Source organism: Acipenser ruthenus, chromosome 7 (genome assembly GCF_902713425.1).
Source record: "Acipenser ruthenus chromosome 7, fAciRut3.2 maternal haplotype, whole genome shotgun sequence".
In the NCBI taxonomy this organism is placed as follows: Eukaryota; Metazoa; Chordata; class Actinopteri; order Acipenseriformes; family Acipenseridae; genus Acipenser; species Acipenser ruthenus.
In genome coordinates, this window is record NC_081195.1 from 33,889,099 (window position 1) to 34,177,456 (window position 288,358).

Genomic DNA, 288,358 nt, shown 5'->3' on the forward strand with positions numbered 1-288,358 from the left:
TTCAGCAAAATTACCCTGCTGTGAATTAGATGCTCACAAGTGCAAAAAAACCCAAAAACTATTAAACAAAAGTACTGTGCAATGTAACAAAGAAATATGTGCAGTTATATTGGGTACTTCTCATACTACCATAGCACAGCAGGTAAAAATTAAATAAAGCATCAAAAGACTAATCAAAATGATTTTATGTTGACGTGAAGTCTTTTTAAATTGCAAGATTGATGTAACTGTTGATGTAACTGTTGACTCGTGGGGGACATTATAAACATGTTTACTAACCATGACAAGCAATGTTAATGGTTAATTGTCCCAAATCTATTTCCCTACATTACTAGTATGGGACTAGGAGTTTCACTTAAGTCAATTAGCTGGTTTGACTTCAGGAAGGGGTTCTAGAAAATAGAGCAACACAGACACAAGCTTTGGGGTTAAGTTTTGGTACATCATTTATTATACACTTTGCACTCAGAACCTCACATTGTGATAATAACGGACCAATTGTAACAGTTGGTATGGAAATCAAACATTATTGCCCTGCATAAGAGCGTCTGCTAAATAAACAATAATAATACTTGTGTACACTAATTCAATTTATAATGATGCAGCAATGCCATTTCCAGAAGGATTATTTTGCATTACATCTGGTTGATCATTGACACCTTCTGGTACATTGTCATCCACAGCCTCCTCAAACTCCAAGTCTTCTAATGTCTCCAAGCAGATATTGTGAAGGACACAACAAGCTGTGACAGCTGTGCTTATATTCTGGATGTCATGCATGTGTAATCCTTTTTTAAGAGTCCAAATGCTCTTTCAATCACCATCCTAGCTGAGGACAGTTTCTTGTTGAATCTCTTCTGTTGCCGAGTTAAATGTCCATGGTCACGGAATTTAGATAACAGGTGGGGTGAGAGTGGATATGCAGCATCACATGTGCATACCGTCGGGTAGAAGAGATTGTGAGTCTTCCTGAAGGACTCTTGCTACCTCTGTCATGCGGTAGACTCAAGCATCATGCCAGCTTCCAGGATGGCCCACATTGACATGAACACAATGTGCTGTATTGTCACAAAAAAGTAGTAAGATTAACTGAGTAAAAGTGCTTTCTGTTGTAATAGGACTCCTGGTTATCAATAGCTTGTGGCTTTGCAATGGGTATGTGGCAGCCATCAACTGCACACAGTGTTTTAGGGAAACCAGCTGCCAGGAAACCCTGACTGATGGCATGGCCTGTGGGCCAGACAATCCTGTATGAAAGATGTTTGGATATGAGAGAACACACCTCATGAAGATGTGTGCAGATGTTAGATTTGCTGGTGTTGAACCTGTCTGCTACTCCTCTGTAGGACTCTTGATTTACTAATGTCCCAAAGGCAGGCAAGCACTGTATTCTGAAATGGCCATTTTGTACCTTGATTATTCATGTAGAAGGGATGTAAATCCCTTATCAGATCCTGTAATACAGTTAAACAATATTAATATAAACAGGTGTGCTTGTTGTTACGTCTTGCTGATTACATTCTTAAAGTTAGCAACATAATAATGATGTATTCACTGTAAGTGTATTATACGTTCACAGAGATTATACTGCTTACCTGAACTTGTCCTTGGGTAAGTCGGAAGTGACTCTTAAAATCAGTGAAGGTGTATTCAGGCACCACGCTTGCCACATAATTTTCAATTTTTGCAATATTCCTGGAATTATCATAAAGATGTGTCATGTATTGTACTGACGTCAGGCTGAGAATATATTAAGGGTGGATTGTGCACATTGAGATCAAGATTCGACCCAATCTAGGACTGACTAATCCGGGATTGAATCCTGGATTCATTTCTGTTGCGCAGATCAAGATTGGTCACAGATCTGCGAATCCAAGATTGAGTCTAAAACTCACCCGTTAATCCTGGATTCACGGTGTCTGTGACGCTGGTTCATTATGATACATCGTCTCGTGAAGTGGTAAATTAGAGCATAACCATGGCTACAAGAAGTAAAACCGTTGCGCTTTCTTTGAGAAAAACCTGTTATCAAATTTAATTCTTGATAACAAAAATGACAAAGAAATTATAGAAAATAAAAAGACGGATAACGTAACTTTAGCACGAAGGAGTCAACCTGGGCAAAGATCAGTGCAGAATTCAATTCTCACAGTGGAGTAAACTCTCGGGAACTGAAGCAGTTAAAACTATTATATAAACATTTATAGGCTAAAGCAAAAAAAGACGTTTCCAGGGAGAAACAAGAGCAACACATGACTGGCGGTGGACTTCTCCCGACAGCAATAGATAGCATCTCAAAGAAATTTGCTCAGTTTTTGCCCCAACAATTTGATAGTCTACCAAATCCATACGACGATGATGCCTGTTTCAACAAGGACGCTTCCACCGGGGTAGGCTTCGGACAGTTGTAGAAAACAAACAAAATAACATTTATTATATTCCGTATCAATAGCCTAGATTATACATTTACAACTAGATATTGTTATTTACCTTGATAGCAAGTCCATGTGCTGATTAACTCATTTATGTTTGTGTTATTAATTAGAATAACCAATCAAGAACTAAAAAACATTTATTTACAACACATTTTCTTAGGTAGTCCACAATCTGCCAGATAGCCTGGCTCCTGACGTCGCTGTCTGTACTGCTGCTAGCTCACCCACTAGCTTGCCTCTCGTAGAACAAGGCCCGCCGCCTGTAACAAAGCGAAGAAGGGAATCAGCTGACCCTGGCCCCGCCCTCCTGGAGATGGCTCATAAAGAGCACACATTGAAAAGCTATAATCCATCTGCTAATGGATTTTTTCAGCAGGATAATGCCCCATGCCACAAGGCTAGGATTGTCCAGGAATGGTTCCACGAACATGACAGTGAATTCAGCTTACTGCAGTGGCCTGCCCAGTCACCAGATCTCAATCCAATTGAGCATTTGAGGGATGAGATGGAACGAGCTATTCGGAGTAGAGATCCACTACCAGCCAACTTGACACAACTGTGGGAAGCATTGGAGTCAGCATGGGCCAGCATCCCTGTGGAATGCTTTCGACACCTTGTAGAGTCCATGCCCCGACGAATTGAGGCTGTTCTGAGGGCAAAAGGGGGTGCAACTCAATATTAGGAAGGTGCTTCTAATGTTTTGTACACTCAATGTTTATACTGTTTTATATGTTACCTATATACCTCACTGTCACAAAGACGGCCGGAGTGGGTGGCGTCAGACCAGAATCAGGAATTCAAACAAAGACAGTGGTTGTGATGAGCTGAGTGCAATGGCTGCACTCAGCGTTTAATAACAAAATAAAAGGTTTAAACAACGGAATACAAAACAGGACACGGCACTTGACGCCAAAATAAACACACAGACAAAACGACTGACACTTAACAAACGGTGCACGGAGACAAACAAACACGGTGAGAACAAACACTATTATATTTACTATCTTCACTTTACGTTTACTCCTCTCTCTCTCACCCGTTCTCCTCTTCCGAACACCCAACCACCACTGAGTGAAAATGTGCATCTATATATACTGTTGTGCTGGGATTCAATTACTAATTAATTATTCACTTGAATCCCAGCACGTGAATTAATTACGTGAAACCCCGTGTTCACATATTATATTTTAAATGCACGTGCGTGATGTGCAATCCCGTGCCTAAATACAAATATACACTTTTTAAATACACGTGAAACACAGACCCGTTTATATCCCGTGTACCAATGACTATACACCAACATTTACACACGCAACATACAACACAGAACACGAATGCACACAGGGGCGGGGCGCTTTGCCACATATACCCCCCCTTGTGCGCAGCACACATGGCCTCAACGGCCACCTCCCCCCTTAAATACCCAGCAGTCCAGGCCAAAGTCTCGGGCTGGGAAGGGAGGCTTCAGTGGGCCCATGGCTGGAAATGCTGTCAGCTCCCCTGCCGGTAGTGGCACGGCTGACAGCATGCTGGTCCCGTCCTGCAGCGAAAAAGCTGCGGGGGCAGGTGGTCCCCCGACCTCCCCCTTCTTCGTAGCCGGCAGCTCCCTCCTGTGGGGCTCCGGCCACAAGAACTCCTGCAGCGAAACTGCTGCTGGGGAAAGTGGTCTCCAGACCTCGTCCCCCTTCTTCGTGGCCGGCAGCTCCCCTTTCTGGGGCTCCGGCCACCGTACTCCCTGTGGAGGTACGGGCAGCAGAGGCAGCTCCTGCTCCTCTGCTCCGGGCGGTGGCGGAAGCAGAGGCAGCTCCAGCTCCTCTGCTCCTGGTGGTGGTGGAGGCAGAGGCAGCTCCAGCTCCTCTGCTCCTGGCGGTGGTGGAGGCAGAGGCAGCTCCAGCTCCTCTGCTCCTGGCGGTGGTGGAGGCAGAGGCAGCTCCAGCTCCTCTGCTCCTGGCGGTGGTGGAGGCAGAGGCAGCTCCAGCTCCTCTGCTCCTGGCGGTGGTGGAGGCAGAGGCAGCTCCAGCTCCTCTGCTCCTGGCGGTGGTGGAGGCAGAGGCAGCTCCAGCTCCTCTGCTCCTGGCGGTGGTGGAACCAGCAGGTATTCACCCTCTGCTGGTGGAGGTGGGAGGGGCCAGCAGTCCTCCCACTGCGGTGGAGGTGGAACCAGCAGGTATTCACCCTCTGCTGGTGGAGGTGGCGGAGGTAGAGGCGATGGGGCTGATGCTGGCCACTCAGAGGGAGGCTGTGGCGGTGCTGGCTCCCTCTGCTGTGGCGGCTGGGCATGTGCGCGCCGTGCTGCCTTCAGCAGCATAGCGAGAGGCTGCTGGGGGACACCAGCATCCTGCCCTTCTCCCCCCCAAAAATTTTCAGGGGGTTGAGCCTGTAACCCCTCCCCTTCCGGCTCTTGGGGCTGAACCAGCAGGCATTTCCCCTCTGCTGGTGGCTTGGGTCCCAGAGCTGTGGAAGCCCCGACTTGCCTCCCTTTGGGCTGTGGACGCACCGACTCCTCCCTTTTGGGCTGTGGACGCACCGACTCCTCCCTTTTGGGCTGTGGATGTTCGGGCTCCCCCCACTCAGGCGTAGGACGTTCGGGCTCCTCCCACTCAGGCGTAGGACGTTCGGGCTCCTCCCACTCAGGCGTAGGACGTTCGGGCTCCTCCCACTCAGGCGTAGGACGTTCAGGCTCCTTCCGCTTGGGCTGTGGACGCTCAGGCTCCTCCCGTTTGGGCTGTGGACGCTCAGGCTCCTCCCATTTGGGCTGTGGACGCTCAGGCTCCTCCCATTTGGGCTGTGGACGCTCAGGCTCCTCCCGCTCGGGCTGTGGACGCTCAGGCTCCTCCCGCTCGGGCTGTGGAGGCAAAACCAGCAGGCATTCACCCTCTGCTGGTGGAGATGGGGACAGCAGGTACTCACCCTCTGCTGGTGGAGATGGGGACAGCAGGTACTCCTCTGCTGGTGGTCCTGCTACCTGGGCTGCTGTTCCATTTATGGTTGCCTCCAGGTAGCTGAGGACAAACTCCACACCTTCCTCCAAGGTGTTTGGGGTGTGTTCCTCCTGATATGCCTCCCATCTCTCACAGTCCATCATCCACAGAGCCCGGACGACCATGGGCAGAGACTGGGCCTCCAGCCCAGCATTCTCCAGGAACCAGCCCCGCAGTTTGATGGCGTATTCTGCCATTGCCTCTTTTTTTTTTTTTTTTTTTTTCTAAACAAAACCCCTCCTGGTCTGACGCTTGGAGGCGCGGTTATCCCACGATGACACCACGTGTCACAAAGACGGCCGGAGTGGGTGGCGTCAGACCAGAATCAGGAATTCAAACAAAGACAGTGGTTGTGATGAGCTGAGTGCAATGGCTGCACTCAGCGTTTAATAACAAAATAAAAGGTTTAAACAACGGAATACAAAACAGGACACGGCACTTGACGCCAAAATAAACACACAGACAAAACGACTGACACTTAACAAACGGTGCACGGAGACAAACAAACACGGTGAGAACAAACACTATTATATTTACTATCTTCACTTTACGTTTACTCCTCTCTCTCTCACCCGTTCTCCTCTTCCGAACACCCAACCACCACTGAGTGAAAATGTGCATCTATATATACTGTTGTGCTGGGATTCAATTACTAATTAATTATTCACTTGAATCCCAGCACGTGAATTAATTACGTGAAACCCCGTGTTCACATATTATATTTTAAATGCACGTGCGTGATGTGCAATCCCGTGCCTAAATACAAATATACACTTTTTAAATACACGTGAAACACAGACCCGTTTATATCCCGTGTACCAATGACTATACACCAACATTTACACACGCAACATACAACACAGAACACGAATGCACACAGGGGCGGGGCGCTTTGCCACACTCACGTATCCATATATTGGTGTACATATATTCCTAATATAAAACAATATATGTAGCAGTATATGTTACACAACATATTTGTATTCTAAATATAAAACAAATGCCAGGCATATATGTCTTACATATATTGCTGTTAATATATGTAAAATATGTTATTTCTGTGCGGGGTATATTCATTTTTATTTATTGATTTGTATTTATTTAGCACCTAAATATGCTTTATGTATCGCAATATGTTATTGTAATATACCTTAATTGACGCTGCTCCAATCGATGACCTGCGTGGAGTAAGTAGGGAACTTCAATTGCATCCATTTCTTCAGCAATAATAATTGCACGCAATGCGACCTCCACCATGTCGTTGGAGTCTGCACTGGAGATACCTTTCCAAAGTTGTCCTAGCGCCGACTACACAGATCGTGACGTCATGCGCAGACCCCAGTCTACAAAGTTTGTCTGCGCTGCTCCCCGTGAACTCACCCACTGTTGGTATGAGCTGCCAGGGGGCTGCGCGGTCTGTAGCCTCATTGACAGGCAAGTCACCAGATGAGATAGACTGGAGTTAGAAAGAGGTCAGACGCTCATCATTTCCACAATGTAGTAGCCTATATTTATTTTTGTGCACAATAACTGTAAACTTAAAAATCAAGTGTTCCTAATAATTGCACCATACTTTTTTTACTGTGAGCTTTATAGATATCAGCTCATACATCCCCGTTTTCAGAAATTGTGGGGGCTACACTTGCGCAAACAGAACTGCACGAAACTACTTCACAGTCTTGCACAAAGGCTTTTATCCGTTACGTTATTTCTGCAGATATGGTTTGATTTTCGTTACATTTTGTTGCCAATAATGTGGCTGGTGTTTTTTTTTTTTTTTTTTTTTTTAATCTTCTTTCTGCAAGTGAGTGAGAGGCAAGAACATGTTTGATTAATATAACAAATTATTATTTTGTGTATAAAGCACTGGAGAATGTAAATATATGTAATGTAAATTATTGTGTGAAAAGTACATGTTTACATTAACAGATCTGATGTATTAAGATTGCTGAAGAGTTGGGAAACAATGATTATTAGGATTTTAAATGTGGCTCTTACTGGGCACCCAGCCGGCACATACTATTGCAAACGTTTTTCCAGGACTAGCTTAACCAAGTGTTTGTAACCAGCAAGACCAGCAAGCCCTGACCAGCACACAGTGGACAACCCATTGAATTAAACAAACTGCATTAACTTTAACAAATAATACGGCGTATAATAATGGCATTATTACATTAGTTTAATTCAATCACTGCACGGGTCTCCACTCAAACAAACGCGCAACATTACGGACACGATTGGGTGAGGCATACTAAAAAGCTGCACAGTTAACATGTAATTCTCGTAATAAATTAAATAAATCTGCAGTTTCCCCGAAAATGTGTTTTATTTTTTAATTGTATTGTAACTAATTGTCGTCAGGTGTGGCGATGCCAAGTCATGCAATTTTTGTTTTTCTATTTCATAACAAATAACTATAGCTAAAAATGTCTAACGCGTATCCTCGGCAATCTCATTTAAACAAAAGAACTGCGGGGTCTGGCATCTGGAGAGAGAGAGAGAGAGAGAGAGAGAGAGAGAGAGAGAGAGAGAGAGAGAGAGAGAGAGAGAGAGAGAGAGAGAGAGAGAGAGAGAGAGAGAGAGAGAGAGAGAGAGAGAGAGAGAGAGAGAGAGAGAGAGAGAGAGAGAGAGAGAGAGAGAGAGAGAGAGAGAGAGAGAGAGAGACACACAGGGAGGCAACGCTGACGTCACCGGCAGGAGGGTGGCAAAGCGTCTGCTCACTTTGTTACAGATGAAGGGAGAGATGGCGGACCGTTATGAATAAGCAAAAATAAGGATGCTGAGCTGCTAAGACTACAACACGGTTAACCGGAGCAAAAGCAGAACATATGTTCTGGATTTTTTCTCTTAATATTGCGACGCCGGGGTTGCTTTTTTAAAAAAAATAATAATAAAAAGTGGTGGGCATTTACATCAGATTTTTTTCCTTCTCCCACGCGACTATCACTCCATCCATCGCTTGTTGGAAGAAGGCTATGGCTGCAGAGGGGCTGCTGGAAAGTGCTGGTCACAAAGCAGAGATTGAACGGCTGTCCCGGGAGCTGTCTGAAACCACCCAGGAGAAAATCAGGGCTGCTGAATGCGGCTTGGTGGTCCTGGAGGAAAATCAGACCCTAAAGCAGCAGTATACGGATCTGGAAGCGGATTATGACACCCTCAAACATGAGCTGGAGCAGCTCAAAGAGGTAATTACACAGGTAACTTGTACAGCTGCGGGGTGGTAGGGTACGACAGCACGACAGCCTGCGGTGTCCTTGAGCAAAGAATGCGGGCTGTCTTTCAAATCGGTGTGCATGTACACTACCATAAATACATTTACAAAGTGAAAAACATGCAACATACAAACAAGGTGTCGGGTAGATCTGCAGTTTGTTTTATGGGGTACAGTTGCAGCTGGCTTTTGGGGTAACTGTTTTTACCTGGCGGCGACACACTTTTATTTTATTTTACTGAAGCGACCCTCAGAATACTGTGTAACGCAATTTCCTTATTCGTCCGGGGTGGTCTGTGTTTTCGTGAAATACCATGGCAACGAGACAGGCAGAGTGATGAAAACATTGAAGACTATGCATAATGTTGGTAGTGATGTATATGAATGCTTATTTGAAAGAAGTCTTGTTCAAGATTCAACGCACTAACCAACTCTTATCAGGTGTTGGTTATTGTAAGATATGTGGTTATTTATTTATTATCACGGATTCATGAAGTACTGTATTTACATCTAGGGGAGAACAACATATTGGTAATAGTTTTCAGGAGATGTCTAATTATAATGGAGTGTTTGGTTTATGCAGTGGCGCCCAGATGTCAACGTGCAGAAATGCAAGTTCCAAACAAGCCTAATTGACAAGCTATTCAGAAGAACAAATCACCCAGCAACCAATATAAATAACTATTAGATCAAATGACAGTGGGATTGATTGCTTGATATTCTATATAACAGGATTTTGTTAAACTTTGAAATGGGTTTTAAAATACTACTTCAAAGTTGTTACCTTAGGTAATCATTGCTGTATAATACTGTTGTGATGGTAAAAGAAAATGATCTGATTTGCCAGGTTTGTGTGAGGGTCGATTAGCAGTGCATGTAAAAAGTGAGCCACATGGTCTTACTGCAAAATACATTTTCAAAGTGGTTTTTAAATAAAAACATGTGATTTTGTGAATTGCAATGTAAGCATATTTTTATGTATGTGGTCTTGAATATGATTTATAGATAACCAAAAGGGTCTAAATGTAGCATCAAGGCGTATTGCTGTCTGTTGGGCTCAACAATCATGATCCATAAACGACTGGCATTTGAACAGAAGGGTTATTCTTAGTCATAAAACATCGAAATTATTTATCATTCCACAAAGACTGCTTGTCTGCTTTTTATTCTGCATATCATGTAGTGCTGTATATTTTAATGCTATAGGTCAGGGGTTCCCAACCTTTTTACTGTTCAGCTGCATTAGGCACTGCAGGCCTACTATAGGGCACATCCAGCAGCATGTAAACATCCTTTGCAACACTGATTGCTCTAGAGTCTTTTTATTACCAATCTGCAACAAAAATCACACTATACCTGAAAGGTTTAAATATCTGTATATAAAAAAAAAAAAAAAAAAAACCCACACAACACACACACGAAAGGAAGATTACAGCCAAATGCAATACGAAACGTCTATAGGAGGCTACAAATGTATATGACACAGGTTTGGTGAAGATCGGTTGAAAAATCAAGGCAGAACTGAATGACCGACAGCTGGGCAGACATGATCAATGTATAAGGGCTCCCATTTTTAATTAGGACCCCAAAACCTGGACGGGGTTGAACCAACCACCACTGCTTTAGTACAAGATGCAGAAGTGGAACAAGTCATTTTAGGAGGCATGCTTCTATAATGCAGTGTGGAGTAGTGGTTAGGGCTCTAGACTCTTGACTAGAGTGTCGTGGGTTCAGTCCCAGGTGGGGGACACTGCTGCTGTACCCTTGAGCAAGGTATCTTTACCTAGATTGCTCCAATACAAACCCAACTTTATAAATGGGTAATTGTATGTAAAAATAAATGTGATATCTTGTAACAGCTAAGAAATAAATAATAATAATATATTTTATTTTATATGAGAAAAGGAGCAGATAAATACTAAAAGCATAGCAAAGAGTAGTAAAGTATATATAGCTAAGCATATATATATATATATATATATATACACACACACACACACACAGATATATATATATATATATATATATATATACACACACACACACAGATATATTATATATATATGTGTCATTGGAATAAACTCCTACTCAATATAAAACAGTCCCCTACACTACGCAACTTTCGCTCCTCCCTTAAAACACATCTTTTCACCCTAGCTCATCCCACTGTGTGCCCTAGCTCCTAACCCCTGGTCAGGACCTTGCCTGTTTGCCCAACCCTGCCCTAGCCTCTGTTCTCATTGTAGCAACACTCTCTACTTCCTCACCCTTGCCCAAAAAACATACCTTCTTCCTTCAGCCATTTTCTCTTGATTGTACCGTTTAGTTTAAAAATTGTTAAGCGCCTTGGCTAAAGGCGCTATATAAATATAAATAAATAAAAAAATAAAAAAATATATACAGACGTGCTCAAATTTGTTGGTACCCTTACAGCTCATTGAAATAATGCTTCATTCCTCCTGAAAAGTGATGAAATTAAAAGCTATTTTATCATGTATACTTGCATGCCTTTGGTATGTCATAGAATAAAGCAAAGCTGTGAAATGAATTATTGTTTATTCTACAAAGATATTCTAAAATGGCCTGGACACATTTGTTGGTACCCCTTAGAAAAGATAATAAATAATTGGATTATAGTGATATTTCAAACTAATTAGTTTCTTTAATTAGTATCACACATGTCTCCAATCTTGTAATCAGTCATGCAGCCTATTTAAATGGAGAAAAGTAGTCACTGTGCTGTTTGGTATCATTGTGTGCACCACACTGAACATGGACCAGAGAAAGCAAAGGAGAGAGTTGTCTGAGGAGATCAGAAAGAAAATAATAGACAAGCATGGTAAAGGTAAAGGCTACAAGACCATCTCCAAGCAGCTTGATGTTCCTGTGACAACAGTTGCAAATATTATTAAGAAGTTTAAGGTCCATGGAACTGTAGCCAACCTCCCTGGGCGCGTCCGCAAGAGGAAAATCAACGTTAGTTTCTGATCGCACCATCCGTCGCTTTTTGAGCGAAAGTGGGCTCCATGGAAGAAGATCCAGGAGGACTCCACTTTTGACAGAAAAACATAAAAAAGCCAGACTGGAATTTGCTAAAATGCATATTGACAAGCCACAATCCTTCTGGGAGAATGTCCTTTGGACAGATGAGTCAAAACTGGAGCTTTTTGGCAAGTCACATCAGCTCTATGTTCACAGACGAAGAAATGAAGCTTTCAAAGAAAAGAACACCATACCTACAGTGAAATATGGAGGAGGCTCGGTTATGTTTTGGGGCTGCTTTGCTGCGCCTGGCACAGGGTGCCTTGAATCTGTGCAGGGCACAATGAAATCTCAAGACTATCAAGGCATTCTGGAGCGAAACGTGTTGCCCAGCGTCAGAAAGCTCTGTCTCAGTCGCAGGTCATGGGTCCTCCAACAGGATAATGACCCAAAACACACAGCTAAAAGCACCCAAGAATGGATAGGAACAAAACATTGGACTATTCTGAAGTGGCCTTCTTTGAGTTCTGATCTGAATCCTATCGAACATCTATGGAAAGAGCTGAAACTTGCAGTCTGGAGAAGGCACCCATCAAACCTGAGACAGCTGGAGCAGTTTGCTCAGGAAGAGTGGGCCAAACTACCTGTTAACAGGTGCAGAAGTCTCATTGAGAGCTACAGAAAACGTTTGATTGCAGTGATTGCCTCTAAAGGTTGTGCAACAAAATATTAGGTTAGCGGTCCCATCATTTTTGTCCATGCCATTTTCATTTGTTTTATTATTTACAATATTATGTTGAATAAAAAATCAAAAGCAAAGTCTGATTTCTATTAAATATGGAATACACAATGGTGGATGCCAATTACTTTTGTCAGTTTCAAGTTATTTCAGAGAAAATTGTGCATTCTTCGTTTTTTGTGGAGGGGTACCAACAAATTTGAGCACGTCTGTATATATATAAAAAGAAACAAAAACAAAAAAACACACACAAACACGATAAAATCATAGCACAACCATGGAAAAAGCATGGGAAAACTGCAACATTACTGTAGTAAACTTCCAACTATCTAATTCAGAAGCTTCCTTGACCATTAGCTTATCCTCACCTCCCTGGAGAGAGAGGTATTCCATCAAATCAGTTTTCATAGGGAAAAACCCCAGCAACAGTTTCAAATCATGAGGATGTGAATGTTTGGTCAGTTGTCTGATCCACATTTCGATACACATTCTTGAAGCTAGTTTAAACATGTTCATTTTGCAGGGACATGCAAACAAACAGTACCCCCCTTTCCCTTTACACAGCACCCTCTCAGGTCGAGAGGGAGATCTAACACAAAGAATCATTCAATCTCTGGTCACAGGTGATAATGTGTTCGAAGTGACAGAAAACCACATTTGAACATTATTTGATCCTCTTTCGTCTAAATGTTTGCTGTATCCTAGGATACAGTGTAGGGGTGCTTATTACAATGGGGCAGCAGTGTGGAGTAGTGGTTAGGGCTCTGGACTCTTGACCAGAGGGTTGTGGGTTCAATCCCCGATGGGGACACTGCTGTTGTACTTAAATTGCTCCAGTAAAAACCCAACTGTATAAATGGGTAATTGTATGTAAAATAATGTGATATCTTGTAACAATTGTAAGTCGCCCTGGATAAGGGCGTCTGCTAAGAAATAAATAATAATAATAAATAATAATAATGTCAGTCATACGTGGAACACTATGTATGCATAAACCACTGGTGTATCACATGAAGGCAGCATGCTAAATTGATTGTAACTAACAAAATGCAATTCCATTTTATAAAGGAACCTCTGTTTGATATCAGTACTTTCAGCTAGTGTTGTGCTTGCTTGGTCATTTCACCCCTTCTCTCCTGTCAATAACTAGTCAGCTGCTTTCCCTATTGACTGACTGATTTCAGTCAGTAACATGCCATGACCCAGAAGACTGGTCGAGGTGAAATGATCCAGACTCAAGTGGAAGTCTAACATTTCCTGTGAAAAAGGCAGAGAACTGAAATTTCCTTTAACCTAAACTAGTAACAGATATCAGGTTTTAAAATGAAAATGCATGTTTGCTTCAACATATGTAGCCAATGGAAGTCCAAAGCAGGAAGATTTATTTAGTTATTTTGTTAGCTACAATTGCTTGAAAAAAAGTGGTCTGAAGGATCAAGCTACCACACCCAGTCAGTTTGGAAGTCCCTTCTCCTCCTTAAGTGTTCTGCTTCCCCGGATAGTTAAATGGCTCCCTATCTTGTCCAGCTGCGTTCCCCCGGTTATAAGTGCTTGAGGGAGATTACTTGATACATTCATCTCAGTGTGAAGTCTGGCAGAGACTGGCATAATGGCTTTATTTCACCATGCAGTGACCTTGCTTTGTTCTTCGATAAAATAACAGCCCTTCGCTACTTAATGTGGGCGTTTGGACAAAAGATTTTCAGAGAAGCAGTGTTGCCATTTTCTGATGTTAATTAAACTGGAGCATAAGAGAGGCCCCTCCCCTGTCTTTGCAATGGATCAATTTGAAAACATTTCTTTTAAATAGTTTCCTTTCTTAAAGGTCTCTTATGGTACAAAGAATTTATTGCTAATTTGCTCATTTAAAATTCTGTACAAGCTTTTGTACAAGAGAGCTGGTTGTAATAGAGGGAGATTACCAGATTGCATGCAAATGGAAGGGCTGAGAGACTGGGTCTTTACCAGGACTGATAACATGATTATCATCCCCTTCTTTGTGTCTGTCATTGGCCCACCCAGAATTGTTCTGCGATTGGTTGTAAAGTCGGCCCTGCCTAATCGGGATCCTGATAAAAATCAGGATTGCTGCTTAAAATGGTATATAACCCAGGGAGACGGTTTTCCCCAATGCTATTTATGTAGTTTAATTGGGAAGTCACTTTATTTGGTATACAGTATTTTCAAATGATGAATGGAGATCGCTTTTCAGAGCAGTACGGGGACTACGTGATTACCCTGTGACTTGCGTAATTGCGTAAACTAGTGGTTTTTGCCTCGCCTGTCATCATGGCTGAGAAGGGAAAACAAGTTGATTTGCCTCTGGCTCAGAAGACTGAACTGTGGAATGAGCTGGAGTCTCCTGTGGCTTCTCAGGCTGATGTGGCAAAGAAATTTCTCACCTCGTGAAAGGTAAAGAAAGAGTGCACAATTGACTGCTATTTCAAGTGACGCATTTAACATTTACAGGTACTACAGTCATGCTGTAATGTGTTCTGATTCAATTCTTTTTCTTTTCATTTAAAAATAAACAGTACAAAATACTTCTCTCGTGCATGTTGTAAATTATTAATGTAAGTGAGACTAAGGTCCTTTTAAATGCCTCATGGTTCAATGGGACAGCCGCTTATTCAGGATGCTTGTTCTGTTAATTAAAATAGAAACGTTTCTTAATGTCTTCTGAGAAATGATGTGATTTAGGCACGACAATTGGTCTTTACAGTATGTTTGGTCTTAACCTGTGTGTGCCAGGTAAAATGACAGGGACTTGAGACGACTTGAATTTGAAAGCATAACATTTCTGTTGAGTCTCCAAAAAAAGTCCACATGCAAGACTTTTTTGCTCCAACACAGTCCACTACTGCACTGCACATTTAATTTCTATTGTAACTTCAAATTTTACTTTCTTTTTATATTGTTTGAGCAAATGGACACATGCATTTTGCTACTGTGTAAATTTACCTGACACAAATGCAAATGTATACAGCAGTAATACCCTTTATCTTTCTAAACAAGGGGTAACAAAAGCTGAGCCTCAACACAATAATTGTGTGCGTATAGTAATTGTTACAGCTGTGTATAATGGTATTTAAAACAGGATTAATTTATCTGAATTTTTACATATCCACCCTTACTGTGGTCCCACCACAGTCAGATACACGATGGACTGTATCTGGAATAAACCTTGTCCAATTGTAAAAGTAATTATCAACATTTAGTACAAGTTATTAGGAGTATCAGATGGTGGAAATGTATGGGCAGTGTCTCTGTAACTTAATTTACATGCATCTTGAGAACCACTTATCCAGTGATGAAGCTTTGTGCACACTTTCTTTTTAGCATGGATTGTGAGTAACACAATCCAGGGACATAAGAGTCATAGGTGTGATTTACACGGGGGACTGTCCCGATCTCTTTTTCAATGAGAGGGAAATGTCCCCCTCACATTGCAGCAGTCCTGAAACTTCCATTTCTAAAGCATTTATTTATAAAGTCACTAGTCAGTATAGCAGTCTCCACTACAGCCTAGCAGAAACTCCAATCAGCTGAAACAGCATTGGCAGGCAATGCAGTATGAGTGATCTCAAACAGAGAGCCCGATTATTAAAATAACCATTTCATTTTGAAGAGGGAGTTCATGATTGCAAAAAAGGAGTCAAACAATGAAATTAATAACATTTTAAAATAAATGTTAGTTTTATGCCCTAGCTAGAGACCCCCAGGATCATGTATCAGTTTTTAAAGTAACTGTTGGTGAAATCACAATTATTACTGCCTAATTATGGTCAATATCCCAAGTGTCTTAAGAAATTGAAGTTTTATGTGAAATGTTAGACTTTTTCTGAATTTCTTGGTGTAGTACAAAACAGCCCAGAGAAATAGTTCAAACAGTTAAACTTTTTAAACTTGAGTGATGTAGTATTTGGCAGTGTTTACAAAAATGTTCCATTGAATTAAAATGTCAAAATCTAAACAAAAAGTAATTCTGTTGTACAGTCTATAGCACAGAAACAAGTCCTGCATGATGCAGGAATTAACGTTTCAGAAGAAAACCTTCTTGAGCATTCTTGAATTTTTTTAAATCAGTTTTGTACCACATAAATATATATAAAATTAACTCTAATTACAATAAAATACATTTTTGCTGTTGTCTTCTCTTACAAACAGTTTAAAAAAACCCCACAAAAATCATTGTCTGCTCAACTCTTCTGCACTCTTCCAGTTCTAAACACACACTGAAACAAGACAAGTGCTTCAGCCACTCCCTTTATATACGCTCCCTGCAAAGCATCATGGGAGACCTTGCCTTAAAAACACTGCATTCCAATCTATTCAATCCCTTAATGTTATTAAAAAATAATGTTTGATCTATGTTCCTGAACATATAATCTGACTAACAGTATAACAATGTTGCACTTCTGTGTAAATAAAGCTATTTAAAAAAAAAAAAATCAAACATCCTAATCAACAAAATACAAACAACTGTAACAAATATAACCCACGTTTCAGTACAAACTGATACTGTGATCCGAATTGTCGATAGTACCCAAGTGTTTTTTGTTGAAGTTAATGATTTCAGTCTGTTTATAATTTGTATTGTAAAGAATAAGAAGAAGAAGAAGAAAAAATGTCGATGTTGTTTACCAGCTGTAGCAATCAGAATGTTTTTTTTTTTTTTTATTAAAATAGAAAAGATCCTAACACTAATTTTTATGTAGAAATTTCACAGAAATATGGTTGTTTTTCGTTCAGTTTTGTAACAGGCGCTTTAACAACAGTGCATTTAATTCATCAAAACAACAAGTCTTTAAAAAGATCAACCATATATCATTTTCAGTCCTTGGCCTAGATTAAATCAAATTTATAGCACTGTCATGACTATACTTTATAATGGCTATGGTGCCTCCATAAATCAGGACCATAAATTCCCACAATGCTCATGAAACATTTCTAACCTCTTATACGTGGGTATTATATCTAAGAATGAAAAAGTCATACAACCAAAGCACACAAGCGTATGTGGATTTTTGTAAACGTTTTTAATTTAGGATTAAACATGTACAATTGTTAAATATACTGGGAATATTTGTATCCTATAAGTAATTTTGAAGAGTGTGGTTGCTTTTTGTTAGTACATTAATGTGTATGAGACTGTGAAAAAAATGTGTGTATATGGAAAATACTTCAAATAAATTACCTTATACTGTACACTTCCATCTGTATACACTATACAAAACATACGCATGTTAATGAAAACGAAAGAGCTACTGGATTAAATATCGAAATAAAAAAATTATGACACGCATTCGCAAAGTCTAATTGATGAATAAAAACTGCATGTGTTCCTGACACTACCACAGACAAACTCTAATTTATAATAAAAAAAATAGTTAGTTACTTTCTTGCATCAATACATCAGAAAAACACTGGATGCAATGCAAAGTTTCAGCAGGAAAACAGATGTCTTTGTATTAGTGCTGGGACGAGCACAGGATTTTCATGTTTGGATGTTCGCTCATAATTTAAATATTTTTTCGGATAGTCATTCGTTTTTCAAAAAGTAATGAAAGCCATTCTATTGCTCTGAGCGCAGGCAGAGACAGCAGAGCAGCAGATGCGGGGGGCGTGGCCGTGGCTCCTCTGTGTATGTGCCTTTATTTTACAGCAAGACCTTACAATATGTAACACGTTAAAATAGAAAAATATCCCAGGAGTAAAGAATATGTTGTGTAGTACTTACTTTACCCCAGTGAATTAAATAGCAGTTCAAGTTAAACATTGTTTTGTTTATTACTGAAATAAATAGTACATAGTACAAAGTTGACACAGCATTTTATTATTATATTTTTCATTCCTTGCCATTGCCGTTTCTTCACAGTAAACAGTGGCCATAGACACGTTTTCATAAAGTAATAACACAAGGTTTACTTGTGCCTTTTTGTAGCTGAACAAGCAAACAAAAACTGAAATTTAAACTTTAAACACTACTTGAAATAAAACGTGGACATGGTGTTGTAAAATGAAGGTGAAAAAAACTCACCGTTTTGCTTCTCGTTTATTACATTCCACATAACAGAAAGTGGCAACAAAAAAGAAATAATATCAGGGCTAGAAGTTCACTTTTTAAGGCAGTAGTGAGGATTTGCTACCTGCCTGGAAAGTAGGTAGCAAAATGGTTTTATTCGGTAGCGGTTTATTCGACTAATAATTATATATAAAAATAATTTTAAAAATAAACACCTACCTACTGTTTTAAATAGACTGAGTAACCCAAACTGTCACACAGTAGGCCTATATTTAAATCATAAATTATTTTTTGAAACCACCTTATGCTCAACTAAGTAATGGAACTAATGCAGTTCCTTGTCGAAATATATTTTGCTTTATCTTTAAGTTCTACAAGAATGCAACCAACTGTCATCTAAGCATTTGATATGCCATCAGTATGGTTAACGCGGTTATGTTTCATCGGTGCAAATTAAGTGGTACAAGATTTCGGTAACTAACATATCATACATACCTATAAAGACAGCGATTAAAAAATAAATAAATAATAATAAAAAAAGGCTGTTTTTGAAAATGAAAGCTAATTCCACCACAGTACACCTACATTTAGAAGATTCATGCAATGTGTTATACTAACTGGTTTGTTCATAAATATGTGTGCTCACACCCTGCCTTTTCACTGTACAATTTACTAAAGAAATTTACCAAAAAGTAATAACAGAATAATGGATATCAACCAAGGTTTAAAAAAAAATACATTGAGCTTGTCTCTCCCCCCTCTCCCTGCTCCTCCTACCCCCACTATCACCTCTCGCCGTAACCTCCGCTCTCTCTCCCACTCTGTCCTTGCCTCCACTGCTCTCTCTCACCTCCCTCCTATCGACTCCTTTTCACAACTCTCTGTAGACTCTGCTACCTGCACCCTCTTCTCCTCACTCACCTCCTACCTCGACTCCCTCTGTCCCCTCACCTCCCAACCTGCTCGCCCCTCCCCTCCCCATCCCTGGCTCTCCTCTGCTCTCCGCTCGGCAAGAATCACACTGCGATCTGCTGAAAAGAAATGGAAGAGAACCAAACTCCCTGCTGCCCTAAACCTTTACCGCACTCTCCTCTCCTCCTTCTCCTCTATTCTCTCCTCTGCTAAATGTGCTTATTTCCAATCTGTAATCCAAGCCTCCACTAACAACCCACGTAAACTATTCTCTACCTTCTCCTCCCTCCTAAACCCTCCCCCCTCCTCCTCCCTCCTGTATCTCCCCTGATGACTTTGCCTCCTTCTTCTCTTCTAAAATCTCAGATATCCGCAAACTCTTTAACACCTCTCCCTCCCACGCACCCCCTCCTGCTCCAACCCCTACACCGCCAGCTCTCTGCTTTCCTGTCCAACCACTCTCTGCTTGACCCTCTCCAATCTGGCTTCCGCTCTGCTCACTCCACTGAAACCGCCCTCCTGTCTGTCACCAACTCACTTAAGTGTGCCCGAGCTGCCTCTCTCTCTCCTCTGTCCTAATTCTCCTCGACCTCTCTGCTGCCTTTGACACTGTTGATCACTCTATTCTACTATCATCTGTTACTGACCTGGGGATCTCTGGCACTGCTCTGGCCTGGTTCTCCTCCTACCTCTCCAACCACACTTACCAGGTAACCTGGCGTGGAGCAACCTCCACACCTCACCCTCTCTTAACAGGAGTCCCCCAAGGGTCAGTCTTGGGTCCTCTCCTATTCTCTCTCTACACCCGCTCCCTGGGCCCCCTCATCGCATCCTATGGTTTCTCATACCATTTCTATGCTGATGATGCTCAGATTTTCCTCTCCTTCCCCACCTCTGACTCCACCATCTCCTCCCGTATCTCTACCTGTCTGTCTGCTATTTCCTCCTGGATGCACTCTCATTACCTCAAACTCAACCTCTCTAAATCTGACCTCCTTTTCTTTCCCTCCTCCTATCTCTCTATCTCTGTTCCTCTGGAATCTACCACACTCTCTGCCTCTTCCTCAGCTAAGGACCTTGGAGTCACCCTGGACCCCTGCCTCTCTTATTCCCAGCACATCTCCACTCGGCACGCACTTGCCGATTCTTCCTGAGCAACATCCGAAGAATCCGACCCTTCCTCACCAACTATGCCACCCAGCTCCTGGTCCAGGCCCTGGTACTCTCCCTGGTCTGCTAAGAAATAAATAATAATAATAATAATAATAATAATAATAATAGTTAGCTGTGTGTGTGTATACATTGTTGTTCTGTAGTACTGTAGGTATTTGTACTCCACTGTCCAATACGATTTGCATTGTGGGGCAGTACAAACCTCAGTCATCTATCGGGAAGCTCTGTTATCAATGATTTCCCACTTTATGAAAGATGCTAATAAATGTACATGTTAAAAAAAAAATAATACCAGTAATTATGTACGTGTTCACTCAGGGTCGGTCATAGTTTGGGGTAGCAAAATGCTACCAAATATACTTATAACAAAATATAACTTTGATCCTTGATATACAGTCTATATAAAAATTGCTAAACAACATTTTCAGGAAGTTGGTTATTGTTTAAGCGAGGCATTTCAGAGAGATGTGCTTGTCTTTTTCCTGTCCCATGAGATTCTGACTCGCTCTAAAGCAGCACAACGCGTTTTTGTGTGTGCGCATAATCTGGTTTGTTTTCTTTTTGCTGTCTAAGAGCTGCTGTGCTGATCATGTGTTTATGTATTAGCAGTTTGGGCGAGAGCGCTGTGAAGTGAAGCCAAGCGGTTCTCGTGCAGTTTGGGCGAGAGCGTTGTGAAGTGAAGCCAAGCGGTTCTCGTGCAGTTTGGGCGAGAGCGTTGTGAAGTGAAGCCGAGCGGTTCTCGTGCAGTTTGGGCGAGAGCGTTGTGAAGTGAAGCCGAGCGGTTCTTGTGCAGTTTGGGCGAGAGCGTTGTGAAGTGAAGCCGAGCGGTTCTCGTGCAGTTTGGGCGAGAGCGCTGTGAAGTGAAGCCGAGCGGTTCTCATGCAGTTTGGGCGAGAGCGTTGTGAAGTGAAGCCGAGCGGTTCTCGTGCAGTTTGGGCGAGAGCGCTGTGAAGTGAAGCCGAGCGGTTCTTGTGCAGTTTGGGCGAGAGCGTTGTGAAGTGAAGCCGAGCGGTTCTCGTGCAGTTTGGGCGAGAGCGCTGTGAAGTGAAGCCGAGTGGTTCTCATGCAGTTTGGGCGAGAGCGTTGTGAAGTGAAGCCGAGCGGTTCTCATGCAGTTTGGACGAGAGCACTGTGAAGTGAAGCTGAGTGGTTCTGGCTGCTCAAACTGTGTGAAAATGTCTCTTCTATAATAAGAGACACCCTTCACACGACGTATTAACTTCTATAAATCACACAAATGAAGATTGTACTCAGAAATAGCTTTAAAATGAAAAACATTTAGATTTTTGTAAAAAAAATAACTTAACAGTCCTACTTCTCCGGTTCTGAAATAGTTCAGAATCTACTATCGATAGTACTCGGTCAACTAATACCCAATCTGTGGCAGTAAATTCTGGTTTAGACGAAGCTATCACTTGGTATCTCGGCATGTTATAAATGCACCCTACTTTTAAAATTCATTTCTGCTCAGACATGACATGTGCATTACAGCTCCAACGTGACCGCTGCCGATCAAACTAGCGTGCCTCAGGGTGAATTGTTTGATTATCTCATGAGCATTGAGACATATGCGGCGACCGATATGGTGAGAGAGGGGAGGGAGATTAAGGTAGAATATGTCACTGTAGACAAGATACCAGACAGTACCACCAACCAGACCACACAGTACTGTGGATCTGCGTGACGTACAGTAGCCATCCTCTGGGATGATAACCCCAACAAGAGACAGAGCGTGTGGGTAGCCCACAATACCTTGGTGTGTAACTGGGCACCTCTTGTTAAGCATAAATACTCCACATTCCAAAATACTCTCTGCTACACTATTAATGTCCTGTTACATAATTAACTATATACAATTGAGACAGATTTTACACATTAAAACAATTAAAAAAAAAAAAATACCACAAATGACTGCTGGAACCTCGCTCCAATACCAAGAATAACCATATGGTTATTCTTGTATTTATAGTAAAAGTGAATGCATTCAAAAGAGATGCACTCTCTTTTTGATTGCAGAATCTCTTTGGAATCCCTAAATATTGAACGTATTCTGAACGTCTGTACCCAAGGGCTCCCTGGCTGACGGTAGCTCGGGCAATTTCAAATGAAAAATGTTCGGTATACTGAACAAAAGCACCGAGGAGGCTAAACCAGGGTACACATTGATATATATTGGAATCTACCCTAGGTACATTGCGATAGTACCTCGGTCGACAAATACCCAGTCTGCCCTACTGCCACAGACCCTGAATAATGCATGCAGGCATTAGTTATTAAACACAAAAGTGCTTTTTTATTTGGAATTTCGGTAATATTTTCTTCTGAGAAGCTAGTGTCAAGTTCATTAAAATTTCAATAGTACGATGATATATACTATACGTCAGTGTACAATTGGACATGATTACGGGTAAGTGCAGTTTTATGTTCAGGAATGTGCACGACTAATAAGGGTGTAAAAAAGGTGCCAATTTAGAAACTTTGATCTTCATTTCTACTGGATTAGGGGAGCTGCCGGGCATTGTTTGTCAGGTTGTCAAGTCGTAAATGCCATTTTCATTGCTGTTTTTTACAGAAAGTTGATAAAGGGCTGTTTTTCACACTGAAGAGCAGGGTTAGACTCTTTAGTTGTGTCAGTATCCAAACATTTTAAAATTTAAATGACGACAGTATTTAGTCACGCCTTTGTTTGGCAAAATTGAATCAACACCATTGAGTGTGTCAGAATCTGAGGGTGAGTGGAGTCTGTGTGTCTTTAGATATGTCTAGATTAAAGCTAATTATCCGTTGACTTCTTTCCATGTATACATTGAAAGCAAGGTTAATCAAGCTGTGGTGACTGCAGGGCAATTAAGTTGAAGCTGTCTGAAGTCATGCACAGTTATTACAGCAAAGTGATGCACTGCCCTGAAATGGAAGAAGATTTGTGTGTGATGATGTGGAATCTTAAACATGTTAACTAGGTAAGCATGCCTCCTCGGGTTTACAGTGTAGGTCAAGACATTGTAGACTGGCTTGTGGACTGTGAAAAATGCTTGTGTACTGTAAAATAAATTAGATGTAAGATACTTACACTATATCTGGTATATTTTTGAAGCATTTACTCCAGTTTACTCCAAGCAAGCCTACACACACTCTTAACAGCCTGTTCAGCTAATCAGAGGTTTACCTACACTATGGTGGCGACCACTCAGAATACAATACAGTACATAGTTAGGCAGCATTTGCCATGTGAGCTCAGTCGCACATAAACAACACTGGTAGACAGTCTGCAAAGAGTAGATGAAACTCGAGGGGCCTCCTTTTAAAATCAATAAACTGCCCCTTGGCATTTTAAAGGGAATGGTGGTGGAAACCTGTCATAGTTTAATGAGATCATGCTCATAACATGCATTAGACTAGTTCACTATGCTTTTACAATGGTAAACTGGATAAGGACGTCTGCTAAGAAATAAATAATAATAATAATAATAATAATAGTAATAATAATAATAATAATAGTAATAATAATAATAATAATAATAATAATAATAATAATAATAATAATAATAATAATAATAATAACAAGATCCAACATTTTAAAACCAATGCATGCACATACAGAGGGTTTTCATAATCGCACGGTAAATGAAAGTCTATGACACTGAGAGTTTATCAGATATAGCCAAATGCAATCACACACGTCTACAGGAGACAAGAAGTGTATGATAGGAGCCTGCCGAAGATTGATGTAAAAACAAGGCAGTTATCGTGTCCATGTAAAATGTGACTGACATACAGTACAGACAGACACAATAAGCGTATTACTTGAAGAGAACCTTAAAAAAAGAATTTACAGTGTATGTAAGATTAACAGAAATCACATATTCTGCTACAGTAAACTCTTTTACTGAGGCTGGCCAAGTCTTGTGACAGTTCTCATTGAAAATCAGGGAAGGTTGTTGGTGTTTTGGTCAGTGTCCAACCTGAAGATTAACTTTCCTACCCTGGCACAGAGGCAGGACATCTTAATAGAAACAAATGCAAATGTGTCAAATAATTTACCACCTACATGTGTACAATAAAACTGGACTGATCTGCATACTTTGGGGTTCGAAATTGTATTGAGATGCAGTTGCACAGATTTATATTTCTTCTATGATTTATGTCAAATCATCTCAATAATCTAATCCCAGAACTGAATGATCTGAACGATTAAATTACATTTCTTCAGGCTACAAAGAAATATAGGAATATAGTGAAGGTTTGCAGTTCATAAGATCCTAAATACAAAAAGAGGAAGTTTATTGTGGGAGTAATGTCAAAATTCAAGTAGGAATCTCTGTCTATCAGCGCGTTACTGGTTATTGGAATAATTGGTTACACAAACAATTATTGATAATGATAAACTAGAAATCTATTTCCTACTGTGCTATATTTAAAGTTGAAATAAATCACCTACAATATGATTTATAAAGATGGTTATCACAGAAGGGACATGATTGTTATTAACATAGTTTAGCTTGAATTTTACATTCGTGCCTGTTCAGGAAACTGCCTGTGCATAACCAATGATCCATACAGAACACATATAGGCTGTAACATTCACACTAAAAGAACATGTACTCAGAGATATATGAATGGTTATCAGTGCTGATTTCAACCACCAATTCTACTGCTTTTTCATGTCGATGAATAGTTTAAAGATCTCCAACAGAGGGATCATTGAAGAAACAATTAGACCCTGCTCTGGGACTAACCTTGATGGCCAAACCAGTATCTTCTTATTTCCAATCTTCTTTTCTTATTGGTTATATAGATGTTTGCTATCTTTCCATAATAAGCACAATGTGTTGTGCTATCTTCTATTTCTACACAGCTAAAAAACCCTCTATTCAATCAATATCCATTTAGAACCCTGTTCTCATGTCCAGTGCTTAGATTCCGGTATAGTATCAGATATTAAGGGTGCTGTAGCTGATTTCACACTGAGTTGTGGCTTCGGTAATGTCAGTCTTGAGCGAAAGCAATAATGAACAAAGCGGAGATGCGTGCATGAGACATTTCCAGCCTTGTACAAGTAGTTGCTTGGCTGAGCTCCAAGGATGGGCAACTGACACATGCTCTATGATGTAATACTGAGATCACATTTTTATTAGTTTTTGTTCTTGAAGAAAAACAAAAATGGACAGGTTAAGTAGTGGTGTATTGTATTACTAGTCGTAGTTTTAGAACGCACATTCATTATATATGATGTGTTCCTAGCAGAGCAATACTGTATTTGATATGCCCCAATAAACAGCCAGTTTTGACAGCAGAGATTACAGCTGTTTAACAAGTGAGAGCATGTTTGAGTCAGATCTGGTGGAGTCTGCACACGTGGCTGGAGGGTTTTAATAACCCAATACTGTAAGCTTTTCTTTTTGTTGATTTTAGGTACAAACCCAGTGTGTGTACCATCTTGTAAACAGGAAAAAAACATGTAATCCGTCTGTGATGCACCCCTGAACAACAAATCATGGTTAACGCTTTATATGCTTGATGCTCATGATGTTGAGATCTTTTCCTATTCTAATCTCTTCCTCTGTTACCAACACATACACTGTAAATGTTCTCCATAGGAATTTACTTGGGGAATAGCTGTCATAATTTGAGCTTTCTTAAATGTGCACAGGTACCAAAGACATGTGGATAAGAGTTTCTGAGTGAGGTGCTGTGTTCAAAATTCATGTCCACTACTGACTGTATATCCCAGCCTGTGTTTTTGATTTCACTGCAGCATAGTCTATGGATATGCACATAACTCGCCCATTTGTTCCATAGCAGTGAGCATGCTGCCAGATATCAAGCACTGTGAACATTTGCTGCCTCATATTACTGTAGCTGGTGAAGTGAAGTCCACAATCAAAGCCTAGATCGCAGCAGTCTTTTAAAAAATCTCTCAAGAAACATTAAGCTCCATTAGCCAGTGTTTAGTGACTCAGCACACACAGGTAGCTGTGCTCCAAACTGTTTTCAAACTCTTTTATGCCACAGAAACACAATGGGACAGTCTTATTAAGGTTTTAGGCCAGAATGCAATGAGTACTGTGGTTTTTTTTTTGGTTTTTTTTGTGAAATATTAACATTACTGAGGGACATGCCCCAGCACTTTTATATAGAGAAGCTGTCTGAATATCTCTTACCTGTATGTCTACAGAGTTGTTGGGTGAGATTGAAATTGGAAAATGATTTATTGCCAGTCATTCAGTAACAAACAAGACACAACCGATGTAGGACCGTCAATCAGGCAAAGACGTCATATACATTGTGACGTGAAGAGCCCTCTTTTCACATGTGAATATAAAACTGTCCAGTTTAATATAGAAGATGTCAAGCTAAATAAAGCAGATTAAGGAATTGACGCAGTTCAGGCTCTGTAATCCAAGGCAGGATAAAACATTCTTGTGTGCCTTAACAGACTGGCTATATTTCTGTCTTCATAAGAAACCAAATGAAGTTAGAGAGGAACCCTCAAAATACTATAAAAATGAAGTGAAGCTCACCCTGATTATTTCACGATCAGACTTTCATTAAAATACTGAATTAGTGAAGGGCCCTTATGCAGTTATGTACACTAGATGAGAACATCGTAATGGATACTCCATTGTGATCTGAGTACTCAGAACAACCCTAATCTCTAAATGACTCTCTCAAGCCTTCCAGCAGACTGGAACAAAGTGAAGGTGGTGGTTAAAATGTACAAGAATCCGACAGTTTTATTGAGCGTGTTTTGTGAATAAATGAGCATTTTTTTGTGTATCGGGGAGTGTATATTTTTTTTATTTTATACAACAACTGTTTAGAGTAGTACATTGAACAAGTGTTTGACACTGCTGAGCATTTTGGAATGCTTTTATTCAGAAAACATAATTATGAATCGGGCGGTTCCACATAACTGTGTTGCTAAGCAGATCTGAAGCTTTAGCTAAGGAAAGGAATTCTCCAAATTGAGCTGTTTAATTTAGGTTTGAACATACTTCTTAATTCATGGGATACCTACAGTACTCAATGGCGTATCCTCTGTTTGTCTGGTTTATTTTAGGAGAAATACTGTGTAGGCATTAAAAATGGTCCAAGTGGGCATGAAAAATATTTCATGTATTAAAATATGAACTATAGAGTTAATAATTCATCACTGACTGCTGTTCTTTTTTCAAACAATGAAGAAACCCTGTTGTTATTATCGTGGAATAGCCTTTCCAAGGCTGGGTGACAGCTAAGAGTATAAATTGGCACAGTCACTACAGATGCATTACATGTTTTTTCATATCAGAGAGTAGTTATGGGAAAATAATCAATATCTCTGTAGATACCCATTTCCCTGCTCCGTGTAGCGCCTCCGCAATTCTGTTTTTCCGGAATTACATTTGCTGGTACAGAAAAAAAAGTATAGATATAGCTATTTTTCTTTAATCCGTATAATTTTGAAATTCCAAGCCAAGCTAATTGCTCATTTACTGTATGTAGTATTATACTCATGTAGACATAAACATGCACCAAAGTTAAAAATGTTTATATCTGGTAATGGTTAAGTTTTAGTGTCCAGTTCAATGACTGATATGCGTATTGTCAGTTTAGATCAAGTGCTGATTTGCTTTAATCTTTAAATTTTTCTATCAGGATTAATTTGTGTACCCCCCAATCATTCTATTAACTAACAGTATGGCGTAGAGAAGGTGAAAGCAGTTAATGTTATGTACTTGGGCCAATTCCATTGAAATTCAACATGCCCTGGGCTCCAGTGACTCAGAGTAATGTTTCATTCCATGGTTGAAATCGCAAAAGGAAAATTATTCTGATCATATTGACCTTATAGGAGGCCATTCTGATATGTTTCAATGGCCATTTTATGGCGTGACTGTGCAGTGTTGGGTGGTTTTGATGGTATCAGACAGGAAATTAACAAAAGGATTCAGCCACAAATAATGGATAAAGCATTTAAAAACCCTTGTAATTGGATATTTCATCACAGCTTTTGTTCTGTTGACTTATTTTTTTTTCCTGTGGAACGTTTTTAAGCAGGGACTATAAATTCCAAAGACTTATTTTTTCATAACTCACTTAGGTTCTGTCCTAAGGATGATGCATACAAATGAAGTAATATCTGCCCTTGCAGATGGAGATACTGACACTCTTATTAAACAATTGAAAAGGTAACGAAGAAGTCAAATACTGGGATCTATATTAATGATCTAAGTTACAGAGGAAATAACTCTTTAACTGTGTGTTAATTTTGCTGGTGTTCTCCCATACAGGGGTGACACCCCCTTAATAACATCATTAAGAAACAGGGAGGTCTGTAAAATAGCAGGTTTCTATTATTATGATTATTGTTATTAATATTTATTTATTTGGCTGACGCCTTAATCCAAGGCAATTTAAGGCAATTTATTATTTATAACTAAGTGCAAATAATACTACTGAAATACAATATGAAATAGGGTGCAACAAGTTAAGATTACAACAAGTTAGTGCAATAGTGCAAGGATAGTGCATCAGCTGAATGCGTTGACGGTGTTAAGACCAGCTCCTGCAACAATTGCACCTGCACCATGAAACTTTTGTATAAAACTCATTCTCATTCCAATGTCCAATATGCAACTGGACATTCCCTTCTAAAAGTTTAAAAAGTAAATTTTCCCAATAATGCTTTCAGTCTGGTTTATTACACCTTGCTACACCTTGCTATACTTTTATTATGGAAAACTTTATTATGAGTTACACAAAGATCAAAGATCTCTATGCATCATTGTGACAGAGAAAGAATGAATCTCAGTTAAAAATCTCCCTCCCAACCTGTGAGAGCACTGTGTAAAGGGAACAGAGTGCCCCGAACTGGATGGTCGGACAATTCATTCCAAGGTGGAAGTCGGCAAACTAGAAAGGGGGCGGAGCTAGGGTACACTAAGTCATCGCCCCAGAAGGGAAGTGATGTGGCACCCGCGGATTGGAAGAGAAACGGTTGCACTCGCTAACCAAGGGGGCCTGACTGACGGTACACAAGGGGACGTGGCGAGGTGATCTGTTCCTTTGTTTATGGTTAAGGGCGAACCGCGAAAGGAAAAACTGTAAACTAACCGTGAGTGTTTTATTTGTTTGTCGTGTCTAATAATACTTGTTTGTTCTTGTTAGACGGCTAACACGATCCAGAGCTGTCACTTAAGCCCAGCATCAAACCCGGACAACACTGCACAACTATTCACGAATAAATTGTTTTTCACCACTTGCATTTTAGCACTCACTCTGGACTTGTGATCGCGTGTGTGTGTCTTGTGTGTGTTTAATACTGTGTTTATTGTTTTGGGACTGAACCCCGTGGATTTAACTGAGCAATACAAATCATTGTGTATTGCCAGTTCTCATTATTATTTACTGTTGTCAAGTGACTTTGGATTACAATTAAAACCATCATTTCACCAGTAACTTTGTTGTTTGTCAGTCTCTTGAGCACTGCATCACCTCCACATCTGCACACTGCAAACCACTTTGCCACAATCACTTTTCATATAATTTCCATTTTTAAGTTAATTCGATTACCTCCAATAATTTTCTGATAGCATTTTTAATTCACAGTCCTTTGTTCTGCCTACAGTTGAAGGATTAAAACCTGCCTCTCGCATACTTCAATGGGACTTCAGCTAAGTATCTCCATTAGTATGAAAGATTTGAGAGATAGATCTAGTTCTGCCAGCAAGCAATCCTAACTGGGGCTGAGTCCCGGTTTGAATCAGATTGATCTTGATCTGCTGCTGAGGGAAACTAACAGGACTGTCAAATTCTGTTCAGGGGAAAATTATATTATTCCCACTAATATATGGTGTTCTGGCCTTTGTTATAAATGTGAATGGTACTAAATTAGTTAAATCCAGGGGAGAGGATCCTATCAGGTTGAAGGGTAACTATTTCTAAACTTCTCAGCAATCTGACATCATCATCATCATCATCATGCACAAATACAGCTCAAATCTCCCTTTAAAACACTTCCAATTCTCAACAAGGATGTAAACCAGAAGGTGTTTGGAATTTATCCATTCCTTGTATTTTTTTTTTAGTTCTTTATTTTTTTTAGTTGCTTTATTCATGGTTTTCTTGCTCAGTTTTGTTTTTTTCAGGTCAGCTTTTATTAGCTTTCAATCTAAAAATCACTTCTGACACCATGTTGCATTCTTCAGTCACACAAACACATTACTATTAATAAAAAATAGCTCTTTGTATGTGTCTACTAGGTGAGAACTGTGTAAGGAAATTTGATAGTCCATATTAATATTTGGAATTTATGGTACTTTCAATGGAGAGATATTGAGCACAGAGTTTAGGTGGGGTATTTTGGAATGCAGGGTCTGTCTCAATAAATTCCAGATTGACTAGAGAGAGAGCAAATATGACCATTTATGGGCATTTGTGGAAAGGGTCCTCTGTTCTGCTGTGTTTTGGTTGCATGGGGGGATGGGAGAATCTCAGAGATAAGAGATGCAGAGGAATGTTTGTGATGTTTGGGGATTGGCCACGTACACAGGTTTAGGTGGGGAGGGTCTCAAATGATGTCATTATAGGGGAGTGTTTTATGTTATTTAAAAGTGATTGCAGCCATTGTCTGTTGCACAGATTCCATCCGCTGTGACCCAGAGCATTTGTCTCTGCTTTCTTCAAATAGTTCTATTCTTGTATCAATAAACATATTTTTGGCTTCACTAATATTGTTTTTCAGGTTTCATAATTTTTTCCTTACAACTACCAACAACCTTTCTGAGGGTAAGGGAACATGTATAAATTCTTACAAGTCTGCTAAGAAATCATAACACATAACACATACAAGGGATTGTCAATAAACCTCACTAACATTACACCTCATACCTACCAAATCGGCATGGTTTAAACTTTCTTTGATTACACTGCATCAGTCATCCGAAAAGCTGTGCCTGTTGGAAATATTGTGCCTGCAATACTGATGCAGTTCTAGAGGAACTAAAGTCATTCAAATCTGTTACTCTGTGCTGTCAGCCTGTGCTGTCTGACAAATCTGTAGTGTTTTGTCATTTTATTGTACATTTTGGAATAAACAGTTGGTTATATGTCAAGAGAGCAAAGGGATCAAGCCCTTGACCTCATGAAAAATACCCACTGCATTGTATGATTTAATAGTATTTAAACAAAATAGCTATAAAAAATAATTTATTGGGTTATGCATACTGTATCGTACCTAATTGTAGTACTACACGCCCTTAATTTTGATAACTTTTAAATGAACGGCACTTAGATCCCAGTGCAATGTGTTTTATAGACTGGTTTTTCCAACCTGCAACATCCTTTGTACAGGGGCTGCCAAGTGTGCTGAGGCATCTGGAAGGCAGGCCTGTGCCCGCGTGCTGACAACACAATAGGAGACTGACTGAGGCTGCCCAAATCCTCTCCCTCTGGAGACCTGCACAGTCAGATGGAATAATATTCATACAATTCCTCAAGGGCTGGATCAAGCCAAGGAATGAAGTGTGACAGGCTGCTGCTTTAGTTGAGCCGAAAACCTGGGCACAATGATGTGCTGTGTGACAACTGGTGCACCATGGTGATTTTACAGCTAGCTGCTTACGCTGTGCTGAGATACGGAACAGTAAACGCCTGTATTGAAATTAGGGATTCTCCTGTTGGCATGGCGATGTAGCTGACCACCCATATGATTCAACATTATCGCCTGTCTACAGCTTCACAAACACAGACAGTAAAATGAAGGATTTCCAGTGTCAGCTACTGACGATGCAATGATAATGTTGGCATTGTGATATATGTTTAAGCAATAATACTACAGGACGCATTGAGTATGCTAGGATAGATGAGGCTTTTGAGTGGGTAAAATCTGAGACCCTGGATGTGCCCTCTATTATAACATATATTCTAACTTGTTCTTGAATTTAAAGAACAAGTAGTTTAAAAACTATTTAACCTTTCCTTTTCCTTTTAATTTTGCAAACATGTACAGTGGTTCCACGTTCTGTTGATCCAATACTTCTCTTTCTGTGTTTGCCTTATCTGGAAAATTCTTCCTAGGAATGAAAAGACTTCCCCATTCGATTCAAAGCATTTGACAAAATGTCCTTTCAATTTGACTGGTCCCTCCTACTCACCCTCTGTAAAACTAAAGAGTGGGTTGTGCCAGCAGAGTTGAAAGGACATTTTGTCAAATGGTCAGAATGGAACGAGGAAGTCTGCTCAGTGCAGGCAGCTAGGATTCTCCAGACAAGCTCAAAGCAAGTTCACACCCAGGTAAAGAAAGATATCGAGAAACATAACCCAGAACCACTCTCAGTGACAACAATAATCATGACACGACAAAGGTGGAAGAAATAAATAACATGACAATTAAAGTTATGAAAAAAAATACAAATGAGCTCAAATCAGATGCGTGAAAATAAAGAGGGCGTACAGTATTCTTTTTTCAGAAGGGTAACAGAATAGTCAACATCAATTTTTAATTAACATATATCTCCATCAGCCATATGGGAAGGCATGCTGATACATTCTAAAAGGGTTGGGTGCTGCACAGGGTGGCGATAGACCATAAGTAAATTAGTTATTTACAGCCATTTTAGTTGATGAGGCCCATTCACTGGACAAATGCTATAAACCTGTCGTGCTTGTCTTTGATCTTTGTCTATATAACCTTGCTGTTTGTCTGTAAGAGCACTGTGTGTTTTATGTGTTGAGTAATATTGCTTGTTCTGTAGTCTTAAACCATGGCTGTAAACGTTTTGCTGCTTAGCGTAAGGAAAAGTGCGCCGAGGTTGTACCGCTGTGGTTGAACCTGGAGGTTGATGTAGTTCTATATACATGAAAACAGTACGATCCATTAATAATATGCTCTTGTGCTCCTGTGCCTGTCCACTGGGCCGTGTGTAATGCGTTTTATTACCTTTACCAAAATACAGTTTACACATATAGGGGCTGATGTAAGGATACGTGCCAAGTAATTTGCAGCTGCAAAACACCCATATTTTGGCCAAAATCTGTGTTTTGCACACCCAAACCGCATTTGTAAATGTGGCGTATGTAAAGAATGTTTTTCACCTGGCGTTAGGCACCCGCTATCACATTAGCTGTTTGCCATCATTAATCCATTTAAATGTTATTGAAATGTATTCAAATGAAGAAAACAGCATAGAATTGGGCAGGGATCTGGAATACTAAGCACATGCAAACTTCATAATGAGATGTAAGGATCTTGCCTTGCACTTGGGCAATTGCTGACCCTCCAAAAACATTGCACCCCCTCTTACAAGGTGCAAACCATTGTAGAAGCGAGTAATTAAGAGCTGTATAAAACCTATTGCTCTCTGTACTCCTAAGTAACCTCACCTCTGGGCTGTAAGTGTGGGCGCTAAATATCCCGATGCACAGGAGGCGCTCATTGCGACCCTCATTATCATGATTGCAGCTCATTATTTGCACATGTTGAGTCATTTGCATTGCTCTTAAGCTTACATAGGCCACAGTGCAAAATAACAGCCTGGTCGCTAGACAATTTGGATTTTGCAGCTGCAATTGTTTGCACTACGTCTATCCTTACATCAGCCCCATAAGTGTTTAAATTGGAGAGTAAATTACTCAATGGCCCAAAACCTTATCTGGGGCGTTGTCCTCACCACTGTCTGTGAGAATAAGTGTATCCTTACCTCTGTCCCAAATCTATCTACACTTAATTTCCAACTGCGTCCTCTGGTCCAGGTTTCTGTACTGTGCTTAAAGTACTGGTTAGGGTTAACTATGTTAGCTCCTTCAAAGATTTTAAAGACTTCAATCAAATGGTGAACTTTAGAATAAGTGGTGGTGCTTCCTATTCCATTGTTTACACGCTTTCTTAAATATTTTATTTACTGTTTAGGCTAAAAATATAAATAGGAGGTTAGTTGACATGCTAGTGCATCTATGGTACTGTTAGCACAGTTCCCATAATTGTATTTCATTTACAAAGCAACAAAACAAATAAATAAATAGAGCAATGTATCTGGTTAGCAGTGCAATAAATCAGTACTTTATATGAAGTATAATTACTTTGACAAATGTATTTCAGTGTAGTGGTTTGCCCATGGAATTACTGTTTAATTTTTGCTAATGTAAGGAAAGTAAATCACAGAAATGAATATGGAAGAAAATGAAGTCTTCAAATGAGGTCTTTTAGCACATGAAAAATGCCAGGCCAATTAAGATCAAGTTCTTTCATACATAATTTATAAAGAGCCCTGAGCATTCATTTCTGTTAATGGAAATCATGTCTCCTCATGTCTCTGGCCAAGGAATGCAGACACAGTACAAATATCCTTTTTTTATTTAAAGTGATTTGTAACAGGGCAAGCAGCCCTGTAAATAGTTTTGTTTATTTTATTTTAGAGCGGGGTCCCCCTCCGCCCCTGTGTTATTTTGTATTGTTCATTTGTTTTATTGTAATTTATATGACGGCGAGTGCCGCAGGGCTTATTATGTATTTTGACGGCGTAACCGTTTGTTTATTTTGTTATTGTTTAGTAACGTGGATGGGAAGCCCCATCCACATGGTATTTTAAAACACTCGTGCAGAAGGTGGCCATCTCCAGAATTAATTAGGTGATTTAATTTGTTGCTAATCGGGAGATGGTCACCTGTTATAAAAGCCTGCAGCTCTCGGCACTCGAGGAGGGGATGGAAGGAGAGAGTGAACGAGAACGGAGAGAAAGAAACGTAAACGATAAAACAATACAGGAACAGTGACAGCGACAGCGAATGCCCAGCCTGACCTGTATGGTTTATTTATTATTTGGTGTGGGAGATTTGTTTTTGTTAACCCTTTTATTTTGCTCTGTGAGCGCAAGTGTTTTTGTTTAAATATTTTATTTATTTTTGTTATTAATAAAAACGGCAGCCAGCCGATTCTTTCTTTTACCTGCAGTACATTTTGTGCGCCATGCACATCCATTCACTATATATTTCTCAAGTGTGTAGTTTTGAAAAAATGCAAACATTCTTTTTTACATTTTGAAACATGTTATCTGGTACTACACTAAGGATTAGAATTCTCTGGTTTTCTCGGCTTTTTCCGGAGAAAAAACGACTAGAAACCTGTTTTTTGCGTCTTTTTGATGATGTTGGACAGGGTCCGACATTGGACCGGATAGGAATAATTGCAATGTCGGACCAGGTCCGACATAGGACCGCAAAGGGTTAAACAGTATAGCAACACCTGGGGACGTGTAACACTATATTTCTCAGAACCCCACTATTTGCTCTTTTAAATGTAGCCTTTTTTCCATGTATACTACTTTTTCAAATACTTTAGAACCATAACAATATGAGTATTGCATTACTGTGCTGTGTCCTTGTATTATTCACCAGATTGAGGGTGTAGTTAGCAAGTGTACGCATTTATTAAAACCATTGAAAACTAATTTCAGATTTACGAACAGTCTCCATTTCCAAGGTGTCTGTAACTCCGAAGTTCTACTGTAGTTCATTAGTGGGCTTTCCTTATAAAAAACAGGAAGTGTCTTTTCTTTCTCGACAGAATGCAGCATTGCAATAGCGTGTTAATCACTCACTGGCCCGCCACCAGCACAGCTTAGGCCTTTGCTATTATCACATTAAGTTCATGTAGGGTCTTTCTCTTTGCCAAACCAAGCGCCTTGATGGATAGCAATCATAGGGAGTGAAGGAGTACCATGGGGCTCTTGTCTTGCTAATAACTCTGATGGTAATTTGGGCTTCTCTGGAATGTTTCTGCGTAGGATCGAGCTCCTGACAAAACACTGCTGGCAGAGGAAGTTGATTAGTCCGGTAATGCTTGGATCTCTAGCTTTGAGACGTGGATTAATGCAGGAAAACATTCTTTTTATGTAACATTCAGTTCCTGTGACAAATCAGTGTTGAATGGGGAAGAACAGTAAATGCTGTGTTATTATTATTATTATTATTATTTATTTCTTAGCAGACGCCCTTATCCAGGGCGACTTACAATTGTTACGTTATTTTGACATACAATTACCCATTTATACAGTTAGGTTTTTACTGGAGCAATCTAGGTAAAGTACCTTGCTCAAGGGTACAACAGCAGTGTCCCCCACTGGGGATTGAACCCACAACCCTCCGGTCAAGAGTCCAGAGCCCTAACCACTACTCCGCACTGCTGCTGACTGTGTTGTTTTGTTATTTCAAGTACAGATGTATTTTGGTATCCCAGCGCCTTTATTACAGATCACAGGCAGGGGTGAAATTACCAATTTATTAGGTAGATAGATTACGTTTACAATTAGGCATGCAAATTCAAAGTTAGAGCCCAGCACACAGTCACGATATAGAATCAAGAAGTGCAGTTCATATTTAATGACTGGTGAAATACAATTCAAAGCTGCTGCAGTACGTCCACTGCTTTGTCATTTCAAATCTTTTCACAAAACAAAACATAAAACTTTAAAGCTACAGTGTGCAGTGCAAAAGTACACCATCAAAAAACACATTTGTAGGTGAAAAATGCTAGAATAAAAGTCGCTACATTTAAAAAATATATAAACACGTGAAATTTTTGTTTCACTAAAATAAATGGCTTTACGTAACAATAATAAATTAACGTAGCATGCAAAGTAGTAGTACAGCATTACAATGTTCAATACAAACTCTTACAAGCTGTTGTAGTGTCTAAAAAAAAAATCTAAAATATGGATTGTAGTGTAACAGGAAAGTGTAATCAATCAGACTGCGGAGTCTGTATCATCTGATCCGAAACCGCTGAACTCTTTGTCATGTGAACCTTCATCATTGATGGTGCAAGCTATTGCCTGAATCATTAATGCACAGAGCAACTACTTCTAGGCAGTTTTTCTATTTTATGTGAGCTGTGATATTTCCCTTCAGGCATTATTTGCTCACGGTTATTAAAAAACGGAAATTAATGGTGAAAATTCTACTTCCAGCAAAACAATCAGCTCTTTATTAATGGAACAAAAGCACTTTGAACTACTTGTATATATATATATATTTTTAAATAAATATATCAATACTTTTTATATCTTCTTTATTAGGCATGAAACATATGGAAGCTGTTAATTGTGTAACAACATTACCAGAAATGAACACGCATAACAGTTTTCAGCTTTCTAATGAAATGAACAAGGAGCGCAGGTCTACCAGAAAGTAAGTTGGGAAAACAGAAATGTCTTTAACCTAGGACAGTTGCAGATATATTGTTCGTTGAAACGTGTTTCTTTCGAAACTGCATATTTGAGAACTACAAAGTAAATGGAAGTGAATTACAGGTAAGAGGAATAAAGTTATTTTGTTATCTACCACCATTAAGCTTCCAAAGAGGGTTGTTATTTTTTTATTTAAAAAAAAAAAAAATACCCTATAAAAGTTTCCAATAGTAAAGGCATAGAAAAAGTTTAATAAAGCAAAGTGAAAGCATATTGAAATGTAGGTACGTTGTAGCTTATTAAAAAAACATGGTAAAATTAACAGCATATGAAAAAAAACTTGAGACAACTGCAAAACCAACATCTTCAGCTTGTTTTGACAGACTGTTGCGTCAGTAAGAGTTGATATCCCTGATTTAGTCTTCTTTCCCTGACTCCCATCCTCTCTGGCTCTTTCCATTCTGCCTGGTCTCCCCGGGATCATTAGCTGACTTGCCATGTGTGACATGCAGACCGGCTGTGGAATAGCGAAGGATAACAGTCTTTAAAAGTGGAATATTTCAATCAAAGAGCACCTTGTTAGCAACTGAAGCGCATCTGCAAGTCTTCCAATGGTATTTATGTGTCTATCTCTAGATAATGATTGTTGCAAAGCAAAAACCAGAAAGGAAGAAACACTGTTATAGAACTTGCATGCTTTTCTCATTAACGGCAAATGGTATTCATAGATTAGTTCTGTGATCAGCTGTTTTATGTGTTTCTGAACAAGACACAGAGAATTTAATTCCCTAATATTTGGACTATAACAATAAAGCACAATTTTAGAATAATTTCTGTGTGTTGTATGGTTTATGTAGGCTATTCTATATAGTACAGTATGGTATTTTTGATAGGGTATCCCGTATAAAAGTTTCCCACAGTAAAATCTAGCAAAGTGTAATAAAGCACAGACAGTTCTATATTCTACGTTAGGCCAGGCCACACAAGCAAACTGGATGTACAGTCTTGCATACTGGGGAAGCGCTCCTCTAATTGTGATGCAGCTTTCTAAGGGCATTCATTCATTAGCACAGTATATTGATAGTGCTGCAATCTTGGGGTATCGTCTGTCTGTCTGCATGTCATATTTAATTTTCATACGTCTCAAGAACAGCTTGTCTGATAAAAATTACTTTAGTTATTGAGTTGGTCTAAGTTAGCATAACACAGATGCAGTATGACAATTTATACTGTATGACTATTCAGTTTTCAAAATATTAGGCAGTGTTAATCTCGGGGACAGTAAATTGTAAAACAGTGCACAGCAGTCTAATAATAAAATATTAGTACATTTTTTTTGGGGGGGGGGGGACTTTTTTTAAGTGTTCAGATTTCTTGTTTTGACAATGGCGATCACATTGCTTTTTTTAAATGAGGCTGTCATTAGTTTAGACTTGACCGCACACAACGTTAAATAACACCTAGTCGTCGGCAGTATTTTGCTGTGGTTCAGGTTTATGATTAGCAAAGCTGACGTTTGGAAACCGATGAAAACGCTAGTGAGGTATTCGTTAACTTTTATCTCAATTAATTTAAAACATTCCTTCATGTACGAATGTCCTTGGGGCTTAACGACACATGCCAGTTGACACTTATGAATAGCAATGGTCGAAATCCGTCCACATACTCCTGTTTTCCCCTTACGACAGCCGTTAATCCTTTATGAATAGACCCCTCTATGTCTGTACAGTACATAATACTTATATCTATACTTATATCTATAATCCAGTAGTGATGGAACTTTTTATTGGGAGTGTCAGTATCTGGGGTAATGTCAAATGTACATTTTTTACATGTGCATACGGTGGATGTACATTGCGTTCAAAAGTTTGGAGACAACAAACAATTTGCAGCAGTACTAGGGGTGGAGATTGTATTGCCCATTTTTCCTCACTCCTTACTAAATACCCTGATATCTGTGAATAAATAATCATCTCCTCTTTAAAAATATGCTAAATACTTTAATGAGCAAGACATCTCACAAGTAGAATGGTACCCCAAAATGTTCTCCTTTTTCTAAGAAAGCAGTACAACAGACTGGGAGCGACCTCAGGCAAAACAGGACCCTTGGGAGGCGACAGCAGCAGCTGCGGACCAACGACAGGCGACGGCAGCAGCAGCAGCGGACCCTCGGGAGGTGACGGCAGCAGCAGCAGCAGCGGACCCTCGGGAGGCGAACTCGGGAGGGGAGCCCCTGGCCATGGAGGTGGCAGCGGGAGCTCCATTTCTCCCTCGTACCCTGTAACTGGTGGCTCTACAGGCGATGCGGAGCAACAGGCAGCCCCAGGCGATGCAGAGAAACAGGCAGCCCCAGGCGCTGCGGAGCAACAGGCAGCCCCAGGCGATGCGGAGCAACAGGCAGCCCCAGGCGATGCGGAGCAATAGGCAGCCCCAGGCGATGCAAGGCAGGCATCCTTGGGCGAAGCGAGGCAAGCATCCTTGGGCGGTGTGAGGCAGGCATCCTTGGGCGGTGCGAGGCAGGCATCCTTGGGCGGTGCGAGGCAGGCATCCTTGGGCGGTGCGAGGCAGGCATCCTTGGGCGGTGCGAAGCAGGGCAGGAGCAGTCATTTCCATGACGGTGGAGGTGGAACCAGCAGGTATTCACCCTCTGCTGGTGGAGGTGGAGATGGAACCAGCAGGTATTCACCCTCTGCTGGTGGAGGTGGGAGTGGTAAGCTGTCCTCCCACGGCGCTTGAGACGGAACCAGCAGGCATTCACCCTCTGCTGGTGGAGGTGGGAGGGGCAAGCAGTCCTCCCACGGGTGGTTGAGGCGGAACCAGCAGGTATTCACCCTCTGCTGGTGGAGGTGGGAGGGGCAAGCAATCCTCCCACGGCGGTTGAGGCGGAACCAGCAGGAATTCACCCTCTGCTGGTGGAGCTGGGAGCGGTAAGCAGTCCTCCCACGGTGCTTGAGACGGAACCAGCAGGCATTCACCCTCTGCTGGTGGAGGTGGGAGGGGCAAGCAGTCCTCCCATGGGGCTTGAGACGGAACCAGCAGGCATTCACCCTCTGCTGGTGGAGGTGGCAGAGGCAGAGGGAAGCCCTGCTGCTCTGCCCCTAGCGGTGGTGGAGACAGACAGCTCCTGCTGCTCTGCCCCTGGTGGTGGTGGAGACAGAGGCAGCTCCTGCTGCTCTGCTCCTAGTGCTGGAGACAGTGGCGAGGGCTCCTCATCCTCTGGCGTTGGAGATGGAAGCGATGGCTCCTCTCCCTCTGGCGCTGGAGACGGCAGCGATGGCTCCTCTCCCTCTGACACTGGAGACGGCAGCGATGGCTCCTCTCCCTCTGGTGCTGGAGATGGCAGTGGCAGGGCTTTTCCGGATGGAGCTGGAGATAGCGAGAGCCCTGCCATATCTGCAGCCAGGTAGCGGATTACCATGTCAGCAACCTTCGGGAGGGACACTGGGTAGTGTTGCTTTTCCCAGGCTTCCTATTGCTCTCCATCTCTGGTCCACAGGAGGTTGATCACATCGGGGAGGGCCTCTTCAGCATTCCTCCCAGGCTCCACCAGCCAGCCCCAGATTCCCTCAGAGGAGAGTGAACTCGTCGGCCTCTTAGCAAGCAGGACCTCTCCCCCTGATGCCGGACGCTCAGGCTCCTCCATCTCCTGCCATGCGTAGCTCTGGCTGAGTGGAAGATACCTGACCTCGCCACACAGGAAGCACCACCCTTCCTCATCCAGACAGGCAAGGCAAACATCCAGCGTAGTAGAGACGCGACGGGACCTGTGACCGGCCCCGCGCTGCTCTTGATGCGCCTCCTGCTGCTGTTGCTGCTTTCTTCGGCCGCTTCTTCCCATTTTTTTTTTTTTTTTTTTTTTTCAAAACACAAAAACCACTATTCGAAAAAAACAAAAAAACGTCCTTTCCTTTCCTGGTCCGGCTGTTGGAGGCGTTGTTTGTCCCACGCAGGACACCATATGTGGCAGGATGGCTTGCAGTGGTGAGGTGTGGTGACGTCACGGACTAGAAAGTAACAGAACCAAAACAGTGGATGGGTGGGTGAAAGCTGAAACGCTACGGCATTCAGCTGCTTTTATTAAATCATAATACAAAACAAAGGATTTAAACAAATAACAAAACACAAAACAAAAAGGCGCGTTGGCCAAACAAATAGAAACAAATAAGCGTGCTGGTTTTAACCCAGCACGATACTTAGAAGTTGTTTTATTTTGTTTTCCTCGCTCTCTCCGCTCCCCGAACTCTCCTCTGTACACTCCTCCCCGCAGCACGGACAGCTGCAGGTTCTTATACTCTGGCAGAGGGGTTAACTAGCTGTTAATTATCTTATTACCCCTCGTCCCACAGTCTGCACGAGTTTAGTAAGGATGCGTGACTGTCAGCTCGTTAAATAATCAGTAGCCACGCATCCTCACAGGGTTTTTAAAATATAAATAACAAATAACAAAATTGGCTTTCGCCGTAATAAACAAATCATAATAAATAAATAAACAAAGGGGCGGTACACTCCGCCACAAGGACACACACCGTCAGACCCCTGTGTTATTAATGTTGTATTCATAGCAATCCAGTACGTCTTAGTGGAGTCAAGGCCAAGTGTCTTGCTCTTGTTTGAAGAGGGATATATTTTGTTTTGCACCTTGGCTAACCTTGGCTCCTGGTCAACTTCCTGTCATGTCATTCCAAGTGTGGATTTTTTTCAAATCAATACAAACATTAAACACGACAATAATATTCTGAATTGGGCAGCAGTGTGGAGTAGTGGTTAGGGCTCTGGACTCTTGACCGGAGGGTTGTTGGTTCAGTCCCAGGTGGGGGACACTGCTGCTGTACCCTTGAGCAAGGTACTTTACCTAGATTGCTCCAGTAAAAACCCAACTGTATAAATGGGTAATTGTATGTAAAAATAATGTGATATCTTCTAACAATTGTAAGTCGCCCTGGATAAGAACGTCTGCTAAGAAATAAATAATAATAATAATAATTCAAATAAAGCTTCTGTTGCTACTGTATATATGTGTGACAGAATACATTTGTTATCGCAGAATTATCTTGTTATACAAGTTACTGTTTATTTTCTACAGTTTTGCTTGCAGTACTTCCAAAATATTGAGTAGTTCAGTAGACACTCATATTTATTTGCATAGAGATCCTAAGTGGCACTAATCTTGGACTACCTTTCCTAAGATTGGTGGCAATCAGAGTCTGTCAACGCTACTTAAATATTGTGAGATCAACACCCAGTGAAATCATATGATTGCCATTCACTTAATTCACAATCATGTTTCCAACACATGATGATCATGCATTGTTTAGTTAGTGTGTATTGGGTAAAAATGGAGAACTGGTAAATGGGAAAAGTCAGGTAGAATTTATGGCATTGTGCTCCTTTTTTAATTATCCAAAAGGACTAACTGCCATTGGCTGTGTTCTCTTTTGGTGCTTGTTTGTTTTTCTTCTTAAATTATTTCCATCTAGTGAAATAATTGAACTGTAAATTTGCCAATTTGAATACAGCTTTTAAAGTAAAATAAATAATTCCATGAATCCTATCTGTTTTATGTTTCCGTTAGCTGCTGTACAATGATCTTAAATGTGCAGTTTTCAAAGAAACATGTCATAGTAAACATGCTGTTTCATTTTAAAACATTTGGCACTACTTCAGGTAAAAGACCATTTCTAAGCCTTATTCACAGGATATCTGTTACACTTGCATTTCCTGGGTCATTTCACCACAGCAATGTCTTCTGGGTCAAAGCACGTTACTGGCTTAAAGCATGTGAGTCAATAGAGGAAGCAGCTGATTGGTCATTGTCAGAAAGGAAGACATTGAAGGGGTGAGGACAATTTCAGACAAAGACTAAAGCATGGCTTGCAAACATATATTTCTTTAACCACGTTTAGTGCCAGGTATCTGTTTTTCTTTTTTAATATAGTGTTTTTTATTTTATTTTGTTTTTTAAACTGCACATTTTAGACCTATATAACCAATGGGAGTGCACAACAGATAAGATTTATGGCAAGTTCTTTGTTTTCAGTGTTTCATTTTGAGAACTGTGGACTATGGCCTTAACATTTGAATAAGAAAGCCTTTTCTATCACTATGCATTTTATTGACACCATCACTTCTTGAACAATGCTCAGAGAGGTTTGAACACGGCAGAGTGTTGTAGGGTAGCTGTGAAGATCACAAGATATGGTTGCTGTTAGGCCCCTTGCCAGACAGTTTGACATCTCAATCAGGGCCTGTTAAACCTTTCACACTGCTCACAGATCTTACCTCCTTGGGGCTTGTTGCTGACAAACCTGCATCATATCAGTACTGGAGGCAGTGGACAGGCACAGTGTGAGGTTTGAACAAATAGCTCAGTTCACTCCAGGTGCCTAAAACTACCCTCCCTCTGTCCGCTTTGAACCAAGGAGACTCAAGTCCTGTTCTTGTTCTTGGCATCATCATACTGCATTGCATGACGATTGTCTTTGAAATCACCTCACAGCTTTGTTTAGTTCCACCCTGTCATTTTGAAGACCCATTTTGAAATATTCTCCAAACTGAAAGTGTATCTTTTCTTAAACTGTAAGTATGAAGCGATTGACAACAATCTGCACTGAGTCTAAAACACAATTTTGTAGCTGTGGCATAGGTGTACCTCCTTGAAGTATTACATCATGTTTAAATGATTGTTAATTGGAATTTTTAGGGAATGGTGTTTTTCTTTAAGCTGCTGTATCCCAGAATGTTCAGTATCATATAAGTCTACTGATTTTTGGTTTTAACCGATAAAAAACGATAAAACACCCCCAATACAAACAAAATGAAATCGGTGTATAGCCAATAAACACTGGAAAACACCGGAAAAACACTGGAAATGATTACTCAATTCACATTGACTTCACCCCTTTCCCATAAAAAAACCTACTATAAAAAACAAAAACAAACTACCTTTCTGTGCAGCTGGGCAATGTCCCTCCTTCCTAACTCGTATCGATCATTGATTAGTTCTGAATACTTTAAACCCACCCCAACTACTGAGTGGCAGCAAAGACACACAAAAACACTGGAACAATGTGCCCTTGATCATAAGGATTTAGTTGTGGAAGACAGCAAAGTAAAGAAGGTACAACTAAGTGTGCAAATACTGTCGAGTTACTACTATTGTGACAAAAAAGAAACAGCCAAACATTTTGGAAAGCTACCCAAAACAACAATTTCATACAATATATAAAGTGAAAGCCCCGAAAAAAAACGATTTACAGAAAACTCGAAAATAGCTAATATAAGCACAAAATTAAATTAATAAAAACCGAAAAACAGAAGCCTGAATTATATACTAGTCTTCTCACCACTGCCAAATAGCATGCGCCTTATACCACGTACAGCAGTAGGGGGGTTATCCAATGTCATTATCTGTTATAGATCAGGAAGCAAAACAGATATTAAAAGCTTTTGTTGCTTATAAAGGTACTGGAGCATAAAGTCCCATCTGTTAACGTTTGTTTCAAGCAAAAGTATTTTTTTAACTTTCATTTTCAAGTGACATATTTGGCTATATACCCAAGAATGCTTAGGTACACAGCCAAAAGTATAGAGTACAAATCCAGGCAGGTTATGATGAGGCTGTATAATACACTGGTGAGACCGCACTGTGTTCTGGTCACTTCAGCACCAAAGGGACATTCTGGTCCTGGAGAGTCCAAAGAAGAGGATCCTTACTAATCCTTGAGCTTAAACACTGAGCTTCAAAGATAGGCTGAAAGAACTGAATCTATTCAGGTTGGAACAAAGAAGAATTAGGGGGGACATGATTGAAGTCTTTAAAATCTTAAAAGGAGTTGACAAAGTTAACCCCTAACCAGTACTTTAAGTGCAGCACAGAAACCAGCACCAGAAGACATGGTTGGAAAATAAGTGGAGATAGACAAAGGGAAGGAGAGTGGTGAGGGTATGGAATGGGCTACTTAGTCATGTTGTTGAGGCAGAATCACTTGGCTCCATTAAGACCCTACATGACTTGAAGTCCTGAAATCAGTCAGCTACTAGGAACCGGTCAAGCTTAGATGAACCTGAGAATAAGTGTCTTGAGGCCTGAGATGGCTCCCCACAGCAACATCATTCATGTATATTTTTTAAGCATAAATTCTATTTATGATGATAACACTATGTAACACAATTTTTGTTCCTGGGTAGTAAGTGTTATTTCCTAATTGCTTATGCCTCAAAAGTATAGAAAATGGCTATTATTCCCCACAAACTTTGCTTTTGTGACCAGGACAGTGATATTTTGAAATTTACCTATTTCCAATGAGAAAACGGGCGAATTTGTGTCTTTTCGTTCACATAAAGTCAGAAAAAAACAACATATGAATCCAAATTAACATGTATTTATACTAAAGTAATACAAAAATGACGACAAAAGATTTAGAAGCGAGTAGTTTTTCGAGATTTACGATTATACTGTAAATCACTTTCACGAATCAGCCCCCAAATGTAGTCTCCCATCATGTTCTTGTTATACTGTCCTTGGTAGCGGCGTTCCAAGTCCAGTATATCCTGGTGGAAGCGCTCGCCTTGCTACCTCCGAGTACGCTCCCATGTTCTCCTTGAATTTATCAAGATGAGCATCAAGGATATGGACTTTGAGGGACATCCTACAGCCCATTGTGCTGTAGTTCTTCACCAGAGTCTCAACCAGCTCCACATAGTTTTCGGCCTTGTGATTGCCCAGGAAGCTCCGAACCACTGCGACAAAGCTGTTCCAAGCCGCTTTCTCCTTACTAGTGAGCTTCTTGGGGAATTCATTGCACTCCAGGATCTTCTTTATCTGTGGTCCGACGAAGACACCGGCTTTGACCTTTGCCTCAGACAGCTTAGGGAAGAAGTCTTGAAGGTACTTGAAGGCTGCCGACTCCTTATCTAGAGCTCTGACAAATTGTTTCATAAGGCCCAATTTGATGTGCAGTGGTGGCATCAGCACCTTCCGGGGGTCCACCAGTGGCTCCCACTTGACGTTGTTCCTCCCCACAGAGAACTCGGTCCACTGTGGCCAGTCCCGCCTGTGGTAGTGTGCCTTGGTGTCCCTGCTGTCCCAAAGGCAAAGATAGCAGGGAAACTTGGTAAAACCGCCTTGGAGACCCATCAGGAATGCCACCATTTTGAAGTCTCCTATGACCTCCCAGCCATACTCATCATACTTCAAGGCGTCCAGCAAGGTCTTGATGCTGTTGTAATCCTCTTTGAGGTGCACCGAGTGAGCCAGGGGAAGAGACGGGTACTTGCCTTGTAGGCCTCACACATCTTAGCAGATGCTTCCACGGAGTACTTTTTCGCTCTTGTCTTGATAAATTGGCCGCAGACATAGCAAAATGCGTCTGCCGGATGCTTGCAGCCTCTTGATGCCATCTCAGAAAAATGCAGATATGTATCCACTTAGGCAGCTGGAACTAAACTGAACTGGTGGGCTTAAGGCCCCTGTATTTATACTACTATTTATATTACTGGGAAGTTCTAGAAAGTTCTAGAAGTTACTCCAAGTTTACTCAGCACTGAATCTATCTGGAATGTTCTGGAAAATAGGTAAATTTCAAAATATCACTGTCCTGGTCACAAAAGCAAAGTTTGTAGGGAATAATAGCCATTTTCTATACTTTTGAGGCATAAGCAATTAGGAAATAACACTTACTACCCAGGAACAAAAATAAAATAAAAAATTTGTTACACGATGTATAATTGTGTTTGTATGCATAGGCTGTGTTTCTGTGTGTCAAAATAGGTAACGTGTTTTTTTAAAAATTGAATTCAGGGTTCAAATCTCAGTGTTTACAGTAAATAGGTTTAACATGAAATGAAACTTTTTATAGCAACATACTTTGTCCTATATCAATAGCAGTATGACATATAGCTCAGTTGTTGTACACGCTTAACCTTGTAAGAATAAGAGTAATTAGACTGTATCTAACATGCAAAGCTCCTATACAGTAAGCAGATATGCGTTGTCTCTTAATGCTTTGTCACCAACACTTCCATGAACTAGTCTATAATGATGCTTTTAGAAAACAGTCCATCATCCCTCTTAAAACATACCCTCGCTGAGTCCAAGGTCACACATCAGTTGTATTGACTGCTTTTAAAAGTCATTGAAGTCAAGGATAGCGTAGGACATGACAAGGGGAAGCTGTTTGTCAGCAGATGCGAGGTCTACTAGACCTGGACTGCCTAGTTCATTAAGGTTCTCCCAGCAATCTGTGAATCCCAGCTCCAGTTAGCAGGGGATTCATGAACCTGCTGAGCAGTGAGTCTTCAGCACATCTTCGACTGACGGATTGAAGGAGTACTGGAGTGGTATGACTTGATTTAAAAAAGCCAAGAAGTGAAAAGCAGACTGAGAAAAAAAATAAAGTTAAAACATGTTTTAAGGTAATCATGATTATCGTGATCATATATAACTGTTAAATGATTATTAAAACTCTATTATCATCCAAACCTAGAATTCAGCAGAATCTACTGTATAAAAAGAATCGGTAGGTGATTCACAAATAATATTGTGTGCATGTGTTTCTGTCTGTGGCCAAGAATACTGTTTTATCCTCATTACTATAGCTGGATTTCTGCCGCATTGCTAAAATAATGAAATCTCATTCATTGTTTTATTTTGATCCCTTCAGCCAGTTTTTTTTTCTCCTTTATTTTTTAGGATGCATTTTAAAGGTATGCGTACCAGATCAGTGAGCGAGTGTTTGCAAGGAAACTCATATGGGGAGACTGCAGAGAATTTTGATATCTGAAAGATGTGAATCAATAACTACTGATAGAGTCTTCAACACGGAGGAGCAGATTGAATCAATAAGTACAGCGGGCACATTATTTCTCTGTTCTTATGTCAAATTATCTAGAGTACTTATAGGTTTTACATTTAGTTTTTAATTATTTTTCTAATGGAGGTGTCCTGATTTGACTTGACTTGAAAACAGACATATAAAGCTCTGCTGTACTTTTTGATTGAATCCACCTCTTGGTGTAGAAACAACCTGCATCGACCACTTTTCCTCTTGGGCCAATAAAAATAAAAAATAAACTCTCAATGCTGTAAACATATGATACATTAGGACTTCAAAACAATAACAAGTATTGTGGTAAACTTACTTTCTAATCACGCTGTATATATACTGAGGGTGTGGTTGCAATAGGAATGTCCCCTTCCTATATGGTTTGTGTTTGCTAAGAAAGTGCTGGTAGCCACATGGATGGATGGTGGCTGCCACTGTGCATTGCACAACACTGTTGTAAGTATTCCAGACATAGCTTTGATGAGATTACGTGCCTGGAGCAGGTTCACACAGCAGCAGGGCTCAGCAGCTTGGCTCTCCTCTCCACTTGTAAGAACTAAGAGACACAGACTTCATGCAGCTTTCACTGAGGAAAGGCCTACCGGCTGGGTCTGGATTGACAGACTGGGAAGGGATCCAGCGGCACACTGTTCATAAAGGAATGAATGTGATGAGATTGATTATACAAGGTCTTCCTCCAAACGGATAGGAACACTTCACTATCAGACCTTTCATGTTTCCTATTCCAGTTCCACAGCACATTGAATCTGAATATTCATAGGCACACACACAATACACTATGGACATACAGCACAGGCATTTTTAGGTAGTGGTCCAGACCAGCCCAGAATCCACACTTTGTGTGCATGTTACAAACGGGTTCTTGAAGACTGTAATCTGATTAATTTAGATCCAGTTTCTGGTATTTGGACTGTGCTACACATCCTATGTTGTTTGTGTTGTAGTTTAGGCTTACATTACTCAAATGGTAAAGAGGATATTGAAGAAAGACCTGGGCTCTATTTTAATTATCTAAATCGAGGCAGATCTTAATACCACTGACTTAAAACTTGATTATTGTCAGGGAACTAATTTCACTATAATTTTATTGTATGTTGTAATGTTAATAAGTGGGTCAATAAACCAACCCATGTATGAGAATATGTAGTTAAAAAGTGGTGGCATTCAATGCAAACTACATTTGAACAATGTACAAATTTGCAGACCTATTACATACTAATGTTCTGTCACAGCAAGGACTGCTCACACACCCACAAATCATACTGCTATATAAGTACTGGTCACAATGTATTTTCTCCTTTTCCTACCCATGTTTTAATGCTTTTGAATCTACTGCACCTCATTTCAGTCACTATTAACAGCATGTAGGCCAATCAGTCATTGTCTTCTGTACCTTTCTTTGTGACACAATTATCCTTATCTGGCCAGTTGCTATTGCTGTCTGTAAAACAGAAGCTCCCACTGGTTATGAACCCACTATCAGTCTCTATAGTAGGTACAATTGACGTGGTCACACCTTGTGGAAATGTAATGACACACTATAGACACAAAACAATATAAGGAATAATCAAATAGCTGCTCTACCAAGGGGATAGTTACACGCGGCCAGCTGCATTATTTCATTTATGCAATGCATTTTGATATTACAGTTTACCGTTCTTCTATCTGTGTTGGACACGTTATTATAAGCCCATCTGTGGCTTGTCCAGCACAGGTACAGTGTCAACTCAGTTTGAAGAAGGTGGTTGTAGTTATGAAACTGAGATTTGCTGTTTGCACTGAACCATTGCACAAAAATAGCATCACATTGAATGGTTTCATCTGGGGCTGTTCTACAACTGCATAGCTATGGCTACACTTCTGCACTTCTCGCAGCATGACTGCATGGTTGAGGTATATACTCGGCTGTTGCTGCTCAATAAATGAATGGCTAGCTGTACCCTTCTCGACCGAAACAGCCTTGAGTGTTGTATAAATGTAGCATGATACTGTACATCATGAATCATATGCAATACGACCAAACAATAATTTATGAGTATGTGCTGGAACATTTATTTATGACCCAACAATACAGTCATATTTATTCATCATTCAGACTATCACCATGCACAGCCTCCCTAACAGCATTTATATCATGGTTTGTTGGAGATGTACTGCACTTGTTAAATCCCTGTCTAATTCATAGTGCCTTAGGATTTAAATTACTTAGATGGGGTTTTAAGTGCCTGTAATGCTTTAAAATCCAATTTACAGTTTTACATCTATAAGTCATCTGACCCTTTTGAGTGAACGTTAGCAGATCCCTGTGTTTACTTGGCATAACATTAGTATTGTGAATAAATTTATCCGCTTCTTTAACCACTCATATATCATAGACAGTTTCAGATTCTGATTTCTAATTTTCAGTGATATCTAAACTACTAAACTACTCAGACAAAACCTAAAAGTACCCTTCATGTTGACCTGCGACCTAATATGGCTGCCATATTGTGGTCATGTGACCTTTTGGTTCATGGATGATAAAGACCAAGCGCTTTGAGATATTGGCTTCACATTTTGGTACAAAGCGTTTTTCTATGATTCCCCCAGTCATCTTTGGCCACATTTGTTTTACCCTCCTGCCATATCTCAGAATCGCTGATTTCTTAAATATAGTTTTTCCACCACTCATGTTTCCTTTGCAGTACAGTTTGTGCTGTTCAGTTGGGAATACCCATCCCAGTTCACATTACAACAGTCTGTGCCGCGGTATGATAATTTCATCTACTGCACCAGCGTTTGCTTTAGTGCTGCTAATACTGCCTACAAACAAATTCAAATTTCCAGAGATGGTCAGAGAAGAGTGTTTTATTATCTTACTGAAACCATTCCCAGATTGATGATACTGAGGCTGTCTGAGTTTGCGGCCTACCATAACAGTTAATTTAATAGCACAAGTTAAAAATAACCTGTCGTTGTCTGTCTCAGATAAGTGACAGTGCTGTTTTTCTAGCTCTAGCGTGGAATCCAAGGTCACCTGTTACATCCTTGTGTTATGCTTGTAATAAACAAACGCTTTCTCCCAGTTGGTGTTTCAAAAATTTGTGAAAGTTAATGGCCCATATTTAACAGTATAAAAGTAGTAAGACACTATAATTTAACTGCTTCTTCATTCAACTTTGACCTGATTTTGAAAGGATTTTACTAAATATCATTATTAACACAAATTACAACTCAAAACTACCTGCAAGCCCCTAAATGAAATGTCTGAGTTATTTATCTCTGGTTTGGTAGCTATTAAGTTTTTCCTTCGTGAAAAATTGTTCTGGTAACGATATGTGAGTAAGAGCTGTTTCTTGCTATCTTGATAGTGTTACAATTGCTTTATTGGTGCCTGTTAACAAAACTGTTTTAAGGAAAGTTTTGTTATGGACTGGTTCAATAAGGGGCCCTTATGTGCTGAATGTGTCTGTTATACTCCACAACCTGAACCCGATAACTGCCTTGATTTTCTAGCAAAGTTCACCAAACTTATCATAGTCACCTAGGCTATGGGTGTTTCAATTTGCATTTGACTCATATCTGATAAACACTTGATTTTATACAAAATATACTGTGTGATTTATTATGTAATTATGAGGACCCTCTATATGTGAATGTATTGGTTTAATTGAATCAAGTCTACAGTTTATGAAACCATTTTTAAGAGGGTTTATTTGTTTTTTATACTAATTTTGCAAAGCTGTTAAACAGTTAATTAACAGTCCTCCAAAAACAGTCCTTAAAGTCCTTACATTTCTTTGAATTTAGGGCCAATTACCTTGATACAAACAGTGAATTAGGGATCAGTTTTCCTGACAGCACCTTAATTTATCGTTTTACAGAATCTTGATGTGTTGCTCTGTGCAGTGCCATTCTGACAAATGCGCTCTTGTAATTTCATTTATGCGATTGGTCTGCTGTTTTCAGATTTCAAATTACCCTTGACGCAGTGTGCTAATGAAATAAACTAGACCACAAATGTGTTTTAAAGCTGCTGTTGTGTCAGTTGGTGTGTGTGTGTGTGTGCGTGTGTGTGTGTGTGTGTGTGTGTGTGTGTGTGTGTTTTCAGCACATTGCAATCATTAAAAATCATGTGCCAGACAAGGCAAAGAAAAATCTCTAGCTTGTCTGGCCAGGGCCCTGAAAGGTCAGGCTCTTATTTACTGTAACCATACTCTTGGATTGATCTAAAAAATGTATCTAATCCTGCAGTGTCAGCCCATTGTTCACTTCTATGTAAGCCTGGACAGTAACTGCCTATTGAAAAGCATGGGGCAGGCAATCAAAAAGTAGGCAAATAAGTCCTCCAGTTTTGTGTCATACATGTCGCCACTTAAATCTCAGATAGCAAAACAAAACACCACAATATTTCAGTCTTGATATTGTTTTGTGTTCTTGTTTTTTTTTTTATTGAGTTAAATTATGGGAGATAGGAGGGCCATCGGTATAACAAAGGACAGGTAGTACACTGTGCTGAATTCAAGCCCAAATCCCCTTGTACAGTAGACAACCCCTTCTTATGAATACACTCCATAATTAAAGAAAATAAAGAGGTTATATAGTGCACTTGTAGAGGACTTAGAAAAGTACTTACAACTACAATCATGTCTGGTTTTATACCTCAACAGTAACTACAGGGCACTTTGAGTTCACAAGGTGACAGAGTAAAAGTTTTAGTGCTGCTTTCCTTACCATATTGACTAATAAGTGATGGTTTGGGCATTTTATGCAATGTTAACATAATCGCACACAGTTATCATAGTTTTTGTTATTTGGTGTTTTTTTTCAAACTTGCTGTAAGGATAGCGGCTCCATAATTAAAATGTAAATCTGGGGATAGTCTTCACAGAACTCATTTTGCTCAGGAGACAATTCTAATCTTACCTAAGCCAGTATATCAGTATGCTGATATCCAAGCTATCCTTAGAAGAAAGGGTGATGTTATTTCTGTAAGTAAAATCTCCCAACCAAGGAAGGGAATGGCTATCACTTTAATTCAGGAAATAATTATCTTGATAGCAGTCAATTATGTAAGGCTGGTATTGGTACTTGCAACATTTCACATAAAATGTAGATGCACAGTGTGATGTTTTGGCTCCTTTACCGCTAAAACAAGCTGATGCTGTCTTTGGCAGGTGTTGAGTTTAGTAGTTTGAGTCAATACTGTTTGATGAATACTAAGTGGTTGGCATCTCCAATGAAAACAGTAGGCAGCAGCTAAAATTAAAAAAGGGGTTACATAATGTATAGGCAATTGAAAATAAACTCAAGCATGGTAGATCCTTTTTTTTAACCTGTACTCCCCAAAGCAATTCAACACTGGTTCCAATATTGCTTCCAATGATATAATAAAACCACAATATTTATACTGTAGTTATAATCTTATCTGAGAGTGCCGGTCACTGTGCTAAAGTCAACAGACTATTAGAAATGTAAGTTACCGAACCAGTAATAAATTGTACAGTGTAAATCAAGTGTTTAAGAATTCAACAGATTTCAAACACATTTTAGTATTTATAGTGTAGTTTAATTTTTGGTAACACTTTTATTTACCAAAATAAACATTACGGTCAACTAAACTGTAAAATGTGTTAATAATCTGTAAGATTTGTGTTTAATTCTTGAACATTGTGTTTTACTGTGTATAGAGGTTGTCCCAAGTTGTTAAAAAATAATAACAATAAATAGCCTTGAAGTTGACTTGGGTTTAAATCATGAGTTGTTTAAAGAATGTTTTTTATGAATAAAATAAAGCTTGGTATTCACTAAACTGTTATTTACTGTTGTTAATGAAACCATCAATAGTCCAGAACTGTTTAGGAAAAATCAGAATTTGAAAAAAAAAAAGTATAACGCAAGTTAAAGCTTGAATGTCTAATGTCTGAGCTGAACAAAAGCCTCTGTCCATGGTCCTGGAATACTTGCTACAGAGCAGACAGTCTGTCACATGTTACAACAAAACACATTCTAACACACAGGTGGCACAACAGCCTCCACAGAGCTCCACCATATCTCTTTTAAAGTGTACTATTTAAGAGTGGGTTTGAAAAGACAGCAAGGACACAATATAGTGTTAGGTGGGAAGCAAGTACAGTGAGAATGCAGCATACTGATGTTGAGCCTCATCATGTTGATTGAACAGAAAACTGCTGAAGCAACGTCTGAGTGTACAGCTATGGCAAAAAGTTTAGCACCACCTAGAATTTTAGGATTGAGATATATAAAAAAAAAAACTATACGAACATAATTTAGATATTTTATTTAACATCATGTAATCAAAGAAACTACAAAATGATATTGCAAAGTCTACCCAAAGCCATAATAGTAGTACAGTATTTCATATTAAATTTCGAAATGTCACTTTTTTAAATGTTTTACAGTTTTTGCGGGTGTCATGTTACTGTAAATGTGTTGTATGTATTCATGTTAATGAGTGAGTTAGCCCTGGGGTATTAATACAGAGCTGAAGAGCGGCTATTTATGCCAGTCACTGTTTTTTAGCATTAAAATTGACCCCAAAGTGATTAAAAACATTTATCATTATTATTGTATTTATTTGGCAGATGCCTTCATCCAATTTAGAACACGAACGTAACATTTCTAATACATTATATTAAAAATTCCCAACACTGGTAGAGAATTCCAATATACTGTCCAAACATGTCCCTGCTACAGCTGCTCTTACAGCAGAGTTACTGGAATGAGTTGTTACTATTGGATCCTGCACCATCTTTGCAGACATAGACCTGAGGGAATATTCTGACTCAGTCACAGACATTGCAGAACATCCCCTGGCAGACAATTATAACTTACTGTAAAGATGACAGGGCGATATATGAACTAAACTGCAGACAGAATGAGGTAAAACCTTCAATTCAAGTTGCAACTGCGAGTTGAAGTATAAACAACATCACTGTCATTTGTTTATGGACAAAATTAATTTGTATTATGTACTGCAAAGGTCTGTAAAGTTCTCCCAATTTTCAGTGTACTTTTGGTAAAATGTATCAATGTAAATTGGGATCCTGTCATATACTCAATTACTGGAGACGCATAGCAAAGTTGGCCATAGTACTATTTTAGGCTGTTTCTGTAGGATCTCAAAGGTGAGGTTGAGGTACTTACTGTATCCAGTGCAGTGGTCCTCCCTTGCAGGTTTGTCAGTTCATTCGATTGTGACCTTGTTCTTGCTAGGTTTAAATAAAAAAAGTAAAGACCTGTTTGGAAGAGGTCCCAGACTGTAATGGACCGAAATTCAGTACCATTGATATATTTCCATCGTGTATCCAGTTTGCTTTAGACACAGCTGGAAATTAAGTGGAGTAGGACATAAGACACACGGTGAGAGACACTTCTTCACCCAGAGAATGGTGAGGGTATGGAATGGGTTACCTATTCCGGTCTTTGATGCTGAATCACTGGAATTCTTTCAGACCCAACTTGACAACGTTTTGAAAGCAATCAGCTACTAGATGAGCCGAATGACCTCCTCAAGTTCATAACTTTTATATGTTCTTATATTGTTGGGCTGCTTCTTGTCACCAGTGTATTCCTGATTTCGTCTCTCAGTGTTACCATATTTTTAGGCTATTGTATATATTGAGGAGTGTATTGTGTAAAACACCAGAAATCAACGAGAAAGAAGCAGGCATTGAGTCTGGGTAACCTTGTGTTTTATGCCCTAAGTGGAAATTAACAGGAAAATGGAGACTGCATCATCGAACCGCTTGAGAGTAATTGCCTTCTGGTTTTATTTAAAGGATATCAATATAGCAAGGCCATGTGAGTAAACAGAGTAACATAATGGCAACAGCAGACAACAAAATACAAAACACCTCCACATGCTGCAAAATATCCATCATTATAGACTATTAGGCATTTGGAGTCAGAGTTCATTTTCCATTGGAATTCTCATGTTCATAAACAACCTGAAACTAAATCTTGGGTTCTAGGCCAGGTGGTGCTGTGAGATATTTCATTTGCTTCATGCCCTTCAGCCCTGGAGTCCTGGGTTCGAATCTGACTCAAGTCACAAGGGAAATTAGTTTGTTGGTCTCAACCTAGTTGAACATCAAAAAAACACCACAAAATGTTCCATAATTGGCAGTGTGCTGCTTATTAAGAGAAGTTGTCACGGATGTCTTGTGTGGTGACGTCAGAGACCAGAAATGCAGAGACACAGTCCGGTGAGTGAAGGCGCTGCTGCACGGATTTATTATAAATAAAAGATTTAAACAAAACAGAACAGACAAAACGGCACGATGGCCAAAACAAACAGACGCTAACCCACAACAAGCATCGTGCTGAGAGGTTTCAGTACGAGTAGCAATTGTTATATTCGTTTTATCTTTCTTTCTCCCGTCTTTCTCCCGTTCTCCACTACGAACTCACCAACCCCGTTCAGCCAAAGCTGCTTGTTTTTATATTGTGGCCGAGGGATTAGCTGGCTATCCCTCGACCACATTCGGCACAGGTTTTCTCATACGTGTGGTCAACAGCCAGTTTGTCAGTAATCACTCGTTGTTGAAAACACATTCTCACGATTTTATCTGTAAAACAATAACAATAAACAGTGTTTTTAACACACCAAACCATACATTTAAATAATAATAACACAACACAAATACAAAATAATACATATACACACAGGGGCGGGGTGTACCCATCACAGAAGCCTACAAGCTCACTCTAGTATATCATGATGTTGTCCAAGTCACTAATACTGTAGTGGTTTGATAGCAACATTTCCAAAGCCATCTAGATAATTACTTCAGTTCATGGAAAGCAATGCGTTTTTAGCCAGGTTTAGTGTGTGCCTGTGAAGACAGATGTCTAAGACCTCTCTCCAGGTTATATTTGGAAGACATTATACAGTCTGTGTGACTTTTCATTTATACAGGTAATTTGGTATATCCTAACATAACAGCAGAACGACCAGCACTGATCATATAAATAGAGTATCCCCAATCAGTACAGCATGTGTTATATAAGATGTGAGGTACACCAGATACTGACATGTGTAACCCAGGATATGGGAATGACCATGTGACAGAGAGCGAATTAATCCTAGTCAGCTATCTCCCTCCTGACCTGTGAGGGCGCTGTATAACAGGAACAGCGTGCCCCGGACTGGATGGTTTGGCAGTTCATTCCAGGGTCAGTCGGAAGTCGGCCATCCAAGAAAGGGACGGAGTCACAATACCAGAAGTCACCTCCTTAATGCGGTAGGCGATGTGTCAGTCATAGATTGGAGGATACGTGACTGCACTCGATACCGAAGGGGGCGGGACTAAGGGTATTTCAGGGGATGTGACGAAGCGATCTGTTCCTTGTTATGGTTTTACGAAAGGACCAGGAAGGAGTAAAAGCGAACCGTGAGTTTACGTGCTGTAGTTTGTCTGTCTAATAATTGTTACTTGTTTGTTATTGTTAGACGGCTAATCATCGGGATCTGCAAGGCCAGCTATACACCCGGACAACACGTCTCCACTGTTCACCATTCACTGTACTTCACCACGTACGCTAATAAGCACTCTGGACTTGTGACCATGTTTGTGTTTCCTGTATTATTCGTGTTGTTTGTTTTTTATTTTGGGACTGTACCCCTTCGTACTACCTGTGCGATACACATCGTTGTGTAGAGCCAGGTACTATTTAAGAGTTGTGAGCCTGCAATTCAGCCAACTAAAGGAGCTGTTTCATTGAACTTTCATTGTCTTGTGTGTGTTATTCCTGCGCACTGCACCATTTACACCTGCGCACTGCAATCTACCTGTTCACTGACCACCATGCATACATCAAAGTGGTTAGATATCTACATGTGCTTAAATACGGTTATTTGAAGCATTTGAAAAAAACGTTTTTATATATTATTTTTAACTGAAAAAAGTGAAGAAGGACAAGTGAAAAACAGTCTTGAAAAGGATCTGAACTGTGGAACTGTGCTTTTAAAAACAGAAGGACTATATTTACGGTACACTGGGTTATTTTGGGAGGAGAAGGTTTTCGACAGAATAGTAATAGTAATGCAGACCTATCATTTAAAAGGAACTCCCATCTAAAAGAATTATTCCTATTGAAATGTCTAATTGTTTCCAAAGATTTTGTTTAAATGTGTAACCAGTTATATACATGTGTCTTGGACAGGTCTGTAAAAGTTATGGTTTACTGTTGGGGAATCACTGGATTTTTGGAGCATTTTACAGCACTAGGGAATTACCCCACCTATCTGTGTTTATCCTAACAGTGCTGTAGACCCCTCTAATAAAATCCCCTGTGACGAATCCCTCCAATAGAATGCTGTTTTAATATGAATTACAATATGTATGTGCACATCCACATATGCATGAAAAAAATTAAAATAATTTGAATATGAAAACACCTTACACTGTGCACATGCTACTGTATTATTGATACAGTGGAATATATTCAGTTATACTAAACTGGGGCAGATATAAAGGAGTTTGTTTTTGCATTTTTGCAGACAGAAATAAAGAGACTTGCATGCACTGTTGGATATATGATTCTCATAACATTGGGATGCTCATTAATTCTTTGGACCATTGCAAATTTAGCTCCGCCACCAAATAGGTCAATTGAACACCATATTGTTTTTTTAATTCAAGACGTACTTTTTTGACAAAAATGACAGTGGGGGGTTGGGGGTCATGCATTTGGGGCCGACTTGAATATGGGTGTTTTATTTACATTGTTGTGTCTTACAGCATAATAGCGTAATAGTGTTTGTGTGGTTCCTATGCCAGTGTTGCTTGCAGCCATGTTGTGAAGGTCTTTCAACTTGTATGTTTGGAATGCTATTTGTGGCAGCCATCTTGAGAAGGTCTTGTGGCTCACAAACTGTGTTGTGTCTGGCGCACGCTAAATAACACAGAGTTGAAGGCATGTGTACAATGACTGTATAAAATGAAGAACCAGCCTCCCAGATTACTGTACTAGCTGCAAGTCTTAGTAAGCGACTAAATGAGGATAAAGCTGGGTTTGATTGGGAAGGGATTAGAGAGTCTGATACACATAAGTATAGTAATGCTTGGAGATCCACTTATTAGCATGACGGTTTACCCTCCTTCTTTAATCAGGCAGTGCTTGAACACTGCATTATGAATCACATATCAGATATCAACCGTGAAGCAAGGCTCCAATTTCATTAGTGTGTTTAATTAGTGTGTTTATGAAACATTAATGAAGATTTACATTTTCTTTCTGTATTGTATTGTTAGGTATTCTTTATTATTTTATTATTATTATTTATTTCTTAGCAGACGCCCTTATCCAGGGCGACTTACAGTCATTAACAAATACATTTCAAGAATCACAGTACAAGTAATAATACAATTAAGAGCAAGATAAATACAATGACTTTGGTTCTAGCAAGTACAAGTATGACAAAATACGATTCAATAGTACAGCAGATAACAGTGTTAGTGATAGTTACATCAGGATATAATTAAATACAAAATACCACAGATTAAATAACACTTGACAGAGTACATTACTCTAAAGTACAGGATTAAATGCAGTAAAATAGGGGGCAGATAAGAGCATTTAAAGCGCATTTAAGGAAGGGTGATAAGTGTCCCGGGGGAAAAACAGAGGAGTTCTACAGGTGCTGTCTGAAGAGGTGAGTCTTGAGGAGGCACCGGAATGTGGTCAGGGACAGGGCAGTCCTGACATCTGTAGGAAGGCCATTCCACCACTGCGGGGCGATGGTGGAGAAGGAGCGGGCTCTGGAGGCAGGGGAGCGTAAAGGAGGTAGAGCCAGTCTTCTAGTGCAGGCGGAGCGGAGAGTTCGAGTCGGGGTATAAGGAGAGATGAGGGTCTGGAGGTAGCTGGGTGCAGTCTGGTCAAGGCATCTGTAGGCTAGTACAAGAGTCTTGAACTGGCTGCGATGATCGGGAGCCAGTGGAGTGAGCGGAGTAGTGGAGTTGCATGGGAGAAGCGAAGTAGCGAGAACACCAGGCAAGCAGCGGAGTTCTGGATGAGCTGGAGCGGACGGGTGGCGGACGCAGGGAGGCCAGCCAGGAGGGAGTTGCAGTAGTCTAGGCGGGAGAGTACCAAGGCCTGGACCAGGAGCTGGGTGGCGAAGCTGGTGAGGAAGGGTCGGATTCTTCGGATGTTGCTCAGGAAGAATTGGCAAGTGCGTGCCAGAGTGGAGATTTGCTGGGAATAAGAGAGGCAGGGGTCCTGGGTGACTCTGAGGTTCTTAGCTGAGGAGGAGGGAGAGAGTGTGGTAGATTCCAGAGGAACAGAGATAGAGAGATCAGGGGAGGGGGAGGAGGAGGAGGGAAAGAAAAGGAGATTAGATTTAGAGAGGTTGAGTTTGAGGTGATGCGAGTGCATCCAGGAGGAGATAGCAGACAGACAGGTAGAGATACGGGAGGGGATGGTGGAGTCAGAGGTGGGGAAGGAGAGGAAAATCTGAGCATCATCAGCATAGAAATGGTATTAGAAACCATAGGATGCGATGAGGGGGCCCAGGGAGCGGGTGTAGAGAGAGAACAGGAGAGGACCCAAGACTGACCCTTGGAGGACTCCTGTTGAGAGAGGGCGAGGTGTGGAGGTTGCTCCATGCCAGGTTACCTGGTAAGTGCGGTTGGAGAGGTAGGAGGAGAACCAGGCTAGAGCAGTGCCAGAGATTCCCAGGTCAGCGAGAGAGGATACTAGAATAGAGTGATCGACAGCGTCAAAGGCAGCAGAGAGGTCGAGGAAAATTAGGACAGAGGAGAGAGAGAGGCAGTTCGGGCAGAGTTTAGTGAGTTGGTGACAGACAGGAGGGCGGTTTCAGTGGAGTGAGCAGAGCGGAAGCCAGATTGGAGAGCGTCGAGCAGAGAGTGGTTGGACAGGAAAGCAGAGAGCTGGCGATGTACAGCCCGCTCGAGGGTTTTGGAGAGGAAGGGTAGGAGGGAGACAGGACAGTAGCTCTGGAGGGAGGTGGGGTCGAGGGTAGGAGATGAAGGGAAGTAGAGTAGGAGCAGCAGTTTAAAAGAGGTGAGTGGGGAGGGGGTCCAGGGCACACGTGGTGGGTTTGTGACCCTGGAGCAGGGAGGAGAGGTCAGAGTCTGAGAGGGGAGAGAAGGTGGAGTTAGTAGGGGATGCAGTGGGTGTAGGGGTTGGAGCAGGAGGGGGTGCGGGGAAGGGAGAGGTGTTAAAGAGTTTGCGGATATCTGAGATTTTAGAAGAGAAGAAGGAGGCAAAGTCATCAGAGGAGATACAGGAGGGAGAGGGTTTAGGAGGGAGGAGAAGGTAGAGAATAGTTTACGTGGGTTGTTTGTACATATTGCTGCTAGTGGTCAATCATCTTCCCTCTAACATTCTGTCTGCACCTACCTCTTCTTCCTCTAACTCATTTCCCTGGCTCTACTGCCTTTTGTTTTAAATCAGTTAAGTGCTAAGAGCAGAGTGCAGACACAGATGGAATTAGCAGCAAAGGCAAAGGCTTATTATGCCAGACAGATCTGTAATTATCTTATTTCCCGACGTGGATGATCTGTGCTAATGAAGGCACAGAATAAGCCATCCATCTATCCATCCATTATCATTAATCGCGGTGAGCCGGAACCTAACCCGGCATACACAGGGCGCAAGGCGAGACTGCACCCTGGACGGGACGCAGTGGCACCACACACACACACTCACTCACACACTCACACAGAGGGCAATTTAGAGTGACCAATCAACCTGGACAGCATGTCTTTGGACAGTGGGAGGAAACCGGAGTACCCGGAGAAAACCCACGCGAACACAGGGAGAACATGGAAACTCCACACAGACAGTACCCTAGGCCGGATTCGAACCCAGGACCCTGGCGCTGTGAGGCAGCAGCACTAACCACTGCGCCACCGTGCCGCCCTGGCACAGAATAATATTTCTTCTTTTTGTCGTATTTTAGACTTTTTATTAATCGGTGGGGAACGGTTCCTAATTTTACTTTTGTTTTCCTGGTGAGGATGTCTTACAGTCAAGTTTTAATAAGGAATAAACTAATCTCTCTGTGAAATAATGGTGCAGCCTGTGTCCACTGTCTAGAGAAACAGACAGGCATAGTAAGAGAAACTCATACAGACATTCAAAGGTTGCAGAGAAAAATTCAAGTCACTTGCACTTTTCTGACTTAATTGAACATTGATTTCACATGGAATGACCAATAAAAGTGAATTAATTCTGAACAGTCAATCAGTCTACAGCATGTGCACTTCATTTCTTCACATTTCATTGTACTGTGTATTTTAATGCAGAAATCCAAAATTGTATTACCGTAATTAAAATCTGTTTGCGTGTTATTTAGACAGACAGTTGGTCAAATGTTTGGGGCCCTTATAGAAAAGAATGACCAATATTACAATTAAGTTGCAATATTCCTCCAGTGAAATTGTCTTTGAATTATCTTGTTAATTTAGCTGAAATGGTCAGCTGAAGGTATTATGTCATATCAGTAAATTTGTTTGTACAATACAATACAGTAAGAATTTACAGTAAGCTTCTTACAAACAGGATTCCTAAGGCACAAACCTGGTAATTAACCACAATTATACATTAGTAGCCCAGGGAAAACAAAGTAAATGGGTTTTAAGTCTAGACAAGGATTGATTTAAGGAGATTCCCCTGTGAAACATCATTTACTGAAGAAGTGACTTCCAAACCCAAAGTGAGTAAATCCAGATGTTCCTCACATTTATTTTAACTGTTAAAATCACTGCATACATGAAATACCTGCGTGGGTATTCCAGAACCTAATGGGTGGATTTTCAAGAGTTTATTGTCCTGTGACTAAAATAAGCATATATCTTACATCTTTGGGTATTTTTATTCTTTTACAACTTACTGTGAATATACTACTTTGTATAGGTATAAAATATCCAAGTTATCTTAACTTATGTATTCATCTTTAATATATATATATATATATATATATATATATATATATATATATATATATATATATACAGTACTGTGCAAAAGTTTTAGGCAGGTGTGAAAAAATGCTGTAAAGTAAGAATGCTTTCAAAAATAGACATGTTAATAGATTACACTATGTAACACAATTTTTGTTCCTGGGTAGTAAGTGTTATTTCCTAATTGCTTATGCCTCAAAAGTATAGAAAATGGCTATTATTCCCCACAAACTTTGCTTTTGTGACCAGGACAGTGATATTTTGAAATTTACCTATTTCCAATGAGAAAACGGGCGAATTTGTGTCTTTTTGTTCACATAAAGTCAGAAAAAAACAACATATGAATCCAAATTAACATGTATTTATACTAAAGTAATACAAAAATGACTACAAAAGATTTAGAAGTGAGTAGTTTTTCGAGAGTAACGATTATACTGTAAATCACTTTCACGAATCAGCCCCCAAATGTAGTCTCCCATCATGTTCTCGTTATACTGTCCTTGGTAGCAGCGTTCAAAGTCCAGTATATCCTGGTGGAAGCGCTCGCCTTGCTCCTCCGAGTACGCTCCCATGTTCTCCTTGAATTTATCAAGATGAGCATCAAGGATATGGACTTTGAGGGACATCCTACAGCCCATTGTGCCGTAGTTCTTCACCAGAGTCTCAACCAGCTCCACATAGTGTTCGGCCTTGTGATTGCCCAGGAAGCCCCGAACCACTGCGACAAAGCTGTTCCAAGCCGCTTTCTCCTTACTAGTGAGCTTCTTGGGGAATTCATTGCACTCCAGGATCTTCTTTATCTGTGGTCCGACGAAGACACCGGCTTTGACCTTTGCCTCAGACAGCTTAGGGAAGAAGTCTTGAAGGTCCTTGAAGGCTGCCGACTCCTTATCTAGAGCTCTGACAAATTGTTTCATAAGGCCCAATTTGATGTGCAATGGTGGCATCAGCACCTTCCGGGGGTCCACCAGTGGCTCCCACTTGACGTTGTTCCTCCCCACAGAGAACTCGGTCCGCTGTGGCCAGTCCCGCCTGTGGTAGTGCGCCTTGGTGTCTCTGCTGTCCCAAAGGCTGTCCCAAAGGTAAAACCGCCTTGGAGACCCATCAGGAATGCCACCATTTTGAAGTCTCCTATGACCTCCCAGCCATACTCATCATACTTCAAGGCGTCCAGCAAGGTCTTGATGCTGTTGTAATCCTCTTTGAGGTGCACCGAGTGAGCCAGGGGAAGAAACGGGTACTTGCCTTGTAGGCCTCACACTTCTTAGCAGATGCTTCCACGGAGTACTTTTTCGCTCTTGTCTTGATAAATTGTCCGCAGACATAGCAAAATGCGTCTGCCGGATGCTTGCAGCCTCTTGATGCCATCTCAGAAAAATGCAGATATGTATCCACTTAGGCAGCTGGAACTAAACTGAACTGGTGGGCTTAAGGCCCCTGTATTTATACTACTATTTATATTACTGGAAAGTTCTAGAAAGTTCTAGAAGTTACTCCAAGTTTACTCAGCACTGAATCTATCTGGAATGTTCTGGAAAATAGGTAAATTTCTAAATATCACTGTCCTGGTCACAAAAGCAAAGTTTGTAGGGAATAATAGCCATTTTCTATACTTTTGAGGCATAAGCAATTAGGAAATAACACTTACTACCCAGGAACCAAAAAAAAAAAAAAATGGTTACACGGTGTTATATTTATCAATTAACTAAATGCAAAGTGAGTGAACAGAAGAAAAATCTACATCAAATCCATATTTGGTGTGACCACTCTTTGCCTTCAAAACAGCATCAATTCTTCTAGGTACACTTGCACAAAGTCAGGGATTTTGTAGGCATATAGTCAGGTGTATGATTAAACAATTATACTAAACAGGTGCTAATGATCATCAATTCAATATGTAGGTTGAACACAATCATTAACTGAAACAGAAACGGCTGTGTAGGAGGAATAAAACTGGGTGAGGAACAGCCAAACTCAGCTAACAAGGTGAGGTTGCTGAAGACAGTTTACTGTCAAAAGTCATACACCATGGCAAGACTGAGCACAGCAACAAGACACAAGGTAGTTATACTGCATCAACAAGGTCTCTCCCAGGCAGAAATTTCAAGGCAGACAGGGGTTTCCAGATGTGCTGTCCAAGCTCTTTTGAAGAAGCACAAAGAAACGGGCAACGTTGAGGACCGTGGACGCAGTGGTCGGCCAAGGAAACTTACTGCAGCAGATGAAAGACACATCATGCTTACTTCCCTTCGCAATCGGAAGATGTCCAGCAGTGCCATCAGCTCAGAATTGGCAGAAAACAGTGGGACCCTGGTACCCATCTACTGTCCGGAGAAGTCTGGTCAGAAGTGGCCTTCATGGAAGACTTGCAGCCAAAAAGCCATACCTCCGACGTGGAAACAAGGCCAAGCGACTCAACTATGCACGAAAACACAGGAACTGGGGTGCAGAAAAATGGCAGCAGGTGCTCTGGACTGATGAGTCAAAATTTGAAATATTTGGCTGTAGCAGAAGGCAGTTTGTTCGCCGAAGGGCTGGAGAGCGGTACACGAATGAGTGTCTGCAGGCAACAGTGAAGCATGGTGGAGGTTCCTTGCAAGTTTGGGGCTGCATTTCTGCAAATGGAGTTGGGGATTTGGTCAGAATTAATGGTCTCCTCAATGCTGAGAAGTACAGGCAGATACTTATCCATCATGCAATACCATCAGGGAGGCATCTGACTGGCCCCAAATTTATTCTGCAGCATGACAACGACCCCAAGCATACAGCGAAAGTCATTAAGAACTATCTTCAGCGTAAAGAAGAACAAGGAGTCCTGGAAGTGATGGTATGGCCCCCACAGAGCCCTGATCTCAACATCATCGAGTCTGTCTGGGATTACATGAAGAGAGAGAAGCAACTGAGGCTGCCTAAATCCACAGAAGAACTGTGGTTAGTTCTCCAAGATGTTTGGACCAACCTACCTGCCGAGTTCCTTCAAAAACTGTGTGCAAATGTACCTAGAAGAATTGATGCTGTTTTGAAGGCAAAGGGTGGTCACACCAAATATTGATTTGATGTAGATTTTTCTTCTGTTCACTCACTTTGCATTTTGTTAATTGATAAATATAAACTATTAACATGTCTATTTTTGAAAGCATTCTTACTTTACAGCATGTTTTCACACCTGCCTAAAACTTTTGCACAGTACTGTACATATATATATATATACACACACACAATTGGCAATTTGCTGTGGTATCAGATTAAGAGGAAGAAATGCCCAAATTGAATTGAACATCTTTATACAGTGTACAGTAGTTCTTTCAAGACCACTTCACATTGATCAACATTTAAATGGTATATTTAAAAGAAAACAGTAAAGAAATGAAAAAATAATAAGTACACTCACATGCTGAACACAGTAATTACGTGCCCTTTCTCTTGAAAAACATATCCAGCGTAGATTGCTTCATATTTTTTGTGCTTTTCTCAATGCACGCTGTTTCAATCTTGTTATCTCCTCACGCCTGTTGCCATGGTTGCAGTTTGTGTAAAGATGGCAACGGTTGCATACGTCACATATGATTCGCACTACAATAGGATACCTATGAATCAGCCTTATCTTCGAATTAGCCTACCAAGGTATTTGTTTTCACTGAGAGAATAACACATTCACACTGGAGAAAGTTCAGTGTCAGTCATTACCGAGATCGTTTTATCCGGGGAGATTTTGTAAAAGTAAATAGGACAATGATTTAACATCTCATCCGTAGGATGGAGCACAAGGAGCTTAAGTGACTTGCTCAGGGTCACACAGTGAGTCAGTCAGTGGCAGAGGTGGAATTGAACCAGTTACCTTTTGGTTACAAGCCCTGGACTTTAACCACTGGACCACACTGCCTCCTAGGTGTGTATATACAGTGTGATATATATATTCACGCTGTATCATTTTCAGTCATCACATCCTGGTGACTAAAAAACCATCACCCATGTGACTTCAGTAGAGATCTCCGAATCAGGTCTGAACTCTAAGTACACCACGACCATTAACCCGCAACACTCTGCCCCTTGTGGATACAAGAAATATCAGACAGTTTACCATTTAAAGTGGTAAAACACAATTTAAATAACAGAAAAAAGCCTTCCTTCCAGAAGTACATAAGTGTCCCATGCAGTAGTACAGTGATCCCTGTTAATATAAAAGACCTCTTCTAACTAATTAGGTTTTTATTTTCCCTTTGGTCTGCAATATCTGGGATGCCTCCTGAAGCATCTATAATAGATGCCACTGCAGCGTTAATGTCTTTCTGATCAAACAGCAGGTACTAATAGCTCCTGCGTTTTGAATCATTAAAGAATCAGTAGGAAGAAGGGTTTATTAACCTTTTCCTGCCATTTGACAGGGGGCCTCGCCATTCAGTACCTATTACTGGTACCCTTGTAAGTGTAGGAAACACACTTTAAAAAATCCTCTTTCTTACAGTTTCATTGTTACATTGTTATTTTACTGATACCCACCCAAGAGAGAACAGAGCAGTGGGCTTACTGGCCACTCTGACCTTGAGTGGGTGAACATCTGCTTATATCTTACTTAGCTCCTATCCTACATTCTATATAATATATAGTTACATAGGAATCATTCAAAATTCTGATACAAGCCATCCGATACAAACTATCTGATACAAAGACATTTCAGATGGTTGTATCACATCAATATCGTGGTCTACTGTTTATCTGATATGTCTTTTTATTTATTTGTTTTGCTGAACAATCCTGGTTACTGGCCTCGTCTCAAGTCAGTTTCCTGGAAAGGCTGTACTTTATGGGATACAGATGACAAACATTGGAGCAGATCCGATAAAATCTCAAACTCACTCCATTAACATGACTTTCCACTATCCACTAATTAAAACAGGCTGCTTTTCCATCAATGCAAGACCCAATGGCAACCTTAAAGTGCTTGATTCAATAAAGGGCACTTGAGCCCGTAGGGATAGAATAGGAACTCTGGGGAGCTTTGTACATAAAAGCCATCCTTACATTTTTTTGTTTTCCATCCTAGAGCGAGCTGAACGTAAGCCAAAGTATATTTAGCGATGTTGTGCACCCTTGTCATTTTTCAAGTAACCGTTTTGCAGTCCAATCAATAGCCAATATGTGCGTGCAGTTTAGTACTATATACAGTACATTCAACAGTGGTGCTGCATCATTAATGTTGAATAATCAGTTTCATTAATTATTTAGATAATTAACACATTGCAATAAACATTGCTGGTTCGGGGAAAATGTTCTTGCAATACAAAAAGAAAATACATCTAATTTCTTTAAAATAGCTGTCCTCTTCACAGAAGCAATGTTGGAAAGACATTTCTTTTCAGAGTAAAACTCCTAAACTTGATGAAAACAGACAGTTATTTTTATCACAGCTTGGTATTTTTAGTATTGTTTCCAGAAAATAAATTTGGCACGCCTTTAGTCACAGTAAGGATAGCGGCACCATAATTAATATTAAACCCCAGCCTCTATCTCAGAAAGCACAGCAATTTTGACTCTTTTTACACGTTATAAAATAGCATCCTGCAAGTACATATGGGTCATTCCATATGAAATACATTTTTCACTTGATTTTGATAAACTTTTGTACATGTTATTGTCTTTGGAAGAACACTGTGAATTGTAGGCCTGAGGGACCTCCTATTTATGATATACAGGTCATCACAGCTTGACCTGATTTGGACACCCACCCTGCGTTTACATGGTCATAACTTCCTCCATGATTAACATAGAAAGCTGGTGTTGGTGTCGTCTTGAAGCTCTCAAATAGGATAGATATAATCTATTCATTATATCACAATTGATGTGAAATACAAGATAAAAAGAGTTGAATGTAGAGTGTCAGGTGAATCTTCTAAGTGAAGCAATTACACACCTATACAATTAAAAACAAAAATATTTATTTGCAATCGAGTATACTCTCCTCTCCTGTTAAATTGAAGCTGTAGTGAACTGGTGCAGCTGTAATAGCTATTAATACATAAATGAATTATCAAGGTGCCCTATTTACACAATTGGCTAAAGCAAACAAATACAGGTGAATTAAACAAATCAATACTGAATTGTGCACGTTTAATTTTGTCCCCACCAGTGGTACTTCTGTCAGCGTATTTTAAATGGTATTTTAATTGGTATTTTAAATGATGCATCTCCAGGAGCTGTAATTACCGCTCTTCAAATCCACTGAGCCTGGAAAAGAAAACGTATTGTTAGAAGTGGTGGAAATGTAGATATTTCATTTTCAGGTCTCTGTCCTTATATTTCTGCATGAAACACAATTTACCACTCACCTATGCTTAAGTTGCCCTTTTCCTTCGTAGCCACTCTGTCAAGGCTTTTGATGCTTTGGCATCTCCTTGTCTCTCAGGGTATATGCCCTTCCTGTTGCAGTTGTTGGCTCCACTGATGTCAGCACACCCCCCACATCTACAATAAATTGATCTGGACGGCGTGGGAAACAGAATGATTTTTCTCAGGGGCCTTCAAAATTTGTTCTCCAAGAACCTCAAGAGATGCTTTTGAAAGAGTTAAACAGCGACTGTGTCATGAGTCATACATTCTGATATTGCAACATATGAGATGTGCTGAGAATTCCCATCTTTGTCTCGCCAATAGCAAACAAAAGAATGTATGGTTGCCTGAGAGTTGTTCCAATGGTGTGATTGTGCTTCATCTTGCAAGACAAAAGTGAAGTTTTCTGCAAAATCACCAACTACTAGGAACTCTGCTGTTGATAATACGCAGTCTGCGTCTTTGCGATAAAATCATGTCGACGAAGACGTTGGAGATGGCTTGTGAAAGTCTCTATGAACTGATTAGCAGGTTCATTGATTGTCTGAAGGGTGGATCTGTCAGTTGTAGTCCACTTCCGATATTCCACCAGGCTATCTTGAAAGAGCATTTGTAGATGACTTCAAGTGATGGACAGTTTTCACACTTTCCAAAGTGGCAATCGACTTTAGGTGGGGAACACATGAGATAAGATAAAAAATGTTTTTTACAAAGCCGATAGTGATTCAAAGCCACTTCTGTACTGGCACTCAGTTGTGGAAGCTTAGAACAAATGAACAACATTCTGGTGTGTTGTGCAGACAGACACACACCACATGTGCACCGCTACTGCCTGCCAATACACTCTCCTTTGGATTCAGCTCTGCACATTTGGAGAAGCCAATCTTAATGTCAGGATGCTGTAATTCGAAGAAACGATAGGCCTCTGAAAGACTGCAGAGAACAAGTTGTTTTTGTTGGTGCTCCCTCCTTCCAGACTGTTAATTGTAAACAAAAACAAAATCTTTCTTTCTGCACATGTCGACTAACAAATTGGTTAATTAATTAACTTGAATCTGTTACAGCTGCACCAGTTCGCTGCAGCTTCAATTTAACATGCGAGTGTACTCGATTACAACTAAATATTTTTGTTTAATTGTATTAGGTGTGTAATTGCTTCACTTAGTAGGTTCACCTGACACTCAGTATTCAACTCTGTGCTGTGCCTCAACCAATGGCAGGCGCACAATGAAACTTGCAGGAAATGTAGATAAGGGTCTAGGCTACAATCTGTCAAACACTGACAAAAAACCAACGTACGCGGTTTGATCTGGGTGAGGTCAAAGGTCACAGAATCACACAACTTTTTTTTATCTTACACTTCACAGAACCTTCCATAGAATGAGAATATATTCGAGAGTGGTATTTAAGTGCTTTAAAACAACACCAAAACTACCTTTCTGTGTCAATTATGGAGGAAGTTATGACCTTGGAAAGAGTGGATGGGGGGGGGGCCAAAATGGGTCAACTTTGATGAGCTGTATCTCATGAACAGGATGTCACTCAGGCCTAAAATTTACACTGTAACCATTTTTATCCAAATCAAAGGAGGTTGAGGTTTTTGGTGATTAATTTTATATGGAATTACCCTGTATTTATTCAACAAGCTTGTTTCTAAAGTATGGTGTTTCAAAGCTGCTATTGATTAAACACAGAGCAAAGTAACTTATGGTTTGATTAAAGAGGTCCATTGTACTGCGTATGGTTGGCATTTGTCATAATTCGCTGTTGCATTGTCATACAGAGGAAGAATGTACTGGCTTGTAGTGCATACAAGGCTTCACTTAGCATGTGCACTTTGCAGAATCCTTTTCTTGTTCTTTAATTATTTAAGTGCTTTCTTTATTCAAATACCACAACGGCATATAGAATAATACAGTAATTGTTGGACTATAATGCATCCACTGTGTATAATGAGGTTATGATCACAGCCTTTTTTTATGTACTGGGATAGAGAGACCAAATATATAATATACTAACTGGTACTATATATATATATATATATATATATATATATATATACACAGTACTGTGCAAAAGTTTTAGGCAGGTGTGGAAAAATGCTGTAAAGTAAGAATGCTTTCAAAAATAGACATGTTAATAGATTATATTTATCAATTAACTAAATGCAAAGTGAGTGAACAGAAGAAAAATCTACATCAAATCAATATTTGGTGTGACCACCCTTTGCCTTCAAAACAGCATCAATTCTTCTAGGTACACTTGCACACAGTTTTTGAAGGAACTCGGCAGATAGGTTGGTCCAAACATCTTGGAGAACTAACCACAGTTCTTCTGTGGATTTAGGCAGCCTCAGTTGCTTCTCTCTCTTCATGTAATCCCAGACAGACTCGATGATGTTGAGATCAGGGCTCTGACTTTCGCTGTATGCTTGGGGTCGTTGTCATGCTGCAGAATAAATTTGGGGCCAGTCAGATGCCTCCCTGATGGTATTGCATGATGGATAAGTATCTGCCTGTACTTCTCAGCATTGAGGAGACCATTAATTCTGACCAAATCCCCAACTCCATTTGCAGAAATGCAGCCCCAAACTTGCAAGGAACCTCCACCATGCTTCACTGTTGCCTGCAGACACTCATTCGTGTACCGCTCTCCAGCCCTTCGGCGAACAAACTGCCTTCTGCTACAGCCAAATATTTCAAATTTTGACTCATCAGTCCAGAGCACCTGCTGCCATTTTTCTGCACCCCAGTTCCTGTGTTTTCGTGCATAGTTGAGTCGCTTGGCCTTGTTTCCACGTCAGAGGTATGGCTTTTTGGCTGCAAGTCTTCCATGAAGGCCACTTCTGACCAGACTTCTCCGGACAGTAGATGGGTGTACCAGGGTCCCACTGTTTTCTGCCAATTCTGAGCTGATGGCACTGCTGGACATCTTCCGATTGCAAAGGGAAGTAAGCATGATGTGTCTTTCATCTGCTGCAGTAAGTTTCCTTGGCCGACCACTGCGTCTACGGTCCTCAACGTTGCCCGTTTCTTTGTGCTTCTTCAAAAGAGCTTGGACAGCACATCTGGAAACCCCTGTCTGCCTTGAAATTTCTGCCTGGGAGAGACCTTGCTGATGCAGTATAACTACCTTGTGTCTTGTTGCTGTGCTCAGTCTTGCCATGGTGTATGACTTTTGACAGTAAACTGTCTTCAGCAACCTCACCTTGTTAGCTGAGTTTGGCTGTTCCTCACCCAGTTTTATTCCTCCTACACAGCTGTTTCTGTTTCAGTTAATGATTGTGTTTCAACCTACATATTGAATTGATGATCATTAACACCTGTTTAGTATAATTGTTTAATCATACACCTGACTATATGCCTACAAAATCCCTGACTTTGTGCAAGTGTACCAAGAAGAATTGATGCTGTTTTGAGGGCAAAGAGTGGTCACACCAAATATGGATTTGATTTAGATTTTTCTTCTGTTCACTCACTTTGCATTTGATAAATATAATCTATTAACATGTCTATTTTTGAAACCATTCTTACTTTACAGCATTTTTTCACACCTGCCTAAAACTTTTGCACAGTACTGTATATATATATATATATATATATATATATATATATATATATATATATATATATATATATATATATATATATATATTATATATATTGTAGCGACCTGGCCGAAGTGAAGGGACTTTTGTGTGCTGTGTGTCTTGTTCGTGGTTTGTGTATTGTGAGGCGAGACCACGCCGATGGGGGGGTGGGATTTGTGTGTAGTTGACCAGTCAGCTCTTCTCGTAGCTGAGGTTAGGTTGTGTTATGTCAGGTCCGGTTGGCATGCAGGCGGGTGAAGCGCAGGGATTGGTGGGCGTGCTGAAAAAGAGGAGGAAAAAGGGCTGGGGGAGTTGAGCAGCGGGTTAGAGGTGAAGAGAGTGAGATACAGAGAAGATTGGGAGATTATTTGTGTTAGAGGCGTGGGTCCCAGCCGATAGGGATTTGTAAAATAAAAGACAATAAAACCGGAACGCTGTTCAAAAGCAACGTGTCTGTCCGTCTGTCTGCACTAAACGGTATCGACCGAAAGAGTGAGACCACCGCTCGCTACAATATATATATATATATATATATATATATATATATATATATATATATATATATATATATATCAAGCATCAAAAGAAACTTATCACTATTATAACACATTTATTTAAACAAAAAAAAGGTATATAAATGATGGACAATGACAAAATGTTTTTGGTTTCTTTTTAATCACTCGATCATTCATCCTTGAGCATGACACGCTTGAGTGACTATGACTGAAGCATATGCACTTAATCACCTAATTAGTGAGACAGTTGATTGGACACTGGATATGGAGTGATTTCATCTGTTGAATTGCAAGCTTGAATAAAAGCAATAAAGAAAATCACAGAAAAAAAACGATATGCCACGTCTGTCAAGAGAGCAGCGCCTTCGTGCAATCGGCATATTGGAGGCTGGACTAGGGCAGCGTACTGTGGCGTGCCGTCTTGGGTCAAAGTTAGTCAGATTTATATTGGGCAGGGTTGGCCCAAATCAGGCATTCATGTTCTTCTTAGTGAGCAATGGTTTCTGCCTTGCTACTCTGCCATGAATCCCATTTTTGCCCAGTGTCTTTCTGATGGTGGAGTCATGAACACTGACCTCAGCCGAGGCAAGAGAGGCCTGCAGATCCCTGGATGTTGTTCTAGGGTTCTTTGTGACTTCCTGGACGTTTTGACGCCTTGCTCTTGGAGAGATTTTGGCAGGACGGCCACTCCTGGGAAGATTCACTACTGTCCCAAAATTTCTCCATTTGGACAATATGGCTCTGACTGTGGTTCGGTGAAGCCCCAGAGCCTCAGAAATGGCTTGGGGATGCTTTGCTGCATCAGGACCTGGACGCCTTGCCATCATTGAAGGAACCATTGAAGGAATTCTGCTCTCTATCAGAGAATTCTACAGGAGAATGTCATGCCATCCGTCCGTGAGCTGAAGCTGAAGCGCAGCTGGGTCATGCAGCAAGACAATGATCCGAAACACACAAGCAAGTCTACATCAGAACGGTTGAAGAACAACAAATTTAAAGTTTTGGAATGGCCTAGTCAAAGTCCAGACCTAAACCCCATTGAGATGTTGTGGCAGGACCTGAAACGAGCAGTTCAAGCTCGAAAACCCACAAATACATGCAGTTCTGCGTGGAGGAGTGTGCCAAAATTCTCTCACAGCGCCGACTTTATCTCGGCGCTGTGAGAGACTAATCAATAACTACAAGGAGCGTTTGGTTGCAGTTAGTGCTGCTAAATGTGGCGTAACTAGTTATTGAGTCTAAGGGGGTGATTACTTTTTCACACGGGGGCATTGGGTGTTGCATAACTATCTTTAATAAATAAATGAAATATGTATCAAGGGGCAAATACTTTTTCAGGGCACTGTATATATATATATATATATATATATATATATATATATATATATATATATATTGTAACACAGCAGGGAGGGGGGTTAAAATCCTCTCTGCAGAAGACATGTGCGTATGCACATTTAGTTTAATTGTTTTATTGTTAATTATCCCCTGCAACTGGTAGTTATTATTATTATTATTATTATTATTATTATTATTATTATTATTTATTTATTTATTTATTTAGCAGACGCCTTTATCCAAGGCGACTTACAGAGACTAGGGTGTGTGAACTATGCATCAGCTGCAGAGTCACTTACAATTACGTCTCACCTGAAAGACGGAGCACAAGGAGGTTAAGAGACTTGCTCAGGGTCACACGAGTCAGTGGCTGAGGTGGGATTTGAACCGGGGACCTCCTGGTTACAAGCCCTTTTCTTTAACCACTGGACCACACAGCCTCCTGTTATTGTAAATTAGAACCAGGTGCAGGGTATTTAAGGAGTGTAGTCAGTCTGCACAGGGCTACTGTTTGAAGAGCCTGCTTGCGAGTGCGTGCAGGCGAAAAAAAAAAAGGTAGTGTGAAACCTTCTGGTGCGTGAGTGTAAACCTGTGTGTGTTTTGTTTGTTTGTTTTGTTTGGCAGGTAAACGACTTAGCCGTCCTGTGAGTGAGTCAGGGACCTGCTTGTTTAGTCAGTGCTCCAAAAAGGAGCTAGGTGTTTATTTTGTGTTTTATTTTGTTTGTTTATTAAAATAGCGCATCAGCCTGTTAAAAAAATCAATTTCTTGTGTCTGGGTCAGTAATTTGAAGGGGCAACGAACGACCGTGAGTGCCGGCTGGTTTTTATATATATATATATCTCTATATATATATATATATATATATATATATATATATATATATATATATATATATATATATATACACACTTTTACCATTGAAAATGCATGTTTTCTAGAACATGAGCTTCTTTTTTAAAAAATCTGCTGTAACCACTATAAGGCGAATGCTCATTATAGAAGGTGTAGCCAGAGAAAACCTTAATGCATAGCAAAGTGCAATTAAGCATTAAGCATAGTAAAAGCATGGTGAAGCCCAGAGAGGTATGAGAAAGCAAACTGAGAAACATGAAAAACAAACCGTGGTTAACTGTGCTATATGAAATTACCACACAAATTTAATTTGGAAAACTTTTAGAAGAGAAAGAGGTAAATAAGTGACAGCATCTGTAAAAAGGCTGCTTTTGTATTAATAGTCCCTGTATTTTGAGGTTCGCTTGCGCTGGTTAACATAAACACATAAAAAGAAAAGTGTGATGTCGCCAAGTTGCTTCCCTGGTAAAGGCATGGTGAGTCATGTAGTCAGGGACTGCAAGTTTGCATCCTGGCTGTGCCAGGTTATTGATCTTTGCTGGGGATTCCAGAGGGAGGGTTGCATTGGCAGAGGACTGAGTCACCTCAACACCAGACCCCTACTGGCTAGTTGCCCTGTGAGCTCAAGCAGACACCTGCAAGGCTGGCCTTTGTCCTCCAGGAGCGGGTGGCTCGCCGGCATCCCCTGTCGAGCTCCTGGGTGTGTCTGTGGTGAGGGAATAGAATTAGAGATTCTAGAATCTGGAGAAAAACTGGGGGGAATAATAGAGCACTCAAAATGAAAAAGAAAAGAACAAAGCTGTGTATATTTTTGTAATTGATATGCTATTACCCGTTTCTTGTTTAACTGATGACCTGCACAGTACTATACAGTACATATAGGCGACTGTTTGCAGTACAATTGCAATTCACCTGTGTGGAAATAGTTTATACAGCTGCTATCAGCATGCATTTCATTCTGGTAGAGTGATCCAGATTATAGGTCAGTTCAGGCTACCAGGTTTTGGATTAGAGAGAGTTTACTGCACTGTGGTCTGGTCCAGTAAGTGAACTCAGTAGTTATTGCCCATGTTTCATTGCAGGATTATGTAGTAGTTTTTTGCCCACATTGCATGTTTCTTTTTTACCCTGTTCTTTAGACAGCAGGAATAGAAACTGTCAACACTAACCCTGGGCTGAACCTGAGAACAGCTTTCTTTGGGTAGTGAGGTCAGCTCTCTCAGGCAGCTTCAGTACATTGACAGCGGACCAGCGGGAAGCAATCATATCCGCCTGACCTTGCTTTGTTCTGACAGTGGCTGATATTACCCAGCCTTCCCTTAAAACTAGCATCTTTATTCTACTTCTAAGACTGGTTTGTAATAAAGCTGTATTTCCATGCACTGTAGCTCCAACTGCACTCAATCTCGTTCCAATATCAAACTGGGACTGTCGCCATCCACCTGCAATTTATTCTCTAACCTCCAACATTTCCCTTACAGTATAATATATTCACAGCCTTTGTCTTCAGCCTACATCATTTTTTCTGCAGTCAGAGATTTTAAAACTGCCTGTTGTGGAATTTCCATCATCAGTGTAAGTTGGAGAGATCTAGTTTTGCTGCCCAGCCCGCAATCCTAACAGGCTGATCTTGATAGAAATGAACAAGCCCGACTTTATCTTTTTCACAGTCTTCGTAAACAAACAGGGTAGTAACTGTAAGTTTATTCATAAAACAAAACAAAACAAACAAAAGCTTAACTCCGAGTTGGAGTGCTAGCTAAAATTTGAATGATGCCTGACTCACAACTGGACGGCTAAACCGTTTGCCAGCTCAACAAAACATCTTGTTTTAAACACAAGTAATAGCACACACAGTGCATATTACCCTATTGCAGTATTTACTGAGTCTTTCCGCAGGCCTTAGCCTTCACACAGACCTACGTACCCTAATAGCCAGTTTCAGCCCTGTTTCTCTGGCAGGTATCCCTCATTACATTAATCATCCTGGCTCCAATTCCTGGCTCCAATTTTTTTGTATATATATATATATATATATATATATATATATATATATATATATATATATATATATACAGTGCCTTGCCACATTTTGCCACCTTTTGCCACATTTCAGGCTTCAAACATAAAGATATGAAACTGTAATTTTTTGTGAAGAATCAACAACAAGTGGGACACAATCATGAAGTGGAACGAAATTTATTGGATATTTCAAACTTTTTTAACAAATAAAAAACTGAAAAATTGGGCGTGCAAAATTATTCAGCCCCCTTAAGTTAATACTTTGTAGCGCCACCTTTTGCTGCGATTACAGCTGTAAGTCGCTTGGGGTATGTCTCTATCAGTTTTGCACATCGAGAGACTGAAATCTTTGCCCATTCCTCCTTGCAAAACAGCTCGAGCTCAGTGAGGTTGGATAGAGAGCATTTGTGAACAGCAGTTTTCAGTTCTTTCCACAGATTCTCGATTGGATTCAGGTCTGGACTTTGACTTGGCCATTCTAACACCTGGATATGTTTATTTGTGAACCATTCCATTGTAGATTTTGCTTTATGTTTTGGATCATTGTCTTGTTGGAAGACAAATCTCCGTCCCAGTCTCAGGTCTTTTGCAGACTCCATCAGGTTTTCTTCCAGAATGGTCCTGTATTTGGCTCCATCCATCTTCCCATCAATTTTAACCATCTTCCCTGTCCCTGCTGAAGAAAAGCAGGCCCAAACCATGATGCTGCCACCACCATGTTTGACAGTGGGGATGGTGTGTTCAGGGTGATGAGCTGTGTTGCTTTTACGCCAAACATAACGTTTTGCATTGTTGCCAAAAAGTTTGATTTTGGTTTCATCTGACCAGAGCACCTTCTTCCACATGTTTGGTGTGTCTCCCAGGTGGCTTGTGGCAAACTGTAAACGACACTTTTTATGGATATCTTTAAGAAATGGCTTTCTGAGTCTCCCACCTCAGCTGTAGATCTCTGCAGTTCATCCAGAGTGATCATGGGCCTCTTGGCTGCATCTCTGATCAGTCTTCTCCTTGTATGAGCTGAAAGTTTAGAGGGACGGCCAGGTCTTGGTAGATTTGCAGTGGTCTGATACTCCTTCCATTTCAATATTATCGCTTGCACAGTGCTCCTTGGGATGTTTAAAGCTTTGGAAATCTTTTTGTATCCAAATCCGGCTTTAAACTTCTCCACAACAGTATCTCGGACCTGCCTGGTGTGTTCCTTGTTCTTCATGATGCTCTCTGCGCTTTAAACGGACCTCTGAGACTATCACAGTGCAGGTGCATTTATACGGAGACTTGATTACACACAGGTGGATTCTATTTATCATCATTAGTCATTTAGGTCAACATTGGATCATTCAGAGATCCTCACTGAACTTCTGGAGAGAGTTTGCTGCACTGAAAGTAAAGGGGCTGAATAATTTGCACGCCCAATTTTTCAGTTTTTTATTTGTTAAAAAAGTTTGAAATATCCAATAAATTTCGTTCCACTTCATGATTGTGTCCCACTTGTTGTTGATTCTTCACAAAAAATTAGTTTCATATCTTTATGTTTGAAGCCTGAAATGTGGCAAAAGGTCGCAAAGTTCAAGGGGGCCGAATACTTTCGCAAGGCACTGTATATATATATATATATATATATATATATATATATATATATATATATATATATATATATGCAATAAGGCCCAACAGGGTGTCCGTATACGTCGAATAGTCCAAGAAGTCCATATATTCTACATATACAGATACTCTGAAGGGCCTTATTGCATTTATAATCTAGGTAAAACAGTGGATTTGAAGGGAAAAAAAGCGTAAATCATGTTTAGGGCAAAAAAATATTTGTTTTTTTATTAAATATCCTTGCGGCAATAAAGTAGTCCCATTTATAACTATGAACTGCACACTAAGTTATGCTGGGAAATTAATAAAAACATTAATAAATCATGTAAAAGACAGTATCTTACTTCTGATATTTTGCAAATTGCCATTGAAAAAATACACAGAGGGCGGAGTTGAGACGGCACTGAGTTTTTTTTTGCAGACACACTGAGCAGAACAGACGTGAGGAACAAAAAGTCTCGGATTGCAGTAATTTGTTCAAGTTCTGTGTCAGAGAGGGGTGGATAATGTGCAGAAGTGTCTTTTTGTATTTTTCATTTGTGTTTACAAACCGCTAAAAATTTTGAAGTGACAAAGTCGGGGTGAGTGAGTATAAAGATTTATTTTTTTTTGTATTTTTTTCTGTTTTGCTATCTTCCTGTTCATTTAATTGTTCTTCATCCAAATCAGCATGTTACTACTACTCTAGTTACTACTTTGGGATTTTTTGCAGGTAATTGGTCACTCAGTTTCATAGTTACAGCTATACATCTGTAACTGTAAGCAAAATGGCTATCGATACTTTAAATTCTGTGAGGCAGCGCAGTGATTTAGAATATGTGACAAGGCTTCAACTGTCCGTATCCATCCAATATACGGACAGCTGGAACCTTCCTCGACCAATCACATTGCTTGTTTGATGTTCCATTGCCAGCCCTGGATTGTATACACACACATATATACAATACCAGCACAAATTATGGCAACAAGTGATTTTTACAGCAAGACTGGGGTGGGGATTGCATTGCCCATTATTCCTAACTCAGTTTAAGATATGCTAAATATTTCAGTGAGCAAGACATCTCACAAATTAGGGCTGCACGATTTGGATAAAATATCTAATTGCAATTTTTTTGGCCAGATATTGCAATTGCGATTATGAATTGCGATTTTCAAACACTTGGGTGAAAACTTCAAAAATGCAATCAGACATGGTTAAAACAAGTGTCAGAGTAGAGAACATCGCTTCTAAAATGAGATCCTAGGAATAAATACATACTGTGCTAACTGAATACAAAACCAAATCTTTTCCAACATTGTTTTATTGAATTTCTTAACATCAAAATAATGTCCACCAGCTCCTGGTTAGTCAACTTCAGAGAATATCACAGACATTTGCAGAGCTTTTGAGATGTTATAATAATAAAATAATGACTTGGATCGCATTATTGAGGAGTTTGGTGATAAAACGAGTGATCAGGAGATGATTTATCGGTATATAAATGAGTTGAGTTCTTAAATAACCTAAGATAATATTATTCAGGCAGCCATAGGCTGCAGATGGAATAGGAAGCTTATGATTGTGTAATTATATATGAGTAGGCTCAATTATTATTATAATTGAAATTATAAAAGTGCCTTAAAAACATGTAGCCTAACACTTACCGATTGCAAGCTGCTGTCTGTGGCCAAAACATTGGAGCCTGGTCCAGTCATTCAACACGATAGCCTTGACCACGTGTGCCCCGTTATCAGTAGTGATGCAAACTTGCTTCTCCTATTTCAGGCCCCAGGTGGCTAAAGCCTCTCTCATTGAATAAATTAGTTGTGTTGCCTCTAGTTGTCGCAACAACTCGGAGGCACTTTTTGCACAAGACTTGCGTTTGGGTAACATCAGTTGGTTTGAAGCCGAAATACTGCCATATGACAGAGGATGCGCCCTTCTTGGCCACCAAATCAACGCTCTCCTCAGAAGCACTCATTTTTCCGACAAGCCCTTTCTCTTTGCTCCTCATTAGCGTCTAAAAGCGCGCTCTGTGGGGACGCTTGTGATTGGTTAGCATGTGCATGCCACGTAGAGAGTGAGAGAGCCCGCTTGTGATTGGTCAGCACCCTCTGTGCATGTAGACACTGAATGAACGGAGTCTAGTGCATTTCATTGGATGAGGTACCATAGCCTAGTTTTTGTTGTTTTAATGGAGTGTCAAAGAAAGGAGAATATATGGATATTGCACGTGTCAATATCGTAATTTCGATCAGAATTTGATTAATCGTGCAGCCCTATCACAAATAGAACGGTACTCTGAAATATTCTCCTTTTTCTAGGAAAGCAGCACAGCTGGGGATGGGGAGTTTGTTGCCGGATAACTTCACTCAGACTACTTGCTCACTAAATATCTTGGTATCCCAGAATAGATAATTGTCTCCTTTTTAAAAATATGCTGAAGATTTTAATGAGCAATCTGCCTCATAAATTCAGTGGTACCCTAAATGAGCTGTTTACTAACAGTGCTGAATGAATGAGCGGAGCATTTGTTGTCGATTTTACCCCCTGAGAGCTGACTGCCAACACTGGTATAATATTCAATATAGTGTTGTTCTTGGCAGTCCTTAGCCAAACATCTATTTTTAAGCATAAAATGCAGAGAAAATGTCATACCCAGTTATTCCACACTTGTGAAATGTCTTGCATATTTTTAAAGAGGAGACCATTTTCTATTCAGGAATACCCTGATATTTAGTGAGAAAGTAGTCTGAGTAAAGTTGTCTGTCAACGAACTCCTTTTCTACTTGTGAGATGTCTTGCTTATTGAAATATTTAGCATATTTTTAAAGAAGAGACTATTATCTATTCAGAGATACCAGGGTATTAAGTAAGGGGTCTGAGTGATGGAAAATGGGCAATACAATCTCCCTTAGTCTTGCTGTAAATCATTTGTTTTTTCCATAATTTGTGCCGGTAGTGTTCTGTTGCTGCAGCCCCCTGCCTTTTTTTCTGCTTCCCCATTTGTTTTGCCCACCAGCCGCCACTGATTATATCAGGAGGAGATAAAATACACAAACTACAAAACATTAGGAAAACCTCTAGTAAAGATACATCACGTTGCTATACCGACATCTGCCACCATGCAAATGTTATTGTCGTTTAACACATTTTATTATTATTATTATTATTATTATTATTATTATTATTATTATTATTATTATTGTTAACTCAATGCAATAACAACGTACGCTTATAATGCCACAAACAACATTTGCCAAACTAAAAATGGAGTGACGGTGTACTGTGCATACATACACAGAATTGTCATACTATATGCAGAATGTTCGAATATTGTTGTGTAGTCAGAGAAACTCACACAATGTTTCTTCAATGCAATATCTCTTTGTTGTACTACAGTATAATTCATATTTCTAAATCCTTTCAGCACACAGAGGTCTTCCTTGTAGGCTCACAACAAGAAGATTTATAACCTCGGAGCCGCACGTCTAGTACATGTGCACGCAAACACACATCTAGTACACATGCACACAAACACACTCATTACACATAGTAACACTTCTAAACACGTGCTGAACACAAAATGTCCGCCTGCACAGCCAACCCAGCTATCTATTGTTTTACCTTTAACTATTATTATTATTATTATTATTATTATTTATTTCTTAGCAGACGCCCTTATCCAGGGCGACTTACAGTTGTTACAAGATATCACATTATTTTTACATACAATTACATTATTTTTACATTCAATTACCCATTTATACAGTTGGGTTTTTACTGGAGCAATCTAGGTAAAGTACCTTGCTCAAGGGTACAGCAGCAGTGTCCCCCACCAGGGACTGAACCCACAACCCTCCGGTCAAGAGTCCCGAGCCCTAACCACTACTCCACACTGCTGCCCGACTAGACTTATATACAACAAATATCATCTGTATAAATGACATTTTCCAGCAGAAAGACTTTGTTAGTACAAAATCTGTTTTCCCTGCTGTGGAAGAAAACTGAAAGAGCAAGAAAGAGCCTGGGATACAAAAAGCAGAGCCAGGGACACGACCCCTTCAAATCACACCCTGCTAAAACTCTTTGCAGAAAGTATTTTCTAAATAAAGTTGTTAAGGCAGGAGAAAGGCAGACAAAAATCAAGCACATCATATTGACTTAATTTATTAAAAGTAAATAAATGACCAACAAAGTAACTCTGTATCGAGTGGTGGCTGGTGACTTCTAAGTCAGAAGAGGCACAATTACAAACCTGTTGTTTCATTTAATCAATTTGCCATGCAAAAAAAACAGCTTCATTAATTAATTTTTTTTATTTTTTTATTTCTGTAAATGCACAGTAAAGGAAATGGATGAAAGCAAGTAGTTCTGTAGGGTTTTTGACATCCTAGTAGGGTGGTCAAATTATCAAATTAAAAGTCACCTTTCATCTGCCATTCCTGCTCAATTCGTATATGGACTTGGCATTGGGTAAAGTCTAGTGAAAGATAACCCCACTGTAACTAATATGCCATTTTAAACAAGTGTTGAAAGATCTGACATTGCATCTAATATTAGCTATAGTAACTCAATATTTGAGTGTAAAACTGAAATAAATATAATATAAAATATAAAATGTTTTTTATATAAAATAAAAAAAACATGTAGTTTGTTAATACAAACTGAACCATGTCATGGTCAACAAGTCAGCAGCAGTATAATGTGATTGGCTACTCTTGTAATTACGCTGCTTGACTGTAAAATGACCAGCCCCTATGTAGGTACTACTGTAAAATGGCCAGCTCCTACGTTGAAAATGTGTAGTTCATTTACAATTATTTAGAACCCGTAGTTTATGTATTTTGATTGGTCCAAATCAGTACGTGTACTAAATATTTGAACGTGTACTGAATAATGCATTTTTGGACCGGATGGTCTTCCATAGCAATGTTACAGATTGACACTGCGTGCCCATGTGTGCTGTCAACGGTCTTTGCTTCAACTCTACTGGTTTTGAACGTTAAAAAAAAAATACATTTGAGTATTTCAGAAATAGCAGTGACGTAGAGCACATAGCACCGGCATGACTGGGGAAAGCCATCAAGAACGAGCCTTCATGGAGGCAAATGGTTGTCAGTCTCATGACAGTTTTTACAGTTTCCAATCACTTATTTATCAGCTCAATCGGCCGAATACTGTGCAGACTTCCATCAAATACGTTTTTGCTACGTTGTAGTCACAAGATCTATAGTAAGGTACTGTACATACATGTTCTTTCACTTTTATGCTTAACTGTACTGTATCATACCTGTCAACATTGAGTTTTCAAAATACAGGAGCTTTAGTAAACTGAAATGTCATACCTGTCAACTTTTGAAAATACAAAATCGAGGGGGAGGTGGGGGGGGGGGGGGGTGCAGGTGTGTGGCTATGTATGTGAACTTGCCTTGCGCACTGAATGCATGCCTGCCACAGGAATCCCCTGGGTCCTAAACCCTGCTAAGGACAGACGAGAATTACAGTAATCACACACCGGCCATGAATTTTGTAGACATTAAAGGTTTGCTGACATAAGGGGGTTTAACAGTAGAATACGGGAGAAAATCTGTCCTGGGAGATGACACGAGAGAAGGGTCCAAAATACGGGAGAGTTGAGAGGTCTGCTGTATTACAATAACTTACTTTATGCTGGCTGTTATACATTATTTTACTTTTCATATCGTGCGTTGCCAGAGAATAGTGTTGTTTGCATTGAGTGTATAATATAATTAGAGCTTCTGATTTTCGGTTTTAACTGATAACAGCATTGTAAAGCCCAGAGAGGTATGGTAAAGCATATTTAAAAACATTGCAAACCATGGTAAATGATGGTAAATGCACAGTGTAACCCTGGGAAAAGCATGGGCAAACTGCAAGATGACCCTGCAAATGCACAGCAGTAAATGTGTAGAAGGGCTGTAAGTAGCCTGAAATTGTTTTGTACTGTTTTAGAATTTGAATTGTTTTTCCTTGCAGAAAAAAATGCACTAATTGAGAATCTAGCCCTTAATTGTCTTCCATTGTCAGGTGAACTTTTTAAAACCTGGTGCGGGGTTTTAAGCAGGTTTTATTATGAAAAAGCATAATCCAGTTGTCTTTTCTTTTCTCTGATCTCCACAGGCATTTGGCCAGGCCTATTCGATCCAGAGGAAGGTGGCGGAGGATGGGGAGACCCTCGAGGAGAATCTGCTGCAGGAGTCCGCCTCTAAAGAGGCCTACTACATGAGCAAGATCCTGGAGCTGCAAACTGAAATGAAACAGAACAAGAGCGTCATGTCCAACGTGCAGGCTGAGAACGAGCGGCTCAACGCAGTGCTGCAGGACCTCCGGGAGGTAACTAAACAACTTGCCAGAATGAAAAAATAAAAGCCCTGGCATTATTGTCTCATTCCATTTACAATCAATCACATGTATCTTCCTTACATCTGATTTTCACCCCACTAACTGTGCAGGACCTCAGAAAGGTAACAAAGTAACTTTCCAGAATTCATATGGGATATAAAAAACACTTGGGAGTGCAACATTTAGAAAGAATCTTAATTAAGTAACTGAGAAACATTTCAACAAGAAGTCATTTTCAGCTGATATCTCTGGTGCTAAAGTGTTAAAGGATCACCTATTGGTCCCATCAAAACGCTTGTCATTTTATTTACCAAGTTTCTTTGGCATTTCTGAACTTGCCGGAATAAAAACTGATTATTATCACATACTGGGAGTCAATAGGGACATGTACTGATAATATGATTTTTCTCTTTTTCTCTCTTAATATAATTCACATTTATCAGCCATACAACTGTTGAGCTGCTTTTTCATCAACACAGGTAACTTAATTATTTGCACCGTTTGTTTTATTATTAAATATTGATAAAAAAAAAAAAAAAAAAAAAAGATAACATCTCTCCAAATTGCAAAATACACTTTTTTGTCCTCCTTTTCATAGCCTACAAAGTGAAAAGATTTCTCAAACAGCTTATAATTGTCCCTTACTCTGTATTCCATAAGGGTGTTTGTAAGGTAATTCATATCCAAATTCAGTTTTCAGTTACCTACAGTAATAATGATTTTAAATATGGAAATACGCATTGAATGACTTCATAAATCCTTGGGCAAAAGAGTCAATGAGCCAGTTTCCATGCAGGGCTATTTACACGTGGCGTTTGGGTGTATTACTCGTGTGAATCAGGTTTGTGGCCGAAAAAAAGGCCAAAGAGAGGGATAGGGTAAATCTCATTTACTCGTGTAAATGACGAAAACCAATGGAAAACCATGCCCCCATTTTCACATGGAAACTCGCATTTCATGTGAAAATGTAAATGAGCCTGTTCAACATGTGTCCAACCTCCACGTTAATAAATATAGTTGGATGTCATGAGCCAGCTCGATCACCCAAAACAGCACAACAAACATATATATACCAACAAGTTGTTGATGCCCTCTCAGAACTGACCAAATAAAATTGCAAATGAACGTATTGATTGTGTTTTATTTGTTTGCATCATTAATATTTAACACAACGGTAAATCCAACACAACTTAAAAGAAAGGAGAGAGTCTCTGACAGCACGACTTCCTCAGATCACTGCTGTCCAATTGAAACTGGCGGCTGAAGTAACTGATTCCTGAACACCTCATTGCGTTGTTGACAAGAGTTTGTGCAGGATACAGCAGGCAGTGGCAATTTTGGGATCAAACTAATGCTGCACTTCAGTTTGTTCACTACTAATGACATGACACCTGACTAATGATATTTGAAAAACATATTATTAAAAAACCAGACACTAGGTATTTAGAAATCACAGCTTAGATTCTCTCATGTACCAGTTCTCTGTGTGCACATGGAAACAACATTATCACGAGCTATCTGCGAAAAAAGCAGAAGTTTACGCATAGCTAATTTACATATCAAGCCCCTTCATTTGCATGACGTTGGGTGAAAAGCTGTGTTTTCTCGAGTAAAATAAATGGAGCGAATGGAAACCTGAAAAAGCATTTTGCACAAGACATGTTTCTAGAGCAAATTTCTCGAGCTAAAACAAAAAACACACATGGAAACTCCACCAATGTCATTGTCATCCGAATGACTGATATTTTCCGAAAATATCTCTGGAACAGCTTCTGTAGGAGCAACTTCAGCAGCTGAACCATGGTTTCTGTACATTGTATTGAAGTTAGGAATGCAGTTTCTCTGTATGGTTCAGTTCATTTGATAGCTACTGAACAGAACACTGCTTGTCAATGATTTTTTTAGCCTTGGCTAATTTGACCTTTGTTTTTATCAGTAAACGTAGATAAAGTCAAACCTAGGGCTGGTTTCACAAACACAGATTTGCATTAATCTTGGACTACATAATGTTAATTTAGGAAAGTTAGTCCAAGACTACTACTAATCAGGGCCTGTGAAACCAGGTCGCCAGACTTTTGGAATAAGACTTAGCAGTCTAACTCCTAAAAGAAAGGAAAGGACAAAACTCACTCCTCACTCCTAATTTAAAATATACATGAATTAGTCTTTGAATTTGTATAGGGTTCTCATTCAAAAAATGGGGATCCTTAATTAATATATTTTGTTATTTAAGTGATTTTAACTATAAACAGGTATGGAAAGGCATACTTTATATTGTTTCTTACATGTGGTCGCATTGACAGGCTCTCTCAGTCTAGTTTGTATACAGTTAAGTGTCATTGAGGGTGCCGTCATTTACCTGATCCTATATCGCTGTTGGGGAGAATACAGTTCACAAAGACACTCATTTCAAAAGTACTGTACGAGTCAGTTGACCCAATCTGTCATTACAGCAGAGAAGTGTTTATGATCTGGACAGTTAACCAGCCACTGCTTGCAGTTAGCCCATAGCTTATATTAACAGGACGGGGTCACATGATGAAGTTTGGAGAGGTGACATTTGGAGTTGGTAAGCAGGAGAGTTCATTCACAATGCTGAGCGCGAGTCAGCAGTCAGGAAAGGGCAATGTGTCAGGCAGGGGTCAGATGATGCAAACAGAGTCCCGTTGTGGTGACCAAATCCAGTGTAAAGCTTCTGAATGATAGAAATGCCCTGATGTCTGCACGTGCAGAGGGGGGCTACGTGTCTGCTTTTGCTTACAGCCTTACAGTGTTTTGGGCTGTATTTTTTTTTAATCCAAACAATTTCACCATCAAACTATTTTAAAAATAGAACAATACTGATAAAAGCCAATTGCTTGTTTTTCAAGGTGTTTATTTAGGCAGTAACCCCTTTTTATTGCTGGTATGGCCTACAATCTCTATAGCAACGCAGCGTTATGGCAATGAACCCTGCTCCGTCAGCTTCCTTGACCCCTGACCTTGAAAAACTTTATGGCATTGTAATGGCAGCTGGGAATCGAACCCCCACTCCAGCTCCTTGCTGAGCTTTTATGACAGCTTTCACCTCTGAAGGTGCTGATGAAGTGAGTTTTTACTTTATTGTCCCCAGTCAAATAGATATACCCGGTGACTGGGATATAGCTGAGGCACCGTGTGTACAAACGCATGTCAGAGTTTCACATACACCTAGAGTGCTGCATATCCATTTATGATGACAACTGGAATCAGGACATACAAGGAAGTGCCTGCCCATACGTCCGTGCATTTGTGAAATGGGTGCCTGGCCGGTAGGGTCTGCTGTAGCATGATGAGTAGAAACAGACACTGTTGGGTTTGTCTCCCTAACCCGCCAGAGTGCGATGCTGTCTCCGGAATCCCCAGTGAACACCGGCGACTTTGCACGGCCAGGACACAGACCTGCGCTCCCCCGGCTGTATGCTATTTTTTAAATCTGAGATCATAAGGACCCTCTGTATTTTCGTACGTAACATTTGTTACTGGAGTCTCATGAGCACTTGACAAAATACTGAGCAGGTCAACCGATTTTTCTGCCATTTCTGTATCTTATGAGAGACAACGTCGCCTTATCAGTTGCCTTAATGTAAAATATTATTATTATTATTATTATTATTATTATTATTATTATTAATTTCTTCGAGAATTTTCCTAAATTTTATACAAACCTGAAATTTTTTCTGACTGAGCCGCTTGCAGTCTTAACACTGAAGCTGAACATGCTCAACGCAATCTCATGGGATCCCTCAGTGAGATGATGACGCAGAATTACATTTACTAGGATAAGAATGTTATACACAGGAAAACCATACCCAGTATCTTCCTCAGCCTCTATTTTCAATTGAATAGCAGCTTCATGTGGATGAAAGCATAGCAGAATATAGTAGGCAGAAACATAACTCATTTTATACTGTAATTTTCCCACTGCAAATTGAATTGGATGAGGCTGGCTGAACAGAGACATTTGCAGTGGATTGGTATGCTGTGGACCTAATTACCCAAACACGTACGGCTCCTAATTTGCAGAGATACTTACATTTTCTGATCACTATAAAACCCCTAAACGAGGATGGAGATTGTTGGAAAATTAGGCCTTTTGGTCCAAGCCATTGAGCTGAAATTATAAAACGCTTTGCTGGTCCTCTAATGTGTAAGAAAGAATTTGTCATTATTTTGAGCTCAGCTAAGTGTACCTGTATATCTTGTTGCTCGTTTAAGTTAATATAAATATACAAAGAGTGTACCATGTATACCATAAGAGACTGTGTAACCCTCACTGATCACATCAGCCAATCAGGTTCTGAGTAGAGGGCTCATTATCTCACTGTAGAGCACTCATTATCTCACTGTAGAGCGCTCATTATCTCACTGTAGAGCACTCATTATCTCACTGTAGAGTGCTCATTGTAGAGCGCCGATTATCTCGCTGTAGAGCGCTGATTTTCTCACTGTAGAGCCCTCATTATCTCACTGTAGAGCCCTCATTATCTCACTGTAGAGCACTCACTGTAGAGCGCTCATTATCTCACTGTAGAGCGCTCACTGTAGAGCGCTCATTATCTCACTGTAGAGCGCTCATTGTCTCACTGTAGAGCGCTCATTATCTCACTGTAGAGCCCTCATTATCTCACTGTAGAGCCCTCATTATCTCACTGTAGAGCCCTCATTATCTCACTGTAGAGCGCTCATTATCTCACTGTAGAGCACTCACTGTCTCACTGTAGAGCGCTGATTATCTCACTGTAGAGCGCTCATTATCTCACTGTAGAGCGCTCATTATCTCACTGTAGAGCCCTCATTATCTCACTGTAGAGCGCTCATTATCTCACTGTAGAGCACTCACTGTCTCACTGTAGAGCGCTGATTATCTCACTGTAGAGCGCTCATTGTCTCACTGTAGAGCGCCGATTATCTCGCTGTAGAGCGCTGATTATCTCACTGTAGAGCGCTCATTGTCTCACTGTAGAGCGCTGATTATCTCACTGTAGAGCGCTCATTATCTCACTGTAGAGCGCTCATTGTCTCACTGTAGAGCGCTGATTATCTCACTGTAGAGCGCTCATTGTCTCACTGTAGAGCGCCGATTATATCGCTGTAGAGCGCTGATTATCTCACTGTAGAGCGCTCATTGTCTCACTGTAGAGCGCTGATTATCTCACTGTAGAGCGCTCATTATCTCACTGTAGAGCGCTCATTATCTCACTGTAGAGCGCTCATTGTCTTTAGTCTTTAGAGTCCTCCGCTCTGTGCACATCGCTGCCACCGCTGCAAACGGACTTGCAGGTAATCACCACTTCGTCAGACATTAGGGTTTACTTTCATTTTAAATCACTATTAGTTAAACTATTTAATTATCGTAACAAAATGACAAAACGTAAACAAATGGCTGTGTAAAGCCCAGTGAACTGTGATAATGTATGATAAACCACTATTAAATCATGTGTACACCTTATAAAAGTATGCCACAATATTTTTACAGTTTTCACATGCTTTTCCCCCCATGGTTATACAGTACAGTACTGTGCATTTACCATAGTTTACCCATGTTTATATATGCATTACCATACCTTGCTATTCTTTACATGCTTTATCATTCTTTCACTATGCTTTATTACATTATACTATGCTTTTACTATGGGAAAGTTTTAGAAGGGTACCCTTGCAACCATGTTTAATAACACCAAGCTATGATGTTTTAACTTTATATATGGCAATTCTATTTACAACACTGTAGGGGAGTGGAGAAGCCTGCTCTTGCCAGGTGCAGTCCACACACATGGAGATTTCTGTGGGGCTCAGTCCCCACCCTAACAACTCCAGCATCTTCTTTCCTTCAAAATAGAAATTTGGAACTCACAGGATCAATGCCTGCCTTAGCATTAATAGTTAAGTGATGGGGTTTTTTTTTCACTTGACTGCCACACTAAGTTCATCAGCGTTTATTTTTGTGTGTAATAAGCATAACTATTTCTGAAACATGCTTACCTTTTTTCTTTTTTTTCAAAATCAATACATTTTAGCTAAATGTGTGTATTATGAAATGGAAACGTTTGCGTTTTTCTGCATTACGCCTGCTTGCAACTGCTCCGGTCACTGTAGTACTCGTACAGTCAGAAGTAGATGGCTGAGATACAGATGGGCGATCTTCGTAAAAAAAAAAAAAAGATAGTTTATTGAAATTAACAGCGTAATTATTGGATTATTTTTTCTTTTAAACGGAGTTAATATGCAGCATCGCATGCAACATTCAAAACACTCAGCTTGTTATTGTTTGTTCGGTTGGCTACACTAAAGAATATTTTCTTAATTGCATTTAAAAAGAAAAATAATGGATGAATAGCGCTGTGTTAAAGTGAACTATATGTAACGCTGTTTTTATAGTTTTGCTATTTCTTCGAGATTAGGCTTCACAGTGTAGCTCGACTGAAAAAGCACAACCCTTTTTTCGTTATAATAAGAGAACTTTACTAAAATAGGTACTTCTTTTGCAGTGTTACATTTCTATCTAACCAAGAGCACATTATATACAAATGATATATGTACTATAAGACTTAAATCATATTGGAGAGAAAATACACACAAACAGCAGTACTTCAATTGTAAGACTTTGCAGAGAAAGCAGATACAGGAGCTCATGGAAATGCAGAAGGTTGCAAAACAAAGAAACTAACTGCTGAAGTCATCCACAGGTGTATTCAAAGAAGACATTTCTTTGGAAAGTTTTTGTTCGATTTTATTTACTCTATAAAAATGTTACTGAGTTGAATAATTATTGAAAAAATAAATTGTTCTATTTTTTGAAAGGTTTTATTTTATTTTATGTTGCTGTACAACAATACTTACATGCAATAGAAACATCTTAATTGCAAGCGTAAACTGCACTGTAGCCACCTTTAAATAAAACATGCAATATGCAGCAATCACAGTACTGAGGAACAATGCTCTCAACGTAGTTTTCAATCCGTGCCGGACTCTCGCATGTGTTTGAATTCAAGTTTGAATTCCATGGTGTTGGCTCTCGATGCAAGTGCAATAGAGGCATCAAACGGCAGATTTTCTGCACAAATTCATCCAGAAACAATGCTAGTGCTGTGTTTTCACCAAGTTCTCTCTTCGTACCACAGTGTTCAATAAGACCTAGCTTCTGTTCCGTAGCGCCACGGCAGAGCGCTCTGCCTACTGAACGCAGCCCTGGAGTTTATTGCGACAGGAGTGAATTACATTGCAGTGTGTGTGCTGAATACTCCCTCGGGAAGGTGTATATTATTGAAAAATATGCACAGGAAGTCCAAGACTAAAAGCATGATTTCCAAACAGTTTTCTTTAACCTATTATCATGTTTTAAAATGAAAATACATTTTTGTAAAATGTGTTTCTTTCAAAACTGCACATTTGAGACCTATATAATTAATATACTGAATGGCAGAGAAAATGTATCTCACTATTTTGTGAGCTACAGTCACATTAATTGTTGGCCGATGGTGTTAATGAACTTGTTTGGTATGAGAAATCGAATGAATCTTCGCGAGTGCATTCCGGTAGCTATTTAAATTCACTTTGTCTCTCATGTTCTGTTTAAGTAATCACATCCAGGGGGCAGGTTAGGTTACATTCTGATGTACCAGCTGCAGATTTGACAGTTCTATTGAGGCCACAGCAGTGCTTTAAACTTCTGAGTTTAAAAATAGAAACCATGATGACTTAACAGAAAGAAAACTGTGAATCTAAACAACAGGAAGAGTACATTAGTTAAGATAACTAATATGCAGTCTTGCTTAAACAGGGGATGCGAGTGGAACAGAGGTAATCCAGGACCAAGACAGCCCATGTTACTGTACTTCTGCACACAGACAGACAGTGGTGAAGATTGCATGTTATTGAACTAATGCTGAATGACTAGGCGTGATGCTTGTTCTTTGTTTTACCAAGGGTATATAATGGCAGACTCTATTCTTATATAGGGCGCTTGTCTTTAAATAACAGTGCATGTCGGCTTATTTCTGTAAAAAAATATATTTAAAACCTCAGGGCTGTCTTTAACATGCCTGCCAGCCTGGCTGTCTGTATGTATGTGCATATCCCACACAAGGGGCACGGACATGAACAGATCCAGTATATGGCATTGAAGATGTGAAACTTGCCTCTCAGTATTTAGGGGTTTTGATTATTATAAGGATTAATGTATACTCATATTCTTAAAAAATAAAAAGACGAGAAACTTTACATTTCAATATCCAATACCTTTCCTTAATTTACAAAAAATGATTATTTAAGAAAGTATATTCATTTACAATAGCTATACGACATTAATGAAGGGATCTTAACCAATTTTTGGGTGAAAAGCCATCTGTGGGGTTAGATCAGGCTGTATTGTGTAAAGCCCTTGTCTAGACACAATTCACATTGGCTTTTTTTATGTTACGGAATCTGGTTATGTTCAGTCACGACTTTAAAGAACAAGCTGACCTGTTTTGTAAAAAATGACTGAACTAGAAATGAATATTTATTAAAAAAGGGCTGATGAATAAGAGCAGCCAGAAGCAATGAGCCAGTGTCACAGAGGTGTTTAATATCTTTCCTGCGTTGTTTAAGATATTCCTGAAGATGAAGTATACTGCAGCAGGGGTGCGTAAGGTTTTAGATCAATTGAAGCTGTAAGGAGTGAAAGTAACTTTCTTACAAGAAACAAAAGTACTTTAAATTGTACCATCAGAATCTTATTAATTAAAATGTCAGTATAGGATAACCAATTAGATAATTATATAAATCTTTAACCTAATGGCCTGGAATGAGTTTTCCTGTTTATAACACAAGTATTGTATATATGTACATTTATTTAGTTTGGTTTATATTTTTGAAAGGCATTATGATTAAACTGTAACCTGGCAATCGCCAAGGGTTCTCATTGATGGGCAGAGTTGGGGAGAAAGAAAGTTTCACGGAAGGAGTCCCAAAAGAATAAGGAGCTAAGGCACCCCAGTCATCCAAATCAGTGATGTTTTTCTTTTTAGTGTAAACAGATACAGGTGACATTAAAATAATTATCCCGGTGTGTGACGTGGTTCTCGTTCTTTTATTAGATACGATTTTTAGCTAAGTTATCAAGCACTACGAGATGTATGAGCTCCAATCCCGGTTTACAGTACTGCCGATGTAGGAGCATTAGTCAAGGGTATGCTGCTGGAGTCGCTTCTTTGGCTCTCCTATTGCAGTCGTTTTCACCCCAGTAGATCATCAGAATTTCCATCCTGGAACTGAACAGTTTCCAAACAGTTCCTCCCACTATTTTTTTTTTTTTTTTTAAACCAAGGCTGTTATCGTGTTCAGCATGTAGAGTATGACAGAGAGATGGACGGACTGGATGGACAGACATGATCAGCACATACAGCTCCCCCTCATTTTGATATTCCCGTGCATGCTGAATACATACATGTATAGTGAAACAAGGAGACCTGGACTTTCCTTAGAGAAATATGTTTCCAGAATCATAATGCATTTGGACAGTCAGGTGAATCTTTTAGCATGTGACTCAATGATCACAGTGTTGTTTGGGCAGTCGCTAAAAGCATTTTATTAATATGTATGAAAACAGACAATAACACATTATGACAGCAACACTACTCTGTGTTGGCTCACTCTGTGTAATATTAATGCTTTATTTATTTCAGAATTGGACTTTTTATTGATTGCTATTACTGTTGTACTAACCTGCTTATACTGCCCTATTAAAGAAAAAAAAAGTTAATTTGGCAAATGTTAGTTTCTTTTTGGAAAATGTTAATATTCCACACAATCTCTTGTTAGCCTTCTAATGTTTAAACACTCGGATATACGACACTCGTCACGTCATGATTTACCGTCCTTGTATTAAGAATAAAATCAATCCTCGTTATATATGTGCAATATATAAATGCACTGACCCGTCACACGCGATTTCCAACTTCTGATACAAAGCCCATCTCTTCAATGTTACAATTTATTTGATTATCTGTCACAGCCTGTGTTTTTTTATTTTTATCTTTTGCTTAATTGCATTGCCTTTTACGTTTTACGTAGTTCTGTGCAAGAATCTATTTAAAGCTGGAATGGGTGAAACTGCTCTGCAATGGGACTTATTTCCATCCCTGGCCAACACGATAACAAAATAACAGAAAACAACAACTCTGATTGGTTTGGGGCATTTATGCAGTTTACAGTAAATAATGACACACTTATCATGGTGTTTAAAAATTGGGACTTTTATACTGTACATTGATTATGTCTGTATGTCCGTCCGTCTCTCTGTTTGTCTGTCACACTATAACAGGTGAACACAGTATTATTAATTTTGCACTCATCATCACTAAACTTTTGTCCTACACTCCTAGCCTATAGATGTTTTGGATTGCATTTAGCTATAATCTGATAAACTTTCAATTTGATATGAATATTATTATTCGGTTACATTATTAAATTGTGTAACAATTGCATTAAACTATAAGATTTGCGCTCAAAGACTAGAGTGTTTGTATTAGTGGTGAAAGCAATAGGCCCTTCCAAATTAAATTATCTAATAAAACCTGTTATTTCCACCATTAAATGTGGGAGAACATCTAACAAGACTAAATTGCCACAGAAGTGCACTATTCTTTTTCTAAATCAAATCTATATGGCAATATCACAAGATCTGATGAAGGTATGACTATCATAGAGTTAACACATTTGAAATCTGTAGGGCTGAAGTCTGTATCTGGCCCATTCCATGTTCCGTGTGTTACAGCAACATTCAAGACTGAAAATCACTCCTTATGAGATTTTTAAAATGTAAATCAAGAAGATGTTGCTATAGGAAACTTTTGGCCATATACAAGTTTTCAGCCTACATTACAATGCATGAGGGTGTGCTCCAAACTGTAACTTGGAATGGGCCTTCTCAGTGGTCTCTCAGTTTTGACAGTGCAGTATTTAATATTACAGTCATTAAAAACAGCTGTGACCCACATGTGAAGCCAAAATCTTGAAGAATTTGGTCTTTGTCATCCAGAGACCATAAAAGGTCACGAGTTTGTCTACTTGACGTATTGGGTCCTTGGTCAAGGCAAAGTGTGTTGCTACATTTTGTCAAGGAGTTTCCATAACGCTGAAAATAAGAAGTCTGTATCTCAATTGGTGACACAGCAGTGTTAGCAGTATGCTTAGTAAAATAGTGATTGTGAAGAGATTGCAGACTACAAGACTACAAGTACCAGAATGCATTGTGGTGTGACTATAAAATCTTAACTGTCCCGGAACCACATTTCCAACTGTACCATGAAGCCAGTGTGTAAAATGCTAGTTATATATAGATATGCTAGATATGCTCATATTTTAAATACCAGTATTATTAGATCATATGTGTCAGGAGTACAGTATTCTGTAGTCTTTTTTTCTTTTTTTTATCTACTCAGTCTGTAGATTTGGTGGGGTATTTTTTTTTTTTTTAGATTTAGTCGTTGCCAATTATTTTTTTATTATTTTTCTCCCAATTTGATATGTCCAATTATTTTTAGGCTCAGCTCACCGCTACCACCCCTGTGCTGACTCAGGAGGGCGAAGACGAACACACGCTGTCCTCCGAAGCGTGTGCCGTCAGCCGACCGTTTTTTTCCACACTGCGGACACACCATGGAGCCACCCAAGAGCTACAGCGTCGGAGGACAACACAGCTCTCGGGCAGCTTACAGGCAAGCCCGCAGGCGCCCTGCCAGACTACAGGGGTCGCTGGTGCAGGGTGAGCCGAGGACACCCTGGCTGCCCTTTCAATGCAGTGGGTTTGTGCATTTAAGAAAGGAGAGGAAGATTCATGAAATTAGTTGGAGACAAGCGGATGAGAAGCAATTACCCTCCGCAGTACAAATTAAAATGGTGTGCTGCTTTTTATGTGAAAAATTTGAAAAAGCAAGTCAACAAAGTTAAAAAAAATATTTACGCTATATTCATAAGTGAAATGGAATTAATACACTGGGCCGCAGTCAGACGATAAACGGGCTGCATGCGACCCACGGGTTGCGTGACCCTGTTATTATTTATTGTTTGGCCAACGCACCTTTTCGTTTGATGTTTTGTTGTTGTTGGTTTAAACCTTTTGTTTTGTTTTATTATTTTATAAAACGCTGAGCGCCGTAGCGCTCAGTTCCACCATTCCATCCATTGCCTTTTGTTTACTGTTACTTCCTGGTCCGTGACATCACGACTCACACGCCACTCAACAGCTGCTTGGTCACATATGGTGTCCTGCGTGGGACAAACAACGCCTCCAGGAGCCGGACCAGGAACAGCAAAGGGCGTTTTTTTTTGTTTTGGTGGGAAACTGGCTCAGGAGAGGAAGGACAGGGAGGAGGAGTGTCGCCTAATGGCTAGACATCCAGGGCGATATAGCCAGCCATCACTGGTGTGCCCCCTCTCCGACCAAAAACATCGGTTTGCCAACTGTCCGTTCTGCTATTATGAAGAGGAGGAAACAACGCCCAGAAGGGGGGAGCATGAGCATCCAGCGCCCAGAAGGGGGGAGCCCATGTATCCAGCGCCCAGAAGGGGGGAGCCCGTGCATCCAGCGCCCAGAAGGGGGGGAGCCTGTGCATCCAGCGCCCAGAAGGGGGGGAGCCTGTGCATCCAGCGCCCAGAAGGGGGGGAGCCCGTGCATCCAGCGCCCAGAAGGGGGGGAGCCCGTGCATCCAGCGCCCAGAAGGGGGGGAGCCCGTGCATCCAGCGCCCAGAAGGGGGGGAGCCCGTGCATCCAGCGCCCAGAAGGGGGGAGCCCATAGGTCCAGAACCTAGGCCTCCAGCAGCAGAGGAAGAATACTTGCTGCCTCTGTCTCAGCCACCGCCACTGCTTCCACCAGCAGGAGCAGAGCAGCGGGAGCTGCCTCTGTCTCCGCCACCTCCACTGCTTGCAGGAGCAGAGCAGCAGGAGCTGCCTCTGTCTCCGCCACCTCCACCCGCAGAGGATGAATGCTTGCTGGTTCCGTCTCAGGCGCCGTGGGAGGACAGCTTACCGCTCCCACCTCCACCAGCAGAGGGCCAGTACCTGCTGGTTCCGTCTCTACCGCTGTGGGAGGACTGCTTGCCCCTCCCACTTCCACCAGTAGAGGGTGAATACCTGCTGGTTCCATCTCCACCTCCACCAGAAGAGGGTGAATAGCTGCTGGTTCTACCTCCACCATCATGGGAAGGACTGCTCCTGCCCTGCCTCGCACTGCCCAAGGATGCCTGCCTCGCACCGCCCAAGGATGCCTGCTGCCTCGCACCGCCCGGGGCTGCCTGCTGCCTCGCATCGCCCGGAGAGCCACCAGTTACAGGGTATGAGGGAGAAGTGGAGCTCCCGTTGCCGCCTCCATGACCGTGGCTCCCCTCCCGAATTCGCCTCCGGAGGGTCCGCTGCGGCTGCCGTCGCCTCCGGAGGGTCCGCTGCTGCTGCCGTCGCCTCCCGAGGGTCCGCTGCTGCTGCCGTCGCCTCCCGAGGGTCCTGTTTCGCCTGGGGTCGCTACCAGTCCTGCCATGCGGCAGGAAATACTGTGGCTGGAGCCCCATGAAGGGGAGCTGCCGGCCATGAAGAAAGGGGGGGGGGAGGTCAGGAGACCAGCTCCCCCGCAGCAATTTTGCTGCAGGAGAACGGGTGGCCGGAGCCCCACGGAGGGGAGCTGCCGGCCATGAAGAAGGGGGGGTAGGTCTGTAGACCACCCCCACAATTTCCTTGGCCGGAGGAGCCGGCCTGTGCGTGGTCCACCGGGACACTACAGCTGTTTGGGTGGGAGGAGGACATCCCGCCGTGGCCGCCCCCGGAGACACCTTGCTTCCCCTGTTCCTGGGCCGGGACTGCTAGCCGGGACTTTGGGGACTAAGGGGGGAGGTGGCCGAAAAGGCCATGTGTGCTGCACACAGGGGGGGGCATGTGTGGCGGAGTGTCCTGCCCCTTGCATATGAGCCACATGATTTACGGTGCCATGTATAAAGCCTCGAGCAGTTAGTTAGTTGGCTGTTAAATATGTATCGGATATTTATTTGTAAGGTTTTATACTTTTACAATTGTTTTATTCTGCTCAGAAAATGCTGCCTTCAAAATGCAGTCCAGTGTATTTTTATCCCAGATGCGAAATCAAAACAACTGTGTGCCACATCTTTAAGGAATGGCAGCTCATTGCACTAATGCACAAGGCGAGACAGCAGGTACAATACTGTGTTAGTAACCAATATGAGACAGGAGTACAAGGCTGTTTTATCTTTGACTCCAGTAGTCAGAGGCTTGGAGGAACAAATGATCCATTTCCCAGAGGAGGCTAATGTTGCCTCTCCGTAACCACGCAGAAATCTGCCCTGCAGCCCAACTAAAGCAATACTAACCTGTTTTTTTTTTTTAAGTTTTTTTTTTTTTTAATTGCAATAGCTAGCACTTACTCAAGCGGAAACAGAAGCCAAGAAAGTCCCCGAGCTGTCTACGAAATTAATGACTCTTTATTTCCACGTTGTACAGTAGTTTGTGATCAATTCGTGTTTCTTACTTATTTTAACAAATGTTTTCCATTTGTTTTAGACACCTGTAGACATGCTTATGGATCAGGTAGCATCATCTCTCTCTCTCTCTATATATATATATATATATAGTCTTTTATAATGTTTTCAATCACTGATCTCATAAATGATAATGATGTAATATTGAATCATCATTTAGAGCTACTTGCTTGCATAATACTTGAAGTATTATCTACTATTATGAGGCAGTGAAGTAGTTTTTTAAAAGTAGTGAGTAGTTGTTTCTTGATGAAAGAAATGCACAGTCCTTTTCTTCAAATATTAGTTTGGTTTATTCAATATATACGGGTTTAATTCCGGAAACAAAAAGAACGCTCAAAGCAAAACAGTATAGATCACACTTTCATATGCAAACTGCACAGTGCAAAACTTAAGTTCAAAACAAAACATAACAGAACAAAATAATATAATGCAATGCTGTAGGCTTGATCCTCCAGGACTTCTCGATCAACAAGTCTCCAATACTAGTCTTAATGAAAGAGAGGTGTGCACCTTGATTCCTTCTCTTTGTGGGTTCAATCACGCCAGGCAACCTCCTGTGGAGAGTCTCATGTCTGTGTCGTAAAGAAAACTGGTTCTGCCTCCCACTGCCTAAGATGATATTATCTTAGTGTGGCCCTTTGATATTTGTGCTTAACTTACGTTATCTCTTGAGCACATTGGTTCCTCCAACAATGTGTGATTGTGTTTATTCCAGCAGTCAGACGGTCGTCGGTGCAATTAAATGAAATCTTGCAATCTCGCATTTACCAGTCACTATACCTCCTCTCATAATCTCCTTTTAAAACTAACAGAGTGTACAAACCTGCAAACATGTGTATCTTATACAGCATTCAAGCTTCTTTCCATGTTATCCAACAGGCAGCATTCTGCAAACAGGTGATCTTGTTGTAATGGGGTACCATTGTGTGACGTTACCATTGCAAAACAAAGATTCCACAAAGATAGTAATGTAGATTTTAGTTTAATGCTTTCCATTACACTTATTGAAAAATACTACTGATGTAGCATTATAATACTAATGCACTGCCCTGAATAAACCCCAGTAGAAACATGAGAAGACCACAGCATTACCAGACCACCATTCAGATCACCCAAGTGACCAGCATTTCGCAGGTCAGAAACGCAAATTCACATTAAAACCCACAGACCACTCCCTTATTCATGTTCATATGAGTTACAACAATATGTATCCACCCCTAAGAGTTCAAAATATATTTTTGTATGGCTAAATCATTAATCTAATGGGTAATCTTTGGTATTTATATACTTCATTATTTTTGACCAACATTTTGTAAAAAGATTAGGTTTGTCATTGCGGTTTTTCTAATTGTATTACTTCTATCAGATGATTCCACCAATCTGCAACATAGAGAGGTTTTGATTCTTTCCAGTGACACAGCATGATTTTCTTTGCCAGTATGTGTGCTGAAAGTATTACCCTTTCTTTATATATAGGTAAATCCAGGTTATGTGTAAGTCCCAATATTGAAAGAGATGTTCTTTCTGGAATCTTTTATTCTATCATATTAGATATATGAATAATAATTTGATTCCAGTAGGCCCCTTTCTCCTGACTTTCCCATAAAATCTGAAACCTGGTTACACCTCCAACATGTGTCTGATGTAGATCATTCTTTTCATTTTGTAGGGCATGTAATAAAAGTTTTAGGTCCAAATCTAACAATGTCAGGACCCACTATTTTAGAAACTTTCCTTTTCAAATTTCCCCACAACAAAGCTTTTGTTTCAAAAATTATTAGAGATAATACCACTCTGCCTTCTTATCTCTAGAGTAAAATAAATTGGTCAAAAGATATAAATGAGAATCTTACTGAAGATGAAGGGAGAACATATGCAAAAATGTCAAGCTTTCAGCACTTTGCTCAAGACATAGACTTATTAAATAAAAAATGATCCACTTAAAATCATTTGATAAGAGCATCGACTTCTTCCTGGTAATCTGAATCAAATGGAAATATCAAATAAGACATTACAAAAACGTGGGACATTTCTTTTTACAAAAGGAGGATTATATTTTAATATATGAAACGCGTTTCCTATTTTAATTATCTAAACGTTGGCAGTTCTTAACATCTGCCTAAAAAACTTGTGTAAAGCCGTACCTCATTTCACTGTATTTTTATTGTCTTAGTATGCTAAATCATAGCACAGGAGCATCCACAGTTTGTTTACTCGGTTTGATCAATAACATAAACCCCTTTATGTTTTTCTTGATTGAAAATATCCCTAAGAAAGAATGAATGTTAAAGCTGGGCATTATTGTTAAATATCCACTGTTATCAGTCCAGGAGTGACTAGAGCAACATTTCTCAAATGCAGCCACCAGCTGGATTTTGTGCAGCCACAGCAGTCCCCCAGTAGCCCCCCAGTAGCCCCCAGCAACTCCTCAATTATGTCAGTGCTCATTGGTTGATCAACGAGAGAAGACTTTAGTAGTGCGACGTGAAAACAGTGGTATGGAGTACAGTAATGTTATTTTCTTTAGTGCGGAGTAACTGCACATGAATTCAAAGGCAAAAATCCTGTTCTGCCATAAATGACATAGTTGATAGATATTAGAAATACGTATCACATGTTTTTACCACCTTGTCAGAATTTGTGCGACAGTTTCTAAAATGACAAGTGATGGGTGGGACAGTAGGGATTAACATAAAAAACAGGATCAACAAAGTAAAGTGCTGCTTCAGATGCAGGTGTGCTTTACGCTTCCCAAACACTGGCCCAACTTGCAAGGTACATGTTACGTATATGGTACAGTGATCAAAGTTTTGTTTTGTTGTAATCCTATTTTCTGTTATTAGAGTAATACGAAAACAACAACTGGGAGGATTTTTCCTTCCACATTTATTTTTTGAAGTGTCTATTTAAATGTAATCTAACAGTTTCCACTTGGGTGTACAGCTAAAAAAAAAAAAAAAAAAAAGACATAAGTAAACCTCAGTGATGCGATTACTTTATGAAAATGTGTCTTTTGTCCCTTTATTGTGAAGAAACTATAAGGCAAAAATTTAAAAAATGATGTCTGCCTAAAATACACTGAGTGACAGGCAAAGCAATGCCTTCACAACCCATTATTCTGGAATATTACAGTTTTACATACGGTATAGTTTTATGATATAACAGCATTGCAAATTGTTATAATTTTGCTAGATTTAGCTGGGAATTGTGCAGCATGTGATTGTAACAGGAAAGATAAAGTAGTTTTTGTATTTATTTAACTTAGTAATGTACTTTAGCTTATTTTTATTTATTTAATTTCTCCCCAATGTGGAATGCCCAGTTATGTTTTTTCTCCTCAGCGCAGCGAGTCCCCACACAGCACAGATGTTCTGAGGGCGTATGAGCATCCTCCTATTATTATTTATTTATTATTATTTATTTCTTAGCAGACGCCCTTATCCAGGGCGACTTACAATCGTAAGCAAATACATTTCAAGTGTTACAATACAAGTAATACAATAAGAGCAAGAAATACAATAACTTTTGTTCAAGCAAAGTACAAGTGTGACAAACCACAATTCAATAATACAGCAGATAATAGTGATAGTTACATCAGGATGTGATTAAATACAAAGTACTACAGGTTAAACACTTGGCAGATTACAGTATTCTGAAGTACAGGATTAAATGCAGTAAAATAAGGGGCAGATAAGAGCAAAATAAAGCACATTTAAATGAAGGGTGATAGTGTCTCAGGATACAAACAGAGGAGTTCTACAGGTGCTGTTTGAAGAGGTGAGTCTTAAGGAGGCGCCGGAATGTGGTCAGGGACTGGGCAGTCCTGACATCTGTAGGAAGGTCATTCCACCACTGCGGAGCAAGGGTGGAGAAGGAGTGGGCTCTGGAGGCAGGGGAGCGTAGCGGAGGTAGAGCTAGTCTTTTAGTGCAGGCAGAGCGGAGAGGTCGAGTGGGGGTGTAGGGAGAGATGAGGGTCTGGAGGTAGCTGGGTGCAGTCTGGTCAAGGCATCTGTAGGCTAGTACAAGAGCCTTGAACTGGATGCGAGCGGTGATCGGGAGCCAGTGGAGCGAGCGGAGTAGTGGAGTAGCGTGGGCGAAGCGAGGCAGAGAGAACACCAGGTGGGCAGCAGAGTTCTGGATGAGCTGGAGCGGACGGGTGGCGGATGCAGGGAGGCCAGCCAGGAGGGAGTTGCAGTAGTCTAGGCGGGAGAGTACCAGGGCCTGGACCAGGAGCTGGGTAGCATAGTTGGTGAGGAAGGGTCGGATTCTTCGGATGTTGCTCAGGAAGAATCGGCAAGTGCGTGCCAGAGTGGAGATGTGCTGGGAATAAGAGAGGCAGGGGTCCAGGGTGACTCCAAGGTTCTTAGCTGAGGAAGAGGGAGAGAGTGTGGTAGATTCCAGAGGAACAGAGATAGAGAGATAGGAGGAGGGAAAGAAAAGGAGGTCAGATTTAGAGAGGTTGAGTTTGAGGTGATGCGAGTGCATCCAGGAGGAAATAGCAGGCAGACGGGTAGAGATACGGGAGGAGATGGTGGAGTCAGAGGTGGGGAAGGAGAGGAAAATCTGAGCATCATCAGCATAGAAATGGTATGAGAAACCATAGGATGCGATGAGGGGGCCCAGGGAGCGGGTGTAGAGAGAGAATAGGAGAGGACCCAAGACTGACCCTTGGGGGACTCCTGTTAAGAGAGGGTGAGGTGTGGAGGTTGCTCCACGCCAGGTTACCTGGTAAGTGCGGTTGGAGAGGTAGGAGGAGAACCAGGCCAGAGCAGTGCCAGAGATCCCCAGGTCAGCAAGAGATGATAGTAGAATAGAGTGATCAACAGTGTCAAAGGCAGCAGAGAGGTCGAGGAGAATTAGGACAGAGGAGAGAGAGGCAGCTCGGGCACACTTAAGTGAGTTGGTGACAGACAGGAGGGCGGTTTCAGTAGAGTGAGCAGAGCGGAAGCCAGATTGGAGAGGGTCAAGCAGAGAGTGGTTGGACAGGAAAGCAGAGAGCTGGCGGTGTACAGTCCGTTCGAGGGTTTTGGAGAGGAAGGGTAGGAGGGAGACAGGACGGTAGCTCTGGAGGGAGGTGGGGTCAAGGGTAGGTTTTTTGAGGAGGGGAGTGATAGAGGCTTTTTTGAAGGCAGAGGAAAAGATACCAGAAAGTAGAGAGGTGTTGAGGAGGGAGGAGATGAAGGGGAGTAGAGCAGGAGCAGCAGCTTGAAAGAGGTGAGTGGGGAGGGGGTCCAAGGCACACATGGTGGGTTTGTGACCCTGGAGCAGGGAGGAGAGGTCAGAGTCTGAGAGGGGCAAGAAGGTGGAGAAGGAGGGCGAGTTAGTAGGGGATGTAGTGGGTGTAGGGTTTGGAGCAGGAGGGGGTGCGGGGGAGGGAGAGGTGTTAAAGAGTTTGCGGATATCTGAGATTTTAGAAGAGAAGGAGGCAAAGTCTTCAGGGGAGATAGAGGAGGGAGGAGGAGGGGGGGAGGGTTTAGGAGGGAGGAGAAGGTAGAGAATAGTTTACGTGGGTTGTTAGTGGAGGCTTGGATTACAGATTGGAAATAAGCACATTTAGCAGAGGAGAGAGTAGAGGAGAAGGAGGAGAGGAGAGTGCGGTAAAGGTCTAGGGCAGCAGGGAGTTTGGTTCTCTTCCATTTCTTTTCAGCAGATCGCAGTGTGATTCTTGCCGAGCGGAGCACTGAGGAGAGCCAGGGATGGGGAGGGGAGGGGCGAGCAGGTCGGGAGGTGAGGGGACAGAGGGAGTCGGTGAGTGAGGAGAAGAGGGTGGAGGTAGCAGAGTCTACAGAGAGTTGTAAAAAGGAGTCGATAGGAGGGAGGTGAGAGAGCAGTGGAGGCAAGGACAGAGGGGGAGAGAGAGCGGAGGTTACGGCGAGAGGTGACACAAGCCTAAAGCCAGAATTGCTTTTGCAGCAATCCAGCAGAGGTGGGCAGGCTACCGATCCAGGAGAACAGAGATCAGCCCTGCATTTTATCCACTCTGAATGTGCTCTGTGTCTGGCCAGTAGGGTTCGCTGTTGTGCGATGAGGATAAAGAGTCCCTGCCGGTTTCCCATCCCCCACCCCAGGAGCGTCAGAGCCAATGTGATGCCCCCTTCGGAGTCCCCAGCAAAGTTCGGCCTCTTTGCACAGCCTCAGAATAATGAGGTGCTCGAGCTGCAGAGAGACTGAGCCGCTGTGTTCTCTGTGTTTCAGAATAACGAGGTGCTTGAGCTGCAGAGGACTCGTATGAAGGATGAGATTCGAGAGTACAAGTTCCGGGAGACGAGACTCCTGCAGGACTACACAGAGCTGGAGGAGGAGAACATCATGCTGCAGAAACTTGTCTCCACCCTCAAGCAGAACCAGGTCAGACCCACACTACACACTGCATTCACGTTGCACTTCTCATAACTTCACTGGAGTTGCATTACAAGCGTTTTAAATAGGCAGAGCCAACAATCACATCACCTAAAAAGGTACTAAAGGTTTTTGTTACAGTTTTTGTTTGTTTGTTTGTTTTGTTTTGTTTTTTGGGGGATCAAATGAGGCAGGCTGTGTTTTAAGACAACCTAAAAACTTCACAGAAACCCGGTTTAAGAAGCTGTACGATATCAGTAAGTCACGCAAGGCCAAATTAGAAATCAGACACAAACACAGCCTCCGGTATTTTAATATGCATTAGTTTATTTGCATTTGGAACGAAAATTTCTCAAGCTAAAAGAAAACTACATGGAAACACACACAACTCGAAACTACTACCAAAATAGTGAGAAAAAGGTGAAACTTATTTTTATTTTTCCATGGAGATTGCCCCACTGTAATCCATATAAACCTAGGTCGTTTCCTCCTGTTGATTTCTCGCCAATGTATTTTCCGAAGTACTGGTACCTTCACATACACTTGTTGGTAATGGATTAAAACAGCGGGTCAGCGCTGGTGTTTTGTTTAATGCATCTTCCTCACGATTCTTGTGTTTCTGCGTCGCTCTCATACTTCCTAGGTGCTGCTTTGTCAGACATTTACAGGTTCTGCTCTGCGTCACGTTCGCGTCGCAGCACACCTGATAAAAGTGGCACGTGACTTGATCGCAGGTCAAGTCATATGATCAGGCAGTCCCTGCTCCTCCAATGCAATACGGCTTGGTAAAACAGACCTGTTGTTCCGATCCAGAGTCACACGCTACTTATTCATTTTTTAGATATTGTATTATAAATGATATTTAGGGGCCCCTCAAAATCTGAGGCCCTGGGCTGCAGCCCCTAAAACCCCTGTGTTAATCTGGCCCTGGCTTTGAGTATCTGCACACCCCTGGTAATCAATCAAAGAAGGGTGTCATGATATTCCAGAGCATTGCATTAATATCGTCACAAGATTACCCCGTTTACTTTACACACAAATGACCATCATTGAATAATGTTCAAACCAAAAAATGATGTTTCTGATGTCAGAAATAAACTTTAAAAAAATCACTCTAATTGAAAGACAATATTTTCTATGTATTGTTTTATAAAGTAATTATGTGAGCTACTACATGGTGGTATGTTATACATTTTATTCCCAGTTTACAAAAAAGAAATATCCTGATATTCTGCAAAATTTTGAAAGAATATACCTGATGAAGACATGCTCCTCACAGTGGTATGTTATACATTTTATTCCCAGTTTACAAAAAAGAAATATCCTGATATTCTGCAAAATTTTGAAAGAATATACCTGATGAAAACATGCTCCTCACAGTAATAAACAGTTTATAATATGCCATTTTTTTCGATAAACATAATTGGTAGAAAAGTAGAAATACTTGTAGGTGTAGTGCATGTTCATGGTAATACATTGCAAAAGCTTTTACACAAACTCTTCCTTTGCTCTTGTGCGCCCTCTGCAGGTGGAGTACGAAGGGCTGAAGCACGAGATCAAATGCCTGGAGGAGGAGACGGTCCTTCTCAACAGCCAGCTGGAAGACGCGCTGCGCCTGAAGGAGATCTCGGAGAGCCAGCTGGAGGAGGCCCTGGACACCCTGAAGAATGAGCGTGAGCAGAAGAACAACCTGCGGAAGGAGCTCTCGCAGTACATCAGCATGAGCGACAGCATGTACAGCACCCACCTCAGCATCTCCGTCGACGGGCTCAAGTTCAACGAGGAGGCCAACAACGGCACGCCCAACAACGAGGACAAGTGCAACGGGCACGTCCATGGCCCACTGGTCAAGCTCAACGGAGACTACCGGGGCTCCACCTCCCGGAAAGGAGAGGCGCTGCACCCCGTCTCCGACCTCTTCAGCGAACTCAACCTCTCCGAGATGCAGAAGCTCAAACAACAGCTGCTACAGGTAGGTCTGCACAGGCATGGGTGTTTAGTCGCTGTAGCAATGGGACTTGGCCACGCATACACAAAGTGGGTATAATCAGTGTGTACGAGGCAGCAGGGTGGAGGCTATGCGTGAACCGGCAACTCTGCGCACCGCAAGCAAGCATCTACAAAGCAATTCATAGTTATAGAGCTTTTAACCTCATCTCATCTCAACAATATGGGACAGAATCCATAACGGCAGTGCATCACACCACACTGCCCATTACAGAGGGAAGGTGCAAACACAGAGGGAGAAGTTGTTTATGTCATTACTCACAAATTGATTATTTTTTAGTTATCCACCAGGGACCATTGTGTTTTTTGTTTATACCACACATCATTAATCATTTACTTATGATGATAGATTTGATCAAGTAGTTTTATCTTTTTGCAGATTAAGCATTGCCATTGCTGTGCTGAGCTCTGAATTCAAAGCCGTTATTGTAAAGTCACACTGCTACAAGCTGGCTGTTGAAATTTGAATACGCTTTGGAACTCCCACACACGTAGTATAAACTGGTTTCATTGTAAAAGCACAAAGTATAAGACAATCATAAACAAATAATAGCAAATAAAATGAAAAGAGACAGACATTTATTACTTTATTTAGCACTACTGAGTGTTTAATAGTAATAAAAAGAGAACATGATTTGATCATGATTTGAACTGCATGATGCAGGTGCATACATCAGCATCCCAAATGAACCAAGGAGTAGAGTTTTGTAGTTTTGGTGCATAGCAGTTCAAAGCCTGATCCCTCTTCATTGTTCTGCCAGACACACACACACTTACACATGCACTGTGTTACACTGTAACAAAAACAGCTTGATCATGTTATTTGAAGGGTGTGGCAAACATGTTAAGGTGCTTTGTTCATGAGTTCCAGAGCTGGTTATCAGTTCTTATTGTCTAGATCAGCGAGAGTGTCTTTATATTAGTAAGTGCCAGCACCATCTGGAGTCCTGCAGCGTATTGCCAGAAAAACTAAAAGGAAATTGTTTGCAAAGTGGCACGTCTAATCTGTGTTACTGTGAAAGGGGAGTTGTGGGTATCCACTTACAGAATGGGAGAAACCCAGAAACTGACTTAGCAAAACCATAGATGTCCAGGATTTTTATTATTTGTGCTGTAGTTGCAGGTACCAGCAATGGTAAATCCGAGTATGGGATTGAGCAGGACAGATTGCACTGTAGGGAAGTGTAAAGAAATACGCCTATAGGTGGCGTTGCGCTGCAGGGGTGTATCCTCACACACCATCCTTATAAAATCCTGTGAACTGCCTATTCCTTTTCAAGAGCGACTGTTAGTCTGTTAGTGTTAGACTGTTAGTGACGGTACGCTGGCCCTGTTACACTTGCAGATATTTATTGCAGGCCATTAGGACTCTAGGGCAGAATCTACACTTGGGAGAAAGCACCGGAACACAGACTTCAATAAATAATACAAACACAGCGATTGAGTAATTACAACTAGAACCACACAGAATAACTATACGTGACTATAGGAGAAACATGGCGGTTGTTCTTCTGAAGAATTATACAGTCATCTGTTTTAAATAAAAATAATTAAACAGTGCAGAATAACTACTAGTACCTTTCTTTAAAAAAAAAAAAAAAAAATCCTTCACTGATTACCCTTTGACTGTATATGTTACATGATTTTCCCCTAGAGAACGAACCTCTTTCTGTGATGGAGATAATTAACAGTTCAGCATTACTTGACACTCCCTATACTTTTACCTTCTCCAATCGACCCACACAGCATGCAGTACTGTGCACAGCAGTGCAAGAATCAGGCATTCTTTACTGCTCAGGAATTAAGACAAGTGGTTCTCATACACTGGTAATTTCCTGCTGCTGCCTGGGGTGAAAGCTTATTCCATTTCATGTTTAATGCTGTGGTGCTGAAGTTTTAAATAGAATGCCAGCGATTGGCAATAAAACCAGAGATTTATTCCAAATGATATCTGCTGTTAAGGTATACCCCCTCCCCCCTTTCTCATTTGAAATTATATTGAGAAGAGGAATGGCAGGCTAGTGACATGGAAACACTGTTCATAAAACTGTTCATATTGTCATATTCATTCCATCTTGTAAAAGTTTACTACAGTATTTATGCAGTTTACCCATGCTTTTCCCATGGTTATACTATGCATTTACCATAGTCTATCTGGTTTGCCATGTTTATTAAGATGGTATACCATACCTCGCTATTCTTTACAATGCTTGCCTATACATTAGCATGCTACCACTATGCCCTGTTATACTTTGCTATGCTTTTACTATGAGAGTTTTATAAGGGATTGCATGTTATCAATTTACAACTAATGCTGAAGTACTGGGCGTGATGCCTGTTGTTCCACACTGCCAGCGCATGTTTAAACATGCACTGTATACAACAATGATATGGCATTTAGATTTCAAGACCACGTCACTTTAACATACTTTGCATAAAATATTTGTTAAGGCAGGAAAAAGGCAGCAAAAAGGTAATTACATCCTCACTAGGTACTCCTTGAACTCGTGAGCCTCAAAACACCTGTGGAGGGAATCTATATATCTAACATTTAATGCTTAATCTGCAGGGAGCATTTGCGTTGATAGTATAAGTTTGCATTTAAAGGTTTATAGCTTGAGCAAATGTCAGATGGAACATTTTGTGGTTTCTTTATAGAAATGAAACTAGACATCTCTATCCAGACACAGACTCAGGAGGCGCAATAAGAACATGCGTCTAGTTTGTAACGGTTGGCTATCTGGGGTGCCAGGCAAATGCATAATCTACCATATTTAATTGTCACCAAACCGCTACTAGGACATAGTAATTCACTTTTCCATATGTGACACCACTACACCCTATATATGCCCAGGGAATAATAACTATGTAATTGAAAATAAATAATTAACAAACAGGACAGAAGAGGTAAACAGCTAGGGGAAGAAGCATTGAGGAACCATACCATCCTCAAGCATTTATTACGCTCTACAAGTAACAAGCAGGCCTCTTGGTTACTGACAGTGAACTAACAAAGGAAAATATACTAGTTAATTACATCAATTGACCAATCACACTATTAATTGGTTATACGGACACCAACCATAAATATATTGCACAGCATTGTTAGATATTGCACAGCATTGTTATATATTGCACTCAAATAAGTTACACACACACACATTATATATTATATATATATATATATATATATATATATATATATATATTTGCACACTTAAACTTGTTACACATATTGTACATAAGTAGCTAATAAATATATTGCACATAACATAGTTAGCACATAATCACACTATTAATTGGTTATACTGAGCCAACAGGTTATTATATTGCACGTCACTATATATTGCGCAACCAGTTATAGTGTACTCAAATAAGTTATTGAACCCAATAAGAACCCAATAAGTTATACATATATATATTTGCACACTTAATAAACTCGTTACACATATTAATCAAATGTTGCACAAGAGTTCCAGCACGTTTATCCAAAAAAGCAGGAGAAATGAAAGAAACAGAAATAAAGTGCATCTGTGTTTAAGAACAAATTGCAATAAATTTCCATTAGTTTAAGAGCAATAAAACTAGTAGTACGCTCTCCTTTTCCACCGTAATAAAGAATCAGCATGAAATAGTTAAGACAGTTCGATGAAAATGCAATTGTCCATATCAGGAAAAACTATAAACAAAAGTTTATTTTCTCAAACCCGATGTAGATTCGGCAGCACACGTCTCCCCAGGTTCCACGCGCACTCCAGCCACAGCTCACTCGAATAGTTCGTTGTTTTTCTTTACTCTGTTCTGTAAAACATCCAACAGCTATACTTGCAAAACAAACAAAACACAGCTAAACTTGTCGTCTTCAGTAGCGTGCCGCACAACGTCCTTTCCCGTCCTGCAACAGTGCTAGCTTTATACCCCTGCCCCTGCAATCCCAATGTTACGTAATCATTTTTTTTTAAAGGAAGCAAGTAATATATAGACAAGCACCGACACATTTACCTATCGTCACAAGTTTAGATACAAAGAGAGGTGGAAGTAAGTTTGTATGTGCGGGTAAGGTGTGAGCTAACAGGGTGATCACCTCAACGACTGGATATTGAACAAGAAGATGGGAGGCCCATGATGTTTGTGTATAAATATATGTGTTTTTATTAATTAAGTATTTACTTATAAGTTTTCATTTTATTCCATATATAGAATATTGCTTTGGCTTAGGACTCAGGGCGCAGTTCTGCTATAATGTGTCTGTAAGATGTGTTTTTACTTCTGCAAAATCATGGCATGCTCCGGCAGCAAAAGGTTAGACAACAGAAAATAGAATATAGAACGAGGCCTAAACCACAAAATACGTGCAGGAATGAACATACACTGACAGTACTGGGTAACAACGACAAAAACTATGGAAAACAACTCCTTTTAAGGAAAGTCTCTGTTCATCCTATATGACGTCAATGTACGTATAAATCTCTCTGTATTCGGTTGATAGTCAAGTCCGAATTGTATTTTGAATGCATTTGCTGGCTTCCTTTGCGCATCGTATTAAAGCTTATAAGATCACTGCTCCATGCTGTCTTGTGTCGAGTCTTTTCAAAAAAACCCACTACACATCCTGAAGTATTAATTAATTTCATGTTCACCAGTTTCCTTTGATAAAAAATAAAAGCAGTTTTGTATGGTTTAACAGAGTCACCACAGCATGTGTTATGTATAATATAAAAATAAATACTTAAAAAAATATTGCATGATTCTGATTCCTTATTCAGTACTGTGATTCAATGTATATTAAATATTTATGATAGTCTATTCTTCATTGAGACGACAAGCTTGTTCAATTACAGTAGGTGTAGGATGGAATTTAGATTCATTATTACAATCCCAGTGTGTTACTCTGAAGTCCCCTGTGTCTCACCTTGTAAAAAGCACTACCTAGGGGAATAAGTCATGTGAGCGGTTATGCCAAGTTGCATTCACACCATTTAGGGAGAACAATTGTCTTGCAGGCTGTGGCTCGCCTCCAGGGTTTAGTAGCCTGGTAATATCCATTGAGTAGGTTTGGCAGGTTATAACAGGTTGGAACAGTAGGTCAGAGGTCAAACACTTCTTTTCAGCCCTCTTGATTTAGAAATACTAAAAGAAACTCAATGTCTAATGATAAATGTTTCAATTAGACTGTGTCTTCAAGAGGCTATAGCCTAAAAATCTAACATGAAATGCTGTACTACTATTATGGCTTCCGGTACATTTCTGCAATATCATTTTGTAGTTTCTTTGATTACATGATGTTAAATAAAAAGTCTAAATCATGTTTATATATATATATATATATATATATATATATATATATATATATATATATATATGATGTCTCAATCCTAAAATTCTAGGTGATGCAAAACTTTTGGTCATAGCTGTACAGCTCTTTGTATGCTGTTGTACAGCAAGGCCACCGACACAAGCACGTCTGCTTGCCTTGTCAGGAAGAGTTATTAGGCAATTACTAGATTCATCTATAGTATGCAATAAAGGCACAGTCCTGCTGGCTATTGTACACCAATAGGAGACGTTGGATTGTACTAGTAGCCAAGAGCAGAAATAATTTCTTAGTTATAAATATTTGTTCATGGAAATTAACAAACCTATTAATTATTTACAGTGTTGGGATTTTTTAAACTGTGAAGCCAGACCTAAAATGTAAAACCATCTCATGTTGTTTTTATTTATTTATTTATTTTTTTTAAAGCAATCCTGCCACGAGCATTTCAACACTTAAATATTGCAGCTCCCCTGTGTTTTTTTGTTTTGAATTATTAACAGCATGATGGCGCTGGTCATGTTGCTTCACATCATGTCTGCCTGCCTGCCTTCATTTTATTATGCTTTATCCCACATATATTCTATTAAATATTTCAATCACCAGACTTGAATTTGAATTGCAGTGTATATTCCATGGTTCAGTTCAAACACAGCACAACTTGATTTTGTTACTAAAGTTCCCTACCCACTAGCAGCCACTGAGATCACTGCATCTGACAGAAGGAACCGCAGACAGGGAAATCCACGAATCAAGCAGCATCACCCAGTAACCTCAGGCATGACTACATTTATCCAGCGTAAAACATTTTGGCTTCAACTTGTTTTCAGTATTTTTGTGCATGTGTAAATACTCCCTCGCTATCCAGCACTGCTACTTGATTATTCTATATTTACTTTACCTGATCATTCTATAGATGAACATTCAGACTGAAGCTAAGTACCACTAGTCATTTGTATTGGAAAAAGTTACAGTCAATCCTGTATAATAGAATGGCAAGGATCATCCTCCTATTCATTTCAATAACCTATGTGATGTCATAGCCATGTCGGTGTCCTGAGGCTATGGCTATGACTCACCATGGCTATGACGTCACATGTTCTCTTTTAAACCTATTGTTGTTAGTTGTTTGAAATTACAAATGAACTCATAACCATTAAATAATCACAGTATGGCACTCCAGAGTGTGTGTCGTTGTGGGATATTGCCACAGATAGCCAGTCTTGCTATATTATTAATGAAAGACCATTGGAGTATATTAGCGATTATAGGCTAAAGATTATTATGATGACTGCTTAGCAGTTTCAGTGAGCTAATTGGCCTGTACTGTCACATGATTTAATTGTAGCAATACGTCTGTTAAATGGCAGTGGTAAGTGTACTTGCATTATTGTAATGCATTCTCCATTCTGTAGAGGCACTCACACATTCTTCAGTATTTATGAATTCATAAATGCATGACGTAACTCATTTTTATTACTTCTTCTGTATCAGAAATCTGCCAGGCTTTTTTTGAAGGGCTCGGGCTTTATTTTTCACACTAATCCCAAAAGCTGTGCAGAGCTGTTTTGATATTAATATTAATCAAATCTTCAAACCAATAAACCCAGTTCCTTTTACAACGTCCATTATAAACTGTTTTGTGGTTCATGATGGATGATAAGAGAAACCTAAATAATGTACGATCAACGTACCTAATAAAAAACCTAAAAAAAAAAAATGAATCGATTAAAACAGGCTTTATTTGAACCACTTGATGAGAACTGCTGGAAAATATCTCCTTCTGATTGCTATTTCAAAAGCTGCCTGAAAAGGCCTTGTATTTCATAGACAGTTACCTCAGACCAGGAAAGCGTATATCCAAAAAGATGCAAAGAAAAAATAATTTGTCAGAAGCTGTTAGATTGGAAATATATCTTTAATGCTTGTAAGACAAAAGTACTTTACATTTAGCGCCAAATGTTAAAAATGCGAAAATAATTAGCCCATCTGTTACAAAGCTCGTTATATTTTTACAGACCATTGATTAATGTTCTAAACAGTCTTTTAAATGCCACTAAGGTTGCAAAAGGGATCATGCCCTCTCCCGTCACCCTTGGCTGTTTATCACCTCATTGAAATACTCCAGCCAGTATAGAATGAGAGTAGAGGTTAGGGCTCTGGACTCTTGACCGGAGGGTCGTGGGTTCAATCCCTGGTGGGGACACTGCTGCTGTACCCTTGAGCAAGGTGCTTTACCTAGATTGCTCCAGTAAAAAAACAACTGTATAAATGGGTAATTGTATGTAAAAAATATTATGATATCTTGTAACAATTGTAAGTCGCCCTGGATAAGGGCGTCAGCTAAGTAATAATAATAATAATAATAATAATAATAATAATAATAATAATAATAATAATAAATAGATTGGGACAGGCTCCTGCTAGAAAATAAAAGCATAAGCTAGGACAGCTTATATCTAAGTACTTTGCTGTTTAAAGTTTTACAGCATTTAAATGTTCTGACATAAAGTATCATGAAACAGAAAGCAGAATCCTACAATGTGTGCATGTACTGTACAGTACAGGAGAATTAATTTAATTATATTAATTAACAATATTGTAATTGGTGCAATACTGGCATAGTACTGTATAGTACAAAGTAAAAGACAGAAAACTCAAATCAGCATCAGAAATAATGGCCGTGGTTCATTTCCTTCTATTAGGTGGAGCGAGAGAAAGCCAACCTCCTGTCCAACCTCCAGGAGTCTCAAACGCAGCTGGAGCACACCAAAGGAGCATTGATGGAGCAGCATGAACGCATACACCGCTTGACCGAGCATGTCAACTCCATGAAGAGGCTGCATAGCAACAAGGAGCTCCCGATGGACCTGGAGACGGAGAAATCGGTCCGCGAAGCCTCTCAGCAGGGCCATGACTACGAAGTGGACATCAACGGGCTGGAGATCCTGGAGTGCAAGTACAAGGTGGCCGTCTCTGAGGTCATCGACCTCAAGGCTGAGATCAAAGCCCTGAAGGAGAAGTACAACAAGTGCTTGGAGAGCTACACGGACGAGAAGACCAAGGGGGAGAGCAAGATCCAGGTGCTGGATGAGCAGGTGGCCAGGCTGGAAAAGACCCACAAGGAGTGCGGGGAGCGGATCTCCTGCTTGGAGAGAGAACTGCAGACGGTGACGGGAATGGCTAACGAGAACCACAACACCCTCAACACAGCACAAGATGAGCTGGTGACCTTCAGCGAGGAGCTGGCCCAGCTCTACCACCACGTCTGCCTCTGCAACAATGAGACGCCCAACCGGGTGATGCTGGACTATTACAGGCAGAGTCGAGTGACCCGCAGCGGGAGCCTAAAGGGGACTGATGACCCCAGGGGACTCTTATCTCCGCGGCTAGCACGTCGGGCCATGGTGACACCCTCAGAACACAAGAGCCCAGCAGAACAAGCTCCAAAGGACGCTGGCGAAGCCAACAAGGAGCAAAGCCAGAGTCCCACCCGGACCCCCATAGTTTCCCCCGTGATAACTGCCCCACCCTCATCTCCCGTCACAGAGTCCAGCGACCTCCGCAAGGAGCCCATGAACATTTACAACCTCAACGCCATTATCCGAGACCAGATCAAGCACCTGCAGAAAGCCGTGGACCGGTCCCTCCTGCTCTCCAGACAGCGTGCAGCGGCGAGGGAGCTGGCCCCCATGATTGATAAAGACAAGGAAGCAGTGATGGAGGAGATCCTCAAGTTAAAATCGCTGCTGAGCACCAAGCGGGAGCAGATAGCCACGCTGCGCTTAGTCCTGAAAGCCAACAAACAGGTAAGGGTTGTGATAATTAAGAGTATGATCAAGACTTAACGTGTTGGCTAGCATACAAATATGGTTTTGGAAGATGAATACAATAGAAATTATTAAACAATAACACAGTGTTAGTGGGGAACCACAACCAAGAGACTATGGTGCAGTATTTACATGTGCTTGTAGAACGGTATTATGGGACAACAGGGAGCCAAGACCGTATAGCCTTATAACTGGTTCTGCAGTATAACAAGTAAGCACTGTACTTAACTGAACCAATTTAGCAAGTGTTACTTGATGGTACTGTACAGGCTCACCAGATTGTACTAAATAAAATATAATCCTAAATAAGATATAATCCTGTGTGTTAATTCCGTACGTCAATTCTGTGTGTTAATTCTTTCAGACAGCTGAAGTTGCTCTCGCCAACCTGAAAAGCAAATATGAAAACGAGAAGTCAATGGTGACGGAAACCATGATGAAACTCCGAAATGAGCTGAAGGCCTTGAAGGAAGACGCAGCCACCTTCTCCTCCCTGAGAGCCATGTTTGCCACCAGGTGAAAAGCACAGCTTTTTTTTTTTTTTAATTATTATTTTGAGAGCGCTAAAGAGTTTCCAAGAGCCATTTCATTAGGGACTAGCTTTTATTAAAGTCCAGTCCATTTAATAAACACAGCAGGGAGTAAAAAGTGAAACCCTGGCAGATCAGACTGACGAGTTAAAGAGCGAGATGCTTGCGATTGTCTTAAACCATGTTTTAATTGAGACCTTCTCCCTAGTTAGTAGTTCTTCCTCTCTCTTACACTCTTTTCTCAGACTGCTTTTCACTTGTTGGCTTTTTAAAATAAAGCCACACCAATGTTTCTTCCACAATAGAGGGGGACTGAATTAAAGTATATTTTTTTCAATGGCCAATTGAATTAAATGACACTTAACACCCCACCCGCAGCATCTCTTTATGGACTTGTTTACAGGAAGAGAAAGGAGCGTCTCGGTAGCAGTGGCACTAATCATATTTAGCTCTAATGACTGTCAGATTATTACTGATAATACGATCATCTGTAATATTTTTTCAGCACAATAAATAATCCAGACTATTACCAATAATGTCACTGTATTTGATTACAACCCTAAATAATACAGACTAGTGCACAGGAATTAGAAAAGAGTTTAAAGCAGCACACAGACATACAGTATAAGAATATGCATCTTGAGAATCCAGACTTTCTGTCTCCATTAACATGGCTGGAATGACTCACTGCCGGGGGGGGGGGGGGGGTTGGGGGGGGGTCACATTCTATTGGGGCTTCCATGGATCACTTGTGTAATCCTGATTAAGTAACCAGGGGATTAATTTAGTTTACGTTTCATATTAGAGGGGGAGAGGGCTGCTATTACGAGACAGCAATCGGGTAAGTGATATCATATAACACCTTTACACTATATCTGTGACCTTCAGTGTTATACATAATTAATCACCCCAGATCGATAAGGGTCAGCAGGTTCGGATTTCACCAGAAAATGGATGAATTGCATGTCACTACAGCTTTGCATGTTTTTTTCACTGCTCTTCATCTGTGTTTGTGTGTTGAATGTCACCTACCTATTCTCAATTCTCAGCTCACCAGTAAAAAACACAGCCTGCCCAGTGCTATGGTGTTTAAGACCCCAATGTGAAATGCAGATCTTGTCCAAGAAGAATCCAGTGTATGTCGGCCTTGGTTTATTATTAAATCAAAAGGCCTTATTACATGGGGAGAGATTGATCAAATAAGTAACTTCATATGACAGCCATTCTGAGTGGTTCTATTGCATTAATCATTTATTTTTTGATAAGTCTTGAAATAGATCAGAACAGCTCCTGAACACAGACTTTGAGTAATTGCAGTAAGAATAGCGCTAAGAATGATTGCAAACATTATACAAAGCTACAGTAAAAAAAAGAAAGAAATTTGAAGCCACTTGCTTTTTAAGATTTTGCCATTTGAACATGTGTTTCTCAGAGGAATAAACTGTTTTAATGGTTTTAATTGTATTACGGATGTTGTAACAAACTGGCACCAGCAACATAGAAATACTAAACAGGTGCAAAATGTAAAATTCTATGACAAACGTTTCGTATTTCTAAATGTGTTACTATCGACTGTTTTATAGTTATGGATGTAGTCCCAGTAACAGCACTGGCGCACTTTTGCGCCCTGCGGTCAACCCTTTTGTAATATTACCAGTTTCATTGTCATTTTCACACTTTTGTGTAAACCTTGATAAATCTGGCCCATGTGAGCATGTTTAAGTGTTATAAATAAAATAATGAGTAGAAACTTAATATGAAAAAAATGGGGAAACACTACTTTAGAAAATAAAACCTTTGGGTTCGAGGTTTGAAATGTTTTTTTTTTTTTTTTAACCGTTTAGCACTATCACTATTCCATTCTCATTTTTTGCTACTTCCTGGTATTGGTACCTAATCACTTCCTGTGCTGTAGGTCACATTGCAGCCACAGCATTGGATTCAGATTACCCTACGGGACGTGATTAGGTACCAGGAATGATGTATTATTTTAATCTATCATGCTGTATTTACACAAGAGAAATGGGAACAGCGATAATGCTGCCAGGGATAATAAGAGGGCAATTCAAATGTTAACTTCCTACCTCTTTAAAAACAACTGCAATCGAGGGGGTACATTAATGTAACAGTGACTAGTTAACTGTGCTGTACTTTTTAAATAATGTGTTGGGAAATGAGGGGAAACAAGCCACTGCTACACATTCGGTAAAAAGTGCTCTGATTTGTCAATGTATAGTGATTCGAACATGCCCAGTGACCATTCTTTTTGTTTGTTTGGTTTGTGTTTTTTCAAAACAGCGAATTTTCCGGGTTGGAGGGGCGATCGAAAATTGGCATCGGTTTTGAAATTTTGCTGATCATGACGAACCAAAAAGCATGGTACATATCAGTAGGGTCTCTTTAGATCATGTGTTTAAAACTCGGTAACGGTGCAGTGGTGGTGATGTGCAGTGACAGCATTTATATTATTGGAAGGAAGACTGGGGCAATGGCAGCAAAGCATGTGCTGCACATTCATTTAAACTCCAGTATGTGGTTATTGTTTATATGGGTTCAGAGTGATCAAATGGAATGGAGTTTGACTACCAGCTAGGAGAAGAGAGTACATAAATATGCAATATATAATGTATAATGTGATATCTTGTAACAATTGTAAGTCGCCCTGGATAAGGGCGTCTGCTAAGAAATAAATAATAATAATAATAATAATATCAGGGATAGACCTTGAAAGGCACTAAAAAAAAACTAAAGACTACACATGAGGCCATCTGGCCAACTTGGTGCCACTATTTCTCCACATATGGGTTAACTGACTATGTGCTGTTGTATTCAAATCTTTATTTAAATTGAAAATACCATTTGTTATTTGTAAATAAATAAAAACAGGGGTCACACATTTCTGCACGTGACAAGACTTTGTCACAATGAACTAATCCTGCTTTCAAATGAATGTAGAGATGCAGAGCACACATAACAGTTCTGTGTGAGTCACACACAACCCAGCATTGATTATTGTTGTGTTGCACATGAAAAACCATCATCTTTTCTTTTAATCCTACTCAAACTGTTGAAACTTACATATCGGTTATATATACGCTATTAGCCAACTCGATGTACATGTTTTATTCAGTTATCATTTGAAACAGGTGAAATACAAGCTATTTTAATCAGATTTTTATTCTGTTTGCACCAGTGCATAGTTTGCCTCAATGTTTCTACAAGGAAAAAAAACAAATGATACAAAACTATTTAGAAACAACTTGGGTTTAGAGATACAGTAAGCAGTAAAATCCTAGTCCTTCCAGCTTTACAACATTGTTCTGCTTTACACAAAATGGAGGCAGACTTCACACAGGTGAAACCAAATGTGGGCCCACTTAATCTCAAACATGATTGCAATAGAGGTCAGTCTCTCACTGCATATGTAATCACGAATCAGTCGCAGAAACCACACAAACCAATTTATTACAACTTGTTGATGCTCTTTCTTGTTTTGAGGGGGGTTCACATTAGCTTATGTTTGCTGACCTGCACATCTTAGTTTGATTGACTTGTATAAGCTTAGTTTTTATTGACCTGTGTGATATGGGATCTCTAATGTCCACACAGTAGACAGGACCTTGCTGATCTGCAGGGCTGCACCTTCTTTAGCACAGTGTCGGGGCAATGGGTAGCCTTCAGCATCACTGTATGCATTGCAGCCACCCATTCAAGTACTGACCAGGCCCCACTTTGCTTAGTTTTAAGAGCTGACGAACGTCACAGTCAAATCCCATTTTGTTTGATAGCCATGGATCAGGTGTTCCTATTTTGGTCCATCTCAAAATGGTCCACATGTGCCTTGGCATTTCATTGAACACATTGCTTCCACCCTCTGTGTCTTCACACGCATGATGCATGGCTAAAGGATGATTAAAAAACCGCGCATCGGTAGATGGTGTAACAGATTCTTCTGTTTGTCTCTCTTTCTCTCACAGGTGTGACGAGTACGTCATCCAGCTGGATGAGATGCAGAGGCAGCTGGCCGCAGCGGAGGATGAGAAGAAGACCCTGAACTCTCTGCTCCGCATGGCCATCCAGCAGAAACTGGCCCTAACCCAGCGGCTGGAGGACCTGGAGTTCGACCACGAACAGTCGCACTGCACCAAGGTCAAGGCCACCAAGATCAAGAGCAGCACTCCCAAAGTAAGTCGCAAGGCAGCCGGCAGCGTACCTGCGCCTGACACAGTAGGCAGCCCGCCAGCTATCACAGGCACCCAACCTTCCCTCCTAGGCATCCCACAGTGGACTACAGGTACTGAACCGATCAATGCAGGCAGTCCGCTGTGGAGCTTAGGCACTCAGCCGTTTACTGTAGATACTCGAGCATTGACCATAGAGACCACAGCGTTCACTCCAAACACAAGACTATCTCCTGCAGACACCCGCCCATCCACTCACCCATCTTCTCCACACCCTAGGTCGCCCATCCTAGGCCTCAGACCATCTACCCTAGGCCGGTCTTTTGTAGACCCACCACCATCTTCCTTAGTTACTCCTCCATCCACCCCAGCTGCCTCCACCATACAGACTCAGGGCTCACAGCAGTGACACAATCTGGGGGAGAGACAGTGGTGCTGAGAGGACAGTGGAATGCATTTGTATTCCCAGCTGGACCAAACCTGGATTCGCTTTTATGACTTTAGATTGTTAACCAATCCGACTTCCTCAGGGTTAGAAAAATAAATCGAAACAAGCAGGAATCTGGACAGTTTCAACTTTGATTAGATTTTTTTTTCAAGCTTTAATGTGGAGAAGCCCTGTGTTGCGGCAATTGTAAAATACCTAGTTTTTTTTTTTTACACAAACATAATGCACTTCAGTGCCTCATATAGTACTGTTTTTTTTTTCTTTTAAAGAACTGTTGTCCAAAACCATAAAATGGCTGAATTGGTTGTCTTAATTTATGTTAGCACTTGTATGCCAGTGTGAAAGTAAGATAGCTTTAATAAGCAAGTAGATAGGCACAAAGATAGATATGTAATATCTAATATAAATAAATGGGTAGAAACAATTGGCGAAAATACTAGATTCTGATTGGCTGAGACCTTCTCCCTAGCCATTAGATATCTAGTGATAACACAACAGTGCGGAACTTCTTTCTCTGAAGCGGCCTCATCACAGTAAACAAAATCAATACGCCAACTGCAACTGTACGCCCGGGTAAAGAAAACCACTCGAGTCAGTCGGTATGACAGCAATCCCTGAGATTAACTACAAAAGTTCAGCAGCTGAAAACATTGAAAAAGAAAAGAAAATGTCAACATCTTGCCATACTGAGGCAAATGAAGCAGATTTAGACAACCTAGAAATTAATACAACTGAGGAAAACACCACCAACAACACACTCACAGACCCATTTAATAATAGCAATAATACACTCCAGGGTCTGTGTGTTTTCATGAGGTATCACCACTTCTTGGGTGGTTGAATCTCGTGCCTCACAACGCATCCAAGGCGTGGTGCTATCTCATGATAACACACACCCTGTCGTGTATTATTGCTTTGATAACTACTAGGGCGCAGATTGGGCTGATGGTTTTAGAGAAAGGAATAAGAGAATGCAGGTTCTGCAGGTGCCTTATTTACAGTGAATAGCAAAAGCTAATGTAGTAAATCTTCACTTGAATCCTGTGCTATCCTATGTTCATCACAGTTTGTGGGTTATGAAAGTATTAGCATGTGCAAATACTCCTAATATTCCAAGCTGTTATCGAGGATTTTAATCCCCTCCCTGCCAACCCAATATTCCCCACACCAACACACACACACACGTACACCAGCAGGGCTTTCATCCTGCCACACTGCCACAAATTGTGAATGAAAATAAAATTGGCTAATGTTTGTCAGAACCTGATCTATTAAAATCACATATATTTTATCTGCAATTATTTGTCTTACTTTTTTATGTCTGTTTTGATATTAAATCCATTTTCGTCCTGTTTTGAGTGAGGAGTCACTAAACTTCTGAATTATTGGACAGTCCTTAGAGGAGTCGAGTCTTAGTGAAGTGGTATTAGAAAATCTAAATTGATTTTCTATCAAGACAAAAAAATGCAGATAAAATATGTGGTTTTAACAGATTTGTTTCTGAAAAGCTATTAGATAATTTTATATCAATCCACACTGCCAGAATGTGTTCTTATTCTATTTGATTGGTACTTAATAACATGTAGATTGCAAGTGGTAGGAAAGCAGAATTTCAAATGTCACAGTTCAAATGTGTGACACAGGTTTCTTTGTGTTATAATCTGGGCTGTATTTTTTCACTGTAAAAATTGCTTATTTCATGGCACATCACAGTATAAAAAGATGTTTCATCTTGTCTCATTATTATTATTATTATTATTATTATTATTATTATTATTATTATTATTATTATTATTAGTTTATTTAGCAGATGCCTTTATCCAAGGTGACTTACAGAAACTAGGGTGTGTGAACAGTGCATCAGCTGCAGATTCACTTACAACTACGTCTCACCCGAAAGACAAAGCACAAGGAGGTTAAGTGACTTGCTCAAGGTCACACAGTGAGTCAGTGAGAGAGCCAGGATTTGAACATAATAGTTAATAAAGCAGAAGAAAATAACGTTTCACATTTGCAATTGATAATTTTTCACTGCTGTTATTATACAACAAATGTTCCAGGATATTTAAATACTTAGCTGAACAACATTTATTTAGTTTTTTATGTCCACCTTTGAAAGACATTTTATTTTCACCTTCAGTGAATTATCAAATAAAAATAAAAATAACAACAGACACGTGAAATGTCCCCTTCTTGTACTGGATAGCGCAATCTTTAGCAGAAATATTTGCTGCCTTTGATGAAGTGTAGTGGTGTCTTGGTGTCTTTTTTGTTGAAGACATTTTAGTGAAATCGTGCAGCTCTATGCAGTGTGTTCAAACATTTACTGGAAGCAAAGTAAAGTGGCTGCCAGGTTCCTAAATGTGACAGTGCGTCAGGAAAGCAAATGTTTGCTGTGTTTATTTTTAAGTGCTACAAAAACGGATATTTACACTATTCTTTCAGAAATGGGAATTTCAAGGGGAACTAGAAAGTGTGAAAAAAATAAAGCCTTAGTTATAATTATTACCTGATGACTGAAAACATGTTAAAGGAAGTTACTTGGAAAACCTGAGTGTGTCATGTGTGATTCCCCCATGAGTCCAACAAGAAAGCATACAGGCAGAGCAAGGGGCAATATAAAAACAGTTCCCGGTATGAAGAATAAATGTAGCTTTCATGAAAAGTGGTTCTTCATAACCAATTTTTTGAAACAAACAGCAAATAGCATTGCCAGTAAGTGTACTAAATTACTGTATTAGTTTTTTGCAACTCAAATGAAAATTGATGAAAGCAACCTCAGAGAGGGAGAACAGAATCAAAAACATTTAAAAAAGGTTCTGAGACCTTAAATTATGAGCTGTAACATCTCTAAGTGCAATGCAATGCTTATTGTTTGATAGACTGTTGAACAGTTCTGTTCTACTGTATGAAGTGCTAAATGAAATGTTGGTGTCTTTCAAAAGGAAACTTTAACAATCATGTTGTCATCAAACAAACTAGATTAATTTGATTTTTATTACATAGGAGTAACTGTTATTGTATTTTATTTTCAAACTAAATCTTTATATCCCAGTCCTTATTAGCACTTTTTTATTTCAGAAAGGAAAAGCACACAAAATAAAGTTACTAAACCAGAAATAAATATAGGTGTGATTTACAATTATAAATCACATATGAAAAATGTGTCAAACTTCCAGTGCATCTCATCCTGTGTGCAGATGACACCCCTTACACGGAACACACAGCACAGTTCTAAAGGTGTGCAGATGTCACCCCTTACACGGAACACACAGCACAGTTCTAAAGGTGTGCAGATGTCACCCCTTACACGGAACACACAGCACAGTTCTAAAGGTGTGCAGATGTCACCCCTTACACGGAACACACAGCACAGTTCTAAAGGTGTGCAGATGTCACCCCTTACACGGAACACACAGCACAGTTCTAAAGGTGTGCAGATGTCACCCCTTACACGGAACACACAGCACAGTTCTAAAGGTGTGCAGATGTCACCCCTTATACGGAACACACAGCACAGTTCTAAAGGTGTGCAGATGTCACCCCTTACACGGAACACACAGCACAGTTCTAAAGTTCTAAAAAAGAACACTTTTTAATGTTTAACAGTCGTTCCTGAGTACAATCCTCATTTTTGAGATTCCTAATAAATACGTTGTTTGTGGGGGTCTTTTTTGTTCTAACAGAAAGTATTTCACACAGTTTGAGCAGCCAGAGCATTGCGGTCCTTTCGCCCAAACTGCTGGGCAATAAGAGTATTCACTTTAAATGACTCTCCCTCTCCCTCCATATATACTGATGAAGTATTAGTTATGCGCTAAATCTGTGGCGCTCAATATAAACAACAATGACAACTCCAGAGCAGCATATCTTACATCTTCAGCACACCGAGTCAAGAGTGACTTTATTGAGAGAACAGCTTCTACCGATTGAATAAGTAATCAATCAATCAAATAACCCTCAAATGCATCAGGCATTCCTATAAGCAGTACCAGATTCCTGTTCACAAAGCTTTAACAGATTTTTTAAAAATATATACCAATATTAATATATACCAGTTTGCATGCCTTAATTTCAGGTACTATGCCATACTTGTCTTTCCTGGACAGTGTAATTCTCTCCAAAGATTCCAATACCTTCTTTCCTGTCATTAACCAACCAGCTGCTTTGCCTAATGACTGACATGCTTTGCAGCCAGCAACGTGCTTTGGACCTGGGTGAAAATGTAGCAAGACTACCTGAAAGTAAGCTATGCAAATTTAGAGCTTCAACATTCTTTAAATAAGTTGACCCTTAGTGAATAGGACCCAGCAGAGTTCAGAGCATTCCAGCACTCACTTCAACATTCCAAAACAATGCACCAGAAACAATGCCAAAATCATTCAGTGGCTTTCTGAAAAAAGCAACATGTGTTGGTGAAGTAAACGGTAAAACCTGGCTAATCCGCCATTGATGGGGACCAGAAAATTGTGCCAGATTATATATACAGTGTGCTGGATTACAGAAGTCCTATAAAATCTAATACTGTACCCCAAATAATAGGTATCGATGACAAACCTATTTGAACTCGATTACAGTACACTTCGTACAGTAGAAGTATTGTCCAGCTAAACCCAGTCAGATTGTATACATTTTTCTTTTACTTTTTCCATGCAGCATACTTTAATGATACATTTTGATAGATAATCCACATGATTCTGCCAGACTATCTGAATTACATTGATTTTTAGTCAGATAAGATCATGCCGGATTCCAGAATAGACAGGTTCCGGGTTGTAGAGGTCGGCGCTCCACATAAGGTTTTGGGTCACTGAGTAATTTACTTTCCAATTTAGACACTACACTATGTGAGTAAAATGTATTTTGGGTGAGTAAAATGCAACATTACCTTGAAGTTATGAGTACTTTCAATAAATGCTAACTTGTGGGTTATGCATTAACTACAGCCTTACATTTGTAACAAATGTTAAATTTTGCTAAGAGATTTAAGATTTAGTTAAATGTTTAGCTAAATGTTAAATCTAGTTAAGAGATTTAAGATCTTGTAATGCTAATCGGGAAATATGCAAATATTTAGCTAAATGTTAAATCTTGTAATTAGATTTATAAATTATATCTGAATGTACACATTTAAAAAAAAAAAAATATTTTTACAACATTTATAAATCTGGGGAAAAAATAAAAGATTTAAGTTAAATCTGGGGAAAAAAGACAAGATTTAAGTTAAATCTGGAAAAAAAGACTAAAATATGAATGCTTTTTTTTTTACACACGGCACCCCATAATTCTATATATTTCTAATATTTAAAAAAAAAAAAACTAGAAATACTGTACTAAAGCAAATCAAGAAATTATAATATTGTATTCCTTATTGAACACCTTGCTATAGCAATATAAAGCGCCCCGACTGTCCAAACACAGAACATTATATTTATTATATAGATTTGCCTTTCATAAATTCAGTTGACAGATATGCAAATTGTTAGATTAGGCTGAGTGGGATGAAGACGTTGTCAAGAAATCCTAAAGATCAAGAATCCAGTCACATATTAACCAGTCACAAACACGCATCACGTGTTTCTGGCAATTCCCAGGCAGGCTACAGTTAAGTGTCCCGGCATTACTATGATCCATTCTCTAGCTACCACATGCAGTATATTCATAATTGACAATTGAGACGCAGGGAACCAACGAAGCACAAGAAGCTTGATAAGATGCGAACTCAAGCTGTGCAGCAAAATTGCTATGCGTATTCTTTAAGCATTACATTTAAATATCATACGCAATTCATATTTTTTCAGTGTGTAAAACATCCAGTACACAGCTTATCTGGAGCGCTGGCAGAGAGGATCACACCATTCATTTCAATAGGGACTCTGTCAGGACCTGAAACTGATGCTGAATTAGAATGCTGGTTTATAGAGGGACTGGATTAGACAGGTTTTACTGTATTTACTGCAAAGCGAGAGAGAATAAATGAGTTAACATCACTGTCCAACGAAGCCGCCATTACCTGCTAGGCAGTTGACCGCAACAATATACAGTTAGGTTCCTGACACTTAAAGAAAGTCAATTATCTGCGGCTTATCTAAGCTTAACACAAGAGCCTTTTTTTTCACTTCTTAAATAATCTGTAAGAAATCTCTTGTGACGGGTATAGACTTTATAAACATCTTTAGTTTCAGAGACAACACAGCCAAACCCAGCAAGTATTTAGCAGATTATATTGAGATAAAGGATTAAACAAATGATATTGGCTTCAAACTTTAATGATTACCATTACCCAACAAATTCAAAACTGAACCCCGCAGGGTCCACGCCTCAATATCATTACAGCATCATAGGCACTACAGTACAACAGTTATGTTCTGTATTTTACAGGTGAATTACCCTCAATGACTGCCCTCACTAAAATGTACTGGGATAGGTAAAACATATTGTAAATTGTGATTGTGCGGGTACAGTGTTACAATATGTAACACTATGCAGGGCATTCCAGAACTACAGTCATTTAAACTGCGTTAAATTAGCTGAGTTAACAAATTGCTAACAAACCACAAGATATACAAATCATCAATACGTTAAGGCAGAAAAGCAAGTGTAGTGAAGAATAGTTTTACTAATACCCCAGGAAGATGTTATTGTTTTTACATTTATACTGCAATTTTACCAGTGGTTAGAGAAAGGGGCTTGTTAGCAGGAGGTTAGCAGGAGGCTTGTTCCCAGTTCAGTCCCAGCTCAGCCACTGACTCATTGTGTGACCCTGAGCAAGTCACTTAACCTCCTTGTGCACCGTCCTTCGGATGAGAGGTAAGTGACTCTGCAGCAGCAGTTGTGATGCATAGTTCACCCCCTAGTCTATATAAGTCGCTTTGGATAAAAGCGTCTGCTAAATGATTAATAATAATAATAATAATAATAATAATAATAATAATAATAATAATAATAATAATAATAATAATAAATATAAAATTCCCCCCCACTTTCCTTTTAAAATAATTGTAAGCACATCTGTACAGTGCACTAAATGGCAGAGACGACACAAATAAAATAAAAAAACTTTTATACTATCAATTAGACTACAACTTCCCCAACAGTCAGTACTTAGAAGACACTTTTAGGTAAGTGGATGCACCAATAAAAAGATGTAGTATTTAGTGTTTTACTAGGATTGTGTTGGTTTTCTGACAAGTCTTACAGCATGTTGCCTTTCATTTTATGCAGGAGAATTTCCTGGATTATGCAGTGCATATATATGAAGTTTTTTCTACAAATGTTTTTTATGCCACTGAACGCTTCTTCTTTAATATACTGAACGTTATTATTTTTGTAGCTCTGTTAATCACAAGATCGGCAGTACTCGCTGTAGATTAGTAACAAAGTTTCAAATTAGAGAGACAAGTATAATGTGTTCATTGTCAGAAAAGATTACGCTATCAGAACAGCTTTTTAGAACTCAGAATACCTCAGCCTGCTGACAAGCTCATGTTAAAAGCAGAGTGTGGAAAACACGTAAAACAGACACAACCAAGACCCTAACCTTAAAGAGCAACTTGGTAGGGGGTTGAAATGTGACACTTAACTAATTAATTCTTCTTGTTTAGATTCACTTTGTGTCCTTTTATGTTTGTCGTCACATCCTGGGGACTTTTAAAACCTGAAAGTTTAAAGCACTTGTGTGACCTGCTGTCCAGAAGCATGTCTGAACTCTTAAGTTCATCAGAAACACCACAGTGTAACCGTTACCCTGTCCTGCCGCAACACTGCCCCTAGTGAATGTAAGAAATACAATGCTTGCTTTAAATTAAGTATTACTTTCATCCTCTAGCAGAGTTCTCATGGGTACACTCTAGTGTGCTTTGGAGTTTAGACATGATTCTGAGAGCTCTATTCAGACCACAGGGGTGCTTTAAATTGGGTCTTAAGAAGCTGCCAGGATGTGATAAGTGAAACAGAAAATGATACACAAAATGAATCATACCCATACCAACTAGCTCAAAGTCTTTTCATGCCATTTAAAGTAATGAAGCAAAATTAAGCACAAAACATGACACTTCACAAAACCTATTATATTACAGATTCAATACAAGAACAACCATTGGGGTATAACATTGTAAAACCCTGATTTGTCGGAGTGTGCTTCAAGTCAGACTCCTTTCTATATAATTGAAAGCCTCCACGTCTCTTTAGGAAAGAGGTTTACCATTACCAGGGTTGTGTGAATGAACGTGTTTAGAGAAAAGTCATTAACAGTGTTTCTGGAATTCCCACAGGCGAGAGCGCTGAGATTAGAAGACTTCGAAAGATACTCTGCGGAGAATCTTAACAAACTGCTGTGTGAGTTTTACTGCTGTGTGACTTCCAAACTTGTTTTCTCTATTTGGAAGGGCATAATATATATTAAAAAAACAGACATGGACTGCTGTGCTTTGGGTTATAGTGGAAAAACTGTAAAGCGCAGGTTAATCCATATTTAAAAAATAATACAACGCAGCTTTATGATGGCCTGTGAAATTCCCAAATCCAATTCAATCAGTCTTCCAATCATAGATAGACATGCGCCAAACAAAAAGGTCAAAATCTTGAACGTGTGTACGTATACTACAGGGCATACAAAACCATGTAAGAACAAGGTAATAACTGTAACTACCGATCTTCTCTTACACGGCCACTAGTGGTGGAATAAGAGTTTCATTACATGGGAATATCGTAATAGAACAAGGAAGATGGGTGCTGTATTGTTTGATTGAAAGGCATTACTTAGAACATAAAAGATTTTAGCAGGGATTATTGCTATTATACTAAAGATCACATTTTAATATCGTAATGGAGTTCTAGACTTTGTTTAATGTGTTTTTTTATACAAATGTAAAATTTGAATAATACATACAGTTACAGACCCATTAGTAAAATTGTAACAATGTAAACAGTGTCCGATCTTTAATAATGTCACTTTTTAGCTTTATATTAATCCTGCTGGTGTTTGCTCCAGAGGTGAGTTAATGATCGCTACTACATTCAATAAAAAAAAAACAGTGAAATGAAGACTGCAGGAAAGCAGGTTTATACATTTTCGGGCACTCTTTAGATACCTTTGTGGTAGCATGGTACGTTTCTTAAAAACAGGTTTGTGTTACGTTAAGATCGTAGTAATATAAGAAGACAAGGCGCTGTGAACACATATTAAGTATCCATGCAATGTGTTGTAGATTATATTTTCCGGCCCAAAGATGTCCCACTATAAATCAAATACAGTCCATATTTGTACAATTAAACAATAAGATATAACCCACTATACACATATATATTTACAAACAAGAAGAAAAGCATTGTGCTGCAGGAGCAATATGTACTAATCCCTGATTCCTTCAACAGAGCCCTCCTTTTCTGTTCAAGATCTTGTAATTCTTTGCTTTTATTTGATACTTTATAATGTGTGCAATTCAGATTTTTTAAATGCAGCACTATAGATGAACATTGCTGCTGCTTCCTGATACCTGTGCTGCAGTTAAAACTCACTCCAAAAGTGGAGCTGCAATGAGACTGTGTGCTGTACAGCAAAGCTGTAGGGCGCAGCAGTTGATCTATAGCGTTGCAGTTTGAAATGCTTGCATACCCCAAAACGAACGCTGAAGAAACAAATGATTCTTAGCACAATAAAAAGAAGGGTCAGTAATAATGTTAATAAACCAAATAAGAGTAAAAGGGATAGTAAAGTATTGGTTTGATTAATTCATAAAATACTGTCTTTAACAAAAGTTAGATTTCATTCCTCAAAACCTAACACTTATTTTTCATTGCATTGCTTTGTTGGCGCTCTTTCACTTTATCAAGTTAAATCATGTGACCAGAAGGCAGGATAAGATTTTAGTTACATTTGGTAAGTTCCTTCACAAGCAAGAATAAAAGGGTCAGTGTTTGTGATTTAAAAAACCCAAGGAGAGAAATGTAGCTGGAATGTTTTGTGAGTCATTATACCGGACTGTTATCCTGTGTGTTAGGAAGGCAGTGTAAATTTAAGAAACAATGGAAAACAGGGCCAATTTCGTTAAACACTTTTCTTACATGCTTTTTCATTTGTATTATTATTTTATTATTTTTTAAAAATATATGTACTTTTTTTTTTTAAATAAACGTACATTTTTATCACAGCAGTAAAATACAATCATTTTACTCAAAAGGAAATGTGAGTTTCTTCATGTCCGATTCCAGTCTTCCCGTATGTTGAGCAGAACGCTAAAGGTAATGCCCTCCAAAAAAAAGAAAATCTGAAATGTTACTCCAGGCCTGAAATCATCGTTTATAAACCGAGTTTCCTATTCAGGTCTATGGACGGATTTGGACCGACTACTCAAGAAACTTAAATTCCTGAGACATTAAAAAGGATTTCTAGTCAAAACGTTTGTCATTGAGTTTAAGTGTATTTTAGTATTTCTAAATTCAGCACTATTGAGTGTTAAATAGTTATGGATTAATTTGACTGGCTACAACTTGTAAAACCCTGAGGCTAGCAATGATTTCTGGTTCAATGACAGTAAATTGAGACTCACAAAACAAGTTTAGCCTGCAGTTTAGGTGCCAGACTGCCATATACATACAGCATTGCACCAGCCAGATATGCAGCTGGGGTTGATACGATCTCAAATTGCATTTGATTTAATATCACTGTAATTAATTGTAGCTGCAGTTTAGAATCCATATGGGTGCATTGCAACTGCTGATCATTGTATCTGCAGTAACGATGGCTCTAATAAACCAGGCATGTTTCCTCGTTTTACTGGCTGTGGCTCAACTGCCTTCCCAACCTGTAACCACAGCCTCTGCTTTATGAATGTGTCAAACTGTTCCTCCACCACCACATAAACATCCACCCCCGGTACACACTCACAATCGCTTAATTCCATCAACCAGATCTGAATTGGTGCCTTGGTTTGAACTTAATGGGTGTTTAGACCATTTTCAACCTTTGACTATGAAATCCAGCATTTGAGTAGCAGTGCAGCTGTAGACCAGCAGAGGGCAGTGTTTGTGAATGAAATTCTGCTATAATGACACTGCTGGCTCAGATTTAACAGTGCTTGTTACTTTCCATATAAAACAGCTGTATTGGATGCAATGCAAGTGCATTACGTTAGAAGAAAACTGTAGTGTGTACTATTAGACTGCAGTTTAATTCAGTGACAGCCCAGCTAACTTCAAAGATTAAAAACTAAGTCAAGCAGACAAACATTTCGGCCAATGCCTTCATCAGGGTGTTTTACGTGATGAAACGTCAAATCGTTTCTCTGCTTTGATTTGATCACCTGGGATAAATGCAGCTGGATATTATTAGAGCACTTTACAGCACAGATGAACCTCCCTGGACTTCTTCAGCCCCGTGTTTATAGCACTGTCCCGGGATAAGCATGGATAGGTGGTTGATGCAATCCAGGGTCATTTCCCCAGTGCTGGAAAAACGCTCTAATAAAATCCAGCTGTGATGTATCGGGGAGAGGCTGATCAAATCGACCCCCTAAATCTTTCACGTTTTACATTACTGTCCATATAAGATGCTGGTTAACTATATTTTAACCTAGATTGTTACTGCACTTTCCTTGCAGCTAAACAGCTGCCACATTTCTTAAAACATGAATCCTGTGGTATAATGATGATTGTGGTACAGCATATGTATTTTTTTTCTATGAAGGACTAGACAGGGAAGCAAATGTACAGTTGGAAAATGGAAAACAATGATTTTGTAAAAACAGAATCAACTAGGAAATCCGATACTGTAGTTGCAATCTACTGTTATGTAGCTGTATTAAATGTACATTGTGTTTGTATATATGTGTGCATAGTGGCTGTATCTGTGTTGTCTCTGTGTAATATGCAAAGGAAATAATACATTTTGAGACTTACAGTACACAAGTGTGTTTGTTCATTACCTCCTTTGTTAAATGTACTAACATCATGTTGTCAGCATTACCATGGGATTGAATGAGGAATAGCTTGCCAGTGTGCTCTTATTTCTTTATTTCCTAACCACCTTCATTTGATTTGATGTATTTATTTCAAATCGCTGTGAATGATCGTTTTTTTAACCACTGTGCATCAAGGGTTTGGAGAAGCAGTTGAATACTGTCAGATAAATATCCCACCTATCTCTTTGCTCCCATCATATAATCTATATAGTTTCTTGGTTAAACTTTTAAGAAAAGTGCCTTTCCATTTGCATGATCTTATGTTATATAAGCATGCGTTATAAGTTGTGTTACCTGGTTATGATTTTTGCTGATGTTTTAAAGACTTTTCTTGAAATATTACCTAATCCGGCTGCTCATTAATATTATGAGATGTGAGAAAATGTTTTTTTTTACATCCTTGATTGTTGCCCCTTTAATTTCGGGACACAGTTTCTAGATTTTACATTTTGTTTCACTTTTGTTCTGTAACATGAATGCGTTTGTATCCACCTCACCACTGACTTGTAAATAAATAAAAATAATATTTTTCTGGAGAACTGAACTTGGAATTTGAGTGCAGGCTTTACTTGTTCTTGCCTATACTGGATCTTGCTATAAGGCAATACGTTCTTATAAGAAGAGGATTTAAACTGATAGCAAAATAACGCGTCAGAATAGTAGAGAATGAAATCTCAGCTTCATTTAACTGCACTATAGACAGTAGTACCCAGGTAAAATCACAAGTGTAGTGAAACACAGAGAAAACATGATAAAGCATAGATAAGGGGGCTTAGCAATTAAACGTAATTAAATCAAGCTTTCAATTCATGACACTTTTATTTACTGTTGGAACAGAAAGAGTTACAACTTAATTCCCATTGGCATGTCCTTTGATAAAGTCCATAAAGTTTTGTGAAAAAGCCCATTGCCCTTTATTAAAAACAATTTAAATAATCTGTAGCTGTTTAACATTCACTAAGTCGGAGGCCCATTTAACCCCATTTATCAACAATCAGAATCATTTTGACCTGATAGCCAGTTGCTTACACACCTCTAATGATTTCTAATGTATAGCTTTTCCTTTGACTATAGATAGTTAGGCTCATAATATATTAATGATATTAATGATAGTACTATCTGTTTTCTAATAAAAATCACTGGCTCAATTACTGTTATAACTATACAATAATTCTGATATTCTGCTAATTCACAGTTAGACCATGTTGACAGTAAATTGTACACATACTATAACAATACTTTTATTGCATCTGATTTGCTTGGAGTTCAGACATTCTGAGAGCCGGCCACGTGAGCGGTTTATACTTCAAGGGTTTAAAAGTCCCCAGGATGTGACGACTGAAATGCAAAATGATACAGAATTTATTAGTTAAGATAACTGTCATATTTCAAACCTGTACCAAGATGAATAGGTTTGTCTGGGTTACAAGGGGATCGGAGTCCTGCACACTCCAATCATTAGCTATACATATTCTAGGTAATGATTTCAAACACTGATATGCTGACACCACAGCACCAGAGCACCCAGACACAATTCAGGGGGCACCCTTTACAGTATGGACATTTATAGGACAAATATTTTTTTAGAAAGGGTAGAAAGGGAAGGCAGTGTTGGTAACTAGGAGGACTTTCGTTTGAATCCCGGACAACGAGGGGAAGACTTGTCACAGAATGTTATCCTTGGACTGAGACATGACATGGGAAGGATGAGAACAGTGGATAATATATAGCAGCCGAGGATGGTGATTTTCCATCAAAACAAGTGAAAACATGCAGAAGATCCCTGAATCCTGGCACATGGCTGTACAAGGAGCTTTAGCAGACATTAGAGATTTAGATTTGCAATAGATGCCATAAACCGGACGTGCAGCTGTTCCACGAGACTGTGAAACGATGTCAAAATAAAAATGCTAGAAAGGCATTACTAGTTACATCTTAAAAATATGAAAAACCTGGAATTACTTTAACCAAATAGGAATTACGTTTTGAATTTAAAATGCTTTTTTTTTTTTTTTTTACCCTTGAGTGCTATAAAACACATGTGAAGTGATACATGTTCATTTTACAAAACCAGTAACAATCCAGAAAGTTTGTTTAAGGACTCAGACACTTGTTTTATTTCATTTCCAAATTTCACTTTGTTGTAAAGACCCTGGCAAATCAGGAACACTTCAGTTTTGTTTTAAGTGGGTTTATATTTTTATATATACCTTATTTCAATAGTGTATTGTATTGACATTTTGTGATATTAGTTCTAATTATAATATGCAAATGTATTAACAAAATTAATACCATGTTTATTGAGCATAAAAAACTACTTATAATGGATCCCTAAACTAAAGAGTTTCTGATAATTCTTGCCTTTTGTGATTTTTTTGCCTTTTGTGGATTCAAGATTCATTATCGAATGGATTTCATTGCAAAATTACAAAAAACATGAATACGGATACCTATAACAGTAAAGTCAAATACAAGCTACAGGAAGTAGTTATAATTAAGAGCAGTAATAGAATATGGCAAGGTATGGACCAGTTCACTGCAAGTACAAGCTGATGTAAGTACTAGTACAGTTGTGTGCAATGTAGTCCAGTATAGTTGAGAGTTGTGAGGTTTACAGATGTTGCCTGTACAGGTGTGTCTTGAGGAGGCGGCGGAAGGTGGTCAGGGACTGAGCAGTCCTGATATTCGTGGGTAGGTCGTTCCACCACTGAGGGGCAAGGGTGGAGAAGGAGCGGGCTCTGGAGGCGGGGGAGCAGAGAGGGGTACAGCTAATGTGCCGGTGGTGGAGGAGCGGAGGGGGCGAGAGTGGGTGGAGGGAGAAATGATAGTCTGGAGATAGGAGTGAGCATGAACTAGGAGCTGTGTGGAGTAGTCAGTGAGGAAGGGGCGAATTCTGCGTATGTTGCTGAGGAAGAAGCGACAGGAGTGTAGAGATGTGCTGAGAGTAAGAGAGGTAGGGGTCAAGGGTGACACCGAGGTTCTTGGTGGTTGAGGAGGGAGAGGGTTGTGGATTCAAGACGAATAGATAGAGAGATCCGCGGTTGGAGAAGAAGAGGGGGGGAAGAAAAGGAGGTCTGATTTGGAGAGGTTGAGTTTGAGATGATGTGAGTGCATCCAGGAGAAGATGACTGAGAGACAGGTAGAGATACAGGAGGAAATGTTGGAGTCAGAGGGGGAAAAGGAGAGGAAGATCTGGGAATCACCAGCATAGAGATGATATGAGAAGCCATGGGAGATGAGGGGACCCAGGGAGTGGGTGTAGAGAGGAAGCAGGGGGGGTCCCAGGACTGAGGCTTGGTGGACATGTGTCGAAAGAGAGCAAGAGGCAGAAGGTGAGCCACGCCAGGACACCTGGTTCGTATGATCAGCAAGGTACGAGGAGAACTAGGCAAGAGCAGTGCTGGAGAGTCCGAGGTCAGCAAGGGAGGACAGGGGAATGGAGTGGTTGACTGTGTCAAAGGCTGCAAAGAGGTCGAGGAGAATTAGGACAGAGGAGAGGGAGGCGGCACAGGTAGAGAGTAAAGAGTTAGTGACAGAGAGAAGAGCAGTTTCAGTGGAGTGTGCTGGGTGAAAACCAGATTGGAGGAGGTCGAGCAGAGACTCTGTTGACAGGAAAGCAGAGAGCTGGTGGTGTACCACTCGCTCAAGGGTTTTAGAGAGAAACGGGAAAAGGGAGACAGGACAGTAGTTCTGGAGGGATGAGGGCGCAGTTCGGTACGAGCAGAGCAGAGCACGGAGGAGAGCCAAGGCTGGGACGGGGAGAAGCAGGCAGGTCGAGGGGTGAGAGGGCAAAGGGAGTCGAGACAGGAGGTGAGGGACGAGAAAAGGGTGGAGGCAGCCGAGTCTACAGAGTTGGAAGAATGAATCGATAGATGGGTGGTGCAAGAGAGCAGCGAGGAGAAGACAGAGGAGGAGAGGGAACGGAGGTTTTGACAGAAGGTGACAGAGGGGGTCGGCAGAACAGGAAGGGATGGGAGTGACAGACAGAAGGAGATATAGTAGTGATCAGAGATATTGAGAGGAATGACCAAGAGGGCAGGGGGGGTGAAGACGAGGTCCAGTTGACGGCCCGCTGTGTGAGTGGGGGGAGGAGAGTGTTGGCCTGTCCTAGTGTAGACTTACAGCCCTTTGGTGATAAGGCCCTTCGGTGAGCTGGCACCGAGTGCTGGTGCACCATCTTAGCGTCAGTGCTTACAGTGCCTTGCGAAAGTATTCGGCCCCCTTGAACTTTGCGACCTTTTGCCACATTTCAGGCTTCAAACATAAAGATATGAAACTGTAATTTTTTGTGAAGAATCAACAACAAGTGGGACACAATCACGAAGTGGAACGAAATTTATTGGATATTTCAAACTTTTTTAACAAATAAAAAACTGAAAAATTGGGCGTGCAAAATTATTCAGCCCCTTTACTTTCAGTGCAGCAAACTCTCTCCAGAAGTTCAGTGAGGATCTCTGAATGATCCAATGTTGACCTAAATGACTAATGATGATAAATAGAATCCACCTGTGTGTAATCAAGTCTCTGTATAAATGCACCTGCACTGTGATAGTCTCAGAGGTCCGTTTAAAGCGCAGAGAGCATCATGAAGAACAAGGAACACACCAGGCAGGTCCGAGATACTGTTGTGGAGAAGTTTAAAGCCGGATTTGGATACAAAAAGATTTCCCAAGCTTTAAACATCCCAAGGAGCACTGTGCAAGCGATAATATTGAAATGGAAGGAGTATCAGACCACTGCAAATCTACCAAGACCTGGCCGTCCCTCTAAACTTTCAGCTCATACAAGGAGAAGACTGATCAGAGATGCAGCCAAGAGGCCCATGATCACTCTGGATGAACTGCAGAGATCTACAGCTGAGGTGGGAGACTCTGTCCATAGGACAACAATCAGTCGTATACTGCACAAATCTGGCCTTTATGGAAGAGTGGCAAGAAGAAAGCCATTTCTTAAAGATATCCATAAAAAGTGTCGTTTACAGTTTGCCACAAGCCACCTGGGAGACACACCAAACATGTGGAAGAAGGTGCTCTGGTCAGATGAAACCAAAATCGAACTTTTTGGCAACAATGCAAAACGTTATGTTTGGCGTAAAAGCAACACAGCTCATCACCCTGAACACACCATCCCCACTGTCAAACATGGTGGTGGCAGCATCATGGTTTGGGCCTGCTTTTCTTCAGCAGGGACAGGGAAGATGGTTAAAATTGATGGGAAGATGGATGGAGCCAAATACAGGACCATTCTGGAAGAAAACCTGATGGAGTCTGCAAAAGACCTGAGACTGGGACGGAGATTTGTCTTCCAACAAGACAATGATCCAAAACATAAAGCAAAATCTACAATGGAATGGTTCACAAATAAACATATCCAGGTGTTAGAATGGCCAAGTCAAAGTCCAGACCTGAATCCAATCGAGAATCTGTGGAAAGAACTGAAAACTGCTGTTCACAAATGCTCTCCATCCAACCTCACTGAGCTCGAGCTGTTTTGCAAGGAGGAATGGGCAAAAATTTCAGTCTCTCGATGTGCAAAACTGATAGAGACATACCCCAAGCGACTTACAGCTGTAATCGCAGCAAAAGGTGGCGCTACAAATTATTAACTTAAGGGGGCTGAATAATTTTGCACGCCCAATTTTTCAGTTTTTTATTTGTTAAAAAAGTTTGAAATATCCAATAAATTTCGTTCCACTTCATGATTGTGTCCCACTTGTTGTTGATTCTTCACAAAACATTACAGTTTCATATCTTTATGTTTGAAGCCTGAAATGTGGCAAAAGGTCGCAAAGTTCAAGGGGGCCGAATACTTTCGCAAGGCACTGTATATAATGCTCTACAGGGTGAAAGGTGGGTGCTGTAGACAATTGTTTGTAAATTATTCTTTATCCAGTCAGCTGTGCCCTGTGCGAGTTGGTCGATTGTTACACCAACACAACTCGCTCACAATATTTCTAATTGCCAGGCCAGAAACGTAAAAAGTACATTCCAAAGGAAGCCGTTCTGAACTTAACCTTATACAGTAGCATATACCATTTCATTTCTTACATGTTAAATATCCTAAAGTGACAGCAGTACCACTCTCTTCCCCACATTGCTACCTGTCCAGTTGTATTGCTTTATGACACACCTTTTTTTTTTCCTGTAGGTCTGTGGTCTTAAGGAAGGACATTAAGGAGTGTATTATGCGAAACAAAGTGGCACGCACCCATACCTTTGCAATTATGTCGCTTTTAACTTGATTTATGCCTCTTCTAACATCAGAAGTAAACTTTTTTTTGAGACACAAATGTACTTTGTTTTTGAGTATTCACTTGCTAAGGCAAACTCCTGAGTCCTAAACTTAATGCACTGTTTTTGTATAACAGTACACTTAAGCAATTAGACACGACAATGTTTGCTTTGCTGTGAAGTTACCGCAATACTAGGTGCGTTGCTAAGCACCAGGCTGAAGAGAAACAGCCAGTGCTCTGCTGTCTAACCTCTTCACTGTTTGGAATCTTGCTCTACCAATCAAAGTGCTCTGTTCACCCAAGCCATTTTACAATGTGACACACAGATCTGGTTATAAGGCAGCACGATTGTGGCTCTCATTTTTACAATAAAGGTTTTTTTTGTTTTTTTTTTCCAAGTGGAAACCTCTTGTGAAGAAATCCAGGAGAGACACACTCAGAGGCCATTCCTCATTTAATCTCATGATGTTCAGAACATTTCTATACTAACCCTATACTGTCACCTTTCTGTATATCTGTCTAATGTATCAGTTTCTTGTAGATTGTCAGCAGCCTGTTCCCTCAATATCGCCACTCTCCCCACAACTAAGGCGAGGGCTGAAATCTCAAACCGCCAGGTAATCTTTTAGCCGACTAGTCATAACTACCCACTCAGATGCATGTGGTGTTCATAGAACAAGTATCAACCAACTTGCATTCACTCCTAGCACGCCGATTCAGTGTTGCATGGAACAACCACGCACAGAACTCCAAAGATCCATAGCACACAGCCAATGTATTCCACTCTTATTCACTTATTATATATATATATATATATATATATATATATATATACAGTACACTGAAATAAATACAATGTTTACAACAACCTCATTTTTTGCCCTTTTTTGTTTTTCAGCATTATCACAGTTGATGTTGTTATTTGCATAGGTTACGCAGTTGGAAAATGCTGATGAACACTTATATTTATTATTTGCTGAAGTTCTGAATGACCACAAATATTTGCATGTACTTTATAATACCTATTTAAAGATACAGTCGCATCCTATTAAAAGTGTTACCAGTCAGCATCTCAAAACAATTTGCATAAAAAGCACAATAATATCATAAGGAGACAGATGTCCCTGATCATATAGAAAAAACTGAGCAAGCTGGTAACGACGTGCTGGTCTCCCGATTCGACCTCACACACTCAGGAATGCCTTTAGCTTGCAGTGTCTGTTGTAGATGTTTGTTGCAGTGAGCCCGGGGCTGTACGGTTTTATTTAATTGAGTCATTTAGCCCTTGGAATAGGGTTGTCCAGACAACCCAATTAAAAGAAAGTACAGTATAGTCATTGTGAGTTGAGTGCCAGCACGTATTTCCTCTCCCTTACATAATTCATAATCATTGTATGACTGGTCATTGAACCATTCCCATGTCACATCATTAATTTAGGAAAAGATCTGAGAACTCCCTATACCTCCTATATTTGTCTATATTGTATACTCGCCTTAAAAATACACTCCTGCTTATTATCAAAATAATAATAATAATAATAATAAGTATAGTAAGCGAATAGGCTAGTATAAACCACGAAACAAGCTTTTTAAATAAGAGACGTTACCTTCACAGACGAATTATTAATAATGTTACGGAAACGCCTGTCCTGTGCTTGTCAGACTCAATTAAAAAGCTATTGCTGACAGATCCTTGACATCTCTTAGTTTAACAGACAGTCCTGTACCATACATGTCTCTCACTAAGCGGTAATTACACTGTAGTTGCATATTTTGTAAATACACAACCACGTGTGTATTTACAAGTAGTTAATATGTAATTAAGTATGTTACGGCATTGTAACTACACCACAATATATGCAATAACTTAAAGTTTTACTGTTTATCACATTCTAATTTCCTTTACCATCACTAACAAACTCATGCACTGTCCTTATTAAGTCCAGTTCTGTTTTATGTACAGCACAGTCTTCTGTCATGTGTTTCACACTATTACTGTTACAGTGCTAACTTACTTCATTACAGCGTGGCGTGCACAGAGCCTATATTTCTTATTTGTTTTGTTTTTCTTCTTGAAACTTGCAGTCCTAGTGTACCGGTAGCTCTTCAGGAAGAACAGGCGCATCCCAGCTCCCCGTGTGTACCCCTCAACTGCCTGTCTAAGCCTCCTCCCTACCCCTAGCCCTGTGCAACAGCTCAGCCAGAGAACAGCGCCCAGGAGCCCGGTGAGGAGGGCTGTGCCACTGACCAGCCAGAAGGGCTTCCATGCTCTATTGCATAGTGACGCCAGGCTCAGACTACTACCAACCTAAAGACTGAAACCGTACGAGAAGTCGAAAGGACACATGCACAGGGGTGGCACAGGGCTTATCCAGGGAGACTATATTTGAAAGAACGTTTATTTATTTATTTATTATTTATCTATTTATTTCTGACCTTCAATAGAAACGCGTGGAGAAACTCATACCAGATCTTCCCTCCTTGATCTGAGCTGCAGTAAGGGACTTCGGTCAGAACTTGAATCAGACATGCCAGGTGAAAGAAGTGTTTATGAAGCTTATGCATCCAGCTACGCATCAGGAGTGTTTCCATCTGTCACCAGAAATAGCTCGGATTAAATCAAAATTAAGGCAGCGCCATTGCCATTATAAAGTATTGCTATGGAGGCGCCATAAACTTTGATTTGATGTAGGCCCATGTTGTTATTGCCTATAAAACCTTGCACACAGCAGGGATCCATGTAAATAAACTGTCACAGGAACCAAAAATGAAAACCTACAGTGAAATAACGATTCGTACTTAAAACCAGTTCAATGTTATTCCATGAATTAAGTATCAATTCAACAACAAACCTGGGTAGGATCTTGTATTCGCAGATATGGTTTAAAACCTGCAATCCACACGCTTGTCTCTATCTCGATATGGTTTAAAACCTGCAATCCACACGCTTGTCTCTATCTCGATATGGTTTAAAACCTGCAATCCACACGCTTGTCTCTATCTCGATTGTTCATTTAGTTGTTCAAAGGGAACAAAACAATCTCCACCTGAATTAGATTTTGGATCTCTCAAATAAACGGGGCGACGTTTGTAATTACTCGACAGCCACTTCAAACTTGACCCTGCTGCGCATTAGACCAGCGCATTGGGAGTTAGACAGTGTTACTTTATTTGCAATGTTAAGAGTTCTGTAATTCTGCCTCTACATGGTTTATGTACCACAGGTTATTCTGTGGATGGAGTCTCTTCCACAAACATGTATTTTTTTTATCAGTCAGTTGCTTCTCAATAACAAAAAAAAAAGATCTCTGCCTTATTTCTGGGAGGGGGATTTTAGTATAATTTAATACTAACCAAAATGCCACATAATGTATGTTCGTGTTAGGATAAGACACACAAAGGAATTGAAATAGTGTTTTTTAATATATATTTTTTGTTATGTGTTTTTTTTTTTTTTTAATTATTATTAATATGATCATATATTCCGTTGAAGTATATTTTGTGTTCCATTTTTCTTTTTTATTTAGTAAAGAGAGAATACAACGCTGAGGACTGGTTCCTGTAGTGGAAACAGTGGTAGGCCGGAGCTGTTTTTATTGCACAAAAAAATAAATGGTTGAAAATGGAGTGTATTTTCTAGTCACTCAAACGACCTGCGTTTCTTTGTTACTGACTTCTAGCAAATGTGTTACTTTGATGCCTTTTTTAAATGCAAATCAGTTTAATTTATTCTAGCTCCTTTTTTTGTTGTAATAACAAGGTGTAAGGAATATTTATTTATAAAATCGTTAATTTATATAAAAAAGAATAGGTGCTATGAATAGCTATTTAAAGGGTACATCATTTCATGCAAACATTTATGCAATTGTAGGGTTTTACTGTCATTCTAACATACCAGGAAGCAGTTAACATTCCCAATGTTATCCAGTTAATGTATATATATATATATATATATATATATATATATATATATATATATATATATATTTAACGAGAAATAAATGTGTGGTTACCATGGCACCAAAAGCCTATAAATACCGGTACCTCCAATATTTGTTTTCAAACACACTTTCCCTTGATAAAGGTATGTTGACTCTTTGAGCAAAAACGTATGCTATATTAAATATACACCACCTGGCCACTTTATTAGGACCTTTACCTAATACTGTGTTGGGACAGTCCTGCTTGTCCTGATCACAGCCTTGACATGATGTGGCAGAGACTCCACATGGTGCCCGAAGGTGTCTTGAGGGATGTTAATGGTGCAGTGAGGCGAATGCATGTTTCAAGTTCATCCCAAATCTAATCAATTGGATTGAGATCTGGGAATTGTGGTCCATGTCCCTCGACTGAAACCATTCACACACAGTTCTGGCCAGGTGGATGAGTGTGCTATCATCTGGGAAGCAGCCACCATCATCAAGGTACAAGTTGGGTGGACTTCATCTGCAATGATGCCGAGGTAAACTGTTAGCCTTCTAGAGCAATCAAAGATAAACCTGGAGAACAAACCCCACACCCGAGCCAAAACAGAATGGGGCAGACATGTCCTAATAAAGTGGCCAGCCTGTGTATGTTGTTCACTGTTTTAATTTCTTTACTGTAAATGAAGTTTGTTTGGGCAACCCCCACCCCCCAAATAAAAGGTTGTGTTTACTCCAAACAAACATTATTCACGGTATCAAAATTACCAAAGAGCATTGGAAAGGTCAACAGTGATGGATCGGGCTGCACTTTTTTTTTTACTTTCGTTGTCTTTAAATGAAAACTTTGAAAACTACGCAAAAATGTCAACAGGGATAAAAAGGTGCTTATTTTTGAGACGTAGCAATGTGCACACTGTTCTGTAACTAACAAAGAGAGACTGTTACTGTTAACACATCTACAAGTTTATTTGTACCCTGCCAAACTGACTGAGAAGAGTTACTACTGTTGGACAAAACAGGTGCCTTCATCTTTCCCATTGCAAAAACATAGAAGCTGGAGATTGACAATTAAAGGTTGTTTAAAAAACAGCATGGTTATATAAAAAATACATTTGCAGCAAGCAAGTAAAAAACATGTTGATGGATTTGTTTCAACAGTGCAATAAAGGCTTTAAGCAAACATCATGGTGACGTTCAATAAAGCACCATTCTTACCAAGCACAAAGAGGGACATAACATGGACACAAACCTACAGCTCTACATTATTATACCCGGGTAAACACTCTCAGATGGACTCCTTGTCCAAAGTGTGCCTATTGAACCTGGAAAAGCAGTTTGTATGCTCCAAGCCGAGGCAGAATGGGAGTACAAACAACAGGAATTCTAGTCAGAAGCCGAAGTGATACAGATGACAGATAGTCAAATACTGTATTTATTCAGCAAGATTTTTTTTTTTTGAGTTGCACATTTCTTCAATCGCCCTTTAAATCAGCAGACAATACTGACACACAGTAATCAAATGAGATTTCCCTCTAGTTTTGGCAAATTGAAATCATATCAAAAGTATTCAACTGCTCCTTCATACAAAAAAAAGAATATACCCGATAAATTAAAAGTAAATGTACTACCTTGTTTCCAATTAAGGTCTTAAAGAATAGGTATGTTGGTAATGCAGTTAAATGTATACAGCCTACCATCTAGACAAAAGCCATTGTACTCCAGTATTGTGGAAGTCGAAATACACCACACTGTCAAAGAAAGACAGTAATGAATTCATCTGTTGTGTTCCTCGGTTTCTTTTTTCATTGTTTTGCACATTTGCTTTTGTTTTTAATTGCAGTCACCAAATAAATATTTTACCAACCTGTTGTGTAAATGATGTTAAGCCCCATGTGACAAAATCATAAATGTGTTTGCTTGCATGAAGTTTTGAATCACTCAGCAGTATTTTTAACATGACCAGTTGGCTGGACAGTTCTCATTTCCAGCCCTATGTAAACTGAAAATGGGACTGTCTGCAATTGACATTCCCAGGTTTTGGCGTACAGAGCAGCAGGTTGATAAAAATGTGCTTCCCTGTCCCAAGCCTGCCAGCTCAGTCCTCATAAAGCAGGAAATAAATAAAATCTGCCATTGTTCTCAAGTGATGGTTTTGAGTAGGGGGCTGAATTAGGATACATCTTAGATGGTAGATTGTACTGTAATCACCATCTTAAAATGTTAAGTAACATAAGATGAATGACTTTTAAGTTGCATGAATATTTTTTTTTACTTGATTAGCCATCCAATTGCTACTGATGTATTTTTTCTTAAATTCTAAGTGTAATACTGTATGTGGGAGTGTTAAGACAGGAAGGAATTGTATGCCTTTGAGATTCATTTTATTTAGAGCTGCATTCTCCATGGTGAAGCATTTGGGAAATGTCAGGTGGTCGAGAAAGCTTGACGCAGAATAACCCTATGTTGTCAAAGGAAGTCTTTCCGTTAAGGAGAACGTGTAAGAAAGATAGAGATGTTGGTTGCTTTCACTACACACTAGGAAAACAGACTGAGTGTCAGCAAAACGGCTGCCATTTGTGTGATACTTATTCTCAAGTGAATGGAACATTTCTTCCTGTTGTTTGTTAAGCTTTAACTCTGGCTGTTTGTACAAGAAAAGTTCCTGTTGGATGGAAACTGAGTCACCACCACTGCAGAAAAACAAAAAAAAGATAGATGGCAATATGCTGTACTGGGTTTTACATTTGTATTTCTTCTTAAATTTACAACAGTGTTATGCATACCTGTTTCCTGATTAAATAAATGGAAAATCATTTGACTGTTATTGGAATTCTTTCTTTGTCTGTGTGTCTTTGTTTCTTTCATAGAAGACTGAAAAAATGTATTGCTGCAGGGCAAAATATCAGAAACCCCTGCCAGGATCCCTGATGAGGAAACCCCTTTAAATGTATGCAATAAAGCAAAGATAAGTACACAAGAGGTCATTCCGCACTGCTTCAGATGTCATTTCATTGTGTTTTTAAATTGGTTCTGGGTTCGGTTGCTACAATTTTGTTTTGGCTTCAGTTTGAGATCCTCATTCCATTCAAATCATGTGACAAGGTGGCCTATCAGCTCTGTTGGTCCAACCTACTCTGTCTGCAGAAATGTAAAGTAGGTGGGGCTGGCATGGTTTGAATAGGCATATTGTCACATGGCTTGTATGGAATGAGAACGGTTGTTCAGTCCGGGCACTTAGGATGCCCCAGACAGGCTCAATGCCAGGTAAAGGCAGATTTAAAGAAAGTTTTAAATAACTCGATACTGCAGCAACAGAACCCAGAAATCTCTGCAATTTCACCCATTCCAAGTTTTACTACAAACTTGCTTAGCTCAGGTGTGTCTTATTAAACTCATAGTGAAACCAGGAATGGATCAAACTGACTCAATGCAATGATTGTCTTACTTATATCCCAAAATATCGACTCAAATGCAAAACATCCTGTTTATAGAGACGGCCTGCCCACAATACCAAAGCGCTGCTTGAAATTGCTTGACAGCCTCCAACAACACATTCTGAAATCTGGATTTTCCATTGAAGTCACCCATCCAAGTACTGACCAGGCCTAACCTTTCTTAGCTTCTAGAGCTATCCTGCGCATGCTCCAAGCTCACCTAGGTGTGGAACACACCACCTGTTCTGCAATATATATATATAACCAGTGAGACTCGACGACAATACCAGGAGTTTCTGTAATACAATCACACTTCAGCACAGGTAAGAAGCATTGCACACGAAACACCAAGGACCAACCAAAGTCTCTTATTAATGATATTCTCAGAACTTCAACATGAAATAAACAAAACGTTTACTGAAGAAAGTAAAAAAAAAAAAAGAAATTGCCTTGGAAATTAAATACTGTACTAACAGAGAGACGCCACAAGGGGGAGCTAGAGCTTTGCAGCCACTGTGAGTGCAAACGAAAGTGCAGTTTCACATTTTATGAATGGCATATATAGCATACAAAGAACACCTTGTAAATAATGTGTCCCATTTTAAAGTGGCGTATCTGTTTAAAAGCAAAAACTATTGTGTATTGAGATCAGTTCTTATTTGTCACAATAAAACAAGGTCTAACCCAGGGATCTGATTCAAAGCAAGATGGTTATTAATTTAGTAACAGCAGTTTATCATTTATATGAATGTGGTAATAGCAGTTTGGCATTTTATGTCATTTTGACACAGTACAGTCCAGTTGAACTCGGAGAAGGGCATCCACATGAGCGAGATCTGAAGCAAATAGGAATGGATTTGTGAAAGAGTACGACTGACGCCAAACAGTTCCTAAAAGGCCTGAGTCTCACTACAACCGAGTGACACTTGACATGCATGAGTGCTGCATGCATTAAATATAATGGGTACTACAAAACACTGCAGCCTTAGCACTTGCAAGGGAAACTGCTACGTTTCACAAAACTTTGGAGAGTAACTTATAAACTCTTGGGCTGATGCAACCGTTTACAGTGTCATATCAGATGTAATTGAGTTGCAAAGTTGTGCTGTAGCAGTCAATACAGCTACAGGGATGGAAATACTGTAAGACTCCCATTGCATAGCAGTTTGATCCATTCCTGGTTTTAGTATGAGTCTAATAAGACACACCTGAGATGTTACCTATTGATGTGGCAAATTAAGATAGTACTAAAACCTGGAATGGGTGAAACGGCTATGCAATAGGGGTCTTATTACCATCCCTACTAGAACGGCACTCTCAGCTGCACTGCTCCACAATCACGTACATATTCATTCATGTTCAGCAAACAAAGAAAAAAAGGAGCCTCTTTTCAGGATATTCTTACAGACTCCAACATCTCTGCTATTTTTCTAGTCTTTTAAGCTAACAGCGATCTTAAATATGGGAGAGCCCTTTAAACACGACAATATTACAATCAACAGTTAGTTACAGCGCATTGAACTGAACTTCGGTTTAATTATTTGTCCCTATGTATTACCTTAAACTTATCTTAAAAAAGGGAACACAGAATGTCAAAAGCTAATGAAAAGGTGGGAACCGTAACAAGAAGCTGGCTTGGAGATGTCCAGGCAATGTTACCTTACCTGCGCCGCCAGGTAACATGAACAATACCAGGCAATTCGAAAGAGCCAATTAGATTGCAAGGGGGAGGGTCTTAGACATCCAAGGGGACTGCAGTCAAGATATGGCGGAGACGTTCGAGTGTGGAGGGCGATAAATGTCAATTCATGAATATTTATAGAATAAACAGAACACTGCATTGAGAAATAGCGCGGTGTCAGGGTGGCAGCTCGGTTGGTGCAATGCTACACGAGTAGAGAAAGCTGAAGTCATGCAGGAAGCTCGACCGATAAGATATGGAGTTGAAACCACAACAAAAAGCTGCTGTTTTTATTCTTACCTGTATGGGGAGAACCAGGCTATGTAATTCTGAAGAAACAAGCTCCATAAACAGCTCAGCAGAGTGCAGCAGGGGGAACTGAGATCTATGTTTCCCAAACAAGAGGGAGTTTAAATTAGTCGGAGGAAAAACAACATGAAGGGAGAACGCAACTGAGGAAAGCGATACCTGCTTGCAGCACAGAACGGCGGTGGATTTAACATTTAGCTGAGTGAGATTGGAAACGAAAAGCGAGTTTTTAAAAGTATGGATGACTTCAGAAGGGTTGCATTCAGAAGGAAGGGTAATACCTGGGCACAACATTCCCAAGATGTGCTGTCAGGGAGGGGACATTCGGAGGAGAGGGTGTTGGGTAAGTGTCCGCACATGTATGGTGGTCCTGGTAATAGCGACCCGTTCAGTAGGCTTGCGTCTTTTGTGGTAGGACCAGGTAATAATAATAGTACATGTATTTTGTATAGCGCCTTTCATTGTTATTTATTTCTTAGCAGACGCTTTTATCCAGGGTGACTTACAATTGTTAGAAGATATCACGTTATTTTTACATACAATTACCCATTTACACAGTTAGGCTTTTTGGAGCAATCTAGGTAAAGTACTTTGCTCAAGGGTACAGTACCACCTGCGATTGAACCCACGACCCTCCGGTCAAGAGTCCAGAGCCCTAACCACTACTCCACATTACAGTTATCTCAAAGCACTTTACAGGTAAGATAAAAACAATTAATACATATTAAAAAACAATAGACTGGTCTTTAGACCAGATTTAAAAGCCTCAATAGCCTCAAAATCCTGCAAATGTGTCGGCAAATCATTCCAGTGGCGAGGGGCCACATACAAAAAGGCAGGGTCGCCCATCGTGCGCAGCCGTGTCCTAGATACAGTTAGTTTGGCACTACTGGCAGATCGCAAATTGCGCTGGGTCACATAGTGACAAAGCATATCCTTCAAGTAAGTTAGACCCACCATGTAAAGACTTTGAAGGTAAACAGCAAACTCTTGTAATCAGTTCTGTATTTAACCGGTAACCAGTGAAGAGATGCTAAGATTGGTGATATATGGCTGTGCTTTCTTGTTTTTGATAGCACCCGTGCAGCACTATTGTGTACATATTGCAGCCTTTGAATAGATGTTTTAGAAACTCCAACAAGCAAAGAATTACTATAGTCCAATCTAGATGAGATGAAGGCGTGTATTATCTGCTCTGCATCAGGCAATGATAAGGATGACCTCAGGCGAGCAATGTTTCACAAATGTAAAAAGATAACTTTGCAAGTATTCTTGATGTGAGCCTCAAGACAGTGTTGTGTCAAACCTCACACTTAAGTGTGTCACTTCAGGGATTAGCCTGATCTCACGTCCATCAATTAACAACCTGAAATGATCAACTGTACTAACCTGGGGAGAGTACACCCTAACATGACCTCTGTCTTGCTACAATTTAATTGCACGAAATGTTTCTGCCTCCAAATTTTTATATCAGTCAAACAATTATTAAGCACAGAAACAGCCAAACAAACATCAAGTTGAGTTTGGAGATATATTTGCGTGTCATCGGCATAGCAATGATATTGAATTCCATAACGACTGATTATATGACTAAGAGGGAACATAGAACAATAGAACCGGTCCCAGAATAGAAACCTGGGGAGCACCAGACGTAACCTGATATCGGAGTTATAACCAGCGAAGGTGACAAACTGTTTTCGATCGGACAGTTAGGAATGAAACCACTTAAGTACAGTACCAGAAAGCCCAAATATGCCCTTTAAACCAGGGGTTCCCAAAGGTGGGCCGCGACACAGTCCCGGGTGTGCCGTGGGAGCAATTACAATAAGTTTTGCAAAGTATAAAGAACAAAAAAGGCAGCTACAGGAGTCTGAATGCATTTGTACCGTGGGCTCAGTTTTGAGGAGCTGGAATTGGTTTTTCTTTAGTAGAAACGTTTTCATGCTAACTTTTGTACTTGATAACATTCATTTAAAAATTAAATTGATGCATATGATGAATACGTTTTTTTGTGACTAATTAGCTGTTAACATTTAAAATATTAAGAACTTTGACATATGTTTCAATAGTAACTAAATCATGTTATTAAAAACTCAAATCTTGTTACATAGAGGTGATTGATTTATTAAAATGTTTGGATATGCTGTTATTTTTATGCTGTTATTTTTTATTACTTACTGGCTCGTTCACAGTGGTCTTAAAATAACGCTAGAATATGTTTTGTTGGATAATAATAATAATAATAATAATAATAATAATTAATAATAATAATAAAAAACGTTTTCTGACTGATTCAAATTTCGCCGCAAATGGATTTAAATTAAAATTAAATAAATGCAAGTTGTATTTAGTTGCACAGAGTAGTGGCGAAAAAAGTATCTCATGCAAGGCTCTCGTTTCCCTCTATTGTGCGCATTCGTCTTTTTTTGTGCATGACAGTTCAGCGTGAGAGGTAACGGTTCGACGTTTTAGTTAGTGTGTTAATTCCTGTTATGGTATTCATGAATGGGAATAATAAGAGACTTCTTATTCTTCTTTCTTGGTTTGATGACCAAGAAAAATAACTGCATTTTTAAAATGTTCAATTTATACAAAGTTGCCTAATTTTAAAGGTTTGTCATACACACCAGCAGAAACAAAGCATACACCCATGTTGATTTTTGAAGACAGTATAATGTTCATATTTCATATTTTCAGGAAGCAAGGCTGTTGAGTTGTTTGAATTTTCACTTTCCTAAATCAATAAATCATAGTAAGTACTGCTGTAGCTGTTTCTTAATGAACATACAAGTAATTCACATATACAACAATGTGGAATTCTGTACTTGACTGTGGTAACACTCTGCAGAACTTCCAAAGGCCATGCAACATTGTTTTGTCTTTTCACGTGGCAGGCAATGGCTGACATGCCTGTACTGGTAACCTAAAAATATTAATTTTTGGTGAAGTTTATAATAGGAAGCAATGGCTGCCAGAAATGTTAAATAGTAAAAAATCAACTTCAATCCAGGGTAGACTTAAAAGTCTTCAAATTACCTGGTTATTTATTTATTTTGTTATATCTTTGTTAAAATTGCACAATTACATACAAATGTTGCAATTAGCAGATTGGAGATAAAGAGCTGATGGGTGTTTTTTTTTCTGTGATTCCGATTCTCCAGCTTATCTCTGGGACTTATTTGTATTTCAAAACCATATGAACCATTTTTTTGTGTCTGAATGATCAGCATTCAGGTATTTGTGCTGTGTGTCGGTGCAGTGTGGTTTTTAGTATTTCGCTCAGGTCTGATTTACAATGCTGCAAGGATGGAAATAAGGCAAGGATGCATAGTAGTTTCACCCTTTCCAGGTTAATAGGAGCTTGATTAGCCACAGTGTATAGGTAACAAGCTCAGGTGTGTGTTATTAAGCTCATAGTGAAACCAGGAATGGATTGCTGTGCAATGGGAGCCTTATTTCCAACCCTTTAGAGTTAAAAGGAGATGTGCTAGAAGTTTGTGTGTGTAAAGTATTTGAAACACACCCCAAACCAATTTAAATACTTGTCAATACTCATTTCTATCCCTGCTGATGTTCTTGGAATGGCCTCCATGTTCGTAAATGTTCTTAATGCCTTAAATGTTCGTAAATGTTCTTAAATCTTTCTTAATGTATAATATTGATAATTAAAACAATCTTTGACAGGGGTGTGCCAAATGGAAGCATAATCTGACGCTTGTGATCTGTCATTCTGAAGCTTGTGGATCATGTGTGCTGTCAAAATAAACTAGCTGCAAAGTAAGACAGAGGGTGTGTTGTTTGTTTGTTGAAATGCTTGCAAGGAAGGCAATTTCAATTGAAGTAAAACGGAATGATAGACTAGCCAATATCTGATTTGGGGCCAAATATAATCAGAGTCTCAGCTCCAATCCAATCTCTAAATACGGCTGTGAATATTTGTATTGATTTATTGCTTGAGAAATAAAGTGTATGCACTGACTGACTAACAGAATTGAGAATGCCTTGGTCTGCAAAGGGTCACATTTATGTCTATACTGATAAGTATAATATATACATGTTTTTTGGAAGAGTACCAGGTTTAAGGACACACCTTAGTTGAGTTATAGTTGGGTTTACTGATTTTTCACTTTATAAAGGGCACATTTCAGTATTGATCTGTATTTAATTCACCTGTGCTACACTTTAGTCACATGTTTTTATAGGCCAAATTGGTTAATTAACGTGAATCTGTTACAGCTGCACCAGTTCACTGCAGCTTCAATTTAACAGGTGAGTATACTCGATTACAACTAAATATTTTTGTTTAATTGTATTAGGTGTGTAATCGCTTCACTTAGTAGATTCATCTGACACTCTGCATTCAACTCTGTGCTGTGCCTCAAACAATGGCAGGCACACAATGAAACTTGCAGGAAATGTAGATAAGGGTCTAGGCTATAATCTATCAAACACTGACAAAAAACCAACGTATGCGGTTTGACCTGGGTGAGGTCAAAGGTCACAGATTTACACAACTTGATCTTGTATTTCACATCAATTTTGATCTAATGAATAGATAGTCCTATTTGAGAGGTTTAAGACGACACCAACACCAGCTTTCTATGTTAATCATGGAGGAAGTTATGACCATGTAAAGGCAGGGTGGGTGTCCAAATCAGGTCAAGCTTTGATGACCTATCTCATGAATGGGATGTCACGCATGCCTAAAATGTACACTGTAACCACTTCCCCCAAAGGCAAACATGCATGGCCATTTCTATCCAAATCAAAGGAAGTTCGAGGGTTTTTGGTGATTGATTTCATAAGGAGTGACCCTACGCTGTAAAAGGATTATTCACGGTATTTACTTTTTTCTCCATAATGAATTCTCAACAGTCAAGCCACATACTTTTCAATAATGTGAGTGAGAAAATATGTACTCTGTGTTTGGCACAGGTTACGAATGAGTAGGTGTGAGAGACTAATGGATATTCTCAGAGCAGACACTGAGAAAATGAAAGCTTGTTTCATAATCTTTTTATATGTCAAAGGATCAGCTTTGAGAGCATATTGCTACGCAGAGGAAAGTACCCGGATTGGCCCGCTGAAGAGAGCACAGGCTCAAAGCAGAACCTCTTTCCTGATCCCTATCTTTCATTTTACAGCTTTACAGAGTTGCTTTCAGGATTAGTTTGACTGATTCATTTATTATCAGCTTGTATTTTTTTCCTGTAGTACGATTCTGGTAGATTAGACTTGTACCTGTAGTTTTTCTTTATCCCAATTGGAATAAACATTTCACTGATGTAAAAGCATAATGCAGTATATCTACATTGCCCCTATGTCCTTCTTGCACTGCAGCTTGCACTGCTTTGTACTGTGATTCATCAGAAACTACCTTGTTCGCTACCTTGTCTTCACTTAAGGTACTTTGAGTTGAATTCATGCAGTTCCTCCTTCTTTCAAGACAAGGAAAAACGCTCTTCCATGAAAATGGTGCATTTGTTCCACTGATAAATCACCAATGTCAGACTTCTGGCAAGCCCAAAATTGTTGAGGTAATGGGTCCATACTTCCTAATACACAACAGTTTGGTCATCAAAAAGTCTTGACAAATGTTACATTTTCATGGAATGGCTTAAGAAATTAAGCAGTATTTTTCAGGATGGATGTTTAAGGTAAAAAGCTTTGTAAAATGTATTTAAAACTACACAGGGCATTATGTCTTTAGATCTAGTACTTCCTATGTTTCCTAGTTACAGAAATAACTGCTAGTTGCTGATGTAGATCATCAATAAACTCTTAAACCCAAGGAAGTTAAAAAGAACAGCACTTCGAATGAACTGGATATCGTACCCTTTCTGTTTTAGTAATAACAGTACATCTGGAGGTGTGGACAATACAGTAGTGAATTGAGCTAGTTCATGATGGAAAACTACTGACTTCATTCAAACAGACTAATTATGCATAAGTCACCACTAAATAGAAATAGAAGATGGCAATGTGCAGTCAAATATCACATTCAAATGAGTTGTGGACTAATCTGATGTTTTGCTTGCATCCACGATGCAACAAACCAATCCCCATGTGTTTTTTGATTTCTTTTTAAATCCGCTTCAACACCTCAGAACTCAATTGCACTGAAACTAAACCTTGATTGAGACTGGACACAAGGGGAAAAAAACATTTAAAACAATGCACGGGACTGGCTATTGACGGTAATCAAACCGTTAAGTGCATCGATGGATTGATGCATGACTCCAGCCTCGTTGTTTCTATTATGCTGTAGTCTGTAGCAAATGCTTGATCCTTTTTAAATAGACACGAATTTCATGCTACAGTAAGCTTTAAAATGCTTAATGTTGTATGTATCCATGAACAGCAACTTTCCTTTTTTTTTCTTGAACGGATTCCAAACAGTGAGCCGCTGTGTGGTCCAGTGGTTAAAGTCCGGGGCTTATAACCAGAAGGTCACCGGTTCAAATCCCACCTCTGCCACTGACGGTCACCTGTTCAAATCCCACTCGCTGTGTGACCCTGAGCAAGTCACTTAACCTCCTTGTGCTCCATCCTGCGGATGAGATGTTAAATCAATGTCCTGTTGTAAGTGACTGTGTATACAATGCACAGTTCACAGCCTACCTCTGTAAAGTGCTTTGTGATGGTGGTCCACTATGAAAGGTGCTATATAAAGATATTATATTATTATCCACAAGCTGTAATAAATGTACAAATAAATCTGTTTTCTGTTAACTGTGGGGTAAGCAGTCAAGCATGTATTTCTGCAGAACTGTGCTGTCTCTCTCTCTCTCTCTCTCTCTCTCTCTCTCTGTCTCGTAGGCCTGTGTTTTTTATAGTTTGTGACAACAGGGCTTTGTTGAGATATGTGCAACACACTCCTCTCCCTTCTCCAAAGACAATACTGTTGCAGTTCGGCATATCTTGGTTCAAATTCAGAACACTCAGTGAGACACACACACACACACACACACACACATCTTCTTGTATAAGAGATGCCATCTCATGCAGTCTGGGCGAGAGGAAGGTTCTGGCTGCTCAAACTGTGCGAAATCTCTTATGCATTACAGAAATAACAGATTTCATTTTGAGGTGTTTTAATTAGTAAATTTGTTTAATTATTATCTTTTCGGAAAATATTGTTTTTGCTTCTTCTTATTTTTAACTGTATAGTAATAATGAGAAAGATACCTATGGAGTGAAATGAAACCTTGTACCCAACCAAAATAAATAATAAACGGGAGAAACAATCAATAACATGCATTTTTAAAAATGTATTTTATTTTATTTTAGGCATCAGTCAAAACAGTGTTACATGAAATTATGCTTTTATTTATTTGTGCCATATACTGATTTATAAATTTGGTTTGATACAAATATGTTTTAGGGAAGTTAAAAAAAACTAATCTATTATAGTTCGTTACTTATTACTTTGACCTTCCCTGTTGAAGTGCTTTCTGATTTCCATGTTATGCATTAGCTGTAAATGTAACTAAGTTATTTTTATTCACTTAAATGAAATCCATTACCACATTTCAGTGACCTGTCTCAAAAATTAAACATTAGTTACAAGTTACTGAAAAATGTAATCAGATTACAATAGTGCATGACCTGTCATAGAAAATGTTACCTCTAAATATATTAATATTAATGAACTTTTTAATTTGGATTTATCCTGAATATTCATTTTTGTCTCATAGTGTCACCTTCCCAGCAAGTTCTGGTTTGTCTTCAATATTCTGAAGACATCAGTATCAATCTCCCTTGTTATCTGAGTCTTCTGTCATCAGTTCTAATGGTGTGACCTTTTTTTTTTTTTTTTTTTACTGCTAATTATCTTAGAAAAGATTGACTGACAAAAATAGCATATTTTCTCATTAGAAGGAAAATGCAATTTCCCTGCCTTTCTATATTTTATTCAACAAGTTAGACCTTATGAAGATAATCTGTCAGAAAGCAGACTGTATCATTCAGTGCTGTTAATTGTAAGTCCACACACATTCATTGTTTGGTATGGCTGGTTGTCTAGAACAGAGAAGGCAAACCACTAACAGAAAGAAAAACTGCACTGCAGTGAAAGCACATGTGTAAGGCATTATATTGCCTGAACGTATCAATGGCTTTTTCTCACTACTGCAATGACATATATTGTTTTATGTTCATTTATATATATATATATATATATATATATATATATATATATATATATATATATATATATATATATATATATATATATATACACTGTAGGTGTGTGTGTGTGTGTGTGTGTGTGTGTGTGTGTGTGTGTGTATATATATATATATATATATATATATATAATCTCGAGAATATCCTGGGAGACTTCTGGGCATCTCTGGGGACCCTCAGAGGTCCCCGTACCCCAGTATGAGAACCACTGGCCTAAAACTCCCATTATTGGATCTCAGCAAGAAGGATAATCAGTTTAAATAAAAACTCCTGAAGACGTCAGCTGAAGCTGTTCAGAATAAACCTTAGCTGGATTTGTGGGGCATTTTACAGCACCAGGGAAACCCCCTGGGTTGCATCAATCATTTATTTGTAGGTGTAATGCTGGAATAACCATGGATAGCTCTTTGATGCAACCCTAATATTAATGGTGACTGAAATAAATTCACACTGCCGATAGATCTCCACCCACCCTCCCCTGGTCTTCTTTGTAATATATGATCCTTTATATTCACAAAGGCTGTGGTTTATTTTCAGTTACAGAACCACAGAATCCAGTACATTCCTATAGTATTAATTGTAGCTCATACCACATTCTCTACAGCAAACTGCAGGCTCCCATCCAGCTTTCATTCTTAATCCACAGGAGATAAACAACTCCTAGGATAATTAAATAGTCATCTTTTTTTAATTGCTGTCACAATTTGCCTTTTAAACTAAATATGAGAGTGCTGATCATGTGTAATTCAAGCTGAAAGCAACGGCAGGATTTCAAGTATTCTCGTATTCAAATGGACGCTATCCGGTAAGACTGGACAGTTTATATGTTGTTTCTGTTGTAGTGGTACAGCAGCATATACAGCAAACAGAACACTGCAGTTTCTACGTTTGCAGCTTTTTTGATGTTTAATAAAAAGTTGTTGTGAAGTATAGTGGTCAGCACGAAAAGCCAATAAATATATTTAAGGTCCTTTACTGGCAGTTAATGACCTACAGAGGTAGTTGGGCCCAATGCCCTTTAACACTATTAATAACCATATTGTTTCAGTATTAGATCAAAACGAATCTTTATTTTTTAGTTTTTTTTCCTATAAAAGAACATCTATACTGTGTAATTGTCCATGTTTTAAAATTGAAAATTTGCTGCTTAAAATGGAAGTTTATAATGGAGTTTTATTCCATTACTGATTGCCAGAAATGCTTACTTGGCCACATTGTTGACAATTTCCTGATAAAATCAACTCAACAGGGATGTATTTGTAGGTATAACTTTATTGACGGTAATTCACATGAAGGGAAATTAGCTTCAGGTTGTTGCTGCTGAGGCATAAGGATCAATCTCCAAGATAATAATACACCTGAGTGGTAGACTCCCTTGTTTACTCTTTGTCAGTGAGTAGTTGCTCAGGCTTGTCTATCGATAATACCGTGTCCCAGTAGGAGTTGCTGCAATACAGTCAGTGTTTGTTTTATTGATTTCATATTTAACTGTTTCACTCCTGGTTCCCGGACTTTCAGGCTACCTTTAGAATGTTACAGAAAAAGTTAAGTAAGCTTCTGGAAAGCTCAGGTCACCCAAAAACCTCAAGTTGAGTGTGTGTGCGCGCACTTGTGCGTGCGAGTGCTTTTAAAAAGCTGACATGCATTTTTTTTGTTCTGCTTGAGGGATGAATATAGATGTGTATTGCCAAGCAGTTTCACCCATGCCAGGTTTCACTACGAGCTTGATTAGCCACAGTGTGTGTCTTATTAATCTCTTATTAAAACCAGGAATGGTTCAAACTGCTATGCAATGGGAGTCTTATTTCCATCCATGTTTTTATTCTATTCTATGCTTTTAGTTTTATAGCTAACTTTCTGACTAGCACTCTGAAATCTTAGGTAACATACCTCCTGAAATATTTTTTTAATTTGCTGAAAAAAATAAATATATATATATTGTAGATTAGCACTGTTCAATAGACAGATATAGTATTAGGGGCATGCTGACACTTGTGTTTGTAATTGCCTTTTAAGAAGTATTAAAAGAAGTATATGTGGCGTAAATTCAAACCTTGTAAAAGACCAGTATTTTTATATTCTGAATATCTGAAAGCTTGACGTCAACCTACCTTAGCTATTGAAGGATACAGTATGTCTGTTTGCCAAGTATTTGTTAAGAGATGCTGTTGTGCTGTATATGCTGGTCCCAGGAACTGCGTCAACCAGACAGTTCTGATCTATTTGTAACAGTATTCACTCGTACCTTTGTCTTAACACTTTTAACACTCTTTTTTAACACTCTTACATGTTTTTATGTCTAAGTCGTCTTCAGTTCTTTTTGCCTAGTAGTAGAGTTTTTTGCACTATTTGAGTCTGGCTCAATTTTTCATAGTGGCTGTTAGTATCAGAATTTCCACTCCAGTATTTGAATGCTCTAGGATGAACAAGTGGCATTCTGAGGATTTATAATATTGATTAAGTTCCACACTTGCTGTACATGAAACCTAAATAGAAGCTAGTTCCACAGCACGCTTCAACATCTCTGTTTTAACTTCTCATTTATTATTATTATTATTATTATTATTTATTTCTTAGCAGACGCCCTTATCCAGGGTGACTTACAATCGTAAGCAAATACATTTCAAGTATCACAGTACAAGTAATAATACAATTAAGAGCAAGATAAATACAATGACTTTGGTTCAAGCAAGTACAAGTGTGACAAAATACAATTCAGTAATACAGCAGATAACAGTGTCAGTGATAGTTACATCAGGATATGATTAAATACAAAATACTACAGATTAAACACTTTGCAGATTACAGTACTCTGAAGTGCAAGATTAAGTGCAGTAAAATAGGGGGCAGATAAGAGCAAGTAAAGCGCATTTAAGGAAGGGTGATAAGTGTCCCAGGCGAAAAACAGAGGAGTTCTACAGGTGCTGTCTGAAGAGGTGAGTCTTAAGGAGGCGCCGGAATGTGGTCAGGGACTGGGCAGTCCTGACATCTATGGGAAGGTCATTCCACCACTGTGGAGCGAGGGTGGAGAAGGAGCGGGCTCTGGAGGCAGGGGAGCGTAGAGGAGGTAGAGCCAGTCTTCTAGTGCAGGCGGAGCAGAGAGGTCGAGTGGGGGTGTAGGGAGAGATGAGGGTCTGGAGGTAGCTGGGTGCAGTCTGGTCAAGGCATCTGTAGGCTAGTACAAGAGTCTTGAACTGGATGCGAGCGGTGATCGGGAGCCAGTGGAGTGAACAGTTGTGTTACTGTCAATACACAATGGAAAGGCTTGGCCAACGTGTAGTCTAGTCCCACCTAGAAATCAGTGGATTGAAATCGGTGAACTCATGCTTTGTGGTGTTCTTGTTTCAGAGCTTTCATAGCAGTCATGTTATCACTTCAGGAAGCACATTTCCTGCTGTTGCTCCTGGCAAGATAATTCTACATGATGCCTGCTTCCTTTTGAATATTTGAAATGACTGAGATATATCAGTTGGTCTGAACATAGGATTTGTTGTCGCAGAAGAAAGCAGAAAATAAATAGTTCCCTAGACAGCTGTCTCCATTCTCCACACCCCTGTCCTGGAAACGTTCAGGCCAAGGGTCTTTCCTTGTGTATTAAACATCAGTGAGGGACTTGTTCTTGAAATGCTCATCTTATCAGTCAAACTTGAGCAGTACTGCAGGCTCAAGATCAATGTTGTGCTCTGTGCTCCTCCTTTAACTCTTACAACACTGCACACTTGTAAAGAAGTCTGGTACGGATACTGTAGCTCTGCAGGCCGCTCTAGTTGTGAAGTAAAGACAACACAGTAGACCAGTAATCAAATACACTTCTTAATATTTGCCCGGTATTTTTTTATATTATGTGTGTGCTTGGTATTTAAAATGCAATAGGAAAGCTTTTGTTAAAATTTAACACAATGTGTTTGGTCAAAGGAAACACACCCTACGACACACCCGTTCCTGGAGAGCCTTACCTTTCCACCTGGGGTCATGGATATTGATTTAAAGAACACACAGGCAGTTCCTCAGGTTCTTTACATTCCCCTGGTCATATAATATACAATATTGAAATGTTTGTATGCTGTACTTACAGTATATTGCTGACTTCAGTCTTTTTCTATGAAAAGGTTGTATACGTCTTCATACAGAGCTCTAGTTTGTACATGTCTGTACAGGAGATGTATCTAATTAGGGAATGTTGAAGCCATTGCTTTTAATGCCTTTTTTCCCCTTTTTTCCTGTATTTTAATTCTATAAGGTATTGCAACACCATCTACGGTGGATCATTAGGGGCAGCGGACAAAAAATGTTGTCGATTACAAGATCAGTTTCAGATCGTTCTGTCCAGATATTGAGAAATTATCTCAGGATCTCAGCATTTAACTGTTTTGTTGAACTCATGTTTAATTTTAATTTTTATCCTGGTGTGCTGTTAAAGTTATCATTAACCTCTAGTAGGTGCTTTAGGTTAATAAATAATTACGTTTTTTAGTAAAAAAAATAAAAATAAAGCACAGTTTCCTCGAATGGCTCACCTGGTAAAAGCACATCCGGGTTGTGTGCAGTATGAGTCAGAGAGTGCAGGTTTGTGTCCTGGCTGTGCGAAGTAGCCGGTCTTTACTGGGGATTCCAGAGGAAGAGTCACATCAGCTCTGGTGCGCCCGTGGGTTAGGGAGGCAAAACTGAAAGACTATTTCTCATCATCGTGCTACAGCGAACCCTGCTGACCAGGCGCCCAGTGAGCTCAGAGCGGACACCTGCAGGGCTGGCCTTTGACCTCCAGAGGCTGGTAGCTCACTGACATCCGATCTCGAGTTCCTGGGTGAAAAAGAGGACGCTGGCTCGGTTGTGAGCCATCAGTTCTCCTGAGCTGTGCAGGAAGTTGCTGCGGTGAGGTGCAAAACGATTGGACATTCCAAATTGGGAGAAAAAAATTGGAATCACTAAATAGAAATAAATAATAAAAAAAGCAATTTAAAATCCAAAAATAGACTGGCGAACAAGCAACTTCTTATGAGAAAAAATGCAATAAAATATAAATATAAAATATTGTAATGACTCTCCTCCTAGCGGCTGATGAGTTAGTAATACTATAACATCAGCAAAAGACAGTAACTGTCTTTTGCTGATGTTTGGCGTAGTGGTTAGGGCTCTGGACTCTTGACCGGAGGGTTGTGGGTTCAATCCCTGGTATGGGACACTGCTGCTGTACCCTTGAGCAAGGTACTTTACCTAAATTGCTCCAGTAAAAACCCAACTGTATAAATGGGTAATTGTATGTAAAAATAATGTGATATCTTGTAACAATTGTAAGTCGCCCTGGATAAGGGTGTCTGCTAAGAAATTAATAATAATAATAACTTCCCTGTCCACTACAGAGCTTGCTCTTTAGTTGAACAGTAAGGTCTTTATCTTTGAACCAGATGGTTTGTGGTTTGCATCCAACCCTTGCCCTCCCATTCAATTCAATTTCTGGCATCTGATGAGGGATTTGTTTTCACATCAAGCACACACATAGAACAGTCAACTTTGGCTTGGTGTTTAATTTCCCAGAACGACATATTTATATTTCTGTTTACTACAGCAACTCTGTTGTACATAACCTTCAGTAGAAAATCAATCATTTTACATGGAAATATAACTTATTAGTCTCTGAACCCAGGTCTGGGTGCCAATTGAGGCCCACCAGATCTTTGAATCTGGCCTCTGACCTCTCAGTAGAGCTGTAACATTACACTAACGTCATGATACGATACATATCACGATATGCAGGTGTTGATACCACATGTATCACCACATGTGATGGTCCTGATGGGCTTACGTGTATGATGCATAATAAGATCAAATGATCATTTAATGATGGAGAATTTTGTTAAAAGACATGGGATAGGGAGGTAATAAACAATAATAAAACACACTTGCCAGTCTTCATTCAAGAACCATTTGGTGAACTGCAATGAGTGAAGTTGTGCTTTTGGTCATGCATCCCAATACAAACGGTGCATACCTCTATTACTCTATATCCTGGAAAGAGAGAGATACACGGTTCATTGTTACAACCCTACCTCTCATAGTCTGTTTAGGATTAAACCTGTGTTTTAAGGACTTAGAGCAAGTAGTTTCACTTTTTTACAATTTTATTTATTTAGCTTTTTGACATTCCCCTTTGATATTTGAAGGTGTTTTTAATAAATCTGAGTGGTTCTAGGTTCTGTTGCTCCAGTACAGAGGAGTATGTTTTAAATCTACATTTACCTGTTTTGAGCTTTTCTTGACAGTCCTAATTAAGTCTTTCTCATTCCATTCAAATCATGTGACAATGTACTGTAACCTTTCCACCACTCTATATACCATATTCCTTTGAATTTAAGACACTAACAATTTTTTGCTTCTCAAAAATGGCCTGCGTTTTAAATTCGAGTACAGTATAGTGATGCATGTGTTAAAATCGCCAACAAAAGACGTGACTACCCGAGTAAACTAACAACATGACTGACTGCCGAGAAAAGACAACAAAGACATTACTGCCCGAATACACAAGCAGCAACGTGACTGACTGCTGAGAAAAGACAAACCAAAACGTTACTGCCAGATCTCGAATCACCCATGACATACAGGCAGCCATTTTCAAACAAGAGTCATTATCTTCCTGAGGAATTCAAAGAAGCTTTTACAATTTCGGCGTTTCTAACAAACAGTACCGGCTTGGACAGATCAGAAATGCTGATCAGAGCCCCGTATTTTTCGACATGCTAAGCAATACCACAGTTCACAAATTGGGAATAAAACAGGTGTGAGTAATCTCCATGTGCGTATGTTATGCTCTGTTGGTATTGTGCATACTGTTCTGACTGTTGTGTTTGCAATGCAATCAATGCTGTTGTGGTTGCATGTTGCCTGATGTAGTGGAGTGTTGTGTCGTACTTGCTGTTGCCGGGATGCTTGGTGCTGTAAGTGAGTGAGGGGTGTGCATACGACAGAGACGCCATCTTAAGTACTATAGTACACAGCACAATAATCAAGCTCCGTGGTTAATCTACAACAATGCTGTTTTGTGTCAGTTTTGTACAATACAACAGTGTAATTGAGGTTGTATCTTTGTAAATGCAGATTTATTTGAGGTTTTATTTTTTTCCTTAAATTGAGGGTGGTAAATTTGGGCTGCGTCTTTAATTTAAAGGAATACGATAGAGATATATCGAAAAGGGCTTGTTGTGCCTGTCTAGTGCAGTTTTCAGGGGTTCCGCACACAAAACAACTACAAGGTTTGGTTATTAGGAACAAAAGAAAGTGGTTTTATTAAAAAAAAACTTAAACAAAAGAGGGCCATAAAGTACAAACTATAAAGGTTTCAACACACATGCCACACAGGCTTTCACTCACTACTATTACACCACACAGGACTCCTCTCCTCTCTTCTACACACTCTCTGTCTCCCTTTTATACCATGTGTCCAGGGCTGATTGACGTTCATTATTCAATCCCCACCTGACCACATTCCACACTTTTCTGGCTGACATTCCTGGCTTGCAGCTATACACGGTACCTTTTTTCTGTATATGACATCCAGTCCTCTAGCAGACTGGCTGCTGTCCTGAAATATTGGCAGTTGGCTCTAATTTATAATAATGAGCCAACTGCCAAAACAGTAAAACAATTAACAAACAATACAATTAAACAAAAACAATTAGTTTGGCAGGGAGGCTTTTCACCCTGTCCCTGCTACAAAACAAACATTTTTATACTTGCAGGGCCCATGCCCTGCTACAATATCTAAAATTATATATATATATATATATATATATATATATATATATATATATATATATATATATAGTTCCTCTTTGAACGAATTCTGGCACTTTCACACACTATATGTTCAGCAAAGGTCAAGAGTGTTTTGGCTTGCATATTCTGAGACTTTGGCACAAAACATTTTTGGCAGTATCAATAAAATTGGGATCTGCTGTGTATGGTTCATTTAGTCATGTGGCCAGTACAGTCTCACTGGTGCAAACATAAGTAATAGCATTGACATCTATGTAGCCTGGACAGTGTCCTTGAGGGAGTGCAATGTTTACTGAGGGTGTGTTTTTCCCTTCAGAAAGATATATATATATATATATATAAATACAACTGTGCTATTTGGGTCCCTTTTATGTAGTATTCCCACGCTGTGCTTTCCTGGTCAGAATTTAAATGCTTTTTTTCTGCCATCGAATGTAAAGATTAAAAAAGCATTCTTTTAGTTAAACATGGCATTCCTTTTAAAGTGGTAACTGGAGTAATTCTGAATCCCTTCCTTTGTTGTGCACATTTGTTTATTGTTTAAATCAGATAAGTGCAGTAATTGCCAGTATAGAGCATGAAATACAGAGCCAAATGCTTCTGTAACATCTACAATACAGACCCTTAAATCGCAATTTCAACCCCAAACCTTTAACTTAATCCTAACCTTAAAGCCACTACCAGACTGCTAATCAGTCCCCCTGCGGGAAGTTTTGAAATATTATGATATAAGAATGAATGGCACTGGCAGTAAAACATATACTTTTTTTCCTTGATGTACACTAAAGGTTTAATTGATAAAAGAATAATGTATCTATGTATGTATCTATCTATCTCTCTATCTATCTAAACATTTGAAAAATGAAAACTGCTGTATACCAAAATCTTTTTCCAAATGCTATTTCTGAAAAAGCATTGCTGTAAACAGACTGTTATAAGTAGGGCCCTGTGTTTTTCACTTGCTTTTTTAACCTGTAATTTAGTCCTACAGCCCCAAGATTTTGATATAGCCTCCATAGTAAGCCCCGTAATGAGAAATGATTAAACACTCATCTCATTGCGTTGCCTTAAACATCGCATTACTACACAGTACGTGTTAGCAGATTAATAAACATCAAGCTGTAGATGTTTACTGACATCTTTAACTGTGTTTATTTATTGTGTTCTTTTGAATATAATGTAAAAAAAAAAAATCATATCCTGTTCTGTGCTGTGGTAGCTATACTGGAGAGGCTGTGAGCTCTGCTGAAGGAGCTCAACAGACAAAGCACTGGTCTCGGACTGAAGACCAGCGTTCGAGCCTAAGTCACTGTATACTATGCCTGCCACACGAATAGAGTGCTTGTGTTCCTGCTGTGTCGTGGTGAAAAATGGCATGCTTACATCGTTCTTTCAAAGTCTTTGTTAAAGCGTTTACAAACAAATACAGTGATCACATATAGATTTGGATGGGAAACCAGAAATCTTTGCGACTGGAGTTTATGACTGATGTGTTGTTAGTGTCAGAAATAGGGGTTTAATGATTTCTTGTGTATCAATGAATTGTGATACTTTCTTTCATGATATATTGTATGGTAATAAAGATATGTATCATTTATATTGTGATTCAAGTCCACAAGCACAGCATAATTCATTGTAGTTCACCAAGTTATTCTTGTATGAAGAATAAGTGTGCTTTATAGTTGGTATGAATACATATTCTCCCTAACTTCTTACGTTTGTCTTTTTTAACAAAATAGCCCAGAATTAAATGATCATTTGATCTTATTATGCATTATACAAGTAGCCCATCATGATCACGATAGATACCGTATTGTGACCTGCATATAGTGATACATACCATATTGTGACCTGCATATATAGCTATACCTATCGTATTGTGACCTGCATATAGCAATACCTATCGTATTGTGACCTGCATATATAGCTATACCTATCGTATTGTGACCTGCATATATAGCTATACCTATCGTATTGTGACCTGCATATATAGCAATACCTATCGTATTGTGACCTGCATATAGCAATACCTATCATATTGTGACCTGCATATAGCAATACCTATCATATTGTGACCTGCATATATAGCTATACCTATCGTATTGTGACCTGCATATAGCAATACCTATCATATTGTGACCTGCATATATAGCTATACCTATCGTATTGTGACCTGCATATATAGCTATACCTATCGTATTGTGACCTGCATATATAGCGATACCTATCGTATTGTGACCTGCATATAGCAATACCTATCATATTGTGACCTGCATATAGCGATACCTATCGCATCATGACATTAGTGTTTGTTACACCCTTATTCAGAAAGAGTTTTTAAAATAATGATTGCTTACAAGTATTGATATAAAAAAAAAAAACATTGTAAAAAAATAATGTATTTTTTATTATTTGAAAAGGGTTAGAATTCCTGTTGTAGACATTTTACAAAGTAGGTTGCTGTAACATAATCCTCTGATGAGTCTTAGCAGCTACCCTGCACACCTGTATTACAAACCTGCCTCTAAACCTGGTCAACTCCCCAACAAGATCAAAACGAAACCCACATGGCCAGAATGAGGCAGTTGATTTTTAAGTATTCTATCCCTGTTTCTTTGTAAGATGTGCGCTGCTACAACCTCCTCACCATCGGTACATTAGGAAGGACAGTGAAGTGACGAGGCACTAAGAAGCTACAGGACACTAGCAATTGGGTCATTCCATCACAAGAGACATGTAGCAATGGCCGTGATGGCCTGTCGCATATTTCTATTAGGAAAATTCAGGCTGAACGGTATCCATGACAAATGGGGGAAAAAAATCCAAAGTGTCAGCCCCAGCGGCCCAGCAGTCTTCAGGATACATCCCCTTTACGAAATCCTGAAAGAGAGGAGTTCAGTAGCTTCAACAAAAAGTAACGGAGAGCAGATTTCATAAATAGAATTTAGAAATAGACTTTACTGCATATCATTTACCTTTTCCTAATACTGTATTTAATGTCTAACCTCTTTTAATATCCTTGTATGGATGTTCATGTGATTCTCTGTGCAGTAGTTGTTTCTGGTTAGATCATTTTTTTGCCAGGCTTATTAACTATTCCAGCAAAAAATATGTCCTTGGGCTGGGGCTGTGCACTGAAGCCACGCTTACGTGCCGTTCAGTGTGTACCAGGGTGTGTAAGCCCTGCACTTCAGATCTAGGAGATAGAAAGGCTGGTCTACTTCCTGTTTACTAACAAGGTGAGCGTGTGGTCAGAGTTAACAATCTCGTGAACGTGTGGTCAGAGTTAACAATCTCACAGTCATCTGCAGAGCAGCTGTCTAGTAGAGCCGGGATGGAAATAAGAATCCTATTGCATGTCCGTTTCACCCAATTTAGGTTTTACTAGGAGCTTGATTAGCCACAGTGACTAGGTAGAAAGTTCAGGTGTGTGTTTTATTAAACTTACAGTAAAACCAGGAATGGATCAAACTGCTGTGCAATGGGAGTCTTTTTTTCCATCTCTGTAGAGTTAGAAGGTGCTGGAAGTTTATGTGTAGAGTGGACACAATGTTTGAAACACACCCCAAACAAGTTAAATACTTGTCCTGTTTATTGCAACAGCACACAGCAGGAATTGTTTTGACTTTGGCGACTCTTTTGTTCAGCCCGTTTTGTTTGAACACACATGTTGTCCTACTGGTTCATTTCCTTTCCTCTCATCCCCTGCCTCCTGAAGTGTGCCTTTAATGGCTGCTGTCAGTCATCACAGTGTCATAAAGACCACATTTATTCTATTTTTAGAAAGAGAAACACCATTTTTGTATTTTGCAAAGCTAGGGATTTCCAGTACCCTATTCACACTGCCTATGAACATGGGATTGGGAAGTGAATGGGAATCACATGCTTTCAATACATGTTGAGTGATGCATTGTTTATTTAAGGGACAAAGCAACCATATCATGTTTTCTACTAGGAACAAAATCTGACAAGTAAGTAGTTGAAACTTCTTATAATAAACATTTATTATAAGTCGTGTATGAGAAATTAACCCATCGCAGTTAAGGATTTGTCAAAATTCTATAATCTGTCAATACTTTTCCTTACCAGACAAAAACACTTGTACAATATCAATTTTTGTGATTTCTAAGAAGTAATTAGTTAATACGTTGTTTACAGGGTTTGCATTGGAAGATGCATCATTTTGTACAGTTTGAGCAGCCAGTTTGATCGGCTTTGCCTGATTTTGAAACTGCACAACTACACTACTTTTATGAAGAGAGACCCTGTACCCAACATAATATCACAAAACATAGGATGAAAAGTCATCTGCTCAGAATTGCACAAGTCATTGTACATGTTAATGCTATTTAGAATCTGACCAGTTTTTTTCCTGTTACCTTTAGTTCCTGAGGTATGATGTCCTTTTGCTGCTTCATTAATAAGGTTTCGGAGGTAATTCTGGGCTCATTTGAGTGCTCGCCTTGGCTGCCTCAGCAGTGTGATTACTGAGTGACAGGACGTGACTGGTACTGTACAATGAGAGCTGTAGCTCTCGTCACTTACCTCTGCTGGCAACCCCATCGGAGCGTTCTGTTCAAAGAGCTCTTTCATCAATACTGTGCTGTAGAGGCTGTGGCTAGAAGTCCATGCTCTGCTCTGAGAACAATATGTTTAGTTAGAGAAAGAAGTATACTGTAGTTAATTGAAGCCAAGGTGGCTTGCCCTTTTACTTATCTGCCCAGGTTGGCCACATTGTCTTTTGTTTTGTTGTGTGGAAAGAGAAAGAATGTCCCTAAAACAGATTGTCCTTGTTATGGTCCTTCTTTTTTGTGTCCCTCTGTGTGCCGACTATTCTCAAGTGTATCTCCTTACTGTGTACGTTCTATAAATTGGACAGTAAAAAGAATACCATTTTGGTAAACATCGCTGAGTGGGTCTTGCACCATTGGAGTTCATACTATTGTAAAATATATGTCGACAATGGAGTCTGCTTGAAAATTGTCGGTGTGTTTTTGTTTGTCTTTCTTGCAAATGCTCCTCAATCCCACTCTAAAGGTGGCTTCCTCTAGTGGTGTGGGAATGTTGTTCATTTGAAATAGAATCACTGCACACAAAGCTTTAACCCTTTTCAAGCTTGATATGCACAAAATTGTTCTAAACTGTGGGCATTTACATATATATATATATATATATATATATATATATATATATATATATATATATATAAATGTATCTTTCAATGTGTTCAGTGGCTACCTCTAATCAAGATGAGAGTGTATTTCTCATGCAATCTTTGCTGTGTCTGGCCACTTTCAACTTGATTAGAAGTAGCAACCAAACACTTAGAAGCATATTTATTATAAGTCATTAAATAAAACAAATTAAAAAGACAAAAAGCAGATATTAGCATATTTAATCTGTGTTGTGGTTTAAGTGTTTAAAGTTCTTTTTCATTGACATTCTGAGTGTGAGATCTACATTGTCAGTGAAGTGTGGTTGCTGCTGATAGGCTACAATGAATATTAAACTGCTTTGTATTTCTTTCTTTCTTTCAAACTTGAGGGATAAACGTTTGGAAAAGGGGCCCAGTGTTAGCAGAACCCAGTTGTATGATGAAGAGATATGAGCTTTGCATCCCATTTAATAAACAATACCATAGTATCATCCAAAAACACTAGCATCCTATACTGCTGAACATACCATAGTACCATCCAAAAACACTGTAGCATCCTATACTGCTGAACATACCATAGTACCATCCAAAAACACTAGCATCCTATACTGCTGAACATACCATAGTACCATCCAAAAACACTGTAGCATCCTATACTGCTGAACATACCATAGTACCATCCAAAAACACTGTAGCATCCTATGCACAGTGCTGCCTTCTCTATCTGACGTACACATAAACAAAATGTGAAATATTGAAAACTGAATTAGTAAGGGGCTCTTTACAGTAAAATTACTTGTACAATTTACTGCCAACATGGCCAAATTGCGAATAAACCAAATAAGAGAAGTATGGAATTGTAAGTATGGAATCGTGAATGCTGTCTGTTTTGTTGTCACGCTGCTAAATTCATTAAAGTCTACAGTTGTGTTATTTTGCTTTGTGAGTTTTGAATGACTGACTTTTAAAAGTCCAACCATTCAAAGATGCTGTTAGCTGCTCACCCCTGCCCTTCCTCTCTGAAATCCAAATATGCTTCACGCCACATTGCAAGTATTGTAAACAGTAAAAATGAAGTGAAAAGATATCAGCCAGCAGCCAGCCAGTCAGTCCCTGGTTCATTTCCTTTTCCCTCCTCACAGCTTTCACTGCTTCCTCTAGATGTCAAAGTGCCAGACTCTCCTTGTGCTTCGCCAGCTCACCAGACTCTCCTTGTGCTTCCGCAGCTCACCAGACTCTCCTTGTGCTTCCGCAGCTCACCAGACTCTCCTTGTGCTTCGCCAGCTCACCAGACTCTCCTTGTGCCTCCGCAGCTCACCAGACTCTCCTTGTGCTTCCGCAGCTCACCAGACTCTCCTTGTGCTTCGCCAGCTCACCAGACTCTCCTTGTGCTTCGCCAGCTCACCAGACTCTCCTTGTGCTTCGCCAGCTCACCAGACTCTCCTTGTGCTTCCGCAGCTCACCAGACTCTCCTTGTGCTTCCGCAGCTCACCAGACTCTCCTTGTGCTTCGCCAGCTCACCAGACTCTCCTTGTGCCTCCGCAGCTCACCAGACTCTCCTTGTGCTTCCGCAGCTCACCAGACTCTCCTTGTGCCTCCGCAGCTCACCAGACTCTCCTTGTGCTTCGCCAGCTCACCAGACTCTCCTTGTGCTTCGCCAGCTCACCAGACTCTCCCTGTGCTTCCGCAGCTCACCAGACTCTCCTTGTGCTTCCGCAGCTCACCAGACTCTCCTTGTGCCTCCGCAGCTCACCAGACTCTCCTTGTGCTTCGCCAGCTCACCAGACTCTCCTTGTGCTTCGCCAGCTCACCAGACTCTCCTTGTGCTTCTGCAGCTCACCAGACTCTCCCTGTGCTTCCGCAGCTCACCAGACTCTCCTTGTGCTTCCGCAGCTCACCAGACTCTCCTTGTGCTTCGCCAGCTCACCAGACTCTCCCTGTGCTTCCGCAGCTCACCAGACTCTCTTTGTGCTTCGCCAGCTCACCAGACTCTCCTTGTGCCTCCGCAGCTCACCAGACTCTCCTTGTCCTTCCGCAGCTCACCAGACTCTCCTTGTGCCTCCGCAGCTCACCAGACTCTCCTTGTGCCTCCGCAGCTCACCAGACTCTCCCTGTGCTTCTGCAGCTCACCAGACTCTCCTTGTGCTTCCCCAGCTCACCAGACTCTCCCTGTGCTTCGCCAGCTCACCAGACTCTCCCTGTGCTTCCGCAGCTCACTAGACTCTCCCTGTGCTTCTGCAGCTCACCAGACTCTCCCTGTGCTTCCGCAGCTCACCAGACTCTCCCTGTGCTTCCGCAGCTCACCAGACTCTCCCTGTGCTTCCGCAGCTCACCAGACTCTCCCTGTGCTTCCGCAGCTCACCAGACTCTCCCTGTACTTCCGCAGCTCACCAGACTCTCCCTGTGCTTCCGCAGCTCACCAGACTCTCCCTGTGCTTCCGCAGCTCACCAGACTCTCCCTGTGCTTCCGCAGCTCACCAGACTCTCCTTGTGCCTCCGCAGCTCACCAGACTCTCCTTGTGCTTCCGCAGCTCACCAGACTCTCCCATCATGGTGGAGCTGCTGCTTGGTTTAAACATGCATGACCAAATTAGTAAGTGCCAGCACCGTCTGGGTATTGCCATCAAAATGAACGTAAACTTGATCCAAAGTGACAGATCACTAAATGGCACTGACTCTTCTATAAAGACACTTTGCTTAATCTAGCCTACATTACAATTGGCAGGCAGCTGGAACTCAAAAGCAGCACCTCCACACAGACTTATCAAAGAAAATGTGAGTAATTGCAATAGGAACCACTCTGAATGAATGCAGTCATCAAAACTAAGAATTCCATGTAGAGCTGCTTATTCTTTAATATGACTAAATCGATTCTAAGTTTTACCTTTTAAACCTGTAGTGCCCACTGAACTGGAAATACCCACCCCTGCTACTTGCAGTGTGACCTGCAGTGGGGCTAAACCAGCAATTAAATAGTCCAGCTGTTTCACTTCTTTACCAGCAGGTGGAGCTATAGGGCAGCATGTTTGTTGGTGAAGAAGTACAGGTCAACTGAATCAGTGTCCCTGCAGCAAAACTCAAAATTGTTGTAGTCGTGAGTACTGTCGATGCATGTGCCACCATAGTGTAACAGTGATAGTTCTACTGCAGATTGAGTCCTTTTTGTCTTGGCTGTTTTGAAGGTCATTTGTTTAGCAGTGCTTACAACTTGAGATCTACTGTGTGATCACAGAAAAAGATACATATGGATGTGTGCTGGCGTTGGCCTGTTGTGACAGCTTTTCTGTGTGTGTGTGTTATATCTGCCAAAGTAAATGTTTTCACGTGTGTATCCAGAATTAACAAAAGTGACTGGAGGTAATTCCAATTTGCATTTTACGTGTCCTACATTTTTTTTAAAGCGTGCTTCCTGCAATATTTTACATTGGACATTTTTCAACTGAGCAAACCGAGTATTAAAAGCATTCAAATAAGGTCCCTCCTGGCATTTTACATATTACAAAACACTCTAAAGGGCACTTTTTTTTTCATTAACCTGGCACACAAAAGAGCCCTAATTTATTTTAATTATTCTAAACATTTGCTGTCTAGATCAGTTGAATAGACATTGCTGATTGCAAGTGATTACTAGTATTCTCATATTATTGGGCAAAACATTTTTTAGATATTAATTTAGGGTGAAACAATTGCTAGCGTATCAGTGAAGCGAGATACTTACAGAAGCCTGCTGAGTGTAGCAAATGGGTCTTGAATAATGAGTACAAAGGTTAGAATATGATGGACAAAAGCCATTTGTACCATTTTAGACTTCTTGAACGTTAGAGTGTAAAGGAAAGAACGCATTTCAAGGCTGCTCCATACAGCCACTGATCCAGCAGGTATGGATTTATAGTATGATGTGAATCTCATTTAAGTGTGGCCTTTTAACAAAATAAATCACTACTAATCATCCTATTGTCTTGCATAGCACACAGTGATTCATATTGGATTGTGACCTGCATATTGTAACTTATGTGTAGTCTTCTCTTTTATTGTCCCAATAGAACTGTAAATTCCTGCATACAATGGAATTGGAAACACATTCCGACCCCCTACCTTCAACTGCACCTTCCCAGTCCTGTGATCCTGAAATACAGCCATAGATATATGGAATAGTTTATTCCAGAAACTCCTTCTCCTCTTTTCAAATGTCTGTACTGAAGTTTACAGTCTCTCTTGTTTTATATACAGCCCCAGTGCTTTGAATGCTGTATTATAAACTGAGTTACATTGACTCAACTTCTGAATCAGAGGAACTGTTTGGTTTATTATCCAGCCTGTTACACAGTATTCAAAACATTAAGGGCACAAATGCAAACAGAACTGATCTCCGTCCCCAATGAATTTGTTAGTCAGATACAGTGGTTTACAGTCAGCACTCGGATATCCAGATACACGTCAGTCACGTTTTACCAACCTTGTATTAAGAATAAAATCAATCCCCATTATCAACAAATTAATGCACTGACCCGTCGCACGCGATTTCCGACTCCGTCACTAGTTTTCTGACACAAAGCCCATCTCTTCAATGGTACAGTTTATCTGAATATCCATCACAGCCCGCGTTTATTTATTTATTTATTTTAATTCTCTCTAATGCCAAATCAGTCTGTCTTATATTGTGCAGTTACACAGTGCTTCCTCCAGTGAATGTAGCCAAAACAAAGCGAACGAGACAAGCTAGGGTACTGTAACAGTTAATCATTAAACAGCTTTAGATACTGTGATGTATTTTATTTATATGTGATCTTTAGTTGCTTTTGTGCATTTTCATTTGCAAGTGACCTGTGACATTAGGGCCTTATCGAGCACTATGTTCTGCAATTTGGAATACTGACTTGGGATTCTGTTTTAATTCTGGAAACTGTTCTGTTTTTTTTAAATCTTTTGGTTTTGCCTTTTACATGTTCCGCAGTTCTGTGTATGGATAACATTTAGATTTCATTTTGCTGTTAGGTTGTTAATGGGAAATTTTACATACCGCTACAATACGTATGGATTTAAAAGTATGTTCTGTATTACAGTTAACGTCTCTCTAGTTTTGGCAAGTGATATTTTCAGAAACATATCGTTTTTAATTAAAATACTACATCTGTTGAAAATATAGTATTCAGATATGTATTTTTGATATTGTATCTTTTTTGTGTTCCCTGAAAAACAGACAAGGGTTGGAACGGGCCAAAATGAAATAATCAGATATGCATCACACGTGTTTAACCGTACTGAAGTCAAAATTTTATAGGGTCGGATATGTGAATGCTGACTGTATGATGTTTGCTTGCATGTAGAATTTGATGGTATGTAACTGGTCAGTTTGTAAATTTACCTACCTGCTCAATTGGTTGCCTAGCAACGCATCTCCTGTTACGCGTCCCAGCTGCACACTTCCGGGTCCTCCCTGTCACAGGGTCTATTACTGATGTCTGTATTACTAACTCATCAGCTGCTAGGAGGAGATTCATTACAACCTCCAATGGCACAAAACTCACCATGGACAAAATAAACGGGGAAACTGTCAATGAGGACTAAACTCACTTTTCCATATGCATAGTTTTTTGTGTCTGGTTCCCCCTTTATCAACATTGCTACTTGTTTTCATTTAAAATAGTATTATATATTTTGGGGGGTTGGACCCCTTTAAATTTAATGTTACACCTTGGACAAATTACAAAATAAAATAAATAAAGGCTTGCATCACGTCTGGAGCCTGATTCGTCCTGTACAGTCTTCTCAGTCAACTGAACTGACTAAGAGTCACTGTTTTGAAGCCATTATCTTGCTAACTTTCATTATGCTATTGTACACCAATTGAACCTTTGTTATAATGAAACTGTGTCCAGAAATGTCAACCATGCTTAAACAACTGAGAACAAGGCTTCTAAATCCACAATCTGCAATGACAATCTGTAGGGTCTTTTTTTGTATTGTTTTCTGTCTGTTAACTTTAATCAGGACTGTTGAGTTACATTGACCTGCAGCACAGGCAATGATTTGGTACCAGTCCAGGATGCAGCAACTTAGCAGCAAATCCAAAGCACTGAGTTTGAAATATCTGCATATCCTGAATTTAAAGTGTAAAAAATAATCAGAGGACCACAGATATGCAACAGAAATGCTGCTCATGATAATAAGGTAAAAATCGCTTTTTAAAACCTTGTTTATTACACGGTAAAATTAAGCCGGCTTCAATTAATTCAAGCTAAGGTAGCTCTACATGTTGTACCGTGTACAGGGACTTTGTATTGACAGACATGGCTCTTAACCCTGACATTTTGCTGATCTAGTCTGTGTCCTGTATGTCTGGCATCCCACAGCGTTAAGTTTACTTAATGTATTTAGTTGGCCCATCCCTCCTTAGTAGTGTCGCCAAATTGCCACAATAAAACCTGGTCTCTGGATTTCATGCGTAATGGGTTTTAAGAGGAATTCAGTTGATCTTAACCTGGAAAATATAATCGCTTCATATTTAAAAGGATATAGGACACACAGTAACACGCTGATACGTTCTTAACCGGGATCTTAGTTAAGTAAGTTGCATTGGCTTATTGTATGGAATAATGTGTTCAGCAAGTCTCAGAAATGTTGTAGGTGTTATACTCATTCTTCTATCTGTTGGCGATTTTAAAGTGAAGTAAGCATATTTTTAAAACGTCTTATTTACAAGACTGTCTATGATGAGCTACTGTAGCCTTTTCCTAGAACATGTAGACGTGCAACTCTCACCTTCTGTGACATTTGTTTTTACTATAGAGCTAAAAATAAAAAGTTGTTCAAGACAAAGTGTAATATAAGAATGTTAAAAATATCTAGTTTACACACATGCTGCTTTTTGTTCTCTTGGTGGTTCCACATTTGATTTTCAATTTTTTACGGTAATGATTTCATTACAGGCTTTTACCTAGAACAGTTTAAAAAAAAAAGAACACTTTTGTATTTAGATTTATTCAGGTTTTTTGTAATTATTGCTGTAGCACTTAATTACAAGTTCCAAGATTAAAAATCTATACTGATGAGTATGTAATGAGCATACATTATTGTTAGTTTGCTTCTGAAGCATGTTATTGTTTGACAAAGCTGGTTTAACAAACTGATATTCAAAAAGTTAAAGAAAAAGAAGTCTAGAATATTCAATTACAAAAACAATTGTTTGGCACAGCCTTAAAAAGGTGTTGATTTGAAGCTACTGTACTTTATATAAAAAAAAACCCCAAAAAAACCAAAACTAATTAGTTTCAAAAGAACTATAGTTGCTGCATCCTGTTTACAGTCTGCATATTTAAGAACACTGGAAGGAGAGAAGTCAGTTCTAATTTTAACATGTGAATGCATTTACAGTAAGGTATTTCTGGGGAGAGGCTGGTGCATTGTCTGAAGCTTTCCATTGTGGGATATGCTTCCGTGAATTTAAAGCTTCTGATTTCAGGAATGTTTTTCAGTTAGACCTTTCCCTTCATTAGCCAGCTGCCAGCCATGGCATTATTTAATTACAGTAAAAACTTTGTATAAGTCTATTTTCTAGGTATTTTTAGGGGGTCCTAAAAAGGGGGGAGCGACTTATACTCCGGTGTGACCTATAGGCTTTTACCTGAAATTGTTCTCTCAAAAATGCTTGGTGGGGGGGAGGGGTTGGGGGGGGGGGGGGGTGCACTTATACACTAGTTTTTACGGTAACCTCTCTGGCTGCAGACCAATTTCTACATATATCTAGAAAATCCAGTATCGGATTAATGCTGCTTAATGAGGAAGGAGTCTGATTTTATGGTTTTATACCTACTGTATGGAGGTGCCTTATTGTAATTGTTCTTTCTGATAATTATGCACCAAGCAATGTTTTGTAATGTTATGTATGTAATGTACCTAGGCTATCACGTACTACATGTAATTAACTTATTGTACATAAAGTAAAAAATATGAGCAATAAACATTTTTATTAAGATTTCAAAAGCCCTAACAAAAATACAGGTACCACTTTCAATACCAAAACCTTGCATAAATGACTTTCAAATGTTTTTTTTCTTAATTTACCTACAAGGCTGGCATTTGACCTCCAGAGGAGCTGATAGCTCACTGACATCTGCTGTCAAAAATACAAAACAAAAAAAACCTGTTCATTTCACTGATGTTCATTTCTCCTGTGCTGTTGTGAGGGGGCGTTTTAAATTTTGAAGAAAGAAAGACTCAACTTTACTTAAATATCCATTAAAGAACATGTAAAAAATGTAAATCAATCAATCAATCAATCAATCTTTATTTTATATAGCGCCTTTCATAGTGGACCAGAGTGCTTTACAAGATACCTTAAAAAAAATGTATAATACATTAAATACAGTGAAAAATGCATAATACATGAAATACAGTGAAAAACAATGCATAATACATTAAATACAAGGCTAGGATATAAAATAGGGTTACCATATGGCTCCAGAATAACCGGACGCTTTGAGACAGACCGGGATTTCAAAATTCCCCCTAAATTGAAAGTAATTCACGTATAAATGAGCTCCACCTTTGCTGAGATTAATCCTGCTGTGGTGGAATTGCTTGGGCGCAGCAAACAATTCACACTGATCAGCTGCTTCTGATCAGATCTTAATGAACGAATAGCTAATTTATCGATAGAGCAACGAGATGACGATGCTTTGATTGTATTTGCAGAATAATACGGGCGATTGAATTTTAACAAACAGAAAAAAATAGCGACTGGCTGCAATTCATTCTTGGTATAATACAGTTATTTGACGCGCATGCGGGTATTTAAGCACCATTATTAACTGTAGTTAACGATGGTTCATTTACACCTTCATTTATTTCAATTTAGGGGCAAGTTTGAAATCCCGTTCTGTCTCCCAGCGTCCGGTTAATCTGGAGCCACATGGTAACCCTATATAAAAAGAATTCTAAAACATGGATGCAAGAGAAAAAAAAACAGGAAATACTGTAAAAGTAAAATATGGAATTTACTGACCGAAATAACATGCCTTACTTTGGAAAATATGAACATTATTCCACTGCAATTAGTTGTGTAAAACATTCATAAGTTGATGACTTTCTTTGTGTTTCAGTAAGCTTGTACCATTACACAGTGTTTAGTAATTCTGCAGCAGTTCTGCAAATACAGCTGAAGTTGTTATTAGTATTTTTTTTTTATTAGGTCCATTGTGAAGAGGATGGATGTGGGGGGGGGGGGGGGGGGATGTTACAGTTCTCAAGGCTTTGTATTTCTGTGAACAGGAAGTGATGGTTTCTGCAGACACAGACCTCTGTTTATTAAAGCTGACTCTATAAGCATCCCTTGGCTGGTGAGCTAAAAATGGATCTCCCGACGTTCTCCAAAGTGCCTCGGGTCGTCTTCACTGGTAGGTGACGAGAAACCTGCGCCCACTGAAGAAATGTTAAACCCCTCAGAGCTAAGGCAGCCTGGAGTCAGGTTTTACACTGTAGAGAATATTCTGAAGCTGGTTTTGGATCCTGACAATGAACCGGTGGCGCAAGTATTGGTTTTGGAAACCTAAAGGTAATTAACTTCATTCTGCATGCAATGGCTGTTCTTTTTTCAGTTTTTAGGAGGTGTTCAGTTTTCGAGCTCCCTGATCTTGAAATAAACTTCAGGGAGAACTGAAACTTGCTGTCCTTGATACCTAAGGAGTTCGAACTAAAAACTGACATGCTCCTAAATTGTCACTTGTAATTTGATGAACTTGTTTGTATTGGTTGCTCTCATTTTAATGTGTGTGTGTGTGTTTGTGTTTCTTTATTATATGCCACCTGCTTGACCAGCTCTTCCTTGAAAAAGAGATTTTAATCTCAACGGGACTTTCCCGATTAAATAAAATATAATATAATAGGAGGTTTCTGTTCATGTAAAGAGACACACAGTAGTCCTTTTGGGTTTAGTGTACGAAGAGTCTTAGTGGTGGATGACAAGCTGTTCTCCGTTGGGTGTACAGTATGACTTAAGTGGGGTCTTAGCCTAATTTACCATTTTCTTTGGTTATAGCTCTTTTTTTTTACTTATTTGTTGATCTTATGTTGTGCCTGTGTTTCTCACTATTAATATATGGATGATTATGAGTGTTTTGAATGGATGTAAACAGCTGCAAATCTGTATACACTGTCCTTTTTAAATGTATTATTTAAACTATAACAGTATGTAGATTGCCACCTTTTAGATCAATTGATTGACTCCTAATAATTCTTATTATTGGCATGGAAGATTCTGTTAAAAACACTATATTGCTTATGGGTCTTGGATAGGCTTGGGAGTTGTGAATTTAAGTTTTGTTAATCAAATTAAATCACATTGTTTATTTGCATGTCTTTGATATATGAGGAGGAAGAAAAAATGTATTCAAATTCAATAAATTGTTTAGTTGCAAAAAGGAAAAAAAGGTTTGAGTGATATACAAATTTTGTGTGAAGCGTGAAACTGGAGACAAATAATTATAACTGCACTATACCCAACTATAAGACTTAGAATAGGGTGTACTTATTTCTCAGTCACAGTCCCATGTGTAGTCCCCACAGCCCAGCACACTGCTGTTCCTAATTTGTGGTTCTGACAGTAGTCCACAATGAGTCGAGTACAGGTGGTGCTGTTTTTTGGTACTGCTTCTAAGGCTCTGGTTCTGGCTTTTCATATCAAGCGTTTGCGACGGCATTAAGGCCATCGCACCGAGTTTACGCCGGCCTTAAAATTGCCCGGTATGTATCACTTTTGGCAAGTTTAAGGCCATGTTAGCGCGCCAAAATGAGCTCGGCTGTGCAATGCGCTCCGCCACTTATTAGCCATGCATTCTAAGGCTTGTCAAGCCTTAATTGGCAAATTGTAGATGAGACTGAGATTTATGAAGCAGCAGAACAGCTGCTTCGGCTCTAAAAGTTTCCAAAAATAAAGTGGTCTTATTTGTGCACAAAGAAAAAGTCAGAAAACAGCTGATAGGAAAGAGCATTATGGCAGCAGTCATAACGTCTTTCTTACGACAGAGTGCAGGCTCCTAACCTTCCTGAACAACCCAGGAACAGAAGGAGAGTACTGAGAAGAAGGGAGAGTATTTAGGGTCCGCATTTCCTTTTTGATCTCCCTGAGGATAAAATTATAGCTCGATACCGGCTATTGCATTGTACAATTGTTTGTGTTCGTCATTGTCAGCGCTCGCATATCCGACCCTATAAAATTCTGACTTCAGTGACGGTTAAACGCGTGTGACACATATCTGATTATTTAATCTGATTTGACATGTATGTAGGTGAGCACGTTATAACCTTCCCCCTACCACCCAAACAAAACCCTGCCCTGCACACACACACACATTTCGAATGGATAGAAAAAGCATGACTTGGGTTTGAGGAACTGTACAGGAAGACGTATATTGTCACTCGTATTGTTCTTTTCTTTGGCACTGTTGCCATTTTCTTTCTTATTTTTTTCTTATCTGACATATCACAAGAGATGGATCATGATGGTGGTAGATCATTCATGGAAGATTTGATTCAGCAGGGTCAAGGCAGGATATTTCCAGCAATCTGTCTCGAATGTTTAACTGTCTGAAGACGGTCCTCCTGTTAGTTTTGTTAGTTTTGATTCTTTCATTGAAATTTGTTAGCGCACGAGTTGGTGGAATAACACAATAAAAGACAAACACTTGTCCGTTTTTTCAGGGAACACAAAAAATATACAATGTCAGAAAATACATAGCTGAAAGTAAATAAGTTGGCTTCCATTTAGTACTGTAGTTGGTTTTGTTGGTACAGTTCTATATTTTCAACAGAAGTAGTATTTTAATTCAGAACGATATGATTCTGAAAATATCACTTGCCAAAATAGACAACACTTGGACTGTAGTACAGCACATACTTTTAAATCCAGTGCGTTTTGTTCTAGCATAATGTAAAATTACCCATTAATGACCCAACAGCAAAATGAAATCAAAATGTTATCCATGCACAGAACTGCATAAAACGTAAACGGCAATGCAATTTAGCAAAAGATTTAAAAAAAACAAAAACGCCAGTTTCCAGAATTAAAACAGTATCCAAAGTTTAGTATTCAAAATTGCAAAATATGGTGCTCGATAAGGCCCTAATGTCACAGTTCACTTGCAAATGAAAATGCACAACTAAAGATCACAGATTTAAAAAAAAAAAAAAATGTATCTAAAACTGTTTAATGATTAACTTTTACATTACTGTGCCTTGTCTCGTTCACTGTTTTTGGAGGAAGCGCTGTGTAACTGCACAATAATAGACAGACTGATTTGGCATGCCAGAAAAAAAACTAAAATAAATCCCGGGCTACGATGGTTAAACAAGTACTTAACATTGAAGAGACGGGCTTTGTATCAGAAAACTGCTGACGGACGGAAATCGCGTGTGATGGGTAAGTGCATTGCATATTGTATATTGCATATATATATATATATATAGGTAGGTAGGTAGGTAGGTAGGTAGGTAGGTAGGTAGATGGGGATTGATTTTAATTATTTCGTAATACAAGGGCAGTAAAACGCGACTGACGTGTACCTGGGTAACGGATATCCGAGTGCTGACTGTATAATAAACTTGGTTCATTAAGTTTTCCTCTTCATTATGTATATTAGGTTTTATCCATCATAAAAAAAAAAACAATGTTAACCTGTACATTGTATTTAAAACACGGGTTAGCCCATTTTGAACTGTCATTTCTACCTTTTGTTCAATTGAGGTAGCCCATTTGGAGGGAAGGCGCTATTTGTCAGATTAGTCTGTTAATCTGTGCTACTGGTAGCTTGTTTTGAGCACCGGCGCAGCGCATTTAAGCATTTAAATGTGGCAGATCTTGATACATGTCCCCCATTGTGTGATATATAAAAACTGCATCTCTCTGTTGCAAATCAGTTTCAGTCAGAATGAGAAAGGTCTGGCAGACACTCAGTTGCGTCCGAATCGACGACTGTCACAGCAAACAGTCTCCAAAAAGATGACTCTACCGTCCATTTGCTGCAGATTTTCACCCCACGCTAACCCAGATGACAATGTGCTGTTCAAATTGTCCATCTTCTAAGTTTTCAGTAGCATTTCCTGTAAAGGGTCTGTATGTTGTTGTTGTTTCTTGAGAAGAATGTGTTTCTTACTAGCAGAACTGAGATCACCAAATGACACCCACAGAAAGCATGACAGGTTTTCATTTCCCCATGTGGTTTACAGTTTGATTCTCGTCCTGGACACTGCATTCCCTCTGTTGGGTCACGTACAGCATGTGTTAAACACGCTTTCTTATCTGCATCATAACAGGACTGAACAGAATCATCAAAATAGCTTTTTAAATGGAAGTCTCATTTAGATTGGTTTCATTTGACCTGAATTCCTCTTTTGTAAAATTTATTTATTTATGTATGTATGTATTTATTTATTTATTTTAATTGAGTGCCCAATTATTTTACCCCCAATTTAGAATGTCCGATTATGTTCCCTCACCACAGCAATTCTCTTACAGCTCCGATCCCACAACCAAACCAAGCAAAACCTGCTTAGCAACTAGTGCTGGACAAAAGCAGATTTTAATGGTATGAAAGCCTTGCATTATAATGAGATAAAACTAGCAAGAACTGCTTTGAAATATAGTTGATCTGCTTCTACCCGTGACTAATGTTTCTCAATGGTGGTATTCAATTAAAGTACTTTTAATCCATTCAGAAAATGTGCCTTTGCCCTTGCGCTTGGGCTGTATAAATCTTTAATGTACTTTATTATTGTCATTGATATCCATGTAATACATAACCATCAGAAATGGCCCTGTATCGGGTGGGCTGGTTCACACAGCTTGGTTCAGATGGAAACAGTGAACATGCAACCTTCTCTACCGACAACAAACAAAAAGACAGAGGATGGTTGATCAAGATAAGAGGCAAATAAAAACTTGCACAAATGACACAACCACACAGGTCCGCGATGTGGCTTGTGTTTAGCTGTTCACATGACAGACCCTGCACAGTGAACCCTGTGTCCACACGTAGCTACACTTTCCTTGCAAGGTTCACATCGATCATGTAGCACCCTGACTTGTACAGAGCTCAAACCAAGCAGCTCGAACTGATTATTCAATCACTCGGCACCCCCACAGAATCCCTGACCCTCACCTGGGGGTCACCTGCCCGCTGTGGAGAGCCCAGTACGAATGGTCAAATAATCGGTTTGTGGTGCTTGACCTACAAATCTCAAGCAATTGTGACACACAGGACTGCTAAAAGTAGCGGTCTATAATATGAAAGTATGAAAAACTATACTATAGTGCTGCCTCAAAATTTTTGATACACAAATTTACGTGGCTTGGTTGCCACCGATTTATTATTATTTATTTTTTTTACATTAATTTTGGAGTCCAGTGTCTGCTTGACTTTTGGTGATAGATGCAAAGATTTTCACCCACTAACTACTTCTCTCTGGTAGCAGTGAAGGTGACTTCATTTTCAGCTGATCGGGGTGAAGGGCTGGGGTTGTCAGGAAGGAAGTAGGCTGGGATATTAAACTGCTAATGCTGGTCACATCCTGCCAAGGGGGAGGAGGAGGGCTTACCTCCTGAGGTCTGTTTATGCATTTGAACAATCAGTAGGTATATCTGGAGGTATTTGTAATTCCTGCTGACATTCTGCAATTATCGAATTTAAAATGAAGTGCTTTCTGTCTTGCGCTTCTGTGTTTACATGCTATTTAGTCTGGAACAAAACTGAATCAGGGGGGCAGGACTGAAGTCTTTAAAATCTTAAAAGGAGTTGACATAGTTAACCCAGAGCAGTCCTGCTATATCTGTACTTTCTGCTAGAGGGCGACCTTTCAACACATTTGCATAAGGGAGAGCCCATCAATATACTTAAAGCTCTTTGTTTTTGGTTTTTGTTTTTGATCACGTGATGTCCGTTTTAAAGTCATATTTAGCTGACTCCGTTTCTTAATTAAACTCTGGAAAGGCGTTGATTGGTCACTTTAGTTTTTTCTCCCGTAACTTGAATGAGACTAGGATTCTGCTTTCTTGATAATGTTAAAAAAAAGCTCCTTATTTTTATTCAAACTGCACACAAAAGGCGAGTTTAGTTTAATGAATTTCCCCGGATTTAAAACCTGTTGCAAAAATGTATAACCAGTTTTGCAAATAAGTTTTCTTTTAATTACAATTTAATTAAAAATAAGGAGCTGCCTTTTTTTTTGCAGGTATTAAATAAAACCAAACAAGCTTAATTAATAAATATGTTAATTTCTCAACAATCTGTACAGTTGAGTACCAATCAATGGAAATTAAGTTCTGCACGGAGTGATTTAAAAGCTTCTTTCATCCGGTTGCAGGTGCTATACTACTGAAACAAGGCTGTTAAGAGACAATGAAATAATGTAAGAGACAATGAAATAATGTAAGAGACAATGAAATAATGTAACAAAACTAGTAAATGCAACTAATAGCTACCGCTGTGCATACTGGGATATGTGTTTTTTTTTTTTTTGTCGAGTTTTAATAAGAGGTTAAACCACAATTCCCTGCAGATATGATGCATTTGTAAGGAAAAAAAACCAAAGTGAAATGAAAATTATTTTATATCTAAAGGATAAAAGAACGGTAAGAGAAATAGCCGCAGATAAAATATTAGTGGATTGATCACATGTTCTTTATTGAAACGCACTGTCAGATTGCTCAATAACTGTGTCAATAAGGGCAACATAAGGAGCACTTTGTCAATTAAATAATATCTAACAACTTAAACATCTTAAAGGGAATTACTCTGAAAACGTGATAATTTGCACATGCGTTTTATATATATATATATATATATATATATATATATATATATATATATATATATATATATATGTGGTGCTATCCCACAGTTGCTTCAAAAATGGGCTCAATATGCATTCAGATGAGAGAACTCATTGCAAGTTATTTTAGCACAGATGTAGTCTTCTTCTGATGGCTGTACGTTTCTATACGTCTGTCTCTGTCTCTCGAGTGGTTTGTTGGAAGAGTACAATGAAGTACCTTGTGGGAGGGGGGTGTTCTTTCAAATATAGGCAGTGGTTCTTAAGACTAGAGCTTTGTATCAAATTAGAACAATGAGCGCTTTGTTCCACTGGTTCCATTCTGAGGGAGTGGGTTACATGTCTGTTTAAAAGCTTGTTTTCAGTTCTCAGGTACAAACTTGTTATCTCCATGCTTGCGCTTTTATCATTCTGCATCACACAAGTGGGGAAAAATGATACTTGCACCAGAGTGTGACTGATTGTATTCATATTAGGAGTCATTGATGTATTTTGGACAGATCCTTCCAATTGTTATGCACCTTCCCAAGTGTATACGTTAGGAAAACTAGAAAATATAAAACAATGAAAGGATGCAGTAGTCCCTCGTGAATACAGACTCCGTAATACCGAACAATTGGATATTCCGAACGCAATGCAGGTCCTTGAGTAATAACCACTTAAGTGTGACACAAGGTCACTGTGAATTGCATGATCCAAAGAGACACGCTGGGGGGGGGGGGGGGGGGAGAGGAGGCTGTGACACCAAAGACAGGACAAAAATAAATAGACGAACAGATAGAAGAGGGCTACTAAATCGCTCAAATTAATAACAGGATTAAAAGAGGGTATATAAACTCATACTGTACAGAGTTTAAACAAGCTGGGATCAATCGGTTGGAAAAGGGTGAGCTTTCAGAAGTACTGATGGACTCCACTGGTTAGAAACACAAGATATGTGAACTACAATAATTTAAATTATAATTATGAGGTGTTCCTGCTGTAAGGCACACGTCTTGTCAAATAGTTCTACTTTGGGTTTAAAATACATCCCTTCTCCATTGATAAGAAAAAAACAACTAACTTGTCTTTTGAGTTATAGCAATTGTGTATATCAGTAAACCTTACTGGCTAAATTCCTTCCTGGTAATTTGCAGATAAGCAGGAGCCCTTGTCTTAAGTCAGGCTGTTTCTAGTGATTTTAATGTACATTCCAAAAGGGGCACACACACAACTTTTGCATTAGGTCAGTGCCTACCCAGTTTTGTCTAATATTTTCATATTTTAAGATTTCTGCTAACACAGGTTTCTGCAATAATATTTCTGCTTGCTTAACATCCTTTAAACACAGTACACTGTTACAGGTAACTAAGCATTTTTAATCACATTGTCTAATTTACATCCCAAATATCGGCCTGCTCCCAGCAAGACTGAAAGTCTGTGTCAGGTTCTGCTCTCAGGGGATCTGTAAAAGCAATCACTGGCTCGGGAATCCATTTCCAAGCATCGCAGATGTGAGTAACAGTCTTGAAAGCCTGATACCTGCTAGTCAGACTTCCATCTGAGCATTCTAGTTGTCTCCTGTCTGGCTCGAAAAGCCCCAAGGCGTCGAAGCGCCGAGACATGTAGCTCTCAAGGCGCCAAGGATTCCGAAGCACCGAGGCTACCGAAGCTCTGAGGCACCGAGGACCACAGGGTACTGCGGGCTCTCGAGGCACTGAGGATGCCGAAGCATCGAGGTACCGAAGCTCTGAGGCAGCGTGGCACCAAGGACGCCGCTGCACAGGGCTCAAAAGGCCTCGAGGTGTCGAAGCGCCGAGCCGTGTAGCTCTGAGGCACCAAGGACCAGAGGGTACTGCGGGCATCGAGGACCAGACACAGGAGCGCCGAAGCACCGAGCACCAAGTACCGAGAGCAAAGCACCAAGGTACTGGGCTGCTTATCTGTGCCTGGGCTGCTTGCAGTCACACAACCAGTGAGGCGCAAAGCTTGCAGCAGGGTAGTGCAGTTACGAACCTGGAGAGGGAGAGAGACAGAAAAAGAAAGCACACCTGTTCCCTTTTTTTTTTACACACTAACACACCACTTTATGGGTGAGCGGTGATGCGTGCGGTCTGCTCACACTAAGGCCAAGGCCTAATGGAGGAAGCGTGTGGTTATTTATTTATTTATTTCTAAAACTGCAATGCAGTAGAAGAGAGAGACTCAACAGCAAGCTGGAGGTTTTTTTTTTTTTTTTACTGTGACAGTAAAATCAATAGTAATCGGTGGCCTGTAAGGGTGCTAGGCCGCGCACACTAAGTGGGCGTACCGAGGTCGCCCAAAGCCCTCGAGTCAACAGCGGTTGCAGAGCAAGGCTGGACTCGCTGGAGGGTTGTGTCTCCCTTCTCTCCTTTCATTTTTCTTTTCACAGCTGCAAAGAGCAGAAGAAAATACAGAAGGAACGTGCAGCAAGCTGCAGAGGTTTAGAAAGCAGGCTACAATCGCCGAGCGATCTAGGCTGATGAAGAAAGATTTTTTTTTTTTTTAAACTAAAACGCAGTTGCGTAGCGTTAACTCAGCCTTTAGTTGCCGAGTTTCTGATTTCCTGGGAAGTGGCAAGCACTTCCAGCAATTAATTGCAAGGGAACTCGCAAAAACTCGAAGAAGGAGTTCTAAAGGGTCAATCACAACTGGAAAAAGGGGTTAGGGTAACACTCACCACTTTACCTACCTGTCTGTGAAAGGCAAAAGAGACTGACATCTCCACACAGTATTTATTACCTTGGTGAGGCGGGACCGAGGATGTCACTCCGCGGAGGGGCCTATCTAAAATGCTCAGCGAACACCTGACAAGCAGGCATATCCCAAAAGTATTGATTTGGCGGTCATCTTTGAATTGAAAGGGAACACACTGACTTCGCAAATCATATTTCTGGTGGATTGAGGCAGAATCGTGGCTTTGAAACTGGCTACAAAGCTGCACGCAAAATTGTGATGGATTTACAGCGGGAGGTGGTACATTGTAAAAAGCAGACAACGTTGGACAATTTCTTATTTTAAAATTGTGTTCTTTAGAATTGATTGTAAGTACAACACTTTTTTTATGTTTGCTTTACTCATTGTAAGGACAATTGTAGTACATCGTTGTGTAGTACTATTTAAGAACATAAGAAAGTTTACAAACGAGAGGAGGCCATTCGGCCCATCTTGCTCGTTTGGTTGTTAGTAGCTTATTGATCCCAGAATCTCATCAAGCAGCTTCTTGAAGGATCCCAGGGTGTCAGCTTCAACAACATTACTGGGGAGTTACTTAAGCCTACTCCCTTTTTTTGTTTGTTTTACGCATGCGTGAAGTAAACACTGCCGTGTTTGGGTGTTTTGTGTTTCTCATGTTAGTTTTTTAACACTAACATTTAAAATGCATGTATTTCAGTGCCATATTTGTACAACTACAGTATATATCGTTGTTCCATATAAATAAACCTGAAAACAGGGGCTTTTCGCTTATTGGCAACTTTCGGTTAATGACAACTTTTTGCTGGGAACTGAGAAGTTCTTAATAAGTGGCATCTACTGTACATAAATAATTTAAAAAAATAAAAATAAAATTGCATGACTCACAGTGTAGCTGTGCTAGTGATCATGACCTACGTTGGTAAATATTGAGTCGCCCTTTTTATCAATCAGCATTTATTTCTACGTTTTTTGCTCATTCAGGGACATAACTTACCTAAATGTTTATTATTAAAAGAATGTGAGTTTAAATTATTTGTAACTACACACGTTTCAATATGAAAGCTGAACATTAATATCAGCAAAGAACAATTAAGTTACACGTTTTTAATGAAAAAACAATTGTAGTCAACATTTTCACTAAAGTAAAATCAGTCTTGTGTAAAATGCCCATTTTTTATATATTTACTACTGCTTAATCTAAATTAAAAATAAAAGATGTTGGTGGTAATAACTTGTTCATGGCCCTGCGGCAACATTACCTTAATTAATTGTAAAACCCAACATTATTTCATTTTTAATAACGGTCTGATATTCTCTCTTTACCTTTTTTCTTTTAATAATGGTCTTATACTCTCTTCCTTCAGATAGTTTTGCAAGTAATAAATGAAAAAATATATGCCTATATTTAAGTATTAATATATCGTGTCTCTGACCGCCTGCCAAGTTCACATTCGCTTACAGACGTTTTACTGTTACCTAATGTTCGCAACGGTACAGACCTTGGGTCAAACCAATGTGTTTGTGCATGTAGAGAGAATTTATTTGGATTGTTTATAAATGTGGCCCATACTCCTGAAATACTTTTTCATTTTTATATTTTATTTTAAAGCAAACCAATGCCAAACACGACAAGGTATAATACATAAATATTGAACGAAAAAAGTGGGGGGAGGGCAAAATATATAGTTTGACCCCCCCATATTCAAAGTGGGGGGGAGGGGCCGGGGGCACGTGCCCCTTCTGCCCCACGGGTTAGGCGCCTATGTGAGGGACTACTGTATATTCAATGGCTTCTTCATTATCATGTTCGCTCCTTTTCAATGTTTACTTTTTAGTGGCTCACAAAATACTACAATAAATCACTCACCTTTCTGAGTATGTATTTGACTGGGGCTCTTCATTGGAACCATTAAACCTGGTAGCTATTCAACAGGTTTCACCTCTTTCAGGTGTTTCTGACCAGCTAAAATGAAGCTGGGTTGGGTGAAAATACTGGTATCCAAAGTCAACAATAGGAAAGCGTTGGGTAATATTGACACCCTTTTCACTGGAGATCTCGCCCCCGGACCCATTTTGTCATCTGCTGGTCAGAAGCAAAGACTAAGGCTGGGACCAAATCAAAACTTTGACAACAAGCTAATCGCACTTAACAAAACTGAATTTAATAGTGTTTTCTTTTTATGAGTAGAAGAAATAAGATACTTACAAAAAAAAGAAAACGTTATTAAATGCAGTTTTGTTAAGTGCGATTAGCGGGTTGTCAAAGTTTTGATTTGGTCCGGGCCTAAATTGAAAATGATCGCATTAGGTATCAGAGCCCGTGGACCCATTGCATAACTGAAATGGTACATGATGTTCCAATAAAGAACCGGAGTCAGCTCATGTTCCTCCAAGAGGTGAGTCATTTATTGCAGTGTTTTGTGGGCCACAAAGAGAACCTCCCAGAACTAACTTCTTTCTTATAAATATATATTTCTACATTAAAGCTGGCAGAAAAATAAAAAATATGCTTCAGTGAGAACCATTACCTTGCGTTCTTCCCAGTAATTTGGGAAACCAATGAATGATGAATTATTTCCGGTTATAAGGAGGAGGGCACATTCCACAAAGTCATTCCCCTGGCATTTCCATTTGCCAGAATCTCAATTGGTTTTCATGGAATGAATCTTATCATAAATATCTGTTTTAGCATGCTGTTCAGGATAAAGGGCTCTGCATTCTGTTGTTGTTGGTTTTTCATATGTTGGCATTATTCACCCAGCTTTCAGAAATATCTTTTTGAAATGAATAAGACCTTGTTACGGAGATGTAATTCAGAATTTGATTTTGTTGGGTTTTTTTTGCACAGTGAATTAAGCGATTTAACTATGCGATGAAAAAAGTCGAAAAATCCAATACAAAGTTGGGGATATTATATTAGTGAGGGAGTCTAGGGATGGAAATAAGACTTGTATTGCTGAGCAATTCCTGGTTTTACTATGAGCTTGATTAGCCACAGTGTATAGGTAACAAGCTCAGGTGTGCCTTAACCAGGAATGGATCTAGCAAAAGCTAGTAAAACCAGGAATGGATCAAACTGCTATGCAGTGGAATCTTTCCATCCCTGGAGCGTGTCCAGTCTCCACTGGCTGTTCTTCTAGTTATCTATAAAATGACTTGTGCATTGGTCCTGCCTTGTTTTAATGCCCTGGTTTTTAATTATTGTTTGACTTCAACCGAATCTGTGATTTGGCTCGGAGACAGGGTGCTGTTGCTTTGCTGTCAATGGACTCTCTCTGGCGTTTGTTGATCCATACTGTACCGCATCACGCTATTACAAGAGGATTTGGAATCCCAATGAAGGAGATTAGCAGAGAGGTTCCACTTGACATCTAATAAAATTCAGTTGATGTGAGGGAGGTGAAATATTGTTTTTATACATTTCCCACGAACCCCAGCACTGGTGAGTGGACTGAGTTCAATTAATTTGTACTGTGTTTTATACAGGAGGTGGTACAGATTCTCCTCCTTTTGAAGCTTACCATCTGTTTTGCTGAATACACTTAGCCGATGCTAAAGTGAACAAAAACACTTCCTATTAAGAATACAGAAACAGTTCATTAAGAGTTGCTACGTTCAGCCCAGTGCCTGGGCCTGCCTTGTTGTTGTTTTTTTTTTGTTCAGCTCTGGCAAGAGTGTGGTGAGAGAGAGAGAACAATGCTGCAGTTTGTTTTTTAAGGAAGTGAGTAGTGCAGTAAATCAGATTAAGAATGCCAATGTTAAACTTGTGATGGTATTTACTTCTCTTTGGTTTTTAAAGGGACACAACAGGATTTCAGATCCTTAGTTAATGTGTTGTATTGGCATTGTCACAGCTTCACAATGGGTTTTTATTAAATCAGACATACTGTAGCCACAAATGAAACACCAGCCTTGCAAATTGCCCCTGAGATGAGGCTGATCAGGCCATTGGGCAATAGAAGAAAAAAAGTGCTAGGTTAGTATCCATGATACACACATTTCATAGCTGTTTGTTAAAACTGTTTGCTAATTTCACCTGTGTTTCAATAGTGTAGATTGTGTACAGCAGAAGTGAACAACACCATATTAGTATTCTGCTGTCATTAGCTTACATGGACTGATGCCATCTTTGTATTCTGACCTCTATTCAGCTCTGTATAAATGCACCAGCTTTAAGACGACAAGACAACTCAGAGAGACAAAAGTAAACCTTGTCTTCAATGTGGTTGTAACTTAAATGCTTATTTTATACTATAATCTGACTCAGGTCATTTCTAGAATAATCTTTCTGCTTAGAAGACATCTTTTAATTAAGTGGATAATGAAATATTAGCAGCCTAATTAACACAAGTTTTTAAATATATATTTTTAATTGTGATAAAACGCTTGATTATCAACAGGCTAGGCTGATCAGTTTTACATCAGTGGTCAAAGCAGGGTTCACTGCACTTGCAGTTCCCGTTCTCTTTCACAGTTTGTGTGTTTCTTACGTTGCTTTCAGGCAGCTTTTCAAGGGCTTGGGCTGCTGTGGCAGAGCGCCTAGGAAGAAAAGTTTCCTTCTTTATAGAAAGTGGAAACACTGATGGTACTCTCAGGACAGGGTCCAAGGAAACAAATATGAAGTGCCGTGCTTTCCCCAGCTGTGAAATTTGGGTCATTTTTTTCTTTGTGTTTTTTATACAAGTTAATACACCCACATATAACAATGGAATTAAAATAATTTCTTGAATAATTAGTACTGCCAAAGCCTCGTTCTTTGGAGCACAACTGCAGTGCTGCCTGCCCTCTGTAAAATAAAATACATTAAACACATAGTGGATTCCCACAGCCATGTGGTATACAGGGTGAATCATGCAGTCAGGTCAGTGCAGGTTTACGTCCTGGCTGTGTCAGGTTGGCGATCTTGGCTGGGGATCCCACAGTGTTGCATTGGCCTTGGTGTGGGAAAATGCTACAGCTGCTCAGTGCCTTCGGAAATACGTTACTATGGAGGGCATGGCACCATTACAGTGCTTCCAGTTGTGCTGGAACTTGGTTACAGGATTCTTTCCATCGAGTTATTGAGAGTATCGCAATCTGTCTTATGATACTCTCAATATCATAAGCCCTGTCTTACATTTCTCCCAGAATACAAAAACCCAGAGCGGTACATATCCTAGAAACAATGAGAGTGGGAGACAGTGTTATATAGTCGTGGTCACAATGGGATAAAAGAATGTGCCAGGCCCATACAGTCTGATGCATTGAGAGATGCTGGTTTTGTTACAATATGTTTGACAGCTGGCTCTTTCTAGAGGTTGCCAAGACACAGCTTGGCTGCTGTTCCTCACAGTTAGAGTGTGGAGCTGGCAGCAGGTGGCACTGCTGGTCTCCTGGTCTACATGCTAGAGATACCGGTGTTTGAGATGGCCTTGGCGCAAGTTGTCTTGGCACAAGTTGCCTTTCCACAGTGATGGACATTGATACTGTCGGGCTATTTGGCACCATTTTGACAACATGTTGGTATTTTTGCAAATCTGTTACCTGTGCTGAGAAAACCAAGGAAATAAAGTGGTCCCCCTGCATACATGGCAGTTATAAAACCATCTCCCACACCCATGCTGTAGAGGGTCCTCTTAATCTCAGACTCTCCATCTGTAGGTTATGTGTTTGTAAAGACATGCACAGTAGTAGGAAGAACAGTAAGATATTAAGATAACCTATGTATAAAATCAACAGGTAATCGAATTACATTTTATTCAAAGGTCTATAGGAGGCTAGCAGTTTATAATAAAAGTTTGGAGAAGATTTCTGAAAATTCAAAGCAATTCTGTTGTTCGCCATGTAGAGAAATTAAAGACAGGCGCACAGACAGAGACAGCATTTTCAATTGCCCCCCAAAAAAAAGTTTACTTTATTTGAGACCTACAGTAACTGTGCACGTTCTTGTAACCAGGGACTTTCATGTCTCGTTTAAAGTAATGAGGAAGCCAAACAAAGTATTTTTGTCTGTTTAGCAAGTTTAGGATATGCAAACAGTAAGCAGATATGATACTTCCACAAAAAAGTCTACTGTTGCAGTACTGCACATGGTTGCTGTAGATATTTATCGAAGGGGAAAGATTATTTATAATCCCCATAGAGGGGACACAGAGCACTACTCACCCGCCCTGGTCAAGATCTGGTTCCGTTTCTCTGACACAAAATACAGGAAGTTCAACTGAAGGGGTAATTTGCAATGAACTAATTATCCCAGGACGATCAGTTACAGTTTAAGGTTATTTTTACACAAGACAAAAACATTCCCAAAGTCTGCTGAGACTGAAATTGGCAGATCAATTCAGAATGATTTTTCAGTGGAAAAAACAATAACAGCCTTTACACTGCACCAGATTCTCAAAGCAACTCATTTACTGGAAGGAAAAAGCACCAAATACAATCATTTACAAGTCCCGAAATAACGTGTTTAAGTTGATTTATTTTTGGGTTAGGGTTAGGGTTAGGGTTATAGGATTCTTTTTTCCTTTCTGAAACGTGATAATAGCTAAATTGAGTAAAGAGCTTTGAGAATCTAGACTATTGTGCTTAAAATAAAATGAATCCAGCACTGCAATATAAAACATTGCAAACTGTATAGATACTTGTAAGTATGGTACCAGTAGTTTTATTTGATGTATTAATTGAAATAATCTAACACTTCTATGTTAAATGCAGTACTCTCTGTATTCTCTCTGTCCAATATTTCACAAGGAGCCAGGGGCAACTTACTCTGAAATACAGTAACACAGGTGAAATCTGAGCACTCGGGAGGCAGGTGGCTGTCTTTTACACTTGCCCTGGTTCCTTAAGGTGCATGTAGTCCAAAAGGCATTGTGCTAATTACAAAAACAAGGATCGAAGTTCCCATCGATTTTCAGATTTTCTGGGAAAGGATCACCCCTAGGATGAAAGTAAGCACGAGTTGCTGTGTACAGTGTTTTATTTTTTAGATACTCATGATGACTCCCACACATTCTTACAGACCGGTGGTAAGTTTCAAGGTCACAGTGGTGTGAAGTGGCAGCAGGAAACTTCAGAATTCTCAGCATTTAATGCCAAGCAAACCGTTCCTTCACAGTATAAACCAGACTCAACCCTCTCAAATCTGCAGCTGATAGTCCTTTTTGCTTACAGGCACTTGTTTCTAAGGAGACGGCCTACCAAAATACAACTGCATACCCCAAAGCCATGCGGGCCCATTTACTGAGTGGCTCTTCAATGTTTAAAAAAATATGCACCTTCATTTTAGAAAGGTGCTGTATTTAAACAGCTACCAATGGCTTGTTGACCTCTCCTTTTTGCCAACCCACTGGTATGTTGTGGTAACACTTTAAAATAATGGCGGCAAATCCTAATTAATTCTGGATGAGTAACACCTTAATATCCTATGCACACTCTGAGTTCTGAAGTAATTCATTTTGAATTCAGCCTTGTTATTTCATGTGGATTTAATTACCTGTTGATCACATGTATAAGGCATTCATTCATGCATAAATTAACACTTCTCACAATCCCCTGGTGAGTGAGTAAGAAGGTATGAATGCATGTATTACACATGTGATCAGCATTATTTGCTACAAAGGAACATGGAACGAATACGGGTAATTAAATCCACATAAATTAAGAGGGCTGAATTCAAAATGAAATACTTCAGAACTCGGAGGAAGTGCAGAAGATATTCAGGTGTCATTCATGTGGTATTCAGTCAGAATTCATGATGAATTTATGACCATTATTTGAAAGTGTTGTTGTTGTTGTTGTTGTTGTTGTTGTTGTTGTTGTTGTTGTTTAGTAAAAGCGATATACAGGTCAGGAAACGAGACAAATGTAGGGGTGTAAGTAGTCCAGTTTCTTTTCTGGATAATTGATACACATCCTGAAGGTAACAGGGACACATTGTTATAGCGAACACTACTCCATGCAACTGGCTTTCCCTGCACCGAACTACTAGTTACAACTTTGATAGCATGCAAAGCCCACATTTTTTACCTAGTGCCCCTTTTCCACTGCTGGTGCTCCCAGCAACAAAACAGGGTGTGTCCATGGCTTGCCCAAGCAGCTCAGCACGGCTTTCTGGAGCCAAACTGGCTACAAAGGAAGAGCATCGTCACATAGCCAGGGCGTCAGTGTAGAGAAGAAACTGACAGGTAAACCTCACGTGTGACATTTTCTTAATTGTTTTTCTTTAAGCTTCATTGTATTCACCAAAAGCAGACAACTTTGTTAAATTGAACAACGTTCATCCTGCTTCGGCACACAAGACAATCTGAAGTCACATTGCTTTTTTTTCCTCCTTATCGCAGCGACTCCCCACACAGCACAGATGTTCTGAGGGCGTGTGAGCATCCTCCTATCTCACAAGCCTAAAGCCAGAATCGGTTTTACGCCGAGCAATCCAGAGCAGAGGTGGGCAGGCTACCAATCCCGGAGAACACAGACCGGCCCTGCCTCTCATCCACTCTGAATGTGCTCGTTGTGTCTGGCCAGTAGGGTTCGCTGTTGCGTGATGAGGAGAAAGAGTCCCAGCTGGTTTCCCACCCCCACCCCGGGAGGATCAGAGCCAATGTGATGCCCCCTTCAGAGTCCCCAGCAAAGTTCGACCTCTTTGCACAGCCTGGACGTGAACCGGCGCCGTCCAAGCTGTGTGACTCATCCTGCGCTCCCAGCGGCAGCACTTTAACTGGATGAGCCACTCAGGGACCCCTTGAAGCGCTCTTTTGATTTCGGTGGCTAGCAATGGGCAGCCGAAGCCTGTAGCGCCAGGCAGTGGAAATGATGCATAATAAAACACTCAATAGTGTAACATTTAGAAACACTATTGTATTTAAGTTTCTAAATCTGTCTTTGTCTGTCTTTGAGCTGCTTTGAGCTTGTCTGGAGAATCCTAAGTGCCAGCACTGGACAGCCTTCCTCATTGCATTCAAACTTAAGGTAACAACTCAGTATTGGTGGAACAGAACCCAGAACCACTCCTTATGATTGCACTCACCATAACATAGTCAATGGAAATGTAAAAAAAATAGCTATTACAATGACATTTGAAGCTACTGGCTCTTTAAATTGCTCTGGGTAGTTGACAGTCTTTGAGACCAGATACTTGACTCTGTACTGTATTTCACATGAAAGCTCTTGAGAAAATAAAAAAAAGGAAACACGCCTTTGGTTTCTTTTATAAATATATACTGGCTTGACACCCTTCCTTTGACAGAGCCTGAATGTGGTGATGACATATTCACAGCTATAATCTATGAAAGCACTGCGAGGGGGAAGGATGCTTGCAGAAAGTATAGGTATGTTTAGTGACAGGAACTTTCTATATTTTATATTTAACTATAATTTTTTTTAAATGTTTTCAAGTGGAAAAATGTGTCATGCATGCAAAATGCTATTCAAAGCAGACCTTAAAAAACATTCTTCAAACAAGTTAGAGGTGTGTGAATAGGGCATGGTATTGCAGACACAGTAGAAATGTACACATTCACAAAGAAGGCTATAAGCACAGTGATATTATTTACTGTATATGTGAATTCCTACCTAGAGGAACCACAGAGGCTATATTATACAGTCTACATTTTCAAATGGTCTTGTGTTACTTGTTTAATGTTGTATTATGTGTGCATTGCATACTTATCTGGGTATGTTTCTGCTTGGATATTGATTTACCAGTCCTTTCATGTTCTGGATCTGGTACAGCTTCTGAAAAGACCTAAAAGCCACATTTCTGAAGTGAGGTTGCTGTAGAAATCAGTCTGCAACTGTTGTGTTGATATTTCACTGTTCATAGGGGGCAGAATTATAGTTAAACACACATGATGGAGAATAACAAGGGTATCAAACAGGTAAAACAGCAGAGTATCCTTATTTAGTCGTTGCCAATTATTTTTTATTATTTTCTCCCAAGTTGGAATGGCCAATTATTATTTTTTAAGCTCAGCTCACCGCTACCACCCCTGCGCTGACTCGGGAGGGCGAAGACGAACACACGCTGTCCTCCGAAGTGTGTGCCGTCAGCCGACCGCTTTTTTTCACACTGTGGACTCCCCATGCAGCCACCCAGGAGCTACAGCGTCGGAGGACAACGCAGCTCTCGGGCAGCTTACAAGCAAGCCCGCAGGTGCCCGGCCAGACTACAGGGGTCGCTGGTGCGCGGTGAGCTGTGGACACCCTGGCCGTCTTAACCCTTCCTCCCCCCCTGCTTGGCCAATTGTGTGCCGCCCCCTGGGAGCTCCTGTCCACGATCGGCTGTGGAATAGCCTGGACTCGAACCGGCGACGTCCAGGCTATAGAGCACATCCTGCACTCTACGCAGAGCGCCTTTACCGGATGCGCCACTCGGGAGCCCAAGTAGAGTATCCTTTAAGCTTCATCTATCGCATAAAGCAAACTGAAACTCCCTGTGTTTACTGATTAGAGTAACACAACTAGGTTCTCAAGAAACCTGGTTTACCCCCATCAGGAAATTGTATTTGCATAGCTAAGAAGAAAACTGTAATCTATTTACCAGAATTTTGGCTACTGCTGGCACAAACAAGATCCCAGTATTTGAACTGATTGTACAAATAGAATATAACTTGTCATGTAGGTACAGGACATGAGTTAATGCTAAAGAAGTCGTCTTTTTCCTTTTAAGGTATTTGCAATCATTCTGGGTGCTGCTGCTGCTGGATTCCAGTATTTTATCAATTTTCTCAAAATCAGTTGTATAAATGTGGAATACAGTAGATGGGACTGCCAGAGTTGAAAGGTCACAATGTCAGGTGATTTAAATGGAATGAGGAAGGCTGTTCAATGCCCGGCACTTGGGATTCCCCAGACAAGTTCAAAGCATCTCAAGGCAGATTTATAGAAAAATGCTAACTCAATAATGGAGGAAGAGAACCCAGAACCACTCGGAGTGATGGCAAACTTTTTTTAAATGACATTTTAAACTACTTATTCTTTAAACTGTGTTAGCCCCAGTTGTGGTAAAAATGTCCTGCCCTGTTTTCTAATTTGATCGTGATGTTTTAGAAATTAATAGGGAAGCTGCAGGGCTGCACAATGTTAGCGCCCATGTGTACAATGTGTGCCGAAGGATTTGGTCAGGAGCCGAAGATTATCCACCACTTCAGTATGATCGTGTTTACACGGTCGCGGTCCTTTAAAGGGTTAAGTTAACTCAATCCCAGCACACACTCGCTTGTGCTACAGTACCCAATTCGACCGTGTGTCTGTGTATATTCTACACGTCATTATTTTGGTAAATTACATTACTAATGCTAGCAAAGATTTAAAATAAATTAATCAATAAAATTAAAAAAATACAGTCAATTACTAGAAATATTTAGCACATAAGAAGAACATAAAAAAGTTTACAAACAAGAGGAGGCCATTCAGCCCAGCATTAAGATAAATACATTTAATAGCTGTCTTACCTGAGATTTTGCCTTTGTTTTGATGTGGTCGCCCTTCTGTTTTTTGGTTTTCTCCCCCCTTCCTTTCTAGTTTAAATGCTTAGTAGCTTATTGATCCCAGAATCTCATCAAGCAGCTTCTTGAAGGATCCCAGGGTTTCAGCTTCAACAACATTACTGGGGAGTTGGTTCCAGACCCTCACAATTCTCTGTGTAAAAAAGTGCCTCCTATTTTCTGTTCTGAATGCCCCTTCATCTAACCTCCATTTGTGACCCCAGGTCCCTGTTTCTGTTTTCAGGTCAAAAAAGTCCCCTGGGTCGACATTGTCAATACCTTTTAGGATTTTGAATTCTTGAATCAGATCGCAGCGTAGTCTTCTTTGTTCAAGACTGAATAGATTCAGTTCTTTTCAGGATAATTCTGGTTGTTCTTCTTTGCACTCATTCTAGAGCAGCAATATCCTTTTTGTAACGAGGTGACCAGAACTGAACACAATATTCTATATGAGGTCTTGCTAATGCGTTGTAAAGTTTTAACATTACTTCCCTTGTTTGAAATTCAAAACTTTTCACAATATATCCAAGCATCTTGTTGGCCTTTTTTATAGCTTCCCCACATTGTCTAGATGAAGACATTTCTGAGTCAACATAAACTCCTAGGTCTTTTTCATAGATTCCTTCTACAATTTCAGTATCTCCCATACAATATTTATAATGCACATTTTTATTGCCTGCGTGCAGTACCTTACACTTTTCTCTATTAATTGTCATTTGCTTTGTGTCTGCCCAGTTCTGAATGCAGTCTAGATCATTTTGAATGACCTTTGCTGCTGCAACAGTGTTTGCTACTCCTCCTATTTTTGTGTCATCTGCAAATTTAACATGTTTGCTTTCTATACCAGAATCTAAGTCATTAATGTAGATTAGGAATAGCAGAGGACCTAATACTGATCCCTGTGGTACACCACTGGTTACCTCGCTCCATTTTGAGGTTTCTCCTCTAATCAGTACTTTCTGTTTTCTACATGTTAACCACTCCCTAATCCATGTGCATGCATTTCCTTGAATCCCTACTGCATTTAGTTTGAGAATTAATCTTTTATGCGGGACTTTGTCAAAAGCTTTCTGGAAATCCAAATAAACCATGTCATATGCTTTGCAATTATCCATTGTCGATATCCTCAAAAAAATTGTTGCATCCTCAAAAAAATCAAGCAGGTTAGTTAGACACGAGCTCCCTTTCCTAAAACCATGCTGACTGTCTCCCAGGATACTGCTACCATATAGGTAATTTTCCATTTTGGATCTTATTATAGTTTCCATAAGTTTACATATAATAGAAGTCAGGCTTATTGGTCTGTAGTTACCTGGTTCGGTTTTGTTTCCCTTTTTGTGGCTCAGTATTACGTTTACAATTCTCCAGTCTGTTGGTACAACCCCAGTGTCAAGAGACTGTTGCATGACCTTGGTTAGTGGTTTGTAAATGTAGGAATGTAGCGAAGGGGGGCTTGTTTCTTGATATCCGTATGGATCCCATATCAGAATATATGGGAAATAAGTCTGTTTGTCAGTCCAACTGTCTGTCTGTCTGTATGTGTGTATGTATGTATGCCACACTGGCATTTTTACATGTATCTAGAAAACACTTGTCCAATTTTAATGTATTTAATGTACATTTGTATGCATAGGCTTGCATTAGATTTATGTTTTATACTTACAGACCTAATTTATAATGTGTCTGTACGTATGTCACACTATATAATGTGTGCACTGTATATGTTTATTTATTTTTTAACAATTTTTATTTTTTATTTTTATTGTAATCTTTACAATGGGGGGGGGGAGAAAAAGCTGAATATATAAATATGTAAAAACAAAACATACTATATATAAAAACAAATAAAGCGTAAAATAAAGATACATTAAAAATCATAATAAACCATAATACAAAACAAATGATATATAAAAATAATATATTAAAATATATACATATATATACATACACACATATATATATATATATATAGATATATATATCTATATATATATATCTATATATATATATATATATATATATATATCTATATATATCTATATATATATATATATATATATATATATATATTGTGAACCAGCTGCACTCACTCGGGTTCGTGCCCCTTTAAAAATACGACCCAAAAAACACAAAAATGGAGTTTTCAAGCGCTGACGCGCTATATTTTAATAGACACAAAAATAAAACAAATACAAAATAAACACCTAGCTCCTCTTGGAGCGCTTACTACACAAGTTTTTCCCTCACTAACTTGCAGGACGGCTAAGCCGTTTACCTGCCAACACAAACACACACTGGTTTAATACAGCACTTACTATTAGGACTGCTCGGAAGCAGAGCACCTTCCTTCTGCCTCCTTCTACTCAGCAGCCTTGATCAGACTGACTGCTCCTCTTAAATACCCTGCACCTGGTCCCAATTTAGCAATAGCTACCAGGTGCATAATTAATAATAACACAATTAAACTAAACAATAAAACAATTAACAAAACTGATTAACTGAAAGGCAAGACAATTAAACAAAACAATAAAGTAACACAATCAAACAACCAGGTGCATTTTTTCTCTTCAGGGAGGCTTTAACCCTCTCCCTGCTGTCTCTCACTAACCGCTATCTTACAATATATATATATATATATATATATATATATATATATATATATATATATATATACACACACACACACATACATATACACATTCTAGTGAGTTGTTGGTCTCAAACTTAAATGAAGGTCTTTAATAAGAATGATAGCAGTAGACCATGTAGTTAAGGTATTAGCACTGGCCTGGTGCAATCTTGCTGTCGACCTCTCCATAAGTGAGATATCTAAGAGAAAATGTAACCATGTGCAGTTATAGACTATACCAGGTTCCAACCAGCCCTTCAAAATAACCTTCTTTGCTGCTGTCAGCCCTGCAAGAAAGAGTCGTCTTGTCTGTAAATTAAGCCCAACTTGAGAGTCATCTCCAAGCAATAGCAGACCAGGATACAGAGGCACCTCTATATTAATAAGTTTAGAGAGAGCTGTAGCTACAAATTTCCAGAAACTTTGGATACGTGGACATTCCCAAAACATATGGAGATAAGTGCAGACTGCCCCTAGAGTGCACCCATGGCACAGATTATCAGTAGAAACCTTCATTTGAAATCGACGATATGGGGTAGCATAAAATCGATGTACAAATTTAAAATGAACCAATTGGTGTGCTAAGTTTTTAGAAGATGTGAATATATTTTCCCAAATTCTATCCCACACAGGGCTAACACCGAGCTTGTTGAGTTCCCTATCCCAAACAGAAGTTACAGCAAGAGAACTGATATTGTGAGTTACAAAGTTATTATAAAGAGATGATACAAGACCTCTGGTGGCAGGAGTTGAACTAAGTAATTGAGCTAAAGGGTGAGTGGACAATGCCACATTCCATGGAACTCCATAAGCATGAAGGGCGGAGCGAAGCCTAAGATACATAAAATAAGAGGACCCAGGGAGTGAGTAAGTCCCCTTAAGATCTTGGAATGTGCGTAAGCCTGTATCATCAAAAATATCATTCAAAACGTGAACGTTTCCAGTGGACCAGGGTGGGTAAAAGAAAGGCTGTGAGCCTGTCAACAGAAAGAAATTATTCCAGATTGGGGAGAATTTATGAAAATTAAAAGAAATACCAAGGTATTTATTAGCTTTCTTCCAGATGTCTAATGAATTGGCAATAATGGGGCCCATTCGTAAAGATATAGCCCTATTTGTAAGGCCAGAGAATGGGAGATCTTGGATCCTAATAGGTTTAATTATAGCCTCTTCTATTGCACGCCATGAAACTGGGGCACTTGGGTCCAGCCATGTCTTAAAAATTCTCAGCTAAAAGGACCAATAATAGAATTTAAAGTTTGGCATAGCTAGACCACCAAGTATTTTGGGACGTTGCAAAGTAGCCAATCGAATTCTAGGACGTTTGCTATTCCACAAAAAACACTGCACATAGAATAAATTTCTTCCAAATATTTGTGAGGGAGTGTAACAGGGCGAGCAGCCCTGTACATTGTTTATTTATTTTTAGATCGGGGTCTCCCCCTCCGCCCCTGTGCAGAGTATTGTTTTTGTTTATTATGATTTATTGTATTATTGTATTTATGTCGGCGAGCGCCGTATGTTTTATTGTATTGTATTTATGACGGCGTAGCGCCGTGTTCTTGTTTTGTTTATTTTTAAAACGTGTCCTGGCAGAGGCGAGATCGGTGCTCGTCCTCTGCCAGGAGTAATAATTAAAACTCGTGCAGAAGGTCACCTGTTATAAAAAGCCTGCAGATCTCCAACTCAGGGTGGGTGTCAGAAGGAGAGAGTGTGTGAGACAGGAGACGGAGTTACTTAAAACGAAACTAAATCATAGCATACAGGAACAGTGACAGTGACTGCCCAGCCTGACCTGTATGGTTCATGGTTTATTTATTTTGGATTTTGTGTTCGTGATTTGTTTTTGTTTACCCTTTTATTTTGCTCTGTGAGCAAGTGTTCTTTTGTTTAAATATTTATTTTATTTTTGGTTGCTTTAAATAAAACGTCGCCCGCGCCACTGCATCATACCTTTTTGATTTTGTTGTCCCTTCTTCTGCCGTGACGTCAGACCCTCAGCCATTCCTGCCACAGGGAGTGATAAAGGTAGCATTGAGAATAGAAAATTAATGCGAGGAAGAACATTCATTTTAATAATAGAAATTCTACCATGCAGCATAAGTTGCAAAGGAGACCATCTTGCCAAATCAGCTTTGATTTTAATCAAGGCACCTGTAAAATTATCTTTGCGAATCTGTTGAAAGTTAGGGTGTATTTTAATGCCCAGATACGTAAAATCTGAAGTTTGTATTTGAACAGGGATGTCAGGAGGGAGAGGGGCAGTTTTAGCTGCTGGGTTCAGGGGCATTAGGACAGACTTGGACCAGTTTATTTTGTACCCAGGCAGAGAGCCAAATTCATCAAATAGTTTCAGAGCCTGTGGAATTGATTTGGAAATGTCAGAGAGAAAAAGTAGTATGTCATCAGCATAAAGAGATATGTGATGTTTGGATCCCTTTATGTCAGTGGGGGTGATGCCAGGGTTTTGCCTAACAGCCTGAGCTAGGGGTTCCAAGGAAAGGGCAAAGAGCAAGGGAGAAAGCGGGCAGCCTTGCCATGTGCCTCTTTCAAGTGGAAACTGAGGAGACATAACTGAGCCGGTTTGCACACACGCAGTAGGGTTGGTGTATAAAGTGCGGACCATATTAATAAAAGAGGGACCAAAACCAAAACGTTCCAAAACTGCCCATAAATAGTTCCATTCCAAGCGATCAAATGCTTTTTCAGCATCTAAAGAAAACACCGCACAGGAAACTGATTTATTGGGGGCCGAGTCAAGAACATGCAAAAGTCGACGCATATTGTCAGATGCGAGCCGTCCCTTCATAAAATCTGTCTGGTCATAATGGATTAAATTACCTACGTATAATTCTAATCTTTTGGTTAATACTTTGGCAAATAATATTAAATCCGAATTCAAGAGTGAAAGGGGCCTATAACTGGAGCATTCCTGAGGATCTTTACCCTTTTTGAGAAGTAGTGAAATCAAAGCTGACTTCTGATCTCTGTGAAATGAGCCAGTTTGTAAAGAATAATTTATAGAATTTAGAATTAAAGGGCCAACCATATCCCAGACTGCCAAAAGTAATTCAGGCAGAATGCCATCTAAACCTGGAGACTTACGTTTTTGCATGGACGCAGCTGCAGCTTTTAATTCCTCCAAAGTGATAGGAGCGTCTAATTGTTCAGCTTGATCAGCCACTAGGTTAGGCAAATTCAGTGAATTCAGAAATTCCCTAGTCCTATTCAAATCAGAAACAGATTCAGATTTGTAAAGCTGAGAGTAAAAATGTTGAAAAACTTTATTAACTTGGGAGGGTTGGGAAAGCATTGTGCCATTGCAGTCCTTAATAGCATCAATAGAAGCCAAATGTTCTGATTGTTTAAGTCTTAAAGCCAAGAACCTGCTAGGCCTTTCAGCATGTTCATAGTAAAGCTGTCTAGTTTTAAGAAGCAGAAATTCTGCTTTAGATCTGGTCAGATTTCTAAAATCTGCTTTCAGGGAAGCGAGCTGTCTTGCTCTGGTTTCTATAAAGTTAACCTTTTGTAATGTTTCTGACTGTAAAATGTGAGCCTCTAATTGAGAAATATGCTTATTACGAGTTTTGTTTAGGTTAGATGCAAATGAAGTGCAACTGCCTCTGATGAAACACTTTGTGACTTCCCATAATGAATGGGGGTTAAGATCAGGGTCGTAGTTGATTTCTAAAAAGGTTTTCAATCCATTGGATATATACTTTAAAAAATCCTCGTTCTGAAGGAGAAAGGAGTTAAAGCGCCATCTTTTGGCACGGGCTGCTCCAAGAATAAAATTAAATGAATACAAAACTGGGGCGTGATGATTTCCATTACACGAGAGTAGATGTTAAAACTTCATGCTGATTTGAACTCGGCTCTCGCCAAGATAAGCACCAACTAAGACGTAGCTTTACAGTAAACTAATGTGATCCATATGCGTCTCCATCCATTTACGTTTCCTTCCATATGATGATGTAGATATCCTTCTGTCTGGTGTTAATGGCTGAAGTGTAATGCTGGCTCCAGGGATCAGCTTATTTTGCCTCCCTGGCGCATCAGCACACACAACGGCTGCGATGCTGGCTCCGGGGATCAACCAAAGTGCGGCCTCCCCAGCGCATCAGCATGACAACCGTCTGGATTGAGCTAAGTAGGGTACATCTCTGGGGTTTTCAAGTGGGCACCTTCCATCCTCAGTGTTTCGTCGACTAGCCCACGACACCTCAAGAGGGCTCGACGGTGATTCTGGCGTCCCAGCATCACCCCCCTCCGTCCCCCACTCAACTCAGCCCAGCTTACTTACCTGTCCCCAGCCAGAATCTTTCCGTCTCAACCACAGCCAGTTGCTGCTCCTCTCTGCTGCTTCAGATAAGTTCTTCACTGTGCGACGCAACTCTTGGCCACTGAATCCGACGTCTCTGAGAAACCGGGTTGTAGAGTGTGCCACAAATCCTCGACAACCCACTTCCACTGGGTAAACCCGAACTCTCCATCCTCGCTGTTCCGCTTCAGTGGCTAGTTGAGCATACCGCAGTTTCTTCCTCTCATACGCCTCATCTACAGCGTCCTCCCATGGCACTGTTAACTCTACCAGGTGAACAAGGCGTGCTGATCCAGACCACAAGACAATATCTGGTCGAAGGTTAGTGGTGGCAATCTCAGGTGGAAAAATAAGCCGTTGACCAACATCTGCCAGCATATTCCAGTCTCTAGCAGCTTCCAGTTGTCCTGGGCGAGAATTGGTTTTAACACCTTTTCTTGGTGGTTGCTCTCCTGGGCGGAGGAATGTTGTCTTTTGTGTGTAATGTTTTGATGGAACAGGTGGCAACTTATTGGTCATGTTACGCTTGTCTTCCAATGCTAAGGCCAAACATCGCAGCACCTGGTCATGGCGCCAAGTAAACCGTCCTTGGCTAAGAGCCACCTTACATCCTGTCAAAATGTGCCTTAATGTTGCAGGTGATGAACACAAAGGACATGAGGGATCCTCTCCTACCCAGAGGTTTAGGTTCTGTGGTGATGGGAGAACATCATATGTTGACCTGATGAGGAAACTGATCCTGCTCTGTTCCATTGACCATAGGTCTTGCCAGCCAATCTTGCGTTGTTCCACACTCTCCCATCTCATCCATTCTCCCTGTTTGGCCTGGGAAATGGCCTTTATACACCTCATCCTCTCCTCCTGCTTTTGCACCTCGTTGACTACCAGCTTCCTTCTTTGAGCTGGGGCCGCCTTGTGCCATGTAGGAGGAGTTGAACTGAAACCAAGACCCCCTCTTCCATGCTGAACTTGCCCCATGATATCACAAATTCGAAGGGCAGCCTTTGCATCTTCCACAGCTTTCTTTGCCGCCCACTTTCTTCCAGTTTTCAACACAGGTGCTGCCTCCCTTACGCATTTATCGCGTGACTCTACTAATGTCATTTCCAGTCTGACCTTGGCGCACTTAAACTCCTCGGTTAGAGCAGAGACTGGTAGCTGCAGTATTCCTTTACCATAAAGTCCCACTCTGCTGAGGCAGCGTGGAACTCCCAACCATTTCCTGATGTATGAACTGATTAAAGCTTCCAGCTTCTCTACTGTTGTCAAAGAAACCTCGTACACAGTCAGTGGCCACAGCAACCTCGGCAGTAGACCAAACTGAAAGCACCAGAGTTTTAGTTTACCTGGTAGAGCGCAGCTGTCTATGCTCTTCAACCCTTCCACTGCTTGTTGTCTAACTTCTCCCACACGAACTGTGTCCTTTAGATCCCCGTCGTACCATCTCCCAAGACTCTTCACTGGCTTCTCAGACACTGTTGGTATTGCCTCACCATTAATGAAGAATGTTTTATCTACTACTTTGCCTTTAATTATAGAGATGCTCCTTGATTTAGTGGGCTTGAATTGCATTCGTGCCCATTCAATGTTATTGGTTAATTTGCCCAATAATCGATTAGTGCAGGCTACTGTTGTAGTCATGGTTGTCATGTCATCCATGTATGCTCGAATTGGTGGTAGTCGCATTCCAGAAGCCAAGCGCTCTCCTCCTACTACCCATTTTGATGCCCTAATGATTACTTCCATTGCCATGGTAAAAGCCAGTGGAGAAATGGTGCATCCTGCCATTATTCCAACCTCTAGGCATTGCCATGTAGTGCTGAATTCTGAAGTTGAAAAACTGAATTGCAAATCTCCAAAATAGGCTTTCACTAAATGCCTATTTTGGAGATTTGCAATTCAGTTTTTCAACTGAAATAAGGATTGGTAATATGTCGGTGGAAATAATATAATGCAAAATACTAGGGGAGATAAATATCTAATCAATGCGAGAGTAAGTCTTGTGGGGATGGGAAAAGAAAGAAAAATCTTTTACATTCGGATTTCTAATGCGCCATGCGTCCCATACATTTAAATCCTGTGCAAAGTTCTGGAAAGATTTTGAAACTGCTACACGAGGCTCTGCAGCGCTGTGAGAGGTATCGAGCGCCGGGTTAAAAACCAGATTGAAGTCACCACCTAAGAGAATTGCAGCATCAGGAAATTCAGATAATTTGAGTCTAACGTTTTCTAAAAACTGAGGATCAAATGCATTGGGTGCATATAAAGACGCAAGACACAATTTAGTCCCATTGAAAGTAAAAATCACAAAACAAAATCTACCTTCTGCATCACCCCCAGAGACACCAGGATCAAAACTCCCTTTGACTTATTCAGGGCTCATGAATGGGCAATAATTTTATAATGTTTGTTTTGGAATCTGTGTACGTCGGCAGCTTTAGTAGTATATGTATTTTATGATATGCCGATAACCACTTCTCCAAATGTGATTCAGCTTGCTTGCACCAGTCTTTTCCAAAAGTTATTGAGAGTATCACAGTCTGGGAATATACTGCATGGATGAAGATGTCCTTTTTTCTTTCCATCTGTATATTGCATTTTGATCTGCACAGACTCATGTTATAGTTTGTTATAGTTAGTCTGCTAAGAAATAAATAATAATGATAATATAGTTCCAGCACTGGGGAAGCATGTATGTTTAGGATTGTCCTGTAAATCAGTAAGGTCTGTGAAAGGGCAGGGATGTGGATTGTAGCTTGCCGGTATTCCGATCCACTGCTGATACAATTATTACTATAGAGACACATTTTCTGAACCGCGTCAACACTGGTAGCAAGCATCTTTTAACCCTTGAAAGGTGCTTGAGAGCTGACTGTCAAAACAGGAAGTGGATTGAGAGTTATTTCTACTGCCTTTTTATGGTTTTCCTAATTTAAAAAGTATAAATATGCTTTGTTTTCAACTTCTTTCAAAATATGTGATTTTCATCTGTGTTTGATTTGCTGTTTTTAGCAGTTTTTATTATTATGGTCGTACTTTGAAATTCATGCCCTTGGGTTGACTTTTCTTTGAAACATTTTGATCAACCTCTTACTTGTATTGTTTGAATTCCTGTTTCAGCTGTGTTTTATGGGCTTACTTCCTGAACTGAGGCACGGAGAAGAACGTCACGCAGCCTCGTTCACACATTAAGTGCTATGTTCATAAACCTAGCAAAAATAAATACATAAATACAACAAAAAACTTTGACACCTTTCTGTTTTTAATTTTAACATTCTATTGGAATGCCTGTGGTTTCTAAAAATGAGGAAGTTGGAACAAAAACTAAATAAAAATGTTGACTTATTTGCTGTAAGCTCGCACTGTGGTTGTTGACAAATAATATGTAGGGCAAGAAAACAAAAATGTAATTTGAAATGAAATAAAAAAAAGATGTACATATTTGATCAATTGACTTTGCAGTGACCTCATCTTTCGAGCGTGTGTGAGGACACCACAGGTTAGTGATTTGTTGTAAATATCAAGTAAACCATGGTCAGCAGTCAGTCTGTGTAATGCACACTGTGTGCTAATTGAGTCACAATGTCACAGGGATAATGGGCTCTACTGAACAGCAGCGGTTCTCATACTGCTGTCATTTAAACTGTTCAAATGTGGAACAGTTGTGATTCAGTACAAATATTAAGTAACAATACCTCTGTATCTGTTCAGCCATAGCAATGGTAAAGTTAAACAAAACAATTCATTATGCCTGTGTGTAGTTAATGTTATTAACCCCCTAGGTTACATAAGGAATTGAGCGGTCGTTCAAACGGTTTCTTCTTAAAATACATTTGAGAGGGACTCGGGTATCGCAAGGAAACTGATCATTTGGAGGCCCAGTTGTACCTGAAAGGGTTAAAACAATGTAAGATTTACATTTAGTTCACTTATATTTAGTGCTGGGACAAATATCTGAATATTCGAACAGATATTTCTGGACATGTATTCGGACACAAAAATGAGAAGTTTGTATTCTCTACAAATAACAAAAATACCTTGCACTTATTTACCGCCTCACCAGAATTTGCGTGACAGTTTCAAAAAATGGCAAATGAAAAAATGCTCTGTGTGATATGTGAGATTAATATACATTAAAAAAAACACAGAATCAACACAGCAGCTCTTGAGCCTCTATTTAAAAGTTTTAGGCAGCAAAGAGTAAACAAACCAGATTATGCGTGTGCACCCTTAGTTATCTCTATGGAAAGCCGTATGGGACAAAAATGCATTGTGCTGCTTTAAAGCGAGTCAGAATCTTATAGGACAGAAATGCCTTGTAAACAGTACCCAACTTCCAGAAAATGTTGTGTAGTGATTTTTATATAGACTGTATCTATCTATCTATCTATCTATCTATCTATCTATCTATCTATCTATCTATCTATCTATCTATATATATATATATATATATATATAATATATATATAATATATTATTGTGACTTTCTGTTATGTGGAATGTAATTAACGAAAACCAAAACAGCCATTTCCATGTTTGTTTTATTTGAAGTGTTAAATTTTAGTTTTTGTTTGCTTGTTCAGCTACAAAAAGGCACAAGTAAACCTCATGTTCTTACTTTATGAAAACGTGTCTGGCCACTGTTTTACTGTGAAGAAACAGCAATGGCAAAGAATGAAAAAAAAAATGCTTTGTCAACTTTATGTATTATTTATTTCAGGAATAAACAAAACAACATTTAACTTGAACTGCTATTTGAGCAATATAATGGCTTTTATTACTTTTTGAAAAATTAACAAATATTTAAATTGAGAAATATCCGAACATGAAAATCCCGTGTTCGTCCCAGCGCTGCTTATCTTGCTGATTGCAGGATTGCATTTGCGTATCAGTGGAGTCCAGAGCTGTAGTTTTTGTACTGTGGAGGGACACTCAAGTGTAGGAGAGGATTCCTTCAACACAGTCAGAGTTCACTCTGCTGCTAGTTTTTGTTTTGTTACGATTGTAGTACAGCTCAGTCTCTAAACTGTTCTTTTTACTGATATTTTCTTTATTTTGTACACGTGTTGTAAGAAGATAAATCCAGATCATGTACTTCAACCATCAACTGTGTTGGCCTCCATTATTCAACACGCTACCACACCAGGTGAAACTAACCCACGGCCTGACACAAATATGAACCTTCCTGAATCTTTACATATTTTTACAAATTAACTAAATAGTCAAATATGCACTGTCAGGGGTTTGATTTTCATAATCTCTGGTCCTTTATTGATTATTTAAACAGTGGTTCTGTTGAGATCCGCTGCTGATCAATTGAACAGACCCCAATCCAGACAGCAGCAGAACCTTTTCCAGACAACAGCATTACCAAAACTGGCGACACAGTGGATTTGCACAGTGGTGCTGATACAGTAGCAGCCTGGTACTGATGTCATACTTTGGCAGTGTGTTTGTTGAAATATAAATGCTATCACTCGCTCCACTCTTCCTGAGTGCCGCCTTGGCAGCATAGTACAGAACTTTTACATTGCCACTGTAGTTTCACACAACAGAAAACTGTTTGTTAAAGGAAGTTAAACAGCCAGTCACAGCAATGTGCGCAGACACATTAGTCTCATAGCTTTGTTAATATCCAGCAGATGCGGGTTTCCTTCCCCCATCTCTAGGAAGGCAGATACACATTTTGAAATCACTCCAACAGGTCGTTCACATGTCATAAGAGTCACGAGAAAAGTCTAAAACAGTATGTGCACTTTAAGCTTGCGCACAGTAATACAGCGTAATGTAGGAAAAAGGACAATAAAATGGCTATAGGAACTACAGAAGGTTTTTTTATTTTTTTACTTGAAAGGTAATTTGCATATTTTACTTGGTGGGTGGGTGTGTGTGTATAATTATGAACGGTTTGCAGTGTACAGGTGATGCAAGTGCTCCAAACAACGACAGACACAAAGTTCACGGTGCAAAACAGTTGTTTTATTTTCTGTTTCCTGGTTTGTAACCGGTTAAATAATAGTACTCGCTCTACACAGCGATGTGTATCGCCAGCATATAAGCCACTGGGTCCAGTCCCAAAATAATACAGTAAGAATAACACACAACACAGACCCGGTCACTTCTCCTGATAGTGAGTGCAGGTGTGGTGCAAGGCAATAATGGTGACAGTAGTGTAGTGTAGTGTAGTGTAGTCCGGGTTGGTGCTGGCCTGTAGCGACAGCTCCTGGTTTGTGATAGCCGTCTAACAATGACAAACACAGACAGTTAGTAAGCAAACAAAACACTTAACACTCGCAATACGTTTTCCACATTTAGTTTCCTTTACCGGTCCTTACGATAACAATAACAAAGGAACAGATTACAGCATCACATCTCCTGTTATACCCTTAGTCACGCCCCCTGCGATAGCTAGTTCAATCACATCTTTTCCAATCCATGACTGACACATCACGTACCGCAATAGGGCGATGACTTTGGGCATTGTGACTCCGCACCCTTCCTGGATGGCTGTCTTCCGACTGACCCTGGAATGAACTGCAGAACCATCTAGTCCAGGGCACACTGTTCCTGTTATCCAGCGCCCTCACAGGTCGGGAGGGAGATTGTTCACTAGGATTCATTCGCTCTCTGTCACAATTTGGATCTGGATATATATACACTACCGGTCAAAAGTTTTAGAACACCTCCATTTTTCCAGTTTTTATTGAAATTTACGCAGTTTAATGTCTCAATGTACTCTGAAATTAAAGCATAGAACAAATAAACAATTTTGGAGATAAAAAAGAAATCATGGAATCGTTTTGTTTAACAAAATTTAATCTAAATTTTTGAGTCATCAAGGTAGCCACCTTTTGCAGATATAACAGCCGAACACACTCGTGGCATTCTTTCTACAATGGAAATCAAATATTGTTCGGAAAGTTCTTCCCAACACTGTTGCAGAAGTTCCCACAAATGTGTTGCACTTGTAGGTAGGTTGCTTTGCTTTCACCCTTCTGTCCAGTTCATCCCAAACCAGCTCGATGGGGTTTAAGTCTGGAGACTGTGCTGGCCATTCCATGATTTGAAGCCTACCGTCTTGTTCTTTTCTTCTAAGGTAGTTCTGACATAGCCTGGAGGTATGTTTTTGGTCATTATCTTGCTGTAGGATGAACCCCTGACCAACTAGGCGTATACCAGAGGGTATTGCATGGCGCTGCAAAATGCTGTGGTAGCAGTTTTGGTTCAGGGTGCCACTCACTCTGTGCAAGTCGCCGACTCTGGATCCAGCAAAATAGCCCGAGACCATCACGCTTCCTCCTCCATGTTTGACGGTGTCACACACCGAGGAACCATCCTTTCGCCTACTCGACGGCATACAAAAACCCTGCGTGATGAACCGAAGATTTCAAATTTTGATTCATCGGTCCATAAGACCTTCTTCCAGTCTTCAGTAGTCCACTGGCGGTGCTTCATGGCCCAGGCAAGCCTCTTTTTCTTATTTTGCCATCTTAGCAATGGCTTTCTTACTGCCACTCGACCTGTCAAACCTGCAGCTCGAAGTCTTCTCTTCACAGTTGAAACTGAGACTTGCCTACTTCGACCAGTGTTAAGCTGTGCTTGAAGCTGTTGTCCTGTGAGCCGCCTATCACGCAAGCTGTTGACTCTCAGAAACTTGTCTTCTGATTCTGTTGTGGCTTTGGGTCTGCCAGATCTCTTCCTGTCAGAGTTTCCTCCAGTTTCCAAGTGCCTTTTGATGGTGTAGGAAACTGTACTCACTGACACCTTGGCTTTCTTTGCAATTTCTCTAAAGGAAAGACCTACACTTTTAAGGGTTATAATGGTCTGTCTGTCTTCCTTTGTTAATTGCCTTTTTCTCGCCATTATGAGAGCAATATACTACTTCCTGCAGTACAATACTGTCCAAATAATGCTTAAGAGGGTGTAGTAACACAGTCTGTTCCAACACTGCTTTTATACAGACAGAGGGTTTGTTTTCAGGTTTCCCTGAAAAAGGCCTTTTTGTATAACTCTGAAATGTACATTATTTTTCAGTTTTCGGTAACCTATACTTTTTTTTTAACCTCTGGCAGTTTACCGCTTACCTTTGTACCATTTCAGGTTATTCACTGGACTTGAACTGCTTAAATTTCAATAAAAACTAGAAAAATGGGGGTGTTCTAAAACTTTTGACCAGTAGTGTGTGTGTATATATATATATATATATATATATATATATATATATATATATATATATATATATATATATATATATATATGGATGGATGAATAATATATGAGTCAGAATATATTCCCACATAATATGTCTGGAGTTGGTTTTGAGCCAAAACTAACAAGGCCCAAATGTTGACTAGAGCAATCTGGCTCATGCTGTGTCTCAATCAACAAAAATATGGCTAAACAGAATAAACAGAAATGTTCCTTGTGGCAGTGAAAACTTCACGCAGGCGTGGCTGTTTGTTATTGCGTAGGCTCACGAATGACCGTCAAGCATTTTGTCTCGCTCAACCCGGGTCAAAATGTGTCAACCCAAATCCTGAAGTGGGTCGCTGGGACCCGGGTTAACCCAGGTACGACCCAGGTAAATGGTTTCCGGTCCCAGATAGGAGTGCCAGTGAAAGGGGCTTTATTTTTGTGTGGGAATATTTCTACTGCCTTTTTATGGTTTTCCTAGTTTAAAAAATATAAATATGCTATATAGGCCTATTGTATGTGTCTTACCTTCTTTCTTAAGCTATTTTTGTTTGGCTGAAAGTTGTGTTTAATTTGTGTAAACTGGGGCGCGCTGCTTTAGAAAATGCTGCACACATGTCTGCGCAGATAACGCTGCTATGCTTCGGAGAGCACTTGGTAAAGTCGTCCCCATTTTTATTTATTTTTTCAAAGGTGTCCAGGGCTGCGTCCCAAACCGCACCCTTGCTCACTCTTTACCTTCCCTTGAGGGGCAGAAGTACTATGCTCGCCATCTTACGGGTTTTCCCAATTCCTTAGGGAACGAGTGAAGGGAGCTTTATGTGCCCTTCACTGCACCCTTCGACTGAGTGTACAAAACAGTTGACTTCTGTGGAAGTTTTTTTGTGCTGAAGTTCCAGAACTCTTTGCGTTAAAGGCGGAGACAAGTGGGAACAATTTGCAAATATGGCAGACGCGGCTGCACATAAATATAATGTAGTTAGCTTGGAAATTGTAAATATTGTTAAGTTATTTAACAAGCAAATTATTTGTGAAATGTATGTTGTATTGAGTCGCTTAGATAATAAAATTAATCTTTTAAATCTATGATCACAATTTAAATATATGATTGTAAAGTACAGAGAAAAATCTTTTCAGTACATATCAATTGCTGGAATTAATTTTCTATCAATTAATTAATTAATGAGCTAGATAGGTAGCTACAAAACTAGCAGATATGTAAGCAAGCAATATATTTCAAAATTATTATTATTATTATTATTATTTTTTATGAAATACATGGACAGAGGAAGAGACCCTAAAACTGATCCAGCTGCGTGCGGCAAACGATGTCCTCTTCACGGGGAAAAGAAACGCCGCGAAGCCGGGCTGGAAGTGGCATTCGAAAATTTTATTAACCAATATCAAACTTTTTCAAATTATCTCAAAGTTTAAAAATAACCATACACATGTAAAATGTTCTAAATACGTTTAGTAGGGCAATAGTGCGGCGAAGACGTCTCCTATTTGCTGAAATCCTTGCTACAGTTCTTTGGAACAGGAATAGTGCAAATGCTGCAGCCATTCTTCCAAACTACAATCTGACAACAAAAGATTGCATAGCTTCTTGCTCAGTCAAAGGTAAAGGCGCTGAATGGTGATGCTGAAGTGCGTGTAGCAACACCCTACTCCCTCGCTCACCCAAGTGCGCACACTGTGACGTCAGTAAACGTCACGCGAAGTGTACACTTGTCGAAGGGTGTAGGGTGCAAGGAAATGGTTTGGGACGCAGCCCAGGTCCTTTTCAGGTAGCCGGTGACACTAAACGCAAATGCTACATTACGAGTGTTTTTCTTCTTGTATTTTCAATTTTCTTGCTCTTTTAAAAACTTTGTTTAAATTCTTCTGTCAATTTTTGTGAAGTTCTTTTTTTTTCAATATATATATATATATATATATATATATATATATATATATATATATATATATATATATATATATATAATATTATATTCCTCTGTTTGATAAGTTTTTCCCATTTACATCAATGCATTTCAACTGTGATTACTCACTCCAAGACCATGTGTTGCTTGCACCTTATTCAGTGTTAGATGCATTATATTATAAATATCAGTAGACAGCATAGTCTGCACTTTGTTAAAACCTAGAGGACTGGGACAGAGGGAGATCAGTGTCCCATGCTTCCAGCTATAATGACCTCAAGTGGGGTCCATCATCAATAATGCACATGCTGTTCTTCAAACCCCTTGCTAACTAAATCGGGTGTCCCTTGTTCCCCAGGGCTATTGTCTGAGACCTTTAGCAGTGCTACAGGAAACCAGTCACTCAGGAAGAGACACAGCATGTCACAGCTGTGGGATTTAACAATTGGTGTTCTGAGAGCGGCTTTCTCCATATCCCCAGGCTTGATGGAGAGGAGGGAGAGGAGCCATTAGCTGACATGTTGAATTAGGCCGAATGAAGCACAGATTGAGGTAGCAGTAGTATAGGCACTGATGTGCTTTTCAGTCCAAAATGGTTTAGACCATTTACACAATTAAACCATTACCATTTATACTTTTATATTACAATTACCGGTAACCTGTTTCTAAACAAATACGACCAACTTTCATGGAATAACGCTTAGATACATTTAATGTACCATTTTCAGTAACGTTTTCTACAACAAAATGCTTTTTTAGATGCAATTCCAGTGCATGTTCCTATTTCATCTTGAATGCGTTGGTCACTTTAATTCTTTGGACCGCTGTCATTTAAATCATTAAAAGAAGTGGAGTTTGATAGAACCAGCATCTAACATCTCATTTTGTGCCTGTCCAGTGGATTTTTGTCTTTTTAAAATAAGTACATCTACAACTGAATATTAAAACAGAGGTGGTAATTAGGTCTGCCACTGTTCACATCAATTTAATAGAACCCAAGTCATGATGAACCTAAATGTATCAAACCCGAAGGACATTAAACCAATGTCCCTCTCTTTTGTTGTGAGGAGCTTGGAGCACTCAAGACCCTGACCTCTGGTGCAGCCAGTCCTGCTGTGTGTATTGTGGTGTGTGTTAATCCCTCTGCCTCACTCTGAAGGGCTCAATAGCATCTGCTGGGCATGCCCAGTGGCAGGCAGGGAGGGCTGTGAGTTTCTTCACTGCAGACTTGCACAGGCTGAGAGGAAGAGCAGCACAATAGCAGCAATTGTAATCACAGCAGAAGCAGAGACAGCAGCACCAGCAGAGCTCAGCCCTAGACATGGTTTCTGCTGATAGTACCATATGCTCGCTGTCTGCTGGAATGTGATTATCCTTGCAGTGCTGGGTGTCTGGAGGAAAGCAGGGCAGCTCATGCTGAATCAAGTTGTCTGCCTTGAGATTCTCTGGAAGAAGGGCTGAAGCTTTGCTGGCTCGAGGAGACACAGGGCACAGGGATTTCACAGAACTCGCTGGAGTGCTGCTTACGTGAGGTCAGTGCTGCCTTTTGGAAAGGGATTTTACTGGGTACTGGTTCACGGAAACCCCAGTCTTTTATTATACAGTTTCTTGCAGGCTGTCTTAATGCATGGGGATTGGAAATGGACATTGGCTAGTGTGACTACAAAAGTGCTTTAGAAAGATTTTTTAAGTCTAAATGATTATGGCAGAGAAGCTGAAGCATATTATCCTTTTTTACTGGGAGCTGATGCTGATGCTGATGTCGTAGCAGTAAGGGCTGTGCTTTGTTTAAAAAAAAAAATCTACTTGTCCTAAAAAAAAAAAAAAAAAAAAAAAAGGGGATACAAAAGATTCTGATTGTTTGTTCAGTGGCCTTTTCCGCATTCACTGCTTTGAGCCCATATAGCTTCAGTGTGTTGTGTGGATTGATCAGAGGGGTCTGTGATATTTAAAACAGTTTTTCCTTTCCTCCTATCGGGCTGCTAATGTCCGAGGGGCCACTGCAGGGTACAGCAGGTCACAATTCTGAGCATTTGCCTGCTTTCTTAACAGCCAAAAAGCAGAAGCCGCTTATCAATGTCTCAACTGCTTGAGCTTTGCACAACCTGCGGTTATAATGAAAGCAGTGTATGTCCAGGCATTTGGTATTTGTGTTTGGCAGTGACTGACAATCATTGAACACTGGAGAGTGAGACTCTTGTGTTTCTGCTAATGAGCTGCATCCTTATACTGTGCTTTATTAGCAGCTTCCAGCAGTCTGCTGGCTGTTTAATCTGTGCTAAACCCCTTAGATGTTTTAATATGACTTTCATTGCACTGCAGTTTCTGTCCTACATTATGATGCGGTAGGTTTATTAGGGTTGAAACGGTTATAAAGCACATCTTGATGGAAGCATGTACACCCATGTCTTGACATGTTTAAGTAACCCCCTGCTCACAGAGAGAATTGATTTTAGAGCTGGGGTTATTTGTAATAATTAATTATTAAAGGCTGTAAATAATTGATGTACAGTATGGAAGGCAACTGTCCAGTGTCATGCCACTTGTAATTTAATAAATACATTCATAAATAAAAACACACATTTAGTAGTGACAGCATCGTTCATAGTGGTGATGAACATGCGTCTGTGATCGCTGCTGTGATCCAAAAAATTCCGGTTGTAAAAGACGCTCTCAATGTCGAACACCGGTAAAGCCAAATGAGAACTTTTCTATAAACTGAATGATCCATAACTATAACACACTCAAACGTAAGATATGTAGTAATAGTAAAAATGAGTAAGACCAGCTGAATCACATAGAAAATTAAGGATGTGACATAGTGATAAAGTGTTAGTCATACAACCCACGGCTATGATCTTTGTATAGACCAAAACAGTGCAACTGTGCTAGAGAACACTTCCTTGGAATTTTTTTTTTTTAAATTAAAACCAGCAAGGCTTGCATTTGTTATGAAAAAGGAAGAGAGGCTGACTTGCAGGGTTTGGTACAATCATATAGACACTCGACATGCAGTTCTAGTCCTGTAATGGTTTAGAGTAAGTGTTAAGTGTAGCTGAGGCACCTCATCGTGTTATGAAGTTCCAGGGACTCCCATTGCATGCCAGTATGTTCCATTCCTGGTTTTAGTATGAGTTTTAATAAGACACACCTGAGCTTGTTACCTATACACAGTGACTAATCAAGCTCGTATTAAAACCTGGAATGGATGAATCTGCTATGCAATAGGAGTCTTATTTCCATCTCTGAAGTTTTCATAGAAGTGCATAGATAGATAGTGTAAGAACACAGGCAACCAGCATTACCATCATGTTCATTTATTCAGAAAGGTCTTTCCTGGCTTCCACACATTTTTGCCCCTGTAGAAATACAGTCAATACGGGTAATTTAGCAAAAATACAATGGAATTATGTTACACAGAGAAGGATGAAAACGTCAGTCACTGTTACGGTGTATCAGATATCAAGTATTCAGATTTCACATATGGACGGGGCTGTCTTGTTTATTTGCATTGTTGATAGTCTTTGGTCCTGAGAAATATAGGTGTCTCACACTTACCCTATTTCATGCAACTGGGTCAACGGAAGAATTATTCAAATCGATTCCACAGATTCTTTGCTGGATTGAGATCCAGGGATTGTGTCGGCCAATGAAGATGATTGTGAACCAATCACAGACAATACCAGAACACAGCATGAGTTACATTATCATCTTGAAGGTGTGCTTGGCCGTCAGGGTAGACTTTACAGCATTCTGAGGGGGACTTGGTCAGCAGCTATGGTCCAGGTACCCACTGGACAGTGTTTTAGTTAAGAAGGGAGCACTGGATGGGAAGAGAAAGGGAGGTGTAATGCAGATGTAATTTTTCAGGTAGCCTATGAAGTTGTCAACATAACTGTAGGATTGTAAGTACCAGTACATTGAAAATATACAGCTTTGTTATTCCCTTTCTACATAGGGACTGAATACAACCCCCTTTATTATTAATTGCATGTGATATTCATTCCAGCTTTAAAATGGCAGTGCTGGTAATTTTATGTGCATTTGCCTTGACAGTAATTGACCAGGGCTGCAGCTGTCCGGCAGTGGCCCAGCAGGACTTCTGTTTTAATTACACAAGCAGCAGCAGAAGGAGCTGCAACAGCTAATAACCCAGGGAAGGCAAGGGCTCCTCCACATGTACACAAAGCGCGTGCACCAGACCAGTCTGCACAGAACATCGGGAGCTGCTTTTCATCAATGGTAAACACTATGAGAAATGTTTTGGCTAATACTTCTTCAGTCTACTATAGGCACCAGCTGATTGGTTATGTGATTGAGCGGTTTGAATTTTCGGATCACTCATTGTAACGTTTTTTAGCTGGGTTTGATCAAGTTTTATATATGTTGAGGTAAAACGTTTTTTTTTTTTTAATTGACAAGTAGCTTCAACTCTTATTTATAATTTTCACCTTTTCTTTACTGTCCATTTACAGTCATTTTTTGGGGATTATGTTGCTCCAAATTTGAATTTTAATCTTTTTTCCACCTGACGTTATCTTTGCCTGTAGAGTCCTAGTTGTTGGCTCATGTTGATATCTTCCTGATTCCAAAGAAATCACATGGTGTGGTGACTTTTCATCTATTGAAACACGGGTGCTAAGGCAATTGTTGTAATCGGCATCTGCAGCATAGGACGCCTTTCATAACCTTGAACTTGCTTACAGAGCAAGTCTTTAGTCAGGGTTGAAGCTTTCCACATTCTTTCAATTTTTAAGCCCGCAGCGTCAATAAAATCACATTGTGTGTGTGGTGTAAATCTGTGTGTTGAAATGTTTACTTCTATTACTCTGTACTGCCTGTATGCCCTTGGTGGTCCTTAGCAATTTGCTGAGCCAACAGTATTGCTGAACACGCAGTAAAATACGATGGTTGAGATCCTGTAGTCAGATTTTATAGTATCTGAACATTTTGCTTTAAAGAAACAGGTTGAATCCACGTCATTCAGTTGCTGTGTCCTAGGCAAGACTTTCAAATCCATTCTTTATGTACAGTAGCAATATTGTTGTTGTTATTATTATTATTATTATTATTATTATTATTATTTATTTCTTAGCAGATGCCCTTATCCCCTTGTTACAAGATATCACATTATTTTGACATACAATTACATTATTTTTTACACATTATTTTTACATACAATTACCCATTTATACAGCTGGGTTTTTACTGGAGCAATCTAGGTAAAGTACCTTGCTCAAAGGTACAGCAGCAGTGTCCCCCACCTGGGATTGAACCCACAATCCTCCGGTCAAGAGTCCAGGGCCCTAACCACTACTCCACACTGCTGCCCTGTTACTGTTACTATTTACCTTGTGCTGAAAATATTTGAGGTACTGTATTTTCTTGTGTTTTTTATTTTACTTCAATGAAGGGCAAGTAAGTTTGTCTGCTATATACAAATATGGTAGAGAGGTACGGCTCAGTCTGTCTCTGTCTGTCACACCGAACACTATAACTGCCTTGATTCTGTATCAATCTCAAACAAACTATCTTACACTCCTAGCCTCTATAGACTTTTTAGATTGCATTTGGCTATACTGTGCTAAACTCTTGATTTGGTACAAATATGTTTTACTGTCAGGTACTTTGTGATTGCGAGGACCCTCTGTATGTGCGTGCATAGGTTTCCTTCTCATTCTTTCTTACATTTGGTCTTTCTGCTGTTTTAAGTATAGTGCAACTGTCCAGATTTGACACAGAAGTACAGGGCTGTGAGTATACTGTACAGAGAAAATCATTGGAAATGATTGCAAAACAAAGCACTGCAATACAGCATTTGGGAATTTACAAACCAGCATTCCAAAAACAGTTCTTCCCGTGCACGTAATAAAACGTGCATTGATCTGTTTCCATCGGTACCATTCATTTTGTAGCAGCATGTGTAAATGACACATGGCAGAGGTCCATCGGTTAATAGAGGGGATCGTCTCATAGGATTGAATATGGTAGGTTCTACTGTATTGTGAGTAAAGAAAAAGTGCAATGCATGACCCTGAAACAAAGCTTCCGAGAACTAGGATGTCCACCTGCACTTAGAGGGGGATTTTTTTATTCCAAAGCAAGTCATTTGTAAGTTGATTGCATGTCAAGGCTATCAAACACAGCATGTGAGTCTCTTTAGGGTACTTCTGGAACAACTGGAGGCGTGTTGTTGTACCAAAGGCACAGCCCAGGCTAAGTTAAGTATTAACAATATTAATTCAGTTAACTTCCCTTGTAAAATAGAAGATGGTTGTGTGTGAGTAGGATGTGTAGCGATAGCATTTAAAACTGCTTGGATTGGGGTTTTATGTATTTATTTATTTATATTTTTATAAGCAATCTACACCAAAGACTGTGGACATGTATTTCCGTGGAAAACAACCGACATTATCAGGTACTGGTAGATTTGTATTTTGTTTTGTTGAAGAATTAATTAGAGTGTTTTTCAAGTAAAATACTAAACTGTATTTGCCACAAAAAGAGCCGCTCCCCTTTTTATACTGCAATAAACAGAGAGAAACATTGAGACATTTACAGAGGTTGTGTAAAAGCTGCCTCTCTCTCTCTCTATATATATATATATATATAATAAATAAATTGAAGGACAGTCTTTGTGGAGTTAGGTCATGAATATTTGTGTTATGCTAGCTTTGTATATGTGTTTGTCTGTACTTTGTGGCAGGTGATTTTTTGAAAGCATTGCTGTGGAAATTGACCCCGTTTGTTAAATACCACACAGTACCACACAGTTCAAAATACAAGAAACAGCAGCCGGCTGTGATAATGTTGCTCTTGGCTGCGACAATGCTGCTGATGCTAGTAGAGGGAAAGAAATAGATTGTAAAGCCTTAGTGGTGCTCAATTACTGTGTAGTGCTTATTACCAGGAATGATTTACTGAAAGGTACAAGGATTATACTAACTGCAGCTTGTTAAGGAAATCAGTGTGTACTTCCTTTATAAAGGGTAGCAAAGTGTAATAAAGCATAGTGAAAACATGGTATACTAGCATTGGTAAGCACTGTAAAGCCCAAAGATGTAAAGGGAAAAACTGCAAAATTACTGCTACAGATTTACTATGGTAAAGTGTGGGCTCTGTATTTTCATACAGGTGAAAAAATGTTTTAATGTCTTAGAAACCCTGCTGGGGAGGGGGGGGGGACATAAGCAGAGCATAATTTAAAATGAAAATCCCCCACAAAGAGGAAGTCATTTTTTTATTTTTTTATTTGCTGCTTAATCATCAGGAACATTTCTACTGCTTTCCGTACCATAGATAAGGTTGTGCAACGTATAGTTACTTCTCCTGCAAAGCTGTCTCCATTTGCTTCTATTTGAATATGCTGCTGCTGTTGCTGGCTATGTTTTGGAGCCCCAACGGCATTGGTTTCATAGTCTTTTTAGACACGCTCTTGTAAGAAACACACAATGTATTAACTGAATCAATAATCATTGCAAGTGGAGTTCTCCACGGGAGCTGAATTTGTGACTTGATTTCAGATGTCTTCATTACTTGCAATCTCATATAGCCGGCACAGTGCTCAGCTTGTCCTTTACAGACTCGGTTGCTAAGTGGTCTGTGGAGTTTTATACAGCCGGGTAGTTGTAAAATTAAACTGAAGGAAAGAATGTGTTTTGATAGGAAATCTGGCACACCAGGTGACAGAACATTCAGTGATAGCCTCCATCTACTGACAAGTACCATACAGTGCTGTTCAAATGTTTTGCTGCATTTTTTCTGTTGCTGTTGCAAATGTATTTGCGTCATAAGCAGTCTGCTTATATATGAAAATACAAGAACGCGTTGGATAATGCATCACGTTCTTACACAGAGTCATAATCCATGTTGTGTAAGTCATTAAACTGATGCAAGGATACTGTGACTGCATAGTCAGCATAGTGTAGTAAATAGCAGTGGGTAGAGCTTGCTATGGATTATGCTGGGTTTTCAAAACAACCTCATATTCAAATTTGATGGTTTCTTTAAAATGGGTCCCTGTGGCAAAGTGCCCCGCCCCTGTGTGCATTTGTGTGTTCTGTGTTGTATGTTGCGTGCGTGTGTTAATGTTGGTGTATAGAGATTGGTACACGGGATATAAACGGGTCTGTGTTTCACGTGTATTTAAAAAGTGTAGATTTGTATTTAGGCACGAGGAGAGCACAAATCACTTCACGTGCTGGTTAAATATAATATGTGAACACGGGGTTGCACAGAATTAATTCACGTGCTGGGATTCAAGTGAATAATTAATTAGTAATTGAATCCCAGCACAACAGTATAAATAGGCACATTTTTAGTCAGTCAGGGTTGGGTGTTCGGAAGAGGAGAACGGGTGAGAGAGAGAGGAGAGTTAAAGCAGTAAAAACGTGAAATATAAGTGTTTGTTCTCACCGTGTTTGTTTGTCTCCGTGCACCGTTTGTTTAGTGTTAGTCCGTTTTGTCTGTCTCTTTATTTTGGCGCAAGTGCCGTGTCCTGTTTTGTGTACCATTTAAAACCTTTTTATTTGTTAATAAACGCTGAGTGCAGCCATTGCACTCAGCTCATCATCACCACCGTCTCTGTCTGTGTATTCCTGTCTGGTCTGACGCCACCCACTCTTGCCGTCTTTGTGACAGTCCCCCACCCCCAAAGCACTTAGTTGATGTGTTGAACACAGTTTCCAATACAGAGGAGAGCCTGTCTTGACCCTCCGTTGCACCTAAGTAACCACCTACTTGTGTGTGTGTCTGTTTGTGGTTTAAGGTAATCCACACTAATGGTTTTGTAACACTTGCTCTCCGACAGTAAGACCCGTCTAGCCATGACAGCGTGAACACTGTTCGCTGTTATGTAATGTATTTGGTATATTGTATTAATGGTGGTAAACCTTTACCTCAGTACTGAGCTGGGATCTTATATAATTGGACAAAACAGTTTGACCTGGATTCTGTGCAAAATACAACAGGGAAATTGCAAGGGCCTGGAGAGCTGTTTTTATTACGGTGGGGTGGGGAGGACACAACCCTTGAGGGCCATTTTTTCACTCCAGGTTTTATAGTTAAAATGACCAGAATTGGTCAGGTGCTTGAGACTGCTATCGTCAGCAGTTGCAGTTCAGGTGAGACCCACAGTGTATTAACCAGACCTCCTACAGTATGCAACCATTCATGTTGCACCTCTGTTACCTGTTTGCAGTTTACCATTCTCTCACCCCACTGCTAGAATTAACTATACAGGACTCACAATCAGACAACCAAAGATTGAATGTCTTTAAGGTTTTTTGTCAATGCAAATTCAGGGATGGAAATAAGACTCCTATTGTATAGCAGTTTCACCCATTCCAGGTATTACAGCATTACAAGCTTGATTAGCCATAGTGTCTAGGAAACAAGCTCAGGTGAGTCTTATTAAACCCATAGTAAAACTAGAAATGGATCAAACTGCTGTGCAACAGGAATCTTATTTCCAGCCCTGGCCAACAAAACCTGCTATTGTAGTGGAAATACAAAAAATAAAATCTACATTAGATTACTTTACGTAATTGTTTAATAAAAAAGAATGTTTCCTGATTTGTTTTGTTTTGTGTGTTTTTTTTTCAGAAAAGAAAGGTAAACCGCACTGTTTCAGCTCGCATCCCCAGGTCCCCGATGAAGGAGCCTGTGTGGTTTTGAAAGTCTCTCAAACAAAAGGTATCCAAATCTACTGCTTTCTCTGTTGAAATAAAATGATGTACATTTATGTTGTGCTTTAGGAAAACGAAATCAGGCCAACACTCCAAGAAGAATAGATATTAGCCAGCCTGCATAAAATGGATGATTTGGACTCCGAAATTAAGGTTAAAGAGTAAGTAGCGTGGTTCTGAAAATATAGCTTTTCACTTTTCCACCTGGAATTTTTATTTTCATTGTTAATATCCTGACAACGTTTTACACTGAACTTTACAGTCTGTTTCAAAGCTCTTCTCAAAATGTCCTCTCTAGTGCACTGACTGTGTAAGGATTACTGCCCACATTGTCAAATGGGTAACACAGCAATAACGATCCAGTGTTATAATTGCTCTTCCTGCAGTGATTTAGAGCATGGTTATAATTATCAAGTGCATTAATATAATTGCCTATTTTGTTCTCCTTACAAGCTGATGTCAGTGTTGCATTTGTGTAAATTCATTGATCCCTTGGTCTGGGGAACATTGCTTCATCAGGGTCATTTTGGGAGAAAAACATTTTGTATGTGCGACGGCCCCTCCTGAAACTATCTCGCTGATTTGGTGGCGTGACGCAAAATATGGTGGGGTGTTAGTCGTGCGCTAACAAATTTCAATTAAAGAATCAACGTCTCCCTGTACAGTTCCTCAAACCCAAGTCATATTTCCGTACGAAATGTGTGTGTGTTTCTGTGTGTGTGTGCGTGGGTGTGTGTGTGCAGAGCAGGGGGTTGTTTGGGGGGTAGGTTTCAACGTGCTCACCTACATACACGTCAAATCAGATTAAATAATCAGATATGCGTCACACTCATTTAACCGCCACTGAAGTCAAAATTTTATAGGGTCAGATGTGTGAGTGCTGACTGTAACAGTTACTTTATTTCAATTCCTTTTAATCTTAATCAGTCTTCCTTCCCGTTTTGCTTGGAATTGTTCTCAGTGAAGTAGTCCTCGTCTGTTTGACCAGTGAGGAACTGGAGAATTGGTGCCTGCTTGCTGCTGTGAGACTAGAGAATGGTGTACCCTCTTGCATTATGAAAAATGCAACTTATTTTACTGAAAACAAGATTGCCGTCTTGCCTTTTTTTGCACAAACTCCCCTGTTAAGGCTTTCACATCTAATCACATAGCCCGTTCACAGTCCAATCATTCTCTCAGTCTCTCCTGGGTCATGGAACTTTTAAGGTAGTTTTCGATCAATTTCAGCTTTGAAAAGGACCTTTCTGTACTCGCCACAGTAACTAGTATAGTCATAAATAGCGTTATGTTTAAAAAAATAAAAGATCAGTTCATTTAAACGAATTATGATTGACAGATTGCTTGCCCTTTAATCAGAGGCCTCCTAGAGCGGCCATTTTGAAAACAGCTTTGAAACAAAAATAAAGTTCTAAGTGTAAAAAGCTGTCGGGATGTTAACAATGAAAAGAAAAATTACAAGTACTTATTTAAACAGTTGTAGCAACACGCGGGGACGTATAACGTCAAACGTATAATGTCAAACTTGTACTTTACTTGAACAAAAGTTATTGTATTTCTTGCTCTTATTGTATTACTTGTATTGTAACGCTTGAAATGTTTTTGCTTTATGATTGTAAGTCGCCCTGGTTAAGGGCGTCTGCTAAGAAATAAATAATAATAATAATAATAATAACGCAGAACCCCGCTACTTACTCTTTAAGTTCTGTTTAGATGTCCGGGAGTTTTCTTGGACTTTGGCTTCTTTTGGCTCCTCTCTGAAACCCGTGATCTGTACTTGCCCAACAAAGTAACTGTATCTTGGTAACCTACAGTAAGCTGATGGAATGTACAGAGTTGTCTGTTAATATCACAAAGAAAAAAAAAATGTAAATCATTCCTTGATAGCTGGAAGAGCCAGGGCTGATATGAATTCATTGTATAGTTTTTACACACCTTTACAGTAAAATATAGTAAATGTACTAATTCATTAACAGGGCCTAACTTTGAATTAACCAGATGCGTTAATTATCGAATCGTGAACAATGGATGGAGCACTGTACTGTATATTGAGCAGATTGATTGAGCAGATGATTTGTTCCTGGTAAACGTAATTAGGAAATGAATACGTGGAAACCCGTTCTGCCTGGCAATATAATTGTGTTTGTTTCATGCAGAGGTTCTATTCAACTTTTCATCTATCTAGATCCTGATCAATAAAGTAATTAATTTCACACAGTATACCTGCGAGCTTTTGCTTTTATTTCTTCCACGACGCTTGCATGTTGTTGCTCTAGACACCCCGAGCTTACAGGCATACAGTGGCAGATACTGTAGGACTCGTGAATTCAGTGTTTCTCTGTAGGCAGATGCAAAAGAAAACACAAAGCAGTGTTGAGAAAACTTCCTCAACTTCTAATCTATTTATAAAACTGCTCTGAGCCACAGGGAGATGGGCTTATAAACATCCTGCAGCCCAGTACTCAAGAGAATCATTCAGTGCACTCACACCTGGCAGCTGTGTACTAGACCCGATAGGGCCCGGGGACACGTGCTTTATTCATGGTCAGTGTATGTGCTTTATTCAAGGTCGTGTAGCTGATGTTCTACCATGACTAGTTAACTGTGGTCCAGGTTGAGACCACCACCAAAAGGCAAGAGAGGCTTGTGAATTAACCCACAGCACCACCTAGCCTGCCCATCTGTACGTTTGCGCTAATGATCATGCTGTAGAATGAATAGGTCTATCTGTGCATTAGTGCTGAGCTATGATGCTTAATTCACTAGGTGGGGGTGGGTGGCAGGGGAATGTGTTGCTGAGCTGTAATTAATCTCACTGCTGTATGTAATTAATCTCACTGCAGTGTGGAGTGGTGGTTAGGGCTCTGGACTCTTGACCAGAGGGTCGTTGGTTCAATCCTAGGTGGGGACACTGCTGCTGTACCCTTGAGCAAGGTACTTTACCTAGATTGCTCCAGTAAAAACCCAACTGTATAAATGGGTAATTGTATGTAAAAATAATGTGTAAAAAATAATGTAATTGTATGTAAAAATAATGTGACATTGTGTAACAATTGTAAGTCGCTGTATAAATGGGTAATTGTATGTAAAAATAATGTGATAACTTGTAACAATTGTAAGTCGCCCTGGATAAGGGTGTCTGCTAAGAAATTAATAATAATAAAAAAGCACAATAATTGATTATCTTTGTAACTTAACCTGCAGCACTTTGACTAGTTAGGACTAATATTCTGTGTGTGGATCTGTCGGTGTTGATGGCACAGCAGTGTTTTCATGGTACAAACTGTATTGTGTTATGACATGAAAGATGCCACTGATATTGTTTGTGGATTTTGAAATCTGTCATCGCTGTTCTGTAGTGCCTTATGCTCTTTGATATCGCATTGCTGTATTTGCTGTAAATATCATACTCATTATGAATTATTTATTAAAGCAGATGGCATTATGCACTGCAGTGCATTTGTAAATGTGTTCTGGATTGCTTTACAATGTGGCATGGTTTTGTTTTTGTATCAGTGCTCTGTATGCTACAGTATGTGGCTCTACCATTCTTTATATCGAGAACATTTCTATACAGCAGCTTACTTGTATGTAGACCTTCTGGTTTCATGCTTTTATTTTCCCAAAGTCAGCTGTATGACGGTTTAAATGTGAGTAATATTATCAGGAGCTTGTCCCACTACATTGTATTCTGGCATGGGCATTTCAGTGTGCTGGGAACAGTCCAGTTGGTGTTCCTACAACTTTACATGATCTCCCAGTCCCTTCATGTACACTGGCTGCTGACAGGAGACTAATAATACTAGGCGTGGGATCCTGAGGGCAATGCTGCCAGGCAAGGTGACACCTTCTCATACAGGAAGACAGGAGTCAGCCACAGAACACATGCCAACTCCCATGAGCTCAAAGAGTCCTGCCTGCCAATTGTAAATGCAAACTAAACCACCTTGGGGATTACCAGCATAAGCCTTCCCTGTGCTACAGCTGCTGCTGTGTCAAATTCAGTGTTTTAATTCAATTCAGGATTTCAATTTAATTAATGACAGAGATACAGTTTCTCCATTATGAAATGTCCCATGTCTTTTCTGTTTCATACCTATCTGCAAAAGATGCCTAGCATGTGTACAGCTTGCTGAATGCCAGGCTGGGAGCGCTGTGCCCTGGTTTGGATATAATGTGTGTTTGTGTGTGTAAACCAGCTAAGCTTCTTATCGCTGTAACATTATTAAACAATCCACTGCATAATTTGGCCCTTCAGCCCTATTTCTAGTGCTTGAGAGAGACCCAGGATTGAAAGGCAGGGGGTTGTTGCAGTGCAGTGAGGGTAAGCAATGAGGCTCACTATATACAGTGCCGTTATCCCCTTTTCATGAGCTCAAAAAACAAAACCAAATGCTGCTTTACCATTAATCTATATGAGACAAATGCAGCCCCCTGCTCCATGCAGTATACTTCACCCTTCCTGTGCTGTCTCTGCACTCCACCAGCACTGTGCTTGATCTCAGACCCCTCCCTAGTTTTGTTTTCTTACAGTGTGTATATTGAATCATGATACCAGTTGTGGCTGACTCGCACCTTCAGTTACTTCCTTTATACCTGTACGAGGCATATAGAAAACATGGAGTCTAGGGAGAGAGCCTTGCCTTGACTCTCTGAGGCAGTGTGGATGGAACACAAACTGTACATGCATACACACATACAGACAACATGTACAGACACAGACTTGTTTTAGGTATTTCTTTTAATATAACCCTCTGTAGATATTTAGAGAAATCTACAGAAAATTAAAAAAAATGTATTGCCAGTTTTACAGAGCTGTAGAAAATGATAGAAATCAAAAAATCTATTGAAATGGAAGAGCTCTACAGATAAAGCTATATCTTTTTATAGTAGCGTATAGTGTGATGTTTCTGGGGTTTTATTTATTTTATCTAAAGGATTTTTTTTCTAAGGCAAGTACTGTGGTCTCTCATGTTGACAGTACAATTCACACATCAGCCTAACACTAATATTTAGTGTAAAATACCCAACATGAACTTGACACCTCTCAAAGATCATTTATTTCAACTTGACAACTGTGCCATCTTTCCCCTCCCACACACATATACAGTGCCTTGCGAAAGTATTCGGCCCCCTTGAACTTTGCGACCTTTTGCCACATTTCAGGCTTCAAACATAAAGATATGAAACTGTAATTTTTTGTGAAGAATCAACAACAAGTGGGACACAATCATGAAGTGGAACGAAATTTATTGGATATTTCAAACTTTTTTAACAAATAAAAAACTGAAAAATTGGGCGTGCAAAATTATTCAGCCCCTTTACTTTCAGTGCAGCAAACTCTCTCCAGAAGTTCAGTGAGGATCTCTGAATGATCCAATGTTGACCTAAATGACTAATGATGATAAATAGAATCCACCTGTGTGTAACCAAGTCTCCGTATAAATGCACCTGCACTGTGATAGTCTCAGAGGTCCGTTTAAAGCGCAGAGAGCATCATGAAGAACAAGGAACACACCAGGCAGGTCCGAGATACTGTTGTGGAGAAGTTTAAAGCCGGATTTGGATACAAAAAGATTTCCCAAGCTTTAAACATCCCAAGGAGCACTGTGCAAGCGATAATATTGAAATGGAAGGAGTATCAGACCACTGCAAATCTACCAAGACCTGGCCGTCCCTCTAAACTTTCAGCTCATACAAGGAGAAGACTGATCAGAGATGCAGCCAAGAGGCCCATGATCACTCTGGATGAACTGCAGAGATCTACAGCTGAGGTGGGAGACTCTGTCCATAGGACAACAATCAGTCGTATACTGCACAAATCTGGCCTTTATGGAAGAGTGGCAAGAAGAAAGCCATTTCTTAAAGATATCCATAAAAAGTGTCGTTTACAGTTTGCCACAAGCCACCTGCGAGACACACCAAACATGTGGAAGAAGGTGCTCTGGTCAGATGAAACCAAAATCGAACTTTTTGGCAACAATGCAAAACGTTATGTTTGGCATAAAAGCAACACAGCTCATCACCCTGAACACACCATCCCCACTGTCAAACATGGTGGTGGCAGCATCATGGTTTGGGCCTGCTTTTCTTCAGCAGGGACAGGGAAGATGGTTAAAATTGATGGGAAGATGGATGGAGCCAAATACAGGACCATTCTGGAAGAAAACCTGATGGAGTCTGCAAAAGACCTGAGACTGGGACGGAGATTTGTCTTCCAACAAGACAATGATCCAAAACATAAAGCAAAATCTACAATGGAATGGTTCACAAATAAACATATCCAGGTGTTAGAATGGCCAAGTCAAAGTCCAGACCTGAATCCAATCGAGAATCTGTGGAAAGAACTGAAAACTGCTGTTCACAAATGCTCTCCATCCAACCTCACTGAGCTCGAGCTGTTTTGCAAGGAGGAATGGGCAAAAATTTCAGTCTCTCAATGTGCAAAACTGATAGAGACATACCCCAAGCGACTTACAGCTGTAATCGCAGCAAAAGGTGGCGCTACAAAGTATTAACTTAAGGGGGCTGAATAATTTTGCACGCCCAATTTTTCAGTTTTTTATTTGTTAAAAAAGTTTGAAATATCCAATAAATTTCGTTCCACTTCATGATTGTGTCCCACTTGTTGTTGATTCTTCACAAAAAATTACAGTTTCATATCTTTATGTTTGAAGCCTGAAATGTGGCAAAAGGTCGCAAAGTTCAAGGGGGCCGAATACTTTCGCAAGGCACTGTAGACATAAATGATGATGCTTCTTGTTTTTATTAAATGTGCTAATATTCCTCAGCAGTACTGTGTATCTTCACTGGTGTGCGCACAGGAGAGTTGGTGACAAGTTGTGCCTGGGGTGGTGAGGCTTGGAGGACTGTTCATTGAGTGCTTGATTTGGTTCAGACACTGGCAAGAGGGAGCTTGTTTGGACCTGTCTGTTGGGAGGGAACATTCAAATAGAAGGTTCTGTTTGCTTTAAAGGTTGGCCTGAGAATCAAGAGACTGGATTTGAAACCCAGCTCAGTGTGAGACTCTGTAAAGTGAAATGAAGGTAAAGTTAAACAGGTTTGTTAGGGTTGACTTCAACTGCAGGTTTCCTTTAGTCTCAGGGAGAGAAGTACTTGATTAAACTGTTACATGCAAAATGCATCATTTACCTGCGTTACAAATATGAAAATATGTGTAATGACAGAAAGGCAACTGGGAACATACTCGCTTTCTTGGTGTTTTCTGTAAAATATTATCAGTGTAGCAAAATATAAAATCTTTAAAACTTACTGCTGCAAACTGTGGCCTGGCATACCTGTTAGACTCACATTGTGAGAGGCAAGAGGGTGCTTGTGAAACCCAAGGATGGAATAAGACTCCAGTTGCATAGCAGCTTCACCCATTCCAGGTTTTAATACAAGCTTGATTAGTGTGTATGTAAGTGTGTATTTAACAAGCTTAGCAGTGTCTTATTAAACTCATAGTAAAACCAGGGATGGATCATATTGTTATGCAATAGGAGTTATTTCCCGCCTGATAAATTGGAATGCACTGAACTTCAAAAGAATGTAGCAAACAGGCAGTGACTGAGGAAATATATTTCAGTGCACAGTAAAAGAGAACATGCTGGCAGGGAGATAAATACACACAAAGACTCTTGTCTCCATGGTTTGCAGTCATGAGAATGTTGCTTTTCTGGTTTTAAGGAGGGGAGGGGCCAAGACAGAAGCTACTATCGTGGTTGTTGCAACACATTCAAAGTGGGGAACAGGAACTAATTGTTAATCTGCTTTTAATCACCAGCACTGTACGTTTGCATCACAGTTTCTCGAGTTTGGCTTTTGTATTCGGGAAGGGCAGATCTTGGTGGGATATATACCATGTCTAATGACCTGCCTTCCGGTGAGTTTGTTTAGATCTAATTGCATGAGCTGCATTCTTAACAGAGCATATTGTTCTGGGTAACTGATAAAATAGTAGATTAGAGAGATAATACTCTGTGCATTTTATTGACCTGGTGCCTGAATGCTGTGTTTCCACTCACCTTGAACTGCAGCGGAGTGCTGTACTTTAACAGTTTGGCACAGAGTCCTCTTCTGTGAGCCTGGCCTCTGAAGTCTCTGTGCTTTATGCAGTAGTTCCTAATGGGATTTGCACAGTTTGTAAGGATCGTTGCAGAGTACCGTAATTCTGTTTAGACCTGTATTTACTGTATATATGTGTGATTGAACATTTTAGTGTTTGAGATGTCTCATTTTCAAGAGGGCCAAGAATGAACTGTAGACAAGGGGTTGTGATGAAAACAAAAATATAGTGAGTAAGCGTAGGATACAAACCACTACAGCGCAGAAGTGTTTCAGCACTGCAGACCTGCAAGTGCAGTCTAGGGAAACCCACTCCACTCACACTGGGAAGCAGGTAACCAGTCCCAGGCATGGCTATGACACTAAATCCATCTTGTCGGACTTATTTCCATAGGAGACCCAGACACAGTTTAACTAGTCATTGTGAAGGCTGTGTTTTAATTGCAGACTTTGCTTTCCCAGTCAATTAAAGACACAATGACACAGCCAGAAAACGCAGTACCTTCTGCTTGAGGGAATTCTCACTATTGTAAACTTTTTTTTTTATTTCTATTGTCAGACAGAAAAATACCAGTACAGAGATCCGCAACAGGAACTCAGTGTTGATAAATATTAACTGCACGAGACAGCACAGTTAGGTACAAAGGTTATCAACAAAGCAGTTTTGCAAGCTTCAGACAAGTTCTAACAGTGTGTGGTAGGAGATTTTTTTTTACATGCATGCACACGACACGCACTAATGGAGGAAACGTCTCCCCAGAATGTGGTCCTCAACGTATCCGCATATTTAGACAAGAAGTGGGAGGGATGGGATGGTTTTTATGTACTATGGATCAATACATTGAGGTTTAGAAAAGTTTCATTAGCCATAATCCGGTTTTTAAGGTTATTTTCTTAGGGTGCTATAGAATAACCCCCCTCCCCACCCCATCACTACACTTAGTTCTGCTTTGTTGCCTCCTCATTATTACAGTGTTTTGCCACTGCCACTCAGTTCTGAGAATTACTTTCCCTAGATCAAGCTCCGATTCTGCTTGGCGTAATTTCGAACAGTGCAATTCACCCGGTCATTCTGCCACTGTGAATGAGAGCAAGAAAAATTATAAAGTGACATCCAGTAAAAATAAATATTCAATCAGCAGCATTGATTATATCTCTTAACACTTGTTTTTTAAATAGCACCCTCACTGCCTGACCAATATATGCAGCAAATATCACACCCCCAAAGCCAGACTTGCATATTGCACTTACAAACCCAATTCACACACATTCAGCTGCACTTGGATACCTGCATAGAAAAAGTCAGTAAATAATGTGAAATGGAATGCAGAATCGGTAGTACTCTACAGAGAAATAACAACACTTCCACTTTCCCCTCGGTAGAGCTGGAAACTGAGTGTTTGGTGGTGTGCTTTCAATGGGTTTGATGGAGAAGAGAGAGTTGGTTCTTGGCTGCTCTTCTTCACTGTCTTTTAACAAGTCCTTGTGGAATCTTTGAGCAGGGCAGCCAGGTAAAGGTGACTGAGACCTTCCGGCTTGTCTGTGTGTATCAAAGGAAAGCATTTATGTTAATGGTTTTTTAAAACCCTAATAAACAAAAACAAAAAAAGATGAATAAGCAACAAAATCATTTGAAGGTGATTTGTTTTATGTATCCACTCCGAGTGCCCAGCAGGCATGAATGATTTATGCATTTAAAGATATTGTAATGACTTAAGACTGTATTCTAACTAAAGAATAAAAGTACCCACTGTAAATACAGTAACATAGACACAGTCTGGGGTTCCTCTATTATTATAACTAGTCCGCCATGAAACCTCATAAATATTTCTTGCTGGAATATAAATAATTTAAACATCTTTTACTGATCATTAAATTGTGGACCTATAAATGAAATGCTCAGTGTGCTAAAGGCAATGTGACAAAGTGACAAAGAGCAGAAACTTAACCACAAACCTATTTTTAATACCCGAGCATCACGAAATGAATCTTCCGGCATGTCTTTTAGCACCTTCTCTCATCATTGGTTCCTTATATGAGTGCTGTAGCGCAAATGCTGGTAGGTTTGTATTTTTTGCTGTTCGGATGTCACCTGAAAACACAACATGGGCAAAATATCCAGTGTAACAGAATCTGTTGAAAGCACACTGTAACCCCCAGTCATTCGGCATGTGTTGCTCTTTGGAGTATTCCTTAGATGTACTGACCTGGGTTAACTTTTTAACATTTTACAAACTTCAGTTAATTCCTGTTTTACCCATGTTTTTTCTATGCTGAAGAGATTTGATCCGTCATACTTCCAGTAGCAGTGTTCACACGCTACCTAGTCAGAACAAGTTAAATCTGTTTACGATCACAGCCCACCACAGGCTTTAACTGCTTTTGTTTCTCACTATCAAAAACTCAGGACTTACCAACAACAGGCACTACAGGGTGTTGTTTTTTAAATCCTATAAAATGCATTAAAATGTATGTAGTGTAACAGTATTGCTAAATACCACTAGCAGTGACCCCTAACCTCCTCCTCCTCTGTGTTGTGCTGTGTTAGGCAGCAACCCTTTGGGACACTTTCATGCTGAGCCCCCAGTTTGAGGCAAGGTTATGGGATCTTTCAGCACAATAAGGTAAACTTGCTTGGACCTTCAGGACAGTAGTTATGATTCGATTCAAGAGGCAGCACACTCGGTCACAAATACAAATACAATATGCCAGTTGGAAGATGGTGAGGAAGATTGCTTGCTTCAAGCCTGTTTCTAGTTTCACATCTGAACACCCTGCCAGTTTCCCCAACTTTCAGGATATATATGTTCAAGTGCATAAAATCTATCCAATGAGTTTTTTTACAGTGTTTATCCATGTCCTGCAATCATTTCCAGTAGCATGTAATTATATTATATTGAAAGACGCTAATTAACTCTGCCATACTGTATCATTTTCAGTTACCTCCTCCTGTCTGATGCACTTTTATGCTGATTTCAGACTTTCTGCCCCCCCCCCCCCCCCCCCCCCAGCCTGGAGCATGCATATAGTGGATGTAGGTCACAGTGATTTTTTAGATAGTTTTATTCTAGTGTTTTAAAACCAGTTAACAGTCTCCTTCTCTGTGGCATGTATAAATGAATGGATTACAAACCAGAAAGAACGCGTCCTCTTGATCTTTTTAAAATGTCAGCAAAGATTTGGATCAAAATTCGGTCCAGAGCAAGATGTTTTTCAGCCGGTCGGGGGATAAACAAAGCTTTGAGGGCCACAGCATTTATTTTTGTGATTCATGTAGACTGCAGTCCGCTCCTGCTGCTCTCAGTACTTTTACCTGCAGTGTGTTAGTGAGTCACATAATATTGCAGGCATTCTGCTGAAAAATACACATGCAGTAACCCTTGCAGTACCTTATTATTATTATTATTATTATTAATAATTTCTTAGCATACACCCTTATCCAGGGCGACTTACAATTGTTACAAGATATCACATTATTTTTTACATACAATTACATTATTTTTTACACATTATTTTTACATACAATTACCCATTTATACAGTTGGGGTTTTACTGTAGCAATCTAGGTAAAGTACCTTGCTCAAGGGTACAGCAGCAGTGTCCCCTACCTGGGATTGAAATCACAACCCTCTGGTCAAGAGTCCAGAGCCCTAACCACTACTCCACACTGCTGCCTACTGTGACCTTAGCCCACTGCACCCCGACACAGTGCTTTGTCATTCTCTGGCATAGATCTGGAGTAACACTGGGACATTTAAGATAAAAATCTGAAGCAAAGCAGTGCGGGGCTGGTGAGAATGATGTTGTGACAATGAGAAGTGAGAAAATGTTTTCTTAAGTCTTAAAACTACTGACGCCAACTTTATAGGTTCGCTGTTACTTAAAATATTTGCTAAATCATTATCGTATGTGAAGGGTAGGGTCAGTCTGTTTTTGATATATATTTTTTTCTTCTCTTCCCTATGTTGTATTAAGGTCATGTGTGGTTCAGAAACGGTGTCTAAAAGAAATGAGAGGAAACTGGGCAGAGAAGGAAATTTAGCAAAATACATTCTAGAAGTGTTTCCTGTGAAGCTTCAGCAGGATTGAGCACTCCTAAGATCATTCTCCATACTGTGTATTCATTTTATTTATTTATATATTATTTTTTATTCTGTTTTGGAATTCGCATAATTTTTTATAGCCCATAAGAAATGCATATATTATGGCACATCTGAAATTACAGAAACATATTGCTAATTCTTCATGCAAGCTTTTTTAATTTTACAGCAAGGTGCAGTGACCACAGCAGCCATTATGCACTCATCAATAGTCCAGCCCATGTACAATCCAACCTGCTTAATATCACTCCTGATAATGTTCTGGACAGAATATAATAAGAGTCAATTGGGACAAGCTCCTGATCACATGATGTTTTCAAATTCTTCTCACATTCTGTCATACGGATTTCCACCCTTAAAAGATTATTGTTTACAAATTAACCCCAGGCTTTCTAACATGTTTAATTATTGCAATGTGTTGTACATGTACGGTAGAGTAGACTACACTTTTATTAATTAACACCACTGTAATCAATGCAATAATGACAATTCTACATTGAATTCCCCAGTAAGAAACCCATATTTGTTGTATCCTTTTCTGTGTTTTAATGCTTGCTTTGCCAGGTGGATATTGGTGAAGCACTGATAGTCAGCTCTGCATATTTGCTCAGTCCTGGAAGCAATATTAAAAGCGGAGTTGAAATTCAGTGTCAGATGTGTGTGAATGAGGACATTTCTACTGTGCCATCCAGTTTCATGAGAATTGTCAATAGCACATCGCTAATTTAGATGTTAGTATCCTCTGGAGCCATGTGTGTTTTGGAACACCATTTTGATTTTCATATTCGTTAGAGTCAAATCAAATGGTGTACGGGGATTGTTCCTGCAAGTTACACACATTTCATAATCCAGCCTCATAGTTTACCGCAGAAGATTGAGATGCCTTAGTTATTTTATTATGCAGAATCATCTTACTTCATTGTGCAACGATGGTCCTGCATGGACTATGGTCCTTCAGACCATTCTAGCATCTTACTTCATTGTGCAACGATGGTCCTGCATGGACTATGGTCCTTCAGACCATTCTAGCATCTTACTTCATTGTGCAACGATGGTCCTGCATGGACTATGGTCCTTCAGACCATTCTAGCATTTTTCAGAATGTACACACTTTCTTTGCTTCAGTGAAAACTCAGTGATCTAGCTAGCAAACTGGGATTTGGGGGATTAGTGTATGATGGGCTAATTGAAAAACCCTGATAATTCTGAAATGATGACCCGTATTTGTATGGATTTGCGGATGGCATCGAATGACCCTTGTGTTCTTGGTCCTGTGCTGCTGGCAGTGGTCTGTAACTGCTCCTTATCCTGGATATGTTGGTAGCCACTGGTTTAGCTCAATGGAATAGACCCCTGTGGCAAGCTGGCCTGAGCGGTGATGTCAGACCCGATAAAAACACACACAGCACAGCGAGTGAAATGGTGAAGGTGCTTGCTAGCGCCGGTTTATTGTAAAATAAAGGGTTTAAACCAAACACAACAAAACACTCAAAATAAATGGCGCAATGGCCAAACAAACAGACAGACAAAACAGCGGATGAACAGACAAGCAAACAAGTACTGTGCTGGTCCTCAAGCACAAAGTAGCAATTGTTATTGTTTCTCTTACTTTTTATTCCTCCTCTCCACACCCGTTCTCCACTCACCGAATACACAACCCCGAGTGAGTGAATTGTGCAGCTATTTACGCAGCTGTACTGGGATTCAATTACTAATGAATCATTCACTTGAGCCCCAGCACATGAACTAATTTGTGCATTCCCCGTGCTCACATATTATTACATACTTTATCTGCACGTGAAGTGATTGTGCAATACCGTGCCTAAATACAACTATATATTTTAAATCACTCGTGCTACACAGACCCATTTATATCCCGTGCACCAATACCTATAGACCAACATTAACACACCACATGCAACATATAACACAAAATACACACAGAGGCAGGGCACACTGCCACAACCCCATGGAGAATGCACTAGACTAGAAGAATGGATAGGGCTGCTCTCCAGGGCACAGTTGCTGTCTGAACCTGCCAGACAATGGCTAGGTGGTCAATGTTTTTATCTTGAACCTCACCTACTCTCTGTGTATATGTGTGTATATCCATATACAGTGTAAAGGGAATGCCAGTGCTAGTGTGATGGTATTATGGGGCAAATGGGAATCATGATCATACCAGCTTGTTACATGACTTAAATTGAATGAGGAAGGCTGTTCAGTTTATTTTATTGAAAAAAATGTAATAACTCAGTATTTGAGCAACAGAAGCACTCAGAATGATTGCAAACACCATGAAACAGGAAGGCACATTAAAATGACTTTTGGAGCTACTAGCTCTCAAGGTACATGTATATAATTTGCAGCATAGCTGGGAAAGTTCCCCAAAGACGCACGCTTTCATCTTTATTATCTTGTTCAGTGTTTTGCTGTTCCCATGGACTGTCATTTACTGTGGACGTGATTTAAAACAACATGGTGATATCGCTGTGATAATGCTGTGGACGGCTGTGAATCTTAAACCTGATCAAATAATGGGTATGCATCTTAATGCTTTCTAACAACGTGGTGGCTTTAGGCTGTTGTTCACTGGGATGTGATAGGGTTAGTAGCTTTGTGGCGTGGCTGCCGGACTGCAGTGTTGGAGGCTCTGTTCAAGCTGGTATTTCCTAAGATGATTTTGTGGACTCAGACAGGACAGACCCTGACCAACATCTGACCAAGCAGATTGTTTTAAACAAATAACTGCACTTAGTTCCAAGTTTCTTTAGTTTTTTTGTTCTGTTTGCTGTTCTTTAATACTGTTACTGCCCCTTGCTGGGGATGAAACCCTCTGCAAAGGGGATATAGTGGAGGTGATCATACAGTGTGTATGTACGGCATACTTTTGCATATCAGATTCCAGAGGTGTATAGTGGTGTCTGTCTGTCTGTACATCCCTCCCTGTATTTCATACTTACATTTTTGCATATCAATGTGTTGTTGCACCTACAGGACTCATCTACTTCAAATGGCCTTTTAACCTTGGATTGATTGCACCATTGTGTTGCAATGTAGTTTATTTATGGCATTTGGAAACAGTGAATCAGACCACTCCACATCCCTGAGCTTGAGCACTTGATTCAAGAAGGAGATTTTAAAAGATTTGTTTTGAAAGCCCTTTTCAATTGGGGTCCCTGTTTTGATCTTTGTGGGAGACATCATCTCACAAGAGTACACTCTGAAGTAATACAGTGTTATGAATCCGGGTTTACAATGGATATGCAGTTTGGTTTCTGTAATACTCCTTCAGAAAACTTTGGAAGAAAGTAGAACCTTTTTAAATGCTAACAAATGGGCCTATATATTTAAAAAGTATCTTTATTGTCAGAACAGTTTTGTGAATATTAAACTTTGTTGGGGTTAACACTTTTAACTGTACCGTATAAAACACTTTTAGATTCTTAATATAATTTGTCATGTTATTCATAAGCGATTAGGATCTGAAAGCATGATTTTTGAAACTGGAGACAAAATGTATGAAAACATAAGCTTCTGATTTCCTGTGCAAAGTATTTGTTTTGGGTTAGAGTATATCATTTTCTAATGTTTTTAATCAAACACTGGTGTAAAAGAATGGTACCAAGTGAAAATGTCTACAGCAGCAGCGAAGAAGTTAAACAGATAATCACAATGTTTAAATGCCAGATTTGTGAGGATCAGATCATACGACTGGCATGACAAAAAGACCAACTGATACGCTAATCAAAGAGGTGATTCAAACCTAACATGCAGCATATTGATAAGATTTAGTAAATGGTTTAGCACGGCCTGAAGTGAATTATTTTGCACATCTGTATTTAATGTACATCTTATTTCCATTGCTGAGACCCAGTTAGCTCTTAGTCTATTATTTTATATTTAAAAGTTAGTCAGATCATCTCATGAGTTTTTTAAAAGAGTGATTCTTATTAATAAAAAACAGTGATTATATAGCATATTCATTTTGAGTCTAGAACAGTTTCATGAATATCACTTTTTTTTTATGTTCCAGTGTTAAAAAATATTATTTTAAACAAGAGTTTTGTTGGGTTTTTTAAGCTTTGTGAACAGGGCCGAATGATATCAGATTGGAATTACAGGACGTAATGTTTGACTTTCCTGCAATGCTAGAGTGAGCAGTAGAATAGCCTGGAAGTGGCATTAAAGGACACACCAGTGTGAATTGTGTAGTAGATTGGCTAGGCTGAACCCTTGTGCCTGATAAGCACTCACTGCTACTTGTGTCTCTTTTAAAAGTGTGTTTGGCAAAATCCCAGCTTATTTAAGTCAACATTCTTTGAGATGTCACAAGCGCACTGCAGTATGTTCGGAAAATAGGAAAGGAATGTGTGAAGCAGCCGTTTGCACATAAAGCACCTACTGTACAGTAATGATTGTAATGGTATTCCAGAAAGCATAAGAAATTAGCACAAGCAAACAAATGCAGTATAATACAAAAAGAAAGCAGGATGTAACGTAGTAACCGGTAGGTGATACTAAAAGACATGATCTTGAGTGCACGGGACTGAATGAAAAGATCTTGGAAGAATTTACTCTCTGGATTAATTTTGAACTGAAAGCCAGTACACAGCAGTCTTAACTTATCAGAATCACATGAAAAGATGGAAATAAATTGTTGCTTTCTGGCAAAAACAATACATGTCAGTGTTAGCAAACCAGTGGGCTTGAGGAATAGCTTGGGCTAATCAGACTAAGCTACATATTTCCAGGAAGCTTTGCTCCACAATAAACAAGCTGACAGATTGCATACCGTGTCAGGGAGAAAGGAGGGAGTGCAAGAGCACGTGACCTGGGGGGTTCCGCCATAATCTGTTTCTGATAATCGCAGAACAACATCAGTAAATGGGACACCTCTGTTAGAATTCACTAGTATAGGAAGCATGGAGTGAGGGGCACGCTGGCAATGCCTGTACAAGTTAGATCAATACCATCCCTAATAGCCAGGAATGAGCTCTGTATACCAGTATTTCAATCTTTTGTAATTTAAACCCTTACACTTTCTGTAACCTAGCAACAGAGGAACATTGTTGATAGAAATGTTGTTTACACAAAAAGTAAATTCAAGCAGGAAGAAACCCAAGGGGAGAGAGTACAGGGATTTGTCGTGTGGTTCTGTTCCCTTTATACTGGATATGTGTTTTGTTATCAGGTAATCAAGTTTTACAGTGGATTTTCATTTATACAGATGATTTTCCTCATCTGAACATAATAGTATCTTATTGTAGAACACACCTCTTAATCGAAATTCTCTTAGAATGTACTTTTAGTGCAAATTATTTTCAGGGGCCCAACAAGTACAAATTAATAACAAAAAGTACAGATTGTAATGGTTTCCGTCCTGTAAAATGGGATGGTATTTTAAATATAATGCATAAAATACAGTACCATTTGTAGTGCTGTGTTTGTAGTATGTGGTTTATGTAAAATGTACTTGTTCCATGGATACTGTATGTACAATAGCATTTTTAATGTACAGTGGTCGACAGGGCTGCTGATTTTATAGGAATTTCGGTTAAGAACTTTTTCCTGGCTCCTTGATAGTAGTCTGGTATAAAGTAGTTCAGACAGTGATTGTGCGAGACTGTTTGGTGAACACATAGTGGTCAAGGTAGCTCCAATAGGCATTTCAATTATACCTGTAGACATGCCACTTGCCGCCCCAACCAGTACAAACTCCAGCCTACCAGTAGAGATTCCAATTGTTCCACTGGTGCAAACTGAAATCCTGTGTGTGTTAATATCAGGGTTTTGTCTGTTTGTATTCAGATTTAATGACTTATGTTGTGTTCAGTGGCTACCTCTAATCAAGCTGAGAGTGTACCAACTTGCACTCTTTGTGTGACAGACCAGTCTGACACAGCAAACAGGGCACAAAAAATCCACCCTCAACTTAGAGGTAGCTACCGAACACTTAGAAACATACGTTACAGTCAGCATGGTAAATAATGATCTGAGCAAGAATAGGAGTTTGTTCTGGTTGAAACTCAGTTAGGATCTGCATGGAAGTTTGGATTGGAATCTTTAATTTGACATGTGTATCAAGAGTCACTAAGTTTAAAAATAAATAAATAAATAAAAATAAAGAAAAGTTATCCACGAATGTGGTGTCGAGCAACACTGTTAGCATGGAATTGGAAACAACACTGTTAGCATGGAATTGGAAACAACACTGTTAGCATGGAATTGAAAACAACATTGAATTGGAAACTGAAGCTGAAGTGCAGCTGGACAGGAAATTCTTGAATGTGAAACACGGCTATAAACGGCTATAAACAAACACCAGATCCATTTGGCTATTAAGAGACCTGGGTTATGAGGTTTGATCAGAGCAAGGAAACAGCATTCATGAAGGTGAACATACATCAACACAGCGTTTTGCTATGTGGAAGAATCTGGGCTCTGCTGAGCTCTGCCATTTTAATGCTTCCAGGACGTCGAAGGCAGGGAACCTGAGCACACATCAAGAGGATGACAGAATGTACAATTAAGTACAAGTGACATCTATGTCTTTCAATGACAGAGCATGTACTGCTTCTGTTTTAGTGTTGCAACTTCACAGCTACATCAAGTACACTTCTGAGCAGTCGTCCTCAGTAGTTTCAGTTTGGGGGGGAAAAACTCTCAACTTGATTGGAAGTGGCCACAGCAGACTTATAAAAGTATATTAGATGTGTGATACTGAAAATGCGATTTCCTTGATTTATCATAAAGCAATTAAAAAAATAAGTAAAAGTAATACTTCATAATGAGAAAAGGATAAAAAAAGTAGTTCAAACCGATAACCTCAGTTCAAAGAAACTTAATAAATTCAATGACCATTTTCAGCACTATTCAGTGTTTGCTAGTTATGGATGTTAGTCCAGAAGGTAATAGCGTACATTGTACTGGGAGAGTTATTTCTCAACCTAAATACATTGACTTTCACAACTTACTAAAAAGAGAATCTTTGTTTCTGTGAAAAACATGTTTGTGAGATTTGATATATGCAAGAAAAAAATCAAACAGTCCATACAGGTCTTATTGATTATTACATTAACAGGGGTGTGGTCTCTAATTCACTCCAATTCCACTTTATTGAAAGCCCTTTGTTAGTCTCAAACAGTAGCTCTCTTATCTATGAGGACACCTGCAGGATGAAAGTACTTGTGAGTTTGGCACTCACTTGTTTTGTTCACCTTCTTGAAGAATCTTCTTTCATGCGTATCACAACAAGCTAATCCTCTTGTGTTTGGGGCGTTTCATGACAGAAACATCTGCCTCTCTGTGATGATGTTGTTAACTTTTTTTATCAGTTAATGTGGACATTTCACCCTGTCTTAATAAACACAGGCTTGCCTCAAGAGAAATGTGCATATGAATGTTGCAGTTTACATAGGGATTTCACCAAGGCCCACATACCGTGTATTGATGGTCAAACATGGCAGACAATAATGCGTAGTCTGTTTGCATACGTGTATAAATAAATAACGTGCATGTGATGGAAAGTTGACCTACTGTACTTGCTAGTGTGCAGATGCATGAAAGCCTGCCACAGAGAGGCAGTTGGTTGGCCATGGTAAATGCTCCAATACAAATAACATAGTTGAAGATGGCATATGTAGCAGCTATACCAGAGCAAGCATATGAGAGAGCATCAATAAATGTACACCCACCACACCCGGTGGTGTAGAGACAAATACAGTGTCAAAAATCAACCATATCGTTGTCCTTGGTGATTATCTTGAAAAGTACAGTGAGTAGGTGCTAGTGGTTCCTGATCTTGTCACAGGGACTGCCATTTTCTGACGCGGTTGCAGGGCTCTTTCTATGACTCTGACACAGCCTTGGGGAACATTAACTGCAAGCCCTCAGCATACAGAGTGGAGGACTCCTTTGTTTTTAGGCACAGCAGGGGTGTCTGGAGCAGATGTCGATGTAACTGCTATTGTGCTAACATGGATTGATGCCCCCCCCCCCCCAGCCCGACTTTCCATCTTCATACCCACACATCCATCTGTGGCACACAGATTTGGGTTTTAGTTTCACAAAATGTGATTAGAAATGGAATGAACATTGACAGATCCGTGGCTGCAGCACGCCGTTTCTATCGTGGTACCCATCCACCCATCCGTGTTCCAGATTCCAAGGAGATAGGGCGGCTCTTTTCTGCTTTTAACACAGTCTGTGGTTTTCGTGAGAAGGGGAGCGGAACTCAACTCAGCCACTGAAACACAAAAAAGTCTTGGGTTTCTGACCAAACGGACTGATTTTCATTATAAAGTGCACTCTATATGCAGTACAAAAAAGTCAACACCTCATATCAGTTCAGACACGATTAACACACAGCTGCTGTATTTTCCCTAGTGGATGGAGCTTACAGTAACTTGAATGTAAAACCATTATGTTATTGAATGTTTTGGGGGTTCGCTATTACCCTTTTCATACTACCTAAATAATGCATGATTGCCATTCACTTCATTTGTTTTCATCCATAGCTATAATACTCAATGGTGCTGAATTTAGAAATATTTAAAGAAAGTTAATACAGTCATTCTTTTTCACCATGCACATTATAGTGTGAATATGTATCTATAGTTCACGTGCTAAAAGAAAATGTCAAGAATTAAAACCTTAAATGGTATGATTTGTTGAATCGTTAATTTGATTTACTCTGTGAATATTTCTGCAACCTGAACCTTGTTCTAAATGGATTAATCGAACCAAGTAAAGCAGTTAATGATATAATTAAACATAATAAACCTGGGATAGCCAACTCAAGCTGTTGATCAATAAAATAAATCTCCTTGGGACAATTATAAGTTGGGGTATTTGGTTGATATAATACTTTTGAAGTAAAAATAGCATAGTGATTATAAAAACGCATCCTAGCAAGACCACAGTCTTATATACCTGTGAGCACTGGTTCAAACCTGGGCTGGGAATTGCAGTACCGCATATACCAATAGTTTACTTTTTTGCTGGAGGTTGTCAACAGAGCTCAGAGAAAGGTTTAAGCACACACATGCATGTACTGTAAGTAAGTATGTGTGCCAACGACAGTTAGACAGTAAAGCATTGTGAATCTTTTATCACCCTCTTCCATTCCACACAGCTGATTGTTTTCTGTGAAAAAGGACGCGCTAGAATGTTTGTGACTGCAGTGTGTTGAGCTTGTCCTCTATATGCAGCTAGTCACAAGGAAGCAGAGTTTTATATGCATGTTCTGGCAAATCCTGGATAAAATAATCCTAATTATCCTTTGCTTTGGATGAACTTCCCCTACACGAGGTCTCACACACTTTGGAGCGCCAGCGTCTGGGACATGTGGAGTCTGTCTGTCCATCCATGTTTCACACTTATATTTTAACACATATCTAGAGAAGCCCTTATCCAATCGTAATGACATTTTTGTAGTTATTACACAGTGCCTGTCTGTATGTCACACTAACATTTGTACACATTTATACAGTGGCTGTGGATCATGTTCTACTTATTCGGGATTATTATTTATCTATTAATTAATTAATTAATTAGCAGGCACCCTTATCCAGGGTGACTTAGTTACAAAATATCACATTACCGATAAGAGCAGTTATAAAATACAAGTCAGCAGTAAGTAAGAGCAAAATCAAATAAGAGAAAATTAGTACAGAAAATAATTACGTTTGAGAGCGAATTTGACTAAGAGCAGTTCAACTTATAGTAAAAATATTTGCTTACAAGACTAAATTCCATTAAGAGAAAGTAGTAAGTACAATAAATGGATAAGAGCAATTACAGAAAACGTGAATAGGGTTACCTTTGGGAGTAAAATCAAGTGCAAGAAAACATGATTATAATACTGATCATGTTGTAGTCTTGTTATTTTAGTATTGCTTAAAATATAAAGCCACATGGGTCAGATGAATCAGTTGCTATGAAAATAACTGAGCATAATTCATGTAGTGAATTTTATTTCTCACACTGTTGCCTTGGCTCATCTTCTGCTGCTGGTTACATCGTCTTCTGATAGACTTGTGTATCATGAAACCGCTTGACAATACAAGCAGGAAGCTGTGAATCTGATATCGACCCCCCACTCAGCATCTGTAAGGTGTTTGTTTTGGTTGGTTGGCTGAGGCGGAGCAGAGGTCTAATTCACTAATCTTTCACCCCTGGAGGACACAGTTGAAATGAGTTTGCAGGTTTCAGTAAGGGCCCCATTGGACACATCAGAAAAATATACTTTTTAAAAGAAGAAAAAATAAAGATATGTCTCTGACAATCCGCTGTTGCATTTAATGATCAGTGACTTAAAAACCTACATTTTTAAAAGTTTATTAAAAAAGTAGTGTTGTCTTAGAAGCTAATATTACAGCATTACTTAGTTGGAATTTGTAGTGTCAACGGTGAGCTCTTAATTTGCTAGTCCAGCCTAATTGAATGCCAGATTTATTGAGTGAGTTTGTTCTCCTGACATCTCTTACTGTATGTTCTAGTTTATCTTCTCATGTGCTTAGTTCTGTACTGAGGCTCTTGCACTGACTGTGTTCCTCATATTTGTTCTTGCAGTTGGCAGCAGTCCAAAACCTCCTTTACCAGAACATAAACCGGCCACCCCAAACTCCTGGATAGCTCAGAGTGCCGGCCGCAGAGATGCTTCGGGGATAAATCGAGGAAGTCCAACCTGCAGGATTGCATGCCAGACATCCAGCCCCAAGCCTCTAGGTTGGTATTGTCATCCAGTCTGAATGTGTGAAGAACTGTATGCAGGGTGCAGTCTTCACTGTTGAAAATAATACATCCACGACACTCTTGCAAGTAAAATAAAAGCCTCCTTTTGTTTGTAGGTGTTGATCAGCACAGACAAGACGATCTCAATGCATCTTTGCTAATAGGACAACTCTGCAAAAATGACAGTCAGAGAGAATACCCATAACGAAAACAATATGTACTCCGCAGCATGACAGAGTATTGACCCGCTCACTAGCTCTCCTCAATCATTACCCACAACCAGACAAAATAATCTGATTACCCACAAAAATAATCTATCCGCTACTTGGGTAGAGATATGCAAATGAGCTTAATATCAATTATGAACAGTTAAAGAGGTAGGCTATGTATTAAACAGATTCATTCAAAGGGAATTAACCTGAACACCTTAAAAGATCAACTCATTACAAGTATGAAATATCTCACTTGTAGTATCTAAACAACATTCTTCTTGGTGTTTCAATCCTTTTCTGGTCCAGTCATTGCAGTACAGGGGCTTCCCATTTTTATAACACTGTAGTCAACAGCCATAGTTACAAGACCGTGCTGTTTGTGTGCTGCCTTATAATGAGGATGAGAGTGCTACTGGAATGGCATTATGAGGCAAGTGGGAGCCAAACAATGTTGCCTTATAACCAATTATGCAATATAAAAGTGGCTGCCTTATAAAGGGGAGCATTGTATCTGTTACACCAAGAGGGACACCATAAACCTTCCTCTGGGGTCAGGGTGTTGCAGGGGGTCAGGTTAATGGTTAAACTGTGTTGAGGACTCAGGGTGCACTAAACTTCACCAGAATGTAGAGACATGGACAGAAAAAATCTAAACAGGAAGAATATAGTTAAGATCACAACAACCACAGCAAACAGACTTACACATGCCTCAGAGCGCTGTACACATTGAATACAGAACTACATCAACACAATTAAGAGAAGCAGGTCTAGGGAATTGCAAAGGTCAAGCTATATACATAGTTTTTCAAGTTTGTTTTGAAGGATTGAACAGAATCCGCACTCCACCAAGATCTTGTGACTTCAGGGCACACTAGGGACATGTGGAACAGTAATATTTCATGCCTTATATCAAATTGCTATTTAAATGCCAACATTGATAAATCTGGCACTGATTAAGCAACACCGACACCCACGTGGGCGTTATGCCAAATTATTTTTCTGTGCTAGGTCTGTTTATGTCGAAAGGTTTTTTTAAAAAGCGTAGGCGTATAATGTTTAATAAAAATATATATATAGTTAAAACATGAAGTATACACACAAGAGGAATGCGCCTGTCTATTTTGATTTATATATTTGATTTATTTTATTAATATGAAGGCCTGTCTGTAATAGAATGAATAATGTTTTTTTTTGTGGATAGAACAAAATAAAACTTAATTTGTGAAAATAAAATAATTTGATCAGGCTCAACCTGTACGCATTACTGAAACAAAGTAATATACTTGTAATACACCTGCTTCATTATTTAAATTAGTAAACTACATACAGTTGTTCTCCATACAGGCACACCTCCAGGCCATATACTGTGCATACATTAGCAACAAGCCACACAAATAAGAAAATACTTACAGAATGAGCAGACTTCAGAGGAGTTCACTCCTTTCTGCAACTCGGTCTATTACTCCATCAAAATCAAGGCTCATAAGAACGTCTTTTTCTGTTGCCATCAGTATGAAAGACTCCCAAATGCTCCTGGGAAACACTGCTCCTCAGGCGGTTCTTGATGACCTTCAAGGTGGAAAAGTTTCTCTCACAGGCAACTTGCGTGAAAGATAGTTTGTAGGAATTTGTAGGCCAGGCCAATCACATTTATAGGCATCAGTTAAAAGATTGTATCGCCATTTGATAGCAACGAATAGCACAGTTCTTACATGCCAAGCACTGCTCCATTTCCATGCCACCACATTCCTTACTCTTCTGGTCTTCCGCAGGTGTTTTTCTTGTCACCCTGACTGTGTATTCTTCTAGTGCTGATGTCTTCAGCTTGTCCCAGTGCGAAGCTAGACTCGTTAATTCACACCGCAAATTTTCAACTGTGGCTCTTTCATTAAATTTGAGCAAGCGTTTGCTTAATTCTTCTAGCGGCAGTGTCTGAGGTCCATGATCTCTTATGTCGGAGAAGTTCCTAGGGTCCAGACAAGCAAGGTCTGCATAGAGTGTCCCGCTGACGAGAAAACAGCGATACATGCTCTTGTGATTGTGTTGAGGATTACCTTGTGGATCCTATAGGTTGTAATAGCGGACTCGCTTGCCATGTTTTTCTTTTTTCGTAACCTTTTTTCAGGCAGAGCGTGCCTGTACTTCAAGTTCACAATCTTCCACTTCTTGCAGCTTGTCATTTTCCCACTCTACAAAATGATCTGCAGTTTTCTTAACAACATCAAAATCTCTTTCAAACTTTTTGAGCTCCTCCTGTGTTCCAGACACCATGTGATGAGCTTTTACGTATCCATTCCACTAGTTTGGAGATATTTTGACAACAATGAAGTCAATTCAAATATGCTCAGGAAAATTTATATAAGAACTGTCTCGTATTTAAGCAGCGATTCTGTATATGCTTTCGCCTTTATGCGCACGTCAGGTTTTGATCTTGGTTTCTCTGGAATCCTTGTCAATGTGAAATAAGGTCAACGTATAGAGTCTGGATTTGAAAATGATCCATATACTTTTTTCGGTGCTGCATCTTTAGACCACCAGCGAGTTTCACCGATCATATCGAGTCTTCGATGGTGAGTGTCCTGACTGACATTTTCCTGTGTACTCATCCGTTGATATGACTCCCAAATAAACACTGCAACGTCATTCACCAAACCAAATAGTGATGCACTTGCAATCACAACCTTTGTAGTATCTGACAGTACTAAATTTAGTACATGTGAATAGTACGATACATGAATTTGGTCTGGGGACTCTGTTGATAGCCACGCAGAGAAGACTTTATATTCCCCTTGCATATTTGCTGCACCATCTCATTTAACTCTTAATGAAAAAAAACACCCAAATTAACGGTTCAATTACTTTTTAATTTTTAATTTCTAGGTGCCAGCAGGGAAACAGTACATTAAAGCATCAGAATATGTCACCTACTATATTACAAATGCAAATGGGTGAAGAAAATATGTACAGAGTGCAGTACAGTACTTTCAGTATTGAACGACAGTCATTGCAGTTTATGGTAGCTGGGAAAGGTTCAATTACCTTGAACTTTATTTCAATCTGCTTTATTGTCCTCGTTTGTTTAATTTGGCCGCCAGCAAAATTAGTGCAAGCCAGAAACGTGTAGTTCATTATAGGTTTGAGTTAGGACTTTGGAGTTTACACTAGTGGAGTTCCCGTAGTTAAACCAGGCACAGACCATAATAACAGTGAGTAAGTTAGAGAATCGGAGAGCGATGGAGAATCCGTCATTAAGCAGTACATACCTTATTGTTCCTGTTTCTTGTACTCCTCCAGATAGAGAAAGAAAGATATATAAATAAATGGTGGTTCATTTTGAAGCCGGACCCTCGTTGATCATTTCAACATGTACTATACTGGTAATATTATATTATTGCATAGCCTTTCTAATGTGTCTCCATCTTCTGACACATCTCAGATGCCACAGTTTCTCTTTCCTTCAGTAAGGAGGCTGTGTGGTCCAGTGGTTAAAGAAAAGGGCTTGTAACTAAGAGGTCCCCGGTTCAAATCCCACCTCAGCCACTGACTCATTGTGTGACCCTGAGCAAGTCACTTAACCTCCTTGTGCTCCTTCTTTCGGGTGAGACGCAATTGTAAGTGACTCTGCAGCTGATGCATAGTTCACACACCCTAGTCTCTGTAAGTTGCCTTGGATAAAGGCATCTGCTAAATGAACAAATAATAATAAATAATAATAAACAAAATTACTTTTCTTTTAAAGCTGTATTAACAAATGTTCATGAAGTTTGCTGTGCAGCCATTTTAATATACCGGTACTGTACCGAGAGTAATATCTGTAGTGGGCAGTGTTGTGCAAATGTGGAAGCATTTGAGATATTGTTTTTACAGGAGAGCACTTATTGTTCCCTTTGATAAAACCATTCATTTTATACCAGACATGCCAAATGTGTCTTTCAGAAAGGACAGTCTGTATTTCACAGCTTTTTACCCCTCAATACATGCACTGGTGGGACTGCCCTTAGGACTCTGGCCTCCTGTCATTTTGTACATTTTCTTATGATCCTATGTTTCACAGAAACTCTACTCTGTATGTGGCAGAGCCATATATAGAGAGAGTTTGGCCAACCTTTGATCTTTTTGGCCGAACTCTCTCTATATACGGCTCTGGTATGTGTATATCTCTACCACCACCTTGTGTTAAATATTGGTAGTGCACAAATAATCAATAAGGACATTTTGAAGTAGTTTTGTAAAAGGATTGTTTAAGTAAGGGGTGGTTTCAAAATTATACTTCCTTATCCTATGAGCACGAGCAGTAGTGTCACTGGCCCCCTTTTCTTTTCTTTTGGTACTTTTTCTTGGTTTTTTATGCTTCAGTTTGGAATATGCTGGCATTTAAAGGACTTACTCCAATGGCATACATTCAGACCAGGCAATCCACTGTAAAGCAAATGAATGTAAAAAACAAAAGTGGTAATGTGAATAAAGTTAACAAGCAGTGAGAAAATTGATTTTAAACATTTTAAAACATGGATTAGCACCTTAGCATACAAAGTAATAAATATATACCAAATCATTCTATTTTAGTGTAAATGTAATCTTGCAGTAATTTCGAATGTGTTTCTAGACATTTAAGCTGTGTCTTTACAGCATGTAGTCCACCAGTCGCTATTTACTATCTATGCTTACGATTGTAAGTCGCCCTGGATAAGGGTGTCTGCTAAGAAATAAATAATAATAATAATAATAATACTATCATCCGTTTTCTAATACCAGCAGGAAGTCCTGAATCTTTTTCATGCTCCACTGACAGATCGTGTCTGCTCGCTTCCTCTCTGTTCTTAGACTTACTTAACAGCAAAGACTACGAAACAGGGAGATAATGGCAAAGAGCCCCCTTCATTGTAGAAAACTGACCTTGTGCCTTCTCAAGTTTGAGATCATTTAACTATTAGGAAAACATATATGGTGGCTGACTTTCCACTTTTAATTGAGTCGGTTCTTGAGACTTGTGTGTGTCTGTGTGTGTGTGTGTGTGTATATATCTATCTATCTATCTATCTATCTATCTATCTATCTATCTATCTATCTATCTATATATATATATATATATATATATATATATATATATATATATATATATACAGAGATGCAGAAAAGAAATGCAAACACTCTGATGGAGTTAATCAAATATTGTAAACATAGAGATCAAACAAAATCACAGAAAATGTGAACAAAAATACAGATCAAAGAATCATGATAAGTTTTCAGTATGAAACGTGACACACTGTCAAAATGAAAACATTGCGGGGGCTCCTGAGTGGCGCATCCAGTAAAAGCACTCGCTAGAGTGCAGGACGCGCTCTATAGCCTGGACGTCGCGAGTTCGAGTCCAGGATATTCCACAGCCGACCGTGGACGGGAGCTTCCAGGGGGCTGTGCTCAATTGGCCGAGCAGGCAGCTTGTTTCCTTATGGCCGCCGTTATCTGATGCCAGGGACTATGCATGAGATACGCCCTTTTTTTTTCCGGCTTGTCTCGGCTCCTGTCGCTCCCACTCGGCCATTGAATGGTTTTCTCGGCTTTTTCCAGAGAAAAAACGACTAGAAACCCGTTTTTTGTGACTTTTTGGTGATGTGGGACAGGGTCCGACATTGGACAGCAAAGGGTTAACACAGTCCTGGCAGCATTGATGCATAGACCTGATCAGCCTCTGGATAGACTGCTGTGGGATGTTCCGCCATCTGCAGCCAGTTGGCGAAGGTTTGCCAGTCGCAGTTGTCTCCTGTGGATGACACTGGCGATTTGGCGATCCAACACCCCACTGGTTGGCTTCAACAACGCAACAGTCAACATAACGCTTACCACGACTTTCAAACTCGGAGAAATCTTTGCTTCTACCTCTTATACTGCCAACTGACTAGCAGCTAACTGCTCTTGGCCTCATATACTGTACAGTGAGTCTCGTGACACGTCTCCTGGTTGGCACAACCGTGCCTTGTGAGGTCTGTTTACTAAATAGTTTACAAACAAAAAATTACGATAAAGACCAACATCCTGAATTTAAATAAATATTTACAAAATGTAGTCATCTGAGGTCTTATTAAAATAGTTGTATTTCCTTTCATTGAAAAAAAAAAAAAAAAAAAAAAAGTTTTTCAGCATTAACACATACATTTGTGTAGACGTTGCTGCTTGCAGAATGGTATCACATGCACGTATCTTCGTAGGAGAAAAAGGTAGGACCAGAATAATTATCAAACCACACTTATTTACACCTATGACAGTGTCAGTTGTCACAAGGTTCTGTGGATTTTCATTAGCTGCACTAAATCATTTTCTAGGAAGTGAAGATGCTTTGATCAATGGCATGTATTGTTGTTAACTTCTGCACTCACAATAAATTAGAGGTTTAAATAGAGCATAACCAACGAATCCTGTATCTTTCACAAGATGCTCTCTATTTTGCATACGCAGTTTTATCATTCATATTCTAGTGTCAGAAAGACATTTCGGTCATACTGTTAATGAATAACTGGACTCAGTTGGGCTTCGCAAGGGTTCTGTGTTAATCATGCTGACCACTTGTTCACAATAGGTTCTCTCCTGTGCCCATTATACAGAGAAGGTGGTATAGAGAAGGACAACCAGCCTAATCCAGTCTTACTAGAAAACAGCCAGCTAAGGGCAATTCAATTGAATTTACCAAATCCTAAAAGGTAAAGTTAACCCCAGTTTGAACCCGGATTGATTTATTGAAGAAGACAGCAGTGATGATTCATTTACACCGTTTTATAAGAGAACTTAAAAGCAGAAGCAGTAAACAGATGGTTTATATTGTAAACACTTCCTGTGTAAATACTTCCCATGTGCCTTTTGAAGTTTCATTTTTAATGGAGGGGAGGGGGGGGCTTTCATTGTCATAAGCTGTGAACCGCACTGTACTTTTAAAGATTTGTTTTTTGTGTTCAATACACACCAGACCAGAATGAGAAACAAAGGCCACACCCAGTCATTCTTTGTTGGCAGTAAATGAAATAATATTTTAATTCAGCATATGTGGTTAGCAAGGGGTCTGGGTGGGATAAGACAGCCTGTTTGCTCTGAATTTTGTTCATTTCTCCCAGTTCTTGTTAGGGCAGTGTAAACAGAAGGCTCCAAACCCTGCCTATAGTGGGCACTGCATCACAGGGAGAGATGGGAAGGTTCCCAGTGGATGCATATGGATCCCCAAGCAAGCGTCTAACTGTTGTACAAAAATGTCAGACCAGTTTGCAGGGATAAATACTGTGATAAATATTTAGGTTTTTTTGACAGTCAGCTATTACATTTCCATGTTGTCTCTGCTTTTAATTAGCACTTTTTCAAACGGCACTGACCTTCAGTAATTTTCCAAATTCTTAAACTTTAGGATTGTCCGTGCTGTGAAAGCACAGCAGAACATATCGCTTGTGCTTCCTTGTGCCATCTTGTGTGTTTTATTAATTGTCAGTTTTATTGAGGTTCTTTTTTGTTGTAATTTAGTTTTTTGTTGGTAAATATTTGTTGTAACACTACATAATAAGGCTACAAGTTTGAAATTAATTTCAGTAGTTTCCACAGTTTTTACATTTGTATTGGTATCGCTTAGAGATTTTCACGGTTGTAGTGTTTCCTTAAATTTAAATAGTTTTCTTCCCCCTCATTCAATCAAAATAATTTCAAATCTGGACATCATTATGATCTGCTGGTTTTGCCGTAGCTGTTCTTATGCGAAGTCGGTTTGTGTTTTATTTTTTACAGGTGGCACGTACAGTTGTCTTATCTTACAGGGGTCGCACATCAGCTCTTTACTAATAAGGCTGTGAACTCCTGCAGTCAACACACTTGTAAAGGGTTTGCGTTTGTTTTGTTTTTTGTTTTCCGGCAGTGCCTCCAAAGCCCTCTGCCCTCCAGAGTCCGGGGACGGGACTGACGAACCAGAGCAGCGGCAGCAAAGCTCCCCAAAGCGAGAGAGGCAGGATGGAGGAGACGCCGCCGGCACCACAGGGGGGCCCCAGGGGCAAGGTGTCCCATCTCATCAGTCACTTTGAAGGAAGCAGGTACTGTGCAAGAGCCAGCTGCTCTACACCGGTGTCTGTCAACCAAGGGATAGGGTCTTCCTAAAACCTGTCTGACCACACCAACCTGTATTCATTTATTTATTCATTCAAAATACGTAACCTGGAGAAGACCCACTGAGAAATCATCTTGGTGTCCAAGGGAGATCTCCGGCTGAAAGGTTCATTCATGCATTTCATTACATATATAACATTGCTTATCCAACAATAGAGTACCCACCACAATCTGCTGGTTTTAGAAGACGGTATACTAAGTTACTGTGAAGGCCGGATGCATTTGTAATGCAGTTGGAAGGCCATACCGAGCGAAGACTACCCTGTGTCTGAAAGCAAGAGAACCCATATAGTTCTTAACATTATGGGGCTGTTTTTTTAATTTCAGTGCAAAGTTACCAAAAAACATATACTAAATCTGAACATAGAGTAAATGTCCAAAAAGGGAAATTAAAGTGCGTACTGCAAGTTGTTTCTTATTGCATTAGTAATCAAAGTGTCAACTGATGGGTTATTTTATTCAATGAACTCCCAGGGACTGCCACTGAGGCTCTCACAGTCCAGTCAATGAGAAACTCTGGACCTCCTTGGGCTTTCTGCCCTTCTCTTCAGTGATTACACTGCACAGTACAGTGGCAGTGTCTTTATTGCTATAGCAACGGATCAGCAGCGTCTGCTGCACATGACAAAGGTGTCCGGGCCAGTGCTGTCTTTTGGTTTTAGACTTGACACACTGTGTAGAGTGACGAAATAATCAATAGGGAAGCAACGTGGCTAACAAGGGCAACACTCCATCAGCTGACACTGGCTCCTGCTTTTCTGTCACATTGGTTAAAAAATGTAATAAGGCTGAGCTGCTTACTGCAGCCTACTAGGGTTCGAGGTTTGATTATTATTAGTAGTCATAGTAGTCTTTGTACTTTGCAATTCTAATATTAGTAATGCTTTTACTTTGCTTTGTCAGTCTGACAATATTTAAGTAACTCAACTCTCAACACTGCAGACCTGTAAAAAGAGCAAGGAAAAATAACTCCATTCAACACAGCGGAGCAGTAAACTGGAACCACTAGTCCATTAGTTAAAGTAGGGTTGTCTCTCTGCAATGCTGAATCGGTTAACTTAAAGACAGTGACGCCTTTTACAGCATTGATGGAGTGTAGAAGCCATGTGACTGCTATTGTAACTTACAGCTTCCTTTTGCAAATTTCATTTCCATGTAACACCTGATAAACAGACTTGTGCATTACTGACACACACGTGTTAGAAGCTGTTGGGGGATGATTTAGCAGCTTGGTATGTATTTAAAGAAACGGATTGAGCAGCAGGTTTTGCTGTTAATGGGAGCCTTTGTGAAACAGGATTAACAGGATGTATAATGTCAATGAAAGTAAATGGTGACGAGATTTCACTTGTCATACAATTAAGACTTACATTGTAACCGCTTCAAACAGACCGAAAACAAAAGGGTTTCATCCACAATGTGTGTGTTTAAAGCTGAAGCTGATCATTGTATCTGTTAGATATAGGGCAGACACACCCCTGGGACTGTAGCGGTGCTTCTTTGTGCCTGGAGTCTATGTGGTAAAGCTTCCTTGCTTCGCTCTGTTTACAAGCTCAGTTGTATTTCAGCACTGAAGAGGAAGTTGCTGACTTCAGGTTACACGGCAGTTTTTCACTCTGATTTCTCTCCTTCTTTCTCATTTCAAGCCCTTGCGAAGCGAGAAAAGATGGTACTCCAGCTGCGAACACTCCCAAAAGTCTCGTGAAGCAACACAGCGCCACCTCCAAATCTTGGCTCTCATCGCACTACCCCAGACAGAAGTCAGATCCTGTGAGGTGTAACCACAGCACAGATGCAGCCTCGGAGCCCCAGGATTCACAGAAACACACAACCAATGGAGTGGTAGCGCAGATGGAGGTGACAGATAAAGAGGAGATGCCCCCGTCCTCATTCGAGAGACCAGCTCAGCAAGACAGCACCACGGCGGACAGCGCTTTAGTGAACGGAGACAGAGGGGACTTATCAACACAAACTACAAACGCCTGCAAAGGACAGGCTAAAAATAGCATCAGCAGGACTCCAGACAGCCAGGCTATAGCCCCTCTGGATACAGAACCGGGAGTGTGTGTGGATGGGACCAGCACAGATGGTTCAGAACCAGAGCTGGAGAAAACGGAGGAACCTGAAAATGAGCAAAATAATAAGAAAGTGGATACCATGGAAATCAAGGTAACATATTCTTACTGTCCTAGCAAAAAGGACAGTGGAATGGGCTGATCATTTTTTATTAGTGCATCCAGGTCAAATTATTTTCCTGTAGGGCTATCCGATGGTTCATAGTCTTTGATAAAAGCAAGTACAGTCAATATTGATGCAGAAAACTACTCAAACTGTGCCTTAGTGTAGTTGGTACTATTTAGTCAAACTTTTTGTATATATATTACACACGTCTAATCAGAAGAATTGTTGTGTCTATTATCTTACATCCCTGTATGAGATGAAAGTCAAAAGCTTAACTTTTAGGAAGTACTGGTATTGCCTGCAGGGCAGAATTGAAAGTCAGAAGTGAGCACAAGTTCTGCTCCATGCACTGTAACTCTGCTTAGTCTTTTACAGAGACTGCAATGGCAATACTGCATGTGAAGTGGTACAGATTTAAGCTGGTGAACAATAAAACAATTGCATGCATCTGTATTTTGCCTAAAAACTTGTCCGAGCTAATTCTGTTGGGCTCTTTTCATTGATGAACAATGGCACTAGACAGAAATGTTTGACTTGGTGGTTTGACCTCAATTTCATAAATGCGCAATTTAATAAATAAAAGCTTAACACTTATAGAAGCTAAGTCGGGTAGACTAATGTTTTGGGGGGTGTTCTAGTTGCTTATAAGTTTTACTTTAGAATTCCGATTGAGCGTTTTGAAGTTATGGATTCATAAAAGCATAAACTACCAATCTCTGTATTACTATGGAAGGATTCTCGTTTCTTTGTAAGAAATGTCAGAACACTACCCTACCCTCAACTAAAGAGGCCTGCAGTGCTTACTGGTAATATGTACTTGTCCAGTAATAGCTATGAAGATGGCTGTTACTGCAGTGTGGTACCTATTTTTAGCTGTAATTTTATCCAATCTATCATGCGTCATCTGTCATCTCTCAAAGGCCGTAGTGTACCATATTTTGTTTTGCCGGACGAGTTGTTTTTCTTCACCATGGGAAAGCAGCACATTGCCCCTTAATTATTATTACTGTAGGTACTTTCTGTGCTGAATGGCATGTCATTGATTTAGAAATTATTGTTTGGCTTTGCTGTGCCTACAGTAAGGATGTGTTGAAATACTGTATGTGTAGCTTATTCTATTGACTTATTTTATTTCAAATTATTAAAGAAAAATGTTTTTAAATGTCACGTATAAGTTAACCCGGGTCCCAGACACCCACCTCAGGATGTGGGATGACGCGCTTTGACCCGGGTTGAGCGAGACAAAATGCTTGATGGCCATTCGTGAGCCGACACAAAAAAAAAACAGCCACGCCTGCATGAAGGTTTCACTGCCACAAGGAATGTTTCTGTTTGTTCTGTTTAGCCATATTTGTGTTGCTTGAGACACACCATGAGCCAGATTGCAGCAGGGATGAAGAAACATTTTCTCTAATCAACATCTGGGCAAACAGTTCAATCCAGAGAAGCTTGGATGGAAGCGTCTGTAACAAGCTGCTTCCGGGGCACTGATACTCGCATATTTTACTTGCGTCTGTCAACCCTGCTTTATCAAAAGCAGTGTGAAATTGCGTACCCGACCTGCATGACACCGGGTAGGTTCTGACCCGGGTAGATCATGCCAGTGTGAAAGGGATGTTTTATACTGTCAGCAGGAGTGTGCAATTCGTATCGCCGATGCCCGGCACAAGTTTCTGAAAACTGAATTGCAGAAGTCTAGCTCCTACATACAAATATTTAAAAAAGTGTTTACGTCCCACCCCTATCACTTCTGATTGGCTAGCTGTGGGAAAAGCTGATCCTCTGTTGGTTACAAAGAAACACATAAATGACTGCCAAGAGAGCCTCTGGCATTGACTAATCTTTTAAATTTAAGGTATTATTTATGTTTTTTGTAAATTAGCAAATGTGATGCTGTTTTCTTAATGCATGAACCTGACATTTAAATGGAGCAATCTAGTGAAGTTACAACAACAAAAAGGTATTAGAGATTAGAAGATATCGTATAGTGTAATATTTAAAGTTATTTCTGAGTCTACTTCTGTGGTCAAGCATGTACAGTACTTGTTGGGATGTTTTAAAAAGTGAAGTTTACTGTTTAGAAGCATTTCAAGACAAACTTTCCCTGGCAAAAAATGTAATGATTTTTTTTTCTTTCGATTTAGTGTTGCTAACCTAGTTTGCTATTTACCATATTTACATTTTTTTAAATGCTATATTAAAAATAAATAAATACTTTTTTTAACTAGATTTGAACAGAAGCGATATTAGTTATTTATTGGACATTCACAATCCATCGATTTTGTGAAATGAAAACATGAAGATTGTCAAATATGTTTATAATGATAGAAATGAAATGCTTATATATGAGACTATCTGTACAATATTTTGTTGTTATGTTAAAATAAAATACAGGGTATGAAACCAGGATCCCCCTGCTGCAGCAGTGTTCCATTAGCCATCATGGGACAAGATGTTAGATGAGGAAAAATAGCTGTAAAATGTTGTACACTGTTTAGAAAAAAAGAAAAAAAAAGAAAGTATATAATAGAAATAAAGAAAAGATGAAACATATTTTGTCTTTGCAGAATTTGATGGGAGTCTACTGTAAATAGTGTGTGCATTTTGGTAGAAAAACAGTACAAAATGCAGAGAAACTTGACAGGGTATACACAAGGCCTTTAAAAATCAGTCCCGTTTCTGTGCAGCTGGGCTAAATCTGGATCAAGCTGCAACACTTCACAGAGCACAACTGCTTGCAGGCTGTTAGATTAGGAAGTACAGGTTTTTTAAACTCTGCAAGGCAACTAAAATGTGGCCTGTTAATCTGAGATAACAAATAACTACTGAAGCAAATGAATGGCAGCATATACCCTAGTGCATGTTATTGTATGACTTATATTGTAAGTTATTATATTATATTGTATGACTTATATTGTAACACTTGAATGTATTTGTATTTGCTTGCGATTGTAAGTCGCCCTGGATAAGGGCGTCTGCTAAGAAATAAATAATAATAATAATAATAATAATGTTATTCAAGTAGAACAGCACTGGCCTCATTTGAAAGTATTGTGTAATATTAAAACAATAATATTGTGTCACGTTCTTAAAGATGCCTGAAGCTATTTATACTAGCAGGTGGTATTTCATGGCAACAGCAGCAGATTGAACAGTTTTATTTTATCAGTTGATTTGTAGTACTCATAGCTTTAGGATGCCTCCACTTACCACATTTTTTCCACTAGAGGCTTATTTTAGAAACTTGCTTTTGAAGTGTACGCATAGATCAGTTCTACTCTATAGCATCATGGTCATTTATTTTTAGTGCAACATTTGTTCAAATTTGTATTAGGCGGGGGAAAAAAACGCATAGCTTTTCACAGCTTTGTTTCTGAATGGCTGGTAAGGGGGTGTACGGTATAATTACTAGCATGCTTGTTTTGGTGTGCCACGATACTATATTATATAGAAATTCGATTTTTGTTCTTATAACAGATTTTTGAGTTGGCTATTTATAATTAACTTTTTAGTTGGATGGTAACCTGGTGTAAAAACAATGTCAAGTCTTCTGTTTATTTTATTTAACCAGGAGATTTAACCATTGAGACCGATGCCTCATTTACAAGGGGGTCCTTGGTGGAAAGGACAATTGCAAAGTACAAACAACACAATGAAAACAAATAGAATCAGCATCATACAGAGATCAAAGAGCAGAATAAATGAGACAGGTATCTATGTGTTAATGTGGACTGAAGGAGGTAGGAGATTCTGAGCAATTCCCCAAATACGATCTTTCAAACCAGCGAAAGAAAGATGATCAAATTCCATCTTTATACTCTGATGGAACTGTTTCCTCGTCATGCAAGTGTTGTATTTTATGTACAGTAGACATTTAATATTATTACACAATTACTGCACTTTCGTGGATCTCCAAAATATTAGTGGGAACAAATATTGTAGATATTAGGTGCCTTGTGACTGTAGTGCGATACTCCTTGAGAAGAATATTATTTGAGTTATTAAGTGAATCAGAAGCTGAGGTCTCTCTGTCAGACCGCTTGACTATATCACATATTTTTACTTTACCCAGAGAACTTCTTTTCTAATAGTGGTGACATTTGCTGAGTACCTTCTTAAACACGAGTTATTGAGTATTGCAGAATCTGGGGGTGTATGGAGGCTGTCTGTAAGTAACACTAACATTTTAACATATTCTAGAGAACTGCTTGTCCAATTGTAATGAAACCTGCCAACCTCTCTGTCTGTCTCTGTCTGTGTATCTTTGTCTCTCTGTCTGTCTATCTCAGTATGTCTGTCTCTGCGCCTCTGTCTGTCTCTCTGTATGTCTCTTTGTCTGTCTCTTTGTCTGTCTGTCTCTCTGTCTCTGTCTATTTGTCTGTCTCCCTGTATGCCTCTCTATCTATCTATCTGTCTGTATGTCTGTCTCTTTGTCTCTCTGTCTGTCGCTCTGTATGTCTGTCTGTGTGTCTCTGTCTCTCTCTCTCTGTCTCTGTATGTCTATCTGTCTCTCTGTATGTCTGTCTTTGTCTCTCTGTCCCTCTGTCTGTCTATCTATCTGTTTGTCTATCTCTGTCTGTCTGACTGTATGTCTATCTATCTGTCTCTGTATGTCTAGCTATCTGTCTGTCTGGCTCTGTATGTCTGTCTCTTTGTCTCTGTCTGTCTGTCTGTCTGTCTGTATCTCTATCTATCTGTCTGTCTCTTTGTCTGTCTGTCTGTCTCTCTGTATGTCTGTCTCTGTCTGTCTGTCTGTCGCTCTGTATGTCTGTCTCTATGTATGTCTCTGTCTGTCTGTCTCTCTGTATGTCTCACTTTAAAATATATCCTGCAAACTTCTTGTCTAATTGTGATGAAAGTTGTTTGGAAGATTCTTTAGCACAAATCATTAGAAGCTGGGGCGATATGGAAGCAACCATCTGTCCATACATGTGCAAACAGTAGATCATGGTGATGTACATCATATTCCTGGTAGCTGTAATTTTGTATTTAGAAACCCGACAGGATGTGTGTCACTGATATACTTGTATAATAAAGTGAGCAACACGATTTGAAGCATGTAAAGTACTCTGCGAACGAGACTGGTCTCTGAACCTGTAGAGCGCTGTTCTGCTCTCAGTTTCTACCTCTGTGTTGTGGTAAGGATGTTATGTATAAGCAGCTTACAGTAAGTTTACAAACGGCAGTGGAATTGTATATCATTGTTACAGGGCGGGGGCTGGGTGCGACCCGCCAGCCCCGCACACTGCAAGCAAGCACCTTAACTGCTATGCAGAAGAGCCAGGCATCTCATATCACTGACGGGACAGAATCCGTAACGCCATCCGCTCCTATACATTTCATTGAGAAAATACTTCTGCAATAATTTGTCTTGCAACAGAAGTTTAACTTCTGACCATAAGTTACTGTATCTTTGTTATTCATGATAAAAAAGGGATCTGTCTCTGTGAAGGCTTTTGTCTTGTGAATCAAAACACAACACAATGGAATTTAGTAACTGCGGGTCTACATCTCCACCCTCAAGAGGTCAGAGCTGTACCACAAGTGGGCTTACTGGCTGCTCTGACCAGGAGTGTGTGAAAATCAGCTTGTATTTTACACAGCATCCTACACTGTATATTTTATAATATAACAGGAAACAGTACATTTAATGTGACATCATTTCCATCTGGTACAAGCCAGTTGATACAAAGAATATCAGGGTCTACAATAAAGGACAGTAATATATTTATTTAAAGAGTTAAACACCCAAATGTTTTGGTTGCACCGGAACAGATATCAGGAACTGAAATCTTCCCACTGGAATGTGTCAGTGGGTCTGTGCAGGGCATACTACATGAGTGTCCGTTTGTTGGAAACCACCTGAATTCAACATTTTAATGTTTAAATCATTAAAACTTTTGTGACATTTAACAGCATATTCTCATTAACCTGTAATATTCAGCTTATGTTAACCTTTGACTTTAAATTTCTCATAGTAGTGCTTTGTGTAACAAATGTATCTAGTGCACAGTGACAGCCCTACCCTTGTGCTTCCCTCAGACACAAGTCCCTCCTGGAATCCTTGATTTCAAGTGAAGATACAAGCATTGAATTATGCAATTCAAGCTGACATTACTCAGGGTGAACTACAAACATGAATAAATTGATCTGAGTGGGCTTGCAGTAGCTAAGTGGCTGGTGGTTAGAATAATGATGTTCTTTTCTTTTTCAGGAAACAAATGAACAAAAAATTTACAAGATCGCCAGGGAACTTCTACAAACAGAAAGAGCTTACGTCACCCGGGTAAACCTCCTAGACCAGGTGAGATCCATCAGCTTACAGGTCTTACATAACTCTATAGTAACTTGGTAATAATCAATCGTTCCTGCTCTCACATACTGTAATAACTACAAGTGGATATTTGTGTGATGGAACTGTACCATGCAGTTAATGTAATTCCATCAGGCAACAAGCTGTCATTCTCAAGGCTGTTTCCATGTAATTACACAGTACTTACCGCGTAAGAGCAGGGGCCAATAGTAATTAACAGGTTATTGTTGGGTGACTGCCACTGTGCTCAAAACAAAGCAGTCTAATTATTGACCTTGTCTAAGTGTATTGTAATACAAAGTACTGTATAGTATAAGAAATCAACCAATCACTGTTCATTTCAGTACATCTTCTGTATAGATGTCATCCTGTGCACAGAACAGCACAATTCTAAAGTTAAAAAACAGTAACACTTTTGTATGTTCCTATGTACAATCTGTGTTTTTGTGATTTATAATAAGTGAATACTTTGTGCGTAGGGTGTCTCTTGTTAAAACAGCCATTATTTCGCTCAGCTTCGTTACATTGACCTCTCACCCAAACCACACAAGATGATGTCTCTTCTACAATAAGGGACACCTGACCCTACACACAACTTAACTTGCATTGAAAGGGGCAAAAATACCTGCAAAATACCATGTTCTTAAAATACTATGTGCTTAGGAAAGGGCTGCATTGCATAAGTGCTTCCGGCTATGATGCCATAAATTAATGGAATTAGTCACATTTTTGTTTTATTACACCAAAATATGTACAACGTGGCACAGCAAGCACAGTGTCTGTGCAGGAGGGCCTGGTTTACAATCCTGTTTCATTCATGGTGTGCTTGGGTTAATCTTTTAAAGAGTCAGGTGATTAGTTAGTCATTATTCCTATTCCTGTTATTGCTGTTACTATACAGCAGGGAAAGGTACACGCTGACAAGCACAACCTTGGTATGTTGTCCTGAACTAATGGGTTGCTGTACAGTTTGCTGCAGTGAATGCTTGTGGTTTCATGAGTTACCACAAAGCTATATCAACTGAGGATCCGTTTTACACTTCCAGCTTCCTGACATGCAATAGTGACTCATCATCTACTATAGATATACAGTATATACATAAAAATCCACTTTCAATCTGTAGACATATTTATTACACCACACCATAAACTGCTTTTATGAAATACAAAATCCAAGTCTTTAAAAACATGGCTTCGGATCCAAGTATAACATGATTTGAAAGCTGTAGCATGAGTTTAATATATATATATATATATATATATATATATATATATATATATATATATATATATATATATATATAATATAGAATAGATCAAAACGAAATATTGATCTGTATTTTTTATTTCAATGTTCAGCTTGGTTGCCCCGTATGACAAACCTAAGAAACAGGTATGCCTGGAATCTGTAAAAATGGGCGCCTGTGAAGACTCTTTTGGAAAATTATTATTTTTTAAATAAAATAAAAAAATGGAAATGTGCCACAGCAAAAGATCAATGTTTTAATGTAAATAAAATTAAGTATGAAAAAAAAGAAAATCCTGCGAGATTTTAATACAACCTCCTCCGATACACACATAGACAGTACATTTCTGTGTACTATTCGCACACACACACACACACACTGCAGACACACACACATTTATTTATTTTTTTAGTCGTAAATTTACAATAAATTTCGATAAATGTAGTCGTTGCCAATTATTTTTATTATTTTCTCCCAATTTGGAATGGCCAATTATGATTTGAAGCTCAGCTCACCGCTACCACCCCTGCTCTGACTCGGGAGGGCGAAGACGAACACTCACTGTCCTCTGAAGTGTGTGCCGTCAACCGACTGCTTTTTTTCACACTGCGGACTCACCATGCAGCCACCCAAGAGCTACAGCGTCGGAGGACAATGCAGCTTTTGGGCAGCTTACAGGCAAGCCCGAACTCGAACTCGCGACGTCCAGACTATAGAGCGCATCCTGCACACTAGCGAGTGCTTTTACTGGATGCGCCACTCGGGAGCCCCTACACACACATTTCTATTGCTTTTTAAAACGTTTCAAAGTTGTATTGGGCTATCTGGAAACACACAAGGGAATGTAAAAAATAAACTTTACAAAACGACATGTTTGCTGATGTATGGTTTAACACTGGGCTATATATACTGGGGATTTACGCTTGCAACTTTTTGACGTGAGGCCACTGAGATATGGCAGAGGTAACCACATAGTTCCTTGATGATTGCATGCAAAGAGGATGAAGTTAATACTTAAAGCTGAGGTTCCTTAAAGAAGTGAAGTAGAGAAGTACTGTGGGTGGGGCAAGTGAGTGCCAGAAAGCAGTGTGTCCGAATAACGGTTTGCACTTGGCTGTGCACTTCCTGTGTTAACCACAATGTTTACTCCATGTGTCAGTGGCCAATGTAACACTGTGACCAACTCGACAAAAAGAGATTCAAATAAAAGAAATCTAGGTTGGGGTCTCCTGTCCAGCTTGTTTATAATCATTACAATACACAGTCTATAAAGTACTTCTGAGCAGCCACATTTATTGCATCAACATTGGTGAACCCCTGATAAAGTAAACTTTGTGTATTGTCACTATAAGTTCAGTCCCTTTTGAAGTGATACCAAAAGGGGTTAACTGTAAATGGTACGATTTTTGGGGGGGTTTTGGACCACAAAACCCCACACTGAAAACACCCCCCCACCCACAATGACAAGATCAGAAAGAAAAAGTCCTTAGTGATTATACATACTGTTGTTGGAAAGTATCAATCGCATTACCTGGTGGTCATTATCTTGAAGTGTTCAGACCTCCTGACACCCCCATCAATGTTGTTTCGTCTGTGTCACTCGCAGGTATTTTGTGCCAAACTGATGGAAGAAGCCAACAAGGGTACATTCCCAGTGGACGTGGTAAAAAACATCTTCTCCAACATCTCCTCCATCAACGCCTTCCATGGGCAGTTCCTGTTACCGGAGCTGGAGAAGCGGATGGGTGAATGGTAAGAGAGACCACCAGGTCTGTGTGAACACCTCCGACCGCCTTGACTCCCACAGATCTGATCTCCAGAAGCTAATAGGGATGGAAATAAGACTCCTATTGCATAGCGGTTTCACCCATTCCAGGTTTTAATACAAGCTTGATGAGCCACAGTGTATAGGTAACAAGCTCAGGTGTGTCATCTTAAACTCATAATAGTGAAACCAGGAGTGGACCAAACTGCTATGCAATCAGAGTCTTATTTCCATCCATGGCTAAGCAGGGCTGGTCTAGTTAGTACTTGGATGGGAGATCTACTGGGAATCTCAGGCACTGCAGGCTTCAGTATTTATTTACTTACTCTCTGGCGGAGTCAAGGCGATCTAGTATGAAATAGAACAAGTGCTGGATCCATGGCATTGCAGAGAGCATCACAGAAACATCAAGATGGGGATAAGTTGTGTTAGCACAGGCATGCTTTCCACAGTAGAGACAAACCCTGGCCATGTTTTTAAGTTGTAATATGTAAATATATCCAAGATGAAAGGGTTTAGAATATGCAATAGACATTAGGATAGATGCCATTATGTTATTGTTAGGGCTGTGTTATTTTCATGGTAAAAATTGCTTATTTCACGGTCTAAAAATAGGTATTTGAAGATCTTTAATGATTTAAATGTAATATTTATTAAAGCAGAAAAAAGTTTGATGTCACATTCAAAATTCAAAATTGTCTCTAGAGCTATTATACAACAACAAATGTTCATAACTATTTAAATGCTTACCTGAAAAACAGTAAATACTAAATTGTAGAATATTTCAGGGTTTTTTTGTCCACCTTTTAAAGACATTCTATTTTAACCATCAGTAAATTATCAAACAAAATAAAAACATAAATAAATGTCATAATTACAACAGACACGTGAAATGTCCCCTTTCTTGTACTGGACAGAGCGATCTTTAGCAGAAATATTTATCATCTTTTGATGCAGCTGGTGTCTTTTTCACTTGAAGAAATCGTGCCTGTCTATGCAGTGTGTTCAGTCATTTACTGGAAGCAAACTAAACTGGCTGCCAGGTTCTAAATGCACAGATAGTGCGTCCAAAAGGCAAACATTCACTGTACTTTTAAGTGGGGGGGAAAAAATATGTATATTTACACTATTGTTTCAGTCAATTTTCATAGGATACTACATATTAACAGCAATGGGTAAATTTCACGGAAATCATGAAATCTCAGATAACCGGAAAAAAAAATACAGCTTTATAAGTTATTGTTATATTCATGTCTGATTCATGTGTAGGACCTCGACACCACGGCTAGGTGACATCCTTCAGAAGCTGACCCCCTTTTTGAAGATGTACGGAGAATATGTGAAGAACTTCGAGCAGGCCATGGAGCTTCTGAAGGTCTGGACAGACAGGTCTCCGCAGTTCAAAACCATCATCCAGGACATTCAGGTAAAGTGACACACCACTGCAAAACCATCATCCAGGGCATTCAGGTACAGTGACAGACCACTGCAAAACAATCATACAGGACATTCAGGTACAGTGACAGACCACTGCAAAACTATTGTTGTTACAATGACTGCATAAAACCCAGTGCACATGGCTGTAAAAGCTGCAGTGTCCCACAGTCATTTCAGATTATTCCTTGGGTGACTTTTTACTCCATCTTTATGTAGGTTAACCTTCAGTACAATTTAGACAGACACACAAGTATCCTCCCTCCTTGATGCTTTCTGGCCAGTACTAAACAAATATCCTCCCACTACTACCTGCAGCAGCAGGGGGTATGAATACCATATGCAATCTCTGAATTATTTCAGAGAAACAAAATGTAGCCTGCATTTTTTTTAAAAAGAAAAGCCCATAAAGCTAATAAAATTGTCAACATGGACTAATGAGGTAACTACTTGTCTTAATTGGACCTTTAATTCCAGTTAGTTAGTATGTTGTGTGTGTATGTGTGGGGGCCGGGGGTGGAGTTCTGGCAGGCCCTACTGTATGAGATGAAGATTAAATTAATGAACCCTGAGGCTAGTAACTCTTCTGGGATTCTTCTCCCACGTGTCAGGCTGAAGGTGTCCTGTGTTTTGTCCTGTGCTGTCTGAAGGTGTCCAGTGTTTTGTCCTGTGCTGTCTGAAGGTGTCCAGTGTTTTGTCCTGTGCTGTCTGAAGGTGTCCAGTGTTTTGTCCTGTGCTGTTGGAAGGTGTCCAGTGTTTTGTCCTGTGCTGTCTGAAGGTGTCCAGTGTTTTGTCCTGTGCTGTCTGAAGGTGTCCAGTGTTTTATCCTGTGCTGTCTGAAGGTGTCCAGTGTTTTATCCTGTGCTGTTGGAAGGTGTCCAGTGTTTTGTCCTGTGCTGTCTGAAGGTGTCCAGTGTTTTGTCCTGTGCTGTCTGAAGGTGTCCAGTGTTTTGTCCTGTGCTGTCTGAAGGTGTCCAGTGTTTTATCCTGTGCTGTCTGAAGGTGTCCAGTGTTTTATCCTGTCCTGTCGGAAGGTGTACAGTGTTTTATCCTATGCTGTTGGAAGGTGTCCAGTGTTTTATCCTGTCCTGTCGGAAGGTGTTCAGTGTTTTGTCCTATGCTGTTGGAAGGTGTCCAGTGTTTTGTCCTGTGCTGTCTGAAGGTGTCCAGTGTTTTATCCTGTCCTGTCGGAAGGTGTCCAGTGTTTTGTCCTGTGCTGTCTGAAGGTGTCCAGTGTTTTATCCTGTCCTGTCGGAAGGTGTTCAGTGTTTTGTCCTGTGCTGTCGGAAGGCGTCCAGTGTTTTATCCTGTGCTGACGGCAGCTCTGCTGTGTTGTGTTGCAGAAGCAGGAGGTGTGTGGGAGCCTGACCCTGCAGCACCACATGTTGGAGCCGGTGCAGAGAGTGCCGCGCTACGAGATGCTGCTCAAGGACTACCTGAAGAAACTGCCGCAGGAGTCCTCAGACCGCAAGGACGCAGAGAGTGAGCCCGATACCACTCCTTATTACCCACAGGGAATAGATCTTAATACCACCAGGACTGAAACAATCCAAATAGGACTAATACCTACAATCCTAACAGTGCTAGCAAGCTCCTTCAGTGCATCTCTTTCTTTTAGAATATACAAAACTTCAGAATTTTATAGCGATGGTATTAGGATGTGTTGTTGTTTAAATCAATTGAATAAATACCTGCCAATATTTCCTTATTAACATTAAATGTATCTAAAGAGTAGCCACCAGCATTTAAATAATACATGTAGTTACTTTAAGACAAATATACTAAACAGACAAATGCTCTGTAATAGATGTTTGTTTTCTCAAAGTCCCTTTATTTGAATGATTTAACCAATGTCAGAATATTTATATCCAACACTGTTTAGGTCAGTGGAATATACACAGTGTGTTTGATGCTGTCTGTTACAGAGATTAAACCACATCATTCAGGCTTTGGTATTGTGTATTCTGAAGCAGTGCTATGTGAAAATGTTAGAATTCATCATACGCCATAATTTGTTTTGTAAACTTTAGATTAATGTGAGTGTGTTTTTTTTTTATTTAGTTTGTTTTATACTAGTCTTCAGTTTATAAAAGAGAAATCACATGACCCTGTGCTGGATTGCACAGCCATATTTACATTCCAGAACACAGGTTCCGGATTGTAGAGGAGAATCACACCATTCATTTCAATAGGGATTTGGTCAGGACCCCAAAATCATGCCGAATTAGAATGCCAGTTTGTAAAGGGGCTGGATTAGACAGAGCTTTGCTGTATTTTCTATTTACCTACCCAACAAACCACAATTTTAAGGATTGCCTAGCCAGTTTAGTTTATCTTGGTTTTACTTTGATTGAGTTGTAAAAACTCAGAAACTGCAAACTACAGAACTGACTTACTAGCGTACAGTAAAACCTGAATTAACCTGCAGTCACTGGAGGGGCTAACCCATTTGTGGCTGCTTATTCAAGGTGTCATTCAATAAAGAGCTGGTGTACCACTGGGTTCAGGAGGCTATAAATAAACACAGGCTTCAATGTAACTAGCAGTCCACAGACTGTGATTCACAATGGAAAGGTTGGTGCTGCCTCCTTTGAAAGATCAGAGGTGAAGATCTTCCAGATCTGCCTGATCTTCACAGTTCTGCCTCTGCTGTGTCTGATCTTCACAGTCATGCCTCTGCTGTGCCTGATCTTCACAGTCTTGCCTCTGCTGTGCCTGATCTTCACAGTCCTGCCTCTGCTGTGCCTGACCTTCACATCTTTGCCTCTGCTGTGCCTGATCTTCACAGTCCTGCCTCTGCTGTGCCTTTTCTTCACAGTCCTGCCTCTGCAGCGACTGATCTTCACAGTCGTGCCCCTGCTGTGCCTGATCTTCATGGTCCTGCCTCTGCTGTGCCTGATCTTCACGGTCCTGCCTCTGCTGTGCCTGATCTTCACAGTCCTGCCTCTGCTGTGCCTTTTCTTCACAGTCCTGCCTCTGCAGCGACTGATCTTCACAGTCGTGCCTCTGCTGTGCCTGATCTTCATGGTTCTGCCTCTGCTGTGCCTGATCTTCACAGTCGTGTCTCTGCTGTGTCTGATCTTCACAGTTCTGCCTCTGCAGCGACTGATCTTAGGGCAGCAGTGTGGAGTAGTGGTTAGGGCTCTGGACTCTTGACCGGAGGGTTGTGGGTTCAATCCCCAGTGGGGGACACTGCTGTTGTACCCTTGAGCAAGGTACTTTACCTAGATTGCTCCAGTAAAAACCCAACTGTATAAATGGGTAATTGTATGTAAAATAATATGATATCTGTATAATGTGATATCTTGTAACAATTGTAAGTCGCCCTGGATAAGGGCGTCTGCTAAGAAATAAATAATAATAATAATAATAATCTTCACAGTCCTGCCTCCGCTGTGCCTGATCTTCACAGTCATGCCTCTGCTGTGCCTGATCTTCACAGTCCTGCCTCTGCTGTGCCTGATCTTCACAGTCCTGCCTCTGCTGTGCCTGATCTTCACAGTACTGCCTCTGCTGTGCCTGATCTTTACAGTCCTGCCTCTGCTGTCTGATCTTCACAGTTCTGCCTCTGTAGCGACTGATCTTCACAGTTCTGCCTCTGCTGTGCCTGATCTTCACGTTCCTGCCTCTGCTGTGCCTGATCTTCACAGTCCTGCCTCTGCTGTGCCTGATCTTCACAGTCCTGCCTCTGCTGTGCCTGATCTTCACAGTACTGCCTCTGCTGTCTGATCTTCACAGTTCTGCCTCTGTAGCGACTGATCTTCACAGTCCTGCCTCTGCTGTGCCTGATCTTCACGGTCCTGCCTCTGCTGTGCCTGATCTTCACAGTCATGCCTCTGCTGTGCCTTATCTTCACAGTCATGCCTCTGCTGTGCCTGATCTTCACAGTCATGCCTCTGCTGTCTGATCTTCACAGTTCTGCCTCTGCTGTGCCTGATCTTCACGGTCCTGCCCCGCTGTGCCTGATCTTCACAGTCCTGCCTCTGCTGTGCCTGATCTTCACAGTCCTGCCTCTGCTGTGCCTGATCTTGACGGCCCTGTGTCTGATCTTGACGGCCCTGTGTCTGCTGTGCCTGATCTTCACAGTCGTGCCTCTGCTGTGCCTGATCTTCACAGTCTTGCCTCTGCTGTGCCTGATCTTCACGGCCCTGCCCAGCTGTGCCTGATCTTCACAGCTGCCCCGCTGTGCCTGATATTCACAGTCCTGCCTCTGCTGTGTCTGATCTTCACAGTCTTGCCTCATCTTCTCCTCGCACAGGGCTGGCTGTGGTGCTGTGGTTCTCAGGTCTTGCAGGGTTGTTTTATGTCAGTCTATCAGATACCTCCCACTCAGTGTCGCTATTTCTGGGGGTGAATTTCTACAGCGCTGAAAAGGATGTTGGTTAAGTCAGTTGCATGAGGTAATGTCTGGTTTCAGACACCATATTAAACGGCATTAACCTAAGCTAACTTATCGGGGTCTGTGAGTGGCAATTAAATATTTTAGTCGTAAGTTAAACACTCAAAAGTATTTCAAATAAATATTTTATATTTATACTAAATAAAATAAAAAATCATGAAGTGCCATTGTCTTAATTTGAACACAGGTTACTTTGTAATTTGTTGGACATTTTAATCTCTGTGTTAGTTTAGCAGTGTGATCCATTCCTGGTTTCACTGTGAGTTTATTAAGACACACCTGAGCTTGTTACCTCTACACTGTGGTTAATCAAGCTTGTATTAAAACCTGGAATGGGTTAAACTGCTATGCAATTTCTATTCCTGCAATGCATTAATTTTTGTTGTTAGTTGCCTGTCCAGGATTAGATTAGGAATTTGGTTGCTGATTGTACCTCTAATTCTTCATTTTGTTTTATTTAAATGTTAGCTCATGTTTGAACCAAATCTGTTGTTTTTAATCTTTTCCAGAGTCGCTTGAAATTATTGCTACTGCTGCCACGCACTCAAATAGCGCAATTCGAAAATCAGTGAGTGCATTCTTTTTTTATTAAAAAAAACCCCAGATAGAATAAAAATACAGATCAGTAATAAATAACTAGGGCTTCTGATTTTCTGTATTCTACCCCGACTTCTATACTCTGCTCTGCAATTCCAATGATATCTGTTAAGCCATTCGTGTATCTCAATCACAACTGAGAAACGTATTAATAGTAAAATTGATTTAATTTTATGTTGTTTTTTTTATGTGAAACTAAATGGCCTTTTAAAAGCCTTAATTTTTAATTTACAAGCATAATGTACAAAAAAGATCGCAACATGTTAATAAGCGACAAAACTTTATTAAAACTATAATTACTATTATTATTAGTTTATTTAGCTGATGCCTTTAACCAAGGCGACTTACAGAGACATGGGTCTATGAACTATGCATCAGCTGCAGATTCACGTCCAACAATGTCTCACCCGAAAGACGGAGCACAAGGAGGTTAAGTGACTTGCTTAGGGTCACACAGTGAGTCAGTGAGTGGAGAACGCAGTATTTCCACTGAAATGAAGGTAGTGTGAGGAGCAGCCAGGCTTACCCACTGTCCAGAGTGACGCAGGGAGTGTGAGGAGCACCCAGGCTTACCCACTGTCCTGAGTGACACAGGGAGTGTGAGGAGCACCCAGGCTTACCCCTGTCCTGAGTGACACAGGGAGTGTGAGGAGCACCCAGGACTGATATTCTTTCACTCACAGGAGAATCTGAAGAAGCTTCTGGAGGTGTACGAGATGCTGGGTGATGAGGAGGACATAGTCAACCCTTCCAATGAGTTAATTAAAGAAGGACAGATCCAGAAGCTTGCAGCCCGCAACACCTCCGCCCAGGAACGATACCTGTTCTTGGTAAGTCTGTAATCAAGACATACACCCTGGTTTGGCAGGGACTCCGGAAAACTGTTTACTGAAATTAACAAAGCCCTTGTATGTAGCCCAAATTCATGACAGGTGTGTTTATCATATCTCTTTGTATTAGTATTAGTTCAGAAGTTGCTACTTGCAACTGTGCCTCTGCTTTGACCGGATTCCCTTTGAACACATCTTCTAAAAAGTGAAGAGCTGCAGCTTCTATAATTGACTATGAGTGAATTGAGATCCATCTGCTGGTAGAAAGGGGTCATTGCAATATCATGTTTAAGGCTGCACAGTAAACCAGCGGTGTGAAACCTGAGGACCACAGGCTGCATGCGACCCCAAAAAGGGTGAACCTGCAGACCTCGGACTGAGATGCTTAATTAACGGATTCAAGAACACCAAGGATGTGTGCTTCTGCCAAGTCAGACCTTAATAGGATCATGAAAAATTATTAATTTGTGAGACAATTTATTGAAGGTTTTGTTTCTGCTTTCTCCTCGCAGTTTAACAACATGTTGCTGTACTGTGTGCCAAAGTTCAGCTTAGTGGGACAGAAGTTCACCGTCCGGAACAGGGTGGGCATTGATGGCATGAAGGTGCTGGAGACCCTGAATGAAGACTATCCACACACATTCCAGGTGTCTGGGAAGGAGCGGACACTGGAGCTCCAGGCCAGGTGAGAAGCAACCGAGACGACCTCACATGTACTCCTGTAGAAACGTTTACCACAGTATTTTTGCACTGTAATGTTGCACTTTTCCCATGCTTTGCCTATGCATTTACTATAGCTTGCCATGATTTTTATATTCTTTACCATACTGCTTTACCATGCATTCACTGTGCTTCATACACTTTGCTTTGCTTTTACTATGGCAAACTTTTATAAGGGACTGTACATCGTGTCTCTCTAATCCAAACCAGCTGGGACCAGACCACGTTCAGATCAGTGATGTATTCTGGGTACTGATCTGTACAGCACTAAAAAAGACATTGTTTAGTCTTTATATTTTCTGTTTGTTTGTATAAGTATATTAAATAAAAAATTAATTAAAAAAAAGTGACATCGATTTTTCACAAATGGAAGTTTGTTTGGTGCAGCTGCTTGCATTTCATAATCACTGCTTGGTTCGGGTTAGCGAAAGGCTGCTATGAAAAGTAGGATGATCACCCATAACTATTAAACACTCAACAGTGAGGAATTTAGAAATATTCAAAGAAGCTTGATAAATTCACTGACAAAAGTCTTTCTCAGTGACTTTGATGCAAAGTGAAGTTTAAAACCTGATATAGAAACATAGTCACTTAATCTGTGTATTTGAAACCTTTTAATCCAAGAAACCCCTAGATTGTAGGTTGGTATCATGACTTGGGTAGAAGGTAGTTGACAGAACACTCAGATACAGAAACCAACCAAAGGGGAATCAGAAGGCAAGGCAAGGTCAAAACTACCAAGAGAACCAACACCAGCTACCACTGCAGGCATATCCAAGAAAGAAAAAGGTTAAAGCAGTCATAAGTGGAAACCAACAGCATTGGAATATGACCCTTTGGTGGAATGTTCCTGTATGTGGTCTCTTACCAGGTTTTATAAACACTAACAACTTGTTTTTGGAGCTGCACCCTTTACAACTTCATTAAAGACAGAGCTTGCAATATACTATTGAACACTGACATTTTAAAGTGGCACAGGAATGGGTTAGAAAATGTAATCTTGCTAGATGTAACTGCTGAGCAAATGACAGCTAATGGTTCAATGTATTTGTAGTTTTTCAAAAAAAATTCAAAGTTCAATGTAAATGTCGGTGTCAGTGTCAAGTTCGTTCACTTGTAGTATTTGTGTTTGTTGTCTCTTGATTATTAATGAATATCTCTTTTACAATTCTAGCTCTGAACAAGACAAAATCGACTGGATAAAGGTAGGTATTTTAATGTTTTCTTTCATCCATTGCCTCCATTAAAACTCAGTCAGGATCAGTTTGATCGAAATAAGTCAACAGCAGAAAGTGCATCTTTATATTTTCAGATTCTAAATATATGAAACTGAGCTGCAAGGTTGTTTGATTGCTGTGTGTTATACCATACTGGGTGTAAGTGTTTATCACCTTCAAACCAGCCTTGTTTGTCCTCTCATCAGCACATTGTTTAAATGAAGAGCAGCCACTGCAGGCCTGTGCCAGTATATAAATACAGAGTGTGCTGCTTTACTGAATATTAAAATTAGGCAATTTCCTTGTGTTTGTAGGCCTTCCAGAAAACAATAGATATCTTTAATAAAAAGAACGAGACCTTCAAAATGGCCATAGCAAAGGAACTGGAGGAGCACCCTCTTGAAGTTTCGGTAAGTCTTCAGTTTCTGTTTGCTTTTTATTGCACAGGTTTAATAATAATATAGGAGGCTGTGTGGTCCAGTGGTTAAAGAAAAGGGCTTGTAACCAGGAGGTCCCCAGTTCAAATCCCACCTCAGCCACTGACCCTGTGACTTAACCTCAAGTCACTTAACCTCCTTGTGCTCCATCTTTCGGGTGAGACGTAATTGTAAGTGACTCTGCAGCTGATGCATAGTTCACACACCCTAGTCTCTGTAAGTTGCCTTGGATAAAAGTGTCTGCTAAATAAACAAATAATAATAAACTTAATGTACCAAAAGCATTTCCTGATCAGATGCTTGACAGCAGAATGGAGAAGCATGACAGAAAGCATTGTGATACTGTATTTATTCTCTGTCTAATGCATAGCCTACTCCTTTAAGAGCTAATATTTAATATTAAGCCAATTTGCATATCTCCACCCGAGTAGCAGATAGTGTGGCTTGGTGTCCGGTTGAGGAGGAGATGCTGTGGAGTAGGCATTGTTTTCTTTACTTGTATTCCCTCTGACTGTCATATTTGCGAAGTTTCATAGACATAATCTTGTGTTACAGTTTTTCGTAATATGTAAAACACACAGTAGCCGTTATGAAAACTCAAACCACCTCCTGTGTTTTATTGCATCATGTAAATACACAACTAATTTTACACTGACAAGTCACCCAATGGATTTGTGACTCTGTGTAACACGTGTTAAACTACAGATTGAATTCAGCTGATGGCAAAGTGTTTTCTTCTTAGACTGCAGAGCTGGGGAAAAGAGCCCCGCGCTGGATACGAGACAACGAAGTGACCATGTGTATGAAGTGCAAGGAGCCCTTCAACGCGCTGACCAGGAGGAGACATCACTGCAGAGCATGTGGATATGTGAGTACAGCGGCGCTGCCAAGGGCTCTTACTAACATGTTTATACCCTGGTTTGCCATGTTTATTAATATGCTTTGTCATACCTATTTGTGCTTTACAATCCTTACTTTACCATGCTTTCACTGTGCTTTATTACTCTTTGCTATTGTTTTACTATGGGGAAACCTTTATAAGGATTAGTTAACCATGTTTTTTTTTTTTTTAAATATGCTTTACCATACCTCTCTGCGGTTTACATTGCTTCTCAATGCTTTATCTGCTTTCACTGCGATTTGTTTACTATGGGGAAACTTTTATAAAGTGTGATCATTCAAAGCCCAGTTGCCCCCCATAAATGCTATGGGTGGAAGTTTGGATAGTCAGAAAGACCTTTCTTTGTCCCATGGCTAGCTTGAAAAATGATAGTTCTGAGCATTTGATCTTTGTCTATAACTCTCTTATGTAGGTAGCATTGAAATTGTGGCTGGCTTTAACATGAGTGCTATGGGGAAAAACAGCAGTCTATTAAAACAGAAAAAAAGACAAAAATCATCTGTGTTATCAATGTATCCAAGTTTCCACAGAACCAGAATGTTACAAACCAGGTGGTTTAGCCCAGTTCCAGGTACAATACAACACAAAGGGTTTGGAGACAAGCATCAGGGGGTTATTTTCTGTCAAGAGCATTACAATTGGAAGTTTAAACTAAGAAACCAAGACAGCAGTGCCAAGTTAGACACAACTCATGCAAAGGGTGTTAAAGCAGTCTGCCTTTTTAGCCACTGTTAAAATCTGCAGTCAATTTTCAGTTCTCGAGGTCCAGAAAAACACACAATTGTTTCATGTTTCGTTGCACAAAAATATTGTGTTCATAATTCCTTTATTATTGTTATTGGTGTTCTTCAAAGGGTATAATTAAACCTAAATCAGTGAAAAATAGCCCAAAATATTTGTTAATAAAGTTTACTTTCAAAGTTGCTTTGTTGGTCAAAAGTATGGGTATTGGGAAACTCCATTTTGCATACAATATGCTGTATAACCGATCACTACCTAAGGGTCGTTCCAGCTATGGTGGACCAATTCTGTGGAGGTGTTTCCTCTATTTGTGGTTGATGATGCATGAAAACTACATGTGATGTAGAAAGGGTTTCCAGAGCAGGTGATGTGTGCATGCAAAGGAAGAGCTGTGTAACTCATGTAGCCCCACGTGGTGAGAAAGAAGGTGGTAAAAATGTCAATTTTGATGGGGAATATTTTCCATGTGAGGGTTGAACTAGGTAAATGATGTTATCATTTTTACTGACAATGTTAGTTTACAGCTACGGTACGCAGGGCCAGATTAACCCATCACTGGGCCCTAGGCAAGCATACACTTGCAGGCCCCCCAACCCTGAACAAACAGCCACACACACACATACAATACACACCTCTATATACATTATAGCCTTTATAACTAGCCCTCCACCCCTTTACAACAGGCATAATTCTCAGTTTGAAGTTATTTTGAATGAATCTGAAAGAAAATTAAACATGTCTCTGTACATGAACGCTTGATGTTTCTGAACAGTATTTACATGTAATACAATGAAAATGTGTTTTAAAAGAAAAAAAGTTTGTATAAGATTCTGCAGTGGAGCCACCAGATCTGTGTTGTCCTCCGGCACTATAGGTCTGGTGGCCTCGCTGTGGATCCGCAGTGTGAAAAATAACGGATTGGCAGGAGCACATTTCGGAGGATGCGTGTTCCAGCCGCCGTTTCCCGAGTCCGCAGGGGGTTGCCGAGGATACAGATAATAATTGGGCATACAAAATTCGGGTTAAAAAATTGGCGACGACTAAATTTATAAAGTTAAAAAAAAAATCAGTGGTGTTAAATGTGCTATTTTATTTTGCCACATAATTAGTTTTGTCTTGTTTACAATATCTGTTGCAAGCTGCAGCAGAAATCAATGGAGAACACAACGGGGCTCGGGCACAGAAATATCACGCGTGCACGTCCAGCGATCTTTTAAAAACTGCATCTGCACAAGCATGGAATAATGTGGGGATACAGAATTCTATGTGGTAATGTTACAGAAATCTGCGTAACACCTGTCAGAACAATTTGATTTTGAGATACATGCCTTGGTTCGAATGTCAGTGAGTCCAGGCAAATGCCTAGTTTGCCTATGCGTTAATCCAGCCCTGTCGGTATGTCAGTAAAAATGTCAGTACCCCAGATGAGAGGAGAATTCACTTCCAACTGGCTTTTAAAACATGGTTAAGCCATTGATTGGTTCTCCACTTTTCTTGTTTTTAAATCAACACATTAATAAATAGGTATGTTTTGATTTATTTAATAACTGCCGATAAATACTTCTGAAAGGTATCAGCACCCCCCCTAATAACATGTGCACCTCACTGACCTCCTGTAATCAACCTGGGAGACTGGGAACTGTTCTAGGGAATTGTGGGGATCACTGGAGGTGTGTCCAATGTAGAATTATTTTGCAGTATTTTAAGTGGTGTACCGTAAATGTATTTTGACCATTGTGCTTTGTTTGATTTCAGGTTGTGTGCTGGAAATGCTCAGACCACAAAGTTCCGTTGGAGTACGACAACAATAAAATCAACAAAGTTTGCAAAGACTGCTACTTAATTTTAATGGGACGCTCCGACAGCGAGGAGAAGAATGACAGTAAGAAGAAAGGAATTTTGGAGGTATGAAGTAGGATGCTGCAGAACTCTGGAAAACACTCACTGCTAAGCTATTCATGTTTTCAAAAACAGTGATCTTGGTTAGCAGTGATAGTGTCACCTGCTTACCTGTTCTCCTCTCCAGATTTTCAGTGTTAGTTTAAAATGTAGCATATGTTGGTGTAAATAGTTTGAATTAAAGGCAGAACAATTTAAGCACCTCACAGACACATTGAATCAGTGCACCTCTGCCTGACCAGGCTGTGCAAAGAGGCCGAACTTTGCTGGGGACTCTGAAGGGGGCGTCACATTGGCTCTGACCCTCCCGGGGTGGGAGATGGGAAACCGGTAGGTACTCATTCTCCTCATTGCGCAACAGCGAACCCTACTGGCCAGACACTGAGCACATTCATGGATAAAATGAGTGGATCAAAAGCAGGACTGATCTCTGTTCTCTGTGATTGGTAGCCTGACCACCTCTGCTCTGGATTGCTTGGCATAAAAACAATTCTGGCTTTAGGCTTGTGAGATCGGAGGATGCTCACACGCCCTCAGAACATCTGTGCTGTGTGGGAACTCGCTGCGGTGAGGAGAAAAAACATAATTGGACATTCCAAATTGGGTAAAACCATGTTCAGTCATGTCAGAAGCCATGGAAGGCAATTCCTTGTGTGCGTGTGTGCGTGTGTGTGTGATTTCTACATGGAACAAGTTTTAGAACAAGACCGTGTAGACATTCAGCTTTTCAGGCCGCTAGATCGTCTGGAATGAAACCATTGTATTGATATAAAATAATACATTAACTGATCCCACCTGCAACCTAAAGTGGTTTCTTTGTGGTATTAAGACCATTCACATTGTTTTATTCCTTTACTGAAAATGTGCCTTTGCACTCAAAATAAGGACTTCCAGTTTAAAATGTGTGTTAAAATACATCATGGATTATCCATACCCTGTTCTGATTTAAATATTATCTTTGGGTGTGTGGTGGTCATTGAATAAATAGGAGCACGCTAAAAGAGCAATGTTCTTGTATTGACGGTGTGCTATAGACTCAAGTAAATATACAGAATGTCGTAAAAAGTCAAGCACTTACCAAGTATCTGCTGTTAAGCTTATATATTTATTATTATCATAATCATAAAAAACAATGAAGCAAATTCATGCAGACGCGTTGCGGCCACTGGCCTTCGTCAGTGCAGTAACATAATTTAAATCAAGCACATACAAGTGAGACATTTATATGTCTGAAACATGAATTATTCAATGATCTTTCAATAAAGCAATAACAATCAGTACTTTAAGTGCCCAACTCAAACGATGTAAATACAAAACAAAAATATTGTATTATTAAAACGTACAGACCAACACCAAAACATGTATATTCAGGTCTAGTCTATTGTAAAATTACAAACTAGCACACAAAATCATAACGGACCACCAGATGCAACGACAGTAGATAAGATTATAAAAAAAGGTGTAAACAACAGCTCCTCGTTCACACCACCAGGAGATTCAGTTTGCAAAGTATGTATCCAAGAGGCTTCTCTTTGTAGTAACAGTTTATTACGATCTCCATCTCGACGTGGGGTATTAACCACTTCAATCCCTATAAATCTGAGAGTACAACCGCTATGTTGTTGTTCATTAAAATGTCTCGCTACAGCTGATCGGATGTCATTATTCCTAATAGCGCTTTTATGTTCACTTATACGCGTTTTCAATTCCCTAATGGTCTTACCCACATAGCACAGACCACAAGGGCATTTCAACAAATAGACTGTTGCTTACATCTTTTTTATAATCTTATCAATTGTTGTTGCATCTAGTGGTCTGTTATGATTTTGTGTGCTAGTTTGTAATTTTACAACAGACTAGACCTGAATATACATATTTTGGTGCTGGCCTGTATGTTTTAATAATAAAATATTTTTGTTTTGTATTTACATAGTTTGAATTGGGCACTTAAAGTATTGATTGTTATTGCTTTATTGAAGGATCATTGAATAATTAATGTTTTAGACATATAAATGTCTCACCTGTATGTACTTGATTTAAATTATGTTACTGCACTGATGAAGGCCAGTGGCCGCAACGCGTCTGCATGAATTTGCTTCATTGTTTTTTATGATTATGATAATAATAAATATATAAGCTTAACAGCAGATACCTGGTGAGTGCTTGACTTTTTACAACATTCTGGTTAGTGAATAACACTAGTAATAACAACAATAATAATAATAACACTAGTAATAACAACAACAACAACAATAATAATAATAATAATAATAATAATAATAATAATAATAATAATAATAATAATAAAATGTACACTTTTATAGAACCTTCCCATCATGAATGATCCCAAGGCAAATCATTTAAAAATAAATAAAATAATGTCATGTGTTTTGATGAGTTTCATTCATCAAAAAGATTTACAATAAAATCTAAGAAAAAAAGAAAACAAAAAATAAAAAAAACCAAACCAGGGACCCTCAAGCCCCAGTGTACTGTATCCTGAGCAATATACAGTTCTACTGTAGGTTACATGGGCAGTTAATGAGAACTTCAGATCAACAAGAATCACTCAAAGTCGTATTATAGTAATAATATAATGAACAAATGCATTTACATCCTGAAAACATTAAAGGAATAACCAGCATGATTGTCATTTGTTGTGTAGATTGAGGCCGCTGAGGTCTCTGGAAACAGCATTATCTGTGGCTTCCTGCAATATTTAGAGAAGACAAAACCATGGCAGAAAGCTTGGTGCGTCATCCCCAAAAACGAAGCACTGGTTTTGTATTTGTACGGAGCCCCACAGGTAAATCAATTCAAAATGCATCTTCAGTTTTGCTGTATACTTACTGCATATAGTCTTCTGACTTCTGCAAACCACTCTCTCTCCCCGTCAGGATGTGAAAGCCCAGGCGACGATTCCTCTGCTGGGGTACATGGTGGAGGAGAGCCAGCGCAGCGGGGACCTGCCACACAGTTTCAAACTGACCCAGTCCAAGTCTGTGCACAGCTTCTCAGCAGAGAGTGAGGATCTCAAAAACAAGTGGCTGAAGGTCATCAAGCTGGCAGTGAAGGGGGACTTCACCAAGCCTGAACCCGAACCCAGCGCAGACCCTGCAGCCTCACTGGAAAGCCCGCCAGACAGTCTCTGAAACACAGTGTCCTGTGAATGTGCTTTGGGCTTTCAATACGATCCACTGTCTGCTGTTTGCTCCGTAGACAGATTTCGTTTTCTTCTCATCCACCTCCAATCTCAACAATACAATCTGATCAAGTACTGATACGATAATTAGTTATTTTAGTAAGTTTGTATATTTTAACACTAGGAATGAGAAGAAGAAAAAATGAGTTGTTTGGATGGGCCAACCTCTGGATGTGCACCAAGACTGGCCATTGTAAAAACGTCAGCTGGGAACACTTGCAGTAAGACAAAGAGATGACATCCTGAACATATTTCTGACATTTTCTTATTCATATAACTTGGTGCTTCAGCTGGCTATGGTCTTGTCTTATCTCAGTAATCCCCAATAATGCACAAGCTTGCACAAGAACAAGGAAGAGCTTCTACAGCAAAACAGTGGAGTTGCTTTGAATGCTTCTTTCAAATCATCTGTGGTCTTTGTTTTGTGCTGCAAGTCAGTTTTTTAAAAGCTTTTCTTGCAGCAAAGAAATTCCTGCAAGTATTAGATGCAGCTCTGAAATGCAACTTTCCTCCAGTGACATTCAGATTGGGGATTTTAAGCTTAGATGACCAGACCCTAGATTTATCCATCCATCGGTCTGACTATTGATATCTACCTGTGGCCGCAGAGTGGACGTCCTGCTGACATTACATGAACATTATGTAAAAGTATATT

General features: G+C 39.8%; 2 protein-coding genes across 8 annotated transcripts in view; both read left to right on the forward strand.

The window, feature by feature from the left end:
• The first annotated feature begins 6,807 nt into the window (after window positions 1–6,807).
• Window positions 6,808–145,293, forward strand: LOC117415972 (protein bicaudal D homolog 1-like). 3 transcript variants are annotated; one of them, XM_034026958.3, is made up of 11 exons: window positions 6,808–6,888; window positions 8,389–8,601; window positions 85,768–85,980; window positions 106,732–106,884; window positions 108,404–108,847; window positions 116,902–118,005; window positions 118,391–118,542; window positions 120,855–120,935; window positions 122,534–122,741; window positions 141,919–141,994; window positions 143,463–145,293. In XM_034026958.3, the coding sequence occupies exons 2-10, from the start codon at window positions 8,392–8,394 to the stop codon at window positions 141,964–141,966; spliced, it is 2,613 nt and encodes an 870-aa protein (XP_033882849.2). In that variant the 5' UTR covers window positions 6,808–6,888; window positions 8,389–8,391; the 3' UTR covers window positions 141,967–141,994; window positions 143,463–145,293. The 3 variants fall into 3 exon arrangements, with proteins under 3 accessions (XP_033882849.2, XP_033882851.2, XP_058882798.1); XM_034026960.3 differs by lacking the exons at window positions 6,808–6,888; window positions 141,919–141,994 and having other exon boundaries at window positions 8,128–8,601; XM_059026815.1 differs by lacking the exons at window positions 6,808–6,888; window positions 120,855–120,935 and having other exon boundaries at window positions 8,128–8,601.
• A 5,099-nt stretch (window positions 145,294–150,392) lies between these two features.
• The window catches only part of LOC131737501 (FYVE, RhoGEF and PH domain-containing protein 4-like), a 138,982-nt gene continuing 1,016 nt past the window's right edge, over window positions 150,393–288,358 (forward strand). The window contains exons 1-18 of one of the 5 annotated variants that reach the window (XM_059026809.1): window positions 150,393–151,070; window positions 228,492–228,581; window positions 251,314–251,469; window positions 259,576–259,747; window positions 261,467–261,989; window positions 268,216–268,305; window positions 271,168–271,313; window positions 272,596–272,752; window positions 274,104–274,242; window positions 277,669–277,727; window positions 278,440–278,586; window positions 279,099–279,271; window positions 280,481–280,511; window positions 280,838–280,933; window positions 281,703–281,828; window positions 284,358–284,507; window positions 287,167–287,307; window positions 287,399–288,358. The exon at window positions 287,399–288,358 is cut by the window's right edge and continues 1,016 nt beyond it. In XM_059026809.1, coding sequence (XP_058882792.1) covers window positions 150,965–151,070; window positions 228,492–228,581; window positions 251,314–251,469; window positions 259,576–259,747; window positions 261,467–261,989; window positions 268,216–268,305; window positions 271,168–271,313; window positions 272,596–272,752; window positions 274,104–274,242; window positions 277,669–277,727; window positions 278,440–278,586; window positions 279,099–279,271; window positions 280,481–280,511; window positions 280,838–280,933; window positions 281,703–281,828; window positions 284,358–284,507; window positions 287,167–287,307; window positions 287,399–287,653 — 2,757 coding nt within the window. In that variant the 5' untranslated portion in view covers window positions 150,393–150,964 and the 3' untranslated portion in view covers window positions 287,654–288,358. Of the gene's footprint in view, window positions 151,071–181,199; window positions 181,393–220,105; window positions 220,421–225,106; window positions 225,307–228,491; window positions 228,582–236,318; window positions 236,457–251,313; window positions 251,470–259,575; window positions 259,748–261,466; window positions 261,990–268,215; window positions 268,306–271,167; window positions 271,314–272,595; window positions 272,753–274,103; window positions 274,243–277,668; window positions 277,728–278,439; window positions 278,587–279,098; window positions 279,272–280,480; window positions 280,512–280,837; window positions 280,934–281,702; window positions 281,829–284,357; window positions 284,508–287,166; window positions 287,308–287,398 lie in introns of those variants that run through there. The other 4 variants (XM_059026810.1, XM_059026814.1, XM_059026811.1 and 1 more) reach the window with 4 other exon arrangements.

What these genes read in the sequence shown, in the direction of transcription:
- LOC117415972 (XM_034026958.3), top strand. Translation starts at nt 8,392, where the DNA reads ATGGCTGCAGAGGGGCTGCTGGAAAGTGCTGGTCACAAAGCAGAGATT. An exon ending in TCCTGAAAGCCAACAAACAG is followed by an intron (nt 118,006 to 118,390) that starts GTAAGGGTTGTG and finishes TAATTCTTTCAG; the next exon opens with ACAGCTGAAGTTGCTCTCGC. An exon ending in AGAGCCATGTTTGCCACCAG is followed by an intron (nt 118,543 to 120,854) that starts GTGAAAAGCACA and finishes TTTTCAAAACAG; the next exon opens with CGAATTTTCCGGGTTGGAGG.